General features: G+C 42.3%; 16 protein-coding genes across 30 annotated transcripts; 10 read left to right on the forward strand and 6 right to left on the reverse strand.

Moving 5' to 3' along the window:
- The first annotated feature begins 1647 nt into the window (after window positions 1–1647).
- LOC146977285 (uncharacterized) lies at window positions 1648–9310 on the forward strand. The gene is made up of 3 exons (XM_085793393.1): window positions 1648–2294; window positions 5756–5896; window positions 8379–9310. The coding sequence occupies exons 1-3, from the start codon at window positions 2225–2227 to the stop codon at window positions 8564–8566; spliced, it is 399 nt and encodes a 132-aa protein (XP_085649519.1). The 5' UTR covers window positions 1648–2224; the 3' UTR covers window positions 8567–9310.
- Window positions 9311–10552: 1242 nt separating this feature from the next.
- On the forward strand, window positions 10553–23153 carry rab14l (RAB14, member RAS oncogene family, like). 2 transcript variants are annotated; one of them, XM_085793398.1, is made up of 8 exons: window positions 10553–10634; window positions 15254–15312; window positions 16658–16711; window positions 17357–17534; window positions 18389–18455; window positions 19914–20001; window positions 20436–20466; window positions 20574–23153. In XM_085793398.1, the coding sequence occupies exons 2-8, from the start codon at window positions 15261–15263 to the stop codon at window positions 20749–20751; spliced, it is 648 nt and encodes a 215-aa protein (XP_085649524.1). In that variant the 5' UTR covers window positions 10553–10634; window positions 15254–15260; the 3' UTR covers window positions 20752–23153. The 2 variants fall into 2 exon arrangements, with proteins under 2 accessions (XP_085649524.1, XP_085649525.1); XM_085793399.1 differs by lacking the exon at window positions 20436–20466 and having other exon boundaries at window positions 19914–20032.
- On the reverse strand, window positions 22833–57215 carry abl1 (abl oncogene 1, non-receptor tyrosine kinase). Of its 4 annotated transcripts, none has more exons than XM_085793395.1 (12): window positions 56598–57215; window positions 55487–55854; window positions 33852–34013; window positions 32584–32879; window positions 30137–30409; window positions 29869–29953; window positions 29377–29554; window positions 28638–28822; window positions 28365–28517; window positions 28180–28269; window positions 27326–27454; window positions 22833–26796 (listed from the first exon to the last, which is right to left on the reverse strand). In XM_085793395.1, exons 2-12 carry the CDS (start codon window positions 55611–55613, stop codon window positions 25106–25108), a joined length of 3369 nt encoding a protein of 1122 aa, XP_085649521.1. In that variant the 5' UTR covers window positions 55614–55854; window positions 56598–57215; the 3' UTR covers window positions 22833–25105. The 4 variants fall into 4 exon arrangements, with proteins under 4 accessions (XP_085649521.1, XP_085649520.1, XP_085649523.1 ...); XM_085793394.1 differs by having other exon boundaries at window positions 33852–34016; XM_085793397.1 differs by lacking the exons at window positions 55487–55854; window positions 56598–57215 and adding an exon at window positions 39471–40383 and having other exon boundaries at window positions 33852–34016.
- A 567-nt stretch (window positions 57216–57782) lies between these two features.
- exosc2 (exosome component 2) lies at window positions 57783–61418 on the reverse strand. The gene is made up of 9 exons (XM_085793400.1): window positions 61223–61418; window positions 60636–60737; window positions 60455–60500; window positions 60271–60360; window positions 60074–60139; window positions 59904–59972; window positions 59398–59574; window positions 58992–59120; window positions 57783–58179 (listed from the first exon to the last, which is right to left on the reverse strand). Exons 1-9 carry the CDS (start codon window positions 61336–61338, stop codon window positions 58099–58101), a joined length of 876 nt encoding a protein of 291 aa, XP_085649526.1. The 5' UTR covers window positions 61339–61418; the 3' UTR covers window positions 57783–58098.
- A 465-nt stretch (window positions 61419–61883) lies between these two features.
- ric1 (RIC1 homolog, RAB6A GEF complex partner 1) lies at window positions 61884–97268 on the forward strand. 2 transcript variants are annotated; one of them, XM_085793416.1, is made up of 27 exons: window positions 61884–62544; window positions 68607–68714; window positions 79684–79763; window positions 81019–81126; window positions 82748–82893; window positions 83413–83549; window positions 84582–84673; window positions 85315–85403; window positions 86582–86726; window positions 86847–86895; window positions 87311–87508; window positions 87614–87826; window positions 88007–88045; window positions 88477–88587; window positions 88882–88971; window positions 89070–89230; window positions 90024–90162; window positions 90262–90378; window positions 91004–91411; window positions 92214–92525; window positions 92633–92791; window positions 93632–93768; window positions 93895–94175; window positions 94283–94495; window positions 94650–94827; window positions 95096–95284; window positions 96126–97268. In XM_085793416.1, exons 1-27 carry the CDS (start codon window positions 62404–62406, stop codon window positions 96433–96435), a joined length of 4350 nt encoding a protein of 1449 aa, XP_085649542.1. In that variant the 5' UTR covers window positions 61884–62403; the 3' UTR covers window positions 96436–97268. The 2 variants fall into 2 exon arrangements, with proteins under 2 accessions (XP_085649542.1, XP_085649543.1); XM_085793417.1 differs by having other exon boundaries at window positions 84585–84673.
- A 5352-nt stretch (window positions 97269–102620) lies between these two features.
- On the reverse strand, window positions 102621–121929 carry ermp1 (endoplasmic reticulum metallopeptidase 1). Its single transcript, XM_085793418.1, has 15 exons — window positions 121551–121929; window positions 119014–119318; window positions 116818–116945; window positions 116529–116634; window positions 115935–116081; window positions 115521–115613; window positions 113186–113398; window positions 112775–112995; window positions 110506–110680; window positions 109501–109691; window positions 109054–109206; window positions 108336–108538; window positions 108052–108167; window positions 107140–107303; window positions 102621–104616 (listed from the first exon to the last, which is right to left on the reverse strand). The coding sequence occupies exons 1-15, from the start codon at window positions 121829–121831 to the stop codon at window positions 104440–104442; spliced, it is 2673 nt and encodes an 890-aa protein (XP_085649544.1). The 5' UTR covers window positions 121832–121929; the 3' UTR covers window positions 102621–104439.
- A 3613-nt stretch (window positions 121930–125542) lies between these two features.
- oaz1b (ornithine decarboxylase antizyme 1b) lies at window positions 125543–131030 on the forward strand. Its single transcript, XM_085793419.1, is given in 6 exon segments — window positions 125543–125726; window positions 128726–128777; window positions 128779–128865; window positions 129252–129424; window positions 129691–129776; window positions 129900–131030. Coding segments are annotated over 6 exon segments (654 nt in total). The 5' UTR covers window positions 125543–125601; the 3' UTR covers window positions 130031–131030.
- A 1388-nt stretch (window positions 131031–132418) lies between these two features.
- Window positions 132419–164058, reverse strand: uhrf2 (ubiquitin like with PHD and ring finger domains 2). 2 transcript variants are annotated; one of them, XM_085793420.1, is made up of 16 exons: window positions 163703–164058; window positions 155463–155861; window positions 153651–153970; window positions 144512–144730; window positions 144138–144247; window positions 143217–143403; window positions 142024–142147; window positions 140356–140463; window positions 140086–140190; window positions 139876–139982; window positions 139334–139496; window positions 138225–138362; window positions 137773–138016; window positions 137403–137551; window positions 137012–137110; window positions 132419–136891 (listed from the first exon to the last, which is right to left on the reverse strand). In XM_085793420.1, exons 1-16 carry the CDS (start codon window positions 163853–163855, stop codon window positions 136745–136747), a joined length of 2772 nt encoding a protein of 923 aa, XP_085649546.1. In that variant the 5' UTR covers window positions 163856–164058; the 3' UTR covers window positions 132419–136744. The 2 variants fall into 2 exon arrangements, with proteins under 2 accessions (XP_085649546.1, XP_085649547.1); XM_085793421.1 differs by lacking the exons at window positions 132419–136891; window positions 137012–137110; window positions 137403–137551 and having other exon boundaries at window positions 137882–138016; window positions 138217–138362; window positions 163703–164047.
- A 3914-nt stretch (window positions 164059–167972) lies between these two features.
- brd10 (bromodomain containing 10) lies at window positions 167973–179331 on the forward strand. Its single transcript, XM_085793401.1, has 10 exons — window positions 167973–168557; window positions 169047–169852; window positions 170265–170465; window positions 170582–172215; window positions 172392–172453; window positions 172631–172720; window positions 172860–172975; window positions 173151–173359; window positions 173844–175913; window positions 176595–179331. Exons 2-10 carry the CDS (start codon window positions 169140–169142, stop codon window positions 178595–178597), a joined length of 7098 nt encoding a protein of 2365 aa, XP_085649527.1. The 5' UTR covers window positions 167973–168557; window positions 169047–169139; the 3' UTR covers window positions 178598–179331.
- A 198-nt stretch (window positions 179332–179529) lies between these two features.
- Window positions 179530–181690, reverse strand: mlana (melan-A). Its single transcript, XM_085793402.1, has 5 exons — window positions 181471–181690; window positions 180806–180898; window positions 180581–180677; window positions 180218–180328; window positions 179530–179670 (listed from the first exon to the last, which is right to left on the reverse strand). Exons 2-5 carry the CDS (start codon window positions 180892–180894, stop codon window positions 179602–179604), a joined length of 366 nt encoding a protein of 121 aa, XP_085649528.1. The 5' UTR covers window positions 180895–180898; window positions 181471–181690; the 3' UTR covers window positions 179530–179601.
- Window positions 181691–184759: 3069 nt separating this feature from the next.
- LOC146977295 (nipped-B-like protein B) lies at window positions 184760–210116 on the forward strand. 8 transcript variants are annotated; one of them, XM_085793408.1, is made up of 47 exons: window positions 184760–185025; window positions 186421–186569; window positions 187209–187374; window positions 188913–189013; window positions 191666–191774; window positions 191866–192014; window positions 193110–193240; window positions 193332–193422; window positions 193537–194055; window positions 194166–195659; window positions 195904–196023; window positions 196181–196339; window positions 196616–196687; window positions 196780–196869; window positions 196969–197069; window positions 197162–197248; window positions 197348–197579; window positions 198063–198214; window positions 198319–198399; window positions 198587–198687; window positions 198806–198935; window positions 199032–199114; window positions 199965–200097; window positions 200193–200336; window positions 200421–200507; window positions 200631–200842; window positions 200951–201047; window positions 201138–201236; window positions 201403–201549; window positions 202310–202444; window positions 202538–202636; window positions 202726–202779; window positions 202882–202990; window positions 203114–203250; window positions 203474–203614; window positions 203720–203813; window positions 204016–204170; window positions 204262–204352; window positions 204489–204662; window positions 205345–205535; window positions 205678–205785; window positions 206304–206504; window positions 207986–208132; window positions 208257–208678; window positions 208763–208937; window positions 209073–209261; window positions 209447–210116. In XM_085793408.1, exons 2-47 carry the CDS (start codon window positions 186506–186508, stop codon window positions 209804–209806), a joined length of 8133 nt encoding a protein of 2710 aa, XP_085649534.1. In that variant the 5' UTR covers window positions 184760–185025; window positions 186421–186505; the 3' UTR covers window positions 209807–210116. The 8 variants fall into 8 exon arrangements, with proteins under 8 accessions (XP_085649534.1, XP_085649536.1, XP_085649529.1 ...); XM_085793410.1 differs by having other exon boundaries at window positions 195904–196017; XM_085793403.1 differs by having other exon boundaries at window positions 184809–185025; window positions 188913–189043.
- A 1100-nt stretch (window positions 210117–211216) lies between these two features.
- Window positions 211217–224186, forward strand: nup155 (nucleoporin 155). The gene is made up of 34 exons (XM_085793411.1): window positions 211217–211401; window positions 211667–211836; window positions 213190–213327; window positions 213441–213537; window positions 213692–213762; window positions 213844–213936; window positions 214264–214527; window positions 214616–214689; window positions 214774–214865; window positions 214963–215060; window positions 215161–215328; window positions 215684–215784; window positions 216083–216253; window positions 216368–216478; window positions 216563–216657; window positions 216749–216834; window positions 217058–217199; window positions 217359–217425; window positions 217515–217630; window positions 217961–218064; window positions 218305–218438; window positions 218615–218806; window positions 219059–219197; window positions 219572–219707; window positions 219802–219955; window positions 220041–220145; window positions 220424–220578; window positions 220681–220810; window positions 220904–221017; window positions 221120–221240; window positions 221483–221593; window positions 221973–222109; window positions 222231–222337; window positions 223654–224186. The coding sequence occupies exons 2-34, from the start codon at window positions 211695–211697 to the stop codon at window positions 223790–223792; spliced, it is 4104 nt and encodes a 1367-aa protein (XP_085649537.1). The 5' UTR covers window positions 211217–211401; window positions 211667–211694; the 3' UTR covers window positions 223793–224186.
- A 1402-nt stretch (window positions 224187–225588) lies between these two features.
- On the reverse strand, window positions 225589–226740 carry ora5 (olfactory receptor class A related 5). Its single transcript, XM_085792413.1, has one exon. It carries the CDS (start codon window positions 226714–226716, stop codon window positions 225589–225591), a length of 1128 nt encoding a protein of 375 aa, XP_085648539.1. The 5' UTR covers window positions 226717–226740.
- A 995-nt stretch (window positions 226741–227735) lies between these two features.
- Window positions 227736–239486, forward strand: zdhhc8a (zDHHC palmitoyltransferase 8a). Its single transcript, XM_085793412.1, has 10 exons — window positions 227736–228171; window positions 234342–234463; window positions 234573–234730; window positions 235278–235450; window positions 235564–235666; window positions 235978–236069; window positions 236162–236282; window positions 236397–236511; window positions 236950–237062; window positions 237691–239486. Exons 1-10 carry the CDS (start codon window positions 228065–228067, stop codon window positions 239017–239019), a joined length of 2433 nt encoding a protein of 810 aa, XP_085649538.1. The 5' UTR covers window positions 227736–228064; the 3' UTR covers window positions 239020–239486.
- A 12037-nt stretch (window positions 239487–251523) lies between these two features.
- Window positions 251524–267495, forward strand: arvcfa (ARVCF delta catenin family member a). 2 transcript variants are annotated; one of them, XM_085793413.1, is made up of 16 exons: window positions 251524–251752; window positions 255503–255679; window positions 256597–257219; window positions 258117–258595; window positions 258684–258867; window positions 258993–259110; window positions 259656–259824; window positions 261523–261540; window positions 261682–261753; window positions 262671–262798; window positions 263434–263584; window positions 263675–263867; window positions 264148–264259; window positions 264595–264682; window positions 266190–266266; window positions 266535–267495. In XM_085793413.1, the coding sequence occupies exons 1-16, from the start codon at window positions 251732–251734 to the stop codon at window positions 266625–266627; spliced, it is 2703 nt and encodes a 900-aa protein (XP_085649539.1). In that variant the 5' UTR covers window positions 251524–251731; the 3' UTR covers window positions 266628–267495. The 2 variants fall into 2 exon arrangements, with proteins under 2 accessions (XP_085649539.1, XP_085649540.1); XM_085793414.1 differs by lacking the exon at window positions 261682–261753.
- A 1443-nt stretch (window positions 267496–268938) lies between these two features.
- bmp10l (bone morphogenetic protein 10, like) lies at window positions 268939–272042 on the forward strand. The gene is made up of 2 exons (XM_085793415.1): window positions 268939–269439; window positions 269788–272042. The coding sequence occupies exons 1-2, from the start codon at window positions 269100–269102 to the stop codon at window positions 270843–270845; spliced, it is 1398 nt and encodes a 465-aa protein (XP_085649541.1). The 5' UTR covers window positions 268939–269099; the 3' UTR covers window positions 270846–272042.
- Window positions 272043–275085: the final 3043 nt, after the last annotated feature.

Raw genomic sequence — 275085 nt, forward strand, 5'->3', positions numbered from 1 at the left:
AAAGCCCACAGAGCAGAATTAACTTTTCATGTATTTCCTCCTCACATCCTTGTTGTTTTTCTTTTTGGTCGTTGCTTGCACGGCCCCGGGCTCACTTCTTCTTCTGGTGTCTTAATTGCAATTTCATCAAGAATTTAAAGCGATGTAGGCATCCCCTATTCTTGTCACTGTCACTCCAAACTAGCCACCCCAGGGGGACTTCAAGGGTATTTAAAGCAGCTATTGTGTGGTGTAAGATAAGTCAGGAGCAGCTTGGGGAAGACTTACTTTCATCATTGTGGTACTGCCGGACCTCCTATCCCCCCCTCTCGAAGCCATCCTTCTCTCACTCTCTCTTTCATGGCTTTATCACTCAAAGGCTCAAGCAGCTCAGCAGAATATAAATGAACAAGGGCTGTAAGATGTGGAAAGACGGAAAAGGTCGTGGCAAAAATTGCATGTGCACATCAGCGCTGGGGCTGTTACAAGGACTGCTCTTTCATGATTCACACCACTTATTGCAGTCGTGTTGATGCAATATGACAATTTGGCATTACAGATTAATCACCCCTGTCCGTGGTCCGTGGCGAATGGGAATCTGTTGGATGTTGGGACATGAACTGAGATGTAATGTGTTAATTAGTGAGCTTTGAAGGAGCTGGTAGGTGAGGCTTACCACTGGACAGAGCATCCAATCCAATCCAGTCTCATTGTCGACCATCCCCTGGCTTCAGCTTCATATCTAATGGACTAACATGAAATTGGCATGAAAACCCTAAATGTCAAACTACTCGTTTAAGGTTACAGTTCACACACACACACACAGGAATATTGATTAAAGCTAACCTTAAAACAGCATCCTTCCCTCTCTCACCCCGTCACGCACGTACACACACACGCACACACATCCGTCCACATGACCCTCTCTACCTACCATATGCTTCACGCAGATAGTACACACAGCTGGCATTTCTTTTCTCTCGCCCTGTTTTTCTTTCACACACACTCAAGCAGTGACTCATGAATAAAAAGCACAGAGAGAGCAGAGAGCAACTCACACACAGCTGCACACACTTACAAATAAAAAGAGGCACATGTACTGTATGTGTGTGTGCAGGAAGATATAGCAAAAGCCCTGAACTCCGGGAGCCACGGTTCAGGAAAGGCATCGGCTTGTTTTGTAAATGAGCGCTAATGAATAAAAAGCTTATCTGCACTCCACCGTGATCAAAACATATGTGGAAAAATCTGTACTTGCCTGTGTGAATATGTCTTAATATGAATGACAGTGATCATTGGCAGCCATCTATCGGGCCGGACCATATGTTGCTTTGGGTGGGGAGGGAATGAGGGCTTACTGCAAAGCCTGCCTTATCCTCTGGCATTACAGTCTCTAAGAAAGGATTTACTCTTTAATTCTTGATTAGATAGAATTTTCTCCCCAGTGTGCGAGCGCAATGATACACCGAGCACAGATAACCTTCCCTATTGGGGAAGTGCGTTTGTGTGTTTGTGTGTCCTTTGGCATTGCTCCCTCTTTTAGACTAAGAGATGCACACACACACACAAACAACATGCGCACACATGCACACACAATAACCTGGCCCCCCTGGTGTGCCATCCCATTTAGTGCCTGGGCTTTTAACACATTGTGATAGGGCTATTATTAGAAGCAATGGATTATCAATCAGGAATTAATCCTGATTGATGCGTTTGGCCCCAACTGGAAAAGGACCACACTCACTGCTACACTGTTTGTTTTCATCTTTTTAATGAGAGGAGAAGGTGGCTCTGTCTTTTTTTTTTCTTTCTTTTTCTTCAGGAGGTGACATGAGAGATCTTTTTTTTCTTCTCTCTGATCAAACCTCTATACTTCTACCAGTTTCTCCTTCTCAGGAACGTGAGGAGACCACTGAGGAAGACATTCATTTATTTAGTTCCTTCGCTCGTTTATCTTCCTCCCCCTCGCCTCTTTGCCTGACTGGCTGCTGAGCTGACTGACTGTCTGGATGGTTGGCTCCCTCTCTCACTGGACTCTCACTGGCAGTTCACTCACACACTGCGTGAGCTTCGCTGAGGCTGGGGTGGAGAGAGACAGTCGGGTTGCTCAGGCTTTGGAAAGTGGGATCTCTGCTGGGTTTCCCCCTCTGTCTGTTTCGGTGGACTATTAGATGAGAGCAGGGGAACTCTTTGGCTCTCTCTCCTCCAGCACTGACCACTGACCTTCACTAACTGTGCTGCATCCATGACTTTACATACCTGGCTAGTGTATGGGCTTGGATTTATCTTGGTTTGGACACTCTGCTTGACACGAGGTAAGCGGGAAGAGACGTACGGAGAATTTTGTAGTGCATGGAGGCATATGAGTTGGCTGTGCATGTGTGTGTTTGAGCGTGCACGTGCATGTGTGGCTTTGTAAGCAGGCTTAGCACTAATGATATCACAAATACAGTAGTCAACAGCCTTTTGCATGCAAAGTAATCAGTAATAAATGCATGGTCAGACGGGAAATATACTACTAGGTATTTATACCCTTTAAGTGCACAAAAAGTAGAGGAAAATGTTTTACTTTAAATGTTTGCAAAACGTACACAAAGCAATAGAATGATAGATAATAGGCTTGTGAATGTTCTAGTCAAAAACCAACATAATGGATGACATTATTATAATGAACGACTACGTTCAAAGGTGACTCCAATAAATATGCCTTTGTTCTGAATGTAATTGACTTGGGAGTTCAAATCTTGGTCTCCTAACAATAGATGATATCCATAGCTGGCAAACTAAATTTCCCTATAGGGCAATAACGATTGACCTGACTCGGCTTGTCTGCAACCTTTGTTTCACTGAGGGGCCGAACAAGAGGAAACTGGGCTGATCTTGTGCACTGAGATGTTGCTTCTCTCGATTTATATCTCAGCGATCGGAGTCAGATCACCTCTGATCCCAGCTCCAAATCGGAGGGTGAAGTGAGCTCCATGGCAGATTAATGATATGGTCTGTACCAATAAGGCGGCATCCACAAAGCCAGTAAATGAGGCAACCAATAGCTGATGATGGGTACACTGCAGTGTATTATGAACAGTATCATATTTCCAGATTAATGTAATGTCTATTTAATTTCCTTTTATATTTCATGATAAGTATAAAATATATCATAGCCATGCCATGTAATCCAACCAAACGTAATCCAATAACTGTGATTTAAAACAAACACATGACCTTAACATTACACACACCATAATTGCACAACATCTATCACCTATTAGGCATTGTATCTTTATTGATTATAGTAGTCGTATTGCATTCAGTGCTTCTAAAAAAGCAATACATATTAATATGATAAAACAGGGCAAAGTATCACCTTTCCTAAATTAAATCCAAATGTTTTAATGGTGTTAAGATTAAGATCATTTTTCTTCTCAGATGAAAATCTGTAAAGCATATGATTATGTATATAATTGGCCCTAAAATGAAATGTAGTTAAATTACACGTGACTTCAAAACCAATAGTGCTTGATACTAAATGCTAAGTCAGATTTAGGTCGCAATATATTTTGATATATTCAGAGTTAATCAACATTTGCAATGCATACTGGGAGGAGGATGTGGTGTTTACTCATAATAAATTGCGTGGTACCATGGGGGCTGAATGTCTTTCCAATATGTCCTCATTATGTTGATAAATGCTCATACCGGGGAGCTCATCAATGTTTCATACATGGAACAACATTGCATCTCAGTGAATTGTTAAATAGGGTTGCTCTGCCAGATGTAAATGGCCATTCGGCTGCTTTTTCATTTCCCCTACCATTACCCCAGCTCTTAATGAAATACTCTAGTATTTATGAGAGGTTTCTCTGCATAGTGTATCACCAACAGGGGACTATCAGGGCACTGTGACACATCCCCTAAAGGCTGGCATGTGCTCTCTGTCCCTGTGAGGCTTTACATTGATTCCAGCAGATTTCTAAAGTGATTTTTGTAAGAGCATTTGCCTGGGATTAGTTTGCTCCTGAAAGCTCCATCAGAGCTTTTGGTGGGCTATTTAACAGAGCAGTGGCGGCGAGAGGCTCGCATCCACTCCCTGCCCTCGCTCTGAGTCCACACAGGGCTGCACAGATAAAGAGAGAGGATTGGTTTCAGCCAAAGCTGATCGTCTATCTTGTGTGTGTGGGATTTTGGAGGTCAGGCACAGGTGTGTGAGGGGTCTGAATTTACAGATAATCCCTTTAAGCTCTGGTGGATTTGTTCTGTTTAGGCTTAGCCTTACTTTCTTGAGAGAGTTAGACATTTGTGAGGTGAAACGCAAGGGAGAACTTAAGATGAAAGACATCTGTGGAGCATTTTATTTTCGTAAAGGTATACTTCAAAATCCTTTTGTATTGTGATCCGGTGTGTCTCAGCTCTTCTTTTAGCAGCACAAGGAATAAAACCTATTTTGGCAAATGATCACATGAACTGAGCCTATCAATTTAGGCATGGAGTTGAGAGGGAAAAGTAAACAGCATTATCTGGCTGCATGTTGGTTTAGCCCCTCTCAAGTCCTCCTCCGTGCTGTGGCTTCTACCACTTATAGGGTGCTGAGTGGTAGAGACGCAGCTTTGAGATCACAAGCTGGAGCCGGCAGACAGACAGATTGGGATGGGGTGCACTTCTCAGGGTGAGTCACTCTTAAGAGGAGGAGAAGAGGAGAAGAGAAGAGAAGAGAAGAGAAGAGAAGAGAAGAGAAGAGAAGAGAAGAGAAGAGAAGAGAAGAGAAGAGAAGAGAAGAGAATTCAGAGTTTATAAGTCAAGATGAGGGCAAATATCAAACTCCAGAGCAATGCTCCTTGTTGGAACAGTGACATGAGACTCTTAATGTCTTGGATATGTACTTCTCTTAAAATACAATGTAAGAAACGGGCTTCAGTTGAAGGTTTCAGCTGAAGGCAGTATTTTTCTTGAAGGGTTGTCTCCTCTGCACCATTGAAGTGCTGCATAGCTTGAGTAAGAAGGACTATGATGATACAATTTAAGTCTAATTCTCAGCTTCCCTAAGAAGATCATTCAAATTTAAATCAGACTAAATGCAAATGATGTAGATTTTTGAGTCAAAGTAAAAGTGGCTGATTGGGTTTGATTCACAACTTGGAAAACTGCAGCTCTGTAATAACACAATCACCAATACACAGACTGCTATACTGTATAGGTGAGTCATTTTAGGCCATCAGCAGGACAAGTCTGGCAGTCAACACTTTGATGTGTGAGGTTTTAAACACAGCATGACACACACACACACACACATAGTGGAATTAAGGGAAATCCAAAAAGATTATGTGCAGTCATATACAACAGTTAAAGGCAGTATAAACTGTTATTTAATGCGTTCAGTGGGTACATAAGGAGAACAGTCATGAAAATGAATGACAACAAATTAGCAGCAGTATACAGTAATGGTATATTGCTAATGATAAGGCTGCACTGGCAAATAGCATCAAGAAATCAGTCATGGTTTGAAGCTGGGTTAAGATATACAAAGAGTGTATGGATGCCAGTAATTGGCATTCAACCTTATGTGACCCTCGTGATAATCAGCTCTCAGTGGCCGCCAGACTCTCCACATCTCCTGCCTGTTATCTTCCCAACATTTTATGCACATTGCTCTGTCCAAAAGTGGCAGGGAAAGTACTATTGCTTTTGTATCCTTGTGGCATCACACAAACAGGCCGACACATTGTGGTGAATTGGACCGAAAACAAGTTGTTTTCAAGTGTGTTTTGTGTTTCCTCTGCAGTCCAGGGGCTGCAGTGCTATGGCTGCAACATCATCCAGGGTCAGAGGTACGTGGACGTGGGCTGCTCCAACCCAGAGGTCATCACCTGCACCCACTCACACAAGGGCTTCAAACACCGTTTCTGCATTAAGACAGAGAGCAGTGAGTAGACCTTGTATGAAGAATACAGAGTGACTAATAAACTGCAAACATCCTCTTCATTCCCCTTCTCTTCTCTTCTCTTCTCTTCTCTTCTCTTCTCTTCTCTTCTCTTCTCTTCTCTTCTCTTCTCTTCTCTTCTCTTCGCTAATGCATCTGTGTATGCTACTTATTTGGAGAATATTTATGGGGGTAGCAGCTTAATAAATGATGAATTCACTCTGGCGTGCCACTGGACATTGGCATAATCATTTTTAATCATACTTTCATGTAAATGTTCTTTGTTCGCTGACGTGAATATTCTATTTCTCTGTGCACCGAGGGTAGTTACGTAACCCTACTTTGGTGTGCTTTGCTGAGTAAATTATAAGTCACTCATTGTTTGATGTTAAGCCAAATGGAGGATGTGGACGTCCAGGACAGGATGGTGATGGTCAGATGAGTAGTTCTGCTGATATCCATGGAAGCGTGGACAATCCAGCTGTTTGCTTGACGCCTCAGAGATCTGCTCACGTTGAAAGGGCTGACGAGGCACCTTCCTCCTTATCGTGCTGAGAGGCTAAGACGAGGGCTGACAGCACCGTGTCCAACTAAACACACTATGATGATGACGACAACTTTTGTCAAAGTCTCAAAGCAGTGTCTTGGTATTAATCTGAGGCCAGTCAGCCTGTTAATCTCGGCGTGACCCTGCCAAAACACAAATCAGACAGACGTTGGTGAAGTTCCAGTATAGAGTCTTAGAGTTCTAGTCTCCTTTGTGCTCAGACACGAGACATCTGTCCTGAAATCATAATCACTCCTTCTCTCCTGAGTGACGCCCTCTCACTTCTAAGTGGTCTCCTACCTAAACTGAAGTAAAGTCTCCTGACAGGCAGAAAAACGCCTCAATGAATATGCACTTAATGTGATGTGATGTTAAGAAAGGCCAGACGCAGAGGCATCATCATAACTTAAACTGAAATGACACTCAGTAGAGCACGTACCTCTGCAAGGCCAAGGACAAACATTGTCTTTTATTATACAGACCTTCACCCAGTTGTGCAAAGTCATCTTAACAACATATACAAGTTTAATTTTTCTAACATTAAAGCCCCAGTAGCCTATGGAGCTTTTAACTGGATACGCAAAAGTCTCTGGTTTCTGCTGATGTGTCTCTGTTACCTACAACAGCAAATGGGCCCATCAGTGTGAAGATACGCTATTTCTGAGTAGTCTTCTATACCTCTGGAAGGCATCGTCGGGTCGGACCACTGACGAAACAATACCAATACATTACTACGCATGCTGCAGATAGCTGCTAAAAAAAAAAAAGTTTTCAAAGCAAGTCCCATCTTCTTTCCGACGTTTCCAAAACAAATCTACACGCGCCGGCCAGACAAACGTCTTCACGACAGTGGGAAATGCAGTCTTCATTCCGGCAAAACACCACCGCTTTCGTCCACAGGGGCCGCCAAAATCAACACTAAATGAAAAGTCTGTACAGGGGCTTTAAGATCCAATATTATATCATGAAAAACTGATAAAAAAAAACATCCAACCTTGCAATGTTTTACCTTACCATTCTCAGATCTGCCATTCAGTGAGTTCTTCCCAGGCCGATGTGCCAATGTCCCCTAAGTCTGGGGAGAATCAGTTCAGTAATTATAATACCTAATCCGGCTGAAAAACAAACAGACAGACAGACAGACAGACAGACAGACACAGGTAAAAACATAAACTCCTTGGTGGAGATAATAAAGAAGCCAGGCTGATCTACTTAGGGTTGGCCCAGATCACTCTTTGTTTTCAACTTGGATTTGGAACAACAACCAGTTCTTATAGTTCCCTGTGGCTGGACGATGTCACATTTAGACATTTAGAAAGTGACCAGTAGAAATACGGTAGAGAAAATGAAGTAGGGCAACGATTTCCATTTATTTATAATTCACTAATGCCAGCGAGTACTGCTGTTGTCAGATTCAAATTATGCATTTTAATTCCACTGGTTCTTAGCTGCGGGGACTCAGAACAGTCAAAATATCGCACAGACTGTAATACAGTAATTATTAGATGCCAGTTATCAGTCCAGTGCTTTTCTTTAAGACTATTTGACAACCAAAAGTGAGAGAGACTCTAGTGGATTTGCAGCTCTCACATGAGCATGGATTAAGAAAAGGCTGAACTGTCTTTGTATATTTTTTTAGTATGCTCCCTTTTAATGAAGATATTACATTTTTTTAATGCAGACCTGATTTGATACTCAGAATTTTGTGCCAGCACTTTTTAAACCTTTCCTAATGTATTTGTCAAAGGTTTGGTTTCTCATCTGTGAGGGCATACCCTGTGGACTGTGCCTTTAAGATCTCTTACTGGCCTCCTCATTACACACTTGCAGTATTTGGTGCTTACTTGTGCTTTTTTTTCTTGCTGAGCCAAACACCAGCTTGTCACTCTTCACTGACTGACTGACTGACTGACTTGTCTCTCTCCTCTGTCCTTCCAGCGGCCCTGGGTATTGTCCTGACCAGTGGTTGTGCCACATCCAGACACTGCCAGCAACAAGAGCTGCCAGGGGTGCGCATCCACTGCTGTGACTCAGACCTATGTAACAGCGCCCCCTCCTGGCACACAAGCACACTCCACTACATATGTGCACTGTTGAGCCTCTTGCTGCTGAGGATGTGGTTGTGATATGGAGTCGTGCCGGAGAAGAACACAACACAAACGGACTAATGGGAGGGACGTTTTGTATGAGAAGCTCTCACGTGTTCTCTTTGCTGCAGATGTTTAGGGCTGAATGAGTGTTTGACTCAGTGCGGTGTTACAGGTGAGCACCCTGAAATAAGTAGCTTTTGTCACACTGGTAGCTTGGACTTACAGTCAAAGAAATGGCTAAATAATCCTGTGAATAAGTTTGATCATAACAATGATGAAGCAGCTTGCAGTCATCAATGAGTTTATTGTGCACATCCACTTTCTCAAATGTAGCTTGAAGTACAGTATAAGGGATATTATGGGACATTTTGTTGCCAAAGAAGGAATAAACCTTCTTTAGAGTTACATGTCACTTCATGAAATAAATTTAAAAAAACTTTAAGTAAAGACATCCATATGAGCATAAAAAACACTGATTTTTGTTAAGGGGTAGATCCACGTGTATACTATAAGACATAAATCCCTCTTCTCTGTTAAGGAGTTCATTATCTCTCTTTCAAGATCAAGTCTTTGTGTGCGGTATGTTCTTTTTAAGTCACGGGCAATTTACTTTGCAAAATGAAAGATATTTTTTTAGTTTGCTGTCCAGTTCTCCAGGCTGAGCTTGGAAAAGCACACTGCATGTGGTTCAATGTATGACTGTGAGAAATATTGTACAGTGAAAGCATGTAATGTTGTGAGTTGCTGTATTAAATTATTTCATATTTTTCAAAAGAAAATGACATTGAAGTCTACAGTTTCTTTTATTCCTGGATGCACCGTGAACATCCTACACCTTATCTGGGATTTTCACAATTTTACATGAGAAAACTCAACAACTGATGGGAAAGGTGTTTAACATAATCTGACATGGACATCATACAATAAATAGAATAAACATAAGAAAATTCACAGACATGACTAATATAGGGTCTTCACTATTTGAGGACTATGTATGTAGGCTACATACCATATGAGCTGTAGCCTGCATCACAAATCTGCCATGTAGAGCATTGGGTTTTATTACCCAATGGGCTGCCAACCCACTACCATAGACAAGCACCGCTGGAACAATTTTGTCTTACCTGAGGATAATTTGGCAGAATGGATGCTTTCCAATTCCAGTTGTTTAATAAACAGCTCACAGGCCTACCCTTGGGTTCTTTTCTTTCTTTTTAATTTGGCATATACCTTCCTCTAGATCAGCTACAGGTGTCTTTTTTTTTTAACACATTATTAGGCCAAGATGTTATCAGGGCTGCAAATGAGTGAAATAGATTTACTTTTTCTTTCTTTTTTCCCCTTGCAGTAGAAAATGTTAAAATCAACTTGGATTATTATTTTTTATTTTATTTTTTTTACTTTCAAAACCATTAAAATTGTTTTACTAATTGTTAGTCTATCTATTTTAATGGTTTATGTAAATGTGGATTTGATTATGGTTTACAATTGGGTGCTTTTGTGATGTTAGAGTTTGTTATTGTAGCCTGTGTAGTGTAAAAGTAAAAATCTGTTTGTAATGCAGTTTCACATAGGCTAGCCTAGGACAGCTTTTCTTGAAAATGGGGATCCAGATGGCTCACCTAAATGATGGTTAGGCCAAAAATAAGAGTTCGTGTGGCTCCAAAAAGCTAAAACTATCATTTCAAAATCAATTTGATATGAGTCTTTAAACATAGGCTACAGGTAAAATGATGCTGAAATAGTAGGCCTACCTGAACCCAGGTCTGACCACTCAGTCTTCTGTCTCATGATTTCACCAAAGTGATGAATATATAATCTGATGCGGCACTTAATCGGTGCTAAGTAGCATACTAATACGGTATGCATGAATACACCTGTGCAGGTGAGATTGCCTTCCACGAAGGAGTGTAGCTACACCATTGGTGCACTCACCGCAAACCACCGCATACGATGCTCTTTGTCCCAGAACCCATTGTACACAGCGGAGGAAACCCTGTGCGGCGAGCAGCCATCTTGGATAGACAGATCATTGAGCCAGGATAACCTGCAGACCTCCTCTGAGCAGATCCAGAAAACACAGCTCAAAAAGACTTCATTCCTGGTAAGAACAAAAAACAGGCAGTATTTGAACACACTCACAGTCTCACACGTACGTAGTGTCTAATAAACGGAGAGACGGTGATATTTAAAGTACGAAACAGCTGGAACTGTGTAGCCAGTCTTATGTTTGTCAGGAGTCAGCTAATTGGAAAGCTAACGAAGCTAGCAAACGGTTGGCTAATACTAGTTTGCTGTCTATCGTTAGTTTCCAGGAAAATTAGATGTTACCTATTGAACTATCAGAGATTATAGAGGAAGAGCTCACTTTGTTGGCGACGACTTAATTAATAAAGGGTGACAAGCTATCGAAGCTACGTATTTACCATAATCCAACCCTCCCAGCTAGCTGGCTAGCAAACCAGCATGCTAAAGCCAACGCTAGCTGTCGTTAGTGTGGTGTATTGTAGCTTTTTTTGTATTATACCGAAGCTAGATGGAGTTTCCGACCTGGTCACAGTATTAACATGATAATTGATCGATTGTCTGTGTGCTGATAGAGGCAACTGACGTAACGTGTTGTGATTACTAAGATTTGTTGTCAAACTACATCCACTGATGTCAGCAGGCAGGTAACCAGCTAACACTGACTTAGCTGTCAAAACAGCTAATATGGGGCCTTGATATCAGTTAGTCGCGATGATCTGGTTAGATAACAAAGTAATTGTCAGGTTTTACTTCCTCGTCTGCTTAGTGACATTTCTAGCCCTTTGTGTGCTAACTAGCAGTAGAGAAATGACCAAACCGACGCTGTCATTTTGCCGGTTGTAAAGCTAAGCTAAGCTAGCTGCCGTCGTCGGGAAGCAGGCGTGACGTTACAGTATCAAATTAAAGAGTTAACATGAAGGCACCACAGTCCTGTTTGTTTGGATATGCGTGTGCGTCGATTATGTTTTCTTGTAAAGGATTATTGATAAAACAGTGATGATGTGTAACGTAGCGTTACATTTAAGGTCCGATGCTAATTCCTTAGCCATTAGTATGCTAGCCTCCTCTTAAGCCGTTTTTTTTTCAGACAACATATGTGTATAATTTCAAATCTGATTTTGGTTACAAAGATAGACCATTAATGTCTCAAAGTGTTACACGTCTGAATGATTGTACGCATTCCCACCACAAAATGCTGCATCATTTCTGTTTCTTCTGTCGGTCCTTTCTGTGCATTTGCAGGCGTTAAGAGAAACACAACAACGTTATTTGTTGTTCGTCTGTATTGATTTTTTATCATATAAATGTTATAAATCAACATAAATTCAATCTGAATGCACTGTGATGGTGTTATCTGCTCTTGCCTGTAAATGGTAGTGATGATCTCATTATATTGTTTTTTAGGGTTTGAAGGGAGTCACATGATTTGAATAGTGGGCCTGAACCGCACCGTGACTGTGTCAGGATTTCCTGATAGCCCAGATTTGAGATACACACAAAAGTCATGCGTCTTCCCCTCAATGGGAAGTGGCTGTTGAGCAGAGAAAAGGCTTTAACAGTGTGTCGCCGGAGAAATATTCACTTCGTCGGGAAGTAAGGGAGAAATGCTGAAGCTGCAGTCTGGTCACATGGTCTTGACTTGCCGTCTGCCTGATAGATACTCGTGTTTATCTCCACAAAATGAGCTGAAAATATCACATCTGAACCATATTATGTGACTGGTTGGGGGTATTCTCTTTAACCCCTCACCTTTCACTTCATCAAAAACTGTCACACTGGGGATAGAGATGCCACATGAGGGTCATGTGACAGGAGGCAGCCAAGAAAAAAGCCCATAAATGTTACACCAGGATTTGAAGGATATTAATGGTGTAATTGTGTATGACTTGTTCATGGGCTGTGCTTCTGACCTCCTCTGGTTATATCAGTCAGACTCAGTGAAATGAGAATGAATACATTAAGTGAATTATATTACAGTTTTACCAGTGTGGTCAATTGTTTGTTTTTTAAATAAAGTATTACTACTTAAGTTCTAAAGGTACGTACCATGGTAGTATATGTTGTACCAGGTTAATACAGACAGCTTTTAGCTGCAGTTATCTTGTTGTTGTTAGCCTCAGTACTTTTCAAATGTCAGGTCAAGTTGCAGTTTGTGGAGGACTGTAGGTGTGAGCCAAGTCTTTTCTGAGGCCACCAACAAAAACACTGTTACAGCTTGCTCTGGAAGTCCTGCAAGTTGTTTACATAGTTTGGAATTCAGCACCTTCTGCCCTTGAGTCATATTTTCATGCCAAAACATTTAAAATATGAAAACATACGTGTATCTATTTTTTATTTTATTTATTCTAATGTATTTTTGTTCACCCTAGAGTGTCAGCAGCATATGCCATCACAAAGCCAGTGTTTTCATTATGACAAAGGTTTATGATATTGACCTGAATTAACCTCAGCTGTTTGTAGTCTTGCCGGCCCTCTACATTTCCGGTCAAAAGAATTGTTGTCAGATCCTCAGTTTTGCACCCAGTAATCATTATTATCAGCTTTTTCATCCTCTTTTCGAAATTACTTTTTTCTTTTTAAAAAACGCACTAGGTCTATTTCCGTTGCTTCTCTTAGATTGTCTTATCACACCTCATCCACGTTTCATCTGGTTGTGTCAGCATTTTATCTATTCAGTCAAACATGGTCACTGAACTACAGATGCAGAAGTATGAACATAACACTAGTATTGGGCCTTGATGTGGCCCAGTGATTTCCAGGAACTGCTTTAACTGCAGCACAGTTTTCACTGAGCTCATTTAAGGCAGACTATCTGTGTGAGGGACATAGAAGCCATCAGGCTGCTGAATGATTACTCTCTTGATTGTTATGCCTGAATTATTTACTTCTCCACAGGAGTTATGCTGTACAGCAGCAGCTGAATACAGAATTAAGATACAGTTTTTTTTAGCACTCACAATATAGCCTTGATGTCAGGAAATCAGGCAGATTTTATGTTGACATTGATCATGAGGAAAACCGCCTGCTTTTCTAGAGCAGCTTCACTCATAACATACATGACCAGGTCTTTTATTTATGAATAAATCTGAGCAAGTTCCAAAAGAGCTTCTCCCCTCGGCTGTTCAACCAATGTGTTTGTGTGAATCCTCTCCTGATTTACTCTTAATATAAGTGGTGATGTTGTGTGCGGTAAATCTGACTGCGTTTCCTTTGTCTATGTGCTGTGAGTGCAGTGTGAGCAATGAAGCATCAGTGGATATCAGATAGGTGTCGGGGCTATTTATAGCTCTAAGCCTATGATGCTGAAGGTGTTCTTGTGTACATGTAAGTGGCACACTGTTTACGTGGAGATGGGCAGTGGCGGCAAAATGAGCCAGTGTCACTGTGACAAGCAGGATGATGTGATTAGAGCTGGACAAGTTGTGGCTTACTGACCACAGCAGAGCCTTCTTCACCTCTGTTAAGAGTTACCCATCACCTTGCATCACCTTCTTCATCAGCCTGACATGCAGAATCAGCTGCATACGGCGTGTTTAATGAATGCATGTCACACTTCTGATGGATCATGGATTTTATAATGCTTTTCATTTAGACCAGTGATGGTTTGATATGTAGGCTATTATGGAGTGAAAAAAACAAGAACAAACCATGTCTCTCATGTTATTAAGATGTACTAAGATAGAGATTTTATGGGTGATATTGTTAGGAATTAGTCTCATCACAATGGCCAAGTGAACATTGATTCTGTTTGTGAAAGTGTAACGTAGTGGGAAAAAGAGTTTTGTTTTTTTTCATAATGGTTGAATATGAAGATGACTGATGATAGCTCATAGTCTGGTGCTGGAGCACCTAAGTCAGTTTGGAGTGTAGGGGCGGATACATCCTTGTGTTAAATTAAGTGTTGTTTGGTAGATGTCGATATACAAACCTAGTAGAAATGTATGTCTTACTGTTTTCTCTACAGTATGTGATGGGTAATGTTCCTCAGATAGTGAAATTGTAGTGGCGGTGGTGAAAAAAGTGGTGATAAAAGTTGTATTAATGGTTAAGTAATCATTGGGGAGTGACTGGTAAAATGCCTCCAATAATAGACTCTTAGTCATTCTGTCTCTAATGATTAGCAGTGGGTTGAACACTGGCAGAAAGGATGGAGTTGAATAAATCTGTGCATATGGTTGTTTGCTTCTGAGTATGATCATAAGATAAGGTTGATGGGGTGATATGGTTTCTTCATTTTATAGACTCAGCGCCAACCCGTTTTGTTACTGGTCTCAAAATTGTTGTTTTCTACATTTATTTATGTAAGCAGAAATGTTAAATGTGTGGGAAGTGCAGTCAGTCACAACACCACTAGTTCTCTATCAGCTGAAAAAGTAGCTATGTGTTCAGTTTCATTTTTGGTTTCTTGAACTGTCTCAGCTATTGCATTATAGGGCTTAAAAGAGAATAAATCAGAATCAAAGTGTCTAGTTGCAAGAGTCTAATGAGTTGCAGTGTAGTCACTGATATGGAGATAATTCATAAACCTTTAATCTAAAAAAAAACAAGAAAAGAGAAAGGTTTATAATCCACATTCCCCACATAGTTATTGTTTTGCTTGCATTACCTGAAATTCTTGTTGTTGGAAAAACAGCTGTTTGTTCTCACTGACAGTTTACATGTCTAAGACTTCCCCTTGTCTCTTCTCTCTTTCAGAGCCACAATGGCCACCGCACCGTACAACTACTCCTACATTTTCAAATACATCATTATCGGTAAGTGAGCGACACCAGCGACTACCAGTGTGCAGTCTCTGTAGAAGGCTATGTTCACAGCACACTCATACACCCCTAATGTCCATCCAAATCATTTTTTTTAAAATATACGGGACGTGATTCTGTACTCTGAGTGGATCCAGCAGCATATTTAATTTTTTGCTGTCTGCGTTAAACCATCAAATTTTAAGAGGTGTCTCTTCACAAGTGCATCCATCTGCTGAAACAGTGATACTTGATCAGTGAAATTGCCAAATGCATTAGTCAAAAAAAATCCTAGGACTCTTTGTCCCCTAAGAGTTTCTGTGATGGAAGTCTTGGCAGTACTGATTCCAAACTCATTTACTAATACCTCAATGCATACGAAATGAACAATGCTGTCAAGTAAAAGTATACATTTCTTATTCGTATGCGTATTCGTATTGCTAATATGTAATGAATTTATCAATGAATCTCTCCTTTTAGTGTTGTGTTCCATGTTTTGCTGACATGTTCCGTAACACGAAGCCTCAAAGTAAACAAACACATTGCATCTTTTACTTGCACATAGATTTGCAGCCATACATAAACACACCCACAGCTCTGGGCTATTTATCATCCTCTCCTGACAAACATATTACACCCAGCCTGAAAGTTTAAGTGGGTGTCTTGAATGAGTCTGTAAGAATAGCCTTGAGGGAGAGTGCCTTTTTTACTTAACCTTTTGTTCATGCCTCTTTTTTTTCACTTCCCCAGATCACTGAAGGAAACTTAAACTGTTTGTTTTTGCACAGTGTAGTTTCTAGGATCTCATGATCATGTTTGCCAGAGTTGCAGACAATTTTCTAAGCTCCTATTGATTATTTTGGCTGGAGTAGAATAAGGAGTGACTGCCTCAACCTCTGGGTTATTTGGGATTTCTCAGAATTTTCTTATGCAAGTATCCCCTGAAAACAGCAGTAGTTGCATCCAAAATAATGACATTGTTTAAATATCATGATATCAAGTCAAAACTATTGGTTTTGTCCGTATTTCCAAACAATAAAACTGATAAATGAGTGCAGTTCAGTTTCAGTGCAGCATTGTTCTTCTTGTTTTGTTGAGCTATAAATAAAGGATTAATCACAGATAATTGGTAATTATGAACATATTCGAACTGACAATCTGTCACGAGGATAGAGCACATTTCTGAGCCTTTGTCAGTCTCACACCACTCGACATGAAATTTTAAGTATCATCACTGACTGTCACAGAGGGGCCGCTGCATCATGCATGGGGGCAACACTGCAGGCCTGAATAGAGAATTGTTCTTCTGTTATTTCCTTGGTTGACCTGAGTTTCTCTCTGTCTCTCTCTCTCTCCACAGGGGACATGGGGGTGGGGAAGTCATGTTTGCTTCACCAGTTCACAGAAAAGAAATGTAAGTGCTTCCCTGATTTGACTCCTTCTCATCTGCCCGCGTGCCTCGGTGTATAGACAAGGTTGCCAGGTTCAACCGTGGCGCCTAAGATCACTTTAGATTTCTTTGTACGGCGACGGAAGTCGGCCACATAGAAGTCGAGTGTGAGCTCGGCAGGCAGTGAGTCTCTTCTTCTGTGAGTCAGCTGCAGCCTCCCATTACCATTCAGCTCTGTTTTGTTCAGTGCTACTATCAACAAGCCAGATGCTGTGTTCCCCATTCACTCATCCAAGATCACATCCTGCAACACACACACACACAGGGGTTGATTTAGAAAAGGTTTTCTGTGTCGGCTTCAAAGACATTTGTCGCGTTCTTTGTGGCGATACTTTCAATTTACTGAGTATAATGAATGTGATCAATAATTGATGCACCTGCTGCAGGCTTATAAGGGAAATTTGTGAGTCTGTGTGTGTACTTCTGCACGTTGTGAGGACTAAAAATACCAGAGGGCTGCTTGAGGGTAAGGATCTTGATTTTGGAGTAGGTTTAGGTTAAGGGTTTGGGTTAGGCTTTCAGTGGAGTCAAAATGAAAGAGCATTTAGGATGTGCAAAACTAATTAACACAAGAATTGAATTCACAGTCGCCTTACTTTCTCTCCACAGTCATGGCAGATTGCCCCCATACGATTGGTGTGGAGTTTGGTACAAGAATCATCGAGGTGAGCGGCCAGAAGATCAAGCTGCAGATCTGGGACACAGCAGGACAAGAGCGCTTTAGGGCCGTCACCCGCTCCTACTACCGCGGAGCTGCAGGAGCACTCATGGTCTATGACATCACCAGGTGTGTGACATACACATTTTACTGCATTTATCTGCACTTTACACCAAAGCTTTTATAGTTACTTAAACATAGGAGGAAGACGAATGAAAACAAAAGCTGCTCACAGAGATTCCCCCTCCTGAACAAACACCAACAGGTTTACAGCTCGAGTCAAAAGGTTTGTGCCCAAACTGTTAGATAGCATCAGTTATTTGCCAAATAAACACAGTTCAACATGTGGAATGTCTGTCCACACCACACCCAGCTCCCGGAAACTGTTAACTGGAAAAACTAATATGAATTGTTTACGTTTCTGGCTGTTTGCCTGCCCACAGTTTCAGCTGGTCTAATGGACAAGAACAGGAGACTAGGATGAGTGTTCATTGAACACAACTGATAACTCTTTATCCATATCCTGTACTTAAAGGGTGTGGATTCAATAATTGTTTTTCCTTTCTGTTATTCCCTGCAGCTCCAGTTTTTAATGGTCCAGTATGGATTTGTTAGTGTGTTAGCGCACTGAACTCTGGGTGTTTTCTCTTCTGACTGCATGGTGCAGTCGGTCAAACTGTAAAGTTGAGGCAATGCTACATTTATTGGAAAATTGACATTTAAGATGAGGAATTATATGACAGACGTGACCGGTTACGATCTTATCAGATACAGAGATGAAGCTGTTGGGTTGAACTTTCAGTTTTGTGAAACCATAACCTTCAGATTTGTTCCTCTCTGCAATTTTCTGCTCTTAATGTTACACCACGCTTATAATGCAGCAGCTGCCAACTTCTTGATAGCTCCTCAGAGATCGCACGATGTTCTGTTATGTCTCGGCTCGTCGTCATAGTAACCTCTGCCCTTCTGTTGATGTCATGCAGGAGAAGCACGTACAACCACCTCAGCAGCTGGCTGACTGATGCTAGAAACCTCACCAACCCCAATACTGTAAGAACACATTAACATCATTTCACCTAGAGCACCGGAGTTACTCTGCTCCCTGTTTATTGTATCTACCTGTGTAGTTTTCTCTTTCCTCCTGTGTCATCCTCCCTATTTCATAACCCCTGCTGTCACTTCCGCTGCTTTGTTTCCTCTCTGTCCTCTTGTGTCGTTTGCCCTTTCCCCTGAGATTGTTCGAAGCAACAGAGCCCTGTCTCTCTCTTAAATTGAATTTCTTGGTAAATATGATTACCTCCCAATCATACTGGTCTCATTTACTGACTTCTGTGTTTCTTCAGAAGTGGGTTACTGCAACATGTCACTTCCATTCCACACAGAAAATGTTTTTCCAGTCTTAAAACAACACATTTTCATGCAGATTTATGTGAGCTTCTTGTGGAACTATGATTTTTGTTGCTTATCGTATGGACACATAAGACCAAATAACATTAATATATTGTTTTATGAGTAGTTTTTGTGTTATCTGTTGTTATAATGCAGTATAGTGTTTATGTAGACATTGTTTTCTAGTGATAATCAGAGAAATCCACAGCGATCTGTAAGCAGCGCCTCTTCTCTTTATCATTATGCTGGTTTATGCTGAAGCAGCTTACAGCATCCATGTGGTGGCACTGTTGTAGTCCACTCATGGCTTGAGACCCAGTTGTCAACAAATGAAAGTTTTTATTTTTATTATTATTTTGGCTACTCGGCTCAAACAGACAATGGTTGTCAATTATGGCACTTAAACAAAAAAAGTTATGTAAGTTTCTATTCTAAAAATCTGGCCATCACTTTACCACTTCCTCCAGCAACAGCCAACACCTCAAGGCAAATAACTTCATATTCAATCTGTTTTAAATGTTGTGTATTATGTAACACAAGAATCAAATCAGTAGTGCTTCTATTTCTTAGTGAAATGATAATAATAATAATGATTATAGTGATTATTCTATTTTCCTTTTCATGTGGATTTCAATGCGCGTCATATTTGTTTCCTCTGTGTACTCCCTTTTTTTATGCAGTGCAAATTGAGTCTTGGCTCATAAAGCTCACTGACATATCAGTTTAATTTCCACTGATAATCAGTTTAATTATCTCTGATAATAATTCGTCGTTAACATGGTGATCTCTCTTTGAGCATGCCGCAGTTCAGTGGAGAGGAGTCTGTCTCTGCTAAAGGGAAGCTCATTACATTACTCCACTAGATTACAGGTCTAATTACATCACAGTTGCTAGGGGCAGCGAATAGTGTGCTCTTGTCGGGGTGTCAGTTCCTCGGTGAGTTTATCTATCGATTTCTTCACAGACAAGTCAGTGGTATAACAGCTGATTTAGGAAGTCTTGATGCTGCATTTAGCTCCCGTATTTCCTGCAGGTTTAGAGAGCAGACGTCTCCCCGAGAGTCCACACTGTCTCTGTGTTTGTCTTACTCCTCCTCTTCCTGTGTGTCTGTATTCTCAGGTGATCATTCTCATAGGAAACAAAGCAGACTTGGAGGCTCAGAGGGACGTCACGTACGAGGAGGCGAAGCAGTTTGCCGAGGAGAACGGTGAGCCACACACAGCTGGGAGGAGAGGAAGGTGGAGGAAGCTAATTGGATGTTAACTATTGATTGTGTTTTCTGCAGAGGGATCTTCCAAAACTCTTGACTGTCCCATCCGCAGATTCAACAAAACAATAATCACAAGAATCCTGACAAAATGTCTAAATATTTAGAACCAGGATAGGGTTAAGCCTCTGTGTTCTTCTCTGGATGTTTATAATGAAAGCTCTTGTGGTTGATTTCAACAGACAAAAGTGAAGATTAACATCCTCGCTGTTTATATTACCGAGACAGAAACTAGGAGAAGGTGACTCGAGGAAAGATTAAGCGAGCAGAGATATTAATTGAATGTGGAGGGCAAACGAGGACTTGGTATTTGAGCTATGCGTGTTTGGAACAATGTTTTACTGACGCCATCGTGTCTGTTTTATGTCCCTCAGGTCTGTTGTTTCTCGAAGCCAGTGCAAAAACGTAAGTCTGTCAGTGACAGCAGAGCATGAAACAGTCCCTTCGCTCCTTTTCTTTAGCTCCAGTTCGCCTCCTTTCTCACGCTTTGTGTGTTTATGCTCTGTGTGCAGAGGCGAAAACGTGGAGGACGCCTTCCTGGAAGCCGCTAAGAAGATCTACCAGAACATCCAAGATGGCAGCCTGGACCTGAACGCCGCCGAGTCGGGGGTCCAGCACAAGCCCTCAGCCCCTCAGGGCGGCCGGCTAACCAGCGAACCACAGCCCCAGAGGGAAGGCTGCGGCTGCTAATGACCAAGCAAACCCCCTTTCGCCCTCCCTTTCTCTCCCCCCTCCCTCTCTCTCTCACTCTCTCTCTCTCTCTGTGTCCTACCCGCCCTCCCTCAACCACCACCACCCTTCTCCATCCATCTCCTCACCTCCGTACGTTCATCCACCCTCACTACACCAGGAGCTGCATGCGAGCAGAGCTGCGGAGGGAAGGAACGGGGGACGAATATTGACTTGGGCCTGACTGAGCTGGTCTGCGTGGACTACATCTCTCCCCTCCTCCTCCTCCTCCTCCTCTCTGCCCTCCCCCCGTCTGTCTCCCTCTGTCGCCGTCTCACTCCTCCCTCTTTAAACTGTCAGTGTGCTGTCATCCCATAACGCTCCTCTTTTGCTCCCCTGGCACCGTTCAGTCTAGTCCCCTCCTCCCCCGTCGTAGTATCGTAGACACCACCACGCATTACACGGGTTACTGACACTTTAGATAGATGTAATGTTCATACGATAAACTGAGACTGTTTTTTTTTATGTTTGGTTTTATAGCTGTATACGACACGTAAACACTGCATTAAGTTTCATCCACCACCGATTCGTTCTGTACGAGTCAGATCTAAATTAAATCCCCCGACCTCCTGGCGGCACCTCCCCTTGCATGGTTTACCAATCCAGCATTTTATCGAGACGCGCAGGTACGATATCCCACTCGCGGGTCATTTTTGTGAGCTCAGAGCAGCAGAAGCAGTGAAATAAGTGAATCATGCAGCCACACAGAGAATGTGTAGCCAAGTGAGCTTTTGTTTTTTACAGCAGGATTCAACCCCTGCTCGTGGCTTTGCATTCAATCCCTGCTGCTCGGCACAAAGCGAATTCCTTTTGCCAGATGTGGCGACACTGATGTTCACAGGAGAGAGAGAGAGGGAGAGGAAAACATTGAGGAATAAACAAGGAATCGCCCACAAATTCATAGCGGGCGATTCCTCAGTCTCTCCTGTGAGATATCATAGGAAGGAGTGCTGGATGTTTTCCAGTTTGTCTGTGTGTTTGTGAGTGTCCGTGCTAAGAAGTTGGACGGGGGTTTCTTTCGACACTGAAACAAAAACAAACAAAGAATCATGGCTTTTTCTGTTTTGGTTTTTTTTTTTTTTAATTCATTCACATCAGTTTCTTTGCACCAGCTCTCCCTCCCCTCACCCCTCTGACCCCCCCACCCCACCCGAAACTCTCCCCCCAGGTCATATCAACAGATTCTGTCTTTACCAGCATTGTCTTTGTCATTGTTTGTTGCCTTATTATAATTAATGTTATTACTCTTTAATCTTTATAGTTTTGCTGCACTTGCTCTTCTCACTGCTCTTGGACTCACCCCGATTCAATAAACGATCTCTTTTTAGAATAATAATAATAATAATCGCATTTTACCAGAGAGTAACGTAAACTGTAAACACACAAGTGGTGGCTCACGTGGTCAAAATATCAGCAGCATGGTCTGAAGCCCACAGCTCAACTATTTAGATGTTTAAAAAAACAAACTCAATACTTCAAGTGTAGCTGCACTGAAGAGCTGATCTGTTCATACGGACAGGTGGTCCTCTTGTATAATAAAACACCAAGCAGCATGCCCCCTCCCCAAAAAGAGGAAATTCTCAAAATCCCCCCTCTTTTTTTTTTAAAGTACAATTTCTTTCTGTATCATAGTGATTCCCTGATTGGACAGCTGTATATATTGCTTCTTAACTATCAGTAATGACCTCGCTACTCGGGATTTAGAAATTTATTTGCTGGCTCTGCCAAGATCTGTACAGTTGATGTGCTAGTGGGTTGCCTGTAATTCATGCTTGGGAAAATTCTGTAACATAGTTTCTATTAATAAATGTATGTAAAGGACAGACACCTAAAACACCCCCGCCCCCCACCGCCCTCCCAACCACCCCGTCTGCACACTACTGAACCTGCTGATTGGTTGAGGGGAGAGGAAGTGGATTGAGATGATGTAGTATTTATGTCTGCAAACTTTGATTCCTGTCATTTCTGAATGGAGTGGAGAATGGGGCACTTTCATGTTTATATTCTGTTTTTTTTTTTTTCCTTTTCTTTTTCTCCCCCCCCCCCTCCATTATAGCTCCTCCACATGGGAGGGGTCTGCATCGCTGTCTTAACTTTTGGGGAGTGGGGATTGGTTTGTTATCGTGGGAAGTTGGTGGGCTGGGTCTTCCTTTTTCCTGTGTCCCACCTCTTTGCAGTCTGAGTGACCACTTCCTGCTTTTGTCTGTCCACAAGTACAAAAAAAAGTACATATGTATAAATTTTTAAGGAGCTGTGCTAACATTTAAATGCGTTCTTGCGTGTATATGATTTTAAAATGTTGACATTTTGATTTTAATGACAAAATACTCTAGACAGAAAAAATAAATTATACATAACCTGTTGCTGTGAGTCTGTTTTTGTTTTAATGTTTGATACAATCTGGGATTTAATTGAGAAGAAAATATACAGGATCATGTAGAAAAAGCACCAGAGTCATTCATGTATTTCAAGTAGCACAACTGCTTTGTATTTTATTGCAACAAAAATTGCACCAAGGCTAGAGAGAGAGAAACAGATAGGAAAAAGAAAACATATTTACAAAGGAAAGCAAAGTTTGTCTACAAAATTGGTGAGGAGGCTTTAGTCACAAAGTGTAGTGGTATGGTTGATAAAGGGGAGGAATTAAAAAAAAAAGCCAACACTGACAGTACCATGTTGAAGTCAAGGCAGCTTGCGGTTGACTTGTGTCCTCAGGCATCGCAGTCAGACAGGGCACATGGGGTGAGACGACTACAGCACAAATACTGAAAAAAAAAACATGTCCAAGAGATGCAGACGAGAATAAAAAAAGGAACGTATGATGTTACAGTGGAATTTCATGGGTTCTTTTTAGTCTATAATGGTCAGCTTCTCACTTATACATTATTTTGTAAGACAGCAAGTGACAGATCAATAAACATTTCAGTCCAGTGTTTCCCCCAGGATATATTAATCTTTCTTGCTGGGGTGGAAAGGCCTCTGAAACAGCATTTAGACCATGTGACATAAACTCTCTCCATCAAAGCTAATTCTCTCTGGCAAAGAGGCCCTTCAGTGGTCAGAGAAACACCGTGTCAGTCCATGATCCCCTCTTTCCAGATCAAACAGCACAGCACGCTGCTGCACGGCCAAGCTGCTACTGATGGCTTTTGTGACTGGCATGTAGAGAAAGTTGAATTAAACTTTTTTTTTTTTTTAAAGGTCCAGTCTAAGAACATAAAAACGGTCCGATCCGCTGAGTTGCAGATCACCCTGGTCCCTCTCCAGCACAGACTGGAGACAAAGAGTTTTTTTTTTTGGTATGGCAAACATTTAAATCCAATAAACGCATTAACACAGCTATTCTTGGACAAATGGCACAATTCAGCCAAAAGCCACATTTCTGCACTTGTTCAGTGAGAAGTAATAAAACAGCTCCGTCAATAGTGTTTAAGGCACGAGTTGTTACCAAAGTGTGCAGTGAAGCAAAAAGAAGAAAGGCTGGAGGCTCATTCTCCCTCATTTGCTTGCTCCCATTATTACTTTATGGCACATGGTTGCAAATACTGCAAAAAAAAAAAAAAGCATTCACACAACAACAAACACTGACACGTTTTTTTTTGCATCACTCAGCACACAACCAATCACTGATGACAAGGTACAAAGCGATGGAAAATGCGTTGAACAGAGGCCATCAGGCTATAAACACTGTGCTTTCAGAAACTCCACAATTCTTACAGGTGATAATGGACGATAAGAGATCAGTCGAAGTGTAAGTGTTAGAAGGAATCCTGGGACAAGATGAGGTTAAGTGTTTTGTTTTCGCTCATTGTCATCGGCATCAATCGGGGAACAAAAAAAAAAAATCTAACACAAACAGTGATGGAAACAGGTATCACAGGCCTTTTTTTCTACTAGTGTCATCGAGAAAGGGGAAAACAACAAGAATACATAAGACATGATCGTTTCAAAAAAATGATTGGTGAAAGGTCATGTTGATCAAAAGTCGGCCCCTAGCCTCTCATTAAGGCCAAAGGACTCTGTTCATTCATAGTTAAGGCTTTTTTCAATATTGCAAACTCTGTCTGACGACGTCTACAGACAGATTCCTTTGATTCCATCCACAATAACCACAGGCGTTAGTGTTTCAGAGTGTACTGTAGTGTGACCTACACTCTGCTGCTGCGCTCCAGCAGGCTCTTACCCTCGGCTCTCTGACCTGAGCTCGGCATGACGCTCGGCTCATGCGCGTGCTCAGAAAAAAAGGGGGTAGTGTAAGATACAGTATCAGTTTCATGTCTTGGTATCGTGAGCTTTTTTTTTTTTTTTTAGGGCGCTACCTCTGGACAATGTCACTTATTTCTTTGACGGAGGACAGCAGCTTGCTGAAGTCCTGCTGCGCGTTGGCGCCCCCCGTGGCGGTGGGGCAGATTTGCAGCTCGCGCAGGCTGCTCTCGAGCTTGTTGATGGCCTCGCGGAAGGCGAACTTGTTCCTCATCTGTTGGATGGAGTCGACGTAGCTCACGCAGTACTTGGACAGGTTCTTGCCGGCCTCCAGCACGGCGCTGTGGCTGCCCGTCTGCTCCGAGTTGCGGCAGATGGCGGCGCGGAGCAGCTCGGTGCCCTCCAGGACCATCTCGCGCGTCACGGCCGAGTTCGGGGTGCGCTCGGAGGCCTGGCGGGGCGCCGTCTTGCGGAGGGAGCGCCGGGTGTTCACCAGGGGGATGAAGGCGGTCGGCGAGCTCAGGTCGCCGGGGGAGGTGAGGGAGGAGGAGAAGCCTCCCAGGCTCTGGCTGGAGAGGGAGGTGGTCACTGAAGTGGAGGAGGTGGAGGTCTTCAACGGTTGAGGTTTGGAGGTGGAGCCCAGGGGCAGCTTCTTGGAGCCCTCGCCGAGTGGCGAGCGGGCTTGGTCACTGGCAGTGGTTGTGTGGTGGGGCTCTGCGACGGAGGGGAGGCCCTTAGCTTTGATGTCTGAGGTGGCGGAGGAGGAAGAGGAGGAGGGGGAGGGGAGCTCTTGGGTGGGGCTGCGGGAGATCTTGCCCGTTTTGGCGTTGGTGGGCGGTGGAGGCGGGGCCGGCTTGGGCTTCTGCAGCTTCCCCCGTTCCCTGACGGATGAGGAGTCCCCGTGCTTGTGTCTGCGGGCCCTGCACTCGTCTCCCGCCGCCCCCAGAGCGGGGAACACGTTGGGCTTGAGGAGCTCGGCGTGGAGCGCGCTGGTTTTGGAGTTCTCCAGCCCCGGCAGGCCCGGCCTCCGGACCGCCTTGGGCGTTAGCGCCTGGGGGCTGGAGCCGGGACTACTGGGATCAGTGTCTTTGCCTAAGAAGGAAGAGGAGACATCTGATGAGGTGTTGAGGCGTGGCGGAGGCGTCAGGGTGCCCATCCGAGGGGCGCTCTCCCCTTTCTGCTCGCTGGTTCTCTTCCGCGGCAGAGCCGGCTTCCCCCCGAAGGTACCTGAGTCAAAGTGGCGCTGGCCCAAGTCTCGCGGCAGAGTGACGGACTTCCATTCGTTGCCGTCCGAGCCGGACTGCATGCTGGAGGACCAGAGGAAACGCTTGGTGTTGGACATGTTGGACTCCTCCTCGCTGGGCGGCGTGGTGGCCGCTTTGCCTCCGGGGCCGGGCACCGCGGGCGCCCCCTTCTTCCTGGGGAATAACGGCCCTGGGTAGGTGGGAGCCCCGTTGGCGATGCCCCCTCCCCCGTTATTGTTAGTACTCAGGAACCTGGAGGAGTCGAGGCCGTGCGTGTTGTCGTTGACGGCCAGAGATGCGCCGTTGTTGAAGTTGTCGCTGTCTCTGGGATCCGGGGTCACCACCCTCCTGTCGTGGTGGACGTCCATCTCCCTGAAGGAGGAGCTGCGTTTGGGCGGAGCCGGCGCGTTCTTCTTCTTTTTCTTGATGAGGCTGAGAAAACTACGCGTCTTGTCTTTGGGTATCAAGCGGTCGTCCTCATTCAGGTTGTTGTCCAGGAGGGGGCGCTCTTTCCTGGGGAGCATGGGTGACGACACGGCCGCTTCTGGCTCCAATGGATCTGAGGAAGTGAATAAAAGAACCAGGAAACCATTAGTGACAGAGAATAAAAACCTTCAGAGGACTTCAGAGGTTTTGACAGAGTTTTTAAAAAAAGAGAGAGAAAGAAAACAAAGGAAACTATTGTGGAAGAAAGGTGAGTGTTTCAAAGGAGCCTGAGCTGGGTGGCAGATGTTCCCAGAGACAAGGGAACCCGAGGGCGCAAACTCCACCAGCCTTAGCATGTTCTGTGGTTACACTCAGATCTCAGAGGGTGCTTGATCTTTTTAAAAGCTCCTGACTCAGTGAGAAGGTGAAGTGAATCAAGAGATAAGGATGTGATAAGAGTGAGAAGACGGCAGTGACATGGTCAATTTAATGTGAAAGAACTGAAACACATTTCATTTAATCAAGTTCAAAGTCTTTATAGACTTCTAAGTGTTTAGAAGAGAAGAAAAACAATCTCCACCCCTGCATACACTATTCATTCCACATACTCCTGTTTCTATAGTAACTAAACTATTTTAAAACAAGTTGCGTGAGCGTCTCACCTGGACTGTCTCCATCCCGGTTGTCCATGTTTTTGCGGAGCGTTCTGGTCTTGGTGGGCAGCTCTGGAGCCTGCTGGATGGGGCCTAATGTCGCCTTCTTCCCTTTCTTGCCCAGCTCCTTTTCCACCTCTGAGAACACACACACACACACACACACACACACACACACACACACACACACACAGTGATATAACATGATGATTCCACATACTGACAACTGAGTTCATCTGTAGTTATCGCAAATTATAAAACGGAAAGGTGAAATCTGGCAATCTGATTGGTTGTTAACTGTGATACAATGAGCATGTACCACGGCTACTATTCTAAAGCCTTATCACAGCATAGGCTATCACCGTATGAGTGGTATGAATGGAAGTTTGTTGTCGTGTATCAATGGCAACGTACTGTAGCAGTCGGTAGCAAAAGATAGTTTGTGTTTTTACGACGTTAACAAATAGACTAAAGTATTTGAATTCATATGTTTAAGGTTAACTTTCACCTCCGGGGAGGGTTAACAATGGTAGAGGGGATTGAGCAGTGACTTTCTCCTGAAAAAAAAGCAGAGGAAAAGACGACATGCAGAGCTAACGTCCGGACAGGTGGGACAATTTTTTTTCACAGTGGTGCTATTTTATTAGATAATATGTATTTCTGGTTGAATAAAAACTAGATGAAATCGGTTGTGTATTCCTCTTTCATATTGCCAATATTGGTAACCGTTTTATAAAAGCAGTATATCACTTCAGTCTGTGATATACGCTCATTATACCACGCTAAGTCTGTTGTGATATATGGCTTAATTATTACCCACAAAAATGTTTCAAACTAAAAGAAAAAAAAGAAGCTGCACTGACCATCAGAGATACTCGATTCCTGGAACATGGTTTCAAAGGCTTGATGTGTTTCAGCGAACGACGGCCGTTCTGAGGGGTTCCACCTCCAGCCTGACAGGAAGGTTAAAAATCATTTATTAAAAAGTCGTTCCAACAGAGGAGAGTGTGTGTAATCATCTTCTGGATAGATGTGTTTTGCTACTCACAGGCCCTCATGAGCTCATAGACCTTCTCGGGGCAGCCCTCTGGCCGGTCCATGCGGTAGTCTTTCTCCAGCAGCTCGTAGACCTGGGACAGGTCGATGCCGGGGTACGGAGACATGCCGTAGGTGGCGATCTCCCACAGCAGCACGCCGAATGCTGCAGACCCAGAACAGACAGATGTGAACTAAATGACTGGAATCAGTCACGCGAGGAGGATGTGCAATACACTGATGAAGGAAAACAGAGATATGATCAACTAAATGAGATCAAACTTACCCCAGACGTCAGATTTTATAGAGAACTTGTTGTAGGCCAGACTCTCTGGTGCAGTCCACTTGATGGGGAACTTGGCTCCAGCGTGGGCGGTGTAGGTATCTCCTGTCATTAACCTGCTCAGGCCAAAGTCTGCGACCTTCACCAGGTGATTCTCCCCGACCAGACAGTTACGGGCAGCTAAGTCCCTGCAGGAGAGATCACAGAGAGGAGAATGAGAGATAAACAGGAGGCTTTTTTCTACAATGACAAATAGACGGTCAAGTAGTCCAAAAAAGCTTGAGCTGATCTGATTAAAACACAGATTCACTGGAGAAAAAAAACAAAAAGAAAAGTAAAAGCAGTTCATCTTGTTACAACATTTACTGCAGTGTTGGATTTCTACAGATGTTTTGTGTGGAGCAGAGTCACAAGCTGAGTCTTGTCAGGTTTAAAAATTAAAATGCAGTTTGGCAAATATGAAAGGCATAAATCATCTTGTTGCCTCTGAAGGACTCGGCCGTACGTGCCAGAACAAACTAGCGATGTTACAACATCGGCTTCTCTGAGATACAAGTCTGTCCTCCTGTGAGAGAGGAGAGCTGCTCAGAAGAATGTCTTTCCTCTGCTATTCACGCAACTCTGACTGAGATCTGAGTGAAGGTCTGTATATCCAGGCTGCCGCCGAGCTTCAATGCTGAAGATTCACAGCCGGGAAAATCAATTACAGGTGAGGACTCGCCTCTATGTCCTTCCAACCCACCTGTGTATAAAGTTTTTTTTCTCCAGGTACTCCATGGCGGAGGAGATCTGTGTGGCCATGTGAAGCAGCACCACAGCGTTGACCTCCTCTCTGTTGCACTCTCTCAGGTAGTCTAGTAGGTTGCCGTGGGTCATGAACTCTGTGATGATGTAGAACGGTGGCTCCCGGGTGCACACACCTGCCAGGAAAACAAGGTTTGCCAAAGAATGGGATAATTATTCAGAAAATCTTTGATTATTTGCTTACATGTTGCAGCTTTTATACAGAAAAAACAAAACCGAAAACATACAAATGACCTAGATTTATACAATTTGTCTTAAATGGCAACATCTTCGATATGAAAATCTAAGACCTAAAATGACAGTTAAATAGGCAACTATTGTGGATGTTAGAAATTAAGCAATACTTTATTCTTATCCCACTCCTCTTAGCTAAACTCCTCTCAATTCACGGAGATAAGGAGCTTTATCAGAAAAAAAAACATTAACATACCTAACAGTTGTACCAGGTTGGGGTGTTTGATCTCTTTCATAACAGCAGCCTCCTTGAGAAACTCCTCCACCTCCATCGTATCCTCCTGGACAGAGATGTTGGCAAAGTAAGAGAGCTAATCCATAGATTGGTTGCAGTTACATCCATATAGCACCAGATGGTAGCATTAATCAGCCAAATTAAAGATCTATAGCTGATACAAGACAAAAAAACATATTGAAATACACCCGCTCCTCAATTAAATCCCATTTTCTCATCGTTCTGTCACCTTTAGTGTCTTGACTGCCACGGTGAGGTTGTACTTCTTCCAGACGCCCTCGTACACCTCCCCGTACTGCCCCCCTCCCAGCTTGTGCTTCATGGTAATGTCAGTGCGCTCCATCTCCCACTTGTCGTAGTTGGGGGAGACTCCGTAGATGGTGGGCTTGTTGCGCTTGGGCGCCGGGTAGTGCAGCGTGGTGATGAGGCCGTCGGCCACCGTGGAGTGGTGGTGCACCAGCTCCGCCAGTGTGTTGAAACGGCTTTCTGACGAGACGTACAGCTGGAGAGGGGAGGAAAAAGTGACACAACGTTGCGCCATGAGAGATCGAAATACAAGATAAAAATCTGTCAACTCAACCACCGTCTTCTTATTTTTCCAAAATAAGACACGCAAGTTTACAGTGGCTTTCCGTTATATTGCTTCTACTTAATATGCATTGAAATGGCAGCGGTCACACATCATGTCTGGAAACAATGCGTGGAATTGGGGGAAATTTACAGTAAATCATCGAGTTTTGAGTGAAAAAGCATCAGTGCCGCACCATGAAATAATCCATTAAAGTCACACAGTCGCACAAAGAGGGTTCAGGCAACTCAAGAAACCCACAAGGCATTCGTCAAGGAGCTGGTGAAAAGGGAGGATATTGGTCAGAGCTCGGTGGACACAGTCTTTTTCATTGTCCAAGTCTTACATAACACTCAAAATGATTTGCTCTACAATCTGCACTTTGCATTGCTTTACTGGGGAACGGGGCTCTTTACGCAAGCCCAAGGCATGCGGAGGGAAAAGTTGAAAAAGAACAACCTTGACTGTAGTGAAAAGACCTTTGAGATCTAAAGAGGATTTAATGGTCAGTTGGCCTCTCTCCTGGCTTAAACCATGACCATTTATGAAGAGGAAGGGGAGGAAAAAAAAAAAAAACAGTTTTTCTTTCAGACAAACTTTAGTTACTCAGAGAGCGTGAGACAAAGCTGCAGCTTGGGGGAGTGCTGAGGTAATCTCAAATTATTGGAGAAGCCTATCATACCAGACTCTTGAGATGTAGCTCGGTAGGAGAATGGAAAACAATATGAGATGGGGATCCAAGTGTGTGTGTGTGTGTGTGTGTGCTGTCGCTGTCTGTATTCATGTGTTCATCCATCTGTTGTGTGTGTGCATACTTGGCTGCCACCGTCTGTGCTAATGCATGTCTTAGCATGGGCGTCAGTGTCTGGCCGGCTTCGCGTCTGCTGGCCATTATGAGCAGCACAGTGGTGGTTAGAGGCATTCTTGTCATAGCAGGCGTTCCTGGAGCGAGCTCACCTCGCTGCATCACAGACAGGAGGGTGACCCAGCCAAAATGGCAGGGGCTTCTTGACTGACATAGCAATTTGGGGGAATCCCACACCGAGATATTCAGCTGGAGTGAAATAACGGCCGACGCCGATCTACCGTGACCACTGCCATGTGAAACCCTGCACCTTATTTAAAAAGCTCTTAATATAAATGTGCTCCAGACAGCCTGCCATCCCTACTCAACCTGAAGCTCTTCACATTCAGACTACAGTAATATATTATACGAAACCTCACGATGTCTGAAGTATTTCAGGAAAAATAACAAAATAAAATTAAAATCACAAGTTCTGTTTTTATGTTGGAGGTCTGTGCCCCAGGCCAGCTTTAAGTACAACTCTGCACTGATCAGTAAAGTTACCCCTTTGAAATAATGTGTCTAAAAGCTTCAATGCACTGTAAATGAACAGTTGAAGTGACACCCTGCCTTCATGAGAGGATGATAATGAGGTTCAGCCATTAAATTCATTTAGTCCACAACAGTATCTTGAAAGCATAGTTTTCATTTCTCTCAGAAAAGACTTAAAAGGGTATTATATAAAGTCTTTGTATGATTATTGTGGCAATTTCTTTTCAGCATAGCCACATTAGTTGCAGCTTTCTGTATGTGTGTGTGTGTGTGTAGATGTCAACAGATGTTACACCTTAATAATCTACTAGTACGACTGGTGCAGCAGTAGATGGTGTAGATGGTGCCTTCAGGAGGACTTCTAGCTACAGTAGCGTCTCACCAAATTCATACTAGGCAAGAGTCCGTTGAAGCAGCACAAATGTAAGATATTAAATCACATCTTTTAAAAATGGGTTAATGCACCCATCATCCATGTACAGATCATGTTAATTTATGCATTATATCACTAGGAGTTCTTGTTATATACTGCTGGGAAGTACTGACAAAAATGTGATTTATATCTTGGATAAATTCATGCATTAGTAAAAATATTTTATCTGACGTGCACAACCATGAAAACTCAAAATCAAACCACTTCCATGTTTTAAATTGAATTTGGCAAACACTGAGTAGGTAAAAGCAGCAACTTTTCTGAGTGTGTGCAGGGTTCACTTTGACAAAAAGTATTTCAGTATTCACCTTGTGTGTGTGTGTTTCCACTGATGCCTACCTTGCCGTCAGACGCAGTGTTAATCCTGTAATGGTAGACTCTCCCCTCGTACCGCAGAGAAATGGACCTCTGTCCGGGGCTGCTCTCGCTCTCGCGGACCAGAAAGCTCCCGTTGATGCCCGAGCTGAGCAGGTACTCGGCCGCGTTGCGCGACACGGGTCCGTGGTACCAGCTGTGCTTCTCCAGGCTGTTGACCGGCGTGATGTAGTTGGATGGCACCCAACCCTGGCCATTCTTGGTCTGTGCCTCGCACCACTCGCCATTGTGGTTGTAACCCAGCACGCGCAGCTTCTCTCCTAGAAGTCAACATGTGAAATCAAACATGAATATTAAAAAAAACATCCGGGTCTAATTATGGCTGAACTACCTGGTTGGCTGCACACACATTCTTTCATGTTATTTCTAATTGCTTAAGCGTATTCCTGCTGATTTTGAAAAGCATATTTCCACAGCTGGGACTGTTATAAAGCTTCCATACCCTTTGAGTAACGGGCTACCATTAACATGGACACTGTGCGAGAGCTGAACTCAGCATGTTTTGAGTCAGACATGCAGGAATCCACTGTATCTAATGTCATCTTTCCCTTAGCACAGGAACTCGGGGGGGATTTTCTTTTCCACTGGTCATTTGGTGACCTAAACTCAGGAAATTGTTTTCTTTCATTTTAGTTTAGACTGGATACAATGACAAATAGCTTTAAACTATGCATCAAAGTCACTAGAATTGCCATGTTGGCATGACTTTAAATTCAAACATCTTGAGATCCTTGTTTCTTTTGCAATATTCACCAAAAATTTAAAAGAAATCTTTCTCTCGCAGTTGACTTTCTTAAGAGTAAAACTGAAAACTAGTGTAGCACGGGACATTTTCTTGTTTATTCCGGTGCATATGTTCTCTCCTTCCTTCCTCTGTTTGTCTGTGTGATCCATCTGTGGTATTGTTTTACAGTCGGTTCAGTGGAAAAAAAACACACGGGTGAGACCATCGTCAGGAAGCGAGAGTCAGACGGGGATGAAGACAGAGGGGGAAAAGACAGGATGGGAAACAAATAAGCAGATTCCCAGTAACACTCCAGAAACCTTATCAACTTAAATGTTCTAAAGAAGTACGTGTGACTTTGCATGTCAGCGCCAACACCAACCGTTCGTTGGGATTACCATCATAATGATGCAACTATACCACTAAATACCATTAAAACCTGTTGCAAAATAATTCCTAGTTGAATATATGAGATTAAAAAGCTTTTTTTCTTCTCTTTTTTTCTAACCTTTGGTGATGCTGAGTGTGTTGTCACCACTGGCCACGAAATCGTAGAGCGCCACAAACAGGTTGGGGTCATTCTCGCTGGGTCCGGCCAACAGGTTCTCTTTAGAGTTCCACCGGGCGGCTTCTGTCAGACCCTGACCCTCAAAGTCTGGTCTTTGGAGAGCTTCTGAAAAAAACAAAAAACAAACAGAGAAGGAGAAAAATCAGAAAACATGTAGGTGACTAGAATTGAATATGAGGGAAAACATCAAACAATGCATCTCTGAAGGGAGATCTGTAGGCGTGTGTTTGGTATGCAGCGCCATTGTGAGGCCCTTTTTTCCCATAGAGCTTCACACACATGTTGAATGATTCAGCAACAATGTCAACTCTCAGCCTCTCCATGTGTCATTTGCATTCTTCGGCACCCCCCAACCCCCCCAACCCCCCCACTCCCACCTTCTGCAGGTCATCAGCTGTGATCCCGCCGTGGGATTAGAGTAATAAACCTGATCATGTGACCTGCCATGTCCCTGCTGTCTCTCTACAACTTCTCATTTCCTGGATTACCCCTGCTTCGTTTTCATTTCTTAAATATCTAGACACCACGCCATGAGAATGGATGTGGATCTTCACTGGAAGTGTAAAATGGATGTGCTTGCACTCACATGTATTTCGTTGAGTTCGGAGAGCTTAATTTCTACTTATGTTAATTACAGACACAGCTGTAAAACTAATGGCTGAATTATAAAATGCGAGAGGTGGAAAGAATGAGGGGAGAAGATAAAGACAGTGTTTAAGAGGGAGGGAGAAGTTTGTGAGGTGAGGTGAGAGCTTTTAACTTTTCAGTTTAGCCTAAAACGTGTGCGCGATTGTGTGATTTTCTCAGCTGTTGTCACACATGTGAGGCATCTTCCATTTCAATCCCCAACTGAATATACACCGATCAGTCACAGCATTAAAACAGGTGTCTGAGACTCATCTGTACATTTTTCTTTTTTTAGCAATGAAGCAGTGGAAAATAATTGAAATTATGAATTAAGCTTCAAATCAAACTATTGCAATTTCAGTATGAACTCTAAACAGGCCACAGATACACACCAATCAGCCACAACTATAAAAACAGTTCCCCGTTTTAATGCAGTGGCTGATAGGTCAGCATGTACAAGTGTCGACTGTCAATGGGAAACACAAGCAGAGTCTAAAAAAAGTGTTGTGAAATTTAATTTTCCAATTCTGGGATTAGGAGCTGGCTACTAACATGTGACAACCCTGAGGGTTACTGGCCCGGAGTTCACTGCTGAAACAGCATTGGGCCATTACATTCCTTCGATCGCTTCGCATTTTATCCTAATTTTTGTATAATGTGTGTATTAGTTGTTTTAGGATATGGGGCCAAATGCCCAGCAACACACAGCCAGACAGATAAATAACCAACATACTAGAGAAATCCTGTGACCTGTGGAGTCTGGGGTTGTGGTGAGTCTGGTGACATTGAACAACACTTGTAAATATGTTTCTTATAGAAACTAGAAATAATAACCATCATCAGCTGTAATACGACACACAAAACAAAAGATAAACACAATCCAAAAATGAAATTTGCAGTTTTCTCACATCCTGATATGTAAAAATCACATCCTCCGACACAACATAGACTGGGTCAACTACTCCACAACAACATCACTGAATCATCTGACCAGGAAGAGGAAAAACTTTTGCCTCACAGAGCGGTGTGAGTTATACAAGAGGAAAATTCCACTTCACGTGCATGGCTTGTCCTTAAGGCTACAATAACAATGCATTTGATTATCAAGACCATTTGTAATTAAAGAGCAAATTCTTGATATCCATGGACACGACACAAACACTGACTGGCTGTGATCTTTGTAGGTGTGTGTGTGTATAATTACATGTTTCTGGTAACAGTGTGAGATGGGGTTTCCCTCAGAGCATCTTCCTGCTGCCACAAATATTGATTTTCAACCTTCACAAAAAGGTTTTTATTCCTCAAATAGAACTGGCGTGGAGCTAAAAATGTGATAAGTTGAGTTTCACAGTTCGTGACATCTGAAAAAGACGCTCATCTTTTGCTCGGGATGGATCAGTAACTTACAGAAACAGATCGTTGCCAACATGACTGAAAACCTGCTGTCAATGTTGGTTTTGAATACGTTCATTATATCTGGACACTGGTTCTTCAGGCAGGACGAATGTGACCAACTTTAAGCATTTCCCACTCGGTTACTTGACACCAGCTATCCATGATATCATCTCTGTCAACTGAAAACCACACAGCTCCGGTTTTTTTCTACCCCTCAAGCTAAAAACCCAGCGGCTTCACCTGATTATGTCAGAAACAAATGTCGCTGTCAAAGCTGCTTGTGTGAAAACTAATAGCTTGGAGCAAAATCAATCCCGAGCTGCATAATGTAGCAGATTGACGACCGTCAATGTGTCCCCCAAAAAAAGAAAGAAAAGAAAAAGGATTGACGTCACACGACGTATCCTAACAGACATATTCTGGTCGTAGAAGAAAAAACACAGAGGTTTGTCTAGTCTGAAGGACCAAGATGGAAAAGCGGCCAGAATTCACCAGAACCTTGACTTGGGAACTTGTGGAAAAGGACAATGTGTACTGAGTGAGTGATAAAGGCACAGCTGGACTTGGTGGAAACAGAGCAGAGGGCTGATTGAGCATGTACAGAAGAGTCACATGCATCCTCCTCTCATGATGAGTTTGACTGTTGTCAAATAAAAGAGCTGCAGGCGACGTCCAATGTCCTCAGTCCTACCGCAAGCTTCAAAATGTGTTTGTGTGTGTCTGTCGACCCTCAGACGAAGGAGCCGGAGCGTTAAAACCGTAAAAAAATACTGAAAAACTTGTGTAACCCTCGAGGAAGTAAACAGAACATATGTGGCCCGCAGTCAGTCACATGACACTGTTGACAAGTTGCAGGCATCGCTGTATTTATCGGTGGATTTTGAAAGACTTTTTCACACGGCGTCTTCTGCCAAGCTCGGCTCACCAGCCTCGACGCGGCGAGACAATCAAAGCCAAATGTGGTGCTTCTTTCAGGTCAAACCTGCCTGTGGGAACAACGGCAGATTTGATTTTGTCTGTAGCGTCCTGCCCAAGCTCAGACTTTTATTTTCTGATTTATGGTGAGATCCAAGCCTGAGAGGAGAAGACTGACCGATTGCATCTTGGAACAACAACAAGGGGGTGTTTCACACAGCTGGCAAAAGATGTAGGCTAGGTATCTGCATGCTTCATGCAGAAATAAAGAGCCCGTGGTCCCACATTCACATGGTCACTGAAAAACAACAAAACATTGCCACTTTTCATGACATACTAGATTTAAACCCGAGACTGTAGCCATGTAACAGGATCAGTGTTATGAGATATGTGTTAAAAATCTGAAAGACAAGCCAATAACACTCAGTTCAATGGCATCTCATGATGTGTGACAGGGTTTTTTGCGTCATCGTGCCGTGCTAATCTAGACAGCGTCAGAAAAAAAGGCGTTGCGTTTGACTTGTTTGCATCCTGTTGTGACATTGCAGGTCAGATTTCTTAAACATGTGATGGAAAAAAATATGGTTCAAGATAAATACTGGTGAGAAACTCAGAGCAAAATACTGGTGAGAAACTCAGAGCACCTTAGGGGGAAAAACTATCCATTCTGGAGCTATACAATCATTTAATTCTTGTCTAACAGAGAGAAGATGTTTCTACTTCAGTTTATCCCTTGGTTACATAAGCAGGAGTAGTATGTTCCCAGTGAATACTTTAGATACAAAAATACAAATAACTCAACGATTCAAGTCAGAAAACACAGCTGTGTTTTGTCAGATCGGGGGCCGAAGCTGAGAAAAAGAGATTGAGCAAGATATAAAAGAAACACCGACACTCCAGAACCAGACCTGAAAGCGAGCTAGACATACCATATGTCCAGAGTTTGGCCCGGTCATAAAGTGTGTGGGGAGCAGAGTTGAGCGGCCCATGCCACACATGTCCACTTTACGGGCCACAAATACCACAGCTCTTTGTGAGAGGGTGACAGCACACTGACACATGGGCCAAAAAACACACACTCAAAGAGAGGGAGAGGAAAAGAAAAGTCATACAAAAAAAAAAAAAAAGAGTAAACTCAGGAGGTAAGTGAGAGAGAAATCAGAAAGAGGGGGAAAGACCCTTTATCGAAGAGCCGTGGAGTGGGAGAAATGACACCATGTCCTGGCCGCCACGCTGACATGACACTCAAAATGATTAAATATGCACGGATGGTGTCCAAAATTCATAGCTGTGTGACTGCACCCAAACTCTCACAGTGATGCAAGACAGAAAATTCTTCATAAACCAGACTAGAAACAGACTAAATATGAAGCCTGGTTTCACTTTGTCCTGCTGGTTTTGAATCCCATTCATGTTTAAATAAGCTCATTTACAAACTGTGGCGTTCACTTTCACTTTCACCAGATATTTCTTGGGAAGTTGAGCTACATATTTCTCTTGCATCACCTGTCATCACCGAGGTGAGAGGTGTTGGAGAACCAGGCGAGGGTATTCAGATCATGTGATATGGTTCAACCCACTGTGGGAGATATTATGTTAGTGAAAGCATGTTCACATCATAGAGGTGGAAACAGGGTGCAGCTGATAATGTCACATCCAATAACTGTAATGTGACAGAAAGCAGATAGCATTTATGTATTTTTTTAATCTTACTATTTGGAGCTTATGCAAATCAGGCCTCCAGCTCTTGTGAAGTATTTCGGGGCAGAAAATGAAGTGTGGAGTGGGACGTCATCTCAGCCTGAGATTTGCTATGCCTTCTACCATATGGTTTGAAAATGAGAGACTCTTTATAACTGTCAGCCACTTCAGTGGAGAGCGTACCAGGACCATTATCTCTATTAAATCATTTGGTTGCACAATCTCTGGAGCACATAAGACTGCACTGAGTTTTCCATTACCGTTAAATTGCTGTGTTGATTATGTACAATGTGCCCTGGATTTCTTCGAATTCCCCTCGTGTTTCATACATCATGGGCAAATCAATTACTCACTTTACGTGCGACCAGAACAGTCTAATTAGAAGTCATGGAAAATAACTCCTCATGGTGCAAGAAAAGAAAGAAAAAAAAAAGAAAAAACATGGAATTAACATATCTGTGCTATCTTTTAAGTTCATTACAGAAGCAGTACCGGACTAGAACATGGCAGAGAACTGAAAAGCAGAGTGCAGACTGAGATTAGATCCCCTCTCCTCATAAACAAGAGTTAAGTGGGACACAGCCAGGAGTCAGATTTCCTTGTATTCTCTTCTCCGTCTCTTTTTCCACTTCTTTCCTCTGCAGCTAGCCAGTGTGTCTGGCCTCCCTCGCCCTCCCCTGTGCTTACTCTCCACTTTCTCCTCCCCATTCTTCAGTTTCCACAGTCCAGAAATCATTGTTCAGACTTTACTTGATACTTTTTATCCTTCTCCCTTTGTCTCTTAAATCCCTGATTCCTCTTTTTCCTCGTCTGACATCGCTTCTTTGATTTTTTGTTTACAAGTCCCCCCCAAAGTAAACTCTAAAAAAAAATCACAGCCCATGATTAAGAGACGTAACAACCGCCAATAAGTATTCTTACCTTCCAGGTAACAGCTGGAGGAGGACGAGAGGCCTTTCTTAGATTTACACCCCACCAATTTCAGGCATATCTCCAACATTTTCATTTGTTTTCTTTCCCTTCCCGCTTGAAAATTTTGTTGCTTGTTCAAATGAGACGTCCCTCGAACGTTTCCCCTCTACATGTGTCCAACGGAAGAAAAATTCAAACACAAGGGGAAAAAAAAGCAGCAGAGAAGAGGAGAAACAGCACAAAGCCAAAATAGGTGATGATATATTCTAGCTTTCTTTTCCTCGGTCCGTCCAGCTGCTGTAAATCCTCTTCGTCTTCTTCTTCTCCTTGCTCCTTTCCGAAACAAAAAGCAAAAGTCCGCTGTCCGGCAAAGTCTACCAACTCTCTCCTCTGAGCGTCTCCATGTTTTTTTTCTCTCCCCCCTTTGGCTTTTGGGCTTTTGGTTAGCTCCTCTTCTGTAAGGCACAACAACTATCCAAAAGCGTGGGTCGGGTCCAAAGGCTCGCTAGACTTATGGATGTGTCAGTTGAGTGGGCAGTAGGGCAGTCTGAGCGGTGCCATTCCTCTCTCCTGTCCCCTGTGTGAGTGTGTATCTGAGGCACAGGGACTACTCGTGCTACAGCTGCCAACAAAGGGCCTCTTTCAGGCTCAGCCTGCTGCACTCAATGACATCAGCTGAGCCGTCCCACCTCCAGCAGCAAACACACAATGAGGGGGAGAGACTGCTACCACACACACATACACACGAGCATTTACCGAGAAAAATACAAACAGCAGCACCCAAACTTCATGTCAACATGCCAGATAAAAGCTCCACGAGTCTCATTTGAAAACTTTGACTGTAGTTTAGATTCACGAAGGACCTGAAACAGTTCTCCTCTGCTTCTGTTGAAGTCATGAGTTGATTACAAGTAGCTCCTCCTCCGACTTTTTAACCCCCCTTCCCCCTCTCGCTGTCTCTCTCCCTCTCTCTCTCTCTCTCTCTTCTTCTCAGCCATGCTTTTTCCCGTCTCTCGGTCTGAAATGTTTACAGGTTAAAGAATCACTTCTGGAAACAGGCCTGGTTGTTAAAGACATAGCTGAAACTCTCAATCATTGGCAGCCAACGGGGAGCAGAGTATAACCTTCACCAGCTTCACACAGGGCTCATTTGCCACAAGTTATTTCAAATGCAAATGAAGTAAGCAATTTATTTTAATTCATCAAAATGAGAGTGTTTGTTTTTTTGGATCATTAGAGAAACATGTCTGACCAAGTGTTTTTTTAGACAACAGCAGTGGGTTGGCCTTATCTGACTGCCGGAAAGTGCTTGTGTGACACATCACTGCTTCATATCCATCTCCTCTGTCTTTTATCAGCCGTCTCCACGTGCAGTGATTTACAACGCCTTCAGAAGTTCAGTCATAGCTCTGAACTACTTCCACGGAAACTTCCACTGTAAATGTATCTATAAATCTCATTGTAAACTGAAACTTGAGTCATAATCCAGGTATTAGAAAATTACCTATTTTTTTTAAATACTGGCACTCGGGGGTCCTTTGTTTTCCAATTCTACATTACAGGACAACACAAGTAAGAATTGGGCATTAATTTAACTTTGTAAATTCAGCACAGTCTCATGAAAATCAACACAATTATCATGCAATAAACGTGTGACAAACGCGCTGCGAACTTCAATGTTTTTGTTGTCAGAGATATTATGAAAGCCTTTAATAATTTATGTGGTGCACTATCTCTTTTTATCGCCGGATACAGTTGTGCCCCTCTGTTATATTGTCCATTTGTTTAATGTGGGCTAAAAGGATTATCGATCATGATTACACTCACGGCTGAAACCTGAAAGGACCGAGAGCAGCTGTAATCTACTGACTCTGCCTGGCAAATATTTTTCCATTTAAATGACAAACATCCTCGTCTGTGTGTACATGTTTGACTTCAGAGATAAGAGGTCCAGTCAAGTGGGTAATTACATTCTGGCGGGGAGGGGGCTAGCTTGATGACACCATGCAAATAGCGTGAGTGCCAACCCTGTTTACTGGCTGACCAGGTCATCGGAGTTTCCAATCGGGGAAGCCAAAGCGCTGACTAAAAATATGAGCGGTTCGGGGAAGTTCAGGTGGAATAACGGCTTTTACGGCTTTTAGTTTTAGTTCTGAAACATAAATGAAAGCCTTGACTGGCAGAGACTGTGTCATGAAAAACCGCCAGCGTGTAATAGAGTTAATTTTGAAAGTGAAAACCTAATATTTACTGCAAGTAATAATACAAATCACCTCCGAGGAAAACAATAAAGTTCAGCCAAGTGGCAATCTACAGCCTCTGAAATGACCGTACACCTCTCATCACAATAAAGCATTTCTTTAAAAACTACTGTATAGAAACACATGTTTAAAATATCACGTACAATTCAGTGAATTAATGGACTAATTGATACAGGAAGAGAGCGCGTCTTTGCATTTAACAGTCACTCAGCCATACAGTACATCCTGTTTGGATTCCTTGTTGTAATGATGTACAATGTGTAGCCTAATCCCTGAGCGTTTACGCTGCTACAACAGTATAACGGCTGGAAAAGTCCCTCGGCTGTGGGAAGGCATGGAGTTTGGAAAAAGGTGCTCTCCTAATCAGAGCGGCAGCAGCCCACCTCTGCAGAAACAGGCTGCATGGAAAGACGTATAAAAAAGGGGGTAGAAAAACCTCTTCACACAACAACTGGCAGGCTGCTTCATTTCTGGTCGACTGCCCACATTTGACGCCTCGCGGTTGTGGAGAATCGAGACAAGGCGATAGATTTAAGGCAACAGGTTTGAATGATGATTCGAAAGCACTGGAGGTGATTCGGTAAAAGTATAATGGAGCATCGGGACTTTGCATTGATTCTAAGCTACGGTAGATAGATAAATATATCTCATACACAGACTGAGCTAATACTAAACATTATCATTACTCTTGAAAGCTTAGTCTGCTCGTCTGTTTGGTGAGGGCAGCCGTGCTTTTGTTAGCATCTATGGGCATTCTCCAACATGGCTCAGTCTCAGTGGCTTTGTAAGTAATGACCTCAGTACCCTGACATCCAGTCACATGGCACCGGGCCCTGCATCATCGCTGCAGAGCTGGTATGGCAAACATTTGTGTTCCTCTCATGCGCCACCCCAAACAACCAATTAAGAAGAAATGCAGGCTTCCTTAGAGCTATGAGAAAGGCCCATTAACTTACCGCAGTCGCAAAGTGTTGGGGAGATGAGAGGATGAAGGGAAGAGGAGAGAGGGGCTATAAAAATTGAGGAGGGAAGAGGAAAAAAGGTTGCAGATGGAGAAACATGAAGCACATTGTTTGGAAGTGAGCTCATAGGAGAATCGCTCGCTCGCGTTTTATAATCCGGGGCCTAGTATGTTAACAGTTAGCTGACGTACATCCACCCACGGGATCATTTTTGGCCCTTTTCCTCTCATGTACCCCCCCTCCTGCTTCCCCCCCCCCGCTTCCCTTCTTCTAAACCTTCATCTTAAAGCAGAGGACAGGTTGTATTCCCAAACTATTACCCCGAGGCAGCGTCGCTGTTACGATTCAAGCTATACTGGCGTTACACATAATGTTGACACAGATCCTTGCATCATATTTCATATCCTAACTATTAATTATGATCAAGCATTACTTTCACACTTTTTTTTTTTTTTTTTACCAGCATCGAGCAAGAATTCAGCTCAATAATTCATACCATTACATGATTAACTGCTACTGACATCTGCTATTTACATTTTGACTTGTGGCAGGGAAGTGAAGGCAGGAATAGGCCATTAACTTGTATGATAAATTAATACATGTCGGTCATGTTGATGCGGGAATGACAGGGAATTGAAGGCGGTGTTAAGAGGATGTTGTCTTTAAGTGTGTCTGAGAGCTGCTTGATTTTCTGTCTTACTCGCTCCGTGCATGGGGGCACAAACACACACACACACAAACATAAGCACACTGTCTAACAATGTCAGAAATGTGACCAAGCCCGCGCTTTGGCATGAATCCTGTTCATCGAAGTAATGAAACAAGAGTTATTACGCTATTAAACCGAGAAGACTGTCTAATTACAGATGAGAGAGGAGCAGAGGGAGACAAAGCTGTGTGAAGTTCCTAATAGAGTTCATCCTCTCGTTGCTGTGCTGTGCCTCGCTCTGCAGTCGTCACAGCAATCTGTCACAGACATGTGTACTTAAATATCAGACACTCAAGACCCAGGTACCATGTATCTGGTGCATGCATGTAGATCTGTGTGTATGTGTGTGTGTATGTGTGTGCATGTGGCTGTTTACTCAGGGCCCTCTGGAGAATGCAGCCAGAGTGTCTGGGGCGTGCAGACCAGCAGATGAGGTTAAGGGTTTAGGGTTCCACATAATTCTCCACTCAGTGTTGTCCACAGGGAAGCAGACACACACACACACACACACACACACACACACATACACAGACGCACACACACACACACTTCAGAACAAAACAGTGGCTGACCGGGTTCAAGGTTAAAGGCTCTGGCATAAGGCTGTCATGGTAATAAGTTACCAGTGAGAGGTACATAGTAAACTTCAAATTCAAATGTTGATTTTTTTTTTTAGCTTCTGATGGACAGAAAACAGTAAATAACACAGATACAGTATTACAAATACAAATACAGAGATAAAGCCAAACAACTTTGATTACACTGATTCTTAATGTGCTTTTGGAAGCCGTTCTCACCCTGTATTTTACATGGAAATAGTGAAACTGACCCCACAGGTCATTAAACACATTTCGTGATGAAATCCATTTTATATGCACACTCGTTTGTATCTGCTCACACACAACCTCCCTCAACCCCCTCTCTCTTTCTCTCTCGTATTCTCTCTCTTTCTCATTCTCTCGCCAAATCCCTCTCATTTGAGGTGACCCATTAACAGTCCACTGTGTCAGCTCAGTTTTACGGCAATCTTTAATACAGACGGGCCCAGCGGTCCCGCTAGCACGCAGCACTGAGACACAGGGAGTTAAACCCAGCCGACCTATTGGAACAGGACTGGAGGAACCATTTTACCATGATGACAGATGCAAAATAGGGCAACACAAACCAGGTGACTAAGCAGAACCTTCGCTCATTTCTCCACACGATCCACCGGGCTAGGGATATAGGCCCAGACTCAAACTATGTAGTGCCAGAAATATGCAAACCTGCAGAGAACTGAAATGTATGTAAATTGGGCCAGAGTGAAAAAAAAAAAGTCATACTTTGAGCAAACAGACAGAGACAGGTCAAATACGCACAACCATCCATCAGTTGTCAGGGATAAAATGCTGTGCTAATAATCAGTGCTGGAAGGAGTCTGAGAAAATTAAGAGGGCACAAGACGGGCCAGAGAAATGATCCGTGCTCGGGAATAGCAACCTGCTAATCCAGTCATTTTCAGAATTTTAACTACTCAATTTGACCCAGAGTGCTGGCATAAAAGCACATCTTTTTATATTCCATTGTTTTATGAGTGTGCAGACTAGTAGAGCCAAACTCTTTCAGGAGGGAAAGAAGCAAAGAAAAGTCTGTGCGTATATGTATGAGTGGAGGTTTGCACGTCTGCCGCAGCTGAAAGAGTAGGTTAGTCAGATATGGTGCTAAAACTATTTACTATTAATTAAATAGGTTAAAATGACAACACTATGTGATCAGACTAACAACACAGACAAGGGAAAAAAAGAGCTAATAAGTGCAATGTCAGCTTTTACAGACTCTCAGTGTCTTAGACGTTATCTAGGTGCCTGGAGAAAGACCCCGTTTGTCTGTGTGCCCGTTGGGGTGAAAACAGAAACAGATACACAGAGGAGTGACTCTGGCCATGAGTTCTCTCTCAAGCTGCAGCAGTGGAGCTGCTTGGGCTCTTCTTTGTGTCTAAGTGAATCCAGATGCAGCAAGCATAGCAGGCACCAGAGTCGTATAGCGCTGTGAAGAGGAGCTTAACACAACACAAAGGGACAGGACAGCGTACCAGTACAGTATGGACTGGACTGGACTGGTGAGAGAGAAAACAAACAAACCAGACAATAACATAATGGGCCGGATGATGCGTTCGTGGGCAGGCTTTTGCTTACTCCTGCTTGATGGGAATGGCAACAGAAAAGGAACTAAAAGAAGCTGTGAAAAGTAAAGGAACATCAATCAAATGTCACACCATGGACTGTAATCCTATAATCTACAAGGGGACAGAGGCCCTGTGAACAAAGGCGTCCACCGTCCATAAATGGCTAAAACTTTTAAAAACAGACAGGGCTGGCATCCTAGGTAGCAGGTTGTCTGCAGAGAAAGCAACAGCTGTGTCTGGAGGAGCTAGAGCTGCCTGCTCGGGCATGGAGTGGGGAACTGAGGGTGTTTTTTTTCCCCCTGAGCATATGTGAATGTGTGTGTGTGTGTGTGTTTTCATGTAGACCCGGGTGGCAAAGTGCTCCCACGCTGCATTCCTGTCTCAACTTGGAGGTTTTCGACATGCATGTGAGCGCTGTAGGTACTGTATGTTTACGTGCGTGTACAATGGAGGGATAGCCCGCAAAAGGAAGTGGGTACACTAGTGGCCCCTCACTTGTGGGGATTTAAGATTGACAATTAAATGGAACATAACAAATACCTGCCGTGTGACTGGAAGGAGTAATGAGGATGCAGATGTAGCTAAGACGAAAAACAAGAGGATAACATTTTTAAGAGATGTATCAGTATAAAACATCTATATAACAATGTGATACAGAAGCTTTGAACCTGGGGGATCGCAGGCCCAGGTTTCGTAACATATGTTGCAGATGCTGAAATGAATCTAAGTAACAAAAACCAGGGTGAGAGTGGAGAAAGTCAATGACTCAACAGGACTGTTTGTCCTAAACCAACTGCTTACACTTTCAATTGTTCTGTGCAAAACACTGTGTACCTTATGTATATGGAAAAAGCTTTGGTTTGTGCCTTTGTGTTTCTTTTTCTTCCTTTGTTTGGAGTCGAGATGTATTTTTTTCCATTCAAATTAAGTTAATTATAAGTAGTTGGTAATTTCTCAATTTCAGCAGTTTAATGTTTTTATCATGCTCAGCAAGGCGATTTCTTCGGAAAAACTGAACATCACAGCCTGAGAGAAAAGACACATCAACGTACCGTCAACCTCCACACTCAGATTTACTTCAGCCACTTCCCAATGTTTATGTACTGTTTACAGTTTAAAACTGACTTTTTTGTGTGTGTTCATTATTGTCTGCTCATTAATTTAGCACACTGCCCATTTTTGCCATTGTTCTCCAAGTCTATAAAAATGTAAAATACAATGAGAACGGGACAAGGACATGAAAGAGAGACAACAACAAAGAAGAAAGAAAGACAAAAAAGAGGATGAGAGAGAAAAAAAAGAGAGAAAGAAAGAAAAGGAGGTAGAGAGGGAGGGGGATTGCACCAGTTATTTGAGAGAGGAATGCACAAGAGGTCACATTCTTCACTCCACTGCTGTGGCTTGCCCTATGTTCAACTCTCTCTCTCTCTCTCTTTTTTCATCTGAGCAAAATAGGCAATATTACTCAATACACCTCTGGTGCAACAGATAACACAAACGTATGTGATTCACCAGAAAATATGAAGAGGCCATAGGGCAGACATCCATTATTGATCGAGTCATACTGATCAGATAACACTGCAGCAGGCCTTTCTCATGACTGGCACTGTGACATGTAGCCGCAAGGAGGGTGAATAAAAGTGTAAATTAACACTAGATTAATTACTTTTAGCTGCTTCAGTGCTGGAACATGGTGGCCCACTGTCTTGGCCTGGTGATGACAAGTTTTAGAGTTAAACCTAACTTGTTATCACAGTTTATATCACAAAGACACTCAACAAAAATACTGGTAATGTCTGAATACTCCAGAGGCCCCTGACAGTGTGAGCTCACACATCAGCGCAGGTCTAAAACCAAAACAACCTCGGTGTAAACTACTCTACTCCTGTGGAGACAGAACTATAAATGAACAGACAGAGTGGATGAATCTGGGTCATATCATATTCTTTCCAAACACCGATTCTGCTCAACAAATATAGCTCGAAATGACACGAGGTCTGCGTTTGTAGGAAATGTGCGCTCCTAAGTTTATTTGTGAAGAATTACTTTTAATTTCACCTTTCAAACTTTCCTGTGCCACTTCAGATCTGTGCAAGATCAAATGCTGTGTATTTGTCATGCCTCGACAGACTTTGTGCACCAGCACATGACTGAAATTAGTTTTGAATTCAGGTCCTTGTGAGGCCTTGATTGGGAGTTAAAAAGAAGAGAGGAGCTTGTGCAGTATAGACTACCTTGACTACCTTGATTTATAAACACAGCTGTTTTGGCCAGTCATCAGCTAGCATGGTAATAAAGCAGAGTCCTTTCCAGGTGGTCAAGACTTGATGAGAGGGGGGAAACACTTACTAATCAGCAAGGTGTCATCCGGCGAGGGACAAATGTGTCTGTTACACACACAAGAATAAACACATGCTTTCTAACACAGCATCAAGACATGAGCTTGTGTGTGGGTAAATTGTGATTGTGGCTTCACAAAAGACCACTACTAACAACCACTATCAAGGTTAAGCAGTAAACTGAGCAGATAAGCGAGAAGTCCTTTCAGTTGAGTGGCCGTGCATCTATTCTATGTGTGTGTGTGTGTGTGTGTGTGTGTGTGTGTGTGTGTGTGTGTGTGTGTACCCAACAGTGTGGACACATGGCCAAGCATGGTGAGGGACAAGCCACCAGAGACCTAACAGCTGGCCTGAATGAGCATTACTGTGAGGTGCCTGCTGCGTGGGTATGTACGTGGGTGTGCATGCGCGCACACACACACACACACACACACATACACATGCACATGCACGGACCCCCCCTCCTCCCATCTTCAGGACCCACAGGGATCATGGGAGGAGATTTGGTGTCTAGACTGTATAGATTCCTCCAGTTCCAGCCAAGAAAGAGCCATTTACAGACTAAAAGAGAGATGGATTCACTTACTGGCATACACACGCTGAACACAGATGCTGCAGGAAACACACACACACACACACACACAAAGCAAATGATGTCACTGAAAGTCTATATTAGGAGGGGGTCAGACTGTCTAACCTCTGCCCCGAGTACAGCTTTACAAAGTCAAAGTACATTAACCACCATCACTCACAAATCGGAGCCTCTTTATTTGCGCTGTCGTGTGTAATAGATGAAGAGACATCAACCTGCCACAGATTAATGAGCAAACTGTCGACCTAACATCTGATAGCTCTATCACGATTACAGGTCTGTCTTAAAAATGAAGATAGATATGGGGATATTCATGTAGATGCACCTATGAGCGAGGCTGCAGATGTTTATTCTAGTGTCATAGATCATGACATCATTGCATCAGGTTCCAGAGATCATATAAATGTTGCCAGGGAGACACAGGAAGCGTTCATATGCTTATTTGTATCAGGTCTTCAGGTTCACATATTTACTGCTTTTTCCTTAACATCCTCCAAATACATGCAAGTCAAATGGTTTATTAATTTCCCCCATAGGTACGGTAAGTGTGGCCTTTGTCCGACTCCTAACAAGTATATTGTGTTTTCCTCTTTTCTCCTCTGTACTTTCTCCAGCAGCACCCCACGACCCTGGATGGAAACCAACAAATGAAGAAAATGGATGAGTGGGGTGTCATCTTCCTCCATCCCCACATCATAACGACGTGCCTTGAACATACCTGAAGACTTGCCAGGCTTGCCTGCAGGCGTCAACCGGAGAAAAAATTGTGGGGTGAAGCTTATGAGTAAGAAGAAAAGGCCTCTTGTACCCATAGTGAAATCTATCCCAAGCAAGAAGCGACTTGCCGGGAGGTTCCTACATTTCCTCCAACACAACTCGTCTTGCTGGTAATAACCACTGATGACACCGTTCTCTTCTTTGTTGTCTATAAGTAAAAGTTTTGCTTGTTACAATGTGCGACAACGACCACAACCGTGTCGTGCATCACGTGCCAAAACAGCCATCTTGCAGCGTTTCCAGCTGTCAAAGCTTTTCCAGCGCTTCAGTAGCTTCAAGGGGGATTTAGAGATAATAGCTTAAGCTTCACACAAAGACACATTTTCATGTAGAAAATGACTGAATAAACAAAGTACTACAAACTACTCTCTTAAAGGCCTGTGATGATGTAATGCATCACTGCTCAGAAGAATCGTGCTGTGTGGTTTACATTAGATGTTATATTACTAAAGATTGTCAAGTATGCCTTTGCTTTGGGGTGATGCAGTGTTATTGCTTGATAGCAGTGAGTTACAATGTGAAACCATGATCAGAGCTTGCGATGCCATCGAGTGGCACGTTAAAAGACGCTGCTTATCTTTATATTCTTTGTAAGAAGTTTGATGTTTGCCCTGTGGTGTGTGCAGCTCTTGATCTCACCTATGATGTGCTGAACAAAGGATGAGGAACTCCAACATGGCTGCCAGCTCAGTCCAAACAGTGAGGCTAATCGGCGGCGCATAAGTCTAAAAAGGTTCCTCTGCCTCCCACGAAGGCTCATGAGTCCTCTACATACATATATACATATACACCATATAACTCCAAAGGGAATGAACAAGAAACACATAACATTTATTAAAGTGTTCTATTTGAATTAAGATATCACAGCTGCAATAAACCCTAATAAAACAAACGCAGTAAGATCATAAACAAATGTAGCCACCAGGGGGCAAATTTTCTGTTTTATACTATCAAAATGCGGGCTTTGTAAATACACACTAACCTACAAATCAGATGTTTTTAGTCTAAAAAAAAAGGAGGCCATCTTTCTTTTAAACCCCAGAAGCTCCAGGTCCCACTCTGCTGCTCTATTTCCTTTTTCCTTTTTAGGGAACGGCAGGAAAACAAATGAGAGGCATCATCCTTTCATTTAGCACTTTCACACAGCAATTCCACTTCCTGCAGCTACAGGCAAATTGGCTAGTTGTGCCATACACACATGTCCTATGTAGTCAACACTTAAACGCAAGGAAGGAAGGACGTGTAAAAAAAAGTTTAATTCACTAAGTGAAAGAACAGTGACCACCAATTATGGGTACACCGGGTTTTTTTTTACTGCATTCAGTTAATCCAGGATATAAAAGTGGTGACTACAAGTATTTAGAGAGAATTAGACAAGAAAGAAATGTCCCAGTGGATTCATATGTTTTGCTCAGACCTGTTTTTTTTAAACAGGCCTGGTAACCTACTGTAGCTGGTAACTTATTCTATAATCCACTAAGCTGCATGGTCGGTTATTTGAGCCACACAGGGAGAAAACAGGTGAAAATGCAGCTCTTGAGCAATGCCTCAAGAAAATCCACTACCCTGCTCTGTCCTTACAATCCGTGCTAGCTAGCCAGTGAGATCATACCTCCCCCACCGTACAGTACTGAGAGGTGCCAAAAGCAGAGACAGGTCTTTGCTTGCCCTTCACTGCCTCTCCTCTCTCTCCCTCTCTCCCAGGCAGCTGCATGCAGAGGTCTGAACCCGACCGCTGAGACGCAGCGTTGCGCTGGCTAGTCGAGTGTTAACTAGCTGGGGCTCACCAGGAAGGAAAAAAACAGCAGAGAGGTAAAAACCGTGTGTTGATGTTGCCCTCCTCTTGCACTATGACTCACATCCCCTCTCATGGTCTAACCTGCTCATCACAGGAGGAGAGGGGCAGAAAGGGAAAACAAATACGCCCCACGTCACTGACCCTTTGCCAAATTCGATCCATTTACCGGCAACGGCTTTCATTCTGTTTTTCTGACCTTCCCTGTCCTGTCCCCCCTCTGCGTTATGCAAGACTTAGAGTCAGTGGAAAGTACTCCTGCCAAGGCAATCACAGCCCTACAGACACATTTGGTAAACTTATCAGTTTAGCTGGATGCATGGCATGCATCTGTTTCAATGGCAAGTGATGATTTTAAAGGGCTACAACAGTTCTGCTTTACGCTGATTAAATCATTTCTCCAGAAGCTATTTTAACTGCAGTTTTGTTCTGCATTAATAAATATACTTTATGTTTACCACAACAATTCTTCCCCCTTGATGTCTCCAAGTGGAAATGTTACATCTAGATTTTCATTTTCACTGTCCTAGCCCTAAAGTGAGTATTAATTAAATGATCGAGAAGCCAAGCGTAAGCAGTTGTTTATATGGATGAATCAAAAAGACATTTCTATCAACTTCTTTGTTGTGATTTACGCTTGAAGACAATCCTCTGTGTACGTTGGTTATTTTGTGTGTTGCACTACCCCGGGCCATAAACTACAGGACCACCACAAAAGGCATTTTCATACGCCAAACCTAGTAAATAACAAAACCACTGACTATAAAAACGAAGAAGTGAAATACATGATGTCACCGCTGGTTTCTAAAGGTCACGTTTGAAGCTACAAACGTCGGCTTTCACAAAAAATACTATTTGATGGGTGACTAAAAGGAACAAACAGTTCTAACCGAGCACTACAACAGACACACACACACACACACACACACACACCGCTTCATAGGGTCATGGACTACGAGATGCACAAGCCACACACAGCGGATAGAGGGTCAGTGTGAGGCATATAGGTAGTAATAAGGCAAATGAGTGAAAAGAGAAAGAGCCTTTTCTATAAACACCCTTGAAACTCGTCTCTATTGATGTAACCACACGATTATGAGTGTTACGATTTGGAATCTCCTTTTCATTGATGATGCTTTGTTTGGACCAGGTGTAAACAATTGGTTCACTGTGCTGTCCTGACCAACACCCAGCCAGTGAGGTCAAAACCGGTCTGCGTTTTAAACAATATACACGACTAAATAAAAAGGCTTTTCATACATCCTCTCTCCATGTTGCCAGAGAGAAGGCCGAAGAATGTTTTCCTTTCATCGCTGTGATCAGATTCTCATTTTCAAGAGCAATCAGACCACTAGGCCTTTTGTTGTTTTTTTGCATTGGTGCATCATTTAAATCCACTATGTACGTAGGGTACGACCATTTTCACAAGACATTCAGACTCTAGAAAATGCCAAACCGACTACATAATGGCCTATACAGTCAACGCCGGTGAACGATTCTGCACACAGCCTGTGTGTTTTCTGCCAAGTCCAGGATATCTTATAGCACTGCGTTGTACCACACCACACACACCATCCTGTACAAACACAGGGGGGAGACACTGTTGAGCTTTGCCGCACACTACAGACAGAGGCACATTACAGATGTAGAGGTGTTATTTAATGAATGTTTCTGACTTCTTCTCCATCTGTTCTTCAGTCAAAGCAGGCTTAGTAGGAATAAGAGCGAGAAGCGGGATAGACTTCTCTTTTCTGCTCCATCACCTACACTTAAAGCTGTTCCCCATCTTTCTCTACCACCAGTCCAGGGCTTGACGCTAAGCTTTTTTCCAAGTAGCACTGTGCTACTATGCTGAAAAATTTAGTAGCACACAAGATTTTTTAGTAGCACAATAAAAATTAAGCAGTTTTGGTGAAAATGTCATTTTCAAACAAATAAAGTACTTATTTAGCCTATAATCATAACCCTGTAGACTAATTTTTAATGTTATAACTGGCTCTTTGCCTTAACAAAAGTCAGGAAAGACAAACAATGCAAATATGTGAGAAAATAGTATATTAGTTTTGCGCTGTGTGCATGTCATCACGTGTCTGGAAGGACTGCATTAAAGCTCTGTATCAGATCTGATTACAGGTCCGATATGATTTTGCCTGGGTTTTTTTTTAGACCGGGGTGGCAAAGGCCCTGGGGTGGGGGTATTGATGAGCAGTGAACCTATATTTCCCTCAGTATAAAAAGCTGATTACTACATACATACAGGGCTCTACACTAAGATTTGTTTGTTTACTTTTGGAGCACAATGAAAAATGTTTAAGTAGCAGTCTGTTTAAGCCTTAAATAATGTTGAGGGTCCAATATGACCCATATTTACATTTGAGAACAGTAAAAACACCAAACATTTTTCCTTTTATTAATGTTTTAACATTAATAAAACTCAATAACCTGTCACACAAGCATCTCCATCTCCATGTTGCCCCTGTGATGTTCAGAGACAGGACAGACAGGGAGCTTTGAAGTTAAAGTTTCTATTATGAATGTTGCACTGTGAGACTGTGACCACATGTCAGCTGTTCTCAGCTCCACCGCGACGAGAGTTTTTTTTTTTTTTTTAATAGCTCCGCGGTATCGACCCGACTGAAACACGGGAGGACACAATGTATTTATCAAAGCCTGGTCGCTGAGGCAGCGGGTCAGTTTGAGCTGCGCGTTGCACAACTTTGAAACTCTTTAGGCAGTGATCAGTGTCGGCGGCTGTCCTGAAATGTGTTTCTCTTCTATAGCTCCGTGAAACAGTAGGAGAGACACAGCCCGAGACCGTGTACCGGAGGAAGAAGCAGGTCGAACGTGCACGGGGGGGGAAGCGCGTCGCACCGAATGTGCTCTGCTACGGCGTCGCCTTGGCGTGCATGACGCGCGTCTACCTTTAAAGTAAAGTGCGGAAAAGACGTTACATCTGAACGGCCCCGATGTACACAAGCTAATCAAGGCGGCGGCCAAAATCACCAAACAGGCAGGGGGGGCGGGGCGGGGGGATACTGCTCACGTTAAACAGCATGCAAAACGGTGCATGCAGTTTCTGTCCGAGTCGCACTGATGCGACTGAATGTAATTTTTTATTCGCAATGGATATTATCAACTCGCAAATGCGAGCAAAACTGTCGCACTGTCGAGCCCTGCAGTCATAGTGGCAACACAGCACACAGCCTCATGGTGAATCTCTTTCCACATGACCAACCAGCACAGTGATCTTAACAGTCGCCTAAGACACAAGCATCATGTTGAAAATACCCAGTCCTTGTTGCTTCTGTTTATTTCTATATGACAAACAGATGGCTAAAAAACCTCCAAACAAAGAGCAGTAAATCATCATTAAACACCTTTTTATAAAGTAATCTACCTTCCGGAGAGACACAACAATTAAATAGGGCTGCATGATATGGAAAAAAAATGCAATATACAATTTTGGTTGGAATGCATTTTTGCATTTCTTGTATGGAGAAGGTGATCGTAGGCGAGGGCATCTCTATAGCACCACAACATGGTAGTGCTAACAATACACAACTATGATGCCACACATTGTACCTTTATATTCTTTTTTTTTGCGATTTAGATACTGCATTTCCATTTTGCAAGAGATTGCAGAGTGTGAATGAACCTCACTGTTGCATCGCTCCATCACTGTAGCTCTGTTGTTAATCAGTTTAGTATGCCAAGCATGCCAAGTGAATCAATATATCACCACTGTGGTTTGCAGTTCATTGCGCATTAAATGTTTGAAAGTCTTCCTTACTGGTCACGAGTTGTTGTTTAACAGTACAAAAGGAATCACACTTTGTTTTGGTCACGCAACGGACGCCCGATCACAACAAAAAAATGAAGCAAGCAACCAATCAGAGTTACTGATTCCTCGTACCGTCTCTATGGTGAACCAGTGTCATGTCAACAAATGGATCTGCGAGATGCTTGTGTATGGTGGGTTTAATTAAAAACTGTTCGAATGTATTATCGCATGCTTCAAAGTGATCATTTTCTCTTCTCAAAGTTGTGCAATCGCAAATCTGTTATTCCTCCAACAAGCCCCATTCTCAATGACGCAACTTCAGATGTTTTGACAGTCTGCACAATCTTGCGATTTTTATGTATGCATTGTAACATCTTCCACATTTTGCATTCTTGTTTTCTCAACTTTGTACATGATCAGCTTTCTCCTTAGCACCCCAAAAACTGATGGACCAAGGAAAGCACAGGTGAGAAATATGTCATGGTATTATGACCTACGCCAGGAGTGACAAGATGTAAAGCTAATCCCTCAAAATCTTATCAAAACAACTATAACAACTGATCAAACTAACTACAGTGTGTCAAAAAATTGCTGTTGATGGAAAGCAACCTCACACAGTTGCTACTACTAAGTGTTTATTCTTACCATGCACAGCAAAAACGTTGCAGGGCTGGGTCCCATGGCGTGATGACTCTCTCTTCCCACCCTTGATGAAGGCTGGCAGACTGGGTCTCCTCTGGTCCCCGACAAACTTCCCCGGCTGCTGCCCCATAAGGGCAGGGTGCCAGGCCGCAGCCGGGACTCTCCAAGCTGGACTCAGTTGCTCACCGTCCAACCGTTGGCCCCCCAGGCAGGGAGGGGAGCCCCTATGCCTGACTCAGTCTGTCCTCTCCTGGAGTAAGGGTGATGCAGGTCACGTATGACGATCCGTATTACTCCAGTATGTCTCCGTTTATCATGCATTAATGGGGCCTGGGTGCGTCACAGGTCAAAGAAAGGCATTTCACAGGAATCTAGAGAAAAAAACAAAACAATTATTACTCACTGGTGATTACATTAAGAGTGATACAATACTCCCAAATAGAAAAAAATGCACTGGCAAACTTTAAAAATGACATAGTGGGTGATTCTGACCTAAATCTAAATACCGAAAAAAAATGATTCAGAGGTGAACTGGCAACTATTCCAAGCACATTTCTAAGACAATTTGTAAGACAAAATATGTCAAATAAACACTTTATTGTACTATTTCAACCAGCCTAAGTTGTAAGAACTTCTGTATTATACACCATTACAACATACATGTGTTTCCTTGTGTGTGCAGTCCCATATTCCTCTGTTGCATCTACTGTAGGATGTTTGCCCACCTAATTTCATTTGTATAACTCCAATCAAGCTCCCCATGATAAGCTAACATTGCTGAACCTCACTGCAGGTTGCAATGCATGCACAACTATCAAGACGTTTGGTGCTAATTGGGGACGACAACAACCAAGTCCTCGATGCAAAAACAACATAGATGGAGAGAACGCATAAAAAGGAGGTCACTGAAAGCCAGCAGAGCATTAATTATTGTTATCATTACCCCCCTATTGTTCTTGGGCAGCTTTTTATTACAAAAGCGATGTCAAAAACATTACTTCATGGGGTAATAAGCACTTAAAGTTTAAAACAGAAAAGAAAAAAAGAAGGCATTTAAACTTGTATCATTGTCACAAACTTGTGGAGTAAAAAACGAGTGTAAACAGGAACTTACACGTCCAAGGAGACATTTATATTGATGGTTAGCTGGCGACCTCAGGCTAATGTTGAAGGTAGCCATGGAGGCTAACTAACGCTAGCTGGTGGTGGTGGTGAGCAGCGCCAGACCCTTAAATGCACATCGAGCAGTCAACAGTTGGCTCTTTTGCTGGGTCGCTGCTGTGAACACGCTGGTGTTAAAAGTCTCGGACAAGTGCACTTTAATGCCTCACAAAAAAAAACATCTGCCGGCCACCACGACTTGACACTTTTTTTCTTTTTCTTTTTTTTGCAAGTGTGCTGCTTTCCAAAGCCACATAAATCAAGTTTTGTTTCAAACTTCCGTGTCCACCACTCTTCCCGTCTTGCGGAGCTTCTTCCCCTGTGGTACCCGGACTAGAGGCACTTCAGTCAAGGAGGCGAAGCAGAGAAATCGAGGAAACTCCGCCGGCGAGACACCGACGACTCCTCCTGCGAGTCCTTCCCCGTGTTTACAGTCGCCGAGCTCTTCGTTACCGACTCCTCGGTCCGCGTACTTATTCATCGCTCTCACGTGAAAATCTGAGCAGTAAACTTTTGCCGAGTAGTAGTTGTGTGGCTGGGGCCGCCATACTTCATACGCAAGGTGGTTTACAGAAATATGTGGGTGGGGCGACGTGTGACGTCACGTGCGTGCGTGGGCTAGTACATGATGGGGGATCGGAGCGGTGGAGGTTTTTTAATATTTTTGCTGGGGGAGGGCAAGAGGGAAAGAGCAGCAGCAACAGTGCAACAAGCAGGCAATCACTGTACTCTACACTTAAAAAAAAAAAAACTGTATTCCATAATAGAGTGGATTTTGTCCAAATTGTACTTGAGGATTTTGCCCTGCTTTGCCCAACACATCATACATAATGATAAAGTACATATTTCCCCCTGTAATTATGTAAACATATACCCATATACTACATTATTTTAAAATCTGGTATATCAGATGTGGTTGTTTGCTTACTTTATCCACTGTCTATTCAATGGTAATAAGTGAGTGGTGTATTTGTGTGTACACATTTTGAAGATGCACATCAATTCATGCTTCTGCTAGATTACACTTTGCATATTTGCTATTGCCAGTACAAAAAAAATAAAAAATACATGAATGAAAGTTGAAAGGATCCCAGTGTTATTCTCCTTTCACTTTCACAACAAAACAGACCACACTGAGTAGTGAAAATTATAGAAAATTTATTGTATACATGTATTTTTGTATAACCTCACAATGTATCAAAAGTGTTCCACTATACCTCTGTAAAACCTAACAGCTGCTCAAGTGATTTATGCAGTATTTTGAAAAGTTACTCGTATTTACGATTAGCTGTCAAACAGTGATCAGCAGTTCTTTATTAGACTTGTTGAACTGCCCACAATAGAAAGATGTCCGTGAAAATAGGCCAGTTCAGTCTTCGGGTAAGCAGTCCTCCACATAGATGCTTGGCATGGTCTTGGTTTTGCGACAAGATCACAGTTTGGATATTTCTTGTCTACCCTTCCTGTTCCAACAGCTTCTGTTGCGTCAACATTACAATCTCCTCCATCACCTCTGGTTTCAAGATGTCCTTGACCTGCAGAGGGCGTAAGGTGGAGAACAGTAGATGAGCTGCACTGAAAGAAATCGGTTATTTAAACCATCAAAGGTTATGGATTCTGATGGGCAATATTTACAATGTTACATTGACCAAATGTAAACAAAAAAAACAAAAAATCCTTACTAAAACAAATGAAAAGAATGATTTATTATCAGGTTTTTCTAAATGAAGCATTTCCCCTCAAAGTATCTTAGTTTTACCAGTAAACCAGATTTTGATTTTTGTAACTGGGACAAACAAGGAACAACAAAAACAGATCCAATGTCTACTTCAGTGTATTATGAGTTGCAGCTTCAGAGGGAGGTAAGTTTTGGTTGGTCACTGTAATTAGTAACCAAGAACACATTGTAAATCAGTATCTATATTGATAACTAATCAAGTATTGCATAAATAAAATGTTAACAACAACATTCTAAGAGGAGATGAAATACTCTGACCTTAAATTACATAAACACAACATTTATGAGAAGCATTAGCAATTAAGTTATAAGGTCTCCAGCCCAAAGATCAATGAAATAAACCATATCTGTTCCACATTATTAGAATAGTGGAGTCAAAGTTGAGAACTGCAATAAATAGGTTTTTTTTTTTTCTGAGTGTTGCCCAGGAGCTGTGGATTTCCGATTTAGCCACCAGATGGCACAGTGCATCAGAGAAATGTCAATTGTTTTATTGCAGTGTCTGACCAATGCTATAGTTTTACATTTGTGAGACAGCAGGTGCAGTTCAGCAGCAGTTACATTTGTTACAAACTGACTGGACAGACAAGTCATTACACTGACTCTTACCTGATGTTGAAGTGACGATTCATAGCAATAGAGGACACTGGTGTCATACAAAAGGACCTTGTGTGCAGCCAGTGCTAGCAAGCAGTTCCTCAGCCTGGAAATCACCTCTCGATCTGACAGGTTAACAGGCTGAAAGGACGGAGACATGAAAAACATGTTTGAAATGCACACAGAAATACAAATACAGGGGCAAGTTCAAGTGCTGCATCTTTTGCAATCCACTGTAAAGGTATACAAACAAGGCCAGATGCATTTTTCGCAAAGAACTGTGGAGATCAATGAAGTTATTTATGATTATTCTGTTCCCATCTCCAGCTGGATCACTATTAGTTTCATAGTATAGAAAAATAACAAGTGAAAATGATGAACTACTGCTCTTTGTACAGAGTAACAGATTGGTATCCACCTCCAAACTGGTGTAGAAGCCTCCAGCCTCCTCCTCCTGCTGTCCTGGTGTGGGATACAACCACACAAAACCGTTATTCCCGAGGATGAGGGATGCACCACACGGCAGGTTGTGGAAATGCGTTTTCTGCCTCTTGATCAGAGAAGGGGAAAGTTGTACCAGCACTCCTTGTCCCAACTAAATGTCACAGAAAACACAGACGGGATATTAGGCCAAATAAACACTGTCTCAAACATAATGAGGATGATTAAAAAGGTTGTTTTTTGTTTTGTTTTTAGCAATAAAGTTTTTCATTATACCAATCTGGCACCAATCTTCATTACATGTTTAGACAATTCCTAATATGTAGAATTACTGAGAATCATTTCTGGGCAATAGTGATGTGATTTGCTGTGATTTTCTCATTTCCGTATTAGTTACTGAACCAAAAGCCAGTGACATAGACTAAACCACAATCTGAAAACATAAATATGCACATATAATTGTCAACATTGGCAAAAACGTACCTTTCCATACTTTAAACTACGAGTGTGAAGTGACAGGGCTCCATCTGAGAAGACAGACTGCACCTCTGCCTAAAATCACAGGACAAAAGCAAAAAAAAAAAAAGACATTATAGATAAACGAAAAAGAAGATGGACCAGTTATTGAAAGATTGTGATATATTATTCATTACACTGATGAGATCTCCCTCCTGAAGGTATTCCCTCATGGTGAGCTCATCCTCTGCTGATCTTCTCCTCTAAAAGAATGAATGAAATCAAATATATTAACAACACATATAAATAGTCTTGGCCAAACCCATTATCCTGTCCTTTCAGATAATGCCAGTTGACCTGCCACTGTAGTGAAACACATTTTCTAGCATCTCACCAGCTCTCCTCCAGGCAGATTGACAGCAGACAGCAAGAGGACAGAGTCCAGTCGGGAGTTGGTCTCCACTTTCCACCGTTTCTGTTGTACCTATACATAAAAAACAGAGTCTTTACAGGCCATAATAACAAGTCAGAAATGTCAAACATCACACAAGAGTCGGGACATGGAGGGAGTGTCTTACCTCTGTAATTCTTCCAACGACCACATCTCCAACCTCACCGTTGAACCTGCAATTCGGTAGTGCAATAATACAAAAACCATGACATTTATTCTGCAAAAGAAGCAATAAACAAACCAAACAAAATACATGCACACATCAGTTCACTTCCTGGAGGCCCATTTGACTCAATTTAATCACTTACCTGGTCTTAAGTGGTCTGACACAGATCAGCTTGTCTACTCTCTGCACCTCTCCAGCAACAGAAGCCGTCAACTTGTCATCATCGACATAGGTGCCATGACCCCTGGGGATAAATGGTGTATATCACTGTCGATGGGTATTACAACCAAAAAAATGACCATGATACAGAAAAGGCTGGGTTGACATTGACAATAACCTCCAGATACTCGTTGATAACACAATTTCTTATGATTTTGTGTGTCAACGTCATTATTTAACTTCAGATTTTGCATATTGGCGTGAAAGCGAAGGATTTACCATACTCCGTATAGATGGTAGACCAGGCAGATTGAGCATAGACCCATGATTATAACCTCTATAATCTTGTCACTGGCTAAACCTGTGTTATTATAAAAGGAGTACCGGTTTTAAAGAGATCAAGCTGACGCAGTCTGTAGGTTTTGTGTGTAAATAAATGTAATGCCTGTCAATGTAAGAGCTACCATAGATCAGCAAGCTGTTTAGGTTAGACTTCCCTCCACGAGAACATCATGTGGAAAACACACAGCAATCTACCGATCTATCACCGGTGAACCAATCGGCACTTACCTCATAAAACCAGTGTCTGAAGTGATAACATCGCCGGGAACGACCAAATCTTTTCGGTCGAAAGTAGAAATCGACACTGGTTTTCGGATAGTTGGTAATCTCATGTCAGCAGCCATGCTTACTTTTGTTCTTCTTCTTCTCCTTCTTCCCTCTCTGGTAGTTGGCTACTAGCTGTACATGTTCTACTGCCGCCTAGTGAGACATCCCAGTCTTGTTTGGTTTATTTTATTTATTTATTTATTTATTTATTTATTTATTTTACTTAAAGTTTCCGTTACTTAAAAATGGACCCCTGAGTCCAGTAATATGGGAGAATTTAAGAGAATTTAAAGCATTAACCAGGCAGCTTGCTAAACTAGGACCAGGACATAAGCATTTTCATTATCGTCCCCTTCTTCATCGGCTGGTACCACCACTTCTTCTTTTTTTTTTAATTGCTGGAAGACGTGACTAGTTCAATAACATTTTGTCATTCTGTATGGTAATGTGAAAATGTGTTGTTTTTTATGCAGGGTTTTTTTGAAGACATTATATTCTTTACACCACCAGGTGGCAGCGACGAGCCACGTTGGCGTCGACGCAACCGCGGCTTCCACATAACGGAGCGGTGACGTCAGATGTCAACACGACGCAAGCTTCTCCGCAGCAGCCAATGAGCGTTGAGTCTGGCGGACTCTTGTAAAGATGGCGACAGTGAGGCACAGAGGAGTGAAAACTGGACGCTTTGCTGTTTTTAAACACCTCTGGTCCAGACATCGCAAGGAGTGATACGGTAGCGAGGGGAGAGAGTCAATCGACCCGTTTGTCGGCCGCAGCGCGCAGTTTAGTGCTCTATGGTGTCACCGCGGGCCCTCGGTTGCTTTTGTTTTCGGTTACACCGCCGTTGCTTTGGACAGCTCATTAGCTTCAAGTTGGAAATCCAGTGCTAGCCCCGGGGCTAGCCGCGTAGCTCCGTCGGCTGCTTGGACATTTCTGTATGGCATCTATGGATTGATAGCCTGACCGGGGGCAAACGGTGGACTGTGTGTACCGATACCGAAGTTTTTTATTTATTTTTAACACATTAGAGGCCCTCATGAGACACTTGGATTAAATAATACAGGAGGGGTATACGGAGGCAAGCGACGACCTGGCATTGCGACACTGTTTGCAGTGCCGAGGCGCAGAGAGAGTTTGCCGTCATGTATTTTCTAACCGGCTGGCCCCGGAGGCTGCTTTGTCCGCTGAGGAGCGAAGAGGAGCCGTTTCACATCCAGCCCAGCTCCCAGAGGTTTTACTTCGCCGTGTTGTCAGAGACACAGCTGAGCGTCTGGTTCAGTCGGGTAAGTTAACCAGCTGCAGCAGCCCTCCTCCCCCCTACTCCAGTCATGCCCATGAACTCAGCTGCACGGACACAAACAATGAGTGTAGCGCTACTGCTTTCATTGCTTGTTTGTATGTTTTTTTTTGAGGGGGGGGGGGGTGCTTGGCGCAAGGTGAGCATGGTGCATTAAACCTGCTGCTTCACATCTTAACACCGCCATTATTTTTATTTTCAGATGCGTAGCGTTCCTGCGTGGCGATTTGGCTCGCTGCCTTTCGTTTTTAGTTTTTAAAAAAATGGTGTCGTCAGTGAAGTGCAGCGTAAAACTGTTTACCCTGACGTGTCGGCAAATGCTGCCACATAACACACCTATCGCATAGATGACAGGTGATGCATCATAACATTGTGAGTGTATCCGTATACGTGTGCAGCAATTGTAGCTCATCACTACATTGTATCTGAATGAGATTCCTCCCATTTACTCTCTCATTCATGACAAAGGGTTGGTGGCTTTTCATCTTTGTAGCCACAGGAATTGAAGTTCACCTGATGAATGCTTCATGTCAGGCATGGTGAGGGAGGGCAGTTCACACCTCCTCCCCCCCAAGGAGCGGAAATGCAAACCGGTTGCATTTCTCAGGTACATTGAGTACTTTAGGTAACGTGTCTATTTTTATCACGCTGCTTCAAACAGCTCATCAAAGTTCAAAGTTTAAGTTATTATCAGCATGGGATTCCCAGCGGTGTTTGAAACAAATACTCAGCGAGTGCATCCCGTGGTGGTAGCTATGTCCTGTCAGGCAAGCAGCTCAACAGGCTGCCAGAGTTAAATGATTAATGAAAACAATCAAGCCAGCACATCATTTGATCCCTTTATTTTCATTCTCATCCCTCCACAGCAGCTTTAGACACAGGAAAAAAATTCATTTCACAGTAACTCTCAAAAAGAAAAGGTGTCTGTGTAGTTGAAGGCCAATGCTGACATACTCTTCCTTTTCAACATGACAATTAGTTTGATCTCAGCTCCGAGCAGCAATTCTTTCGCCATATCTGCATTCAAAGAAGGATCCTGTGTTGAAACCAGCTCCCTGATCTGGAACGGCTGATTAAATTGATTCTGTTGCAGTTCCTGCACTAGAGCAGGGGTGTCAAACTCATTTTAGTTCAGGGGCCACAAACAGCGCAGTTTGATGTCAAGTGGGCCGGACCAGTAAAATAATAGCATAATAACCTATAAATAAAAAGAACTTTGAATTTTTCCCTTTGGTCTAGTACATTCAGATGTTTTCAGTTAATGAACTATCCTTTTACAAAACATATTATGAACAACCTGACATTTCTTGATAAAAATATGTGCATGTTTCAACAACATCATGCCTCTTCTGTCTTCTATGTAATTTTCACACTTGGCAAATTCATCCTGAGGGCTGGATTTGACCCCTCGCTGGGCCAGTTATGGCCCGCGGGCCGCACGTTTGACCCCCCTGGTCTAGAGCCAAGGAAACTGTGATGTTACATCATGATCCCATAAACCTGTCATTTGTACAAGCTGAGCAGAATCATTGCATGACCAGTGATTTGTTTTTGTCTTTTAAGGTCATACATGGGAGTAAATTTAACAGAAGTTTATGGCATAAGAGATTAATTCTCTATATCAATCTTCTCCTTGTCACAAATACAACTATTACATTCAGTACAGAAAATTATATGAAATGAGATGTTTTAGTCTGTACTATTAAACAGACTGTTCACTCACTGAAGCTTGGAGGCAATATGCCATATGGTGGTAGCTGCAGCAGATGACTGATTGTCTGTATGTATTTATTTGCTCACAGGATATTTTAACTTGCAGACAATGATGTTTTCTGTTATGCCATTCGCCATCACGCAAGTAACAGTTCAGCTTTTCAATTCGGTGGAAGTGCAGAATTGCTCACAAGGTCTTTGGCGACCTCCCACTCAGCTCTGAGTCCAGTGCCAGCATCTGAAGTCCTATGGCTTTTTGATAAACACCGCACACTGTGCTTTGAATCGCTCATGTCCTCGTTAGTTTGAGTACATCAGGTTTTTTGATTTGCCGATCTGGACACAGAGGGCATTTCATTTTAAAAACCCTCAGCTGAGCGCATTGTTTAGTGCAGTCTGTGTTCCAACATGGTTTGTATATTGTTGAGATGTAATAACAATGGGTCATGGTCGCTCATTTCCTGAGGGCCACACAGGATGCGACCATGTTTTATTTCCCCTCTTTCTTAAGAACTTTACCTGCCCGCCTGTGAGTATCAATGAGGCGTCCAGGAAAAGGGTCATCTCAGGAATGTCAATTGGAGCAGCCTCTTCCTCCTGACAAGCACCGTTCACATCTGCTGGTCCCATTGTGTCCTTTCACTTCACCATCCATCCCAAATCCACATACAGGGACAGGGAAACAGTACAGGAGTTTGTCTTTGCTCAGTTTTCTGTAGTTCTGTATTTCCAAGGTACCTTTAGATGCATGTTTGTGCAAAAATTGGGTATAGTGTTAATGTGTATTGTGGTGTTACGAAATACAAACAGTCCTGTAGTTATTCTATGTGATGTTACAATAGTGACAGAGTTTATTATACAGCTGTAGCTGAAATAACTAAAGTGGCCAAAATAATTGAACTAAACATGACTTAGTTGAGACAGACTGTACATAGATAGTATTTTCTGCTTCGTAACGTGATGAATATCCGTGATTGTGAATGCACCATTTCTCCTCTATCATTTTGCAACAAGGTCTATTCTCTTTAATCCCATCCATCCTCGACCTTGGTTAGTGCAGCCTGAGCCCGGCTAGTCCAGTCAAGGCATTATTACTAATCCGTGTAGCACAGTAGCTCAGCCTTGTAGCCGTTCTGTTCTGTCCCCCTGCTACGGCTGTACGGGACAGGAGGAGGAGATACTGCCCAGGATGTCTAGGAATAGAAGGATGGACTGTGTTGGTGTGGCCGTGCTTTTATGCAGGATAGTAGTAGTACTATAGCTGGCTCTGGGGGTCTGTGGAAATTAGCAGTGTTCTGTGTGTGTGTGTGTGTATGTATAGTTTGTTTGTGAATAATCCTCTGACTAAGATAGGATTTCTTTTGTGAAACCAACTGATTTCATGAAATTATGGCAGAGAAAATGGGCATACAGGGGAAATACTGGGGTCTATGCTGCAAACCATTTAATCTTTAACTCAGTTAGCATGATGTATTTCTGGTTCTTTATTCATGTTGTCATGTAAACATGGGTCAGTTTTTTCTGTTGGCAGGTGTGCCTATGTGTTGGTGGGCAATAAACCTGCCCGCCTGTAGAGTGATGCACTAAGTTTTCCCAAGTGTAAACATCAATAACCACATTTGTGTCTGGATCATTTGACAGAATCATGTAATTGAAAAGGCACTACAGGGTGTTTTACTTTGCATTTTGCATTTCATTATATTATTATTATTATGTTTATGTATCATTAGCCGTAATGACTGATCGAAAAGTCTAACCATCAACACGCAGCTGTATTGAGTTTTGATTGCTTAATGGCACAAAAAATATTAAATTAAATATCTTGCTGAGGAAAGGACTGACCAAGTAGAGGGAATGTGAGCATTTTCCAGGTGGAAGGAAAAGGAGGAAGAAGAAGAGGAGAGTTATTGGCACAGACAAGTATTGGTACAGCTGCAGAGGAAGAGAAGAAGATGGATTTCATAAACACACACACCCCTCATATATATTAATTTCTGTACCCTAAGAGGTTTTTTAAAAAAAAATGCTGTTAGGATGTAAATTTTTAGTAGAACAGCAAAAGAAATACATGTTTTTTAGCATATACTTTCCTCAGAGGATGTAGATGTAAGATATTTCCCAAGACTATCACTCAGTGAAGCGTTTTCACCCTACATTCTGATTTAGGTTTTAGCTTAAAGCCAAAAACCTAAAACACAACACTAACGCTAGAATGAGTCAAAAAAGGAACCAGTGATAATGTCACATGTAAAGTTCACTTCCACTTACTTTTACACTTATCAGGTCTACGACTGTTGATTTTTGTTTGGTTTTAGAGGAATTTATAACTCTCAGTGTAAAGCCTTTATTGCACTCAACGTTTGTTCTTGTGACTTTTGGCTGTTGACCTGTTATAAACCTGAGAGAAATGTGATGGTAAATGAAACACAATTTGTCAGGAGAATGTATGAGCTTCAAATCAATAGCATTTTAACTCTATTGTAATATCCACTGCTCTGGAGTGCAGAGGCAAAACTAAACTGTCCTAATACTTAGACACTGACTGCACCATATGTCACTTCACTAAGCTGCCACCAAATCTGGGAAATGTGTGTGATTGTGCCTTTATACAGACTTCCTCATAGATTTTGCAAGTGTAATTGAGCAGAGCGGCTTCTCTCCATGTCTCTCAGTGAGCGTGCCCCGCCAGAGCCAGTATCACTTGCTTTATTAAGTTTTAATCATATGAAAAGGAACACCGAGGGGTAGAAATACTTAAAAACCCGCACTCTTATTACACTGACTGGGTACAAGGTCTAATGTTGCAATGCAGACAGACACGACATGCGGAGATGTTTCCCCCCACTTTTGTCAACACACCATTCAGTTGGTAGTGTCCTGGTTTTCTCTATAATGTAAAGGACTGTCACATGTCTCACTGAAAACAGAATTAGCTGCTTTACCATACAAGTTTGGCTTTAAAAAGATTCTGCTGCAGTTCCTCTTTCTGTGTCTGTGTCCCAGAAGCTAAAAACATGTTTACCTCTATCATGTGCAATGTTATCTGCCAATACATAAGTTAAAGTAGCAGACACGCAGCTCTTTTTGATATATTTAAAAAATGGGAAAGAGTATTGATTAATCTCCGGTAATAATCAGTGGCATTACATTAGCATTGTACAGTAAAACTACAGCTTTGCAACATGATTGAACTGTAAATTATAAGCAAGGTAGATGATTAATGCGAGCAACTGACTGCATTATGCTTTGGCAGGTGTTGCGGTTTTTTGGTGTTCAGTAACTGACTTCATTACCATCGCTCTTCTTCAGCAGCTGTTTCCAACACCTGCCGATGTCACGATCTCCTTGGAGAACTTTAATATATATAAATCATAACGTTACTCTCTGCGTCTTACTTATTTGCTGCATATCATAAACTTAGATTTGTGGAGAGCAAGAGGAGACGGAGCAGCAGGATGCAGAATTCAGTATTGCATTAGGGGATGGAAATGAACTGGTGATGATCATTGCTCTGTGATCCAGACAAATATCTGCCCTAGTGATTCAGGGGTAGAGGCAAATCAAGGGCAACGGCTTCAGGCAAAGACTGTTCATCTGTCTGTGCTGCGATGTTTAGCATAAACAGCAACCTGAACGTGCCGTAGAAAGATATTTTTAAGAATAAACGAGCCACACAAGTTAAGAATGAGCAGTCGAGCAGCAGCCGTCACATTTTTTTTCTAACATGATTTTTATCTGCATTGTTTCTTTTCCTGCTAACCTACATTTAAAGAGTTAAATGAGTGGCAACCAACCCCCCTCAAGCACAGTAGTAAATACCAAATGTCAGTCACCACTGTAAATGTTATCATGCTTTTCAAGTGCTGCTCATTCAGCATGTTTAAAGAATGATTTGGTTGAATATTCTTTAAAAAATAGAGCGTGTTGTGTTGCTGTGACCAATTAAAGGAACATAACACCTCAGAACAAGTGTTATTATTAGTCCAAGAATAAAAAGATTTATTTTTTTTCTAGAACTATGTCAAAATAAAACGAAATGTGTGACTAAACCTTTGAACACAGATACAAGTTACAGCACATTTGTGAGTCATAGTAAGACTGCATGACTGAAATTACACGTTTAATTGCTTAATTGTTACTGTGTGCATGTCCTGTATCTTTTTGTGCCCTGGTGCTAGCTTTAATAACACTGAAATGTTCACATTACAACTTGCATGCTTCATTTCCATACGATAACACACAGGAGGTTTCTGGTGTGGCAGTCGGTTGACTATGACCAGCAGGATGTTTAAAGTATTCATTTTCTCTCCCATATCCCCGCTCCCCCTCCCACAGCCCAGTGTTTTGATAGTCAGCTATATCGAGTCGGCGAAGGCGGCGGCCCAGTTTGGCTTCTACCAGAAGGCAGAATGGAAACCAGACGACTCCATGATAGCTGTGGCGGTAAGTACACCACCACCCCACCATCTTATTATCACCACACATGACGTTCTGACACTGAGAAATATTACCCCCCCCCTCCAATCTATTGCCAGTTAAGGTCAATTACAGTTGTCCATCAGAATTATACAGTCATAATGGATAAAATTGCTACTTTAGTGCGCCCACGATCATGTAACTATGAACAGCTGAGTATTTGTGTGAATGTGGTGCACCATCAGAATTGTTCACATTAAATACAGGATTGTCGATCACACGCATTTTTTCTTGAAGAGGTCAGGGAGTTTGTGGCCCGTGTTTAAATAATGCGAAAGTTGAGTCTTAATTGTAACCCACAAAAAGTATGATCTGGTCTCGATGGGGAAATTGTTTGTATAAACTACACACAGTCAAACAGTCTGTAACTCGGTCTTGGCTCTTAACACAGTTGGAGTGAAAGCTTCTGAATAACAAGCTGCGTTGTTGCACTTGTTGCAGATGTTGCACTTATCTGATGGCTTTTACCACCGAGCTTCCACCAATGTGTCTCACCCTTCTTTTTTTTTCTCACACCGTCTCTCTTTACTCTCTGTAACAGGAACCATTCCTCTCACCTTTTCTGCCAGCGTTTTAATTTATTGCATGTAGGCTTTCTGTCAGTGGGTCGGAGATGCTTCAGTAATCGGTCACTGACAGTAGAATTTTATGCGGATCGTGGCAGCTTCTTTGTTGCTGTAGTGCGTAAAAGTAGAACGAGCATGACAAATGCTTTAAAGAAGAAAATGAAAGCGTAGCTGCATGTCTCTAAACAGCAGTTTGCCCTATTTTTTTTTACTGTTCTGCTGAGCTCCAGATATGGGGAAGGTATTCCCGTGGCAGTGAGAGCTGAGAACTGAAACACAGTCCCTGAGCTTGCTTCACAGTGTCACAACTTCACTTTCAATCGCACACAGATCACACACCACGAGCAGCAGTGGGCAACAATATGAAGTTAGTAGAATTATATGCATTAAAGTAACTGTAAAGAAAATAGAAACCTGAAGAAATGAACAGATTAAAATGGTAGAGAACTGTATCTGATTCAGTGTGAACAATCTTTCAGTTCCTACACTCCCAGTCACACGGACATCTTCTTAAGTAATTGCTTGTCATATGATCCTGCTAGACAGGCACTCCCGCTACACTGACGACATTTCTCCTGAAGTAAGGAAACTGTGAGAAAGGCTGCCTGGCTCAATGTGTAGGATGAAAAGGAATGCGATACCTGAGGCTAGATGTGCTCTGACTTGTATTGTCATCAATTCAGGTGTGTGCGTCTCACAAAAGGTCACCAGTATCTCCGGGTTTTAGCGCTGCCGGAGCAGTGACTTGCACAACAATTTAAGCTCTAAAAGGTTACGACTTAGCCGTATACTGCTTCATCTGGAAGTGCACAGTTGGCTATTTAAGTTAAAAACAATTGGATCCAACAGTAACGTCCTGAAATTGCCAAAGTGGCAGTAATTTGTAGATAAAGCAATAAGGGCTCACTAAACAGACTGGACTGTCACATATCAAGATGACAATACCCAGACGCTTCAGTCACACTCTGCTTCTTCTTCCAATCGACAGATGAGTCGCACTTTGTCCTCTGCTGATCCCAGTACTTTCTGTGAAAGTGAAACAGTAGCTCTCTCTCAATCAGGTTGTTTTTGTTCTGTGGCTTATAATTAAATCAGTGTAGCCAGATCATGATCTTGTGGGCGTCAGTCACCTTTGCCCTTGAACCTCGACCTCATTCTTAACAGGTCAGGCTTGTGGGCAAACTGGGAAGAGCCATCTAAAAGGATCTGTCTACCTCAGCTCTTTCGAGCGATGGAGAGGGCCTCATTTTTGTGCGGTTTGTGAATCGGGTTCAAATCCGCCCCTACGCGAACGCAGAACGTGCTGAGAACCAGAAACAGCCTGTTGTTGTTTTTTTTCCCCCTGTTTTTTTCTTTCCCTGTTGAAATGATGATGAAAATTCTCCTCCAGGATCTTCCTTCCTATCGTTATAAACCCAGCCTGCCTTGGGTAAACTGTGGAGATGGAGCCAAAACCAGAAGAAAATGCAAATGATCAGCCCACAAAGCTTAAAAATTCATGCTCATTTCCATGTAGACGAACTGCCGATGTTCTCACCAGCATGTCCCCGCATGTAAGCCCACACAAGCTTATTGATGTTAGTTTAGCCAGATCTCTCCTCCGCTATCAGCCTCCATTTGGAACATCATATCTATTACAGTTCAGATCCTTAACCATGAAAATCTATAACATGAAATCAGCTCTCAGTGTTTAGGCTTTTTTTTCAGCATTAGTGTAGTCAGAGATTCAACATTAAATTGCTTTGAAGATGTGAAGAGTGAAAGTCCACTCTCCATTGACAACTATCGACCTTTGCTGTGTCCACTCTTTCCACTAAGGTCAAGAGAAAATACAGCACTATTTGTTCATAATATTAGTGCATTAACAGCGGTGATGTTCACAGAGAGACAGCAGGTTTTGATGCCCTCAGGTGGCAGAGCGTCCCTCAAGGCAACAGAGTATATCATGACTGGATTTACTGAGACGCTGTTATTTATTTTCAGAACGGCATGTTAATTATTTTCATGGTTTAATATAAATCGTTCTTATCACATGTAATCCCTGGTAATGAGCCTTGTCTGTGTTGTGCTGCTGCCTTTAATACATACTGTGAGTTCAGAGGAGGAACAGGCGGATGCTTCATCTGCCGTGTCAAACATGTCGAGGCAGACAGAGGAGCCCGAGCAGTGGTAGTGAAATCGGTTCGGTTTATCTTAGGATCTTCATGTGAATAAACAGAAAGATTATGAGTGTAAGTCTGCGATAGAGGCTCTGATCCAGCTGGTTGGTGTTGCTGATCATCTGATGCCTTTGTTTGACATTAAACGTTAATGATTATCACTTTGCTCTAGTATTCACCAGAAAACGAACCAGCACGGCGTTGGGAGTGATTCTCTCCCGTGTTACAGCCTTGATAAAGAATAACCAAGAGAGCGCCCTTTGACACAGACGAGCACTGATAATGAGAACCAGATGTGTAGTGATGTAATGCATCGAAAATTATGACACTCCACCTTTTTTGCGCAACAGGGGACGGCTGAACTTCACGGCACGCAACCTCTGACGTTTTTTTTGTTCTCGTTACTGTCACTTGTGATTGTTATGCTGAGCTCAACGCAGCAGCTGGCCAAGTTGACGGTGTGAAGGAAGTGTCTCGGTCTCGGTAATCTCACACAAGGCAAGTGGCCCCGAGTCAGCAGATGACTCAATCAGCTTCCAAAGGCCGTGTGATCAGCAACAGATAGAGAGCGACCACCGACACCCAGAACACCAGCAGACGGCATCAAAACAAAGTGCACGCTGAGAGTTGGTTCATTGGAGTCATTAGCATCTACTGCTTCGTGTTCGCTTGTGTCCATGATTGTAAGTGTGAGGCCTCTGTGATCTACCTTGTCTATGTTACTGTTAGAGGATTTAATAACCTGTGTTTGCCTCATTTTAACCAAAATACATTTACAATATATGAATCTCTCCGTGAGACTTTCTGTTACTGTAAAACATGTTTGATTGTGTATATAAAAATACAACATAAGATATATGTCTGAGAACAGTGAATAATACCATATCTAAGACTAAGGGTTGACTTTCTATAATCATGTCTGCCTATTTAGTAATTAACAAGTAATTGTTAATCTATTCCATATTCTCCATAAACACACTGTATTATTATACTTCTTGTTTTCACACTTGTATTGTGCTCAGAGTTTTTTTTAATATACATTTGTAGTTTTAGGATATAGCTATGAAATAATTTTTAAAAGGGCTGTATGTTTTACATACTTTTTGAAAGCATATAGTTCAGTGTAATGTAGCTTAGCTTATGTAATATTTAATCAGAACCTCGACCCAAATCGTTTTTTCTAAACACAGCCAGGAAATCCTGTCAAGGGCACAAGATGCTGTTTAGAAATCGTGTGTCAGGCAGCAATACATATTTGTCCCAAAACACTGCCACTTGTCCTTGAGGCCAATCTGTTGGAAGTAGTGTGTCGTGTGTTACAAGGGTTGCAACACCACACAGGCCTCAATGTGCAAAGGCACAACATCACTATGTTTTTTCTCTCTGATTAAAGTAGTGTAAATGTATTTGTCCTTGAAATGCCAGAGAATGCCCTGGAAATAAGGCTGTTGGGAAAGCAATGGATGGAAACTTTCATTCTGCAACACATGTCAGAGGTCTCTAAAGGCGTTATTGTAAGTGTTTTAATTGCTTGTTTGTGTCAACAAATAAATGGAAGATTGATTCAAAGTAGTGAAGGCAACATCATTCAATAGAAAATATCAGTATAACCCTTCGACCTCCGTCTCTGCCTCCTTCTCAGTCCTATCGTCCGGGAGGGACGCCAAAGTACACATGACTGGATGTTGTGAATGCGTCTGGGAAAGCAGTAAGTTAGGCCCTATCCCAGGACCACCCAGCCAAACACAACAGGGAGCAGGTGCAGGAGATACCAAAAATACCGGGGCATACTTGTTCACTGACTACCTGGGTGCCACAGACACAGAGTTCAGTTCCCACTGATCTGAAAAGTGTTCAAAATGCATGTTGGGACTGGGAGGAGTGGCAGTACTCCGTCTTAGTTTGTGCGTACGTATTCAAAAAGTTCCTTCTGTGAGACAAAAAAATGTATTGACTCGAGGGAGAAAAAAAAACACTGTGACAACCACAAACTGTGTTTTTGCTGCAGAGATCCCTCCAGCAGTGTTGCTGGCTGAGTGTGAAGCTCCAGCTCCAACTGTAATGAAGGCCTCATGATCATTAGTCGCTGACGCCGCTCTCATCTCAAATCATTCAATCAAAATTGATTTGCCTTTTGGGAGATTGTTCTTATTTTTTGTGGTGTTTTTAGTGTATTTAGCTTCTTCATGTTTATTCTCTGTGCTACTTGCATATAGTACTTTCAAACAGGAAATGTTTTGGGTAAGAGCTTTGGGTCCAATCGTAGTGCTCGGTAGAACTCAAGTCATTGTGAGAACTTCTGAGTAGAGACAGTTTTTCTGACTCCAGCAATGTAAAGTTTCGTTTTTACAATCCTATATACGTAGCATTTTCTCACCTGTAACTTCTTCTAAGGCAGGAAGTAAAGCAGCTAAATCTGAATCAGCGTTGTAGCAGTAGGTTTCCTCTTACATAAAGCTGACCCCAGACCTGCCACATCCCCAACCAGCTGTGCTCTGCTCAGCCGTCGATACATTTATATCGCTACAAGTAGCTCATGTACTGTCGGGTGAATGAGAGTAATATATGTTATGGTTTAAAAAGGGAAGTCCCACTTATCCTCATCATGGTGGTGCCCTACGTCAGTTTTAAATGTGCAATGGATTCTATAAATGGTCTGACGGTTTCACATGTTAAATAAATCAAAGTTGTTTTTCTGTTTAGGCGCACACAAGAACCCATAACTTTTCTCACCCTCGTTAGTATTGTTGTTTAATCACAGAGCGAGCAGACTTCAAGAAGCCGGGGCTGCAAAACAATAAAGACCAGCGTTGCCCAGGCAGTAGTTCTTACCAGCTGTTTCCCAGATGTTTGGCTGCTCACACACCCTGCAGACCTCGAGGCTAACGTAATCACCCTCCTAAACCGTGGCTATGACTATCTTTAGCTAAGTTTGTGTGTGTCTGTGTGTATGGGAGAGAGTAAAAGCAATTGACGGAGCAAAAGGGATGGACATTTTTTTGTGTGGCAGGAGTCAAGACGGGATGAAATTCTTTAAACAGGGGAAATAGTTTTTAGCATTTAGCTCTTCTTGTGTGTGTTTTGGGATCTGTCCGAGGCCAAAATGTTCCCTCTCTGTTTTTAGACGCTCTCACAGCAGCTCTCGGGAAAGTGTTTTCACCCAAGACGTTTCCAGTGACCAAGCACTTGCAGTTTTCTTTATTATATATATTTTTTTCCTAATCTCACTCCAATATATGCGTTCTCATTATGTCTTGCTTTGCTGTATAATAGTTAAATTTAAGAGTTAACTTCGGCTTTCGCACTTTTATTTCTCTGCTCCCAAAGACACACCAGTTTACCCAAAATAGATGAACAGGATTTAGCTACCTAATGCACATAATTCCCACCCTTTTTAGTAAGACAAGGCATCTGCCGGAAGTACTTTACTGGGTGATCTTTCAGTTGCTATCACCCACACTCCTGTAATCAACCCTAAAGAAACAGAAATTGATGGTAATGAGATGTATCAGCTGTCTACTCCTGCTTCTGTCAAGACTACCTGGCAGCTGTGCCTTCAGAAAACCTTCAGTGAAAACTGCAGTCACAGATGCACACCACACATCTCTGCTCTGCCGTTGCATGCTTTGCTTTTTCTACTGTTTATTCTTGTGCGCAGCGAAGTCCCTGCTGGTAGCTGCTTATCCCTCAGCAAAACACATGGAATATTTTGCTCATTCACATTTTTTCATTGACACCACTGGGATGTACTTATGTTTACGAATTGTGTGAGTGATCTCACATTTTGTAAAAGTGCACTTAACTTCAGGCATTCTCCACAGATGAATTTACCAGCCCTCCCAGTGTTGTGGACGTCTGGAGCGTGTTTAAACATGCGGAGGGAAAGCCTCAGTGCACTGCTACACCGTGTATAGTTTTTCTGATGACTTCTTGATGACCTCTTTCTCTGCTTTTCAAAGACTTTTGAAAGTCTTTCATTCGACTTGCAAGTCTGAACTAGAGTAGTCACCACCACCAGTCAGCATTTTCCACTTTCACATTTCTATTTGTTTGTGTTTTACAGCTGCAGCCTTAAGTCAGGCCTTTGATGTTCAGCACTGTCAAATGCGGCATCAAATCGTGATAGTTGGTTTAAGTAGCGCTGAAGTGGAAACTGAAGAGGAGGAAGTGTGAGAAGACGAGTGCTAAAGCCCTGCCTTGCACCCTGTAATTACAGCATCATTTACTATGCACAGCTCATTTTTTAGTTTTTGAAAATATATCTATACATGCATGCCCACAATTTATTAGGCGAAACTGGGTTAAAGCAGGACATCACAAGATGTATTTTCATCTACTGCAGTAATCTGAAACCCACATGCACATACATTTGGGTTACAGTCGAATTTCTCCCCTGCTCTTCGCCATACTTCTTGACAAGGCTGACATATTTTTTAGTATAAGTGAGCAGCCCGATGTAGGAAAGCATTAGTTTATTGATTATATGACATTTTTTAAAAAGCTGGTTACTTTGTCTTGTTTACCACAAATGACATCATTTTTAAATGCGCATCCAGTGGGGAAGTTGTTTTCCAATGTCGCAACTTGCCAGTATGAGGAAGTGAGAGAGGCCCATCATATGCTGTGCTGGCCTTTGACAAATCACTGAATAAGCCTCTTGTTAGTATGTTTTGTAACACTGGGCCTCCGACTGGCATTGTGGCTCCATATCTGCAGCAGGAACTCAGCTGGCCTTGGCATTTGTAGATGCATGCGTCCTATTTTGCAGACTCATGAAGGACTCTTGAGGAAACCACCAGCTGGTTTAGGAGCTGCAGCTCCCATTTGTCAGAGGATAGAAAGAGAGAAGTTTTTTGTTTTTTCTAACTTCCTCTGTGCTGGTGCTGGTGCTGGGCCTTTTGAATCTTTGTGTTTATTGGGCTTCACTTGACAATGACCAAATTTATCCATCCTCCCGTATGTGTGAACATCCCAGCAGTCTCCCAGGAGTCTGAGGGATATAGGATGCCGCTCAGTTGTGGCCTTCTCTCTTTATCACCCGTCTCTTTCATCCACAGTTTAACACTTATCTGAGAGGACGAGTTGAATTAAACCTAATCATAGTCTCATGAAAAGATGAATGGCTGTGTGCTTTCATGTATGTGGTGTGATCAAATTACAGATGAAAGGCAGGAGATGTTGAGAGTGGGAGACACCACTGAAGTTTTTCCTAGGTTGCCAAATAGTTTTCCCGCCCCTCCCCCTCCCATCTTTTGATACTCCGCTGAGATTCCCTGCCTCTTGTAATTGACATGCTTTTGAAGTACAGTAGCTCACCAGTCACACTCGCATTTCCTTCTCTGAGCCTGCATGGCCCCTCCTCCGGGAGCGAGGACTTGTTGGGATGTGCGAGTATAAGGGCTGAGCTCAGTGTGGGGGCTCCTGGGATTGAAGACTTCAAATTGAAAGGGCTTCAGAGTTATGAAGTGAACTTTCCTCCCAACTTTTATCTGATTATACGCAAGTTACAGACCCTCCGCCGCTCTGTACGCTCTTTTCTTCAACAGCCCCTCCCCCAAGTGGCGATGATGGTTGGCAGGAAAGCCATGGAAAAAAATATGCATTCATGTGTGAGAGTTTTGAATGTCTACAAATGTCCCACTGACTTTTCTGTCTGTTTCGATGCAGATCTGGAAACAGCTGCAGTTTAAAAAAAAAAAAAAAATCCCAAACATTTCCTGTTGTTGAAATAACAAATACAGAGAATTGTTCTGCCTTGGTGGAGGTCTGCACTCCTGGAGCGCCTAGTACTCGTATTCACATGTGGACTACATGAGCATATTAGGCAAATAGGCAGTAATAGATAACTAGGTCATTGTAATGAGACCATGTCCTACTGTGATCATCCTACACTCTGAAGTGCCAACATGAAAATGAAGTGGTTCTTTCACTGCTGTCAATACGCAGAGATTTTATTATTTTTTTTTAAACAATCAGAGTAACAGTGACCTCTCCAGTCCACTGTTCTCACTTTTCCCAACAATCAGACTCTGTTATAGGCCCTAATGCAAAAGGAAATCAAGTACCATTTAAATCAGTTGTTGCACCTACTTGTACTCTCTGGTTTAGTTCATTATCATTTTGTTAGTGGAAGCCACACATTTCTAGTGTGTTGCTCATTGGTTTGCCAAAAGTGTCTGTCAACCCTGTATTTCCTGCGTGTCACTGTCAACCAAAAGACTGAATCGGTATCCTGAGCACTGAGCTGATGGGAGGTATGTAACTATGTATTATAAAGGTCACGGATGCGTTACAGTTTTGCAGAGCGTCTCTTGAGATTAAAGTAAATATTGTCTTTTGAGGCTGGTGATTTTGTCTACGGTGCAGTCTTATCACTGGCGTTGTGTTTATCAGTTAACAAACAGATCCCCATGTTTTTGCTGAGGCGTAGGAACTTCATACGGGATGAAGTAAATATAACCACTCACTCCAGCACATCTGGCTGATGTTTGACTTGATGCTGACCCTGTCATCACTGTCTGCCTGGACAAATATGTGGACGGCACTGTTTTCACAAACTGGGTGTATTGGAGACGTCTTTGAATATTCTGCCACAATTATTACATCAATTACCACAATAACAGTTTAGATTATTGTTGTATTATTAGTATTTAGATATTACCCTAATGAACAGCAGCAGATTAAATATATTTATTTAGTTGTTGACACTTTCATGTCTCTCTGAAGTAGATTTTCTGCCTGTTCAAGTGTTGTTGTCGAGCAGTTTTGTCTTCGTGTACATCAGCAGCTCTGTGCAGCTCCGAGGCTGCTGATGTGTTTAGCAGGCCTCAGTCTTGGCTCCCTGTCCCGTCTCTGGCTGCGGTTGCTCTTTTCTAGTCGAGCCTCATGTTGCTGCTGGCTTTATCCCCTCTCTCTCTCTCTCTCTCTCTCTCTCTGACTTGGGTCCTCTCTCATTGCTGTGGTGATGTGTTGGCCTGCTACCAGCGGCGCTGTCACTGCACTAGAAAAGTCAAGGGTTACTTCAGTGCGCCGCCACGAAATGGGAGCAAAAAACACAACGACGCACAGTTGAAGCGCAAGTCGCGACTGAATAAAACATTGTTAATAGTAGAAACTACGGTCGATGTGTCAAACTCACTCTGGTTCGAGCCGATTCTGTTGCATGACAGAAGCCTTTTTGTGCACAGCCCCCTTGCAAAACCATGGCACATTATCGCTGACAGTGGAGTCTGAGTCCAGATCAGGTTTCGTGTCATGTTTCAGTCTACGGGCTCAATTTCAGCAGTTTCCTTGACAGCACTGTGTGTGTGCGACCCTGCACTGCTGCATGCATATTGTACTTTACTGTTATTTTGCCACCATAGATAGTTTGAGCTTCCTCACCAAATGGAGCCTGGAGCGTGTGTGTGCTTCAGCTGTTTGCTGCTGATAAATTTAGTTTTTGAGCATCATTATCAGTAAAAGCAGCAGTTAAGACCTGCATATACATAGTCAGGAAGTTGATGCAGCACATAATAATAATAATAGGCCAAAGAGGCGTATTTAAATGCATTTTTTTTAGTAACCTGAGTCTTCAGAATTAATGAATAGGCAGCGGCTCAGCCTGTCCAGGCCTGTGCAGTGCAGGGAAATGTCAACCAGCGTTCCCTGTGAATACAAATGTTTTGTTTACTATGACAGTCACTGGTTGTGTTGCACATATTATCCTTTGCAGGATTATTCTTAAGAGATGTAGAAAACTACTTGAACATGAAATACGCCTACAGACTGATTAAGACTTCTTACTGATGATCTCATTCTACTAAAAATAGAGCTGCAGAAATGTTTGTCCAGGGATTGAGTTGGACTTCGCCAATTCAGGCAACAATAGTACATACTGTATGCATCAGTGTTTTTCTTGAGATAACCAGCATGATCAAAGGTCCTGTTTTAACAAGAGCACACTGGGCCGTCAATGTGAAGCAGCCAAAACCAGGCACCAACCAATATGAACCAGTTAGGAGCAGTGACTGTCGTGTTTGACCCAACACCTCAATTAAACACTAATCATCAAGTAGCACAAGAGAAGCAGCAGCCCCCCAAACCACGTTTCTCAGTGTCTAACACTTCACTTTCCATCTCCCTGTCTGATGATAAAATAGTTCGAAAGCAAATAAACTGATCTGTTCTTTTAGTGACAAGTCTTTTTCTCTGTGTGTGTTCTTTTTTCAGACTGCCAAAGGCTACATCCTCCTGTTTGACGTGCTGGGTGGCGGAGATGACAAGTATCTCTATGAGCCTGTCTATCCAAAGTGAGTGCAGCACACACACACACACACACACACTGGCACACACATTCATACACACATGCTTATGTAAAGTAAGCCGAGTGAAAGAGGCCAAGCTTTAGCTTTCAGGGCCACAACAACATCAACAAATCACGTGTCCTTTAAAGAGCCATTAACCATCATTATCATGACTGTTACCTTACCAGTAACAACTGTGGGTTAAATGTTGCATTATACAAAACACAGCTACTGGGCAATGCTAATTATTTGCTGTTTAAATAAATCAGTGGAAACAGCAGCTATCCCAGGTTTGTCCTGACTACTAATTAAACAACAAATTATAATGTCATTAATGTTATAAACAAACAGGAATTAATTTATATACAAAGAATTAACTTCAACTACTTTTTTTTTTACCCTTTGAGTAATTTTTAGTGGCTGCAGTTTTACTTTTTAAGAGAGTTTTAAGTTCCTCATTACACCAAGAGTGGGAAACCAGAGTCGTCTCATCAGGTGGCAGCTGTCTGTCAGTGCAGCTGGAAAACAATGCCAGAAGAAGAAATACAAGAGCACTTCGCTGCCAAACCCTCTTAGGTAGAATTTGCTCATGTGTGACCAAATGTGTAATTTGCTGTGGATGGTTGATGAAAGCAGGTCGTGAAATTTTAGAGGCTAATCGCCGCAGCAGCTATAACGGCATTTTTGACGGGACAAATACACAACACAGTCAGAAGTAGATGTGAACCACCTCGAGGTTAAACCCATCCTGTATGTGGACCTGGCTGCAGGGATTAAGTGCATTGAGGTTGGGCACTGTTGGCTTTGCAATCCACCCCAGAGGTGTTTATGGGGTTGAGGTCAGGGCCCTGTGAAGGCCACTTTATTCCTGGGCCTCACTCGCTATGGCTGAGCCAATGAGGAGGCATGCTGTTGTCTACAATACCACTGTATACCACCTTCTCAAAACAATGGTATCCATCCAAACCATGGGAAAAATCACATTTCTGCAGGCGATACTGTGTTCAGTTCCACTGCATTGTGTCATTCAAGCATAAATGTATTGTGGATTTGTATGCCTTTGTGTCTGCACTGTGTGTGTGTGGACGTGCGCCTCTTGCATTCCTAGACAGCATACCAGCGAAGGTGGTGGGACAAGTCCAGGCACATCAGACGGAGCTCTTATCGGCCCTATGGGTTGTGGATGCAGGAGGTTCAGCACCTCTCTTCACACATCAGTAAAACTAATATACGTGCTTTATCAATGTGTTTGCTTGCACAGGGGAAGTCCTCGTGTGAAGGTAACCCCGGGTTACAAGGAGGAGCAATGTGCCCCCGCTCTGTCATTGGAGATGAAGAAGCCTGTGGATCTGGAGGCCCCCATCACCAGGTAGATGCTGCTCTCTTGTTGCCCTCAGTCTCTCTGGTTCAGTGTGTTTCTTCTTGTTGTGTCTGCCTCCTGCTTCACCCTGACTCTTCATCCTGCTTGTGTCATCAAGTTCATGCGCACCCAAACTGAAACTCACTGCGTGTCGCAACTCAAAGTTCTCCAGTAAACGAAGCAAACGTTATGTTTTGTTTACTTTTTCATGTACACAGTTGTCTCTCTTTTGAAATCAACGACAGGAAAAAAAAAAAAAAACGCTTGTTTTTCAGTATCTTTGACACAGATTCATGTTGTGCTGTACGTTTAAAGCCTGTAGCCTACTTCGACCTCCTGATTTGAAAGGCATTTACATTGTTTTTGTTCTGTCTCCCATGTGGATATTTAAAGAAATTCCACCATTGTTGTGGCTGCTACTCGCGACCCACACTTTGTGTGTCTGTGAAAGGCATTTGCCTCGGAGTAATGGCTCGAAAAATTCTCTTCTTTGTCTCATGGGAAGTCTGAGAAGAGTAGACAGGATGTGCCTCTCTGCTCTGTTAGTTGTAAACACAGAGTGAAACTGAGATATCAAGGATTCAAATCAGCCTCAGACATTTTCTGAACAAGTTTTTACACTCAAGAAGAAGTCAGCGTTCAGGTCGATCTGCAGAATTGCTATAATCCTGGTTAAACCATCAATTTTGAAGTTGGTATCACCGTTGCCAAACACTGAGAAATAACTAAAGGCTAAGCAACAACACTTGAGTCTGCTGGATGAGAGCAAGAGCCCAGTGTTATCTTGTTTTTGTCCTTTGTGGTTCTTGTAGTCTGTGAAAGTTTCAGTTGTTTTTTTTTAGTGTTTTTCTTCTTGTTTTTCGCTTTCCCTGCTTATCTCCCCCACATCTTTGTGTTGGTGAATGATGAGACCTGTCACGCCACCAGTTATCTGCTCAACTTTCTTTATTTCACTTTTTTTTTTGTTCGTCCCACGGTTGTATTGTGTGCGTCCTTCATGCCAGTGTGTTCATCTGTCACATCTCCTCTGTGCTGCCTGCACTAGACATTGTAGCTTAGATTATAGGGTAGTCAAGTGAATGAGAGCGCTCTGTCAGTGTTTCACAGGCACAGCTTGATGGTGCAGGAGATGAGTGGGTGTCCCCCGCTGTGAAAGTACCGTAAAAGTCACTCCCTCCTCCTCCTCTGCGCTTTTACACCCTTTGTCTCCCTGTGCTTGTCTCTCCTTTCTGACTCCTACTTTTCGTCCCTCGTTTGTCCCATTGTGTCACCGTCAGTCTTTGGCCCCTCGTACTTTTCGGGAAGACAATGAGGCGCTATGCACGCACACACAGACGCAGTTTGTTCTCTCGTGTGTTAGAAGACAGTAAGTCTTGGCACTGTCAGCGATGTGGCCTCATCACAACTGACCAGTAAAACCTTCAGGCCTCAGTCACAGAGGACACAGCTGGATGATGACTAGTCTACTGTTTTCTGACACTCTGCTGTTTGTTATCTTGTTCCCACTCCCCCTACACACACACACACACATGCATTTTTTTTTATTTATTTATTTTACTACCTATATACTATACCACATTTTAATCTTTTGAATCAAATCCCTTATTTCTGTGTGTCCTCTCCCCACCAGTCTGCAGTCCCTCCAGGAGGACTTGCTGGTGTGTACGGCAGACGGCTACCTCCATGTGCTGCACTGGGACGGCATAGGCAGCAACGGACGCAAAGCCATCTGCCTCACTACGATCCCCTTCTCACTAGACCTGCAGTCTGCTCGAGGTTTGACCCGTGATTCTAGTTGTCTGCAAACCACTTAAAGGGCAGTTCCAGGCAAATTCAACCTTAGTTTCCTAATATTTTAGGTCTAAAAGAATGAATCTGAAGATTTTCTCTTTAATTGCTCCTGTTATGCATCGCCACAGCAGCGTATAATGGGAGCGGACAGATCTTAGGCTGTTTAGGCTATTTACATCCAAAAAAACCACACTTTTTTGACAACGTCAGATGCTATTCAAACATACACAGAGGGGTTTGTTTACTACAAGAAAGTGGACTTGTTTGTTAATTAAAAAGAAAATCTTCCGATTCATTCCTTTAGACCTAAAATACCTAAAATGGGAAACTATAGCCTCAGGTTAAATTTGCCTGGAATTGTTTTGGAGTTGGAGAATACATCATCATTATTATTATTATTATTTTTTTTTACATAAGATGAACAACTTCATTCCAAAAGCATGCATTGTTTTATGTTCCTGTCATCAACTGCAGTCACTGATTCTGATTTGTTCCTGATTGTAGGTGGTCCCTCTCTGGACCTGGAGGGAGTGTACATCCATTGTATGGAGTATTGTGTGACTCTGGACGGCTTCGCTGTGGTTCTGAGCGACGGACGTCTGGGCTTTATCACACCGCTCAGCAACACCATCACTGCAGACGTAAGGACTCACTCACACACTCACTGATGTCTGACATGAGCACAGAGTTTCCTGAAGAGTAAAGGCAGGGTGGAAAACCTAAAAATGCAAAAAAAAAAAAAAAAAATTGTAACAACAAGTTTTGCATTGAAAATCTGGTATATTGTTACAATGCAAATCAGTATGACTTCATGACTACGTGATACCCCTTTTAAATCAATACAATCCCTGCCAGAATAAACACGAAAACATGATAACATCAATGATAACTCAGCTTTGTGTTTCTGTGAAGAAATTCAAAGTCCTGCTGCTCTTTTCACCGGGTAATGGAACCTGTAACTAAGTCGTATTTCAGGGTATTGGTGTGTGATTTATAGTTTGTTTGTGTAACACTCAAGGAACAGATGTAGTAGCTATTTGTAGAGGCCAAGGGAACACACTGTGATCTTCTCATATTGAGTGCAAGTTTTTAAGATTAGTGAGAGACCTGTCGATGCCCTCTCCAGTCTCAGTAAAGTTTGATTTAATGATGGCAGCAGCACCAGTTACCTCAGTGTTCCCAAAGAGCAGAGACGCACAGAACCACTTCCAGAGAAAAAAAAAAATCCTCACTGCTGATGCAACCTGTTCAAGTCAACAGTTTCTCATATTTTATAAATAAGGCTGCACGGTATTTTTTATTAATGCCATGAGACTATGATTCAGTACTGGGCCTGGAGCTATTACTTTATCTTGGCTTGATTTAAGCAGTGATGACTGAATCTACAGGATCGTTTTTCACAGTATTAATAAGTTGTTCTAAAATCTTGGATTGAATTTATGTTCTTGGAACTGGGACGTTGGTGTTGAGGTCATCATTATGTGTCCAGATATAAATGTTATACTAGGCGGTGGGCTAATAATGTGTATTCAAGTTTTATTTCGATTTACTGTAAGATATTAGTTGTGATTAATGGAAACGGCAGTTAAAACACATGGTGCTGACCTCCAACCGACACAATGCACATCAGTAGTTATTTGTAATTCATGAAGATTTTGTATGTGTGTGTCCAGCAGCTTCAGGGCGTCTGGGCCGCAGACGTCACGGACGGCACCTGTGTGGCCGTCAACAACAAGTACAGACTGATGGCCTTTGGCTGCGCCAGGTACGTGTCCGTCTGCATCTTTACAATGCAGCGTTGGGAAGTCAACATTGGCATGTTTGTTTGCAGAAGTGTGTTACAGGGATTGATTGTTGTCCGTGTGGTGTGTGTCCACTGTGAGAATCTGTCAGTTTGTGTTTGCAGAGGCTACCTAGTGTGTGCTTGTCAGAAACTCCTCACGGATTGTGCGATCTGCCAGCTTGGCAGGAACTCCTCATCCTCGCTTCTTTTTTTTTTTGCCTTATTGATACAACGCACACATTTCTTGTATTTACTGACTCAAAGTGCTGGGAGACTTTTGAACATTTTTGTGCACCTTTGAAATTACACTGCAGGTTACTCTTTGGTGCGATTTTCCACCACTAAATGAGCTTAGTGAACGAGTTTAGCTAACATATCAGTAGGCAGCAGCTGAGGAAAGTAATTTTAAGCCTCTGCAGTCACACACACACACAGTCCAAATAACTACCTAGAGCTTGTGCTGTTGGTTTAGGCGTATGTGCATGCATGCGTGTCCAAATGAATGTGCAGTCAAGGGCTGGGAGGAGTTCAGAGCTCGCCAAGTGTCACTCAGAGGTGTTGCTTCAAATTATAGCCAACGGTCACTTGCGCTGTTTTTAAAGTGTGTTTTGTTCTCATTGCAGCGGCTCAGTGCTGGTCTACATGATCGACACCACAACAGGATCCATGCAGCTCTCGCACAAACTGGAGCTCACCCCAAAACACTACCCAGGTAGCACCCATATGTCTCCCCCCTCTCTTTGTCTGTCTCACCCCTACACAAATTCCTGTTTGAGATAACTTGCATTCCTCCAGCTCTCTCTTGAGTATACATCTTAGCTCACATCTGTTTGAGCCAGATTTCTACAGTGGGATTTAAAGCCACAGCTCCACCTAGTGGTATGAGCCGTAAGCGTCACTCAATCTGTTTGTTTCCAGTTTATTTAGGGAGTTTAGTTTCTTGAGAACATGAAGAATGTTAGTTTAAGAACATATTTGTATCCAATATTTATCTATCTGACAGTGGGTGTTAAAACTGAGAGTTCAGTCACTTAAATTAACTTGAATTAATTCGTTTGAATTAGTTATTCCATCCATCCAATGTCTGCTGCTTATCTGTATCCAATTGGAAATGTTTTATCATTATGTCAATAGGATTTATGGGTGTAAACTGAGATGTACTGAAAACTTCATCCTAATTAATAATAAATCTTAAATGTAACTTGGTGAACCTTGGAGGAACCCTGGTCTTATCACTAACTAAGAGCACCAGTACAGTCTCACAGAGATAATACAAAGAGATAATAAACGTGTTCTGTTCCTCAAAAAGCAAAAATACAAGAGGCCTACTCCCAACAGGGAGAATCTCAGTTACTCTTTTTGTCCAAACCAAATCCTGTGTGAATTAAATTAGGTTTTATTAGAAAGCCATGCTCTAAAGCCATAAATCATGTGGACAGCTAAGCTACCATGCAAGAAGAAGAAAATGGCACAACTGCATTTAATTTCAGCAGTTTCTTTAGCTGCTGGAGTTTTTGTCATATTATATAATATCACTCATTAGGTGTTATTAAGAGATTTTTCTTCCAATAATCTTTGTTAAACACCAAATATTTATGATCTCAGCTAATTATTTAAAAAGATCTCTTCAAAACACAGCTGCAATGTGTGTGTTTTTTTTTTACAATATAAATTATAATCATTTCATTTTTCATTTCATGTCTTTATTTTGGGAAAAGTTGATATCACCTTGTTGGAACAAATAAACATAATAATACACAATGATTTCATATCCCATGGTCAGACAGGAGCAGGGAGAAGATAAATCAATAACTCAATAACTGAAACACAACATTTACCAAGTTGTTCTGAACTCTCATCATGACTGCTCTGATTTCTCCACCTGTTCAGACATCTATAACAAGACGGGTCCAGTCAAGCTCATCTGTTGGTCACCTGACTACAGCGTTGCCATGGTTACATGGGAGTGTGGCGGCTTATCACTATGGAGCGTCTTTGGAGCTCACCTCATCTGCACTCTGGGAGAGGACTTTGCGTGGGTGGACACACACACACACATACAGATTTGTACTCATACACTCTAATCCAATTCATTTTGAACTTCTTTTTTTATATATATATAAATAATTTTTTGCATTTTGTGTTTTCCCCTCAGGTATCGTTCTGATGGTACCAAGAAGGAACCCATTAAAATCAGCTCTATGGTTAGTAATGCAGTAATACTGTCCCTAAAAAACAAAAATAAAAAACTCTTGACTCTGTGGAGAATATTGAAGCGATGTTAGGCCACATAGATAATTAAAGTAATTGAAATATTCATAAAGGTGAATCAGAGTCAAGGCAGATGTTTGGGAATTGGTCATGTTTTGTGGCTAAAACTCAATCCCCACTCAGCCGTGTTATTAACGAACAGCTGCTCATTGAAATGGAACAGAAGCAACACAGCCTGAGCACCATTAATTAATTACATCTGCTCAAATTAGAACAATGAGCTTTTCCTTCCTGGCTTTTTGCTTATTAAAATGCTTTTTTCTTAATATCGGCAGGTGTGTTTGTTTTGCTGCTGTTGTTTTTTTTTCCCACCGTTGTTAATACTGAAACACACTCTGCCCTTTTCAGAGCTGGGGAGCAGAGGGCTATCACCTATGGGTGATCCCTAACAAACAGGAGAGGAGGAGGCAGGAGGAGCAGCAGCAGCAGCAGCAGCAGGAGGAGGAGGAGGAGGAGATGGTCGAACCTCCTCCTCATTCCTCCCTGCAGGCCGGCATACTGCAGTTTCACTTCATCAAGAGCGCCCTCACAGTCAACCCATGCACGGTGAGAGGAATGATGAAAACACAACATCTATTTGGTGTACACACACACACACTTAGAAACACATTAAACATTCATGCTCTGTTTGCTGCTCTCTCGGCCCCACAGAGTAACCAGGAGCAGGTGTTACTCCATGGTGAAGACCGCCTCTACCTGACCTGTGGTGACCCCACGCAGGTCCACAACTCCTCTGACTCTCACCCGCACACTCACTTACACCCACACGACAGCAGCCCGCTGCACCACCCCCCCAACCCCGAATCCTCTCTCTCTCAGGGACTCAGCACTTTACTGGGACACAAGCACTGGCACGTGGTCCAGGTGAGGAAGAGCAGTCATCACACCTGGTTAGATGGGATTAACACATTGATGAAGCAACGAGTTTACTGCTGATGTTCAAAAATGTCGCACAAGCAGGCTACCATAGAAGTGCAGCCTCAAGCTACCTTTTTTTTTTTTTTTTTACATTTTGTCAAATTCTTTGCTTTTGTTTTTCCCCAGATTCACAGCACATACCTAGAGAGCAACTGGCCTATACGGGTAAGTGAAAATATGTGTTACCTACCTAATTGACTAGGTCAAGTGTCAGGGAAGTTATTCAGGTAGTTATTTCAGAAACAAGTGTAAAATTGTGTTTCAAACACGTTGACATGTGTTAACACAAATGGGGCAACACAAACATTAACTGCAGTTATCATTTCAACCAGGGCACATGTGTGCCAAGCTGCTGCAGTAGCAGTAATGTTGACAAAGGAAATAAATTGTGTTGCCACCACAAGTGTGTTTTTTACAAGGTCACGGACCTGTAAAGCCTATTTTACATCATTTATGGCTGCACGATCAAACAAACTTGACTTATTATAGCATTATACTGATGGTCAATATAAACTGTCAACACTGTGATGAGTTTTCTTGGTGTGTTTGTATTCTTTGCTAACACAAACAAGTAATGTTTGTGTGTGTGTGTCCAGTTCGCAGCCATAGACACGGCAGGCCAGTGCATGGCTGTAGCAGGGAGGCGGGGCTTTGCACACTACTCCTTGTACACAAGGAAATGGAAGCTGTTTGGAAATATCACTCAGGTATGTGATGCTGTACCCAATGACCCTCTGTGAATGTTATGAGTGGGATTACCAATGAACATCTGCTGACTGGAGACTGATTTTCATTTTGCTCAGGATGTATTCCTTCTTCATAACCACTACAATAGAAATACCTCAGTGCAAAACATGCTTCTCTATCACAGACCAGAATTATTGGTGACATATTTTTAGTCAGTCAAAATATTATCAGCATCTACTATATTAGACAATATTCCCAGTTTGTGTTTTGTCAATAAGTGAATAATGTTACTCTGTGTTTGTATTTGTGTGTAGGAGCAGAACATGACGGTGACTGGAGGTCTGGCTTGGTGGAAGGACTTTGTGGTGGTGGCCTGCTATAATTTTATCGACCAGCAAGAGCAGGTGAGACAGAAGCGCCGCTCATGTCTCCAATATGACATGATTTTAGTTGCGTTGGTCTCATTCTCTCTCTTCTTTTTTTGTCCCACTCTTGACACTAGTTGAGGCTTTATCAACGTTCATCCAACCTGGACAACGCCTTCGCCTCGGTCACTAAGCTGCACTCGGACACCCTGCTGCTCAACGTCTTCAGAGACATGGTCATCCTGTTCAGAGCCGACTGCTCCATCTGCCTCTATAGCATTGAAAGGAAGAACGACGGGTGGGCTCCTATTTTTTTTTATTCACAAAACATAGGATAGAATAGTTTCTCCTTTTGCTTTTACATCTTATATGGTTATTTACTGTAGTTTCAGATTTTCAAAGTCAGGATTGGCTAAAAATAATTCACCTGTAAGATCTCAAGCTTTGAGTACTTCAAACAAATCCTAGTACCACTTAAAGCTGCCAGTATAATTTCTAAACTGTTCTGCACATTCAGCAGTTTCTTCCGTTCACACACTAACACACAACGCATGGGAAATCCCTGGCACCAGCAGAATACCGTTAAGTAATAGTGTTACCCAGCTGCATTTTCCCCTGAGAAAAGAAGCTTTGGGTTAAAACTACTGACCTAAACACCATCACATGACAGAACTGGGCCTCAGCTTTATGTCTGACATAGTTTGTCTGGCCGGTCTCAGAACATCAAAACATTGTATGAACTACAGTTTGATCATGCTTATAATTGGTTTTAGTTTATTTCAATGTCTTTCCAATGAGGCACATTGAGTAAATTTAATTGGGGATCCAACCTGAATAAAATATTTCAGTTTCCTCTGATCTATCGGGTTCTTTGTCAGCGTTTCGAGACATTGTCAAAGAAAATGAGTTTCTCCTCAGCAGTCAGATGTTTTCACCTCTCAAACTTTAAGCTTTTTCAAGCTCCTCAGAGTTAAAATATTCCTCCAACTCTTTGTTTTATTGTCCTCCTCATGCATTATGTACCTTTATCTAAAAGTCTTAATGCTGCTCTGACAGATAGTGTGTGTGTGCACTTATGCTTAATATTCCAGTCCAAACCCATCGGCCAGCGTGGAGTTGCTGCAGGAGGTGTCGATGTCTCGCTACATCCCCCACCCGGCCCTCGTGGTGTCTGTCACACTCACGTCAGTGCGCACAGAGACTGGCATCACATTGAAAGCCCCGCAGCAGGTAACACAGGAGAAGTTCCACACATAACACACACACACACAACACACCAAGTCTATGTGGTGCAGATCCATTCATGTTTTATATGTGTGTCTTTTTCAGGCCTGCATGGCAGAAAGCATCATGTTGAATCTGGCTGGCCAGTTGATCATGCTACAGAGAGACCGTTCAGGACCGCAGGTACGAGAAAAGGAGACGCCCGCTAATAACAAGAAGCTGGTGAGTGGATTTTCCGACTTTTAACCTTTTACCTATCAGTAATCAATCAGCACTTTAGGAAGGTTGAAAGATTAAGAGACTAATCACTAATTATCCAATCCAGTCCACTTTATTTATGTAGCACATTTTCAAAACATAGAAGTTTACCAAAGTGCTGCACAGTGATTAACATACAGAACATAGACCACAAAATTAAGAAAACACGTGATAAGAATAAAAAAATAAGTAAGAGCCATAGAAGGACAGCCGGATCAAAAATACAATAAAATGAGAATAAAAAGACATACAAGAACAGAGATCGCAAAACTCTCATGCTTAAAAGCCAAAGAATAAAAATAAGTTTTAAGACGGATTTAAAAGTAGATGGGGTGAGGGACATTTTTATTTCTAGTCGTAGTTCATTCCACAATTTAGGAGCCACCACAGAAAATGCTCAATCACTTTGCGTCAACTTTTGGGGACGACGAGGAAGAGCTCAAAGATCAGCTGAGCTCAGGGATCGTGAGGGAGTGTAGATATTTTAAAAGAAAAGCAGTGTAATTCTTTTAAAAGCAGCATGTTTAGTGAAAACTGTTTTGCATATTTGTGAAGGATTCCCTGTTAACAGTCTCTCTTTCTCCTCCAGCTACCATTCTGTCCTCCTGTGGTGTTGGCCCAGTGTGTGGAGAACGTGTGGACCACCTGTCGCTCCAACAGGAAGAAGCGCCACCTGCTGGAGGCGCTGTGGCTGTCCTGCGGAGAGGCGGGCATGAAAGTCTGGCTGCCGCTGTTCCCCCGAGACCACCGCAAGCCCCACTCCTTCCTGTCCAGACGCATCATGCTGCCCTTCCACATCAACATCTACCCTCTGGCCGTGCTGTTCGAGGACGCCCTGGTGCTGGGGGCGACCAACGAGACGGTGCTCTACGACGGGCTGCAGGGATCCTCGGAGCCGCTGGAGGCGCTGTTCCCCTACTGCACCGTGGAGAGAACCTCCCAGATCTACCTCCACCACATCCTTAGGCAGCTGCTGGTCCGCAACCTGGGCGAACAGGTATGTGGAGCCTCATGTCTCGTCATGTCGGCTCATCGAAGAAGTGTTGTGACACCAAATAATCAACACAGATACACCAATCCTTCAGCTCTTTTTTTTATTGAAATTATCAAGACATTACCATTAAAAACAAAGTAATCTTTAATTAATCTTGCTTTATTCTACTTTATTTTATATTTTTCTTTCTGTCATTATAGTCTCCGTCTCCTTTGTTGTACCATAACTGTTACTATGTGTATATATGATGAATATGATTCTGTACATGATTTTGAATGAAACTTAAATAAAAACAAAAAATAAAAAGTAAAAAACAAACAAACAAGTAATCAAGCTTAACATATTCAGAAGATCATCTCGAACATACAATGCAAGCACAAAATAATGATGAAAGATGAGAGCAGTACATACAAACTAAACAATTACAATCAGCATCCTCACATCACTATCCATGAGTTGTTTCCAGTTGTTTCTTTCTCTTTGACCTCATCGTCCAGAATGTCCATTTTAATCCTAAACTTTAGCTCTGACAAGAAAATGGTCATTCTGTCGGTCTTACAAAGTCTTTCAGGTTGGTCCTTGTAGCTTATCCAATTTTTGAAAATTGACCACTTTGCAATTGTTAGAATTAGGTTTTTAATATATCTATTGTCTTGGGGTATATCAAGACCCAATGACAAATTCACAACAAATCCTAGTTTCACATGAGACATCAGATCAACAACCTGTTCCCAGAAATGACCCATGTTTTTACACCATTATATAAAATCCTTCCTTCAGCTCCCTCATGTTTCCTCTCCCACAGGCTCTGATGCTGGCTCAGTCGTGCGCCTCCCTCCCCTACTTCCCTCACGTCATGGAGCTGATGGTGCACGTGGTTCTGGAAGAAGAGGCGACGTCGCGGGAGCCCATCCCCGACCCCCTGCTGCCCACCGTGGCCAAGTTCATCACAGAGTTCCCCCTCTTCCTCCAGACCATCGTCCACTGCGCCAGGAAGACGGAGTACGCCCTGTGGAACTACCTGTTCGCTGCCGTGGGAAACCCCAAAGATCTGTTCGAGGAGTGTCTCATGGCTCAAGACCTGGACACAGCAGCCTCCTATCTGATCATACTGCAGGTTCGTCTGTCATCAGATATTTTCAGCCGTAGCTTCACTGTTTAGTATTCTCACGTTAGCATCAAATCCTCACCACCTCCAACTTTTCTGTGCCTCCTCCTGTGAAGAACATGGAGCTCCCAGCAGTGAGCCGGCAGCACGCCACCCTTCTCTTCAACACGGCATTGGAACAGGGAAAGTGGGACCTCTGCCGGCACATGATCAGATTCCTCAAAGCCATCGGCTCAGGGGAGATGGAGACTCCGCCCCCGACACCCACAACTCAGGTGAGCAACTTTAAAGCCGGGGTAGGCAGGATTCGTTTTGAAAACAAGCCTACAGCTCTGGGTATCTTTGACCAATCAAATCTATTCTGGTCTGGGGGTTCCTGATTGGTGGAAGGGCCGGCCCCTCAACCAATCAGGAACCCCAGACCAAAATAGATACAGAGACATAGAGAAACACTGTGATCACCCCAAACAAACAGACCTTTCCTTACTGATAGCTGAATGGGAAAACACATGTTCTTAAAACAAGTTTATATTTTGTTTTTAAAACAAATCCTGCATATCCCAGCTTTAAATCCTCTCAAGATTTATTTTCTCTTTTCTTTGACAGTGGATATAGAAATCACGCATGACTTTCAAAAGGTTCAGAGCTGTCATAACTTAGGTCAAAATCCACTTTCAGACACATGAATCTGAAATGTCTATTTACACACGTCCTCATCTGCTCACATTTTTTTAAAGCAGCCATTTTCAGCTTTTCTGAAGTTGCTGTTAATGTGTGTTTACAAGAAATCTTCCTCCTGTGGCTCAAAGGGGCAAATTGGATTTTAAAAAGTCATATCTGGTACAAAATCAGTGTTTGATTTGCTATTGTTTGAAGCGAAACCCCCTGTTGTAAGAGCAGTGCACATATATTAATTAATCATGTTCATAACATCATAACAACACAAGAGGTGTTTTGACATTTAATAACAATTTAGCACAAATAAATAAATGACTCATGGGACCAACGGAGCACAGGCCGACTCTGTTGGCAGAAATAAACTCTACTTGACGCGTCCACTATTATTTTATAAACATAATAAAACAAAGTGTGATGATGATGTGTCTGTGTGGCAGGAACCCAGCTCAACCGGAGGCTTTGAGTTCTTCAGAAATCGCAGCATCAGTTTGTCTCAGTCTGCAGACTCCATCACCACGGGAAAGTTCAACCTGCAGAAGACCTTCAGTATGCCGGCTGGACCCTCGGCTAAAGGGTACGGACACACAAACACACACACAGTCGAGATTGTGAATGGCTACAGTTCTGTTTTATTGACAATTCTCTCTCGCCTTTTCTTTTTTTCTCTCTTTTCTCATTTGTCCGAATCGCTTCCTGACAGTCGGGAGGTGGAGTGCGCAGAGAACATGTACATCGACATGATGCTGTGGCGTCACGCCCGACACCTCCTGGAGCAGGTGCGCCTCCGCGACCTGGGCTGCTTCTCGGCGCAGCTGGGCTTCGAGCTCATCGGCTGGTTGTGCCGCGAGCGAAACCGCGTGGCCCACGTCGACGATTTCGTCTCGGCGCTGAAGAGGCTCCACAAGGATTTCCTCTGGCCGTTCCCCGTGAATCCGGCGGGAAGCCTCAGCTCGCCGCTGAAGAACGGACGGTGTCGCACAGGTGAGCGACGGGCTCCAGGTAACACAGGAGCTGCATACGGAAAGGGAAACTCACCGGAAGTCGTAGATTTGAACCAATAAGTGATCAATTCTTGTGTTTTCTTGAAGTGCTGACCACTCGGCTGCTGAAGTCGCAGTCGGCCGACAGTCTGCTGAACAGCGACATGGACACGGCGCCCCCTCAGGCGGCCCCCACCAACCACAACTGGCTGGACAGGCTGGGGCAAAGGGCCAAGGACATGGACACGGCGTCCTCTGCTCACTCCAACCAGCACTCGCCGCAGACACACGACGCCTTCCTGTCACTGCTCACCAACAAAGGTAACGGTAAACCCCGTCCTCGTCTACAGTGACTCTCTTTTGTCTGCGTCGGTGTTTGGATCTTATCTGCTCGTGTTGTCTGGTTTAGTGTAATTAGTGTTTTTGTGTGTCAAGCTTTAGTCCTAACTTTGTCTTCCATTAATCGTCCCTCTAGTGGAGGAGTACAGCATCGGCTCGGCCACAGACTTGACGGAGACCAGCTCAGTGGTGGACGGTGACTGGACGATGGTGGATGAGAACTCGTCCACTCTGAGCCTGAGCCAGGCCGAGCTGGAGCACATCTCCATGGAGCTGGCCAACAAGGGCCCGCACAAGTCACAGGTGCAGCTCAGGTGAGTCCACTGTTGTCTCTTTTACTGAGCTGAGCTTTTTAGAAACAGCATTAGAAAAGTACAGAACATACAGAGTATATAATTTGAGCGAGTCGTGCAATAAATAAAGCAGATCCAGTGGTTGTCCGAATTAGATTGTTTCCTGCAGCTCTGATTTTTCTTCCACACATCTCCAAAAGAGTTGCCAGATCTTATAAAATGTCGCCAGATGAACCTCGTAGTGTACGTTTTATCTTTTTCTGACGCTGTGCTTCTCTGTGTGGTTCAGGTATCTGCTCCATGTGTTCATGGAGGCGGGCTGTCTGGAGTGGTGCGTCGTGATTGGTTTGATCCTGAGGGATGCAAACGTGATCAAGCAGGTGATCGGTTTCCTGGACAGTCCAGAGGTTCCCCAGGAGACGGTGCAGAGCGTCCGAAACGGCTTATTGGCTGTGGACTCGTGGGCCTCCACTGACTGGTGGGTATCACAGATGGGAATGCTTTCATTATTGTTACAGTCGAAGAAATAAAATAGAGATGAAGAATGTGTATAGACAACGTTGCACTAACCTTTGCCTCTCTGTGTTTGTTTTTTTTGTTTTTTTTTAATGAAACAGGCAATGACATACAAATTAAATTACATACAATGTAACACCACCGACAAGAACAAACAATCAAAACAAAACAGGACAGAAAAAGGTTAAAAACTAAACAAAAAGGATATAAACATACGAAAACTAGATTGACTGTTACTACTTGATCAAACCTACATTTTTCCCATATTTTGTTTTGCTTGCGATTTGTTGCGATTATTTTTTCCAAAAGAAATTGGCTTTCACACTTAATTTTAAAAAAAATTCAAATTCAAGTTCCTTTTTGATTGGGCCTTAAATATAAATATTTTACCCAAAAGAATAATTGTGTTGACCATCTGCAGGCAATCAAGTACCCCCAACAAAAGTATTTAGCAGTGTAGATTCAAAGTTAATATTTAGCCAGTTTAGAATATCTAATCACAATCTGACTATATATGGACAATAAAAAAATAAATGTAGCTGATCCTCCACTTCTTCATTGCAAAATGTACATAATGATGAGTGGACAGCGTTGAAAATATTCATTTGTTTATTAGTAGCAATAATTCTATAGAAAAGCTTACTTCGCAAAGTTCTAGAGTATGAATCAATTGATGTTGTACAAATAGAACTGAAAAAAATATACATAATTTTATTTATCTTATTTTTGGATAACCATTTAAGAGTTTTTGTAACTGGGGCAGTTTTTTAATATTCTCTCCTCTCTCCCTCCTCCGTTTCCAGCCTGGGATACAAACCCTTTCTCAACCTGATCCAGCCGCAGCTGCAGCAGCTGTTGGACTCGTCGCCCGAGCAGGTGCAGCCCGAGGCCTTCCAGCCCACCAGCCAGAGCTCCAAGCTGGGCGGCCCCGAGGGGCTGGGCAGCGCCGCCGTGGCCCGTCCCGAGGACAGCAGAGGAGCGGCGGCCCCCCTCGGCCTCCCCTCCCTCGAACCTGCTGGAAGCTTCTCTCGCCCGCCCTCCGAGGACTGTCCCCCCGAGCAGACGGAGGAGCAGGGAGACGAGGAGGGAAACTACGACTGCACCTTGTCCTGAAGCCAGCAGCCTCCTCTGGACTCTGTAAACCTGTGAACTTTGCCCCACCAACACCTGGAGGGAAAAGAAGAGAGAGGAGGGACGGCAGCAACAGCAGCGGCTGACTGGAAATAGACTTTATTTTTGAGTGTATGTGCGTGCGTGCGTGTGTGTTTGTGCGCGTGTGTGCACAGAAAGTACCTCTCCTGCAGGTTCTTACAGTCAGTATTACCCACTCGTTTAAGATTCGCCCCCTTTTGTGTTGACTTGAGAGCCCCCTGTGGATCCGGAGAGCTCCAGACGAGCCCGACTGGCACAAAGACGTCACAGCACAACCAGAGACAGGGTTCAGTCTGACAGCTCCTCTTTTAACCGGCCTCGCTTTACCTAAAGGTCACCTGTGTCAGACGGCTGTGAGGTTTGGAAGCTGTAGAGCAGCACAAGAAGGCACCGAGCTTTTCTATTCCAAAAAAACAGATGTTTCATTTGTCTTTTTTTTTTTTTTTCTTCGCAAATCAGAGACAGAAATCTCTCTCCCCTTTACTCTCCAAACAAAAAGCTCCATTGTTTCCCCTCAGTTAATCCAAACAGCTCAAGAATCAGTTCAAAGACAAAAAAAATCAAATAAACCCGAGTGTATTCCATCACAGTATCACGCTCCGTCGCTATCCTAAGTTAGAACAAAGCTCCAGTCGTGAACCGTTGGCAGGATGCACTGAAGTGTGTCTCTGTTTGTGTGCACGAGAGGCGTTTTCATACTTTCATACCTCATATGATTTCAAAAATATTTTGTGATACCCTTTTTTCAGTGTACAAGATAACATTATTTTTCTATCACTTTACACCTCGTCCCTGGAAAAAGGAAGAAAAACAGCTCATGTTGTGAAATCTCGAGGATTTCTAAGGTTGTGTAGTGCAGACTGGTTTCTTACCTCTGTTGATGTTTTCTTCATGCGACCCCTTGGTGAAACAAAGCAGATCAGTGTTTGTGAGGTGAGCGGAGTCACAGCTGTAGAGGGGGATGAAGGTTCATGCTATGAAAAACCAAATCATACAACTTTATCCAGCTTTTTTTCCTTTTTTTTTTTTTTTTTTTCAAACATGTCTGGGTGAGTTTCAAGATGTGTTTCCGATCGTGAATATTGTTCCTTAAGCCATCCTTTCACCCATCCCTCGTTTCGGTCGTGTTACCACTGATGCGTCAGCGTCCGTCTCTGAAAAAGAGGATGACGCTGGTGTCATCGTTCGTTGCCTTGGCTGCGGTTGTGTAACGGAGGAGCTGTTGCGTAATTTAACCTTCACCATCTGATAAGGACTTCACATTTCGTCCAGTCCCCGCGTGCGCATCCCACCCCTGAACCGCCTCCAGACGACGACAAGCGATCTGACTGCATGCGTTTTGTTTGCCTCTGTGTGGGTTTCTGAGTGCGTGTACCACATCGTATTGATACTGTGTTGACATGTTTGGTGACTTTCATCACATGGAATAGATTTTTATTGTATTAGCCATCATTATTGTTATTATTATTTATTGGCATTATAGCTCAATGATCATTGATGAGTTGATACCTGAAGATGTGCTTGGTTTGTTTTTATGACGGATAACAAACATTTCCCCCCTTTTTTTCCTTTTTTTTTTGTTTAGTTAATCAAAAAGTCATGTATTGGCTCTCTACCTTAAGCACTAAAAGGTTTATTCACAGATATGTCAGTATTATGTTGTGCAATGTATTGAAATGTTACTCAGCTTTATTTTTTATGTTCACTATTTTCTTTTCTGTTTATTTTTTTCTCTCCCCCCAATCTGTTTGCTTTTACTTTTTTCACAATAGACCAAATCATATTTTTAGAGACAAATCCCAGCTCTCTTGTCGGTTTGCGTACAAGACGAGTCGGGCGTGGTATCTGTTGAAACATAAGACTCTTTAAGTGGTTTCTGTTTTTACGACTTGCCTGTATTGTCAGAACACTCTCTATTCACAAAAGGGCAAAAAAAAAAAAAAAGCGAGTCTGCGGCGCTGCGCTGCTGTCCCGTCTCCACTCTGAACAAGCCTACAGCTCCACTACGCTGCTCCGCTGTAAGCTTTACTTGACTTGAAAACGGTTAACTTGATGAACCAAAGACTTTTACGTCCAGAGGCCTTCTGTTTGATTGAGCGCTTGAGTCATTATGCAGAGGGAACAAAACCTCACACACACACACACACATATATATATCTATCTACCCATCCCTCTCAATGGAAACACAACCATCGATGCTCAAACTAATGCTGACGGCATATGAGACAATTTCCTACGGAAATGAATATTGCAGATATTTTCTGGGTTCCTTCTCTGCAGGCTAAGGAGCGGTCGGTCAGGTGTGTCTTGTGGTACTCGGGTGTCACGTTCACTCAGAGGTGGACGGCGCTCCCTCCCTCCTGTGTACAGTTTTAAAGAAAAAAAAAAGTATTGCCTGTTTCCTGACTCGGAGTAGAGTTTTTATTCCAGGGGCAGGAGCAGCAGACATCCTCAATGCAGTGTAAAGATACTCTCTTGTACATTTGCCTTTTCTACTCATGTTTGGTTTTCTACTTCATTTTTTTTCCTTGTACATAAAAAACCAATAAATTATTTTTAAAAATGGTTCATTTGCCATTATTGAGAACAGCTGAATCCCACTGTGACCTGATTTGGTAGTTTGGCTACTATGTAAATCCAATGACACGATGAAACGTTAATGTAATAAGCATTTTAATTGCTGTACAGCTGCTAATTTAATTCAAGCTTTTTGCATAATGTAAAATCATCCCATCCATTCAAGAGATGGAAACCCTGTTACCCAGATCGATCCCAATAATCCCAGTCACAAGTCACATGGATCACTTAATTCCAACTAACAGACATATATAAGCATTAGAGGAAAAAAAAGAAAAAAAACATAACAGCAAGACAGCAGTTCAGAAGAGAAACTGTTACAGTAAAGTGTCACATCAATCACAAAAAAATGAGAATGATCAGCATTGTTTATTTAAAAAAAACTAATCTTAATTTAACTGAACCTCTAAAAGAAACAGACAAAAGACAAGATGTTGGAGAAAAAAAAAACAGAACAGTTCAGGTAACAAAAACAAAACCCTTAAAAAACATCCTTCAACAAAAGGCATTAAGACATTCTAGCGTGTTTGCTGGAATAGATTTCAGTTCGGTTGTTTATTTCTTAAGCTGATATGAACGTTATTGTGAATGATTGTTATTTTTTTTACTATCGTCTTACATGTGATGAAGGTAAAGCTACGTTCAACAACAACAACAAAAAAAACACTGCAGTGCTTGGTCAGGGCTCTCAGTCCAAACCGAGATGCATGAATACGTAGGTTAGATCCTGTCTGCACAGTAACAACTGACGTTCACTTCATCCTAGATGTAGTTGTTTTTATTAAAGTGAAGCTGTCGAGCAGGTGCTCAGTGTACGCTGTAGTCTGGACAAAGAGGGAAGGAGCACCGCCGGCGTAGGATGAGCCATTTCACAGCATTTTTACGTCAAACGTCCCCCTGTCATCCCATCTAATGTTGTAACTATAACATAACAAAAAAAAATCCAAGTTCAATTTCTGCCTCTGGTCAGTTACCGTAACTCTGGTTGCTTTTAAGTCTTTTCAGCCTCTTAACAAAAACAACAGTAGGCCTACGCCACTTAACAGATTTTTTTTGTTTTTAGAAAAATATTATTTTACATTTGTTAATAAAGCTTTTTTTTCTCCCATAGACGTTCTGTATTTCAGTATGACAGAATAGATGCATTTTCTGATGCCACTTCAAATCTGTTTCCCATGCACTGCACCGCACAGCCAGACGTGCACACACACACACACACACACACACACACATAGAGCAGTGTGGATGTGTGTTAGCTGGAGGTCCTTTTCAAATACAGTCTAGATCAGCAGTTAAGACTTTCCTCTAATGCCGGCTTGTTATTCTCAGGTGCCTCCTCATCAGACGTTCAATCAAAAAGACTGAAGATAAAATACCGTCTTTAAAAAAAAAAAAAGTCTGGCGTGTCTCCTGACTAGAAAAAAAACAAAAATGCAGTTTAGAAACTCAAGACTGTCATGTGAGATGATCTCGATCACAGTGCAGGACACGCTCGTCCAGCTGTGCAGTATGAGGAAGAGACACCTGTCAGACTGACTGGTCTCTGTGTGTGTGTGTGTGTGTGTGTCTGTTTCTGTCTGACTCCATTACTAAACAGCTGTGGAGCAGCAACATCTGGCACAGAAATAATTGAAAACATTAAAAAAAAAGTACCACACTGGTGTTTTAGCACCAGATTATCTACTATAGATCACTTCGGTTGCGTTAAACAGCGGGTCTGCTTTTATTTTGAAGGATCTATTGTGGTAAAGGGTAGAAAAAAACTAACAAAACAAAAAAACTACACAGCTAAGGTCCTTTTGAATGAGCCAAAATATCAAAATTCATACATTTTCTGATTGATGGGTCATCACACTGCAGTCAGCTGATAAGATCATCTGGCTTCTGACCACAATATTGCACCGTGTTGCAATCTCTATCTGCTGAGCAACATCACGTTGTACTTCTGAAGAATCCCTGTCACTTCCTGTTTCTGAGACCTGACTCTCAATCTGACTCTGTGTCTGATTTGGCCGCCGGCTTTTATTGTTGCTTTGCTGTGATTTTTTTTGTTGTTTTTTTTTCCTTTCGTTTCGTTAACGCAAAATGCATAAAAAGAAAAATAGAGCATAGTCGGACAATCTGTTTTTATCAAATTGCCAATGTGCTATTATTGAAGGCTGTGATGGATTTGAGGAAATGCTGTACAGTGTGGCACTTGATAGCTTTTTAAGACCAGTGAGACGTCGGGGTGTCCGTGACAGTAAACATTTTGTGTGTAGTCTTTGGAAGCGGAACTTTTTAAGGCCTCCGTCATGTCAGTATTTCTTATCTGAAGCCGGACGGACGACGTGGACGAGGACGGGGGAGAGGGAGGGGGGGGGGACACACACACACGCAGCTGGGTGTGACACAGAGTGGACAAAAGGCGATAACTTGACCTCCTAAGTGCAAATAATCTCCCAACTTTTTTCCATTGCACACACACACATGGAGGGAGCCGAGACGTCCTGACGACCAATAAGCAGCTATGTGATGATGGTTTTTTTTTTCTGTGTGTGTGTTTGTGTTTCAACAGGTTGTCATCAGTGTGTCGGACCTGATCCTGATTCTCTGATAGGACAGCTATGTGATGCATCTTTCAAGACAAAAAAAACAAAACAAAAAACAGATCTAGCCCATACACACACACACACACAATAATCTCTCTGTTAATAGTCATTCTGCGTTAGTTAAATATTCTCAAAATCTTTCCTGCAATAACATTCAAACCAGTCTTTACAAGACCATTAATGACTCTTAGCTCGACGTCGGACACGGACAAGTTTTTGATCATCATGGAGGTAGTGGTGAAAATGACTATATAACGTTCACTATGGGAGTCCGCAGTGTGAGGTGGACACGTGTAAAACAGTTCATACTAACTGGAATTGTAGTCGTGATACTTGGGTTATGGACAGTAAAGATGCAGCTCCGATAAGAAGGTTAAAGGGATAGTTCAACATTTTGGCAAATTGGCCCATTGCCATAATCCCTATAGTCATAGCAGTAGGGTTGTTACCTTTAATTGTCGGTGCAAGCTATTTTTAGAACGGCGGAGCAGAGCCGTGAGCTGCTTAGAGCTACGCTACAGAGGCTAATGGGATTTCTTGGTTTCCTTCATCAAACTCGTCAAATAGAAATACACAATCAAACAACTCCAAAACGCTCACCACGCTATGTGTGTTGTTTTCGAGGTAAATGCAGAGACTGCTTGCTGAAAAACTGCCCCTGACGGTAAACGCGCATCAGCAACGAATTTACCTCGAACACAACTCCATCTCATAACGTTACGTTATTATCTCATAGCGTGGTGAATGTGCAGGTCACAACTTGTCCATGAGAGCATTTTGGAGTTGTTGGATTGTGTATTTGATGAGTTTGATGAGGGAAATCAAGAAATCCCATTAGCCTCCGCAGCGTAGCTCTGAGCAGCTCACGGCTCTGCTCCGCCATTCTAAAAATAGCTTGCGCCGACAATTAAAGGTAATGAACCTACTGCTATGACTATAGGGATTATGGCAATGGGCCAATTTGCCAAAATGTTGAACTATCCCTTTAAGAGGGAAAAAAAATTAGCAATACACACATACACCACGAAAATGAGTGGAAAACACCAGATAACACACTCTCGGCTGTCTCCAGAGGTACCAACGCACTGTTTGACATTCATAGGTGTATTTCAGCACAACTGGGAGAAGAGTGACATTAAAATGAACGGGCTGGATCATTTTGTGGATCCCAGCAGGGTCGGCTTCACTCCAACTGTGAGAAGCAGAAACCAGCTCGGAGCCACGTTTCTGATATCAAATCAATTATCAGAATAGCAGCAGATGGATTTTCTTACTATTACCCGATAGATAGACAGATAGATGGATCAATGAACCGTTGTGAGATATCTATTGGTGCTGCTGGAGACAACTCGTTAGCACAGAGCAGAAGTCAGAACAAGTATAAATACTATTACAGTATGAACGTAAATAATCAAACTCTTGTGAGACGGAAACAAACGGACACTGGTGCAGTAAGTAAGTGCGGAGTTGCATTGCTGGTTTCCCACCCAGTCACCCTCGAGGTTCAAGCAATAATTGTAAAATCACAGGACGTTTTTTCTTCTTTTTTTTTCTTTTTCTCTTTTAAACGCGGCCACAGGTCTGCGTTTTCCTCGTGTTCTGCTCTCGTGGAGCTCAAACCCTCGGCAAAACCTTTGACATTTTGATTTTCAGCCAGCTGTTTTCATTCAACAGGCACGGTGTTGTGCGTCTGCGTGCCACCACGGTCTCTGGCGCTTTACAAGCAGATCGTCGGCATGCCCCCATTGAAACACACAGGTACGACTTGGCTGCGAATCAGTGGTCTATTAGTGAGGACTGGGAGTTAGCAGTTTCACAGTTTGCTTTAGCTAACACGAAAACTATTTGCACGTGATATAACGAGTGCGTGTCGATGAAAAGTGACTTTCAAAGTGTCAAAGTTTTCCAGTTTAAGTCAGAGGAAATGGAGGTGGAGGGGTGGGGGTGGGGGTGGGGGAGTCGAACAAAAACAAAACAGGTATTTGTTTCCCTTTCCCGAACAAACCCATCAGTATGTTACTACACCTAAAGTGTAGAAGGTAGTAGTGGTGTTACTTCTGCAGAGGAAGCCAGAGACGCATCTATAGTCTGAGGATGGCCCGAGTGGTTTGGAGGAGCAGGACAGAGAGGGAGGGAGGGGGAGGGGGAGGGGGAGGGAGCCATGCAACGTTATTCATTCAGGAAGAGTGTTGGCATGACAAGGGGAGGGGGGAAGCGGGAGGAAGTGAGGGAGAGGGAGAGGGAGAGGGAGAGATGGGGGTGAGCAAAAGCAAAGGCACGACAGATTGAGTAGAAAAAGAAAAAGAAAAAATCTTAACCCCTTTTCGTTTTTCGCTAACCCGGAGGAGTGAGCTCAAGGCTTGTGGTGGCCGGTGCATCGGCCGCTGAGTTGTTCAGTCTGTAAGCGCTCTGGTGGGCTTACACTCCTGGCCGCCTCCGCGCCTCTTCCTGCTCGGTTAGCTACTAAGCCTACTGACACAGTGATGGGGGTCTCTCAGGCAGGCCGGGAGAGAGAGCGTGAGTGTGTGTTAGACTGTATATGTGTGTGTTTGTGTGTGTGTGTGTGTGTGTGTGTGTGTTTGTGTCAGAGTGAAAAAGAGGCGGCAGGGCTGGTCCTCAGTATTGTTCCTTGATATCGCTTTTTTTCTCCCTCTCCTCTGGCTGTCTCCAAGGTTAAGGGGGCGTGGGTGGGGGGAGGGGAGGTGTGTGGGCGGGGCTCGAGGTTCTCTCCACCCTGCGGCCGTCGGCTCTCCTCAGGCGTCAGGCAGCGTTTCAGGATGTGCTGCTTGTCTTGTCCTCAGTAGCGGTACATGTCGTAGGTGCTGACCCAAGATGAAGGAAAAGCCCATGTGGGGAACCTGTGGAGGATTTCCTCCAGCTGAGCAGTCCTCTGATCTTCCCCGAAGAAATAGTGGGAGGAGATGGCAACAGAGATCATTCCTTCAGGGCCTGAGGGGTCCGGGTCCCTGGGGGGCTAGATAGACAGACAGAGAGAAAACTATGTACTGTCTGCAAAGGCAACTAAGTGGTTGAAGCAATATCTACAGGGACACAGAGTTCATATCATGCAGTCTTTAATACATTTTCTTTTTTTAATTTAAATCTCCAAAAACTGGAGATTAAAGATTTTCACATGACAGACTTTGTAGTCAAATGCAGAACACAGTCCAACTGTGTCCTGGCAGCAGTTAATCTCCTGCAGAAAGCACAGACTGAGGCCCTCAGGTGATGTGTGGCAGAAATTCAGAAATGTGAGGAATGAAAAGAACGACACTGAAGCTGGAAAATGACGAGAATTAAATCCAGAACTGGAGGCTCACACTGAAAAACTCTGATTTCTTTCATAGACTCACCTCCACTAGCCATTGAGAGAGAGCAGTTTAAATAATTCACATGAATAACAAAGCAATAAGGAGAGTGTCTAAGCCAGCTTTTCTCAAAGTGGGTGCCGCGGCACACTGGGGTGCCGTCTGACTGCGTCAAGGGTGCCGTGAAAAAAATACCTCTTCTGACATTTCATAGAATACATTCTCTTTATATATGCAAAGGGGCCATGTCCACCGTCTACTTTCCATTCAGATCCTATGGAGCTCGGAAAAAAGCTGTCGGAGTTTCCTTTTTTATATATATATATATATATATATATATATATATATATATATATATATACATTTTATATACATGTGAGTTAATATACATTTTAACTCTGAGCGCTCTGAGCGCCGCGACAAAAAAAGGAAACTCCGACAGCTTTTTTCCGAGCTCCATAGGATCTGAATGGAAAGTAGACGGTGGACATGGCCCCTTTGCATATATAAAGAGAATGTATTCTATGAAATGTCAGAAGAGGTATTTTTTTCACGGCACCCTTGACGCAGTCAGACGGCACCCCAGTGTGCCCGGCACCCCAGTGTGCCGCGGCACCCACTTTATATATATATATATATATATATATATATATATATATATATATATATATATACCAGCTGCGGAATGGCTATCAGGACAACCAGGAGATCTCCCGGTCGGCCGCCCAGCCAATATGCTCCAGCGAACCTGCGAGCAGGTTGCCCTGCGCAGTTATGCGGCCTTTATGACCAGCCTCAGTGAGTTAAGGCTAATGTAAGTCAATCATGTTCTCATGATAATCTTCAAGGTTTCCTTGAATTAATTGATGTTAACAGTCCAACCATTATTTATACCACTTCTTGTCTTTTTACATCTCACTCATGGTTGCGATAGTGACGCAGACTCTCATCAATCCAGACTACTAAATGATTTTTGTTTAGCCTCCTGTCTTTATCTAATTCTTTTTGTTCAGATATAACTGAACTTTCATGACCAAACATATAAAATAACCAGCAATGTTTGTTCGTTCTTAAATTGTAGAATGGCGCAAAGCCTCATGGGAAATGGGAAACGCGCTAGAGAAAAGTCACTGAGAAAGTTATCATTAAACTAGCGGCTACGGCTAAAAATAGAACGACGCACGGAAGCTAAACAGCAAAGCTTATCAGTCCTGCCCGTGTGTCACGTTATTTATAAGTTATATTAATTTAACAAGACAACACAGTCCGTGCTAAGTGGGCCGGTACGTCGGTACCTGGTCGGTACGCGGTACCGTTACTTCTGGATTTTAACCACCTGAGAGTCGGAACCTATGGGCACCGAAGCATGTTGGTGAGTAGGACAAGACCTAATATAATACATCCATGGACAAGACCCGAAACCGTGGCGTTTGCAGCACGCTGTCAGTAAAATCCATTCGCAGAGCAGAGTAGGGAGGGGGAAATATACCTGACTGGATGTAATGTTATGGTCAGCAGCGTTAATGCTTGAGTGGCACTAATTGCAGCTCTTTCACCCCATTCAGCATTTCTGTAGCCTACTTTTAATACAAATCCATGATCTAACTGGTGCCCACTTCTGAAGGAAATAGCAAAATATAGCTACCCATATTTCTTAGAGAGGTCACGGGCACTCAGAGCAGTAGGGTCCGTGTCCGGGCGCTATGAAAAAAATGCGTCGTACCAGGCTCACATCTCACATTGATGGTGAGTCACAGCCTCCTCTCTCCTCTTCCACCGGTGGAAATTCTCTGATTGTTCGCAACGGAGTGAGAACGGAGCGGAGACCGCCGGTGGATATTCATGTGAACGCGTGCCTGCGCTGCGCGCATGTAGACCTTTCTCTCTTCCTCTCACATTGCGGATTATTGTGTGTGTGTGTGTGTGTGTGTGTGTGCATATGTAGGCTACAGAGGCACCTATGCATAAATACTGTAATACTGTCCCGTCTAAATAAACAGGACATTTACATTTAGGCTATGCAGTGTCATTTTGAATTATATTTTACACAGGGGTGCCATGAGATTTTATGCACTTTTGAAAGGTGCCCTGACTGAAAAAAAACACTGGTCTAAGCTATTATTAATAAGTAGGTGGGGTGGGGGGGGGTGGGGGGGTTACTAAATGCTCCTTTAGTTGCAGATAAGTACCTGTATTTCAAACCAGAAGATCCATGTGGGGGCGTCCAGGCCGTGGGAGTAGAAGATGAAATACTCTCCGCTGAGGTCGAACTGAGGCGTCCCGTCGCCGAAGGACCAGGTGGAGAGGCTGGCTCCTCTGTGAGGCATCAGGTACAGAGACATGTGGCTAGGGCCTGCACGGGACAGGACAGGACAGACACATGTTAATACTGTACGTACATAACATGCACCATCCACATCATACAGTTAATACCTAAGAAGAGAAAAGTTCAAACTGAATAATGAATAACAGCTTATATTGAGTTTACAGGTGCATCTCAATAAATTAAAATATAATGGAAAAGCTTGTTTATGTCAGTAATTCAATTCAAAAAGTGAAACTAATACATAATATGGATCCATTACACACAGAATGAAACATTTCATGTCTTTATTTATTTCATTTCTTTTAATTGTATTATGGCTTAAATTTAATGAAGACCTAAAATTCTGTATCTCAAAAAAAAATTTGAATATTACAAAAGACCGACTATAAAAAGCATTCTTAATACGGAAATGTTGGCCTTCTGAAAAGTATGTCCATATATGCACTCAATACTTGGTTGGGGCTGTTTGACTTTGACTTTTCCATGAGATTCTAATTTATTAAGATCCACCTGTATATTGGTGAAAGTAGCTGCAAGGTATTTGCTATGGACACGTAGCACTGAGATATCAACCCTCATAAAGATTCAACAAGTTACAGTAATGAATGTTTGATGAGAAACACTGCAGGTGTACTACCTGCAAGCAGAGGTGGAAAGAATAGTTTGGCTTTGACTGACTAGTGGTTGTTAGTTTTAAAGTTTGCAACCTAATTCAATGTGTCACGGGACAAAACTGCAAGACAAGAAACTTCTTGAAAGGCGGATTAAACAAGACCTTTTGCACTGAAGGTCATCTTGATCGTCCCCCAGCTCGTCTCCTCTCTGGACAGAAGGCTGAACTCCAGTGGAGAGCTGGGAGACACCTCTGGGGCAGGAAGGTACCAGTTCTTCCTGCAAACACACCAGAACACTCAAAGTGAGGAGGAATCCGAAGTATTATGAATATATATATATGTGTAGAATATGAAAGGTTTGCACATGAAGACAGTGACATTATAAGAATAAAAGAAAAGAAAGCACAGAAATAACAGCGTCAGTGACAAAAGCTGTGTTACTGACTTGCTGAGGAACTTGACTGGCAGGAACCAGGGGTAGCCGCAGAAGGGCCGGTCCTCCCGGCAGCGGGTGCGAACGCTGTCGTTGATCTCGGGGATGTCGGGCGAGATGTGCTGTATGGCCGTGTAGTCGAAGCTGTTGATCCAAAGACCCGAGTCTCGGCTCTCCACCTGGCCCTGGAGGTTGTGGAAGGTCCTGGTGGTGTGCTGCGGGGGAGAGGGGGGGCAGGGAAAACGTTTTCCTTCAAGCTGCCTTCAACACTCTCCAGCTGCTCTACTGACTGACTTTTAAACAGAATTATTTAACAAGGCCCTTTGGGATTTAGACAAGCAGGTAAAACCAGAGCACAACAAGTGGCAATGTGTCATAAAAATGTCCTAAATACAGAATACATGCTGTAAAGTGATCTGTGCTTCTCAAGCTGCCAACAAGAGATTTTAACCATAAAAGCAGCAATGCATCATGGTCAATCAAGACCAAACTAAAGAAATAAACATAAAATGCAACATAATCCTGCAATAGATGTTTTCATATAGGATTTTTACTGTTATTATGCATCTCAAACTCAGTCACAAATGTTTCCGGATAGGGGAACCACAATGAATTCTACATGTCTACAAATGTTAATAAAGAGGAAGTGAAAAAGAGAAAAAATATGTGAAAAATGTGTTAGTTAGTTTACAGGTATGTGTTTGTGCATCTGTGTAAAGTGACTCCAAACCTGCAAGAAGACTCGTTTGGGCCGCGGGCTGTCTGGACTGGCTGAATAAGGGAAGAAGAGGCCGCAGGACACCAGCAGGAACACGATGAAAAAGACTGAGGCCAGACCAGCCAGGATCCACTTAGTGCTCCGTGCTAAGTAGATGAAATGTAGCTGAGACAGACAAGGAGATACTCTGTTACTACAGGCAGTACAACTGCAGTCTTATACAATGAATAGGATATGTGCCAATTTTACATTCAATGACATTTTGTTGGCACAATGTTGCTATACACAGCTGCTGGTTTGCATTATATTAAGTTGAATAATTTTTTTAACAAACCCCCTGCAGCTGAAACAAAACTATAGCTGCCAGACACCTGAAACCGTAATGTGAACGTGATTCTGCTGAAAAAAACAAAGTGCAGATGTGGTGCTCAGTGTTTTATGCAATATGTGGACACTCACGAAAAAAGAGGAGAGGAAGATGGTTGCGAGGGTGACCAGGGTGGCCAGTACCACCTCGGGAGGTATCTCCGTGCCGCTGCGGCCCATGATGGGGGTGAAAATCTCAAACACCACCCAGATGAGGAACATGAAGTGGACGTACGGCAACGCCAGGCCCAGCAGGTAGAGCACGCTGTACTTCACCGACGCTCCTGCAGATACACAGAGAGGTGGAGAGGTTCATGTCTGTCAGAGCAAACCATGGTCAGTCCGTCCTCCTGTAATCTCCTGGCTGCCCCACAGATTTAAAAATCCCTCTAATCCCTCTTAAATATATCAGTTTTTGTTGTTGTTTTTTTGTCATTCAGACAGTCGCACTTGAAATTGACTCAATTGCTTCTTTTTTTTTCAGATTTCACACACTGTTTTAATATTAACTCATATTTAGCTAAACAAAGTGCCCTCGTGCATCTCACCCAAATCCTTAGATTCAACTGTCAAAACATAGTTTCAGAATGAATTAATGAATGAATTATTTAATTTTTATTTCGAACAAACGTGTCTAAAATGAAAAAAAAATAAACGCAAAAAATAAAACATAGAAGTATCATCAAATCATAATTATGCACAAGTTCGAAAAAGGGGTAGGAAAAAGTACGTACTTTTTAAAATTCCCACCTCTTTCCTCATCATGGTTTATATATATATATATATACACACATATATATCTACTACATAAATATCCATATACATATACTACATACATAAAAATATATAAAACATACTGTATATACTACATAGTTTAGATCTCCATATCAACGTATAATATCCCATATGTTTAGCAATTTATTTTCCCTCATCTTCTTCTTCTACCTATTTAGAAATCATTCTCATTTTAAATATATTTATGTTTGTACTTTGCTTTATCTCTTGCTCCAGACTGTTCCACAAATAAGAATGTTTCTAAAAATGTTGCACTATTCCTTTAATATTACCACCCCTCTGTTTAAGAACGACTGTATGTACCTCTGTGTTTAAACTCCTTAGCCAGCAGCAGCCTGGTGGCCAGGGGGAAGGCCACCATCAGCATGGGCACGTAGGCCGAACACAGGCCCTGCTGGGTCAGCCACACCAGGCTGCAGCACCACAGCAGCAGGCTCACGTCAAAGTAGAGATCCCCCAGCTCCACCAGGCGAACTCCCTGCGTGGAAAAGACACACCCCAACGCATCATATGATATGCATGTGCAGATAGATTGCAGTTGTTTCACTTCTTCGCCTCAGATTTATGTGGCTTTAATGAGAACAGGGGAGCAGCAGATGTGCACAGGCAGTTGAAGGAGGAATCTGGATGCTGCCAAAGAAATGCCTGCTGAGGGGAAAGAATATGCACACAGGGTTCATTGACAGATCACTGATCGCTGCATCTCTGATGGTGTGAAGCAACACATTCATCATCTGGTTATTATTAAATTGTTTCTATTTTTCCATTTTGTGGGTAGATCCCAGATAAATCATGCTCATCTGTGTTTGTTTTGGGTGACGGAACAAAGAAATGTTGCAAAAACACTTTGGAGCAAAGTTTTTCATTAATATTTATTTTCCTGGATTCTCAGACTAATATTTAAAATTCAGATATCTAGATCTACACAAAATCAGGTTATAGAGACCTGCTACTCTAAACATATCAACTAAATATGTCATTGGTTTACCCAAGGCATCATATTACTGATGTTTTTCAAAGCAACAATTCAGACACGTACTGTATGACTTTGTACTTCCCTGTTGCTACAGTGGGAATTTTCCACCGGGGACCACTGTCTTTTCCTGAAACTAAAATTATTAAACAAAAAAAAGGAACAAAAAGCCAATGAAAATGATTTAGAAAAGAAAAACAATGCTCTACTACTGCACAAAGTATTCAGTGACTATCCCTGTGCATGTATTACATCAGGCTGATTAAGAGGCTTGCTGCAGTATTTTATTATAAAGCTCAACATGCCACTACTGCACATGGCCGATCTCTCCGCTTCGCTGACAAACACTCGCTCAACTTGTTTCTCAACTTCCACTGTGGTTGAATGATCTCTCTGGAGAAAAATAAACAGCTGAGCTGTTATATAGAAACAACCCACACAGACACACACACTGCCATTGACACAATGCTTAAAAAAATCATTAGGTATGCTAGAAGTAACTGTAACTCACTGTCACATCCACTGTTATATCAGCAAAAGCATATCCAGCTTCGAATGAACTTAACATCTGGCTGTGGGGCAAATCGAGCAAAAAAATGTTTGGGAACAAGTGAACCAGAATTCCAAATTATCAGTGACCAAGCAATTTGTAGAAATCTGTAGAAATCCTGCAGACATCAGTCATTTCATCTTCTTGCAGTACAAGAAAAATGAAGCCTTGTGTAGTACGTGGACAAAGCTTGGTCTGTCTCCTTTCTGGAAATTGGCCAGGGTAAGCTGGAGTTCATAATGTGGTTATCTGCAGCCCCAGATGAAAAATAACAACTCTCAGTGATGTTTTCCACCTCACAATCACAAGCTGACAAACAACTAGCTGTTCTTTACATCTACAGAAGTTCTGTCTGCAACGCTGCAAAGAGTACGGCTAAGAATCACACTTAACTGTTAACGGTCTGGGATGCACTGACAATTAAAAGCCACATTGGTACAAAAGGAGTGTGTGCATGTGACTGACAGATGACATCATGTCTGACACCTCCACAGTTATATTCTTGCACGCACACGCACGCACGCATACACAAATGTACACAAAGAGCTGCTGTTCTGTAATCACAGAGGAGGAAGTGAAACTGCCTGGCTTTCTCCTCTCTGCACTTTCGTCCTCATTTAATGTGAGCAGAGCGAGACATCATGAGATATTAGGCTCAGGGAAAATACGTTGACCTCCTTTTTTACTTCACATACTACCCAAAAATAAAGCCGGCATCGTCCTGCACAAGATGAACTCTGCGCAAAAATGTGAAACCTGTAATGGAAAAAAGAAGTACTGTGCGAGATATAAATCTAAATGGTCGACTTTTCTTTCAGATTCTTGTTTCTCCAAACACTCCCCTTTGGCCTGGACTTTAAATTACTCTCATGGGTTTCCCATAGCGGTGCAAGTCGGAAGGAGACTAGGAGTGATGCACAATGTGGTTTCTACATCTTTTTGATGTCTGTAATAAAACAATTTCACTTCCCCGGGTTGGAGAGTTCAGTTAAAATTCACATATGTCTGCACTTTAAAAAGTTAGTGCCCGAAACTGAACAGTCACTCACCCCGTAGTAAAGGTTTTTGGCGAGGGTGTGGATGAGGATCATCTTGCCTGTGGCTGCGGCCCCGTACAGGCAGATGGAGGCATAGAAGTGGTTGTACCAAAACATGGAGCGGCCCAGCAGAGTGACGAGCAGAGCTACGATCAGCACCGACAGCAGGGTGACGAACCAGCTCAGCACCGCCACGCCCGTGGCATACGCCAGGTCTCGAACGTAGCGGCCGCCTGAAAAACACGGAGAAGAATGTCGAATGAAGACGTTAACACACAAACACAGCTCATTAAACTTATCTACAGGGAAAAAAAAGAAATAAAAAAAAGAAATTAATCCAACAGTTTGAACTTGGCAGTGGAGTATTTTTCCCAGTTCAGGAAATGATGTAACATCACATCCATGACAGGAAATGCGACCTACCCCCGTTGCCGGGCAGCGATGCTTTCCGAGCCAGATAGAGGAAGGTGGCCGTGGCGACCATGTAGTTGAGGATGGTGCCGACGCGGGCGGGGTACGCCACCACGACCACCCCCAACAGGTCGAAAAACACCATGTTGCCGTGGCGATAGTCTGAGGAATCGGCCAGCTTCTCTGACATCACCAGGTACTTGAGCACGGCCAGGATGTTGTCGCCTAAACAGAGGAAGGGAGTTGTTTTAGAGGTGAAGCACTTCAAGGCAGAACGCACAGCACAGCAAACACAACTGCTGGGTTTGGGGCTTTGGTATCGATTTCACATTCACTAGAACAGGACAGGAGAGCATCGGCTGGGTCGCCGGAGAGAGGACGTGGGTACAAAATAACTCGTGGAAATGTACAAACTACTGTACAGACACTGCAATTGCTCTCTTGTGGCTTTTTCAGTTTCCGCAAATTGTAATGTGACCCCTACAATCAGAGGAAGGAAATGGGTAATATGAGCAAAAAAAAAGGATCATCTTAATACAGCTGACACATTTGAGCTGTGGACAGTTTACTGATGACTTAGTATAACTTTGTAACCCGCGTGACAGGCTACAAAAACCACAAGCACTCAAAAAAGCTCATGTACACGCACAAACTCTGTTATTCATTAATCTAAGCTCCAGTTTACTTTAGTTTTTCACGTGTATGGAAGATAATTCAGGCCATAAATCATACTTGCTCTAACAACCAGCATCTTGATCTTGTTTAAACACCATGCTCTGCCACTCTTTATCACACACACACACACACACTACTACAGCCTCTTTATGGACAATAACATTTATAAAACCATTATCATACTCATACTAATCTTTTTTAAAACACTAGTACTCTATTGTATAAGAGAAGATGCATGAGATCACAGTTATTTATGCCTATTCTAACTTAAATCATTAGCTGTGTGTGAGTGAGAGTGTGTTGTCATGCCTATTGTTTGAGTGTATAATGGTTTATATGATCGTGAGAATGAGAGCAGGAAAATGAAAGTGTAGCGGTGTGAGAGAACAAAAATGATTCATGTGCCAAACGGTAGTGTGTGCAGAAGAAGTATGGCGGTTGGTTGGTTGGTTGGTTGTGTGTACGTGTGTGTGTCAACTGATTTATAGCCTGAATGGCCTCTATTGGTTACGCAACAGTTGAACACCAGTGTATGAGACGCGTAGAGGGACTCGCTGTGGAATTAGCTCCAGCCGTGAGGTCGAATGTAGATGAGAAATCAAGTCGGTGAGAGGCTGCCATGTTGGTTACTGCCGCCCGAGGCTAACTTTCTTTTATCTGAGCTGCTGCCTGTATGTCTGCACAGTTAACAGCACACACACACTCACACACACTCACACACTCACAAGCTCACAAAGCTCCATTGTTCTTCCGCCTGGTAGTCTCACTGTGGCCTGAAAGTGTAAACAACTGAGTGTAGAGCAGCTACTAGTCCACGAAGCATTCAGTGCTTGTTACACAGAAATCTGAATTTCACCATGACAAAGCTAAAAATGAAGATATGATCAATTAGAAAACGTCATCTTTTACAGCTGTGTTTGCTTTTCCTTACAAGGAAATATTGTTTTTTAATCAGGGGGGAGTCTAAATCAGAGCAATGCTAGCCTTGCACCTTGCCCCCAGAGGGTTTTTAAAGAGTTAAAGTTTAAAGAGTCCACAAACAGACTGTGTCCATCACAAGCATCAACAGATCAGAGCTACTGGTGTATCTCGCTCCTCCTCCTCTTCCATCCCTGTGCTGTATCTCGTCTCCACCTTACAAACATGCCTCCTTCTTCAGACTAAAAATACCTTCCACCTTCCCCCTGAAACCTCACTTTCTCTCTCTCTCTAATAATTCATGCCTTTCATGGTGCCTTGCTGTGCACAGAAGCAGCAGAGGGAGGTGTCCAGTAGCTGCTGAGGAAGAGAGGGACCGGTGCCAACTGGGTTTTTTTAGCGCTGACTGACTGGATTCTCGGCTAAGTAAAGCAAAATAATTCAGTGACACAGAGACGCGGGGTAAATGGGGGCAAGTGCGACAGCGAGAGTCTGTGGTTGGTATGTATGCATGTATGCATGTCTTGGTGCTCGGGGAGATAATGAGATTAGCAGAGTGCTGACCAATATGAAACTGGGTAACAAGCACAGCATGCTTTTTTTGTGTCATTGTGTCCCAAAAAAAAGTGTTGGCACTCCCCTTGACTGTCAGACACACAACCGCCAACTTTCAATCAATGTTTTAGGAGTGCGAAAGAAAGTGTTAACATTCGACTTTCTGTCAGTATGAATGCAGATGTGAATATTTGCATACCAGCTCTCTGTATCGAGTCTGTCAGGATCCTGTCGGCAGTGTCGTACTTGGTGTGGTAGATGAAACCGTTTTCAATGAAAGCCAGATCAATGCCTGTAAATGAAATATACGATTATACACATTGAAAAAACAAATGCAAAACACAGAATAAAACAAAAGTAAATAAAAGTACCTTTACTTTACCTTATCTAGTCACTGTTAGTGTTATTAATTTTCTTTCTTTTCTTTTTTAAAGCATTTTACAGGCTTATTTACGCCTTTATTTTGACAGGACAGCTGAATTGAACCCAGTGACACTGCAGCGAAGAATAAAGCTTCTGTTTACAGGGCGCCTGTTCTACCACGTGAGCTATACAACGCCCCGTTTTATTAATTTTCTATACTGTATTCTGTATAATGTGGGGCTCTCTTTACCTGGGATGTTACCAAAATCCCTGTAGATGCGGAAGTCGGTGTCAGAGGGGATGATACCGCTCTGAAAGACCTCCTGGCCGACCACGGAGGCAAAAGGGTGTTTGGCTGCGTGCACGTAGGCCTGGACCAGCCACGGGTTCTCTGGACCTTAGAGGATGAAAGTTTGATCAAACAGAGTGATTAATGTAGAGATCATGACTCGGCTGTGCTTACAACTTGCTGATTGTGGTTGGGTGGTATATACGTATAGCTTGTTTAATGCATTGCATGCCTCATTTGTGCCGAGCAGTAGTGCATCAGATAACTTTTTAAATATAGATGAAATTTTACAGGCACCTCAGGAAGCATAATCAGGCTGTTAGTAATCCATATAGATCCTGTCAGCCAGCCAGAATGTAAAAGGTTGGAATAAGGGCGGATAATGCAGGTGGAGTATACATACAGTACAACACTTGATAGTGTCTCGGTTTTGTCTGAAACAGCAAAAAACTACATCGCTTCTTTCTTTCTTTTTTTGCAAGCTTTTTCAGTTTCAGCAAAAAACACACAGATATGCAAAACACAGAGGAAGCCAGAGGGAACACACAGATTTACCTGTCTGGAAAACAACCTCCTTTCCTCCAACACCTGCAGCCTCCAAGTTGATGAATGCCCGCACCTGCTTGGCCCACGGATGCTGCGTAATGAAACCATGACTGGCCTGGTGGAGAGAAAATAAGAGACACGAAGAAAGAGAGAGAGAGAGAGTGTATGGATGTAAGAGATAATAAGACGTGACAGAAAGAGACGAGAAGCTTTAACTTCACTGACAATCCAATATGGTGTAGATGAGCTATTCCTGCACGCAAAGTGTAAAATATGTCTTTGTGTCACTTTGCTTTACCTGCAGGATATTTTCCTCTGCTCCATTAAAGAGGAAGACAACTCCGTGGTGAAGGGGAGTGGACTGGTTGGCCAGAGAGTGGAGGACTTCAAGCATCACGGCACAGCTCACTGCATCATCACTGGCACCTAAAGCAAAGCAAACCAGTGTATTAATATCCTATAAGCCTGTAAAACATACCAGCTCATATCAGCCTTCACTTGAATCAGGCAAAATAAACAGTGGCTCAGACTGGCATTTACATACAGAGACAAGCAGCTGTGTGCACCCATATCATAACTTTGTACATACTGAGTACCTCAAGATAAAACTTTTTTTTTTAAAAAACACAGATGATAGAGCTGATAACTCTGAAGTGCACAAGAAAAACACAACTTCCTCAACACATGAGGGGAGTAGGCTCCGTGTGCAAACATGTGAAGAATGCAACAAACCCAATCTCCCACTGCTTGAAGGATGGTGAGAGCACAAAGGGGAAAAAGGGGTGAAACAGCGAGAAGAAAGGGAAAAGAGCATGTGAACAGGGCATGTGATGCGGAAAGATTAGACAGGTTAGCGGTGAGGAAAACCATTTACTGAGAATACGAGCAAAAAATGACCTAAAGATTAGAGAGCCAAACTGAGACATCATGCGCTCCGGCTTTCTGGATTGCATGTTTTTTCATGAGGTGGGGGGTGGTGGGAGTCTGTTCACTGTCTGTCTGGGCACCATTCATGCCCCTGTCACTGCCACTTATGTCAGCGACACACTAATCCTTGTCCCTAAAAACACTCAGTTAGAGTTCACAAAATGGCATGTATTGTATGAATAAAAGCCTGAAAAGTAATTATAGGTGCTTTTTTTAACACTATTGTTAACTGTGATGACCACGTTTGCCTGCAAATGTATTCAAACTATTCGCAAAAATATGTGCCAGACTGTGTACTGCCTCTTTGTTCTTTATTCTTTTTTTTTACCATTTTTATTTTTTACACAGACAAATATTTAGAATTCCAAGAAATCAAAGGCCTGCAGGCAGCAGCTGACATGAAAATGTATCTTCCTGGTCCACACCTCTTGGATCAATTTCCTTTTGCCGGTGCAGCTGTGTGTACTTTTTTGGGTGTGTGTGTGTGTGTGTGTGTGTGTGTGTGTGTGTGTGTGTGTGTGTGTGTGTGTGTGTGTGTGTGTGTGTGTGTGTGAACTGGGCAATATGTCTCTCCAATGGGCTCTACTGTGTAAAGTCTAAGTGAAAAATAAATACACTTCTTGGATTAAAACAAAGAGTAGGGCTGCAACTAACGATTATTTTCATTATCGAGTAATCTGTCGTAAACGATTAATAGATTAGTTGTTTGGTCGATAAAATGTTAAAAAATGTTGAAAAATGTCAATCAGTGTTTCCCAAACCACAAGATGACATCCTCGAATGTCTTGTTTTGTCCACAAACCAAAGAGATACTCAGTCTATTGTCATAAAGGAACAAAGAAACCAGAAATATTCACATTTAAGGAGCTGAAATCAGAGAATTTGGACTTTTTTTCTTAAAAAAAACTACACAAACCGATCGTTCGATTATCAAAATAGTTGACGATTAATTTAATAATCGATTATTCTTCGATCAATAAACAAGAGAAATACATCTTGAACATCACATACGACCTCTGATCGGTAAACACTGTTTAACACTGTCCGTCCCCTGGTTACTTTACGCAGCTTCCTGTTCAAACACAATGTGACTGTTTGTAATAATTTACAAGAAGTACTTTGGATCCACATTTTCCAGGGCTGGCTTGTTATGGCGGTTACATTTTCACTGTGCAAGGGCCCACATGACTACACTTCATAAGAGACGACACAAATGAGGGTATTATCATCATCACAAAACACCTGAGGACTTGAACGTTGTAAACCGACTGTGCGGTTTCTACGCACTGATAAAGAAAGAGTTATGTGAGTATTTAAAGATATGTTTACAGCTAAATAAAATTTTAAGGAAGTGGCTGTAAATGTTCCTCAAAATCACTCGTAATCTCACCCACCGGCCTACTTCTATCTTAGCAGTAACCTAAAGTGACAGGATCTTAACCGTTCATCTTTAAACTTTTATAATTAGAGGGCTCCTCTTCATTTGCTGTGCCTTCTTCAGTAAAGCTCTTACAGTACGTGAGCAGGAAGCAGTTTTGTTAGAGGGACGGGTGAGTGTTTTCTATACCTGGGCTGTTGGCCACTGTGTCAAAGTGGCAGTTGGCGAGCATGAGATGGTTCGCGCCGCCTTTGGGCTCCAGCCTGACCGCGATGTTGGTGACATGGTCGTAGAAGCTGGTGAAGCCTCCGAGAAAGTCGATGGAGAAGGAGCCGGTGGGACGCTGGACGTCCACCGTGAGCTGATGGGAACCCGCTGCCGTCTCCGTCCGGATGTTCTCGATCTGCTCCAACAAGTAGCCCACTGTCAGGACCTCGTTCTCCGGGCTGCCCACCGGTCGCGGCCCGACGCTGGTGATCTGCTCCAAGTGCCGTCTAGATTGTGAGGTGAGACAGGAGAGGGAAAGGAGGGGAAGAGATGATTGTGTTGATGTGAAACTGTGCAGGGGCAGTAAACCAGGCCCTTCTTCTTGTTCCATTACAACAACATTACACAGCACGTCTCATTAATTTTCTGCGGTCCAATGTTATTGTTACAGAGAACGCATCACTGTGCATACAGTATGTCTCTATGTATGTGTGTATAGTACATATGACTTATGACTCTCAGGAAGCCAGGTTTAAATCTCTCTACAGGCTCTACAGTTCATGGATCCGCTACCTTTTTAAGATGCATTCATTTATGTCAGACAGTGACTGGTGTTATATTTGTGTGAGCCCTAGATCTCATGTACTGTACGTTTTACTAAAGTTAGAACTAAACTGTTAGAACATGCAGCTGCCCATCGGCTACATATGAAGGTATGTTTCTTATCATTCAATCACCAAGAGCTGAAACTATTAGTCAATTAATTGGCAAAGCAACTGACAACAGAAGGAGGCTAGCATTCATTTATTTTTCATTCATGCCAAATATATTAATTAGAAAATACTGACACAGGTTCATTTAAGAAGCAGAAGAGGAAATATAAAGCAAAGGAGCCCATACAGCACAGGGAAAAAAACAAAAAACAGATGCTTTTTCTCATCTTTTCTTTTTAAATCAAGCAGCTGTCGATGGTGTTTGCTGCAGCTGTTCGAGAAATCCCAGTGCTGGCTCCACTGCCCACACCAGTGCTGATAAGTGCTGATGTGCTAAGTGATGCTCACAGGCACCAGCAAGTGAATTTTAGAGGTGTGAAGAGAGTAATCATGCATTCATTCATAATTCATGTCATTAAACTGTAGTGAGTGAAGTCAAAAGCCTCAAAATTCATAAAAATCCACTAGTACGTGCAGTTTGTTGTAGTGAAATACCAACTACCAAATGACATTAATGTTGTTATCTAAACTTCTTCTTTCAGTCAATTTTTACAAAAACCTCCAGGGCACCATTTATGCCCCCCAAAAAACCCTCAGAAGTGGATTTGCGAGGCTTGGAGTCATGGAAACCACAATTGTGACCAAAGGAGCTCAGAGCCCTAATCAGTTAAAATGCAGCATGCCTGACTCATTTATGGAGCAACCAGCCAAATGATGGCAAATCCCATCACCCAGCACTTTCAAAAGCTCAACCACAGCCCTGCTGACCTCAGACTCAGTGCCATAATCCTTACCTCTCCTTTTTTCTCACACAGGGAGTGCAAAAGTGATGCACTGTGGAGCTAAGTGGTTGGTTTATCAAAGAAAATGAATAAATAAGCTTCTTAGAATGAATGGGATGTTTTCCTTGGTGTGTGCTATGGGCTCATAGGCTGCATTTTTTTAATAATGACATTGTCAATTCTTTTAATTTTAATGGATACACATCATTTTGTAAAAACTGTGGTTAGTATAGGCCTATAGAATAATATTGTTTGCATGTGTTTTCACCAACCTTGATATTGAATTTCCTCACCTGTAAATGTAACTACTTTACTACTAGTTACATGGCATTTAAAGGTATAGTTGGGCTGCAACTAATGATCATTTCATTATCAAGCAATCCCAGGTTAATATTTTCAAATCATCAGAAAATAGGCAGAAACACCAACCATAACTCCCTCTGAGTTTATGGAGATGTCTTCCACACAACCTACTCACCTACTATCTATTCATCATCTTTGTTACTGTCTTTTTAAATTGAGGTCTGTGCTGTATTTGTATTTTCTACTCCAATGCTCTGATGCATCACTTCAGGCAATTTTGCAAATAATAACTGTGCTGTTACATCGGCTGCAAAGAGGATTTTCGACTTTATGGAATGATATTCTTGTTAATGAATGTCGGGATCATTTCACCTGGCATAAATCAGTTTTTTTTTTTGTTTTTTTACACTACTCTTTGGATGTTACATCATTCATGGATCACATCTGGATGTTGCTGTATTCCCTCTCTCCAGTCCTGAGCCAAACTCCTCTAACCGTCACACAGTTGTTGTAACACCTGTCTGCCCCGCGGGTTACCTTGGAGGTGGAGGTGTAGGTGTTGGTGACGCCCGGTAGTAGTGGTTTCTAGGCGGGTCTGTTGTCAAACTAGAGGAAAGGTTAGCGGAGCTCTGCTGCTACGAGACCGTTAGCTAACACACACACACACACACACACACAGCCCCAGAGAAAGGGAGCAGACAGACACGGACACAAATCTCACCTGGCTCTCACTGCGTTGAAGTCGCCGCTCGGCTTTCCGATGACGAGCTGCTGTAACGACAAATGAACCAGTCCCCACAGCACCAAAATAAACACAGACACCAGGGAAGCTGCCAGCCCTTCCCTCAGCAGGTACAGGTTCACTTCGGGTTTCCTCTTCGGGTCACCAACATCGCTGTAGCCGTTGTTCCCGCACCGGTCCCGGGAGCTGTTGTTATCTTGCACTACATAATTCTGTGTCCCGAAGGTTTTTATTCTCCTCACAGTGGTGTCGCTCTCCATTTTTGAGCCAGCGGTACATCAGCTGCAAGCGAGCGAGCGTCGCTCTCAGGCGTCGCTTTCCTTTTTTTTTTTTTTCTGCTCCTTCGATGGACGAGCGACGGAGCGCGCTGAGGGACAAACTTGAGGCGGACGCGCGCGCCGAGGCGGTTGGAAAAAGTCAAATAACACACTGACAGAGGTAGAGAGAGAGAGGGGCTGGTCTTTTAGACTCCACCGCTTGGTTTGGATTTATTTATGTTGGAAAATTAAACCGGTCTCCTGTTTATTATGTATTTCCTTACTTTAATACGAGCACAAGTTCCGGTATTTGTAATTTGTTTGCACAGAGAATAGCCTACACCCAAGTACATTCACTCAGCATGCCACAGTTTTAATTTTTTTATTTTTTTTTTAATACCTTTTGACACTGGGAATGGCTATTGTTACATAATTTGATATTTCTTTTACTGTCCAATACAAAAAAAAACTTGTTTTTTCGTCTTCTTTGTATAGTTTGATATAGCTTTAGCCTACTGGTTATAGGATAGGTGAAATCTGTTAGCCTTGGAGAATGCCATAACGTTTGTAGGCTACTACTAGCTTCTCCCTTTATTCGGTCGTAGCTACTAAGATAAGATAAGCTAACTTACTGGTTGCTAGTATAGTATAGACATAATGACAAAATGATCTTCTGGTGTAAAATTTTATACAAAAGAGTGTGTGGTTCCCGAAATGTGAAACTATCCCTTTAACATGAACTCAGTGAACTCCCAGTGTAATGCAATCCAGTCCAACAGACAAGTCATGTAACCCCCCTATAATGAAAAATATTCCATTACAAGTATCCTCATGCACATTATGGGAACGCTATTCCTTTTTTTGAAATGTAGAAGAGTAGGACTACTGTATAAAGTAGCTATAGCCAAAAAAAAGGACATACAAGCACTTAAAATCTGAGTTCAGTTTCATAACGTAACATCCCTGCTTATAAACATCTATTTTTGGAGGAGTTTACTGTATTATATTTTTGAGGCTGCAGTCAGTGGACATATGAGGATGCAGGATAACCAGAGGTGTCAATTATAATATATCACAATTTTGTATATGGATTTATTTTGGATTCATAAACATTCATAGTGCAACATTTCCTATGGGTAAACTTTCAGGTTTTTGGACTAACTCTGAGCAACCACACTGAAGCAATTAACCTTTTTTATGTAACTTGTTACTGAAAAATGCATCAAGTTAATTAATGTCAATTGATTAATAAATAAATAAATTCATAATTGATGTCAATTCTTGTAGTAACGTCATAATGTTCAACTGGAGCCTGTGCTGCTGCTTTGTCGCCATCATGTGGACAGTAAGTCACTGCACACTGTCTTCTCACCTGGCACCATGCCTCTCAAAGTCTTGCTTAATCTTTTTTTTTTTTTCTATCACATGTTAATTGGGTCCTGAGTGCAGTGGAGGGTGCAAACGGCCTTTTGAAACCTTGCCATTCCTTTTATTATTAACCAAATGGTTGGCCTTTTTTTTTTTTTTTTTACCATAGTCAAAAACTCTGAAACTTTCCACACATCAAGCAGAAAATTAACATACTATATGGGTCTCCTACATGGCTGTGGCAAAATGGCTCAATAGTGCCCCTTTGGAAGCTGTTACACCCCAGGCCTATATGTAAATAAATAAATAAAATAAGTAGGCATTTCTCATTTTAAGACCCCCTGCCCCCACATCCACCTCACCATTGCAGTTAGTAGCTTTAGTTAGTTGAGTTTGAAGTTAATCTAGGTACCTATTTGACACCAACAAACAATGGTTGGGTACAGGATATTCTATGCTTAATACCAAATTTACAAGCAATATCAAAATATGTTAGAGTATTTGTATAGTTTAAGTAGAAGTAGCACCACTAAGAAATAATCCATAATGAGAAACCATGTGAGGTGTAGGGCCTACAACATAACAAGCAAAATTCCTACTTCTTTAATGTTACTTGAATAAATCTACAGGGATCTGAGCAACACTATTAAAATAGAAAGACTTCACTGTAAGTGTTATAAAATCCCCCCCATTGAATGATTTTTGTGCTGAACTGGTGGGTAGTATGCTCAATAATAATTATTCATATCATAAACTATTTAACATTTGAATTAAATATATTTATTAGATAAATGATGTGTGATATAAATGTAAAAGGAAACTCAGGTAAAGTCAAAATAAATACCGGTAGGCCTAAATAGTAGCCTACAGTGTTGGGAGTGCACACACTTCAACACATAAACAAATATACTTTTTCTTTTCTTTTTTAACAGTAACAACCTTTTAGCATGAGTTGCAACATGGTGACAATAAAAGTTCAGTAATAAGAAACCCTAAATCTTTAGAGTCTTTGTTCAAAGTTTTTCTCTGTCCTTGGTACTTTTCCATTAGACGCCCCCTGTAAACACACATAGCCTTTAGCCTAACGGCGGCTAACATAACATCAGCTATTTGTTTTTCAGGCTCGGCTTCGACTTGGCTAGAGGCAACAAACGGCAAGGAGTCTGAATTTGTCTCGACATTAAATAAACATAAAGCATAAACATCATGATCATATTTTAGTGTCGGTACTCGATATATGAACCAGCGTTTATTGCTATTTAATCTGGTCACAGGTCAGGGCCAGTCAATTTCCATGGGTGAAATTACGATCATGATCTTTAGCACCTTTAGCTTTCCTGGTTAGCGTTAGCTTGTTAGCATTAGTGGTCAAAGTACGTGTTAGTTCATTTAGGGCGTGACTGTAATAATGTCTTCCGCTTTCAAAATAAAAGTCTCTATTAACTTTAACCCTAACCCCAACTCTTCTAATTTGGGGAATATGGATCATTTTGACTTGTCAATAATTTAAATGGGAACGTTAAAATTATAAACATACGGCATTATGTTCTTTGACACACCTATGTTCAATCAGGAATTAGTTGCGTTCGATTACTGGTTTGTTCATAAAATAAAGCACTGGTTGTTGTTAATGCTGTCCTGTCCACCTTAAATGCTGCAAATAAATAGATGGGCCCAACTCTGGAACAGCTTTGTTGTATGCTTTAACAAATATTATCCATTGTCAATGCATATTGGATTTTTTATATCACAAGATGTGAAACAATTTAAATGTTTAAATATCTTGCAAACTGAGAATCGTGGTGGGGTTGGGGCTTGAGTGGGTGGCAGTGTGCGAATGGGTGGTGGATGTCGAAACCTTATACAGTGTTGTTTGTGTATGTGCAGCTGTGCTGTGTAGTACTACTGTGTATTGTAAATCCACCTAAAAAGAATTGATCACAAAAAAAATATACTGCAAATGTTCCTGCTAATGGGGAGAGTGAGTGACATAAAACAAGATTTATATCTTCATGTTGTTGAATTAACAAAATATTGTCAAAATTCTACTAATTGGTGATTTATGACTCAGTTCCCCCTTTTTTTCCTTCTTTTTCTTTATTAGAAATTAAATGTTGCCTCATAGTTCTGTCTATTATTAAAGGATGGTTGCATTATCTAATGCTAAGCGATATCACTTCAGCCATAGATTTTGAAGATGAAAACATGAAACCCAATGAACATTTTCATGTTATCAATGTAATGTGGCATGACTTTTATTTTTTAAAGCAAACCGGAAGCGTGTGGCAGTCAGTATGGGTAACTTAACTCCCTTCTTTTCTACCAGCCGCAGCTCCCGGACCGATCACTTCCTAGCAGAGCAGAGCCGAGAGCAGTCAGCCCGTCGAGTCTCTACCCGAGGCCGGATGGTAAAATCCAACCTCCAGCGGATCCTAAACAGTCATTGCTTTGCTCGCGAGAAAGAAGGAAAACCACAGTCTTTTACAACCATGGCGGATTTAAGTAACCCAATCTGTGACATGATCGGAAAGTAAGTAAACGATAATAAAAAAAAAAAACATCACCTGGCTAACTGCTAACTGTGATGTGGGGGATGGGTGGCTAAGCTAACGCAGCTAGTAGCCACGGAAAAGCGGAAGTAAAAATACGTTTAAATGTATTTCCTACGAAATGCGTCGAATCACCGAGGGTCCAGCGATACACTTTGAGTAAAGCAAAAGTATAACAATATTTTATGAACTGTCATGTGAGAAGTACGGACAATTATCCGCTGTTTATATCAAAGAGGTTCCGGGAATAGCGTGAAATTAGCCAACATTAGCTACGAATGTCGTCGAACTTACGCGACTCAAGCTAACTGCGCTATTTAACACCGACGCGTCAATTTAGATAACATCAACTCACTTTGTGAAGAGGTGTTACGACATATTAAGTTGAATTTGCCACGACAAAGATAAAAAACAAAAAAACATAAATTGACAGGAAATTGAAAAGGATTAGCTATTTTCCACCCAGTCGCGTCTGAGTCCTTTTAAAAACAACGGGCTTAGGTCGGTAGGTGGGTTTGTGACTCCAGGGATGTCGGAATAAATAACCCCGAGCTAAAGAAAAAAAAACACACACATCTGGCAGTGAGGTCGACAGGTGAACACGTTTCTGGCCACGTTAGTCTCGTGAGCTCATAACCGAGTCAGATTGATTATTACGCAACTGACTTGTCAACGCAGTAAGTTAGGCCTCACGACCGACGACGTTTCAACTGTACGTAGCGATGCTGAGGTATGTACAGACAGATGACTGAAATACATCCGAGTTTGTCGACGACATTGTAATGTTTGTAATAATAGTGTAATATTTTTAAACATTTTTTTTTATTTTCATATTCACGTTTCAAGCAAATATTCGGTTGTAGAAACTAAGAATCGAGTATAGGCCCGAATAAGACATTTAAAGGGTTAACCAGGTTGTGGTGTACATACCGAGAGATTATTTATCATCCAGCTACAACGCATCCAGGAAGTACTCGGACCTCTTCCCCATTTTATGCATACTAAAAATAATTTCAATTCATTATAATTATTAACATCCCCATTCATCCAAATATATTAAAATGACACATTGACCCTTTGCTGTTACACTTGAAATTAATTAATCATAGGTGCCTTTAATTTTTCTTGGTCACCTTTTGAAATTTTTTAATCTTTGGTGAATCCACCTTTGGTAAATACTGTTGATTGAATATAATCTGGGTTTATCTGTCTATGTAAGGTCTCACTTAATAACACCAAGGTCATGAGTCAGAGGCAAGATCGTGTCAAGAGATGCAGACAAAGGGAAAACTGTTAAACTGCTGTATTGAAGGTCTCAGAAATACACTGGCCTCTTCTTAAATCATAGAAGTTTGCAAGAACAAAGACTCTTTCTAAATCTGGCCTTGGTAAGATAGGGTATCAAGAACCTGATTGTCACTCTGGCTGAGCTCCAGAGATCCTGTATTGAGTTGTACATTAATCAAAAATTAAATGTTTTGTTTTGCCTCATAAAGTAGAACCCCCCCCCCTATTTTAATTGGATGAACAAACAACCCTTTCAGTATTTTAGTTAATTCTTTTTCTGATTGCAAATATCCAGTGAGTCGTCGAAGGCATTGTGTAGTTATTTTTCATCGGCAGATAAATTGAGAATGAAAATAAATCAGAATTTGAACATCACAATTGTTTGATTGAGATGGAAATAAGCCAGTTGCAGCTGATTGTCTCCTGATGATGTTCACCATCAGCCAACAAACAAGCCTGTTTGCACTACATGTTTATTCATGTTTAATCCCTTCAAACCCTTTTTTGTAAATATATAAATACATGTCAGAAAATACCTCTGTTGTCATGGATAAAGTTAATCTCGTCAGATAAATATTTTTTTCAAGAGACCGGCTCTGAAGACATCCCAAAGCACGTCACCGACCGTTTGAACAAACTACACTGAAACTTGAGTTTAAGAATTGGAGTCTGGGTTTGTGCTTTAACAGCAAATATTTTGGGTCGGTTGCCTCCCACCGCATCCTGTTGCATTGGTGTACCACTCTCTTAAAAGTACTGTTAACAACATTGTATACACAGCACCATTGTTTTGGGGAGGGGGTATAAACTGTAAGCGGTCTGAATGAGCATCCAGACCTGCTGTTATAACACATGTTGTGGATTGAGCACTTAAATGTCAGTAGCTGTAGTGTTTTTTATTTTATTTATTTTTTAGTTAACTGCTTGGAAAAAGCTATTTCAGTGAGCAGAATCGAACGATGTTAAATTTAATTGCTAATAAAAACCAAACAGAACATATTAGACATTTTGTTTCCATGACCACGCACTTAAATATCAAACAGAATATTAATTTGGCACTTTTTTTTCTGAGCAACTCACAAAAAGCACTTTCAAACTTAGCAGGAACAAGAATAGGATATCGTCATAAATGAGAAGTGCAACCACATGAGCGTATCGTTCTATGGCATAAGTGCCTCGGTTTTTGCTTTTATTAAAATAAGACATGAGTAAGTGGTTTCTTATAAATTTCCCTAAAGCTCAAAGATTGAGTCTAAAGAATGCGTTCACTATGTGATGCCAGAAGAGTTTGTCCTTTCATATGTTTATGTTGTTTATGTGAGCATCTTCCATGATTAAACGTTTAACATAATTAAGAAATATGAGACTATAGTTTCTTATCGGTGGCACATCATGTTTTAGCGACTGCACAGGGCGTACGAGCTCTCAGACGTATTCTCATTAGAGTAAACATACATGCAGCTTGTTGCACCATGTCAAACCCACGCAGTTCTTTTAGGCACAGTGAAGCTGGTTGAAGTTCAAAGTCCCATGACGTTTATTTGAGGTTGTAGTAATATAAAATGACATGAAAAGACTATAAATATGCGTCATCTTCTATACGTAGTCATTTATGGTACACGTTTAATGATAGAAAGTGTTCCTCTCTGTGTTCTGACTCTGTCTTCTCTCTCTCTGCCCCTCCCCCCTCCAGCCTGTCCCTGCACTGTAGTAGTACCCGCGGCCCGGGGCCTCTGTGGTGCTCCTGATGCCCCTCTCCCACCCCTGAAGATCCCAGGTGGGCGAGGGAATGGCACACGGGATCACACTCCTTCAGCTCGGCCGGTCTACTCAGTAAGTCTAGAAACACACAAACACACACACACACACACACACAAGTGTAGGAGCTTCCCGTGTTTCACTGCAAACATTTCCTGTCATGTGACGATGTGTTTATTTACGCAGCTAGAAAGGCACACCCGGCTCGTATTTGATTCAGTCACTAAACACACCCCGGTTTCTTGTCTCACATCAGATTTCAGTTCATCTCTCGGCTCATTTGCTTTTCTGACCCACAGTTGCATGGTCATGGTGTGTGCGTGTTATTGTTTTGCACACATTTCCATCCCATTTGAATTCTTACGGATACCAAAGAGTAACGCACTCTTTACACGATATGGATATGTTTCCATAATCCACTGCTGTTTTCTGACGCGTTGTTTACCGTTTTATTTTTCCAGGACCGAAAGTTGACTGTAACGGAGGAGCCAGCAGGGAATGGTCGCCCTGGGATACTCCACTTCCAAAGTCGTCCCACTGTTACCAAGGCAATACAGTGGGATGCTGTCCTAAGCAGCAGCGCGCTCTATGTGGAGATACCTCTTGACCCTCTTCCCGAAGGCAGCAAGGAGAGGTGAGGACAGGAGAAAGCTCCACTCGAGTCGAGCTTTAGGTGTTTGCAATGGAAAAGCGAGCAGTCAGCTGTGACCTCCAGGCCTCGATTTCCCTCGTTATCTCAGCGTTTGGCTTGTTATAGCCCAAGAAAATCTGTAAAATCACACATAATTGTGGATAAACAAGTGATTTGGTCAGATTCAGTCATTGTTCTTGTGTTTTTTTGTGTGCCTGCATGATAAAATGTTCCATTTTCTAACCTAATCTGTTGTGTTTTCTCTCCAGTCTTGCGGCTCTCCTGGAGTATGCTGAAGAACATCTGAAAGTCGTTAGCGTGTTTGTCTGCTTTTACAAGAACAGAGATGATCGTGGTATGTTGCAAACAGCCCCGTTCTCCCAGCACACAACACCCACACAACTCGTATAATTATTTCTTACATCTCTATTTTGACTGACAGTTGTTTGTTTTGTCTCTCCTCCCTTTCCTCCTCCAGCTAAACTCGTGCGTACGTTCAGTTTCCTGGGCTTTGAGATTGTGAAACCGGGCCATGCCCTCGTCCCACCTCGACCCGACGTTTTCTTCATGGCCTACAATTTTGACAGGGACTCCTCGGACGAGGAGTAGCTCTCCGGACAGCCCCTCCACCCCATCCTCGCTTCCCCCCTTTTTCTTCCCATTGTATGTTTTCCCATCCTCTCCCAGCCTTACCCTCATACTCCAGCGTCTGTGTTTAAACCTCTGCGGTAGCCCTCTCTGTATGCAAGTATTCATTCCCCCTATGCTTTTTGTGTTCAAGGGAATACGTAAGCTGTGCATCTCCTATTTCCACCATCTATCTGTGTGTTTTAATATACTGTTTTCATTCAAGATTAATTGATGTTGTCACCTAAAAAGGAGGGAACCTTTGTTGTTTCAGACTTGTAATCATATTGCAGTCGTCATAGATTTAAGTTAAGTTCTCATATAATTTCAGTTTCTCGTCGAGTCTTTGTTTTGTTTTATTTCCTTTTCTGATAGATTAAGATGGAGGATTCTTCATTTCTTGAATGTACAACAAAAGGTCATCAGGTTTACACTCGGGTACTCCAGCTTTCTTTTGATTGGCTCAATAATAACTTAAAAATTAGTCCCACAATTTTGTTTATCTCTGAATTACGGATACATTTCAACGGGACCAGTTTCATTTTTGTAGCACTAATATCCTCTCTAAAGTATTAGGATTTTCTTTGAAAGGTTACTTTTGAGTGACAGCCCCAATAATTGGTACTTCGTTGCTGAATAGTGAATCCATGTAGACTAGAGGTGGGAGTGGCAAAGATGAATGCTGTTGCATGTGTCGGTTTCAAGTTCAAGATCCTATGATGAGTGTATTGGTACAAAGTGAAAGGAAAGTGAATAATCCAAAGTGCTTTTTGCTTCTTTCTGCCATGTGTATCTGACAATATTGTAGTGTTTTGTTTTTGGAGATTGAAAATTATTGCTGTGATTGGATTTTTCTTTATTTTCTTTTTTTGTTTGGATTAGCATTCCTTTTCAACTTGTTTTTCATGATAGTTATGAGTTTGTTGTTCACCTGCATAGTGGTACCTGTTGTGCTTCTGTGATAATAAAACAAACAGATAAACAGTCCTGTCTTTGTCCTTACTTAAGCTCATTTGTGCTTTTGTGAATCAAAGCATTAAAAGTTTTTTAAAGGCTATTTTTTCCCCCTCTTTTAATTTGAAATCCGTTATATATCCTGGACTGAAATGACTGCTCTGGTTGCGCTAGATAATTTTTCTGTGTGAGGTAATGGCATGTCGATCTAGAGCAGACGTTTACTATAAAACCACCTGTGTTTTACCTACATAATGTAATCCAGTACAAGACTATAAAACATTTAACAGCCCCTTGTGTAATAACAATGCAACTGGTATCCAACATAATGTTCTCTGTGACGAAAATCAGGTCACTTATAAAAGAACAGCAGGGCAGACATCCAGACGGTGCTGTGTGTCTTCATACCACCAGGAGGCTCCACAGGACTCTGAGCCACACATTGAAAATAAATCCGACTTTCAAGTTACATCTGCGGTATGAATCTGTGTGAGATGTGCAATCACACAAACACACTGCTGAAATGAATTCTAGGAGTCATTTTTTATATGGTTTCAGTTGTTTTCAGGCAAATGATGAGCAACACAGTAGCTACACAAACTGATACAGAGTCCTTATATTGTTTTACAGGTATTAATATTATACTTTTATGAAATTGTATGGCTGACATTTTTATCTATTTTCCCAAGAGGATCACTTTGTGTATGTGTTTTGAAAGGTGATGCTCGATGTAGAACTTAATGATTCAAAATAAGATTTGTGACCTCATGTTATTAATTTCCAGTGCGACTCATCTTACCTGAGCATGAGTCATCGTAATCAGGTAAAATAACTCAGCACCTGTGTGGGTGAGCGAGAACAACACCTGGTGCTCGAATGAACGCTAACGATACAGATGATACTCAGATGACATGTGAATAAGGTTTACGATTAATGTCCTCCATGTTCTTTCGTATGGCCAAGACAGAGCACAATGTTTATCTAAAAAAAAATAATACACTATAAAACCGTAAACACTACAGGGCATTTAAGTATACTGTGAGTATGGAATGATTATTTCTTCATCTTAAATACTTGATTGAAACAAAAGCTAACAACAGTGGTGGGTGTTTTTTGCAGTTTAGCACCTTGGTAGAGAACAATAACAGCAATGCACGTTACTGAAACACTGAACAGTTGGACATGTTCATTTAAAAGTTTAGAGAAGGTCAAATTAAGTTCACCTGGAAAGGTTTTAGTGCATTCTGAAATTTAATCTGAAAGACAAATACCCCAAACTTTTTGTGAGTAGTGTAAATCTGCTGTTAATCCTTTATTAAACAGTGATTAGTTGGCTGTGATTGACACAACTGCATTATTATGGAAGCTGTGGAGATTCCCATAAAATATACACAGGGCAAAAAGAAGAGGAGAAGCTTTGTTTTCTGGAATCCAAATATTTAATAGGTACATATCAAGTATTATTATGACATGTATAAAATTTCAGATCACAATATGAAGCAATGGAACTCCTCAGACTGGCGTACGCTGCAAATGTTTGAGGCTGCCACATAAAAATGACTAATGATTAAAATAGAAGAGAAGCAACTAAACTGGTAGAAAAATGGCGTACGGACATAGATAATAGTAATAAGCATTCTAGGAAAATTAAAAGTGACTTCTCAAACTTTTTTTTTCTTTCTTCAATAGAGTGCAATAAGAAATCAAATTAAAAAAAACAACACAGCACTGAAGCCAAGCGTCCACAAGACGTCTAAAAATTGTTAGTACTGTAGGTTCACGGAGAGCAGAAGACAGCGGAGGGAGAGGAGAGGAGAGGAGAGGAGGGGGAGCGAAGGTCACAGCAGATAAAGAACGGAGGGCTATTAGCTTTGCCAGTCAATGCAGGAAGAAAAAGAATCTTTGAACAAGACTGAGCAACAGTGGAAGTAATGCACATCACAGTTAGCTTTAAAGACCATAGTAGCATTTTGTACTTGCATGTTGTTGATAAAAAACAGAAAACAAAAACTCCTGAATGATTGAACAGAAACAAGGACATCACCACAAACGAACAAAAACAGCCTCATGTGAAGCCGTCGGTGTCTCAGCTCTACAGAAAAACATGGCTTTGCCTCGGAGGCTGTTACAGGTGAATGTGATGGTGTCGGTGAACGGGGGGGGTGGGGGCTACATTTTCCCCACGAAAATCAACTCATAAAAGTGTTGAAACTAATTTTTGGATATCGTATCTGAGCTCCAGCGCTCCAGGTGACCCCTGGCCTGATTCACAGATCAGCGCAGAGGCTCTGCTGCCGGCTATGTGCTCTCCATGGGATGTGTTTTTTTTCTTTTTTTGTTTGAGTTCCCATCAGACCTGCCAACCTTGGACATTTTAAAGTACCATATTAGCACTGGAATAGATGCAAATCTCTGTTAGCTGCTCCAGGTAGAAAAAACACATTTTAACTCTTGGAAAATGGACTGTATAATAAAAACCAATTCAGCAGTGCATATAACTCTCATTTGAGTCACATATTAATGCTAAAGTACAAAAAGGAAGGTAAAAAGGAAACATTGTTGCGTGATTAAAATAAGGTTTTCGATTTACGTTAAGCTTCCAAGTGCATTTTAAACGGGGCAGTTTGATTTGTCTGAACCCACGAGATTTAAGAAAAAGTAATAGATACAAAAACATGGCTTGTTTGGGATTTTCGCTTTAACCAATGTAGCTTACAAACTGTTTAGAAATAAGTCTCCAGCTAAATTTCTGCTGTATCTGAGGAAAACCAACATTAATGTGTTAGCCAAGCTTTATTCGTCTGTTTTTTTAGATGATGCACTGAAGCCACACCCACAACGCCGCCTCACACTGGTCAATGACACATTGAACTTGAACAACTAATGCAGCCAGTAAACTCATGGAAACCATAAAAAAGACGGAAGAAGCGTTCGCTCTCGGCCTGATCCAGAATATCAAAATAAAATCCACTTGGCTCAAATCTATTTATTTATTTGACGCCTCCTTAATATTCAGTGTGAAAAGTTGCAACTTTGGAGTGCTGTGTGTGACACAATTCAAACATAACCATGAACATAAAGATACTTTTCATTCTTATTATATATTCAGTGTCTTGTTGTATCCAAGTGCAATGCAAGACACAAGCTATTGAAATGTCCAACAGCACATTGATAAAGCTATGTTATGCAAGTGCACATCGGTCAGCTCTCACATAAGTGCCACTGAAAACCTCCCACAATGTTGACAAGCTCCCACTTGTGCCATGTATGGATGTGTATGTGTATTTTATTTTTCCGTATGTCTGTACAATACTTGCTATTCAGTCCCAAGGCAAATGCACAATAAGAAATCTGAACTCTTTTCTAAAAAAATGAAGTTATGAAATGAAATGTTTATCATTGTCTAAAAAAGAAGCAGATGCACAAGAACTAAAAAGAAATATGTCTAAAACAATTCTTTTTTCAGTAACTTCCTGATTAAAGAATGAGTTAACAACATTAGGAAAGTGACCGGACATTGGATGCCAACTTTTGGTATTTGTCAGTTTTTTGTTTTGTTTAGTTTTTTTAGACCATAGAGCTACAAGGCACTCTTATCCGTTTCCTGTGGTCTTACAGGTCAGGACAATTACAACTCATGACAACATTAGACTGTTTGCACAGTGCATCTCTGTCTAGCTTACACACTGTATATTGGTGAGCACTACACAGGTGTGGAGCCACATTACCATTGTGTTCATTAGAGAGCTCATCCATTTTCTGGATGTCATTTGACAAAAAAAAAGACAAAATAAAAAAACACAACTCACATCATCCTGGTTGTGCAATCACTCATCAGATTATTACTATTTTGTTTTTTAACGGAGAAGCAGATCATTCTGAATACTAGTTAATACTAGTTTCTCCGGTGAACATTACACTGAGTCTACCGGGAAGAACAATAGCGGATGAATATCTGGTCTGCAAGATATATGCTAACCATCTTTGTGTAAAGTCCTGCTTGATTGTGGTTGCTTGGTAACACCCAGGACGACCACAGTGTGCCCTTTCAGGCGTCATGTAAATGGCTGTGCGAGCAGCGCAGTTGGTGCTTTTCAAACGTTTTCAGAGCACTAAATCTTTGTGTCATCTTGTGTAAATCGTTCATTTATAATTACATCATTGCAGTGTTTCTCTGGTAGACAAATTAAATACCAGACGATGTGTGTGTGAGGACAGTTCAGTCAATTTCATCAGACTGAGGAAGTGAAACCAAGAATGGCAGAACATGTGAAAACATACTGATGTGAGAGCTTCATTCACGGGTGGAGAAATGTTTTTATGTTAATTATTTATAACTAGTATCAACAGTGTTAGAGGTTTCAATAACACTCATGGGGGAGAGTCAGTAGCACGTCCTTGTTTATCTTATACTTTTATTATTAGCTGCTTGGAAAAGTGCCTTGCTAAAGAATGATGATGATTTGGTACGGTCTTGTTTGACAAATAGTTTATTTCTAAGTGTGATTACGCAACACAAATGACTTTTTAAAAGCCGATTTCTGAAGCTTTTCTCCATGTCTTTGGTACGTCTATTTAATACATGCTCCATGTAAAATCCAAGGAGAGAGTCGATGCCTGTTGCTCATTGTTGTGTTCACTAAATGGTGTGAAGTGGCAGCTCTACTGGAGCCAGATTATCGTCCAACACCCCCCCCCCACCCCCACCCTCCACTAAAACAAACTGGACACAGCTGCCAATTTCTGTTCTCTGAAAACGCTCTGACACTTTGCCCCCGGTGAGACAGTTCCTTTTCCTCTTTATTAGCTCATGGCGTGGCGATGGCGTTATTCCAAGTGTCGTGAGCAGCTAGCAGGATGCTAACAAACGCTGATCCTGATTAAAATACTAAACAAGTCCGCTGTAAATGTCAGTAATAAAGTGCTCCGAGGTCACAAAAAACGTATGTGCTTTGTTTTATATATACATACATATCGATTCTTGACTTTTTTTTCTCTTCTAATTGTAGCTTGGCATATTTAATGTCCGCTCAGTGGCCGTCTCATGCTCAGTGATCTTGTTGTACAGGGCTGAGTTACCTCGTCTGTGTGTCTTCGGTAACCTTGTGAATTTGCCAGTCCTGCTGTGCCTACATCACTGTTTATCCTAGCACCTTTACTTGCCAGCGGAGTCAAAACACTCAGCTCAGCATTTTGGTGTAAAACTGCATACATGGTACATAAAAAATGAACACAGGTTGGCAGGGATCTAATGATCTGAAGATACCGCTGGGCAGAAGTATGCACGTAACGGTGTGCCGTGTGTCAGTTGTTGTTTTTTTTACGTAACCTGTGGACAACACAGTGGAAGGGCAAAATAGAAAATGAGCTAAGATCTTGAGATGGCGAGTGGGTGCGAGAGTCGGGGCTCCTTTTTGTGCGTTTTTGTGGCAGGAGTAGGGAGGTTAAAAAATGTCCTTGGTTGAATTTCAGGCTGGTGATGTTAATGGAGACAGTCCAAGTTCAACAGATGAGGTCAGTCCCTACTGAGGTTGTTTGTGTATGAATGATTGTATACATAGTAAATGGCTGTATATGCAATATACATTTGCCCGTGGGTAAGTACAGTATGTGTGCGCAATGCATTTTAAAGTGGAGCTCTAGGTACTTGACGGTATACGCGGGTGCACAGAATGGATGCTTGTGTGCGTGTATGTACGTTTTCTACTTAGAAATGTGATTTTTTTTTTCTTTTTTCCGACCTCACCGGCCCTTGCTGTAGCCGGGAAAGAACTGGTCGAGCAGCAACTGAAGCGTCTTGTTTTGGGTCATGACGTAGTCCTTGCCCAGGTCGTGGCGGCAGGCGGGGCAGGTGTACACCTTCGCTCGGAACGACCGCTGGAGACAAGTCTGAGGAGGGAAGGGAGAGGGTGGCGGGACATGTTCACACGCAAACGCCACTGCAACAGGGATTCTGAATAGCTGTAGTTACACACACACACACACACACACGCTCACCCGGTTACTGACCTTGCAAACATTGTGTGTGCAGACGGTGGTGATGGGTTGGAAGGCCAGCTCCTGGCAGCACACGCACATGAAGATCTGCTCCATCTTGCGCAGGAAGTTCTTCATAAGTTAAAAAGGACAGAAACAACGTGAAAGGAATAAAAGTATCATTACAATCTTGTCCTTTCAGAGATATGACAGTGATACTTGTACTGTATAAACCAAGATCTATCCCTGCTAAACAAAAACTGTGACTGATTCATCTGGAAGCGAGAGAAATCAAAAGGAAACTGACTCAGGCAGTTAAGATCTAAAGACCAGTATCAGCACCATTCTTTGGGATCTATCTGTGTGTGTGAGATGCTCTGTGAAAGACTATATTTTTTGTGTGGTGTTGTACTGGGACTCATACCGGCCCCTCTTTAAGGTGTTCCATGGCTTCATCCCAGAGTTTCTTGTTGGCTGTGTCCTCTCGGATCAACTGCTGCTGCTGCTCTGACAGCTGGAAGGTCTCCTCTATCTTCACCCGTTTAGACGGAGGCTCTGCTGCTGGTGACGGCTCTGCTGTAGACACACATGTGAGACTTAAGAAAAAGGAGCTACAACAGCATGAATATTAAAGATTTACTATGCTGCGCGCCTCAGGAGAACACAATCCTGATGAAGCGTTTTCTTTTTTAGCAACAAATGTGGTTTATTTACATGCTCAGGCTGTTCTCACCTGTCCTCTTCTCACAAACCATGTCTGACCTGCTCTGAGCTTCAACTGTGAAAGCACCCACCACTCTCTCCGGTTGTCTTCTGCTCTCCGTTACTTTGCGGCTCCTCTTCTTCCATGCTGGCCACTGGCGCCATCATGTCCCCCACCTCCTCCTCCTCCTCGTTCTCCTCTTTCTCCTTTATCTTGCGTTGTCTCCGGGGCCTGCCCCTCCCGGGATAGTGCTTGGTCCGGCCGCCGCGACCAGGTCTGGCGCAGGCCTCCTTCTTTGTTTTGTTTGCCATGGCCGCCAAGTAGCCTGGTGGGTACTGCAGACACATGGGGGAAAGACGACTGTCAACAAACAGGAAATAACAAGTGATTTTCACACCAGCCTTTGGCACAAAGCAAGAAAAGCACACTGCATGAACAGCTTGTATACTGTATGTAAATAAATACAGTGTCTAAACAGAGGTTTCAAATACTAAAGTGTCTATACAGTGAAGTTCACACACAAACACACACTCACAGTCTAACCTGAACTGCAAGGCCCAGTTTCTTGATCCGCTCCAGTCCTTCAGGTGTCCACGGTGCCGGTTCCATGTCGTCCCGTCTCAACAGGTACCGCCACACCAGGTAACCACACTTTCCGATCTCCGGCCAGTACTTTACCACCTTGAATACACACGTGACCAGTGTGTAAATACATTGAACTCTGAAGTGTTTTTTCAATCTTTTGAAGCAGGTCAAAAGAAGAGAGGTTCAGTCTCTACAGTCAGTGTTGGAAGCATGAGGTAAATTACATTTGTAGGATTCGGGGATTGATTGTCTTCCCTATATGTTCAATTCACATTTGTGATAGGCTTCACTTTAATTAGTTGGTTGATTGGTTGGTTAAAGGGATAGTTCACCCAAAATTCAAATTTCACTCATTATCTACTCACCCTCATGTCGACTAAGGGCTGGGAGAAGTTTCAGAGTTCTCCGTGCCTTCTCTGAGTTACAGGGGGCTCTGTGCAGCACTGCATGTCCATATTACGGTTGAGAACGGGGCTCACTTTTCTTCGTCCAAAAAGACACACCAAAAAACATCCAAATACCTCCATAGTGCTCGTCTGTAATGTCCCTCTTGTATTGAAGCCCCAACATGAGAAATTGTTCAAAAAAAAATTAAATAAGTAAATATTTTAAGCTTGTTTGTAGCGGAAGCTCCCAGCACTGCTCTTCCTGGTCCGTCCAAATCTCGCGCGATTTGCATTGACACCCAGGTCACGGCTCCGCAAAAAAATCGCGCAAGATTCCGGCACAGCAACACTGGGAGCTTAAGCTTAAAACATAATACTTATTTAATTTTTTTCAGAACAATTTATCATGTTGGGGCTTCAATACAAGAGGGACATTACAGACGAGCACTATGGAGGTATTTGGATGTTTTTTGGTGTGTCTTTTTGGACGAAGAAAAGTGAGCCCCGTTCTCAACCGTCATATGGACATGCAGTGCTGCACGGAGCCCCGCTGTAACTCAGAGAAGGCACGGAGGACTCTGAAACTTCTCCCAGCCCTTAGTCGACATGAGGGAAATTTGAATTTTGGGTGAACTATCCCTTTAACAACCTCCAGCAAAAACAAGAAAACCCTGTTTATACCTTGTAAATCCCATCGTAGCGGTTTCCCTCCTCAGGAGCGTATTTGCTGATACGTCGACCTTTGGAACTGCGAACCACCCTGACCGGCTTTCCCGCCCGCCAGTTCCTGGACTCTGCTCCGTCTTTGTCGTTCAGAGGTGCATCGCAGTTTAAGGCCAATGCCCTGCAGCAAGTCAAGTTTCCAGGAGAAAAAAAGAGATTTGTTTTAGCCAAGTCTGTCCGAGGATTAGTGATGTTAATGAATAAGTTATCAGTTGCTTTTAAGAAGTTAATCCCTTAAGCTTGTTTATTTAGAAAAACAAAACAAAAAAAACAGTAAAACAATCTTTGAGCTTTACCTTTTTAGAATGACTTCCTCAAAAGAAGCATAATTAGATTAAATGAGGCCCATTTGATTTCGTGCCCTGGGAGGTGATGATTTTCAGATCATGCATCACTTGAGTATTATTATTTAATCGTGCGTTTAACCATCTGAGCTTCAACTAGCAGAGATTACAGAAGACCTTTCTATGGGCTTCTAAAAACGTCTTGAAGTGTCATACCTATTCATGTGGGTCAGGGTCTGGTCAAAAGAGTGCTCTCCGATGCGCTTGTTTCCTGAGAGGTCACGACCCCCGCTGCCTGTGTAGGTGAACTCATCCCCCCGGTCCTACGGCAGATCACAGAAATCAATCATAAGTGACCTCAAGTAATAAAAAAAGGAAACAAACAAGCTATGAAACCTCTCCACAAACAAAATACAAACAACCCACCACTTCATCTTCAAAGCCCCCAGCCAACACCAGGGAGTAGGAGCCGTCGTTACTGCGCCCGTGGATGCCGCCGACATGTGGCCTGTGAACACCTGCCTCGCTCACCTGAAGGGATAAAAGCATTTTTAAATCACGCTGAGAAATAAAATGCCAACACAACGACATTTACTGACAGCAAATAAAACGTTAGATGGGAAACTTGGTTAATTTCTTGACTCTATCGACAATCAGAGGAGATTGAAGGAATAAGAAATGCTCTGAAACGCTAACCTGTACTCTGAATTTCCAGGTGGTTCCAACAGGAACACCAGGTATGGGTCCATAGTGGTTTGAAGGAACAATTGTGCATTCTTTAGTACGCCCCACACAAGCCATACCCTGCAAACACATCAAGACAGAGGACAAGTCATCTAAAACATGATAAAAAATATCATTAAATGCAGACAACATGTATGGAAATGCCTTTAAATCACAGATCTGTAGTGTTTAAGGATGAGGTGATGATAGTTGTGGGAATTTTGGCTAAATCTTAAGATCAAATTTTGAGGACAAAGGATCCCATTCAGGGAGAGCACTGGACATCAAAAGGGAGAGTACAAAAAAGTAAGAAAAAAATTGCGATAATGTGAAAGTCGAGTATAAATGCTGTGAGTCACAGCACTTAAATGTGCCCAAACACACAAGCCAGACTGTTTTCAATTAGTCCACAGAGAAAGGGAGCATTCTGGTAAAGAAAGGAGTTATTTTCCGTTGGCAGTTCCAGGAAAGTGGCTAAGTCATGCTTAATGGCATTGTTCACATTACACCATGGAGCAGAGCGTCAGGGAGACAGCCAGGCCAGGATGGAAAGCAGCCACACAATATCTCAAAGTGTTGCCATGAGAAGACTCCGAGGAGATTTTTGAGGAAAATATTTAACAGTATGCTTAAAACAGATGCTTTTTAAAACAAATTTTAAATACATGTCAGCTGTCTTCCTGTTGCATTTTCTGCCTCAGTGACTAGAGCTTAAAGTAAAAAAGTCTGAATGTCAGTTTTGGCCTGTGCCCTCTACCACCATGATAGCATGAAAGGAGGAGGAGAACCATGTGTTCATGAGTCATGTTTTAGTCAATAATGCATCAATATTTAGGCATGTGGAAGTGCTCTAACTTAGGCCAGCTTCATTCCTCAACTCCAGGAGCGCGATCTAAAGCTAAGTAGATGTGAGGAAACGGCAACTGGATCAAAAAATACTTTTGATCTCATCAACTGATCTGAGAGAACGAGCGCTGGTGTTCTCAGGCAAAATCCGAAAGAGCTTCAAAAGAGGTGCAGACAAATCTCTCAAGATGAAACAAACCATTTATCTGGGATAAAGCACAACACGATTAAATATTTAACACAGAAATACAATGAAGGATCAGCCAGTTTGGAGGAAAAGGGTGGGATAAAATTAAAATCGAGGAAGCTGAACATAACCCCTGAAGAAGAGGTCTTTTTTTTTTGTCTTGTAAATTACTTTTTCAATATGTGGTGTCCTGATGTGTCGTACGCTCAAATAGCCACTTGATGCCTTTGTATTGTTTTGAAAACAGACAAAAAAAAAGTGGAAATGTCATTCCCAAACAAAAAGAAAAAGAAGTTGTGTTGTGATGAATATTTTAACTGATTGCTAGCTGCAGAAAAGTCTCACAGTGCAGAGCTGATTGGTGGAAGATAAAAAGAAATTCCCACTTGAGCCTACACGAGCCCAGAACAAGAGACTGAGGCATTTTTGTATTATCTTGGCATCTCATCAACAGCAGGCCTCTGCAGAACACAATGGATCAACAATCTTTTGACACAAACTTATTTTCATATTTTACAATTAGCCGGTACTCTCTCTGCCCAGGCGGCCTAACCGACTGCTGCTCCACCCGCCGGGCATGAACCTGAGGCCGCCCCCCCCCCTCTCACCTTTCCCCAGTCCCTTTGACTCTCAGTTGTTGCTGAAGGCATCTTGGCTTTCTTCTTGCTGGCTTTGAGCTTCTCTCCTGCCTTCACGACCTCACTGGTGTCGTTCTTACAGGTGGGACAGTACCTGGCAGAGTGAGAGGGAATCAATCATTTCTGTAAAGGTGTGTGAGTGTCATGATAACAACTAACTGTTTGAAAATAAGGTGGAGATGCTGATCTTTAGCATCTACAATCCATCTATCTTTTCCCTGATGCAAATTGAAAAATAACTTATTTTATATTAATATGTTGTTTCTATTCAACAAAACACATCACATATTACACCAGACCCCTCACTCTGATATTTATTCTGAAGGATATCAGCGTTTCCATCAAACTTGAGATTTAGACTAAATCATTGTACTGCAGCTACCTATTGGAAATGTGTGAGTTTTCTTGATGTAAGAGGAACAGTTTACACTTTGGGACTAAGATAACTATCTTTTTTTTGTTGATAAAAAAAACCAATAATCTTAATATGGTCGACTTGTTTGGGTAAAACACAAATCGTAGCAAAAGCAGAGGAACTGCTAATATTTTGAAGACAGGGAAGGTCATACAAATACCTTGTATGACCTTTAAGTTGCTGTCCACTCAGAAATGTTTTGTTTGTTTTGTTTTTAACTTGGTTGACCTTCAACATGCAGAATGATACAGCACAAGATAATAATATATATAATTTATTTTAAGAATTTTTAAACAAGAAAATCCATGTCATAAAAATTCTTATTCAAAAGATAATAATTTTATGGTTCAAAATAAGTCTGACATGTTTAAACTAAAATGTTATGTTATATTGATTATAGAATGTGGCAAAAAATATATAAATGTTGTATTGAGCTTTTTCTGCAACACACGATGCTGGAGACAGAGGTGGTTGGAGGGAATCTTCCTCTCAGCAGCCGTAGTAACTGCCAAAAAAACAGTTATTTACACTTTGTCATTGGCAGCGACACATTCAAAGCCGCTGCGTTACATAAACTCACACCTGTGACTGCAGATTGTCATTATCTTCTATTGACTTCAACCTCAGTCACCACTTAACTGCTCCTTTAATGCACTTCAGCTCATACAAAGCATCATTAATAAGCCTTCTTAATTTACTGTGTATCACAGGATCTCGTGGCTAATTGCTCGGCAACAGTCTCCCTCACCAGTCCTCGTCATCCGGGATGGTGGCCAGCGGCGGGTTGAGGCAGTAGATGTGGAACGCCATGTTGCACTCGTCGCACAGCAGCTGCATGTGAGCGTCCTGCTTCCCGCCGCACACGCAGCAGGAGCAGAAGCGACACTCGGCGTCGGGGTCGGCCTTGCAGTGCTTACACTCGGGCCCGCTCTTCCCTGATACATGAGCAATGAAGAGAGACAGACACACACACACACACACAGGGTAAATCATTGCTAAAATATACCTTATTAAAGGGATAGTTCACCCAAAATTCAAATTTCACTCATTATCTACTCACCCTCATGTCGACTAAGGGCTGGGAGAATTTTCAGAGTCCTCTCGGAGTTACGGGGGGGTCCGCGCAGCAGTTTTTTTCCATGTAATGGTTGTGAATGGTGCTCACTTTTCTTCATCCAAAAAGACACGCCAAAAAACATCCAAATACCTCCATACTGCTCGTCTGTAATGTCCCTCTTGTATTGAAGCCCCGACATGAGAAATTGTTCTGCCGGTCAGTGCAAAGACACAGGAAGAGCAGTGAACTGAGACACTGGGAGCTTCCGCTACAAACAAGCTTAAAATATAGACTTATTTAATTTTTTTCGGAACAATTTCTAATACAAGAGGGACATTACAGACGAGCAGTATGGAGGTATTTGGATGTTTTTTGGCGTGTCTTTTTGGATGAAGAAAAGTGAGCACCATTCACAACCATTACATGGACAAATACTGCTGCGCGGACCCCCCCGTAACTCAGACAAGGCACGGAGGACTCTGAAAATTCTCCCAGCCCTTAGTCGACATGAGGGTGAGTAGATAATGAGTGAAATTTGAATTTTGGGTGAACTATCCCTTTAAGCTTTTGCCACCATTATGTTTGTCAGACTGTGTGCAGCTCGGTGCGTACGTTTAAACTGTCCATCAGATGCTGAGAGGGCACGAGCTCCTGGTTTCTCCATCTGGTAAATTTCATCCAGAAACTGAACCTTACAATCCCCGATCACATCTCCGGGACCCCTGGACAGAGGGCGAGAGACACAGAGAGAGAAAGGCAGAGAAGACAACAAGACAGAGAGAGAGAGAAAGAGAGGTGAAAGCAAAAGAACAGGAGACCAGAGGAGGAAGTAAAGATGTGTTATTGAGAGCGTTACAGACAAGTGTAAGGGAGTCACACATCACACGTCGAGCAGATATTTTAATGAAGAGAATAAAAAGAGCAATCGTCCCCCCCCTCGGCCCAACGCATCATCACCCCTCCCAACCGAGCTGAGGGATCCTCACCCGAGGAGGATCTTGACTCGGAGCTCCTTGCTGGTGCGAGAGGCTTGGTTGAGGATTTGAACCTCAGCATCGAACCAGAAGCCCCTCTCATCCGGCGTCTCCATATTGTAGTTGACCATCACGTGCATGCCGACCTGGAGCTGGTCCCACCGCAGGAGGGTCCGGGCACGTGGCCGCACATGCACCGGTCGCATCTCCACCACGCCGTTCTCTGGGTAGCTGAAGAAGAAGAAGAAGAAAGAAAAAGACAGAGGGAGGTTTAGGTGCGTGACACGTTCACGACAGCCACATCATCACCCCGATTTTCACATCTGTGAGAATAACTGCTGCACCCGAAGCATTTCTTGTCTCTATAGATTTCTCGAATTTTTCACCATGAAGTCCACAAAATAAATTAGCATCCCATGACAGCGACACTTCTCACCCAACCAATGCGTCTTTGGTGAATATAAAGAAGCGCTCTCCTCTTTATACATTAGCCACGTAGGCCACGATAAGAGCTCTGCAGCCTCTGTGCACATGGAATCAATTGTGTCCTAACGAACGATGTGAAGCTTTGCAACAACTCCAGCCAGTAAAAATCAGCTTTGTCAGAACAATGTGTTCTGAAAAAAAAAAAAAAAACAGATGGATGCGAATAGGAGCCATTTACAAACCACACACACTGCTTTAACTGCAATATGGACCTTCCCGCACAGGAACATGCAAGTCCATGCTTGTCGATGGAAGGCCACACAGAGGGGGAGAAGAAAAACCCCGTAACAGAAGTGGATTTTTGAGCAGAAAGCCAAATGTGATTATAAAACACCCTAAACTGAAACCACTAGTTGAATTTCTGCCCAGAAGCACAGCGTGAAATGACGCTGTGACCTATCGCCCTAAAAGTTAGAGCACAGGTCTCCTTTAAAGACGAGCCCGGCTTATCTAGAAGCAAAGCCAAAAGCACTTTGACCGATAAACATGTTGATTCAAATTAAATGTCTTCAGGGCCTATTCCACACATACAAGTCAGATGTTTTCCTGACACAGAAAAATAAAATGATTTAATATAAAACATTTTGCTCCAAAACCCAGTCACGTAGTGTTGATTTTCAAAGAGACTTGCCTCCACATACCATCAGACATTTGCACACAACAGCTTTCGCACTGCATTTTTGAAGCCAAGGATTATGATGGATTTTCACCGCTATGGCCTCCTTCCAAATTTAATTTAATCCAGCAACCTTACTGCCATTGGCAAAACACTATTCTTATTGGTTTAGTAAAACTTGGACCAGCTTTCTCCAAGTTGTTCTGTATAGTATAGACGAGAATCAGTCGGCTCGGCATTCTCCAAATTCTTTGACTGAAATACACATTTCCAAAAGGGACCACCACTGGAGCTGCTGTTTTAAAGAGAAACCAAGCCAGGCAACAGAAAATGATCATCATTCACCACAGCCGCATCATTGTGTTCGCTGTATGTCAGACATTTAGGAAAACAAGAAGTTTGAGTCATCTACATCCCCAGCACAGCGCAACTTCTGGGAACCGTTGCTCCCTCCTCTCCGGTCAACAGGTGACTAAAGATGACCGGCAGCCAAGATCAACAAACAGGCACAGTAGCAATGAAGGAGTACAGCGTTAAGTAAATGTCCACATAGATTTAGTTTTGTTTATCTAATGTCTAATGTCTGTTTTATGCTTTGGCTCAAACTAAGTGGATACATGTAAGTGCCTTATTATATAACCTGAGAAAGAGCATACAGCATTAGGTTTGGGTGTAACCAGGAATAAGGTGAATAAGGAAATTAAAGACATAACTGGTGTGATTTAAATCTTTTACCTGACTAACATCTCTTAAAGGAACAGTTTAACTTTTTGGGGAAATATTCTTATTCACCTTCGGACGACAATGCTGGTTTTGTCGCCTTTGACGTCACCTGAAGTTGCCAGGCAACTAGCTGAGACTCCAGGAAGTTACTGCGCCACAGAAAAAAAAATAGTCTGGCACATATATCCTTGTATCATATAACTGTTGGCAAGAAAGTGAATAAGCGTATTTTCCCAAAAGTCAAACAGTTCATTTAATACAAGATCAAAAACTAAAAAGGAGAAATATACAAGTCTTAAATGTTCCCCCTTGGTGAAAGAGGTTTCTGTTTTTTTGAAATGTTGAATGTCCATAAGGGAAACCAACAGCAGGTTCTATACTTTTCTGTCCTGTCCAGAGGAAACTTGGACTGGACAAAGAGAGGTTAATTGCATAGGCTTCCTGCTTGCCAATCATAATTAAGCTGCGAGGACCGGGCTTGACTCAGAGATGAATCGACAGCCTGCTTTGCTCTGCCAAACGCTGGATTTACGCTTACAGATGAACAATGTGTTACCGCCAAAGTTTAACTGCAACAACAGCCTGCACGCCCGGGTCTTCTCACACAGCGGGGGGGTTGTAGGTGTGGGGGTGGGGATGTGGGGGTAAAGAATTGTGTGCATGAGCGAGCAGCATGTGTTTGCATTTTCTGGGTAGGAAGCTGAGCCTAAACTGGGTATTTTTCTCTCAGACAAGTCTGCACTGACGCAGAACCGACGGCTGTCAGCCAAGTTCAGGCTAACGGTGATTAACGTTATCTAATAATACCCGACATTCTAAGATTTTATCCCATCAAAATGCACATTTATGCTATGCCTGGTTTCTAAAAAAGAAAAAAAACTTTTCCCGCATATCTTTATAGCACTGTAAATTGACTGGAGAGGGCCCACGGTGGCAGACTGTAAGAGTTGTAACTACCGTACTCCCAGGAAGAAGAGGCCGGGGCACAGTGCAGGGATTTCCTTTTTTAGGCCCAAGGGATTACTGAGGTTTTGGGTAGGGTAGGGTGAGTAGAAAGGGGGGGGGGGGGTGAATACAAGCAACACAAATACACACAGGCACACAGAAACATGAACATGTGTACACACACGCACGCACACACACTCACTCACAGTAGAGGAATATCAACCTTGGAACACAATGGGCCTCAGCGAGAACAGAAGGGGAACATGGAGCAACACAAGGGGAACAGAAGTACCCCTGGTTAAAGACCACACAAGCTCGGACTGTCTGTGCTGCTGCAGACTTGTCAACATCAAGCTACATGTTTCCCCATGAGAAATGACGCATCATTGTTTGAATACTATTCTTAGCCAAATTATGTTAAAAGGCCCGATGTTACATAAAGATAATGATCACATTTCATTTTCACTCTGACCTGCAGCGACTGCAACAGTAGAATATCATTTAATACCTTTCATACACATCTAAAAAAGACACAGAATCATATAATGGAGGCACAACAATTATCTTAATGGGAAAACATGACTGTCCACTGTCTCGCATCAATAAAAAAGCGCTTGTTTTGCCTATTTTTTTTTTTTTTCCCCCTCCACTGATCCTGTTGAGTCTCTGAGTTTGGCCCTGACAAAAGCTGCCAAATGTTTTGGAAGTGATTCAACAGGAGGACATCAGTACTTCATGCATCTGCCCAGGGCCGATGGGTGGAGGCTACTCTCTACGGACACTGCTTTCATGTTCTTTCCAAAAAGGCGGTGTGGCACGTAGGCCACTCCATTAATCTCATCTGATCTGAATGTGCCTAAGACCATTTATGGACAATTCTAAAATAAATATCCATAGACATAATATATATACTGCTCTTGATATGATTCATTTTTTTCTAATGTGACCAAAATACATACAGAGCAGGACATTTAATAGTTTTACTTGCAAAGTAATAAATAAAACTTGCTGGACATACTATATACTGGAGACACTGTTTTAAAATTACACCAAACTGTGTATGTGTACATGTCTGCATGAGAAGAGACTTGATAAGATTGTATTGGTTCCAATGCCATTACTGATTCTGCTTATCGGTCTGATTGTTTATCGCTTCCCATAACAATTCCGATTCACAGATAATAAATCTGTGACTCTGTAGTGGTAAGAGAGGTAGGAAAAAGGTGTGTGTGTGTGTGTGTGTGTGTGTGTGTGTGTGTGCGTGTGTGAGCTTGGTGTAGCAACAACAGTCTCCCATCATCTAAAATGGATGAAATGAGGGAATATTTGTACAGCATTCATTTTCATTTCAGTATCAGACATGCTGCTCAGTTGGGAAACAGCGGCACTTGTGCTCAGAATGTCAAACACGTGACGTTCCTGGGATTTAAATCCATGTTGCACAAAAAAGATCTTTCAGCGTTTTGGTGCTGGTGTTTCCCGGCATTGCTAGAAACCGCCATTTTACAGACAACTTGCACTGTCGCCATCTTCTCTCATAACACACATTGGATCTTTCTTCCCCTCCGCCATGACAGGTTTCCAAAAGTGTAGACACATGAGGCTGACGTTTGGCACAACTGTCGGAAAACCATGCTGGCATCGATAAATAGATTTGATAAGCGTGCGTGTGAAAGTGTGGACAATTTGGAACTGGTTTCTCAGCTGGAACAGGTTCTTGACTTCATCCGTATTTCTTTACTGCAATGTCTAGTAACTTATCGGCCAACGTATACAACCAGTACCTGTATCTGTAAACACCTGTAGATCTGTCTGGCAGATGATGGTATTTATGTAGTGAAACAGTCAAGGTTTATACAGTAAGATGGGTTATCTGCTGTGAAACACAAATTCATATTCAATGATATATTTTTATATATATTTATAAGGAAATGTGTTTTACTATTTCACATTGCTTAAAGGGATAGTTCAACATTTTGGCAATTTGGCCCATTGCCATAATCCCTATAGTTTTAGGAGTAGGTTCGTTACCTGTAATTGTCGGTGCAAGCTATTTTTAGAACGGCGGAGCAGAGCCGCAAGCTGCTCAGAGCTACGCTACGGAGGCTAATGGGATTTCTTGGTTTCCCTCATCAAACTCATCAAATACACAATCCAACAACTACAAAACGCTCTTGTGGACAAGTTGTGACCTGCACATTCATCACGCTATGAGATAATAATGGAACGTTATGAGACGGAGTTGTTTTAGAGGTAAATACAGAGACTGCTTGCTGAAAAACTGCCCCTGAGGGGAACGTGCATCAGCGGTTTCGCATGAATTTACCTCGAAAACAATTCTGTCTCGTAACGTTTCGAAGTAAATTTATCCCATGAGCCTCCTTAGCATAGCCCTGAGCAGCTTGCGGCTCGGCTCTGCCATTCTAAAAATAGCTTGCACAGACAACAAAGGTAACGAACCCACTCCTAAGACTATAGGGATTATGGCAATGGGCCAATTTGCCAAAATGTTGAACTATCCCTTTAACACATTGCTGCCAATTCTCGAATATTTATCATGTCCTTGAGTGAAATTCAGGACTAATGTGCCTTCTAAAGATCCGCTGTGACATGTAAACATCCTAATTCCCATGGAAACAAACATTTGGTGTCTTTACGCTGGGTTTTTCCACCTACAAAGATCACACGCACACCCAAAGAACGAAAACTGAGCTGCAAAGCCTGAAGGTCTGAAGCATCAGCACTGAATCTCCACACAGAGTTAACTCAACTATCCGCCCACACTGTCACTGTGGCTAGACCCACAGTCTCATATTACAAAGTAAAGTGTAACTTTCCCTGGAATTGAGAGAAGAAGGGAGAGAGAGACAGTTCAGGCACAGAGGAGGTAAACAAAGCAGCAGAATCATGTCAACACCACTATAAAGGCATAGTGCACCTTAATGAAATTTAGAGACATATATAATCAGTTGTGACATTGAGGCAACATGACAGAGGGGCTCTTAGAGTCTCCTCTATTATGAAACCATCATTAGTGCTTTGTGTGCTTAGTTGAAGTCCCTGTAAAGAAGGAGAAAGGGAGCGGAGGGGGGGGGGGGATGAGAAATCCTCAATTTACTGATAAGCAGCAGAGTAAGAAATACTCTGACACTAAACAAGCTATCTGAATATAATTGCTTCTCAGTAGCGAAGGAAAGCAGTTGCAGTCTCTCTCTTAACCTCCGCTTTGTGCATAATTGAGGCCAAAATGAGAAGCTTTAACTTTTTCAAAAATATGTATCTAAATTGCTTTAATCTTGAAATGACACATTTGAAAGTTCAGTCACTGACAGACGTTAGAAGACATCTTCAGGTATTAAAGGGATAATTTGCTGATCTTCAAACAGAATTTCTAATGCATCTCTCTCCATCTCACTCTAAGTCCATATAAACTCACTCAAAACGCATGGGCTTTAGCTGATTATAATATATGCTTATGCAGACATAAAGATTTGGTGGTAAAGCTTTGATAACATAATGTTAAATATTCATTTTTTCAATGCACTTAACATAGATTGTAGTTATTAAAATAAATTGCAGCCATCATGTATGGATTTGAAGGTTTTGAGCACCATTTCTCTAATAGATTTATGTCAATTATGATTTTAAAAAGTAAAAATAATCTGTTTTTCTCTGAGCAGGCCCTACTTTAGAGGAGAGATTTGTCAAAAAAGCACAGGTGCTATTGAAGATTCCTAGTAAGTCGTGACAATGAGCCGGCGTGCACAATAACAGCACGGTGAGTATGAAGCAGCTAAATGGAATTCAGGCATTATTAATTTTAATACTCACACCTGTGCACCCCGACATGTAAACTGTCTGCCACTAGGCAAAGATCTCAGGGTTATTTGGATCCGAGTCGCACCTCCTGCTCTGACAACATGTGGATTCTGAAAACATGCCAGGGACCAATCATGTAGTGGGTTGTACTAGGGCTGAGCGATATCAATCAATTTGTTTTAAATTGCTTTAAAATGACAACTTTGCGAGGCACCGTTAAAAAAGAGAGAGAATACCATTATCCATTTGCATCTAACACTTGTATGAGTCGACTTGAAAACGACAAGAACATAAATTATGTTTGCCCATTTTATGTCTATATTTGTTATCCTCTCCACAGAGGATCTTAAACATATGCTGAGCTCAGCCAAGATTTAACCATCAAACCATATCTGAGAGTCTTGTTATGGAGCAACATACACACACACACAAACACCTCAGTTTCTGGGAGCTGCACAGAGGAGATTCTCCCAACATATCGCTCCCTTTGATTTTGTGGCTCATTACATCCTGCAGAAATGCTGTCCAGAAAGGCTTCATGCAGAAACATGGCAGTGTTTACGGGGAGGGGGGCAGTGTGTGTGTGTGTGTATGTGTGTGGGAAGGCAAAGCAATCTTACCCACCCTCCACTTTTCTCTGGCAAACAAAATGATGGAAGAAACCTGGAATGGCGCTCAGGACAGAGAGGGATAGTATGCGTTTCAGTAGGAGGCAGAGGAGTGTATTAGACGAGCTGTAGCCGTGACTTTGCTGCGGCACAAAAGCTGGGGTTGTTTTCGTGGCTCAGTCGGTGAAGACGCAAGTCACACATTACTGTGATGTCCTAGGTTTAAAACTAGCGTGGGACCTTTGTTGTCAGTCACATCTCCTTCTCGACTGTCAAATAACGCAAATGAGGAACATGAGGCGAGAACAATAATCTGAATAAATAAACAAGACGATGAATAATTAAAAACAGGAAATTTGAATACGAAGGATGCCACACATTGTGAAGTGTAGTGTATTACTGGATCGTCCCCAGCAGGCTCTCTCCCGCCCTGTTGCAAATAAAAGTGAAATATCAGGGGTTTAAAAGAGTGAGTAATGTCAAATAGGAATGACGTCTGCATAAAGGGGAAAAACACACATTTACTGCTCAACAGCCCTTGATACAGTTTCTCTGGCACAACATCCCATGACAGAAACGCACGCACGCGCACGTGCACCCTCCCCGATAGACGCAGAGCGGAGGCTATGTCTCACCAGTGGCATGTTCACAGCAATTACAGACAAAGCTGAAGGAGGCAAGCAAAGAAGTAATGCTCCTGAGAACTCATGAGTTACCATGGAAACGTCAGCTTCTGAATTAATTTGCTGGAAAAGGGGAGCGCGAGAGATAGAGTCCAAATTGTAGCATCAACTACACAAACCCCCTCTCTACATACCCTGGACTGCCAGGAGAAAGCAGAGGCTGCAATTCCCAATGCGCCAAACCACTGTTACTGATGCTTGCAGACACTAGCACCGTGCACACACACACACAAACACACTTTATGTATTTATGTTTGGTGGACATTTTTATCTAGAATGCTATACGACTGCAGCAAACACACTCTCAACACAGGCGTAACTAGCAGGAGCGAAAGCCTATTTGCTGGTGCGCCATAGCCCAGCATACGCAGTGAGGAAGGCACACATTCGCACTATCCTATTTGGGGGTGCAGCACTGTGACTTCCAATCCTAAACAGCAATTTAACCATCTAGGGCGACTTTGAAACCAAATCAGACTAGAAAAAAAAAAAAGCTGCCGCACTGACACCATGCCGACAGATGTCTGCTAAAATGCATGCAACGCCACTGCCACAAATAACGTCTTAGAGATTTTCTGTTCAGACGACACTGAAATGTGCGTTAACAGGTTGATGTTCTATCTATGCCTTAGATGATTCATTTTGGCGTCCCATCTTCGCCAACGGGCTGTTCCATTCCTATCTCATAGGGGTGTTAAAAAGGATAAAGATTTAAAAAAAAAAGAAAAATAATTGTTGGTTGGAAGTTTGTGGAGCCTTGCCCTTGGTGAGCTATGATGCCATTCAATTACAATCACAATTTTAATTTCAACATCAATCACTTCTGCTTGTTATATTCAGCTTCTTCACCCCCCCCAAACTAAAACTTTAAATTGGATTCTTCTAAACCACAGCCTCATTTCCTTTGCGGTGTACAAAAGTTGCCTATAGCAAGTGTGGATACACCCACCTCAGTGATTTATGATGTTGTTTGAGATCATTAAAGGAGCCCTCCTCGAGAATACGTACGAGTGTCTTGCCTTCCATTGGCCACAAACAGGAAAGGCAGGTTAACACAACCAATTTTGCTGTGTTAACTCGAAAAAAAGAAGGCTCAACACGGCTAACCTGTACCTGTTCTGACAGATTTTACAGTCACAATGTGGCGCTCCGTAAGTCGGAGCTCAGTTTTACACATCTATTGAAGTCTTTTGTAATTAGTTTGTTGTCATCGCAACCAGTCAGCACAGTTGCAGCAACAACATTCCCCAGTATATTGAGCCATCACTTACTCGTCATATTTAATGTGGTAAATTACGTCCTCTTCTCTCTCCTTGCTCTCTGTAGCTGCTGTAGAGTCTGTCTGAGAGGTGGAGGCTCCGTTACTCTCCGAGTTTAACACAACATTATTCCTGTTACTGTCCGTGGTTTGGCCCTGGCTGTGGGCCTGTCCCTGCTCGGCCTCCAGCTTTCCATTAGTCCTTTTTGGGGGCCGGCCCACCTTGCCCTTGGTGGGCGTTATCTGTCCTTTGGGAGCAAGTGTCACATTTTCAATGCAGGCCTCAAACCAGGCACCGATGCTGACGTCTCTGCAGTCCACCAGCTCGTTAATCTGTCGAGACACAAAGACAAAAATAACACCTGGTCTGTTCTGATCCCATCTGTCTGTTGATTAAGGAAACACACCAGTGTCTTGGTGCATTTTTAGTCCGATTCTCAAACATAACATTCCTCAGAACAAAGTATACATGGACCAACGGATTTGAAACATTTTCCTCCCCTCTGCAGACTGGAGCTGTTAGTTTAGTACATCTCAGTTTTCAGAGGATGCATCCTCAGCATTTGTCGCCTCTGTCAAAGTTGTGTTATTTCTGCACAGTAAAGCTACTCTGTAACCTTTTTTTGTTGATTCACAGTGTAGCATTTCGCATCACTGATAACTGGTGGATTTCCTATCTCAAGCAAAATAAACATCTCTGCATATTAACTTTGTTAAACTAAATACGTGACCCATTACCAAAAAAAACTATTGGAAGTAAAACTCAATAAAATATTTGAGTAATATCAGTTATGGGCAGTTTGCAGCAAAGGAATAAACATTTTTTTAAGTTTATTAATTCATTCTCTGCATGACATATTTTTCACATTAAATGAGTTTTATCATGTTAATCTTCAAATGTGTTTGTTTGACATGCAATCCTTGGTTTTGTCTGCTTGTGAATACTGAGGCTGTGGTGAACGCTTCAAGCCTGTAAAGGCACGTGACCTTGATATCCAGTGAAGTTGCTCAATCTCCAACTCATCTACTTAGTTACAGTATTGATCTCTCTGCACGCTGGACTGGACTTTTGGCAACAAAAGGGGCCCAGTCCTACCCACATAACTCTCAGACATGTGGGTCAGCCAGCCTGTAAAGCTCAGTAGAACACAGTAGAGCAAGAGTAGACTCACACATTTATTAGCTTTGACTGTAGTCTATTTATATTCTGTAACTTGGTTAGTGACAGGGTTTTAAAGACCTATTCCTTATGTGTGGTTTGGCGTGTGCCTTCCTGTCAAGATGAGCCACATGCTTGTGCGTGCATGTCATTAGTCCTTATAAATTAAAGGGATTCATAGTACCAGATGTACAGATCTACAGACAGAGAACTTACATGGTAAGAATAGAAGAGTTACGTTTGGCACCGAGACGTGCACTTTTACACAAGGACACACATATAAATACGAATGGGCTGCAGATATTTTGGTTGGAACACAATATCTGTGCAGTCTGAAGAGCTACAGCACAACACGACAGGAAAGGAACGGCGGACTGGTGCTGAGAAGAAATGAAAAAAAAAAAAACACATGCATGGAAACTAATATCATATTCATGTTTGCACTTTCACTAGTGGCACTATAACAACAACAGCTGTATAGTGTCAAATACTAGAAATGCTTGGAGAGCAAATATTAAGTAAAACCTTGTGTGAAAAACTATGCACACTCCTTGTTTCATGGGAGCTAAATTATGCTACTGAGCATTAAATGCCGACATTACACAGATCCAGACCAGCTAGTTTCATGCTAAATGTTGCCAGCAGTATTTGCACTCCCATCCTCACCTTGTACACACCAATTCCTGGGTCGATTAGTGTGTTTCTACTGGATGTTGGGGGCTGGGTGTCCCGAACTGGACTGGGGGACTTGAACCCATTTTTGGTACTGGTTGAATTACTGGTTTCGCTGGTGTCCGGCTTGGTTTCGTTATTGGTGCTGGTAGTGATGCTGCTGCTGCTGTCATTGTCTGTATTGGTGTTGGTTTCCATAGCAGCAGGGGAGACGGGAGCTGGGGAGTTGTGGCTTTCAGACCTGGGGTCAGGGGGGGGGGCTGAACTACAGGCGACACCCGAGGGTTCCTTGGGGGCGGGGCTGTCCGGAGGGTCGGTCTGAGAGCGAATCAGCAGCTGGACGATGTCGTTGAGACCCACGTTGTAGTCAAACAGTGTCTGGCCATCTTCCATCTGAAAAAAAATACAGAAATACAATTATGAAATGAATAAAAAAAGGTTGAAATACATCACCATCAGTATCATTACTAATTAATTCACTAATTACTTGTTAATCAATCATCTAGTTCACAAGATAAAATGATGACAAGCACCAAAATCTTGTCAAATTGCTAATTTACACAAAACAATAATTACCACTGGTATTTAATTTGCAAAAATTATACATAATAAATACATTTCAGCTCAGACTTGTTTCGATAAGTGCACTTGAACAATTGATTATGACATTTTCTCTCGGCAAGTTGCTGCCTGCATCTTATTCTACCAGGTCCCAAGATTGTGCATTTGAACAATTATTCAAATGCTCATCCTGCTTCTGCCATCCTCCCTTCATTTTTGTTCCCAAATTTCTCTCCTCATAAACATCCATGAGTTATGAAATGAACACCACTGCGCCACGGAGTGCCCTCGCACAAACACACTAGGCTGCTTGTCAAGGGCAAACAAAGAACACGTTAGACAGAGCCAACGTTGAGCACAGCGAGAGAAAACAACTGTGTGTGTTTTTTTTTTTTTGTGCGCTCAACGGAGGACGTTAAAGTACACACGCGGCGCTTCAATAAATCTACATGCCTTTAAATACACCAGAGGTTTTTAAGGATGTTGCCGAGGAGTCAGCAGCAACATCTGTTGTCTGCTCTCAGATGAGCCAATGTTCAGCTTCTGATTAAATGCGTTTAACCAAAGAGAGGTGAACTGTTCAGCCTAATTTTTGCCTGTTGTGAGTGGAGAAAAACATCACACCTAGGGCTGGTATGCTCGTCTTGGCACTTGGCGATGCTACTACGCCGCGTACTGATTCGTTTACATATCCAGCAGCACGACGACAGAAGTGGATGCTGAACTGCAGCTCCACTTGCATATATACACACACACACACACACACACACACACACACACACCGCACACTGGGTTTTGTCCAAGAAATAAAACAGATAGATAATAAATAAAAGAAATGAATGCATGAATTAAAGTGATAGGACATGGAGCTGGGGCAAAGAAATGGCTGGGTTGCCATGACAACCCAAAGACAACCCCCAACCCCCCCTCCCACCTTCATAAACCTGAATCATGTATACAATCTCTTTCGACACCAACCCACTACCACCACCACCATCACCATCACCATCATCACTGTGATCCTCTCAGGCTGCGCAGGGTATGGGCATCAGAAACAAGCTCCTGAAATAATAACAATAACAACAACAATAATAATAATAATAATAATAATAATAATAATAATAATAATGATAAAAAACGATGCAGGCCCATTAAAAACCCAAATCTACTCTTTTACCGCAACCGATCTTTTGTTAAGTATACAGTACAGCTACTGCCTTAGGAACTGAGCTTATGGCCGACACGCCAACTCATTACAGACATCAGCTATTCATTTCAGCCCTCAACCCCACAAGCCCATTGTGCTGGAGAGACGAGCATGGCCGCCACTCTCGCTCTTGCTCACGCTCCCCTTCTCTTCTTCGTTATTTGACAGCGAGGAGGAGAGCGGTTGGAGGCGAAGCAGGAGAGCAGTAGAGGGAGCAAAGCGCAATTTCCCCAGTCCTCCCCGTTTTTTTAATAGTCTCATGAAATTTAGATCAGAGGAGCAGTGGTGCAAACACAGCCATACAGTGGTCGCTATACTCACCTGTCTGACTGTCTGTTTGTCTGTGCGTCTCAGCATTTCTTTGTCTATCTCCGTGCTCCAAGCTCAATCTTCGATTCAGTCTCAGTAATTGTCTCTAGCCTCTACTCTATCTGCTATCTGCCTTTTGCTACTTGATACTGCATTAAGAAAAGAGGTGCCCGAAACAGACAATATGATTGCTGGCAGCACAGTTGAGAGGCGCAGGTTAGACTCAAGTATTGCAACAGCGTACAGGAGAATTTATTTCACTGCAGCAAACCTCATAAATGATATCTGTGCTGATTGTAACAGCTTTCCACAGTGACTTCATTACCATCAGTGTGATCAGTCTCTCGCTGCGAGGTGTTACAGCTCTGACTTCAGTCGTAACCGGCTGATCCTCAAAACCAAACACCACCATCTAAATCCTGATGTCAGGAAAATGGCTCATATGTTAATGCAGGACAAGATCCGTTTGACAGAGATATTGGCAAGTCGACTAACTCCAGTGTTTGACATGAATACCATCATCGAAAATATGACATTCTCTCCTTTGTCATAAATAATGCAGCATAGTAAAAAAATAAAATAAAATTTAAAAAAACACATTGCTTCTGGTATCTTCATTATGTGACTCAGTCGTTCACTGTTCCAGAGGGAGACTTCAGTCTCGAGCACACGTCATAACAAAGCTTTAGACAAACCGGAGACGCTTGACTTGAAGATTTCTCAAAAGACGTGAACAAATCAGAGTCTAAAAATTCTTGGCATGACAACAGCGTGTGCGTTTGTGTGTGTGTTACACATTGTTGAGCAAAATTGCATAAAATTATCATCTCTCCACAAGGTTAATTTCTGTGTTGCATTTCGACGGGCGGTCTCTCAAAGGCTAATTTCTTATTGTAACAGGCACCAAAGTAAAATGTCAGAGTGAACATCAAACAAAGACAAGAGGAAGACCTGTAGCTGCTGTTACAAAACAGACTGTGAGTCCGATCCTGTCAGATTTAAAAAACACACACTGCCTTGTCTGTATCAGATTATATTTGTCATAGAACAAACCTGTTTTGATCGTTCCAAATCTATGAGCAATAACAGCCATTATGAAGAAAGGAGAAGGGAGTGAAGAGACATTTGGCTGTAATAATGCATTACATTTCACTGTAGTGTCACCGTGCTGTGACACAGTGACTTATTTAAAGGCTTTAAAGGCTAATATTGCAGAAATCAATCTGAAATTAAAGCACTGCAGCAACAGCTACTTAGTTTCTAATATGCCTGCATAACAATAGTAGAATATATGAGATTATAAACCATGGAGTAAAGGTGGGCATAAAATAAGAGACCAAGAAGTAATGGTGGTCAATTTAACAAAAAAAAAAAAGGTTTTAAAGGTGTGAAACACAAGCTGGATCTGCACGGCTGCTGGAGAGGAGGTTTCAAAGCAGGGAAAAAAATTTGCCTCTTTTGCTCAGACAGGCCACCCAAACCCCTTACTCCTACACCATTTCTTCCTTCGCCCTTTTCTCCGCCCACAGCCAGTCTTAGCAAAGAACCGAGCAAAATAGGTCATATTTCCAAAAACAATGACATGGGATGTGTCTGCGTGCCTGCCATCTACCAGGCCTCCATCTTTGGTCTTTTTATCCCTCGTTCCGCCCACGGTCATTCAATCTGCTCCCCCGAAAACTTCCACTGCTAATGAACACAAATACCTGAAATGCGACAAATGTTGTTCTTTCTGCATTTCCATCTGCTGTCATGCATGTGCGATTCTGTAATAACTAGCAGGTAAGACAACGAAATACTAGAAATAGAAATTCGCTATCAAGCACAGTTTTGCATTATTAATGCAAATGCCAACATTTACATCAATAAAGGAGGTTGCAATCCTGCATTTTAAAGTTGGTCCTCAGATGATCCTTTTGTTTACATTTGCGTCCAAGATTGTTTTCATTTTTCGACATGTGAACATGTGCTATTGTTGACTCAAAAACCCAAACCCAAGAAACATGAGACAATTAGCAGGTTTAATAGCCCAGAAAGTCCTCTGGTAATCTGAGCTAAAAAAGAAAAAAATAGTAGGGGAAACCCTGCTGTTTACAATGCAGGTGTGAGAGCTGAGAGTTAAGAGATGGGACATCTGACCAGTACGCAAAACTACAGCTAAGAGAAGGATCGGCAGAACTACGAAAACATGTGGGAGTGTTAGGAAGCCCTGCAGTTGTAGACTAGGTTTAGTGCCTCTCTTTGTCTTTGCTCTTTGTCCGGCCTATCTGTCGAAGAAGGGTGTGACTGTGTACATGCATGGCTGCAGCCAACTCCACTTCCCCCCAAAAAACTGTCTATGAAATTCTGCAGCTTAGCAATACACAAAGAAAACCCATCAGCCGAGCAGCCACAACATCAATGCATGTATAATCAAATTGTAACGATATCTAGGTCACAGCAACTATCTGTGCGAAAGGGGGCAGGCCAGTAAAGCTTTCCTACGGCCCAACAATAGGCAACAGCTAATTGCTAGGAGGAAACAGCCCAACTATTTTTGAAACATGTTGCTGTTCTCCATAGAACGAGAAGAAAAAGAGAAAAAAAAAAGCACTACAGCCTTTAATTTGAAGTACGCAGACATTACAAGATAAGCTTTAAACCACTTAATGAACAGGCCAAACCTCTTATAAAATTAGTAAATGAGAAGCCTGCAGAGCGTGCGAGTGTAGGCGTCGAGCAGAAAGGCCGCATGGACAGTGGAAGGTGTGTGTGAGCCTGCTCGTGAATGTGAGTGACACGAGACGTTGTTCAAAGTGAAACAGAGAGACAACAAGGAGTGCACAGGCAGATTGAAAAAGCCCATGTATAAAAAACAAAACAAAAACACTGAGGCAAAGTTGTGTGGCTGCTTGCTGGCTCGAGACCCTTCCGACTCAAGGGCAAGCATGACTTTGAACTGGTGAGGCAGCGTGCGCAGCGAGCTGGAGGGAAAAACAAGACGCCATTTTGAAAAGGAATTAGACTGAGTTATTCTGCTACAAGTCTAAGTCCTAACAGAGCGCAGGCACCACAGCGTGCATGTAAGGGCACTAGCTAGTGTACGCTGCATGTCACTGTGCTCATTCCTTGCATTACTTAACACATGGAAATCCCCTAATCAACCCTCCCCATTTATTTTCCGGTGAAAAATGAAGGAAACACAGGATTTACTACTCGGGGCCTAGCCAGCTCCGACAGTCCAGGAGAACTCCAGCATAACATCTGATTAATTGTTAATAAAGCAAAAAGGGGTAGTCTTGCTTTTGTGCTTTGTCACTATGGTGTTTTGTAACACAAGTCAACACGAGGCTGGTTTTAGGAAAAAGTGCTCAGAGTATTGAAATGAACTAAGGGAGCAGAGGTGCAATAGGTGCACTGACTGTGCTACCCATTATCTCCCATCTCATTGGTGTGCCATTATTAGGTCTGCCAACTGCAACATAAAATAATATGTGCTATAACACCAGTCAAAACTGTCTTTTATTTCCGTCTTTTCTTTTTCTTTGTCCGGCAGCATACATGGCACACAACCAGAGAGGAGAATGACTTCATAATCATTAAATCACACAACAGGAAGTAGGTTAGACAACTCGAAAAATGCAGAAAAAAAGAGAATACTGAACTGAAGGAATTCTGCGGTCTGTAACACCGCCTGACTCATGTGGGTGAGGGAAGAGTGTGACAAAATGTAAACAATCTGAGATCAACACATCATGTATGCGGTGTACTCTGCCGAAGGCTTATTTGCCCGGCTGAGTCATACTGTGTTAATATCGGCTTTGTAATGTTGATGCTAAAATACTAAATAAATCATGGCGCTAGTGTCCTGTCGGCAGCGAGCATCATCTGCTTATTACTGACAGAAGAGTATCTGCTAGGTTTCACTAACCTTTCCCATACCATACATTATAATATACTGTGAGTCTGTCTCTCTACCTTTTATGATTTGATTATTTTATACACTGATTATTTATAATAGACCCTAAACATAAACAATAAATGATACAGGAGGAGGAAGGTCGTATAATAACACTGCATCTACTACTTTAAAAGTTGCTTTTACAATGGGACCTTGTGTGTATGTGTGTTAGACCATAAAACATGCCTGGGTGTGTTTAAAAAGTGAACCACAGGCGGTAAGGCCCAACGCTGCGTGCGGCCATCCGCCATGACACACACAAACGCATCAGGCAGGAGCTTACAGTTCTCACACCTGCTGGGGTTTAATGACATTAAACTTTTCTCCGTCACAACGTATGAGAGACAAAAGGATCCACTAACATCTGTTCATAATAAGATATGAATCATCACATTTTGAACGCAACGTGATTCAACAGTGTGTGGAATTGCCATCCCCCAGGACACGGACTAAATATTCCAGCCTCGTATTAGCCTCAGGACTAAAGACATATTGTTTCAGTCTCAATTTGGGTTTTAGCAATTATTGTGGATTTTGCATTAGTTTCCTTCCAGAGATAAAGCCACATTACAATGTCGGCCAACAATATTTTTCCTTGAGTGATGCTGCTGCTTGGAAATACATTATATACAAGTTTTCTAATAAATCTTATAAAACTCAGAGTGACGTTAATGTTCAAACTATGAGACTTCCAGACTCTAGCAATAATGACATTTTCTGATTGAAAGACTGATATATTATTTACAGGGGCAATATGATCCAGTGTACATTGATCCATATCTTAAAAACATGTGCTGTGCAATATGGATGAAATTAGTGTGCCAATATTTATCAAAGAATTATAATGATATCAATATTGACGTCAGTATTCAAAATATTACGTTGATCACTTTAATCAATAGATTTCTACCCATTTTGTTAAAACTTAATTTCAAAATTATAATACGGATATTTGCTTTTGGACATTTGATATATCAAGCTGGAACAGAAACGAGACGAGTAGGCTACAAATCATCAGTATCTGAATATAAGAAAGATAATGTCATGACGCAATTATGTGGATAGATAAATGCTTATGGAGCTTAGGCATAAACTGCAGGCTGCACTGTTGACCCAAATCCAAACAACAAACAGTTATTGATGGCAATGGATTCACTGGGGATCTCTAAATAATGTTTACTACGTACCTCATTGTGATAGAGTTAAATGTGACTTGAAACAGAAAGATAATGAGGTATTTGCTGGATACATCGTGTTGATTGTGTATTGCTGATGTAAATACCACTTTGTGAGGATGGATAAATATTGAACTACAGCCTTGTAAACCAAAAATCATATGGTACAGAAAGAAGGCTTAGTGTTTGGGAACAGTCCTGGATTAAATACAAAAAAATACAAAAATCTGTTTAACATGTTGTGCACTCACTCACTCATATGATTTGTCTGCTCATCAGTAGTATAATGTGACAAGACACAGTGTGATTAGAAACTACACTTTGCTTTTACATATCAGGGCACGTGGAGCCACGAGTCCCCTCCTCCTCCCACAAATTATCATTAATACCATCATCATAACACACCACATGCACGAGCCCGTAGCTCAGAGCTGCTAGTGCCACATGTTAACAAAACACAAATAGATATTCAAGGACACGAGGTTGCTGCTGTTGTTGTTGTTGTGTAGTGTAGCCTATGTGTTGCATGTGTGAAAGAAACCAGGCTGTCGTTAATTCAGTTAGGTGATGCGGGCTGTTTTGTTTGCGCTGCACTACTTTGAGGCTACATGTGGAAACAGAGGGCGATGTTCTCTTTTCTCTCTCTCGCGGCAATGTAAACAAACATGTCTACGACGGTGAGACATTTGTTGCATGCAGCCATGCAGCTCTCCTCAGCACCACCAACCAACCAACCAACCAACCCCAAACAATGTGAAACGGGTAACATGATAACGACCGTACATCCGTGTCGGACCGTCGTTTCCCCCCCCCCACGCCACGGGACTGGCACACCGCGTACCCCGGGCTCTTGCGCAAGAACTATTGGCGAATTCCTATCAAAACAGGAAGCTCGCATGGGTCCGAAACGGCTACAACAACCGAGTGGACCACTAACTCACTCACTCACACTCACACCAGCAGCAGCACCGAGCCCCTGCCAAAGCTCCCCCCCAAAAAACCGACTGGTGCATGACGGGGTGACATAAAAAATTGGCTTTACCTGCTTCCCTCGGTAGAAGAGGCGCTGCTGTTGAGGGCTTACACTGAAGATGTCCTGTATTTTCAACCGTAAAGACTCAATTTTGGTCAATCTAGAAAGATCCTCCACGGTTCGCGTCTCCTTCCCGTCTATGGTACGAACCTGGATCCACATCGTTGCGCCGCCCTGTAACGCCACAAATAAATAGCCAGATAAAGCGGGTATTTGGACGCGAATATTGTTTTCCAGGGGCGAGAGGAGGTGGAAATCAAAAAAAAAAAAAAAATGTTCAGGGCTCCATTGCGTTTTCCTCTGCAGAGGTAACGTCGGACTGGCTCGAGCAGGAGCTCTCTCACATGAGGTCGCGGCGCCAAGCAAATCTCGCGAAATAACGTTTAAGCGACAGTTCGCAGTTAAAGGCGCAGCTCTCCCTTTAATGTGAGAAAAAAAACAACAACACACAAAACATACTGAGCCATGCCTGAAGGCCTGCGAGGTGTAAGTATATTACTATCAATGTGATAGTTACCACTTAACTGAACTGTAGCCTATGTCTGAACATAGGGACCTGTAGTTTTCATTTGTGATATGTATTCCTCCGGTCAATAGAGCACCGCCCCTCCAGGAAGTAATGATGATAGTAATCAAGATCCCTCATTTGAATACAATTTCCAGGTAGCTACTTATAAGTTATTGATACTGTATTTTGGACGTAAATATTGAACTTACACCTCTGAATTTCTCTCCAAGCTACTGTTATAGGTTATTCTAACTTGATTAAGATTTGTATTATGATTTCTTTTCATCACATTATTGTATTATTACTTTTACTTGAGGAGGAAATCAGAATACTTCTTCCATCCCTGGGTCAGATTAAAGCAGAAGTAAATGATATATTTGTGTTAAAGCAGATATCAGTGGAATGTTTTTGTTAATATAAGTCCTAAATAGTCCTATTTTCCGTCAGCAATCACTTACATGAAGTATTTCAGCCTAAACACGAGTCTCTCCGTCACTCTGCTCTGCTGTAACCCGAGGAGAAAATTTTCCTTGTGGGATACAAGTGTTATCCAATGAGGGGAGAGAACGGCATGAAGGGCTGTGTGTGCAGCCAAGGGATGCGCGTGAATGTGGTGACGTAGCACGAGGACCAATTGATGCCTGACAAGGGCGGGGGCTGCTAACTCATGGTGCGTTCAAGGAAACTCGTACTTTGTGTTTTTCCTTCCTGTGAAGTCATACCAGTTCGATCTGGTACGAGTTCACGGGTCGGAAGTTACGAGTGGCAGTTATAGGGAACTTTCACAGACAACAGGACGGTAAAAACACGAGCTACGGGTTGAACGCTACCAAGTCGTAGTTGTGACTTGAAGCTGTAACTTACGGTTTCAAAAGCCTGCCTTGAACACAGCATTAGCCGAAACGGCCGTGCCGCTGTTATCTGCTTTAATATAAGTCTTAAATAGTTATATCTTCCGACAGCAATCACTTACAGTGTTTGGACCGAAACACGGGTCTGTCAGTCACTCTGCTCTGCTCTGAGCCGAAGAGAAAACATTTATCGTATCCTACAGTTTTTATCCAATGAGGAGAGAGAACGGCATGCAGGGCTGTGTGTGCAGCCAAGGGACGCCGTGAATGTGGTGACGTAGGGACGAGGACTGTTATGGTGCGTTCAAGGAAACTCGTAGACTCGTGTTTTTCCGTCCTGTGAAGTTGTATCAGTTTGATCTGGTAGGAGTTCACGGGTCGGAAGTTACGAGTGGCCGTTATAGTGACTTTCACTGGTAAAACAGGTCGGAAAAACACGAGTGGGTTGCCTGGAACGCTACAAAGTCGTAAGTTGTGACTTGAAGCTGTAATTTACGATTTCAAAAGCCTGCCTGGAACGCAGCATTAGCGAAAACGACCGGATCGCTTACTTCTGCTTTAATTTACATGGAGCTCCAGGCCTAAATCACCTGCAGGGCCTCAATCCGTGTGTTTGTGTGTGTATGCATGTGTGTGCGTGCTGAGTCCCAGGTTTGTTGTATTGTTACTTGATCAAACACAAAATGAATCTTTGCACCATGTAGGCACACTTTCAGCTGAAATAATGAGGGTCTTAAAAATAGATTTTGACATAAAGCTCTTAAAGACAGCACCTTGGGATGAGCTAATGAAGCAGGGTTCACCTTAAGGCCAGTCAGCTAAAACTGTTCTTTAGTAGTGTATATTCCTATACCCCTGCTTTGCCTGTCTGGTAATCTAGGCTTGGTTAAATTAGTGTACTAGTATATTGTAGGATTAACCTATTTAAGACTAAAGAACAAGTCTCTTGTCCTCTCTAAAGCACAATTAGAAAACTGCAACACATTGATGCTGGTGCTGCCACGGGTCTAACAAGAAACTGTAAAAGTCAGCCCACAGCTCTGATTAAATGTTTACACTAGCTTACACTCGGTTATAGAATTGATTTTAAAGCCCTGCTGCATGTTTACAAATCACTCACCGGCCTAAGGCCAAAATACATCCCTGATATGCATGAAAAATAAACCCATTAAGGCCCTTAGATCTTTATAGAGAGAAGTCAGCTACTGGTACCTTGAATCTGAACCAAACTGGGTTCTGCAGCTGCTTTTAAGTGCTATGTGGTGTATATCAATTTTAATTCATTTCATGGTTTTAAATGTTGCAGCGGATTTTATTGCCTGATGAAGAACCTTTTGAATTGCTCCGGCCTTCTGGGTTAACCGGACAGGAGATGGGTGGTTGGTCTTCATTACTGAAATACATGAAATGAAATATTGGTCAGAACCTAGAGATGTTTGAGTCAAACTGCTGCGCATCACAAACTCTCCATGACACACTGCAGAGACAGCAGAGCTCGTTCTCCAACAGCCTCATCCAGCTCTGCTGTCACAAAGAACATTTCAGGAGATCATTCCAACCGTTCACCAGAACAACAGCCCGTCTCTTTGTGACAGATGAACACACCGCTGCACTACCATCTGTACAGAGTGCATATATTATACTTTACTGCATCTATTACACACTGTCATTTTCCATCGCAGTCCAACTTTCTATCTATCTATCTATCTATCTATCTATCTATCTATCTATCTATCTATCTATCTATCTATCTATCTATCTATCTGAAAGCATATCCCAATCCCAATCAACAATGTTGTTGACATGGCAATAAAGTATTGAAATATCAAAATTTTGAACAGCAAATCAAAACTTTTTTGTACACTGCCATAAAAAACGATTGTTCCCACAACACCACTCAAAGGACTTAAAGCATTTTGAATTCCCCCTCAATTGCACACCAGGGATTTTCTTTCATCATTGTGTATCAAACAGACAGCTGCTCTGGAATGAAAAAGTCCTTGCCTTACAATACCTTTTAGGTGAAGTGAAATCACTGTAAAGCACAGGCCTCTCGTGGCATAATTGCTTAATTAACAACTGTCCCAGCTGGAGACCTCCTCAATGTGCCACAGGCAAGTCTATAGCTGTCAGTATAAGAGAATAATACATCTGCTCGATTCCCTGATGCTGCATGTTCTGTCCTCCGCTAATAGACATGACAGATGTAGTGAAACAATGAGGGGCGCTAAATATGTTCAGGGACACTGTTTTAACACACCAATCTGGAGATGAACAATTCCAATCCCTGTCCATCCCCACCTCAGTATATAACAGTGTAGGCCTAATTACATTGACCAAAACATAACAATGTCATATTTTGTTGCCCTAATTACAGTCTGTCAGGCAGTATGTTTTCTCGGGTAGTTTATAAATCCTGATTTCTCCATAAGGACTGACCCATACTTGCCCTAAACACAGCCATAACCTGGATTATCATGTGACTGGGCTATTGTGGGTAAGGCAAAGAGACTGAGGTTATAAATCTGGCCTACCTGAGAGACTATAAAACGGGCAAAGTAAGTCAGACTAGAGCGCCTGTCCGTCGTTCATTGGTCACTAGCGGCATCTAGTGGTCACAAGTGAGACCTGCATGCTGCTCGGGGTTACACTGCACAGAGAAATGCCTGCTATTTTCTGCCTCAATGAAAGACACTTGAGCTTAAGTTATGAATGGATATTCAAAGAGAAGGATGCTGCTAATTTGTTGTTGTGCACAGATGTTTTATAGGTAATTTGTATTATTAAATGACAGCTGTGATTAGACGCCCCCCGTTTCATTCACAATAGGTGGCATAAAACAATTGAGGTTAATAATAGAGTGTTAAATACGTGTGTGTCAACATCACTCCTCTCCAAAAACCAAAATAACAATTTGGTATGACACGCGACCAGCTGGCTACGTCAGGCTGCGCACATTTGCATCTGGCGCACGCACGCAGGGTGGAAGTGAAGTGGACGGTTCAGTAGTCTTCAGGCAAGCCACAGTAGTCCGTTACTAGCTTTTTTTTGTAACCCTACCAGGTTCAGAAGAGATCTGAAACATGGCGCAAAAATTGTCTCTAAAGTGAACCTGGCAATTTCCAAGTGTCCTAAAGTAGCTGTCAACTTGCAAACCTAGCCGGTTAGCTGGATGGCTGTAGCGATAATGAACTGTTATGCATTGTCGGACAATCAGCTAGTGTTAATACTCCGGCTAATGCTCCTTTAGCCATCTTGCTGTCACTGACATCACTCCGTGCGCTGACGACATGAGGTGTCTGCATAACTTTTTGTCTGCCGGACATGCAATTGCAACAAAATTTCCACCATGGACGGCGAACGCAGCAATTGCAGGCCGCAGTTTTTGGAGACAATAGCGAGCTAACCCAGCTAGCAAACTGCCGAGGCTGCTGCTGCTGCTAAGCTTTGCTAAAAGCTGTGTCTGTGCCTGGTGCGTGTCTGGAGCCGCACTGAAAACGTCGAGGTAATGTCGTTTTAAACCAGCCAAGCTCTGCCTTGTGGTCAAGTTGTGTTTTTGTTTTGTTTTTTTATTTTGCACGTGATCAGAAGACAGACGTGATAAGGGAGTTGCGCGTGATATCTGTGTGTATGAGAAAGCAGAACAAACTTTGTTCACTGATTGTTGATTAAACTGCCCGTTAAGTAGCTAGCTCGCTGTTAGCTAGTTAACTTCAAGCTAGCTAGTCATTGATCCAGGAAAAAAAGAAAAGTTTGTAACGTTAGAGATTAAAGAGGTAGACGAAGCACGTTCAGTTGATAGTAATTCGGATACATTCACACGAGGTAAACATCGTAGTGTTTCATCTTGTGGCTGTAATAATGTGAGCACCTGCCATAACAGGAGTTATTATAACGACAGACAAGCGATCTCAGGATTTGTAGGTATGATAACCCAAATTTAGACCTGACTGTATACATGCTTAATAAGCTCTTTTTATGTGTCTCGTTGCAGTTTTCCCTTGCATCAAAACTATGTTGGAGTATTGTCTGCAGCATCGGAGTTCACCTTAGGTGACACCTGTTACCCATCTCAGGTGGCTGCACCATGGATCAGGGTGATACGACAGACCAAATCACAGCAGCTTGTAGCCAACCACTGTTCCACAGCCAAGACTTGACTGTGACTGACCAGGATCCAGAGCCCAGCCCCGACATAATGTCCTCACAATCCAAAGTGATGAGCAACAGCACTGAAGGCACTGACCTATTAGTGACGGAGGAGGAGCTCAGTAATGGTGCCTGTGAAGTTGAGACTATGGTGGCACTACACTGTCCTGATGACAGCGGAGATGTTACCGGAGAGGGAGAGCATCTTGCTCTGAGCAATGATGGTATGTCAGAGTTTTCTAACAGTGACCTATCTCTCCCCGAGGTCTGCATTTCCACCAACAGCAACAGCTTTGAAGAGGACATGAACTATGAGGTCCAGCAGGCTTATAGGATCTTCACTGGCTTTCTCCTGGACAAGCACAAAGGGATCACCAGCCCGTTCCTCCATCCCATCGGCCACCAGGAGGCCCAGCATGGTATTGGAGGGGTCCGGGGCCGAGGTGGGGCACAGCTCAGGCAGTCGATGTGCTTGCGGAGGATGGAGGAAAAGTTCATCAGCCAAGAGTATGAGACCATAACAGAGTTTGTTGCAGACTTCAGGCTGATGTTGGAGAACTGTTATCGCTACCATGGGGTGGACCACTGGATCTCCAAACAGGCTCAAAAGCTGGAAATCATGTTGGAGCAGAAGCTTACATTGCTGTCCAGGTAAACACAGTGTAATGATAGTGTTAATACAAATTGCTGAGCTGGTAGATGATCAAAATTGCACAACTGTAATCAAAATGATATGTACTATGACATAAGTTAATTAGGGCACCAAAAGTTTTTTATGAGCTCACAACTATTTAATAGATGCAATTTTTGAAACAGTAGTAGAATTTTGTTGTTGTTATCAACCAGTTAAAAATACTGATAGTGCTGCACACAGTCTGTAATAATAATAATTATTGCTAATGAGAGAATAGGAGTGTCTTCAGGAGCATATATAAACCAATTATTAATCGAATAGTATCTCAGTTACATGGATAGCACCTTTTAATGTAAATATAATGTCTACCATTAAGCACCTTTATTTCATATTGACACATCTGTGATTTCCCTTCGTCTGTCAAACGAGGACGATGCGGGAGAAGACGACCCTGGCAGTGACTTCTAAAGGACGTTTTGGTGCAGAAGAGGAACGGGGATCAGGGGGCACGTCCACGAGAAGGAGACTCGCACCTCGAAGCCTGGCTACTCTCACTGTTGGTGGGCATGAGTCGATCATGGTCCAGACTTTACGACTAGAGGAGCAACAGAGGGCCAAGGAAGAGAAGAGGTGAGAAAGTATTTTAGTTACATTTATCTTATTTTAGGGTGAAATATTACAAGAAATTAGTTTAAATGTGGTGGGGGTAAACAGCCAACAATTTGAATATGTTTTTTGACTTTTAGGCAACGTGAGCTTGAGAAGAAAGAGGCTGAAGAAATGTCGGCCAAAGAGGTGGAAGAGTGGGAGCAGACATTGCTGTCACAGGCGTCCCCCCATACCGTGGATACACTTTGGGAACTCCCTGCTATAGGGCATTTCCTTTGCCTTGCACAGACTGCCCTCAACCTCCCAGAGATTGTATTTTTTGAGCTGGAACGTTGTTTGCTGATGCCCCGCTGCAGCCTCCTGCTCTCCAAAATCATGTCTTCCCTACTGTCCCCACCCCAGCGGAGGGCCACTTTGCACCGCCGGCCTCCACTGCCTTACCGCCGCTGGGAGTCAGAGCTCAGGCAGCGGGTCGTGGGTTGGTATCGAGTTGTCGGTGCCTCCCACGATCAGCTAGGTCGGGCCGAGCAGCTGGGACTCTGCCACCAGTTTTTCAGCATCCTTGGGGAGGTGAGTCCTTTGGAGGAGAAACCGTTTCACTTGTTGCATTTCTACCAGCGAGTGTGGCTTTTGAAGGGGCTGTGTGATCACGTGTATGAGACACAGAAAGGTGTGCAGGATGCCGTGCTGGCCCAGCCTATCCATGAATGTAGGGAGTCTGTTTTGGGCTATGACAGCAAGGAGAATGCCTATATACATTTCCCACATTTCTGTGGTGCAGACTTGAGGATATACTGCCAGAGCCCCAGCACACCCCCAGCTCTCCCTTTCCCTTCAGCATTGGTCAGAAGGGTTGAAATAGAGCAAGGGACAGAGGGCGAGGAGTCAGATGGGATGAAGCCTGGGGGGAATAAAAGTGACAAGGAGTGTTTCAGTGCCTCCATGGACACAGGGGAGTCTGATGAGTTTGGAAAAGAAAGAGCAGAAACACTCAGAGTTTTCAAAAGGGAAAATGGGGATAGAGAGGAAGATAAAAAAAGGTTTAAACTGTGGCCACTGAAGAAGGAGGAAGAGTCTGAATCGGGGTCCTCTGATGGAGACTCATGTGAAGACTCTAAATTGGACTTGAAAATACACACTAAGTCCTTGTCCCTTTCACATACTAGTTCAACTGGAAGCAGTGGTGTAAAAATGACTTTTAAGGAAGAGACTGCTGTGTTCGAGCGTCAATCGAAGAGACTCACATTAAAACAGGAGCCGGACTTCTCATTGTCCTCAATGCGCACCATCAAAGCAGAAACACAGGAGCCTTGTCTGAGTGTAGGGGAGCACAGCTACACAGGCAGGTCCCCCGCTCGCTCAGTGAATCTGGCCTCACCAACCAAACCGTTGGAGCTCAAAATGGAGGGAGACAGTCCCAGTCGGGATCACCAAAGATCTTCCTGTTTGGAATGTGGTAAAAGCAAAACTAGTAATGTTAAATCAGACGGGCACAACTGCTGCTGTGGCACATCGGGGCAAGCAACACAGCTGTCCTCTGAGAGCTCTCAAAACTCAAGTGAAGAGAGGATGAATGACAAAATCTGGACAAAAAAAAAAAAGCGGAAGAAAAAGCGAGGGAGGGAACAGCTGCCGAGGGTGAAAGGAGAGCACAAGCAGCTGCAGCACATGGACAGGATGAGGCTGTCCCCAGCTGAGGCTGCCAAGTCTGCAGTGCGGAGAGTTACCACAACAATCAAGAGAAAAGACAAGAAGAAAAAACACAAAATGGGTGAGAAATGGCTCAAGAGCTTAATATTGATGTTTGTCCAGTCAGTGGTTTCATTTGGTATTGCATCAGCCAGTGTGCATTCATTTCCACAGTGCCAAATGTTTTTTGTTTTTTTTGTTTTTTAAATGCTTTATCAGTTACTTTTTTCACTAATCATTTATTGGTCTTTTTAACAGGAAAAAAACTTGAATCTTCAAAGAAAGTGAAAGATGAACCTTCAGTTGAACCATCATTTAAGGTATTCAGACTCATGCTAAATGATACACTCATTTCTATTGCAGTGTATTTTAAATTCTGTATTATTTAAGCAATGATTAAAAAAAATAAAACTATAACCCCTATTTTCCTTGTCTCTCTGTTTTTAATAAGATCTTATTTAAAAAGATGTTCTTACCCAGTTTTTTCTTCCATATAGCTGGTATGCACCAGTCTTGAGGAGTTGCGAGACTTGATCAGTAAGACAGAAGACGAGCTTGATGACTTGGAGAGCACCAAAAAGAGACTGGTATGTGACGTTCATGGTTTTGATAATATGTTGTACCAATGTGCCCCAGAGCCTTACAGAATACAATGTGTTCACAGAATTCTCATATTTGAATGTTGGTGGCCTGATGAATGTTTCTTTCACATATTTGAATTGGCAGGGCCGGTGGTATTATAGGAGAGAAGCAGTGAAAGACCTCCACAGCACTCTAATCAGACTACTGAATGAGCTTTCACCCTGGGAACCCAAACTTGTTAAGGCCTACCAAAGGAACAGGTACAACTCATTTGACATTTCAATGAGGACTGGAGCACAACAACATTTCAGCTTCCCCCTGTTAATGATGCTTTGTTTGTCTTTGCTTCATTTGAGCACAAAGCATATTAACCATAACTTTGATAAAACTTCTTAAATCCCAGCTTTATTTTCTCTTCTCCTGCTTCTGTATCAGGCTTCGTTTGAAGAAGGAATTTGATGATTTCAAGAAGCACCCAGAGTACAATAACTTTGTGCGTGAGGAGTGTATTTCATCATCATCATCATCAGATGAGGATGAAGAGAGAGGTTCAGGGAAAGAGGTGTTTTCACTCACAGATCATTATAGAAGATCAGAAGTGGAAGACCTTGAACATATAGTACCCAGGGGTCTTTGGAGTGGAGGTAAAGTAATTAAACTACAATCTAACATTTGAATTTTTGCTACTGTAACGTAATCATAATGATTCTAATTGCGTATTCCCTGTTCTGCCTCTGCACTTATATCAATGTCACAGGGACTCCACAAAACACATTGTGGCCATTACTCACAAATTATTATGGTAATTTTGCAACCATTAAACACAAATGTCTAATAGGATAAAATGACAATGTGAAAAGGGGCATGGGACAATAGTGGGACATTATAATGTTCTTCAAAAAGCTTCTGGGTATTAGTCAGTACTCTTAACTTAGAACGGGGAGATTGTGACCATATTTCCTACAGTTTGGCTGATTGGTGGAGGCCTATGACTGTGATGCACTAATTTTAGTTCTAAATGGTGCTGATCTTATTTAACTGCCCCAAAGTTAAGTCTACCTGCCTGTTTAAGTGTAGATGGCTAATCGACTCACCCATTCCTAATAGATATCTCTATTGTCTTCTCAGCAAACACCAGGGATTTTGTGGCTGACTCTGCTAGAGAGACAATGACGACCTACGTACCTCCCATCCACCTGAAACATCCTGTGGCTGGCACAGAGAAAGGCGTCAACCTGCTGTCCAGACTCCAGACTGGCAGCACTAACATTGCTTCTACTGTGCACTCTGGGTTGCAGTCTAGATCTGAACTGATCCCATCAACTCAATCCAGGGATTCAAACTCAGCATGGACAGCAGGGTCCCCAGCTCAGACTTCACCGTCACCCAGACCCACCATCCTCCACCCGACCACTGGACTACCTAAGGGCTACACGCCCATCCCCACCCTGCTGGCTAAGAGTGTGGGAAATAAAGTGACCTTAATGAAACGACCTGCTGATTTCCCAGGGGTCAACAGCATAGAAAGAAAGAGCAAAGGGTCTTTGGTCTCCCTGCCTACCTCTGCAGTGGCTACCACAAAACCTTCAAATGCACAAACTTCTCCATCCAGTTCCCAGCAAAACTCACAACAAAATCAGGCACAAGGACTACAACAACTCCAAGTACATAGTCAGTCAGGAATGGCCACAGTGACGGCAGCTCCTCTTAAATCACCACAGGCCAAACCATCCCAGACTGTACCAAAAAGTCCTGTCCAGGTTGTGTACAAGGTACCCGAGGGCCTGGGTCACCTAGTAAGAAAAGACAACAGCAACCCAGTCAAGATCTCTGTTCACCCTGTCACCAATCAGAACACTGGGGAGAAGGTCATGCAGCAAGTAGTAATTTTGCCTTCTAACCTTCTTATTCACAAAACAGAAGAAAGGGCATCTTCTGTACACCAACAACAATCAAAGGGTATTCAGGTCCCAGTTTCTAAAGTGGCCAGCCCCTTATGTATGTCCACCAATGTGCCTGGGTTCACCATTCCTGAAAACAGAATCCCTGTTCAGCAGGTGGCTCCCTTAAAAGATGCCAGGACAGTGAGAACTCCTCCTCCTTCTATTTCCCCTCATCAGCAACATGGGACCCTGAACGCCACAGGGTTCAAGGGGTCGCTGGTCTGCAGTAGCCAAGCGAGCACACCACAAACTGTCACACCAAACCCCTCGCTCATCACAACTCCTTCCAGTGTAGTTTCCACTGAGCCTATCAAATCTACAGACCCCAAGCAGGAGCTCAAGACTGTGTGTATCCGAGACTCCCAATCTATCCTGGTAACAACAAGAGGAGGCAACACAGGCATTGTTAAAGTTCAGACATCCTCAGACCACAGTGCACTTGGTTCTTTGCCCACAAGTCCAGTCATCACCATCTCACCTCAGTTTAAGGCCTTCCTTGTATCTAAGACGTCACCAACTTGTTCCCCTTCTGCTCCCTCCCAGACTTCTCCTTGCACCATCCCAGCAGGGACAAGTATCTCAGTAGCCCAACCTCAGAAGCAGGTTCCTTCAGTATTTAAGTCCCCTTCCACTGTCACAACCCTGATGCACACTGCAGTCACTGGTAGCATTCCTGTCACAGGCCCAGGAAGCCAGACTGTAGGCACTACTGTTTCTTTAAGTCAAGGCTCCAGCACCTCAGCTTGTTCTACAGTTGCAGCAAAGACTGTCCAGTTAGCACAAACAGCTGCTGCTGGTTCTCATTTTCAATCATCATTAGTAAAAAACACTGTCGTTGTCCCATCACTGAGTACTTCTGGTGTTTCGCAAGTTCTCACACAAGCAGAAGTCATCGGCAAGACTGCTGTGAAACGAGCTAGTACAGATGAGAGGTCCCAAGTTACTAAATACATCCTGGTTACTCCCTCCTCTTCCTCCACCTCAAATGTAGCCTTACCGAAGGGTACACTCTCTTCTACAAAATCACTTCCTACTTCAAGAGTTATGTTCATCAGTCAGCCCACAGTGACATCTTCCACCACCTCCATAGGAAGCATTCCAAAGCAGGTGATAGCAACAGTGGACGGTAGTGGACAGCTGCTGACAACTCCGTTATCAAGCCAGTCTCAAAAGATGGGATTAAGCCCACACCAACCTATGGGCAGTGGCAGCTCAGAGGCATTGTCCAAGATCAAGAACATCAGTCTACCCTCAGGTAGGTTTGTTTTCTGTGATTTATTACTGGAATTTTCATAACTGCTGTATTTTGTATTTGATTTGGGCAGCTTGTGCATATTGACGTCATAGTGAAATGTGGCATAATGGTAACTAAAAAATATTACATCAAGCTATACATAATAAGTCTTTATTAACCTTTTAGGCCATGAGTAGTAACTATTTCATGCACATGTTGCTCATGCTGATCTTGATCCTAACTATTAAAACAAAACATAAAATAAAATAATCCTTTATTCGTCCCCTAAATTTACAAGGTTGCAGCAGCAGACAACAGCAAATAAATGTATAGCACAGATAATATCAAATAGCAATAGCAGAAAAAAGAAAGCAGTACTTGTAATAGAGTAAGATTAATGAATACCATAATAAGAATACAAAATAAACACAATTCCAATCCAATCATGTGTTGTGCTGAGAAACATGGATGATCATGAACTCACTGATTCTGTCAGTTTTACAAATGATCATTTGATAAGGTAGATGATTGGCCAACAGACACTGTGGGGCCTTGTATCAAGGAAACAAACTACTTTTAATACACCAACGAACCTGTCCAAAATTCAATATTATTTTAAATTTGTAATACTTGGTCCTCAAATACAGCACGCTTTAACAATGTTGGGTAATTGAGTAAAATATTTTTCTCATGTATCTCCAGGGGTTCAAATCCAGTTGTCAGGGAAGACAACAACCATCGGACAGACAATTGGTGCCCTGTCGCGTTCTCCTTCCAAGAACATGCCAGCTTCTGTCTCAGATACAGGGTTCCCAGCAACCTCCACCACTGAACTTGTCCCGGCCACAAGTTTGAATACCACCACAACGTGCTCTACACAGCTTACTTCTCATGCTCTGACCACCAGCTCTCAACTCCAGGGTATGCCTCCCTTCACCATGATCTCCCAAATAGGCTCGTCCACATCTACTGGTGCCACCCTGCCAACAGGAAGCTTGGTCAAGAAGGACCTTGGAATGTGTGCAAGTGGACCATCCAGCAGCTTTCCTGCTCAGGTAACCACTACTGTCCAGAGCAGCCAAGCCCGAACCTCCACACTCGCTCTTGTCCGTCAGCACTCAAAAATCCAAAGTGGCATTGGTGAGGAAACCTCTTCCTTCCCATCTTCCACTCAAGTTGCTGTTAACAACAATTGTACATCCACCTCCTCTGCAACAACCACGAGCACCCCATTTACCAACTCTGCTACTGGCACAATTCAGCAGAGGATAGTCATTAACACCTCTACGCCCCTTGCTGCTGGCACACAAATCCTTCTCAACAGTGCACGCTTTGTCGTCCCTCCCCAGGGTTTGGGTCCAGGCAGTCATGTCCTCATCATCTCTAGCCCTGCACCACAGCAAGTGCCTAGCACCAGTGCTGCTGGCATTGGAGCATCATTACCCTCCCATGGGGCAAGCCAGGCCACTGTAGCTCCTCGAGCACCAGTATTACCCCAATCCCCTGCTAGGTTGTCTGGTGTACCAGCCGCAAGCTCTCCTTTTGTAGCATGCACACCTGCTGTTGGTCCTTCATTGCTAGCAACCACTCCCAGTGTCACACCAGTCCAACTAACAGGGACACCTGGCCTAGGCTCAACGTTGTTACCCAGTAAAACAAATGTAGTGTCTGCTCTGCCTAGATTACCAGCTGTGCAGGCTGGTCCTTTTGCATCACCTCCTGTAGGTACCCCAACTCTGGTCTCAACCCCACCAAGGTTAGGCAGTGTACCGGCCCTACTTTCCCCAGGGCTAACCCGTGCTCCTTCTTTTGGTCCAGCATTGGCTGCAATCAAATTAGCTGCAGGTACACCCACGCAAACTGAATGTTCATCCACAATTTTGCCTGCGGCAACACACCCTTTGCCCAGATTAGCAGCACCTCTATCATCTTTGCCTATTTTACCAAGCCCATCATCTGTGTCCCTGCCCAGTCCTGTAATACCAGTTCCAACACCACTCTCAGCTGCAGCTCCTCTGGTAGCAGGCACACCTTTGCATTCTTCTCTTCCTGCCCAGCAGGTGGTTTCGATGACAACCCCAGGCCCTGGCATACAGCCCCAGCAGACAGCAGTTAGAATTGGGGCACCCTCCACATCGCTTTCACAGGCTCTGCTACATGGTGGACTAGGCAACACGTCAATCAAAAAACAGGTGCTGACAGGCATGCAGCCAGTGCTTGCTGGTGCACGTACACAAGTGTTGCCAACGGTGGCTGTCCCACCAATTGTAAGCACAGTGTCTAGGATGCAGACGCTACCCATTGCTACAGTCCCACCAATTGGAAGCGCTGTTAACACCTACGAAACCGCACCTGCAGCTACCACATCCCCATCAAGCAGCACTGTAATAATCACTCCAGCTCAACCTATCACATCACTGAAGATAAACAACACCATTCACCTACCTGCCAATCTAACCAATCAAGCACTTGGAAAGCACTCTCTGCAGACCTCAGCCTTAGGTATGCATACCAATGTAGCATCCAAGCTACTAATTAGCCCTGATGGTGCTGTTTTGAGTACAGCTCAGTGCCCAGTTAATCCAGTGGAGCTGAATGCCTGCCCCAAACCACTGGATGCACTGTTGTTTTCCCCCAACAGTTCCACTGGAGCACTACGCACACATGATTCCTCTTTACAGCCTTCGCAGGCAGACACAAAGTGAACCAATTAAGTGAGACTGCTAGCTATGCGAGGATTCAGACACCACTTCTCAGCTGCTTAGTTTCGGCAGGGCTCATATCCATCGCTTGTAGTAATCCTGGGATTAGTTAAAGAACTGTTTTCCAGCTGTACTATGACTCGTAACTTACACTTAGGATACAGTAGGTTTTACCCTTTGGTTAGTATATCATAGGTAAACTGTATGCTCAATCAGACATACTGGAAATGTATACTGTGATGGTTTTCTTGAGTGAAAACTATTGAGGTTGGCCTCAGATGAATGTTATGGACTCTTGACTTTCCCTTTTGTAACCTCAAGGCCAGTATGACTATTGTAACAAAACGGGAGGGGAAACTTCAATTCAAGGTTTTTGTAATAATTTTCAATGCCATTACATATTGCTTCAAGAAGTAATAATTGGGATACTATTCATTGGTACATCTTGCTCTACTTTATCTGTTAGTTTGAACAGTACAACTGTCTGTGTCCAGATTCTGTCACATTGTCCTTTTTTCAACTAGTAACTATTTGAAAACTACATTTTACTTTTTAGCAATATAAATAAACTAATAGACAAATTTGTACTACATGTTTGCGCCCATATAAAATGTTTTGAAGTCACATTTATTTATTTTTACCATATAGATTTTTCAAAAATATTTACTAGGTACATTTTCATTGAACAAATGTGGACGTTATTGCATGAAAATAAACAATGCGACTGTCCCTGACAAGCGTGTTTGAACTGCTTCCTTATTTATTTCCTTGTGAAATCATATTTTATGGTTTATTGATAGAACCTACAGTATATACATTGCATTCATACATGTGAATAATTTTACAAAGTGAGGAATACATTAGTTTCACCTATTAGGCTATTAAGTATAAGAACCATATTGATGGTGACAGATTATATATCATCAGACAACAGATGAAGTTCAGAATTTGCTCTTCTTTATTTTCCAAGCTTCTTCAGACATCTGTACATCATCTACAGAGGTCCTTCAGGGGGAATAGGGAGGAGGCAGTGGCCCAGTGGCAATCTTTTCATAGGCAGGAGGAGCATTTGGAACCTGGAGAAGGGTGTGACAAATACATCCAAAAATTAAACAGCTGGAAATGAAGCAAAAACATCCCATCATTATATTGCAAGTAAAACGAACACACATAAGGAGTTCAGTTTCCTATTCGTAAACTTGAGGCGTGTGTTTTAAAAATCTTGAACTTTCCTCTTGTGGACTCCGAACTCGTGGAAAGGAACATGATGGGATGATCAGCACAACCTCATATGATCTGAAATCAGCAACCCCCACCCCCTCCTTTCTGGCACACACAAACACATACCTCCCTTGGGAATGAAACGTTTTTAATACCCAAGTCTGGTGACATAATAATCTCTCCTTCAGGCGCACATTGCATCAGTTTCACATGCTCTACACTGTGTTCCCGTGAGCCCTAAGGCTTTAGCCGACTTTAGGTTTCACAGAATTTATTTAATAGTTTATTTGTTGTATTAAAAAATAATAGCCATTATTACTTCCTGTCCATCTGTGGTGAGTGGCACTGAAAATACGTGTCAGGGTTAAGAGAATGTAATGGAGTGCCTGTAAAGTATCTCACCGCAGGTCGGAAGCTGCCAAAGTCAGTGAGAGCCATCTTGTTATCTGCTGAAGGTCCTGCCTCAGAGTATTGGCCTGTTGTGAAACCTGGTGACCCTGGTGATCTGGGGCTCTGCAGGAGAGAGAAAGATTTGTTAAGAGTTATGGAAAAACATTGAGAAACGAGGACAGGCATCCATGAGAGAAAAAGAGAGAAAACTGAGAGTGAAAAGATATGCCAGGGGCATCTTGAAAGATTAGAACACATTGTGCATTCATTGTTGAGATCATGTTTGAGGTTTAACATTCAACATTCATCCAACTTCCACTGCTGATGTAAAATGTGGAATAAAGAAAGGTCGTATGATGATGATGATGGTCTCACCCTGATTATTTTGTAGCCACTCCTCTTCTTGAAGTACCAGCAGCCCAGCAACAGCAAAGCTGCTATGATGACCACCAGCAGAACTATTCCCACTGCCCTGGATTTCAAACAATATGAAAACTTTTGATTAATCTCTCACATTCATATGTGAGTTTTACAGTATCTACATAACAAAGACCTATATCAGATTAGTAAAGCTCCACAACCAAAAAAATAGATACATACTCCTCGGCTCTGACATATCCCCGTCTGCTGCTGGCAAAATAAATGTTGAAGTCTCCACGAGGCATTCTGTGTGTGTGATTACACCGCATCAAGCTGAAAGTCAGGAAAAAAACACCTTTACCAACTAGTCAGTGACTATTGCAAGCAATGTAATAGGTCCACATTTTTCTCCAATGGTTCACATATTACTTTTTATAATGTAAATGAAGTCATTCTTCTCCTCCTCTCCTTAAGACACTACTAAGATATATCAAAATAAAGGGCTAGATACATAAAAAGAATAAGAAAATATTTTTTTTTACATTTTTTGTTACAGGATTAGGTTGATCTTTTTGCATAGTTGTGCAAATAGAAAGATTAACAGGTTGTGAAACAGACAAGGAAGCAATAACCTATCAATATTTCAAAGTAGATCTATAGTCTGAGAGAAATCTGTCAGTGATATAGACATCCTGACCTGTTGGAATAGATGTAAAGAGCATATAGGCTATACATGCAACAGGCATCATACTAGCTACAGCATCTAACTATCTGGAGCTCACCTTACAATAAACTAAGCAAACTCTTTTCACAATACAAACATATTCTACTACAGCATCCACAATAGGGCTACCTCTGCTGGAAGAAGAAGAAGAAAAAGAGAAGCGAATTGAACCAAATCTTACCAAATTGGATAATTAGATTGAAGAGAAACAGTTCTTCTGATTGGGATGGCTTCTCAAAAAAAGACGGAGCTCTGTGTTTTTTCCACTCCTCAAATATCTTGCCCCAGCACTACCGGAGAGAGGAGAGGGGTAGAAAACCCTCATGACCGTCACGGGTTAGAGGCTCATGGTTAAACCCACTGAAGCGGCGTAATTAGCGTGAAACCCCGCGGCCCTGAACGCAACAGCCTTATCCACTCGTGAAGTAGAGCCGTCAGCTGCTGGCTGTTCATATGAAAGAAGTCTGTGTATGTGTGGTAGGTATTGTTATTCACTCTTATCTAAATCAATAGGTAGGCTACTGTTGCCAAAGGAACGTTTTATGGCTGCATGTAAATTACAGCACCTATTGCAAGCCTACTCTTATTTAAAATAAATAGGCTACTTGTGAAAAAATTATTTCAAGCAACAAGGCATTTACTGTCCTTATAATAATTTGCTATCCATTAAGTCTCAGTGAGAGGGACTTGCCATCTTTATGATATTTAACTTTGAGGGAATTAATTAAGTTTGAGTTTTTTAAGTTTTAAAAGAAAACAAATGTCAGTAATAGCCCCCTGCTGTAATCCTTTAGATCTGCCTCTGAGGACTGTGAGATGAACAGGCTGATATGTGGAACTAAAAGTTAATGATTCAACAAAATGAAAATGTCTGTGCCAAACCATTGTTACCACATTTAGAAATGAATCCAAGACTAAAATTCTCGCAAACCCTGCTGTTGCACAAGGGTGTTCTAAATTTGTTTTGTGTATTTTACATTGCTCATCATCTCAAATAAAACAGAACACCATTGTCTTACTGACTGATGAGATAAAGCTGAACCTGTGTCTCTACACTGGAAATTGCCAAGCTGCACACAGTTACCTCATCAGAACTAACACTGAACATATATTCTCCACTTTGACATTACTGATCAACACTGAATATATCTCACTAATGATTGTTTTAGTACTTACACATTTTACCCATTTAAACAAGTTAATCCTGAGTGGTGTGAAACTTTTGACTTTATGTAAGTTGTTCTGAACTGTATTTGCGCTGTTGTGTCCTGTTGAAGAATGAGAGGGAGTCAAGCATTAGCCCTGTGGTACGAAGGGTTAACACATGGAGAGATAGGAGCCAGGACATAAGATTTATATGTTTATGCTTTCACTTTAGTTTAGGTAGTAAAGTTTAAGTAGAGTTTAAAGACAACTGAAACTTATAAGCAAACCATATAGATTTGTGTTGAGCTTAATTCATAATGCAATGAATACCAGTAACCTGTTTGATCATTCAGAGGCAAGTTGAGAGCACACAGAGCCACAGTGAAAGCAAAACATCTCCAAGGCCGAAGGGAGGAGAGGATGGGAGGCCTGTGAGCCCTGCTGAATGAAGCATTGTGAGGAAGAGTTTTATGATCTGTATTATCTGCCTTGGACCCTCAGGCACCTGGGATGGAAAATTTATGTCAGTGTAGGGAGGGTTTTGTTGTGTTTCAGGTCCAGAGGTTCGTGTGCTGGGAAGATGGGACCAACCTGTGCCAGCCAGAGGGCACCAACGAAGGAGGGGGCTAAGTCTAAACCACAGCCACTCCCCACCTGTTTTTGACCAATAAGAATTAATTACACACACATAGTATTAAACATTAATGTAACGCTTTTGTCTTGAGCAGATGACAGAGAATTCTTGCTGTCTTGGGATGGTGGTTTGCAGCTAACTTCTTGCAGACTGCGATTTCTTGAACAGGAGAGTTTATTGTAACTGATTCGTTTGATGATCCAATTTAATAAATAGTTAACCGGAACGTCGTTGTTTGTCCTCTCTTGGAATAAACGAACACGCAATGTCAGTTTTCCTGTTTTTTCAATCCGACACTAGCCTACTTTATAAAGGGAAGAGATGAGATCCTTCAAAAACACAAAGGGATAAAGACTTTATACAACATGCCAGTAAAGACTATACAGCGAATAATACACATTTCCAAGTGAGGCACAAGTGTTTGTAGACTGTGATTTGGCATTGATGAATAAAAGTGGTCACTTCATTCCTGTGGATGAATGGATATTCAGATGACCCTCAGTAAACTCTGTGGCTGTATTGAGAAAGCCCTGAAGGCAATTTTATTATTTCATGGAGGATTCAAAAATGCCTTTGCTCCTGTGTAATGAAGTCAATCTCCGCACTATATTGAGCTTCATGTGTTTTTTTTTTAAACCACCCACTTGATCTTCGATGAAGGCATTAATCAAGGATAAATGTCACTGTATAAAGCTGTATTTTCTTCAACAGTTGTGCTGCACAGACAATTTTTCTAAGATACACAAAATGGAAATGTCACAGTCTGAAAAGGTTAAGCTGGACAAGAGGGAAGGCAGACAAAAATAGAAAAAGAGACAAGGTAGCCTCCAGCAACATTTTTGCCCAATCTGCAGGAACATTCAATTTCTCTCCACAAGAGGGAGATCAAATCTTCTTTATGAAACTGAGTCAGTCTTGGTGTGTCTTCATATGAAGTTTGGTGATTTTAGAGACTACAAATGATTTAATAAATACATACTTATTTCTAAATAGACAACTTGTGAGACAATCCGAGAGGGGGAGGGTGACTTTTATAGCTTTGAGCAAGACTTTGTTAAAGTTTTTTTTTTTTTTTTTTGTAGAAGGCAGTCAGCTGATTGGTTGTTTGTGCATGTGTTTGATGTGATGACCGACATGTCCTCAAGCGTACAGTGCATCAAAGTGAATGACATGTGATGCGAAAAATATATTAGCTTTGTGTGATGTAAATTACCTGCACTACACCCCCCTGTAGCGCAGTGCAATGTGGGAAAACCTGAAAGTTTAGTCCTTCTGGTCAAAGCAGCACAATGTAAACATCACAAACCCACATGCTGCGAGGCTATACCCTAGGGAAACGCACACCATTACGAGATTTAATTATTTTATCTGTAAATCTTTGCATCTTTTTAAAAAAAATGCTGATGGGAAACCTCCTCTGAATCGTCACATAAGAAATCAACCAAGAACTCAGGAGTTCCGTAAGATTTGGGACATAAGGATCGCAACGTTACTTTAGCCTGGCTCTTTACCGAGTCCTTTTTAAAAGATTCGTCCATTTTGAAAAAAAATAGAGGGGTCCCAGTGTAGTTTGTGGGGCCCCATTTTTATCTCTGGTCCCCTGAAATCAACTGTCCCCGCAATTATAACCTCTGTTAAATCCATTTGATAAGGGCCGGTCCGAGGAGAGCCCCACCCCCTCTCTCCTGGTAGTTATGTCCGCCGTGAGAAAGAGGTATCACACCCCTGTCTCCCTCCTCCGGTCTTCCCGACGGGAACGGGGATTACTGCCGTTGTGCTCGCTGTTACTCGGAGGAGCTGTTTGAACAGTGGGACGGAGAGAGAGGGAGCCCGAGACTCTTTTCCAGCTCCAGCTGCCATCCTACTCCTGCTCCTCCCCCTCCTCCTCCTCCTTCTCCACCTCCTCCTCCTCCTATTCCACCAGAACCACTTCTCTTTCTCATCCCATCCAGAGAGGTAAATAACCCCCGATTCAACAATATAACGACCTAATTTCGGATGAATTGTTTACCTTCCCGGGTGTTTTTCCGCTCTGTCAGAAACCAACGGTCGGCCGTTGGTCTATCGTTAACACGGGATCAGACAAGGAGGTGGGGGATAATTTCTGATTTGTGATGGGGTCTTTTTGCTTTGTACCTCTGCCTCCCTGGCGTCGGGTCGGGGTTATGCTTCCTTAGGCAAGTCCGAGGTCCACTTTGTGAGCTAGAGATGCGTCGATGAAGGCCATGGGAAACGTTAGGTGAAAAGATAAACCCACAACGCGACCTGTACGGTAAAAAAAGACACATCGACACAGAGTCGACAGTCCACGGCTAAAGGGGGTTTGATGCACTCTCCCGGTGATGATGCTAGCTTTAGTCAAGTTACAGATAGACCTAGCCAGCTAGCTTACGTTAGCTGCATCTCCAGTTGTTGCTAGCTCGACTGGCTAACTAAACCCCGAGTTGATTTTAAGTCACTTTCACAAATATCGTTACTCTACCCACTCGTCCTCTTAACAAGTGTCTACAATGCTACGATAGTAACAATAGCACAGTAATAATACATTCACTTCTGGTGTCATGTTGTGCTAACGTCGCTATTATGTTTTGGGCAGCCCCGGAAAACCTCAACTGACTCACTAACAAAAGACAGAATTTGAGCTATAACTAACTAGCTACAAGGTGTTATTAATTTCGCCTTCGCTACTTTGTCTTAGCTGCTAAAATGAATGTGAAACCATTATTCAAGCTAACGCCAAAGGTTAGACACGTAGAAACAGAGATATGATCGTTATAACTTTTTTTTTTTAATCATTAATTATATCAGATAAATTTGTCACCACCCGGGTGTATTTGCAATGCACAACACAGTGCATCTGTAAGGGAGCTAATGTTTGTTGGTTGTATGCTCCTGCAGTCGTTGCATGTTCGACTATATAGCAGGTTTAAATGTCACCGAAAATGCACATAATGAAGGTGTGGGTTTAGTAGAGGGGGATACACACCACTGGGACAAGATGGTTTGGACACCAGAACCTTCTGGTTGACACCAGATGCTGCTGCAGATCGATAACTTGTAAAGACGTGCTCAGGCTTGCTATAAGGCCGGTATAATCTGTCTACGTCAGAGGTGCAGTTATGTTGGCACTGTAATAATGCACACTCATGAGCTGACACAGTTTTGAATCCCTATCCCAGAAGAAGCACACTCTAGTTACATGGGAAATATAGTTAGCCATATTTGACTGTAAGTGATCCGAATGATAACAATGCTACATGTAATGGCATTGAACCATGTTGACAGTGTGAAAACCCTTTAAGACTGTCTGTTGCCACTTCTTTTCTTTTTCTTTTTTTTTTGTTCCTGCAGCATTTTGGAGATGTGAGGAATAGGAAGAGATTGGTGATACTGAGCAGCCTGTGCATTGACACGACCTCTCGACCTCATCTTCAGCATGAATGGTGATATGCCTCATGTCCCCATCACTACTCTTGCTGGAATTGCTAGCCTGACAGACTGTAAGTGCAACATCGTCTCTCTAATGCTGTTCACATTGCCTAAACACTAACTTTCAAGCCAAGATATGGCAAGGCTAAGGAATACTTGACTGGTTGTGTAATTATGCCAGGAGATGGTTTATTGTGGTGTTTCTTACTCATGATGATTGCAGGACACACAGAGGAGAAGTGGCTTATGTTTCTGAGGATGTGAAATTGTGAGCTCACTGACCCAAATCAGTTCTTATGAAATAAAAATGAAATAAACAACAACTGTAAACTACAGAATAATATACTTTTGACCAATGTTTGATTTATTACCTTAACTATTGTTTTGGATCCCATTAGATTGTAAAAGTGTAATAAACTGATGTTATTACTGATGTTACTTTTTTTTTTTAATTCTTTGAATAAAGGACATCAGGTTTATTACGCTATTACAGATTTTTAAAATCACATATGGAAACCATTCTGAGTTGAACATTGTAAACACAGAGATACAATATAATAAATGCATTCTTAGTTTGGATGTTACTTGAAATTTTACAGCTAAAAATAAATCAAGCATAAGCTTTTTCCTTTTATCATGTTGTATCATGCTCATTCTGCTTCTTTGCATCCTCCGTCTAACCTATCTTTCTTTTTCAATCATCCTCTTAGTGTTGAACCAGCTTCCCTTGCCTTCTCCTCTGCCTGCCACCACTGCTAAGAGTCTGCTCTACAATGGAAGGATCTCTGAAGAGGTCAGCAGCCTGCTGGTGTGTCGGGATGAGAATCTGGTGAATCAGCTGGCGCATAGCCTTAACCAAGTCTCCACTGAACACATGTAAGTACCATTTGTCTATGGATATACTCATTCATCCAGGTCATTGTTATCTCTGGGCAACAAATTGAATGGAAGGCAACTGGACTTGTATTTGTCTAGGAAGATGTTTCGCCTCTTATCCAAGGGGCTTCATCAGTTCGCAACGCATTGGACTTTTGATAAAACATCAACACGCTTCAGAAAGAATACCAACACTGAGGGTGCTGAGGAAATGAACAACAAACGCGAAAACATCCCTTTATGTTTAAAACCCAGTAACACTCTCAGGCAAAAACTGGTACACCCAAAAGACAATGTACCACACTCATAAATGCAACCTGATATATGCTGTCCAATGCAGCGAGGAATGCAAGGACTTGGTGAAACGAAACATCCTTTAAGCAAACGTATGGCCCAACACAGAAGGGCTAACTCCTCAGGTCCAGTTTCAGCTGTCTATTTACACCTAAAGAAAAAGGTACACTCTTTTGAGGACAGCAATATTAAGATGTTGGACAGGGAGGACAGATGGTTTGAAAGAGGAGTAAAAGAAGCCATCTAAAGTGGAAAAACCATCCCTTAACAGGGGATGGGATCTGCAACACCACCCATCTCCCATTTATAATGCTGCTCTTTCATCTATACCCAGGAGAGGTAAACAACTCAACTTCACATGACTCTTAACGACTGTCATTCACTAGAGGCCACACATGACTCTCATTTTTGCGGGTAAAAACTGTATTTTTTGGAAACGGGTCCCAGAGTGGCAAAAATATTATCGATGCATCGTTACACCCCTAGTAACGTAACAACAGCAGTCGACTATTGTTGGTCCCTCGCACACTGCGGCTGAATCGCGTCCGTTAAATCATCATCAGTTGTCATATTTGCACCGACACGACTCGCTGTCAACAATCACTTTAATCCATTTATAATGTTTGGAGTTTGAATAGAGCGGGGTACTTTTTTGTCTTCTTCTGTAAGTGTTTGTGTGTGGCAGCATTGCAGCGCCACACACGCTCCACACAGGCTTGGAGTATGTACTACAGTGTTTTTCAGTGGATCCGTGTGTACATGCCGTGTTTACAGAGATTTTTTTCAAAACCAACAAGAAAAAGAAACGTCTTCCTAGACAAATCCAAGTCCAGTTGCCTTCAATTCAATTTGTTGGCCAGATGTAAGTACCATGTACCAAGCACCGATGTGTCACACCTTACTGCACCGCCAGTTAAGAGAGGAAAGGTTGCCAGTAGTATCACAATTCATTGTCACACCAACATAGTTGTCAGCTATGTTATTGTAAATGCTTTACAAAGTGTCATAACATCGCTGTTTAGCAGTGAAGTTAGACATTCAATTCAATTTCAATGATGACATTACACTCACCGTTTTACCAGATAGATCAGCTCAAGCACTAGCTGTCCGAATCGTAGCAGGCTAGTCTAAACGGCACTGATAATGGTATATAGACATCATAATGATACAGTCAAAACTGCGTTTAGGAAAGTGCAGCTATTTCCTGTAATATGACTCTGGACTTTTTTTTTTTTGCTTTCCAGAGAGTTGAAGGACAACTTGGGGAATGATGAACCTGAGGGTGACATGCCAATGCTTCTACAAACTTTGCTGTCCAGGAACCCCAAAATCTTCAGGGACAAAAGTATGCCAACCCAGTGCAAAGTTTGGGGTGGTAAGGAGGAGGCATTGAGTCATTGCTGTTGACTCTGAGGTTGAGCTCAGTGCATGCTCTCTGCCTGGCTGTGGTTATGGCTTCCACACTAATTTTTCACCTGAGCATTTCCTGGGTCAGATGCATTACTTATCCCTAGTTGCACCACATTTGTGGTTACCAAATTGTGGGGCAGAGCAATTGCATTAGGAAGAACAGAGTGAAACTTAAGGACCTTTTTCACAGCAGACATTGACACACCTGTCAAACCCAGGTGTAACTAATACAAATATTATTGCTGTGACACACTTATCACCGAAACTGTCATCGTTAATGTTGTTAGTTTGTCTTGGGGCTTTTTTGGGCCTCCAAAGGGGAGAATGACAGAAAAAGTTTGAGAACTGCTGGCAACTTCACACAATGTCTTGTTCACTCTTTGGATGAAGATGTTTGTTAGACATTTGGTCATAATTTCAAAGTCAAATGTGAATGTTGGTCTGGTCTTAATCAATCAGAATGAACAGTTATTTGGTCTAATTTAGGCAAAGGACTAGTCTTTGTGTATTTAGCCTATCTTAGCTCAAACTTTGGAAGCAGACAGCAACTAGTCCAGCTCATTGTAAAGCCTCTTGATAGATAACATATGGGTAGAGTGAGTCTTTGTGTCCCAGGTGTATGCAGTGTTATGTTGTGGTTTGTAAGAACAAAACCAGAGTGATTTTTGATGTATAGGTGACCATCTTGCTAGCTAATACTATACAGCATGTTGATAAGACAACATTAAGATATTATAGAAAGCTTATAGTTGTAATATTCTGGTATATTCTTCTCTTTTTCCAGTCTACACATTGAGCTAGGTGGATGGCTCACTTCACCCAAATCATTTCTTATTATAAATCACATATTTTTTTTGAAATGGTTACGTTACGTACCTTGATGTTACTATGCAGTGAATGAACTCAAAGCCAGGTCTGTGGATTATCCAGAGTAATCAGGACAGGATTTCTGTTTATCTTATTTTTCTACCATTTTCCAGTCAGACGTAAATTGAAATTCAATTCTCTTTCGTTGTATTACGGTGTGGCTGAGGAAATCTGAGAGACCGACATCTGAAGATCTGGCCAAATAAAACCAAAGCTATCTGAATGGCTAGATGCCATTAGGGGGATATTGGCTTTTTGTCAATTGGATGAACCAAACCTCTATGTCTTCATAGCAGTTCCACAGAGATTATATTAGGTATCAGTATCTTTGATTTTAAAGTATTCTGTACCACGCACTGTAGTAAACACTGTTTATTAGATAAGTCAGTAAGAATTCAAAAATTATGGTTGAATGTTTATGAGGTGTTTCCTGTACACTGCATTTACCCACAGAGAGATACTGTATATAAACAAACTCAAACACAGTTCTTAAAGGCTTAGCAGCATTTGCTTTGTAATCAAAAATGACACGATTAATTGCCATAAACAGTTTTGTATATGTCTTTTAATCTTTGAGCAGGAAAGCCTTCTAGTTGGGCTAGAGTGCAATTACAGGTAATTATAAGGCCCATAGCATGCATACACACTGAATCATTATTTGCATCTAAAGAGAAAAAAAAATAGGGAAAAGCAGAGTCAGAGAAGCTGGCAACTACAAGATGGTCATTAGCCAGAGGAAATAAATCACATGTGTTTGTGGTGTGGTGACCACACACTCATCCCATAAAAACATAATCAAGGATCTTTCGTCAACATTCATGTGTGAGCCCGATTAAACTGTGAAGGAAACAATCATTATTTTAGCAGTTTTAGCCAGAGCCTCTGATCCAGTGAAATGCTATTCCAAAGATGTGCTCAAGGTGGACATCCTGTCACCCGGCAGGATGGACATAGCCTTGCACCATGGTAAACCCTCCTCATTTTCCTCCACCTTCATCACTTTGAACTTCAAATTATTTTTGTGCTCACACATTTTTATTTCCAGAGTGGTTCACAAGTATACAAAATGAAGCCTGTAATACAGGGATGATAAGTTTATGTTCACAGTATAGTGCTATTATTACATTAGTGACTGGTATACACAGAGATAATACAAAGCTTTTCATGTTTGATTTTTGTTGACATTTGGGCTGATTTAAGCGTACATGTCGTCATTTTTGTGGCTGCACGTGGTGGTATTGCTGTATGGACGGCATCATTGTGAATGCATTAATAAGTGCATTAATAGTTTAGAAATTGGGGGATGGGGCATAACAGTAGGACCTCATTTTACTATAATATAGAAGTAACACCTCCCTGACACATTGGTAATGGAAAAAGGAGGGCAGAATTTATAAGATTGTATAATTTTTACCGATCTTACTGGTAAATGCATTTGGCATATTGGTCTATGATTATCTCCGTTATTGTCACTGCTTGGATTATTTGGTTTAGTTGGGGACTCGTAGACTGAAATGTGATTATGTTTCACTTCTGAGTATTTTGTTGAAGCTGAGCTACCTTATTTGAAAAGTGTGGATGATACCAGATATGAAAGCTTATGTGAATGAGTTTCCATTACCTTGGCACACGGGAGAGTTTTGGGGCTGCGGAATCGTGTATATTCGCCTCCTTGTTTGTATAACCTTGCTAATCAATTTTTGTGATTCTTATCTTTTAGGTGTAATGCAGCAGCCTCTGATACAACAATATAAGATATCCCAGAATCAGGTGCATGGGAGCCCAGCATCAAATTATCAGCAAACTACTGTCCCTCATAGCCCCTCTGGGTAAGATTCTGCCACCATGTTGACAGATGATGAAAAAGCAGGAGTATGTTTGGTTCTCATAAGATGACTTCTTACCTTCTTCCTATTGCAGATGCTTTGCATCCCGACAGTCTGGTTCAACTACTCGGTTCGTACCCCAGCAGAACAGCCCCATACCTAGCCCCTACACTCCTCAGAGCCCTGCAGACTACATGCAGTACAATCCACCCAGTTATTCCCAACACCAACAGACTCAGCAAGGTGAGTACAAAGTGAAGTCCGGAGAAACATGTCATTAGCTGTCCGCCAGCGCTCTGCTAGGGATAACAGCACATAGCAAACATTAGATATCATGTAAGAGGTTATTGAATCTTAACTTTGTGTGCATTTGCACTGCTCACGGCACACTGTACAGGACATTCTCCTGTTGTGACTGTGAAAGTGTGATTACTCATTGTTCCTCCAAAGAACATTGGCTACACTCTTACCATGAGAGGTCTAAATGCCTTTTCTGGAAGAAAACAATCATTCTTTGTCAACCATGTGTTTGGTGTTTCAGATCATTAGTGCTTAAATAATCTTTTAACAACTTAGACTTAGACTTTCTTTATTGTCATTGCACAAGAAACACAACAGTGATTTTTGGCAACGAAATGTTGTTGCTTGGCTTCCAGAAGGACACAGAAAGGGCTAGTTCAACAATCCCTATAGTCATAGGAATACGTCAATTTCCCTTATTTGTCGGTGGAGACGCAGAGACGCGGCACACAGAACTTTCGGTTTTCCCTAAATACACACTCTAACAACTCCCAAATGCTCTCGTCGAGAAGTTGTGACCTGCACATTCGCCACGCTATGAAATAATATTGGAACGCTATGAGACAAAGTCGTTTTTGAGGCAAATGCGTAGCCAGAACTACACTCCAGACACGGCTGCTGGGCAAAAATGCCAGTACTTCCATGTATTTGCTTCATGTGTTGTAATGTTACATAATAATACGTTATTATTTCATAGCGTGGTTAATGTGCAGGTCACAACTTCTCCATGAGAGCGTTTTGGAGTTGTTGGATTGTGTATTTAGCGAAAACCGAAAGTTCTGTGTGCCACGTCTCTGCGCATCTCTCTCAAAATAACATACACTGACAAATAAAGGTAATTAACGTTCTACTATGTCTATAGGGATTATGGCAATAGGCCAATTTGCCAAAATGTTGAACTATCCCTTTAACATCACTTGCTTTTCTACTGCAGCCATGTGTAAAGGTGGAAGAGAAATATGTTCATTGTTTGTGTGGATGTGATGCTTTGTGACTACAAATTATGTAACTGGACATTTATTTTGCACTCTGTTTTAGTTACTGGTGGTGTGAGAAGTACCCATGACAACAAGGTCTCTGGACAACTATCAAGTAACTCATCTAATCACAATGCAAGATTAGGCTCGGATGAAGAATACCTGAACATGGCTCACAGATATAGAAATGAGGTAATGCAGACAATCAAAATATCACAAACTGGATACTAGAAGATGTTGTATTGAGTTAAAAGTGACGATAAACTGTTCGTTTTTTCACCAGGACAATGAGCCCTCCATGAGGGTTGCTGCATTTCCAGTTAAATCGCCACAGTCTGTGTGTTCCCCTGCTGGGAGTGAAGAGAATATAGAAAGTACGCTGCCTTAGCAACAAGTCAATTTTTCTTCATTTTGTCAAATCAAAAATAATACACTACGGTGCAATTCATTCTTCGCCAAGACTCACTCTGTGTTTGAATCATTTGCAGGGTCCAGGCTTTCTCTTGTCAGGCAGTCACCTCTGCCTGGTGTTCCACCAAGTGTAGCACCCGACCTGCTCCTCTCCTCTGCTGACACGAGAAAGAAACAGAGGGAAAGTAGTAAAGAGGAAGATGAGCAGAGGGACCAAAACGCCTCGTACGACATTGTTAGTTCTCCATCAAAGGGCTCTGCCAGGCTGACTTTAAAACTGTCCAGGGTGAAGGTTCCAGACATGGATCCGTCTGGACAACCTCCTCCCAGGGCACATATGGACTCAGACCATGAAACTGATTTGATGAATAATAATCAGTTGTCAAGGGAGGCCCAGGAGCTGTCACACAGGTTTGGAGCTGAGGAGCAGTTAAACTGTCAGCAGGTTCCTGTTCGGCCAAATTCGAAGGAGGTTGGAGTCATCAGCGGGGTCGTGTGTGAGGATGGTGAGATGGATGCACTCGCAGAGATGGACAGAATAGAACGAGAGTCAGCCATTGAGAGAGAACGATCTTCTAAAGAAGTCCAAGATAAAGGTGAGTTTCTGTGTCTGATTTTGCCTTGTGCTTTCCTGCGTTTTTTTCCCCCCACAACCAGGTTTGTTTGTGAATGTAAAGAAGCTAAGCTAAAGTGTTCTTGATTGCAGACAAGCCACTGAAGAAACGGAAACAAGACTCATATCCTCAGGAATCTGGAGCCGAGGCGAGCGACCGGCCTGCTGTGCAAGGGGGCCACACGGGCAGCAAGGTGACACCCAAGAAGACAAGTGGTGCAAGTAATGGTGCCGGTCGACCAGCTTTGATGGTCAGTATTGATCTGCAGCAAGCTGGCAGAATGATTGGACAGCCTGTTGTGGTATTGGAAGCACGGAAGTTTTGTGAGGACCATCTACACCAACTGAAGTCAAAGACGGACTCAAAGGTAGATAAAGTTGTTGAAAACAAACCTGGGATCAACAAGCAGCGGGCTGATCACCCCAAAAAGTCTGGCTCAGATGAGCATCAAGAAACCCCGAAACAGAAACAGGAAAGTCGGCGGGACTCCAAACACAAGCATGAAAGCAAGCAGGACAGTGCCAAGGGACACTCAGACGACAGACGGCCAGACACACCACGGCACAAACATGACAGGCATTCAGACTCCCGCCACAAAGAGGAAAAGAACCACAACAGTCACAGATCGCATGTCAGCCAACCGGAGACTCCAAAAAACATAAACAAGATGGAACGAAACTCCAGACATGGGGAAGAGAAAGCCAAGGATAGAGATAGAAATAAAGAAAAAGATAGAGATAAAGGTAGAGAAAGAGATAGAGATAAAGATAGAGATAAAGATAAAGATAAAGAGAGAGAAAGAGACAAAGACAAAGAAAAAGACAGGGACAAAGATAAAGAGAGAGAAAAAGACAAAGAAAGAGACAGGGACAAAGATAAAGAAAGAGACAGAGACAAAGATAAAGAAAGAGATAGGGACAAAGAAAAAGACAGAGATCGAGATAAAGAAAGAGATAAAGAGAGGGATGGAGATATAATTAGAGACAAAGATAGAGATAGAGAGAAGGATAAAGATGTAAATAGAGACAGGGACAGGGACAGGAAACACAAGACATCGTCACGGGAAAATGGCAACCGACACTCTCCTGATCGCCACGCTAAATCCGACACGAGAGTGAAGCAAGACGGGAACAGGAAATCCACCGACCTCAATGGTCGTCAGAGGACAGACAGCTCCACCCCTCAAACGCCCCAAAATAAGAAAGATAAGAAAGGTGGTGGTGATGGAGGCGTTAGATCGCAGAGCGGTAACAAACAGCAGTCGTCTCAAGCACCAGAGACAAAACCTAGCGAGTTCCCCTCATACTTGCTGGGCGGCCAGACAGGGAGTCTGAAAAACTTTGTGATCCCTAAGTTGAAACGGGATGGGAAAGACAAAGAACCACAAGTTCCAAGCAAACTGCTGCAGAGCTGGAGCGAACCCCTGGTCAGACTGGAGAGGGTGTCGCTGGTCGAGAACTTAAACAAAGGAGCCAAGCCTGTCGTCGTGCTTCAGAAACTCAGTGTTGACGAGGTAAAAAGGATCATTAAGGAAAGCAAGAACGCACACAGCTCCAGATACTCCTCCTTTGGTAAATCAGGAAGAGGTAGGATTTATTTTGTTTATTAATATATATAGCCACTTCCAAAACCGTAGGGGACGATATGTACAATGTGACTTTGCCCAGTTTTTGTATTGTTTATTTACTTTAAACCATTGTTTCATGAACCATTCTTATCACAGTCCCTATTTCAAACATATAGCGGTGGATTAAAGCATTAGTGATTGTGTGTTTTTTGAATTAAAGATTATTTTTGTGCTGAAGGCTCACTCGTCTCTTGTGCTCACAGACGGGTCGTTTTGTGAGAAGACAAACAAGCGAAGGCACAGTATGATCAGTAAGAAATCCAAGTACGCCGAGGTGGACTCAGATGAGGATGAAGATGATGACTCGGACAATAACTGTGAGCGTTAAATGTTAAACAGCATCTGATCATATGCACCCAGAATATGTCAATTGTGTTCTTACCTTGAAGCACCTGCAAATATTTAATGTTTTTCAGTACTGTCAGTATTGTTTATTTAAAACCCTCTTTTCTAATTCATTCTGTTCTGCTATTGTTTCAGCTGCAAAGAAAAGGTACAAGAAAGACCATGACAAGTCATGGAAGATGGAAGAGAGGAAAGGAGGTTTTCATAATGCTCGCCGGGGGTCCGGTGGCCGCCATCGCGAGTTGAACTCAGACCAATCGGATGAAGACTCTCCTCCACCGAGCCTAAGTGATGGTGAGTGTTTTTTGCATAAGCTGAAGGCAAAAATGATTTCCTCGCAGTTGTTTCTCTGACAGTAAACAAATAGAAATTCGTAATTTTTGTCGAACAATTTTCTGAAAGCTGCCATTCAGATAATTGCTATTTGAAACCATTAGTCAGACCATTTCTCTGGATACTTGGATTGCTGCACCCAAGTCTGTCTCAATTAAATATCCCATGCTTGAGTGTTTGTGGCTGCTGTCAAGGATGATTTGACTTGTTGTTATGGTGTTTTGTTTTTTTATGCAGTTGCCAGAAAATTAAAGAAAAAGGAGAAACAGAAAAATAGGAAGTCCTATGATCCCAAGCTGACACCAGAGGGTATCGTTTTGCCACCTTGCATTTGAACATCTGTGGTACAAATGATAAACACACGTTTTTATGAATCAATTTGCTTATATTTGTTTGAACAGAAATGATGGACTCCTCCACATTTAAGAGATTCACGGCCAATATGGATAGCGTCCTTGAGACCCTCGAGGACTTGGATCTTGCTGCCGCAGGTAAACAACGCCTGCTGCGCAGTTTTCCAAGCCTCTTGACATTTCTGCAAGTGGCAAATTGAAAAATGTCACCTTTCTAACTTTGTAACCCTCACACAGATGATGATGACATACCTGAAGAGCTCTTGCTCGGAAAGCACCAACTGAGCGAGCTAGGCAGCGATTCTGCTAAGATTAAAGCTATGGGCGTCTTTAACAAGGTAAAGGAAACCTGTTTCTGTGCTGTCACACCATGACACTCTGGTTCACAGTCGCGTTGTTTGAAAATAATCATCATGTGTTCGATCCACAGCTTTCTTCTGGAAAACTGGTGAAAGTTTTGAATGTCTTGGAAAAGAACATCCGGGACAGTGTCAAACTGTCCACGTTATTGAATCACGTAAGTTGTTGAGCTGTAAATCAATATGGATTTCCTCGCATTTATTCCAGAGCCTCTAAATTGTTTTGTTTTCTAACAAATTGTTTTTGAAATTTGTAGGATAATGATTCCATGGATGAGGAGCGGTTGTGGCGCGACCTGATCATGGAGCGGGTGACTAAGTCTGCTGATGCCTGTCTGACTGCACTCAACATTATGACATCTCCACACATGCCCAAGGCTGTGTACATAGAGGATGTGATAGAGCGGGTGTTGCAGTACACCAAGTTCCATCTGCAGAACTCTGTTTACCCTCAGTATGACCCAGCTTACAGAGCGGATCTCCATGGAGGTTAGCACAGTTTTCTTTCCGTTCTTCTAAAAAACTGTTTTTGCTTATTTTGCTTTCCAGGTGCTATTTTTATGTGTGAAAAATGTACACAATAACAAGGTGATGAGGGTGATCCTTGTTGGACTCCTTAAAAGTGACCCAGTCTTAAATTATCTTTGTGCTTGTTTTAAAAAAAACTAGTGATGAGCTAAAATTGGAAGCAGCTCCAAAACCCTCAAGGATTTATTTCCAACAAACAATTTATATCGACTTAATATTACAGTAAAGTCGGCTATGCAAATTTTTTATTCTTTCCATCATAACTCCTGATATTGTGTAGTTGAATGTAGAACAACCTGCCAGTGCCTAGTGTCTGACACATGCACACGATAATTTATAAAGAAAATAATTTCAAGGACTTGACTCATATTTCTGGGAAATTTGCCTTTCATGTGAAAAGTTTTTACTCAACGTCTGTTTCCCCGTTCTTCTAACCCACTTCAGGTGGTGGGCATACTTCAAAGTCCAAGAGAGCAAAGAGTTCCTCCCACAAACAGAAGGTGGTTGTCACGCTCTACAACAAAGTGTGCGACATTGTCAGCAGCATCTCAGAGCTCCTGGAGATCCAGCTGCTAACTGACACCACGATTCTCCAGGTGAGACTTCTGATCTGCTCTGACGTCATTTCAATTCATGACCTAATTTAAACCATTGACTCTCATGCCATAACTCCCTGATTGCTTCTGTGTCTGACATCTAGGTGTCCACTCTGGGTATTACACCATTTTTCGTGGAAAATGTCAGTGAATTGCAGTTATGTGCCATCACACTAGTGACAGCGGTAAGTTTTCCATGGCATGATGTTTCAGTGTTTTAGAAGAATGTGATTTGGTTTTACTGGGGTGAGGACACAACCAAATTATGTGCCCTCACCCTGTATTGCAATATATAAAAAAATAATAAGAAAAAAAGATTTGGTTTACAATGTTATATTTAGATTCTGTGTTTTGCATTTCACTCTTCCTCAGGTCTTCTCTCGTTATGAGAAGCACAGGCAGCTCATTCTTGAAGAGATCTTCACCTCCCTCGCTAGACTGCCCAATAATAAACGCAGCCTCAGGAACTTTAGGTAACTACACATAGAGTGAATATTTTGTTTTCAGTGAAATGGCCAGAGCAGCTGACCATCAAAGTCCCCTGTGCTGCACGGGCGAACTTAAGGATACGAATGTCTCATTCTGCCCCAGGCTCAACTGCAGTGATTCAGATGGAGACTCCCAGTACATCCAGATGGTCACAGCCCTGGTTCTGCAGCTCATCCAGTGTGTGGTTCACCTTCCTACCAACAGAGACCCAGATGATGAACATAATAAGAAGGTAGAGACAAAGGGTTGAGCCCATGTTTAAAAGATATTTATGAGAAAAGATGTTTTGATTCATGGATTATTTGACATATTGTGTACTTTGTCCTAGGTGGATAAAGATGTCTTTATCACAAACTCCTATGAAACTGCCATGAGGACAGCTCAGAACTTCCTATCAGTGTTTCTCAAGAAGTGAGTCTTGCTATTCAATATGACATATTCTGTATTTTATCAGCTCCTCCTTTTTTGTAATGCAAAGTGTAAGGCCTTGATGCAATACACTCCAAGCCATATCAAGAATATCTTTACATGGTCTGGCTGTTTCTTCTTGTTTCCATCATCTGAGTTCTCCACATATTCAGTGTGGGGGTTTTGGGCTCCTTCCAGCACCTTAGAATTGTCAGTGCACAGGTCATGAGCCAGTTTTTAACATCCTTTGTCAACTCCTTTTTAGCAGTAAGCCATACCTATAGCTCTGTTAGCTCTGTCTTTAGCTTGTTAAAGGGGAACTATGCAAGTCTGGTCGCTTTTCTGTTGTTTTGCTAACCCTCCTCCTGGCCATGTGCATTTGTACAACGATGCCGGCGAGAAATCAATCAGTCAAGCGGTATATAATATTATGTATTATATACGATGTTACGATGTGTATATTTGTGTAGTCTTATCTGTCACAAAAAAGAGATTACGGATTACGAGGCATGTTTGTGTCGTGGTGCCGCAGAGACGAGAGGTGGGACACCGGGGTGGCGGCACTGATCTTGCAAAGATGTTTTTCAGCCAAGAGATGCTACATGGAAGGCAGAGAGCCCCCATTCTCCCTGTAACAAGTTACATGTCATTTATTAAATCATCACAATTACTCCAAAACGGTTTAATTAAGGTTAAAGTGCAGCATAGTTGAGCTAAAAATCCTGCATAGTTCCTCTTTAAAAGGGGGGCTTTTACACTAAGTGTCCTGCTCCTGCTGTGGAACAAGCTCTAATATGAAAAGGCTCAGTGTTGAACAATATTATAACAAAAGGCTGTGATCTGTGTTTGTCAGGTGTGGCAGTAAGCAGGGAGAGGACGACTACAGGCCTCTGTTTGAGAACTTTGTTCACGACCTCCTGTCTGCGAACAACAAGCCTGAATGGCCTGTAGCTGAATTGCTGCTCAGTTTACTGGGCCGCCTCTTGGTGAGTGGCATCATTCACATCTGTTCGGTACAAACAAATGACGCTGATGTTTGGTTTTTTCCACTGACATTTCATGTCCACTTGTTGCGCTCCAGGTGCATCAGTTCAGTAACAAACAGACAGAAATGGCACTCAGGGTGGCGTCTCTGGACTACCTCGGCACTGTTGCTTCTCGCCTGCGTAAAGATGCTGTCAGCAGCAAGATGGATCAAAAGGCTATTGACCGCATCCTCAGAGAGGTAGACAAGATAATTACGGAATCATTTAAACACCTATACATTTCTGCTATTGAGGTGCTTGTTGCTTATTGATTGATCTTACAGTCTGCAGGCAGTGATGAGGTCCAGCAACTTCAGAAGGACTTACTAGACTACCTAGAGGAGAGCAGTGACATGGAGCCATGTCTAGTGGTGAGTGTTTCGTTTTCTTTCTTCTTTTTTTTTTACACAAATCATCATGGTCGCATAGTCAAATGTTTGCACGCAGTAACGACAGCATTTTTCATTGTGTGTATGTTTTTATTTTCCACCCAGTTTGCCAGGAAATTCTACATTGCCCAGTGGTACAGAGACACGACAAGTGAGGTGGAGAAAGCGATAAAGTCTCAAAATGAGAACGACGAGGACTCCAGAGGTTACTCCCAGAATGTTGACTCAACTGAGGAGATTATGCAGAGAGCAGAGGCACGAAAGAAATTCCTTCGCAAGGTCATCAGGACTTCAACATCACATTCCACTTCTCAGAGGTGAATACTTCCTCACTCTGGAACACTGTACTTTGTTGTTGTAATTTGTTATGCTGTTTGGCTTGTTCGCATCCTGCTATTAAACTGTACTCTCGACTTCTCTCTCAGGACAAACACAGTAGACTATGAGGACTCCTGTCTGATTGTCAGATATCTGGCCTCCATGAGGCCGTTTGCTCAGAGCTTTGATATTTATTTAGCACAGGTAAGGCAATTTGTTTATCCGAAACATGACAAAGAGATCATTTTGTGTTGCCAATCGCTAAGATTTTCTGTTCTGTTTTCTCATGTGTAGATTCTGCGAGTGCTGGGTGAGAGTGCTATTGCAGTCAGAACTAAAGCCATGAAGTGTCTGTCTGAAGTAGTGGCTGTGGACCCAAGTATTCTGGCACGGGTAAGTCATTCTGTGCTGGCCGCTACGCAAGTGTAGCAGCAGATTCTGTTACAGAGCACCATGGCATTCCCAGACACTTTTGCCAGTCAACTGCCGGCCAACTAGCCGCCATCGTGTTTAAGGTTTAAGTTTTATGATAGCTAATGCTGTGCTATTTGTTTTACAGCTGGACATGCAGCGTGGGGTTCATTGTCGCCTCATGGACAATTCCACCAGTGTGCGAGAGGCAGCTGTGGAGCTGCTCGGCCGCTTTGTGCTAAGTCGTCCTGAGCTCATTGAGCAGTACTATGACATGCTCATTGAAAGGATACTGGTAATTTCTTAAGCTTTCTTCTTCACAAAATATAATTTGATTTGGTCTCTTCATGAACACTCTTAGGGGTTTGTGGGAAAGAATACAGCGTGCAGTGTCTATCATAAGGCTGGGTCAGGTGTGACTTGTGGTCAAAAAGTTCATGTCAAGTGCATTAGTTCAGCTGAGGTTAAATCATCACATCATCACAGTGCCACCTAAAGATCAAATGAAGAACTCCAACTGCTTGGCACTTAAAGAGGAACTATGCAAGTCCGGTCTCTTTTCCACTGTTTTGCTAACCCTCCTCTCAACCATGTGCATTGTTTACAACGAAGCTGACGAGAAATCAATCAGTAGAGCGGTACATAGCGTTATATATCATATACGATGTTACAACGTGTATATTTGTGTAGTTTAATCCGTCATAAACAAGAGGTTACATCTTACGGGCTACAGGGCGGCGGCCCCGATCTTGCAAGATTGGTTTTCAACCCAGAGACGCAATTAGTGACGCGCATGTGTAAGGCAGAGAGCCTCCATTGTCCCTCATAACAAGTTAAGCCATTTATAAAAATTTAAAAAGTTTCATTTAGGTAAAAATATAGCATAGTTAAGATACAAATCCTGCATAGTTCTTCTTTAATCCACACATTTACTCTTCATATTTCTTTTTCACTTTTACAGGATTTGCTATTAAATAAGAAATAATTAAGCATGGACCTCATAATAACCACTTAGCTCATATTAAAGTCCTTGTATCCATGTTTTCTTTACACAGGACACAGGTATCAGTGTAAGGAAGAGGGTCATTAAGATCCTGAGGGATATTTGCCTGGAGCAACCGGACTTCCACAAGATCACTGAGATGTGTGTGAAGATGATCCGCAGGGTCAACGATGAGGAGGGCATCAAGGTTTGTATTTATCCTTGCGTGAAAACCACTTGCAAGTGTCAGTTTCATTTATGAATGTACATTAAATATATTTTGATGTCTATGTCTGTGCAGAAATTGGTGAATGAGACATTCCAAAAACTCTGGTTCACCCCAACACCCAGCCATGACAAAGACGCCATGACCAGAAAGATCCTAAACATCACGGATGTGGTGCGTACTGTTCGTTCATGTGACCTAAAAGTCAGTCAGTCCTGTCTTTGATGTAAGAAACGTTTTGATGTCATTTTGTTTCATCCCAGGTGTCGGCATGTAAAGATTCAGGTTACGACTGGTTTGAGCAGCTTCTTCAAAATGTGAGTTTGTTTTTTATTTGTCATGTTCTCAAAAAGCCGTTTGTGGCTTTATGACAGGTGTTGTGTGAACTTATCTAACCTCTGTGTGTGGCAACTGTTTAGTTGCTGAAGTCGGAGGAGAATGCCTCGTACAAACCTGCCAAGAAGGCCTGTGTTCAGCTGGTGGACAATCTTGTGGAACACATACTGAAATATGAGGAGTCTCTTGCAGGTGATAAAAAAGAAATGAAATCATATGATTTTCTTATCAATTTCATATTGCAGTGTTATTGGTGTAAACATCAACATGTGATAAATGTGTTCAGTGTTCACTCTGTTTGTTTTTGTGTTTCAGACTGTGAAGACAAAGGAGTCAACTCAGGTCGCCTGGTAGCATGCATCACCACTCTTTACCTGTTCAGCAAGATCAGAGCACAGTTAATGGTCAAACATGCCATGACCATGCAGCCTTACCTGACCACTAAGTGCAATGTAAGAACAATGTCATTGTATGTTGTATATTGTGTATGTATGAGATTTTTTTTTATAGTTGTCTGAAAGTATGAGAAATAATTTGTTAAGAATGGTGCCCACACAAATTGTTTTCCTATGCTATAGCGCCATCTAGTGGCAGCAGAATGAAAGTGCAAGCATTCACAAATGTATTTTCCCAGCCTGTGCAGTGGTCGTTATCAGTCAGTCACTGTCATTTCAGACTCAGAATGACTTTATGGTGATATGCAACGTCGCCAAGATCCTCGAGCTGGTCGTGCCTCTGATGGAGCTACCGAGCGAGACTTTCCTCACTACCATAGAAGAAGACCTGATGAAGCTCATCATCAAATACGGCATGACGGTCGGTCATTTTTTACCGCTTACAGCTCTCTCAAACAGTATGGATGTGAATAAAACATTGAAAATTTACAGTGACATAATATAATTTTTTGCGTTTGCTTCTCAGGTTGTACAACACTGTGTGAGCTGTCTCGGTGCTGTTGTCAACAAGGTCACACACAACTACAAGTTTGTCTGGGCTTGTTTCAACCGTTACTATGGTAAGACCTGCATTGCAGCATTGATATTTCTCCTACCTTGTTATACCTTTTACCTTTAGCTTACACATCTCATTTCACTTTCAATTAAACGAGAGCTTTGAACTCTCACAAATTCCGTTTTATTGTCCAAATTCTCAGTTTAAAGTTATTGTCAGCAGATCTTTTTCTTTCGTTTTCACTGTCTGTTTGTATGACTTTGTAGGAGCTCTGGCAAAACTGAAGACCCAGCACCAAGAGGACCCTAACAGCTCCACTCTGGCTGCTAACAAACCCACTCTGCTGCGGTCCCTCTTTACTGTGGGGGCTCTCTGTCGACACTTTGATTTTGACCAAGAGGAGTTCAAGGGTGCCAGCAAGGTAAACACCAGCGCTCTTAGACGCAGTATGCAGAACTGCTGAGGAATGTGTTTTGATGGATGACTCTTGCTGTGTCCTTCCCTTGTCTTAGATCGTCATCAAGGACAAAGTGTTGGAGCTGTTGCTGTACTTCACCACTCATGAAGATGAAGAGGTCCAGATCAAGGCCATCATAGGTCTAGGTACAGTGCACTTCTGGAGCACAATGGATTATAAATGTCATCTATTTTTGACAACTTTAATGTTTTATGTGTTTGTGTTTTGGTTCAGTTTCCTCAGTAATGACATCTGCCTTTAAATTATTTCCATGGTCTCAAGGTTTCCAGTTCATCATGCACCCAGAGCTCATGTTTGTGCAGGACGTCAAGGTCCTGTACAACAATACTCTCTCAGATGAGAGCAGTTTGGTCAATCTGAAGATCCAGGTGCTAAAAAACCTGCAGACATACCTGCAGGAGGAGGACTCACGAATGCAAGAGGCCGATCGCGAATGTGAGTTGTGTGATGTTACTGTCATTGATCATGTGTTAATCTCCATTGCACATAGGGATGGGTACCTTTCACATGTAAAATAATACGGTACTGATACCCGGTTCCTGCATAATGAGGGATCTCTGTTTAAGACTTGTGTGCAGTGTGCAGGGAAAGGAAGGTTTTTGCTTCTTTTGAACAGACAAAAGTAAAAAATGTATTTTACGTTTTTCTTTTATGGCCAAAAAACCCCCAAGAAGACATAATGAACGTAATCACGCTAGGGAGAGGAGGGGCTGTTCACAGACAGAAGAGTTCTCACGGGCCCTAAAATTTAAAACCTGACCCGTGGGTGTGGGTAGACTCACTAGCATTAATTCTCTGCCCGAACCTGGCCAAAAAAGGAAGCCCAAGGCCCGACTGGACCTGAGTCATTTGTATATATTTTTGGAACCAGTGCGTCTGGTCAGGTGGGTCAGGCGGACTTGGCCCGTTGAGACAGCTCCAGAGCTCCAGACATGAAGGTGCATTCAGGCACCAAAATGTGGTACCGTTTGATTTTACATGAATCTATACTCAGGATTACTATGGGAATTCGATTGGTGCCAATAAAAGTACTGAATTCGGTACTCATCCCTAATTGCACATGTGAGTTAGGGAGAACAACCACAGACTGATCAGCATCATGTTCTTGTTTATTCAGGGAAGAAGCAAGCCAAGGAGGAGGATCTGAAGGAGATGGGCGACATCTCATCAGGCATGAGCAGCTCCATTATGCAGATTTACCTGAAGCAGGTGCTGGAGTCCTTCTTCCACTCACAGTCCACTGTCCGACACTTTGCCCTGAGTGTCATTACACTGACTCTCAGTCAGGGCCTCATCCATCCTGTACAGGTATGATCACCTTAAATGTACTTTACATCTCACACGCACAATCTTTGTGAGTGTGTTTTATCACACACTGTCACTTTGATTCAATCATGAGCTGTTTACAGATTGGGAACAATTTCTTCTTTTTTTTCCTTCTTTTTTTTAGTGTGTGCCCTACTTGATTGCCATGGGAACAGACCCTGAGCCAACAATGAAGAACAAGGCCGATCAGCAGCTGGTGGAGATTGACAAGAAATATATAGGATTCATCCATGTGAGTGGTTTACTGGTTAATAATCACCAGAAAAGATGTGAAGGCTAAAATGTGATGGTTTCCTTTGAAAGGAGATTTTAAAATGATTCAGGCTGGAATGAACACTGAACACTGTAAAGAAAGAAAACTTGGCTTGATATGTTACACAGGAGTGTTTAACACATCACACAAAGAGTTTTTGGACGAAAAAAAAAAAAAAAGACCCTGAGTAATATGCTCACACTTTTTACTGCAACTGCATTTTGGACCATTTGCAGGTGAGGTAATGAACACTGGGCAAGGCTCAATGATGGGAAATTACAATAGTCCATGATGTGAGATGGACTTTGCCTGAGTTTGGGAACAATTCTTAGTGGATAATAAACAAGACGGAGTGCAAAATTTAAACATAATGCCAGAATCTCAGATGGTGGTTTAGGCTACAGAGACATCCCCAGGACTTAAAGGGACCAAAGATTTAAAAGGACTTCCATTTCATCTTTCTGCATGCTGAGTTGTATGTCTCCGTGAATTCACAGATGAAGGCGGTCGCAGGGTTGAAGATGTCTTACCAGGTGCAACGGGCTATAAAGGGATCAAAAGACGCGGTGATCCGGGGCTATCGTCACGACGACTCAGATGCTGCTCTCTGCTCTCATCTCTACTCCATGGTCCGTGGGAACCGACAACACAGAAGGGCTTTCCTCATCTCGCTGCTCAACTTGTTTGATGACAGCTCCGTAAGTTCGCCTCTCTCCCTTAGATCAGTTATCCTCTGTGTGTAGATTTGTATTTTGTTTTTTGTTGTTGTATCTCCAACCACCCATATTTGCAAGCTTCTAAAGCTGCGCACACAACCACATCTCTGCTTACCCTCAGAGCTTTGGCCCACTTTATGTCAACTGTTGTGGTCCTGCATAAGAATCAGTGAATTATAAGAGAAAAATATTTTTTGTCTCTGTGAAAGTTTGCACTATTTTTAATATGATATGGTCTAGATGTGAATCACTGGAGAAAGTTATCCGTGCCATCATACCATCCCGCCTTGATTACTGCAATTCACTGTACTCTGGTATCTCTCAGTGCTTTCTATCACATCTTCAACTCGTACAAAACCCAGCAGCCGGACTATTAACAGTCAAGTCAAAAACAACAGACCACATTACCCTCATTCTTGCTTCCCTGCACTGGCTACTCATCACCCACAGGATCAATTTCAAACTTGTACTGCTCGTCTACAAGGCTCTGTCTGGTCTCGCTCCCCCATTACATTTCTGCACTCCTCAGGCGCATGTTACTCTGCATTACTCAGGAGGAAGGAAACACAACAGTGGCGGTATTTTTGTGTTTCTGCTGCCTCTGTAGTTCTTCTTAAGTTTATTAATTATTTGGTCTGGCATTGGAGTGAACCCAGCCTTGGCCATCTCTTCCCCAAGTTCAAAGACAAGAATTAGGCCACTTTACTTAATTAAGCCTGAAGGGAAATTCATACAACTTGTTTGTTCTTGTTCTGCTTTCTAGATTTTCTTTGAAATTCTGTCGAGTCGCAAATCGCCACCAAACATTTAGTTTCCTCAGCAGACCACGACAAGTTATTTTTCTCCAGGTTGTCAGTCGCTGCCTTCTCCTCCTTCCTGCTCGTCTTCGCAGCCTAGAATAAGACGCGCCCACTGATGAAGAACCAACTATTTTTCGATTCCCTTGGGAACCAACTTTTCAGTTTCCGAACCTGTTGTTTTTTCGGTCTGAATGCGTCAGCCAGTTAAAAATCGTGTTCGGGAAGCAGAACCGGCACAGAGCCCTGCCGGTGTGAAACGCCTGCAGGAGAGCAAGGACGCTACAAAACTTTGGAATTCCCTCCGCATCCGATTCTCCTCGGCTGTTGATTCCTTAAAAATGTCACCTCAAAACTAACTTCTTTTTTTTCCTAAGTATATTTTTGGGGTTTTTTCGCCTTTAATGGAAAGCACAGTCGAGAGAGAGAGGACTGTATTGATGTCTGATGTCTGATTTTAACAGTGCCTGGTCTGATTCCCTTCTTACCATTCATAATTTATTTTTCTATTATGTTTATTTTCCTTTGTTACTGTTTTGTATTGTTTGTTTTGTTCTTTGTTTCAGGGTTAGGTTTGACCCTCTCTGCATTGTGTTGAATGTGCTGAAGCTGAGCTGAGTTGAGTTCATTTTACATGGTGGATGCTTTTTACTTTGTCCCCTACAGAAGACGGAAGTGAACATGTTGCTGTTCATAGCAGACAACTTGGCCTGCTTCCCCTACCAGACCCAGGAGGAGCCTCTGTTCATCATGCACCATATAGATATCACTCTGTCTGTCTCCGGTAGCAACCTCCTCCAGTCTTTCAAGGAGGTGAGAATCTCGGTTTAATGTTGCGTGTCACCCATTGCTCTTAGTTGTTTTATGTATTTATTCATGTTCTGTGAATCCAAATGTATCCACTTGTGTTTGAATGACTGTGTCGTCTTTTGCGCAGTCTTTACGGAAAGAGCCTGTACGGCAGGAAAAGAAGATCAAGATGAAAAAGAAGAAGATGAAGAAGATGAAGAAAAAGAAGAAGAAGAAGAAGAAGAAGCAGGCTCGGCGGAGGAAAAACAGCTCTGATGAAGATGAAGACGAGGAGGAAGAGCAGAGCAGTAGCAGCTCTAGCAGCAGCAGCAGCAGCAGTAGCAGCTCTAGCAGCAGCAGCAGCAGCAGCGATGAAGAGGAGGCGGTCGACAGGCGAAAGAAACCCGCTGGTCCTGATTCTGACTCCGACGTGGAGAACGAAGATGCTCTGATGGAGCGTCTGCCTGAAAACCCCAACCCTCTGCTGGACTTCGCCAGTGCTTCACAGGGTATTCTGCTGCTACTGGTGCTCAAACAGCATCTGAAGAATCTTTTTGCCTTTACAGACAGGTAGGCCACGCCGAATTCACTCTCTTCAGTCGTGGAGTTATTGAAAAGACACAATCTGAGATGAATGTTTTGTTTCTGTCACAGCAAAATCCAGAAGTATTCGCCGACAGAGTCTGCAAAAGTGTACGACAAGGCAGTGAACAGGAAATCGAAGGTGCACTTCAACCCTCGACAGACACTGGACTACCTGAAGAGGGATCTGGCCCACACGGACCTCAGCTATGAGACCAAGAAGAATATTGTGAAGCAGTATTTGGACGTAAGTGTTAGATGCTATGCTTTTTAATTTGTTTATGTTTTATTTTAATCTCAGGGACACTTAGCAGACGAAAGACGTTACTGTGTTAGGTTGTCAGTTTCTGCAAATGAAATTCTGTCTGCTCTTGTCTCGTAGTTCAAGGTACTGATGGAGCACTTGGATCGTGACGAGGAGGACGAGGAGGGAGAAGCAAGTGCCAATGCCAGAAACAAAGCCATTACTTCACTGTTGAGGGTCCCAAAAGCCCAGAACCACAATCACAATAATCACACTGCTCCAGTGGAGACAGATGATGAGGAAAGTGAAGATGAAGATCCACCTGCAGTAAGAATTGAAAACTCTTTATAAACTCTGTAAAAATGTTAAGTTTCATTGAAATATGTTGTCATTATTGCAGAGAACATATCAGCTCACATGTTATCCCAGTGTTAAAAAACATTGGTTAACAAGTTCTATCTTAAAAAAGTTTCATGTTAGACACACTAACAATCTGCCTCTTTTACCCACAGCGGAAACCAAGGAAAAGCAGTGATTCTGCAGAGGATTCAGGTCACATGAATGAGAAAGTGAAGGCCATGGACGTCATTGCCATCTGCCGTCCCAAATACAAAGACAGACCACAGATTGCCAGGGTCATCCAGAAGACCAAAAATGGCTACAGTATACACTGGATGACTGGGTCCTACTCTGGGCCCTGGGTTGTGGCAAAGAAACGGGACGGTCGCAAAAAGGTGCCTTGGGTTGACACTATCAAGGAGTCAGACATTATTTATAAGAAAATCTCCTTGACAAGTGGACACAAGCTTACGAACCAAGTGGCACAAAGGTTACGGGCGCTATACGCTGCCAAGGAGGGGACTAAGAGTTAATCAACAGAAATTACTCAGACAGAAACCCCTCACAGCCCAAAATCTTTTTGGATCCAGTATGTTAAAACAGAGAGAGGAAGAAACCTCTTTAGATTTAAGGACCTGATGGAAGGCAAGTTTTGTGAACTCTGATCTGTGTGAATACAGAGATGTTTAAGTTAATCGCAAGAAAAACACATGAAGGAAATGTTTGGGAAAAACATTGTGTGGGAGTTCCTTCGCTGTTGTGCAGCAACTTGGTTGTTTGATTTTTACTCCCACTGTATCATAGTTTAACACATGTTTATATCTGAACATAATTCTGTAAAAATACTCTGAATGTTGGAAATTAGTGTATTGATGATGTTCTTAATAAAGTGTTTTTGGAGTTTAACCTAGCACCAGATGGATTTATTCACTTGACCTGAGCTCCAACAACTTCTAATTGCTTTCATTCTCCTTGTTTTAAACACTTTATTGTTTAACCACACTGTGTATATCTTTGATATAATTTATTTATGTTAAAAGCAGTGCAGTATCTGTGCCTATATGCAGGGGGAAGTTACAGTGTATTGTTTTTAATATAGATTTTGATGTTATAGAACAAAGATCTACTAAGTCAACCCCTGCTCCTCTGGTGAAACAAATACTGCAATAAAACTTTCTTATGTCCTTGGTACTTGCTTGGGTTTGTTTTTGTGAACGGTCTTATAATGACTGTACCTGGCAGGACTCTCAGCTCCTGGAATATGTGTTTACTATGTAACTGATTATCTTTTCCGTCTTGGGTCCATATGAAGGCTACCAAACCTTAAACCAGCACGTGTGTTTGTACTTGGGAGGTTACAACTGGTATCCTATTATGATCATAGATAATTTGATTTTGACAAGCCAGGCAGATGTTCCACAGTTTAAAAAAAACAATAGTTTTTTATTCTGTCATATATATTTTTGGTAACACTTTACAATAAGGGTCCCTTAATTAACGTTAGTTAGCACATTATTAAGCATTAATATATACACTAATGTGTTAATTAATGCTGAGTAATGCATACATAATGATAACTAATTACATTATTTAATTTTAACTAACTTTGAGTAGTAGACTTTAATTAACTGCTTACTAATAGGCTACATTAATTAATGTGTTTCCTAATCCTAAGTAATACATAACAATGATTGTTAAAATATCTGTAAACAGTTAATTAATGCTTAATAATGTACTAATTAACGTTGATTAAGGGACCCTTATTGTAAAGTGTTACCAATTTTTGTGTAATAGTTAAATAACTTTTTTGTTTTATTTAATTTAGCTTCTTTTTTAATGTTGTAGTTTTTATATCTCATTTTATTTTATCACGTGTGTCATACAGATGCATTGACCTCCAGGTGGCAGCAGAGACATTCACCTCCCGCAGTCTGCTGAAAATTAAGGAGACGAAGCAGAGGAAGTCACCGGAACAAACCTTGCGCCTGTGCCGCTGTGCATGAGGTTGGCGGGCTGCTGGCTGTGTGCGGTCTCTGGATGTATTTGTTTGAATTTTTTTGCTTCCTGAGCCGGTGAACGAGACTTCTTAACTAAACAACCCAGCACCACGGACAGTCTTTTCAGTCGGGTAAAGCAACGAATTCCCCTTGAAATGCATCTATTTCACACTTAGCTTAGCATTTAGCTTGTAGCTAAGGAGAGTGATTGTAATGCTAGCGGCGAGCGAGCTAACTAACTAACCGGCATTGCTTTCAACAACAGGCAGCTTTGCAAGTGTTTGCTCATTTATAGCGCATTGGGTTTGGTTGAGTGTTTCTCCGCTATTCGCGTAATATGACACCTTGGTTGACTTTGCTAACTCTCACTTAACTTCCCGCTGTCTGTCTGTGTAGGTACGTTAGCGTCGGTAGCTCAGCAACCATGCCGTCCAGCGCCGGACCCAGCAGCCCCGCCGCTGCGCTCGCTGAAGCGCTGGAAAACTCTGCCCGGCTGATCGACAAACACCTGCAGGATGACCGCTGCTTTCCCGACCTGTCGGAGCTGCTCAGCGTCCCCGCACACAGTAAGTTAAGTCATGTGGCTGAGGTCCTAACAGTGGCTACCAGACTACCGGAGGGGGCTATGTTTACCTCACAGGGTTTGTCATGTCAAAGTAGGTAGGAAGGAGTTGTTGGGCTGAGCAGGACAGGAGGTTGGACTGTGCTGATAAAAGCAAGTTTAAATGTAGTTTTTTTTTTTTGTTTAAACCCTTGATACATTTGAATATAGTCACTGTTTATACTTTTTAGAATAGAAAGAATAGAGGCCTGGGTCTGTCTAATGTGGCTATGAAATCAGAATCAGATGAATCAGAATCACATTTATTTGCCAAGTATGAGCAGACATACAAGGAATTTGACTCCGGTTTATTGTCACTCGCTTCTACACACACATAGCTATAGAAGGGCAGAATGAGACAGAATGAGAATATATAAAAGGACATACAGAATGAGGACAGCAACAACTGAGCAATAACACAATACAACAGAGAACAACACATAAAAGTACAGTAAGTAAAGTGGCTGGTGGATAGTCAGTTGGTAGTGCAAAAATAATGAACAATGAGGTAGAAGTGCAAAGAGATAAATAATAGATACTGGATGTATATACACATGTTACTTACAGCAGGGTTGTATTGCAACATGTACAGTAAGCAGGATATGGCAGTGAGAGTGGTACATGAAATGACAGTGATAAACATAAAGTTAAAGGCTGTTGTTATTTAAAAATAACAGGCTGAGGTAAAGTTTCTGTGGATACATCTAAGGGAAAACTCCACTGTGAAGATACCAGCAAGTAACGCTGATGAACACCTTGCTCATAATAACAAGATATTGATCCTATATTACTGGTTGGCATTCAGCTATGAGATTTAGCTTCTATCAGACACAGATTTAGGCTTTTCTGGCTCATAGGTGATAACTCTGAAGTGTATACGGTAGATAGATACAGTAGATGCCTTTATTGTCCCAGAGGGAAATGTTTTCTCACAGTCTGTTACACATATCACACACAATGTGCCCCCAATGTACACCACCAAACATTGAAAGCATTCACCCACATTTGTAAGGAAATAAAAACTATTTGTACTACGTGTACTATATTGACATGAAATGAACACAGGCTGCCAGAAATTGCTCGTCTTTCCCCCCAGAATAGGTGATGATAGAAATGGGTCAGACTGTTTTAAAAAGGCTTATAAAGATGATGAGGCAATATGGTTAACCAGTTTATCTATCTGTGGTGATGTAGGGAAAACATATTACAACAAATAGAAAGTAAAAGATGTATAAATATGTTTGTATATTGGTGGCAACACATTGAGTCCAAAGATGGCACATAATCAGACTTACTTATATGTTGTTTGCTTTGACAGATATGCCGTCCCTCTCTGGAGTGTCGGACATGGACTACCCGCTCCAAGGGCCAGGTTTACTGAGTGTGCCAAACCTCCCAGAGCTCAGTGCAGTCCGTCGAGTCCCTCTGCCACCGGAGCTGGTGGAGCAGTTCAGCCGTATCCTTTTTTTTTAATAATTCAGGAAGAAATGTGTCAGAAGTTTTCATCAGACTTGATTGCTCTTGTAATTGTCGCCCCAGAATGTGAGTTTTAACTTAACTGTTTCTTAGATATGCAATGTAATTGCATGATGGGAGTTTTTCCTGAGATCTGTCGAGCCTGGCTTGCTATCGACAATGACATCTTCATGTGGAATTATGAAGATGGGTGAGTATATTCAGATTTCAGGGGACAAGATCCGTGAAAAATAATCTCTTTTGTAATCATGTACTTACTTGGTGTTCTGAGAAATATATTTTTTAACATACACAAATTCAAACTTGGATTATTAATTTATTTCTGTCTGTTGTGTTCCTTGCAGAGGAGATGTGGCCTATTTTGATGGCCTTATAGAAACCATTCTTGCAGTGGGGCTAGTTAAACCAAAACCAGGTATGTAGAGATGCTTAAACTCACCATTGGTGTTTGTTTATGTTTTATTTGAGTAATGTTTTATCTGTGTTTTATTCTCAGGGATTTTACAGCCACACATTCACTACCTCTTAGTACTGGCCACATCTGTGGATGTAGTGATCCTCGGGCTGAGCTTCCCCAAGAGCCAGGCTGGTGAGTCTCTCATACGACTATTTTAGTTCATTTAGAATGGGACTTTATAGATTATAGATATTACATAATATTCCCTGTTTTTAAATTGTTTTGGATTACCCATAATAGTTGAATCTCTTATCCTGAGATTCTAATCCACGCTGTTCAGAATTGATAAATGCTTTGTTTCATTTAATGTGGTACTCGGGAGACATCAGGTTGGAAACTGAGGTGTCACATCCTACATTCCTGCTGTGTTATTTTTGCCACAGTGTTATTAATATCCACATGTTACCTGTGATGCTTTATCTGGGTCATCAGTGTGTCTCTCTTTTTTTTTTCTTCTAGGGTTGAACGACAGCATGTCCGGTGGGATGCAGCTGCTGCCAGACCCCCTCTTCTCAATCCCGACAGACAACACCTACATCCTGTCCATCACCTCCACCGATCTGGGACGGATCTTTATGGCAGGAAAGGACGGCTGCCTCTATGAGATCGCTTACCAGGCTGAGGCCGGCTGGCTAAGTCAGCGCTGCAGAAAAATCAACCATTCCAAAAGCTCGCTGTCCTTCCTCGTTCCCTCTGTGCTCCAATTCTCCTTTTCTGAAGATGGTGAGGAAACAAAGACATGTGGAGTGAATGATAACTGTGATATAGATGAATTCTGCTTTTAACGTTTTGTTGTCCCATTGCTCCCCAGACCCCATTGTGCAGATTGCTATTGACAACTCCCGCAACACTCTATTCACACGCTCGGAGAAAGGTGTCCTGCAGGTATGACTTTTCTGATTGATAGGGCTATTAGAAAAGCTGGTTGTTGTCAGCGGCCTCCAGTAATTAACAATTTGCCCTTTTCAGGTATATGATCTGGGTGCCGATGGGCAGGGGATGAGTCGTGTGGCAACCATGTCACTGAGCTCCATCGTTGCAGCCGCTGGAAACATAGCCAGGTCTGTCCAGATTTGATGAACCTAAAATTTTTCTCTCATTGGTTGTTAGTTTTCATAATGTTCTCTTCTTTTCTTGAAACTCTCCTTCCTTTTGCAGGACCATCGATCGCTCTGTCTTCAAACCCATCGTTCAGATCTCAGTGATTGATAGATCAGAGTCCTCTGACTGTCACCTCCTCGCTGTCACTCATGCAGGTAATTACTGATTTACTGAACAGTAGTGAACATGAACAACACTGAATGTTACGTGCCGGGTTACGTGACGCATCCGCTCTTTACGTGTACATTTCTGTAGGTGTGCGTCTCTACTTCAGCACCACGCCGTTTGCTCCTCCACACCAGAAGCATGCGGCAGTGCGACCCAGCCTGCTGGCTTTGGTCCACGTCCGTCTGCCACCGGGATTCTCTGCATCTTCTACCCTGCAGAAACCTTCAAAGGTCCATAAGGCACTACACAGCAAAGGTTTGTTCTTTCTCAGTTTACCAGGAACAAACTGTCATATGTTGTATTGTTTTGACATGAGTGCTATATTAAAACCCACTGGCATACAGGACCAGAATGTAGATTTGCTTGTAATACTGTCACTGGCAAGGAGGCAGTCTTTATGTTCATTCCATGTACTTTAATTGAGTACATTTTATTTAATTTCAAAGTATTTCATATATAATTTCTAACATTTGTATTAAATGAACTCAACATTTGGCCATAACTCAATAATTCATGTAAGTCTGAATAGAAATTACATTGTTGTAAATTACAACTTGACTGGCTGGCAGATAATCATGTATTTTTGGTCTGTGTGTGTAAAACCTTGCAGGTGTCCTCCTAATGGCTGCTTCTGAGACAGAGGACAATGACATTCTGTGGTGCATCAATCACGACTCCTTCCCCTTCAAGAAACCTTTAATGGAGACTCAGGTTGGCATGAGAAGCATGTAGTAAATGGATTGTGTATTTAGTTTTTTCTTTCAGTAATAACATTACAGACTCTCAAAACACTGTAGCTGTTTTACTCAGAACTCAGAACCACCCATACACACACTGCAATCTCATTTTGCTTCCTTATGGATTAATTGATTTAGCTGTCATGTTTTTGGCTGGACATATTCGATGGAATTATTTTTGTCAGCAAAGAGCTTGTTGTACGAGCTAAAAGCTGCGAAGTAATGGCTAATGAAACCTGAGCATTGTGCTTCTTTCTTCTGTTCTTTCGCAGATGATGTCCAACGTTGACGGGCACTCTTGGGCTCTCTGTGCCCTTAATGAGGAGAGGCCAACCAAGATTTTCACTCTTCTAAACAAGGAGCTGATCCCCATCACTGATTCGCCAGTGGTGGTGCAGCAGCACAATATCCCCCCGCAGAAGTTTGTCCTTCTCTCCGCAAAGGTTAAAACCGCTGCCTTGACACTTTAACGTCACATGCATAGTTTTATGATACTACAACACGATTGAGCCCCGTCTTAATTTTAAATACTGTGTGGACACTTTGCTTTCCTGTAGGGGAGTCATATTTTCCAGAAGCTGCGGCCAGTTGATCAGCTCCGTCATCTGCTGGTGAGCTGTGCTGGAGGAGAAAGCGAAGAAATCGAGCGCTTCTTCAAGCTGCACAGGGTACAAAGCATATCACACTGTTTGATACAGTCTTGATACACTCTTAAATGCAAAACACTCATTTGAGTTGTGTGTTTTGTACAGGAGGAGCAGGCTTGTGCCACTGGGCTGATCCTGGCTTGCTCCAGTGCTGCTTCGGACAGAGAGATTTCACAATGGGCCACTAGAGCTTTCTTCAGGTCGATTAATACTTTCCACACAGATAATATTTACACTGACTTGCCCCTAAACATGAACTCAAATCAACTCTCGTGTTGTTGTCATGAACAGATATGGAGGAGAAGCACAGATGAGATTCCCCGCAGCCATGACATCTCCCAGTACAGTTGGGCCTGTGATGAGTTCTCCTGCGCCTGGTAAATGAAATGCAAATACTGCACCCTGTCTTGGTCTTTACAGCTTAAATTCCTGTGACATACAAAACCTCACACACATATTACATTATAGTATATTTCACTAACCAGAGATTTGGGGTCCACAAGTAGACTGTGTCATTTAAAAACACATCAGTCATGATATTTAAAAACCATCCCAAAATAAATGCTAAAATGATTGTAATTCATGTTACTATCCCGTCAGGCATCATACCCCCGGCCCTGGCCACTCCGTTTGCACCGATGCACTCGGGGTCTGCCCCCATCACGCCCATGTCAGCTGGCCCAGAGGTGATTTTCTCAGGAAAACACAATGGTATCTGTGTCTACTTTGCTCGCATTCTTGGGTGAGTAAATCCTGTTTTTTGGGGTTGAAGCTTTAACATGTTAATGTGTTTAATATGTTTCTGTTAAGTCAGAGGTGTGGATGCTGAGGGGCAGCGATGGTGTCCATGCTGAATAACATGTCTCTCTCTCTCTCTCTCTCTTTCCTGCTGACCTAACAGAAATATTTGGGATGGGAGCCTTGCTGTTGAGAAAGCCATGAGCAAAGGAAATCAGACCGTCAGTATTGTAAGTAGCATAACAGTGAGCGTACATGTTTGGAATAATAATTACAGAGGTGATTAGTCAACACGAACTGGAACCTGTCGTCTCCGCAGTTGGAAAGCAGCGTTGGATCCTTTGATCTGGAGGCGGTCCTTCTGGAGCTTCATGGTTTAAGGGAGTTTCTCGATAAAAACTCACAGTTTAGTCCATCGTCTCTTGGAGCTGCAAGGTGAGAGTTCCTCTCTGCTTGTTTGGTCCTTTGTAAAACTTACAAGTGGGTTAAAGTTCAAATAGGTCTGCTAGTTCCCTTAACACCTTTCCTGATCTGATCCCTGGCTGCAAATTGTAGTTAATCAGTTTTATTTAGACGTGTGCTGTGCTGTTCTGTCTGATTTGGGCTGCAGTGAAAGATGCATCAGAGCAGAACTGAAACTGACCATGATTTTGTAGCCGATATGAAAGATACTCTTGTTTCATATTATTAGATCTGCAGAGACTGCTGTGCCTGAGCCTTGTTTTCCCATCTCTCTTGAATAACATCTGTTCTTCTCTCTGTTAGTTTCAGCTCTCCTGCCAACCTGCAGCAGAGGCTGCTGGGATTTATGCGCCCTGATGGAGCCAACTCTCAGCAGGTCCAGCAGGAGCTCCAGAGGAAATATCAGAGTGAGTTATGAGTCCGGGTTTCAAGATTTTCCTGAATATTCTTCAGGGCCCCTTTTCGCTCAATGATGTGTATATATATGTATTCAGAATCTTATTCATCATAGTGAACAGAGTATAGATATTTTATGTTCAAACAATGTAGAACAAATGGGACGGATTTCGTGTTCATCCTCCTCTGTGTTACACCTGATGTGCTCTATAGTTTCTCATTTCTCTCTGTGTTTCCATCTCTGTATCCAGCCAAGGCTCAAGTCTACGAGAAAGTGTCCCTGCAGGGCATCCAGCAGTTAGTGCACCGCTCCTATCAGACTCTGGCCCTCTGGAAACTTCTCTGTGATCATCAGTTCAGCCTCATTATGTCTGAACTGCCAAAGGTAAACGTGTGCGCAAACAGATGCTCATACATCATCACTATGCCATTCACCCATATGCCTCGCTGAACGCATCGTCTTTTGTTTATACCCAGAAACCTGATGCGCAGTGTGAGCTCTTCAATTCTCCTGTCACGCTTATTTCACACTTTCTTTTTTATGTGTGTGCGTGTTTGCAGGAGTTTCAAGAGCAGGTGAAAGGAGCGAGTTTTAAGGATGTAGTGATCCGGGGCAAGGAGCTGTCGGGAGCACTCATCACAGCCCTCATTAATGTCTACATCAAAGATAATGCCCCCGTGGATGCCATCAGCAATCACCTGAGGGACATCTGCCCCCTGCTGTACAGTAGCGACGACAGCGTTTGCTCCAAGGTACAGACAAGAAAACGTCCATGGCATATTCCAAGAGGAAATTATCTTAAAACCTTCAGTCGTGCTAGATAAAGTTAAATATGTCTTTATTACAGATCAAGGTGTCTGTAGTTATTATGTTTGGTGCCGTGGTGTCTTGTTTTTTAAAATTTCTTACACTCTTGAGTGTAATTGGAGACCATTAAAAGGTGTTAATTCACCCTCACTGATCAATTGTTTCTCTTGGTAAATTACTTTTGTCTCCCACTCAAGGCAAATGAGTTGCTGCAGAGCTCCAAGCAGGTCCAGAATAAAGGCGATAAAGAGAGAACACTGAGAGAGTCTCTACGCCTCTATCAGCAGATCAGCCAACACACAGACCTGCCACTCGTCTGCAACCAGTACAGGCAAGGTAGTGATACACAAGAGCCTCCTCCGCTTTATGATCATTAATGCACACTGCACATTGTTTTGGATGTCCTCTTTTTATTAGGGGTGGGGTAAAAATCCGTACACATAGTATCACGATATTTTGCATAGCAATATTTTATTGATACATAGACAGCAAGTCTGAACAGACTAAGAAGTTTTTCTTATCAGAAAAAACAGATGTTAAAGAGTCATTGCAGTTAAAAAACACTTCCACAATAAATCGCAGTATGTTGCAATATTTTTTATATTGCAATAATATATCGTGATAATATCGTATCGTTAGGCCTCTGGTGATTCACACCCCTACTTTTTTCTATTAGTCTTTGCCTCCTAACACTAATTCTGTTGTCTCAGTGCGTTTCTATGAGGGAGTCCTTGAGTTGTGCCTCACAGCAGCAGACAAGAAGGATCCACAGAGACTGGGGCCCCACTTCTACAAGAACGGAGAGCCCGAGGAGGACAGAGTAGGACAGCAGGCCTTCCAAGAAAGGTAACGCAGGAGAAAAGTAGTCCACCGTGTCATTGATGGTTATTGTGGCTGATTGTCACCCACATTTTTTCACCCTTCCTTCTCTCCGCTCTAGACTTTCCTGTTACAAGTGCATCACAGACACGATGCAGGAGCTGGTCAACCAGAGCAAAGCCGCTCCTCAGTCCCCCAGTGTCCCGAAGCAACCGGGGCCGCCCGTCATGACCTCTGATCCCAACATGCTTAGTAATGAAGAAGCTACAGCCCATGTGAGTAAAGAGGGGGCCAGTTTAGTTTTTGTTTCTTGCCACAGCAGTGAATCTGCATTTCTAATGAAAATCCGTTCCCTTGCAGTTTGAGCAGATGCTTGGTCTGGCCCAGAGGTCTCAGGACGAGCTATTTCACATCGCTCTGTACAACTGGCTGATTCAGGCCGACCTGACGGACAAGCTGCTGGAGGTAGTGTTTTTGTGCATCTGTTATCACTTGAGACATGTAGTTTCTGTTGTACATATTGCAATCTAAGGCACATTGCAAATTAAATTAATATTTTAAGAAGTGTAAAAAAGTTAGGTTATATGGTCCTTCGTGCAAGTGGGTGTGTTTTCCATCAAATATCTTTATTGTGATAAATTAGAAAAACCAAGAGATGATGCTGAGACTTTTCTTTGTTTATCACCATTGCATACATGGCATCAGTCTGACAGCTTTTCTTTTATTTGTCCTCTGTTGTCCAGGTGAATTCTCCATACCTGGAAGAACACCTGATGCATATGATCAAGCAGGACCAGAGTAAGGTGCACAACATGGACCTGTTGTGGCGCTACTACGAGAAGAACCGTAACTTTGGCAAGGCAGCTCATGTGCTAGCCCGCCTCGCTGACATGCACAGGTTTGGAAATATCTGCCGATATATTCAGACACCAAGCTCTTTTTTATTTTTAAGTGTCAGGATTAGAATCGGACCCTTGTCGTTCATTTTCTCATCATGCAGCACTGAGATCTCTCTGAAGCAGCGTTTGGAGTACATCGCCCGAGCCATCCTGTCCGCCAAGAGCTCCTCCTGCATCTCAGCTCAGGCTTCGGACGGAGAGTTTCTTCACGAGCTGGAGGAAAAGATGGAGGTGTGTGTGTGGTGGTGATCACACTGAAGGGAAATAAGCACGATATGAAAATGAGCATTGTCATCACTCTGTTTTTCTTGGTCATCTTCCTAGCTGGTGCGCATTCAAGTACAAATCCAGGAGACCCTGATCAGACAGTACTCCCATCATCCCTCTGTGAAAAATGTCGTCTCTCAGTTGGACTCGGAGCTCATGGACATCACAAAGGTAACAAGCAGCATCAGAACAATTAAGAGCAGGGTAAAATAGTAAAATTAAAAAAACGTTTTATTCATGTAACATATATTTTTGAAATCTTTTCATTGATAGCTTTATGGGGAATTTGCCGACCATTTCAAATTATCCGAGTGCAAGCTGGCCATCATTCACTGCGCAGGACACTCTGACCCAATCCTGGTGCACTCGCTGTGGCAGGAGATCATGGAGAAAGGTAAATGTTAAAGTCAGCATCACACCTGCAAACTGGTCACATTTTAGCTACAGTCACCTTTTTTATGTCAACCAGGGTAGTAGAAGTGAATGAAGAGGGTTTTAGTTTTGTAACTTGTCACCTTTTTCACTACTCCAGAGTTTGTAGGTCTGCAGCATCCTGTAAAAGTTCAACCGAGGCACTTTCTATGCTGTAATGCGTTGTAAATATCAGTGATCAATGTTGTGAACCTTGTCTTTCAGAACTGGGAGACAGTGTGGCCATGAGTCCAGTAGACCGGATGAGGTCTCTGAGTTTGAAACTGGTATCACTGGGGAGGATTTATGCAGGAACACCAAGATATTTCCCTCTGGGTAAGCATTCAAACACAACCTGCAATTATATTCATTTTCCCTCTAGTTAGAATTTTCCACCTTGCTGTTCGCCGTTTTGTTAACAGTAATATAATTAGACTTCCCTTCTGAGTCATTTATGTCAGCATGTCTCAGTGGTGCGGGTCTGTAGGGTCAGGCAGGTGCTCTAGGTGATTGCTTAATTATCCTCCCATTACAACGGGCCTGTTCAAACCCGTCCTCTCTGTGGAGACCGATTCACTTCATACACATCCTCGGAAGCTGCACTTCATGCACAGAATCAGTTACATTATGTCCCAGGCAAAAGTGTGTTTTCCTCACTAATGAGCGTCCTGCTGAGTTTGCAGCGCTGATGAGTGTCCGTGTCGTGTGACTGCAGAGTTCCTGGTGAAGTATCTGGAGCAGGAGGTGTGCCGGCTCAACTGGGACGTTGGGTTCGTCACCTCCACCATGCAGGAGATCGGAGTGCAGTTACCACGTCTCCTGGAGGTCTATGACCAACTCTTCAAAACACGGGTACACACTTCACATCAAATGTCACGTTTCAGTGCATCATGTTGCACTTGCGTCTAAGCTGTAAAATTACTCTCTTCTTGAGATGAGGAATTGTGTTTGACTGTTCGATGTTCCCCTGCAGGATCCCTGCTGGCAGCGGCTCAGGAAACCTCTGCACCTGGTGGAGTGTATCCACGTGCTTCTCTCAGGATTTGTGGATGATCCGAGCAGAGTACCAACCTACGACAGGTAACCATCCTCTGAGCGGGTGTTCAGCAGCTGGCCTTTAGTGGGCGCTGCAGCGTTGGCCTTGTTTCCACAAAGACATTAGCATGAGCCTGAGGCCCCTGATTAAAATTCCTTTGACAACTAATGCTGTATCCTGCCAAAGTGTCCCTCCCCTACTTGCTCACTTTACTGTAAGCTGCTCCAGATAAAAATCCTGTCATTGTAAATTGTAATTATGAACTGTGGTGTTGGATAAAACCTTCCAGTGGGTACACAGGAGATAAAACACTTGTGCTTAGTATGAGGATCTCTGAGGAGCTCAGGCTTTTTGAACGACTCGTCTGATGATATACATAACTTATCTTTTCCAGAGTGCAGCACTGACTGGTGACTCCCCACAGCTTTATATACATCACACAGAATTAGAAATAAATGAGAGTTAAACCTGGAGTTTAATATTTGCAATGAGAGCAGCAAATTAATTGAAACTGAATTACAACTCTGAGCTTGATCACACTAGAATGTGTTTTTTATTTTTTTTATTTTATATTTTTTTTGCTGTTTCCAGGCAACAGATCATGCCTGTCAATCACTTGTGCAACACTATCAGCAGCTACAGGCAGGCAAACAAAGACACCACCGCGTTTAGGCCTATCTTAAACACCAAATGCTGATGGATGTTTGTGATGTTTGGCCAAAGCTGTGTGTTTTGTCTGCGTCATGATAATGTCTCTCTGCGAGCTGAGGTTGCTTCAGATCTGAATTGGGCCATAGATCAAAGCACGGGCTTACACTTTTCAAATCTGTCTCCAAACAATACTCACACACCCATATGTACACTGAAGATCGGTGGCTGTAATTGCTCGTCCCGTTCTCACTGCCTGTGATGAGCTTCCTCCAAAAAGGGATTTTAATTTAAGTGATGGGAGACAAAATCCAGTCCAAGTTTAGCTGAAGATAATAAATGCCGACAGTCTGAGTCAGCCAAAGCAAATGGATATATCCCAAAGTTAAGGCCTGGACAGTACAATCCTCCCTCTTTGTGTAACTTCCCTGCACCTCATCAAGGAATCACATTAAGAGGGAGTTTTGTAGCCGCTAAAATCACTAAATTTGGAACAGCCCCCTAGATTTAACAAACAGACTGTAGCTCCAGCTCTGCGTTGGAATGCAAATAAAGGCGAGGGGCTTTATAAATCCTTTTTTTTGGCGGGGAGAAAATAAACACAATGAAGCCAGTGAACCAAAACAAAGAGCCAAGTACATGACTAAAACTCCTTTTTAAAGTTTCCTGCAATAAACCTGAACCGTAACCATTTGTTCTGTGCCCGTTTCAGACGCCGGTTCACTAACGTGTGTCTGGACAACATCTGCGGATACCTTGTGGAGCTGCAGTCCCTGAGCCCCAACTCGGCCCTGCAGCAGACCATCGGCAACTTCAAGTCGCTGCAGGCGAAGTTGGAGAAACTCCACTGACCTTACCAGTAACAAAAGTCCATCAGGAGAAGGGACAGGTGACCTCTGGATCTCACACTGCTGGCCTTAATCGAACAGCTGATTACAGCGTGTAACGGTGTGATTACATTATCAGCTCGCACAACATGATGATGTTTGTAAATCACAGCAGTTTGCCTCTTTGTCTTCAGTCTGGCGCGTGGGAGCAGGTGATAGTTTTCTGCTATAGACAAAGGAGACCGAAGAGACGAGTTTTATAAATTATTTAATGCATTTTGTTATAAGTCTAAACATTATGCTAAAATACACCTTTGGAAAGCAAGAGGCTGCTGGTTATTTGCATTGTGTGCAAATAGCTGTGCCAGATATCTAAAAACGACAAGATATTTGAGTTACCTATGTTTATATATTAAAACATGAAATCACTCTGCATTTTACAAGTTAGTTTTCATATATTGCACTTAATGACAATTGATTGGGGATATTTTCATACAAGTACACTTCAGACGGGTGAATCGACCTGTCTAAAGCCTTTTCACCACAGGGGCGTCCTTCTGTTCTACATTTACCTCCAGACAAACACTTCAGAGTTGGATGTTTGTAATTATGTACATAACTCGGCCATAACGTCGTCCCTTCTGCCAAAGGTCATTCACACACTTCAACATCATTTTCACATGTATTATTTAGAGCGAGCAGTTTGTTAACTTGGCTGGTAAATTTAACAGTGCTGTTGTGTATGAGTGCTTTTGTGGTTGTTTTTTGAATGTAGAACAATTTTTTTAACACAGTGCAGTCAATGGTGCTACACTGACAACTTTGGTCTACGTTGCGAAAAAAAAAAAGATAAACTTTTTTATGAAGAAATAAAACTTGTCATTGTTTTTATATATGAGGATGTTTTGGAAACACTACACGGCAGTTTGAGTGACTCCTGAGAACCAACAAACTTTGTTTTCCTGAGAACCAACAAACTTTGTTTTCCTGAGAACCAACAAACTTTGTTCTCGGGTACAAATTTTGTGTTGAATTTTTTAAAGAATAATTACAGTAGAAAGAAGGCTTTACTTGCTGAGTGTTGATAATGTGACACCACAATGGGAGTCCAATAATGGACTTAATGTCCTCCCTGTTTGTGTTTTTGTAATTATGTTTAATTTCCAAACAGCGCTCAGGGTTTCTTACAGTCATCGCCAACAGGGCAGTAATTGCTACAGGTCTTTTCCCTCCAATTAGCCGTGCAGTCTACCATACACTTGTTTACTTTTTAGCCTCATGAAGAATAAAATAATTTTGACTTGATGCTGGGGTTGATTTCTCTGTTTTGCAGTAAAGTGGAAAAAAAGTGAATGACAGAGTCAGTGGGAACAGTCCCAGCACTTCCATCAAATCACACTGCCTGTTGTACCTTTATAATTTAATTTAATTTAAACCTCTGAAGAAATCCGTCACACATAATGCCTGTTACTTAATAAGAAATACATTAGAATTTGTGACAAAATATAATAGCTAATAAAATAGCAGCAGAATTAATGTTAAGTCTGCGACCTTTATAAATTGACTTGGCTCATTTCAAAATAACATTGCAAGCTGTTAAGCTGCAAAGTAAATTACTGAGCAAGTGACAAAGGAATATAATAATAGGGCATGTAACAAAATATAATTATTAAAATGTGGAAAAGTTCATGATAGAAAAACTGCAAACAGACGAAACATTGTATTAAGGCCAATCCTATTTGAGAGACTAAGTGAATATTAGATAAGACACCCCCTACAGCGACTATAGTGAGTGTGAACTGGATGTGACGTTGACATTTCTACCTTTTACATGAGCAGGAAAGCTTTTTCACTCCATGCAGGAATATGTAGGGGATGATGCAGGTGTAAGAGGCTGCGATGTAGCTGGCCACCTCCACCACTAGCGAGGAAGTGTGGATGCTGTTGGTGATGCGCAGGAGCAGATGAGTCAGCCAGCAGACCAGGAACACGCTGGCCACGGCCACCACGCTCTTGGCTGCCCTCACCTGAGTGCTCGAGCTCGCGCTGGGCTTAGCCGGCATCTGGCTGGGCCTAGAAACATCTGGTTGAGCTCCAGCTCTGCTGTCGGTGTTTGTTTCTCCGTTGGTGGGAGAGATTTGGGAACTCTGAGCAGACGACCCCTCATTCGGACAGGAGGAAGGTACGCCTGTGTAAATATTGTCTGCTGAATCTTTGACATCTTTTGAGGTCTTTTCTGGTCCAGTGCCAGCGCCGTCAGACCTCTCATCTTTTCTGTTTTCAGCCTCAACGGTTTTCTTGCTGTGGTCAGAGCTGTGGCCTTGTATGCGTCGCCGATTTTGAAGCAGAGTGATGACAATTTGGACACTGGAAAACACAATCCCAGCAACAGGGAGAGCATTAGCCAGGGTTAAATAAAAGATCTCGTAGGTTTGTCTGGCAATGGCATTGGGGAAGACATCAATGCAGTCTTCATGGCTGTCGTTCCCTCCCTCGATGGCGACGAAGAAAAAGTGCGGGATGCTGAAGACCACGGCCACCATCCAGCTCCCGGCCAGCAGACAGCCCACCAGACGCAGACTGTCCAGCTTCACGGGCGCTCCTCCACGCTTCAGGGATCCCACCAGCTTCTGGTACCAGAAGGTGCTGATGAAGAAGGTCGTGTAGATGCTGCTGGTCTCCGAGAGGTCGGCGCAGAAGCGGAACACGCCGCAGTAGGTTTCCCCAAGGAACCATCTCCCGGCAAAATCCGCCATGGTGTCGGGCAGGTCCACCAGGTAGTTGGTGATGAGGTTGGAGACGGCCAGGTTGATGAAGAGGACCTCGTTGGTGCGGATGCCAGATTTCTGCGAGGGCAGGGAGCGTATCACCAGCCAGTTGTTTCCCAGGATCCCTGCTAGGAACATGAAAGCTCTGATGATGGACTCGATCAACTCCTCTGCATCCATTCTGTTGCAACTGGTCTTACCGTTTCACCAGCTTACAGTGTGAGATGCTTTGGTCTTGACATTTATAGAGGAGGGTAAGAAGCCCAACCCAATCACATTTGATGTCTTATTATGTTTTCCCTATGGAGCCCGAGACTACCACTTTCTGATGTCACCTCCCTCCCACTGAAGTGAAACACACTCAGTCCTTTGAAGAATAACATGAGGACAGAGACTCACTGGTTTCTTCTATACCATAGGAAAAGCCACATATTCTTTCTTTTTTTTAGTTATTCTAGTGCTCTAAAGCAGTTTAGTTGATCCTCTGCAAAAAAAAAAAAAAAAGATTTCCTGCAGGAAAATGAGATTTTAATTTTGGCCTAATTCCCCCTCTGAGTTGCTCCAAATTGCAACGATTTGCAAATTTTCAAAGTGGTTGTAGTCTCGCTTAAAGTGTAAGAGGCTGCTGGGTTAATGCCAGAAGAACTTTTGGTAATTCTTCCTAGTCTGGGGTAAGGCTCACTGATTTCTCACTTCCTCCCAAAGCCTCCCGGTCTGCGCTTGTAAATGTTAATAAGAAGTTGTTAATAGATGGATTTTGGCCCAGATGCTCTTTAATCCTCTTCCAGATTGTAAGTGGGCTAACAATCCATTTGTTTCCCTGATGAACCAAAAAAAAGTTCAATAAGAAGACAAACGAGTGGGTGTGATGCTGAAGGAGGTTTTTTCCACAACCTGGCAACCCTTAGAAAACTGCCCTAATTAATAAAGGCTACCATAACTGCGCAGTAATTGCATCAGCAAATGATTTATTAACTAGGTTACTTCACAATAGAGTCAAGGGTGGTTTATGAGGAAGTGGTATACCAAATTAGGAATTTGATCACATCATTTATTGATAATCATATTTTTCTATGTTATTGATGCCTTCCAGCACAGCATGGATGTCACAGATAAGAAAGGAGGTGTGGATCAGATCAGTGTAGTAGTTTAATGCTCCACGTCATTCATGAGTAAAGCTCCACCTTAGGGGTAAACCAGAGGCAGCGGCATCTGTGCGCCGCTGCTGCTGCTGCCTGCCGGGACAGACAAGACGGACTGCGGGACTGAGCTCAGAGCTGCGCCGTTTTCTTTTCTTTTCTTTTTTCCCCTGATCTTTTTTTTTTAATTTTTTTTTTACTATGGTTTTCTTTTCCCAGCGCCCCGTGATTTACGAAGGGCTTTGTCCGAGAAACACTCTCAAAGAACAGCCACAACAAGAACAGAAACCACCACAACCAACAACCAACACTCCCTCCGGTGTGGTCGTTAGGCTATGAGCCGCCGCCGCCGCCGCTGCTGCTGCTGAGCCCGGAGAGGACGCAGCAGGATGCCCGCCGGCAGCTCCGACTACTCGCTGAAGCCCAGCGCCTTCATCCCGGTGTGCACGGCCGCCTGCCTCCTGGTCGGCTCTACCTCCCTGTTCTTCGTCTTCACGTAAGTCGTGCGACCCGCAAGGCAAGAGGAATGAAAAAGTTGGTGACATGCACTGTTGGTTTTGGCTCCACGGAGAATCCATACCCATCCATCTGTTTCCATCCAGACACCCATCTCTCCTCAACCATCATCATCCACCAGGTATCCTTCTTTCATACGGCTCAGTCTTTGTTTTAAGTGCATGTGGAATTATATTATGAGAATATAGCTTTTTAAAGATGTTGCATGATCTTTCTAAACATCCATATGGGACTTTTATTCTCTTTTTAATTTGTGGTTTTCTAAATCCTAACTTAATTTTTAGAAGAAAAAAAAAAAGGTTTAAATATAGAAATAAGAGCACAATTTCTGCTTCCTTTTCACTCACTTGACTGTAAAGGCAGAGACCCAGCAGGGGCGGCTAACATCTGACCTGGTTGGCTCACAGTGTGGGGCCAGTCTGGGTGCCTGCCCGGAGCACCCAGAGGACTCACTGTAAGCACAGTTCAGGGGATAATCAGCACGTATCAGCCTGTCATTTTGACCCACATGTGTCATAAATGTAGCTTGAGGAAATCAAATACACACCCAGCAAAAGCCGTTTAAATCTGTTTTTTTTTTGTGTGTGTGTAATTTTGTGTCAGGATCAGATTTGGAATTTGAATTTCAGTAGCTATAACGTACGGAGAAAATGTTGCGTTATTTAGACCTACTGGTGTGCGACACTCAGGCCAAGGCTGGATGCAGGAAAACATTAAATATAATGTTGTATAATCCCCTATAATCCAATCTAAGTGGTGACTATAGGTTTGCCTGATTGATTTATTTACAGTATTTCAAAGCCTTTACTCAGTGTATGTAGGCCTTCAGTAGGAACCATAAAGAAAGGACCAAAGCAGATATTCCAGGACCCTCAAATATCCATATCTGGTATCATAACAGATCATCTTATTGTGTTGAGGCTCCCACCTCATCAGCTCTGTTCCAGTATAGTGACCCTTGACCCCTGCAGCCATATCTGTCCTAGTTTCTCCTGTATTCTCCAGCCGTGCACCGTTTCCACTGGAATCTGACACCAGATTGGGAGTGTGGGATTAGGATCCTCTGGCTGATGACATGTGATCTCTCCCCCCTCCCCTCCCCCACCTGGGAAAAATGGAGTCTGGGATTTTTGAATATAGAATCAGCACACATTAACTGTAACCTCCTTGGAGTGACTTTCACTTAAGTTTATAAGCTATGATTATACCATATATTGCAAGATTATCGGTGTGTCAACATATTTAAGAAATCTTATTCCAACGCATCTCTCCTTTGGGGGGTGCCTAATCTGGGCGGATTAGACAGGAATTTGATGTATGAATACATATAGTTGTGTTGTATATTTGATATATATATTTAAAACTGGAGCTGTCAACACACTGAAACATAAAACAAATATGTTGACATGAAATGAATCTAACAATTTGACATTTGCAATAGACATAAGACTTTTGGCACTCGGAAACAGGTTGATGGAGAAATCCTGATGAGCTCCATCTATACTGTGTAAGAGAAGAAAAAAAAATCAATGGGCTGCTGACGTGATGGATTGAAAAGAGATCGCCTAATTGGGACTGCGGTGCTAAACCAGCAAAACCAGGACACTGCAAATGATTGAACGAGCGAGTGATGAATCTGCGTCTTATGGGACGAGGTTTGCATTTGAGCTGAAACGACCTTATAACTTGAAATTGCTTTTTAATCAAGACAGTCCAGTAGAATAGAGCTTAAAATCCCCTGACCTCATGACTCTCCTCTTTACTGACCTTTGAATAAAAAGTTGAAAACCACGCCGTCTGGCCGTGGCCGACCACCAAACTTGTCATGTGAGTCCTAAACAACATTAATTTAGAAATCCATGCATCCAACATGTAGACCATTCATATCAGCTTCAAGCAGGAAGTTGGAAACTCGTTCTTTTTTGGGAAACATTGGCAGAAACTCAGCATCTTGTTGGCTGCAACTGAATTATCCCAGTTTTCTGATATGAGCAATAAAGTGCTTGATATCCTGTGCATGTGCCAAGTCAGCAGCTGCAGCTGGAGTGACTCTCTTCCTCCCAAAAGCGGAGATGGGCAGGTGCTACAGTCTGTTCAACCCTCCTACCCCCAAAACTTGTTAACACTGAGTCAAAAGGACATCACTTGTCATGTGCCATAACATCACCCTGGCCTTTGCCTCCCTCAGTGTGAATCACAGGAACATGTATTAGTCAGTGAATGTCAACCAATTAGACCCTGCAACCTCAAAGAATCGCACTTTACTGTGTCAATATTTATTTCCAAAAAGTGCACGCCATTTTTCTTTCTTTTGGTACTTTTTCAATGCATAAACACTTTATTTTAACAAGGAAAAAACCCTGGAGCTATGTCTCCTTTCTCTACTGCAATCATCACTGTTAGTGCATCTGGGCCTCTGTGTGTACATTAGCAGTACAAGCATGCATCTCTCCATTTTCTGTTTCTGCAGCAGGTTTGGTAGAGTGAGAGAACGACCTTTTGTCTTCCTCTTCCCTGACGAATTTCATCAGTTACCGGTTTCCTGCTTTTGTTCCCCTGACCGTGAACTTTTGTTTGGGTTAGTGCTAAAGGTTCGGTGCATTGTTAAACTCAGACAGGTCAGACTACGCCCAACAAAAGCCCCCACAGACATCAGAGCGACCGAGAAAAAATGTCCCTCGCAAATTGACTGAGAAAATCTCCCTTATCTACTGTGTAAAGCCAGAAAATATATCGAAATTTAAAAAAAAAAAAAAAAAGCTGCATTCTCCAAAAATAAAATGTGCTTGCTCATGCTTAAAATTGCCGGTGTAGATTACAAAGAATTTAAAATGTCAGACTGTGTTAATTGTTTGTGTGTGAAATGTTGTAGTTGGAGCGCTGAAGTTTTCAGTGGAAGTGTAACCACCGTATTGAAATTCATATTTTAAATGTGCAGGACTATGTATCTCATTCACTATCTTCTTATCTTATATTGCTTTGCTTTAATGGATTAAAAAAAAATGTCTGTGCATGACACGCAGTGAGAACAGGAAAAGTCCCACATGTCATCATTGTGAGCACATGTGGAGATGCATGGCACGATCTGAGGTTACATATTCATCATCACCTGCGTTTCTGTGCTGATGCTGTGTCTAAAAAACCAGACGGCTCACATGACAATGATGTCATTGTGTGTAACTGTGAAATACAATAATATTTCACACAAATGGAGCCCTGGCTGCCGGCCTGTGGTGCACTTGCTGCTCGACCGAGTGCATGGTTGTCTGCTGTGCCACTGACCCACTGCGAGGACGGTGGGCAGTGGGCAGATTGCAGAGCAGCTTACTGTTCTGTGTGAATTAATACAGCTCTGCCTGGGCCTTTTCATTAGGTGGGGCTTGTCTTGCCACGCTGCAGTGTAATGAACTGCCTCTGCCTGCGCTCCAGATGGTCTCAGATCAATGATGCAGGCGGCGCAATGTCCATGCAGAGGCGCCCACTGTGTGGTCCTGTCCACAAGTCCTATCTATCTATCTATCTATCTATCTATCTATCTATCTATCTATCTATCTATCTATCTATCTATCTATCTATCTATCTATCTATCTATCTATCTATCTATCTATCTATCTATCTATCTATCTATCTATCTATCTATCTATGAGAAAGACATGTCTTGTCCTACTTCCAGTGTTTCTTCATCTACTGAACAGAGCCTGTGAATGCTGTTGCGTCATCATGTATATGAGGGGGGGGGCGGGGGTCCTGCAGTTATAGACTGCCAGTAAGTGAATCGATTGGATTGGATTTATCTCACGGTGCACAGTGTATAGCGGTGCGCTGTGATATATGATGAGCCTTGACTGCACGCTCTATGTGTTTAGCATCTAATGCGAGGCATCCACAATGCAGCCTGCACTGGCAGAAACGCTCTGTAATCCAGAGTTCATAATCCAGGGATTACTGGGTTTGCAGCTGGCACGGCATCAGCAGGCGTTCCTCTTGGGAGGTTGTGTGTGTGTACGAGTGTGTGTGTGTGTGTGTAGGGGGGTCGGACCCCTCCCCCCACAGACTAAAACCAGCCAGGGGTTTGGGGATTGGAGCTGCACTGGGGATGAAGTGCAGAGTTGAGGTGGATGACTCTTCATGTTGTCAGTGTTGTTTGACTTTTGGTCACACTTATGTTTAATCTCTTGTATGTGTTTACAGTGCTGTGACTCGCTCATATGTGAATAATTTTCATGGCAAAAAGTAAAAAAAATCTTTTTTACACATTTTCTGCTTCTCACGGTGTTTATTCTACAATGCAAGAAAATGCATGTTGAAAAGTGTTGACTATAGAAAATATAGAGAATTCCCATACAGTATATATGTAGGTTATACATGATGTTCAATCAAACACTGTTAATATAATCCAGTGAATCTTTTCCTCTCTGTCTACCACTGTAACCTGATTACACCGCCCCTCCCTCTAATCTCACACAGTAGAGATATAATCATACGCCCGTTCAGTATAGTTCAGCACACACACACACACACAGTCGATGGAAGAGATAAGTGATGGTTCTCTAAGATTTTAGGGCACAGGGAAAGATTACTGGGTAAAATCCTGACAGGGCTCAAAGATCAATACTATGTTTTCAAAAACAGAAAGGTTCAATGAGTTTCTTTTTTGTCGTTAACTGCTCTTACAATTCATGTAACATGTTCAAGCTCCGCTTATTTGACTTTCTTGAAACTTCCTTCTTTCATCTTCTTGTGCATTCACTCATGTAACGTTCACCCTTGCTGGACACCTTTATTATGGCTTTTTGACTGCTTATGATAATAATAATACTGTGCAAACCTTTATTCAAACAGACTGATACAGACTGACATTTGCTCATGGCAGATTTATGGTGTTGGTGTATAAATCGGCTGATAAGCGGCAAGAAAAGTGAAAATGGACAGTTTCTTTCACAAAGAGATACATTGAAAAAGAAAATGTACCATCTGCCAAAAATAATAATCAGCTGTAAATGTCATCAGTCCTCTAAAGCAGGGGTTCTCAACTAGTCTCACTCTGGGACCCACATTTTCCCATGGTCATTAAGTCACGACCCACTTTATAGAATTCAAACCAAGATTTTTTTTTAAAGCCTTTAAAAACTCATTTTGCTCTCTATTGAGCAAAGTGCATTTCAGAGCACATGAATGAAACTGAGGAGGACCATGACAACTGCATGTACAGAAGTGAATAAAATAATATCAAACTGCACAAAATGGAGACCAACAAAACGATACATTTGACTTCTAATGCATCTCTGCATTCAGAGCATGTTCACAAAAGTGAATAAATATCAAATTGCACAAAATAAAGACCCACAAAACAAACTGCATTCAGGCCACATTAATAAGAAACTGATATCTTTGCATTCAGAGCAAATAATAAGAAACTGAGGAGGACCATTACAACTGCATGTGTTCACATGACGCGTGCCTTTCAATATAAGTTACTTTTCAAAATAAAAGACATGTCCAACATCAGATGTGCATTAAATACTATTTACTTTTTTGACCAGCTGTCCGCGACCCATCCAGAACGGGTCCGCGACCCACTTTTGGGTCCTGACCCACCAGTTGAGAACCACTGCTCTAAACAGTAATGTGTCTGTGTCTTACTGTGAATATCTTTAAGTTTTTGACTGTTGCTTTGACGAAGATTGATACACTGAGACGAGCGAACATGTGATGAGTTTTTTTTTTGCTGCTCTACATATTATAATTAAATATTCAACAGATCAGTCGATGCCGAAAATACTGACTGCCCTTCAGGTGTCCATGCAGTTAGTGCAGGTCACAGAAACATTCTGCCTGGAGTGACTCGAATGTGAACCCACACTAATACATGCTTATCTCTCACTGTAAACAAGTACTTTGGGGATCCACGGCTCCCATCAGAATAAATAGGATGAAGATTATCCCTTAAAATCTTTGTTGTAGCTCTGATTTGTGTTAACATTAACCTCTACAGGATGGATACATGCTCGGCTCAGAGGCTCTTTGTCAGACCCTTGATTTATGTCAAGGATTCTGCTTTGACTCAACACTCAGTGACAAGTGCAGGAAACAATTTCTCTAATTTTATCTTTTCTGTGTGTGCGTGTGTGTGTGTGTGTGTGTATTCAGATGCCCATGGCTGGCTGTGACCATCTGCCCTGCTGTGCCACCATGTTGTGCCATCCTCTTCCTTTTTGTGCTGGCCAACTTCACCATGGCAACCTTTATGGATGCCGGTGTCCTCCCGATGGGTTCGTAATCAAAGTGACATTACAGCTTACAGCAGGAGAAATAACTTTCTTTCATTTTGTGTCAAGTGTCGTTATGCAATTGCTTCTCTTTTTTTCTTTCTTTCTCCAGCTAATGAGGATGAGGACAAAGACGACGAGTTCCGCGCTCCGCTGTACAAGAACGTGGACGTGAAGGGCGTCCAGGTGCGGATGAAGTGGTGTGCGTCGTGTCACTTCTACAGACCCCCGCGCTGCTCGCACTGCAGCGTCTGCGACCACTGCGTGGAGGTGAGCGCGTGGAAAGGAGAGCGGTGCGAGTTATTGATAGTGGCAGATTTAGTGAGGAATACAACCTGCAGGGGGAGGGCGCGGACAAACGTGGGGGAATTTAAATGTGGGGGAATGAGTGGCGAGAGTGACATAATAAAATGCATGAGTGGACAGATCAGGGAGAAACGTGAGTAGCGTTTGAGCGAGCGGAGCACTGTGTGTGTGTGGGGAAAGTCAATAAAGGGGGATTTCTGCAGCGAATGATGGACAGAGTGTGATGGAGGGGGAGAGAGAGAGAGAGAGAGTTCTCATTAATCAGGTTAATCCTTTTCTCAGATCCTTTGTAGTCTCAGTAGAAATGCAATTTGAAAAACAGTTCAGACAGCCTCCATTAAAGGCAGTGTATTTAGAAAGCACTGTGGATATTTTACAAGCCGCTGAGCCACCGGTGGATCTGTGGTGCAAAATATTTCATACAGACAGAATGACAAATGTGTTTATTTTATTGCTTTCGGTTAATTTATTTCCTTTTTTTGCCCCCCCCCCCATATCATGTCCTGTCCAGGACTTCGACCATCACTGTCCGTGGGTGAACAATTGCATCGGGAGGCGCAACTACCGCTACTTCTTCCTGTTTCTGTTGTCGCTGACACTTCACATGATTGCTGTCTTCACCTTTGGCCTCATATACGTCCTGCACCACATGGATGAATTATGGAAGCTGCACTGCACCGTCACGTATCCTTACACTCACTGTGTGTGTGTGTGTGCATCTGTCTGTGCTTTTATATCTTGCACTGTTTCTCTCATTGAGACCAACACAAAGCAGTTTTCCTGATCTGTATTTCCAGTTTGGTAGTCATCAGTATATCAGGACTGTTTCTAATCCCGGTCCTGGGTCTGACTGGATTCCACCTGTACCTGGTATCCAGAGGGCGCACCACAAATGAACAAGTGGGTATTTATTTTACATTTAGAATATTAGGTAACGCTTTATAATAAATACACACTATTAAGCATTAGTTAAGCATTAATAAATACTGAATTCTTCATTTATAACACATGAATACTCATTAGTATGTAGTTATAAATAAAGTTAGTGCTTATCAATGATGAGTAAAACATTTTATAAACTACATACCAATGAGTATTCATGTGTTATAAATGATGAATTCAGTATTGTTACCAAATATTATACTGCTATCAGTATCAGGATCAATTACATGAGCAATAATGTCGTTAATACGCTTTTATCCCCCCCACAGGTAACTGGGAAGTTTCAGGGTGGAGTAAATCCTTTTACACGAGGTTGCTGCAACAACCTGGAATATCTGGTCTGCAGTCCTATTTCCCCAAAGTGAGAGACATTTTACTTTATTTTCATCATTTTAGGAAGCCATATTCACATAAGCTGACACTTTGCTGTCTCTGTCTGTCCTGTGACACCAGGTACACGGCCAGGCCCTATAGGAAAACAGTCATCCACGTTCAGCCTCCGTTCCTGAGGCCAGAAATCGACAGGCAGATGGCGGTGAAAGTCAGGGACAACGGGATACACAGCCAGGATAAAGTAGGCACAAACATTTCAATATTTTCTCACATGTCACATAAGGACTGTGACTTCATTTGTCAGAGGATATAATTAGATCGCTCATGTTTTTTCTCACTCTTTGTATCCTGCCAGCAAACCTCAGCCGGAGCTGTCGAGCTGTCAGACATCAAGCAGCTGAAAACTCCACCGCCACTGCCACCCAAACCAGAGCACGGCCTGCTGAAGAGCCAAATAACTGCCATGGATGGTACGGTAGAATGACAGATATGTAACTGTGATAAGAAGAAACAGCCCTGCAGCAATATCTCCACAGACAGAGATACACTGAGTCTATATCTATATATACAGTATGCCTGATCAGATTCTGTATTGAGGTCAACGAAAACAATGTATTGATTCTAACTACAAGTATCGTCTTTTCAGTGAACACAGGCAATGTGTATTAAACCACGCCTAAAAATAGTTCCCAGACAATGCACTATATTATATATATATATATTATATCATAATATATAAAGTACCTGTATATATTTTTTGACAAATCAAAAAAAAAAAAGATTCAGTCTGAATCAATGTGCTCAGAGCTTCGTGTCACTGACGTTGTAATGGATTTGTTGACATAAGATAGTTATAGATTATTGCCATTCATTTTCTTTAAATCCATTCTTTATGGTTTCTTTTTCAGAGATGGGACATCACACCAAATCCATCATTCCTGTGTCCATTCCCACTGTGCCACAGCTGCGGCCAGTCCTGGAGGCCATATCCAGGGGATCGTCACCCATTCCACCAGAGCAGGTGCTTTTCAGTCTGGGTTAAAGAGGAACTATGCAAGATTTCGACCTTTATTCAATTTAATTGATTAGTTAGTAAACAGCTTCGGAGTAATTGTGATGGTTAAATGACTTGTTACGAGGGAGAATAGAGGCTCTCTGCCTTCCACCTAGTGTCTCTCTGCCGAAAACCAACCTTGCAAGATCAGTGTCTCCAACCCGGAGTCCCAGCTCTCGCCTCGGCGGCACCGCGACACAAACAATCTGTATAATCTTACTTATGACAGATAAGACTCCATAAATACACACATAATAACACGTATATGATATATAACATTATCCACCACTCCATGGATTGCCTTCTTGTCGGCTTTGTTGAAAACAAATGCACATGGCCAGGTGGGAGGGAGGAGGGTTAGCAAAACATCGAAAAAGCTACTGGACTTGCATAGTTCCGCTTTAAATTTTTTATATCTTTTAAAGTATATTTTGGGGCTTTTTTGCCTTTATTTGATTGAGTACAGTTTGAGAGGGAATGACATGCAGCAAAGCTATATTGCTGTATTTCCCTTGTTAAATTGTAGGGATGTAATTCCAGCAGTAATATCCAGTTCTTTGTTTTGATCCCGGCTGTTTTTTGTTGTGTTGTTCAGCTACTGAGGACGTCAGAGCATCAAGGGAACAACAGAAGTCCTGACCTCCGCTTTGAGGCTAGAGAAAGCCCGTTGAGAGGCAGCCAGCAGGTGGGTCTACCTGCCCAGTCTCCTCTCCAGAGCAGGACGGCCTCCAGCTCGCTGCAGCTCAACTCTCTGACGCTCAACTCCCGCTCCCTCACCCTCAAACACAGCAGCCGGCACGGGAGCAAATCCCAGCTGCCGGCCGTGCACGCTGACGGTTTGGGACCCAATCCCCCGCTGGGCGTCATCTCCTCCTCCGGCCTCCTGGCCAACCACAGCAGCAGCAGCAGCAGCAGCCTCTCCTATGACAACCTCATCAACCCCGCAGACCCTCCTCAGTTCCTGACTCAGAGAGGGGGGCCTCCGGTCGGCTACCACGCTCACTTCATGACGCTGGGCGCAGACGGCAGCATCGTGCAGCGGCCCCCTCCTCACGCCTACAGCCCCGTGTTTATGGGCGTCACCAGACAGTCCCCTCAGCCTCGGGACCCCTCGCCCTCTTTGCAGGGTCTCGCCTCGAGGGATCACTCGCCCTCCTTCCAAGGATTCATTCAAAGAGACCCTTCTCCCGCTTTTCAAGGGCTCATGCCGAGAGACCTCGCCACCCAAAGCGTGTCGACTCGAGACGTCCCCCCTCCGGGCGTGACCATGCGTGAGCTGACCTCTCAGAGTCTCCGAGACAGCCTCCGTGATCTGGGCCCGCAGGGTCTGGCGCCTCAGCTGTCCGCCACCGCGCGTTACGACAACTTCTCCAAAACCATCATGGCGTCGATCCACGAGAGGCGGGAGATGGAGGAGAGGGAGAGGATGCTGCGTCTCCAGGCCAGATCCCAGGCGCTCTACGGCCCCGACATGGGGATCTACGACATCCCCAGCAGGAGGAGTCTGCCGCCGCCGCCGCCGGACAACATCCGACCTCCCGGCTCCCGTGGGCCGACCCCTCCGGCCTACGGCTCCAGGGAGTTTCTGATGAGCACCGGCATCCTGGGTTACGGCCTGAGGACCTCGCCCCTCTCCAGCTCCTCCACGTCGTCTCTGACTCGAGGCCCCAAGACGTCCAGCTCTCCCCTGCAGAGCAGCAGCAGCAGCAGCCTGCAGAGCAAGGGCCGGTCCTCCTCCCCGGCCTACTGTCCTCCCGACAGACAGACGCAGCCGCTCCCTTCCTCTACCTCCACCCTGCCCCGCTTACCCTCCTCCTCCACGTCCTCTGCCCCTTCCTACACCTCGTACGCCAACGCAAAACGATCCTCGCTCACGTACTCTTCCGAGGGTAAGGACTCAGTCACTCTGGGAGCCCTGAAATAATAAAAAAAAAGAAAAGAAAAATCTCTTTTTCTCTGATGGAGTGAATGAATCATCTATGCAGCATTACTCTCAGTCCTCACAGCTCCAAAATACTTTGTAAATAAGAGGCCATTTGGGACTTTCCTATGTGGGAGGGTGTGTAAGAAACAAATACACAATGAAGAATAAACTTAGAAATATTCTTGATAAAGTCACGTAACTTTGACCAAATCTGAAAACCAGTGAATCTCAGGATAGTTGTGCCTCCTCTTACAAACAGAGCGAGCTCTATAAACTCAATCAAAGCAGAAGAGCTATGTGAGGAATACAGATTAACTTATTATCTGTTTCTATGTGTTTTGATATTGCTTTTGTGAAACTATGTAATACCACACATTGTCTAATTTTCCTTCTGCTGAAAAAAAACAAACCCTAATTTAATAGATTTTTGTAGTTGTTTATATGAATAAACCTATTTTGTAATTTTCCATCCTGTTTATGTTATTTTCTGGTGTGAATGGCTGTCAACGAAGGATGTAGAAACTGACACAATGAAAGAGCTTTTACATTTCTTAAAGCAGCACAAGGTAAAAATTAATTGAACTGTGGGTTGTAGGACGTAATTGAAATTTCTTACCCTTTTCTTTTTTACAAATGACAGGATAATTTTAGCTGATAACGCGGCAGATGATATACGCAACGGAGAAAGAGCCAGAATGTATTTTAATCTGTCCATTCACTTCCTTCTCAAACTGCTGCATTTGTACAGCAGTGATGACAGCTCTGCTGGGAGAAAATTAAATTATGACGGGTAGTAATAGAGAGCTAAGTGACATGCAGCTGTATGGTGGAGCGATTTTGCCCGCTCTGTGATGGCAGTTTCTGGATTGAATTTGCTCACAGCGCCCTCTAGGGGTCAGTTTCAGAAGGTGGTGTGATGTGAGTGGGGCAAATCTGCACCAGTAGATGATGCTGTTGTGTGTGAAATGCCGCTGCAGTGTCTGATCTTGAGATAGTACTATTTTGAACAGTGTTGTATTGTCACTGCAGATATTTCACATTGAAATAATAATGTGTCAGAGGGTCAGATGAGAAATCCAATGACAATTTTTTTTGCTTTTTACTTTTTCACTGCAGCAGAAGTGGCCTTCACTCCCTGGACTTGCTCATATGTCATTCAGACTCAGAAACATTTCTCAAGACAGAACCTTCATTTACTTTGAGCCGAGAGAGAAAAATCTCATTTTTATTGACAATAAATGACAGAGGTTGGAGCTTTTTCATGTGAGTTATTGTTGGGCGTGACCTTACAGCAGGTGGACGTGCAGATACTGCGAGAGAGCTTGAAAGGCCCCGACTGATTTAAAGTGCTGGCAGGAATTCACAGTACAGTCAGAAAAAAGTGACAGATCTCTCACCAGCCTGGTAAATTCAGAGGGATTTGAAAAAAAAAAAGAAAAAGAAAAAAGCCAGACTCACTCTCACAAGCTTTAGTTAAAATCCTGACAGCAACAAAAAGATCTGGAGCATGAACAAAACAAAATGTGTGCCAGAGAGCAACCACCATTGTTCAGTAGTCATCAGAGCAGTTGTTCCTGCCAAAAATATCTATCAAGATTTCATAGAGGAATTCAGAGAAGGATGAGGACAATTCAGGACCTTCAAAGCTTTATCAGAAGCAGATAGGTGAACAAGCTGCTTTGTATTGATCTTCTCTTTGTGTGTTTTAATCTGTTAGTTTCATTGTATGTAGTATCGATCAGGACAGAACAGTGAGTCAGCACTGCTCACTTTTTTAATAATACACACAGCTCAACAAGAAAAAAATATGAAAGACCCAGTGAGAGACATCTGATCATCCATGACTACATGTCTGATCCTTTTTCAAAGTGTCAGTGTTTCAACTTGAAACGAAAGCAGCCAGTGTATTAAAGGATAAGTTCACAGTTTTTCAACACTCAACGCAAGCTCCAGGCTGTTTCAGGTTCGAGCCCTGAAGAGATAATTTATTAATCCTACTGCAATTCAGTGAAATTGAAGCTACAGTGCAGTCTCAGTATTAGAGTTAGTCAGTATTCAATTAGTGAAAGTTTCTGACAGTTTCTTAAAAAAAAAAAAAAAAAAAGTTATCATCAGGGAGAAACATACAAAATCCTTTCAGCACAATTACACATAAAACAAAACAACAAAAACATATGTACAATAAACATATGGCACATACACCACTTGCACAATTACACCAAAATATGTTCTCCCATCTGTTGCTCTCCCTTTAAATGTAAAGTAAAGAACAAAGTAAGTGAGCATCTGAACAAGGGATGTCACACTTAATCATTTTTCTATTTACAGCAACTTTTTAGTCGTCTCAGTAGCCTAGTTAATAGTCTGGTCCTTCAAACGATATAATAAAGGTACTTAAAGCAGCTCTGGTCTCCGTCAACTATATCTGATTGATTTTGACCACCATCTCAGTTTCATCCCGACATCCAAATTAAAATTATACCTTTTTTCTCCTCAAAATCATTTGTCAGAGTGGATAAAATATAAAATTTGGTGTATTACTGTGTGTCGACATGAAGCTAACGCAGTTTTAAAAACACATCAGCCTCCTGTTCCCACTTCTCATGCAAAAACGAGTTTCCCAAATCTTCAAAAAAACACTGTGTTCAGGAGAAAGAACCTGTATTGCTGTTGGACAGTATCTCGGTTATGAAATAAAGGACTTTATCAAAGCAGCACAGCAATTTTGGGGAAGGCTGCTGCTTGACATGAAGTATTTATGAGGTGTGTGTGATTCAATCACTGTTTTATATCTGTTCGGTCTGACAACAGAAAGAGAAAAAATGACATCAGTTATATTGTAAATTTGGCTTTAACAGTGAAGGTGACCACAGTGAGAGGTGGAGACTCAGCAGCTTAACCACCTCTCCTATCCCCTCGATCAATCATTTCAAATATTGATGCTGTCGATCACACACAGAGCTGTCGTCGCACATCACAGACCGGGGCTGTGTCTCTGTCTTATCAGCTGTTGGCTGTGATGTGCTGTTTTCTCACTTGCCAACTGTGGAGACGTAAATTAAACATAAAACTTTGAAGACACCTTCAATGTCTCAACTATCAAACTTTCCCCACTGTTTTCACATTGTCAGCTTGAGCTGAGAAACAAACACTGATGAGCTCATCATTGATCGTTGATCACGACATGCATCATCACCACGGAGACACAGACAAATCACATTGCCATCATTACAAACAGTAACTCTTCACAATAAAACGTTCACACTCTCCTTTGTATTAACAGTTATATATATATATATTATCTAACACATACCTGTTAGTTTCTTGTCCCATTCTGTTTTTCCTGCTTTGTGCATCTAGGTTGTTGTTTGTCTCAGGGAGATAATAATAGTGCAGAAATGGCAGTGTAATTTTGTCCTCTCATAGAAATTACACTCCTATTTTAAATCCAGCACAATCTTGACATTTTCCTGCGAGGGACTGAGTAAAAAAAAAAGAAAGAAAAGAAAACTCAACACACAAGCTGATGTTGTAGAAAAAATGCCGGAGAGGCATTTGAATGATCTGATGTTTCATCTTTCCTTGTACTCTCCTCCCTGTTGTTTTCTTGCTGTTTTATGCTCCCCCTGCCCCACACCCCCTCCCACCCACCCTACTTTCTGTAGCTGGGGGTAAGATGGTAATGATGGTAATGACAAGGCTGCTGTGCAAAGAGGGATTGCAAGTTATTGAGTTAGAAGAGTGGATCAAAAGTACTCAGTGCAGACAGTGGTGTCTGAAAAGCCCCCCCATCTTACATCATGCTATTTCTTTTTCTATTTTTTTTAACAATGTTTTCCTCATAACAAACACATGCAAAAAAAAAAGAGAAAAAGCTGCTGCCCTCAGAACTCTGTGTTCCTGGTCTGCTCTCCGTCCACTGTACCACACTGCAGACCTTTCGGTGACAAAGCCTTCAGTCTGGCTGCCCCCACTAACCCCCACTAACCCACTCTCTGTGGACTCTCTCCCTCCTTAAATCCGCCACGCCCCGACCCTGGACCCTGGACACTGGACACTTTTAAATCAGCCCTCAAGACCAAGACACACCTTTTCTCCATGGCCTTTCCTAATTAGTTATTCAGTTTTCTGCCCCTTTTGTTTACTGTAAAGCGGCTTTGGTTTTTTTTTTTTTGCAGGGCGCAACATAAATGAAGTTATTATTATCAAATTTATTTCAATTGTGTCCCAAGCTGCACGTACACTATATATGATATTCTCATCACACTGATTACAAGCTAATTCATGTGCACTGCAAACATTAAACACAAGTTAAAAGGTCTGCCCTGTGCAGATATAGTTTTGGTCAAGTTGCCCCCCAGGTTATGAGAGAACCAGGTCTTAGATTTCTGCATCCATTTCAGTCCATTTATGCAAAATCGAACACCAACACCTCTTCCAAGAATGAGACTCTCTCTCTCTTTATACAGAGAACACACAGTTCAACTGTTTTATAGAGAGGGTGGAGAGTTTTCAATGAAAACTGTCTGATGTGTTTCTAGTGACACCGAGGAAAAAGACTCTATCATTGGAAAAGTACCCACTTAAAGAAAGGAATGTGGATTCGTTCTTTATTTCATACCAGACAGCGTGGAGAAGGGGACGATTTGTCCTGACAAACAACACCTTCATTGTAAATCTAATAATGTGAATTTTGCTTGAAGACAGACTTGAAAATATGAGGAGTTGCAGACAGTCAGATACCTCAAAACCTGGGCAAAAAACAAAACAAAACAAAACAAAAACTACCAGCATGGCTTCACTGATTCTCTAAACATAACCTTTACTGTGTGTGTTCACTGATAAGTAAACAATGCTAATGTTCTGAATGTCATTAGCTCCCAGTCGAGACGCTGCCACGGCCAGAAGCCATGTGACTTCACAAACTAAACCTAATAATAACAACAACTAAATAACCAGTGCTTATTGTTGAGTAGCTCAATCACACTCAGTGTTTCCTGCCTCTGATATCACACGCTCCACCGCGTTGCCATGGGATCCTGTTACGTCTCGGAGCATATGAGGCTTCATGTGGGGAATATGGACTCATGATAACCTCATGACATGAGCTGATTTCATTCTAATCAGTCTCTAAGTCACCTAAATCTTTCATGATACTCCTTCGGATGCTGCAGACTGACCTACATTTGTGCCGCTGACTCTCTCGTTTGCTGTGGGTGTACCTCTCTCTCTCTCTCTCTCTCTCTCTTTCTCTCAGTCTCTTTCTCTCAGCTCATTGATATGCCTGATCATCAGAGGCATCGCTGAACTGGCTGATTGTCATTTTCAGCTGCAGTGCCACTGATGCATTTCATTTCCTCTCTGGGCTCTCTGTTGGTGTGATTAAGCACTCGCTGCACTGACACTTGACAAGAAGGAGTTGGATTAATGGCAACCCTGTGTTGTTTTCTTCCTCAGAGGAAGGGGAGGTGGTGGTGGAGGGGGAGGAGGAGTGGTGTGTGTGTGTGGGGGGGGCAGGTTTTATAATATTTACATTGCATGCATGGTGGTGCTGCTTCAGGAGAAGTTGTGCTCTAGCTGTATGGGTGATCCAGACTGGCAGCTGTTGCTGTTCCTGCAGCTCGCCGAGGGGGTGCAGCAGTTAGTCGGTGCGAGAGCCAGGACGTCAGGTGTTGCTTTGTCATTTATAGTCTGAGGGCAAACTCTCAATCTGACAGGATCCTTCCCAGAAACAGCAGCATTAATACCCAGGCTTCAGGTTCACTTCATGCAAATGGAGCAGATCTGGCTTGCGCTAAACTTAGATGTGTAGCTAGACTTTGAATATGAAAAAGGAAAAAGGTGACCTTTCGCTTCTGAAGCCAATTTGGTGACCTTTCCTGGTATTTCCAGAATCGTTATGCACTCTGTGTGGCAGTGCCATCTGAAACACAACCAGAATTCAACACGCCACTGGCACAAACCTGGACTTTTTTTTTTCCTTTTGTGAATGCTTCATAGATGTTTTGTCTCTGCGTAAAAATTGAATTAGCCTCAGATGCACATGCCAGTCTGCACAGAGCAGAAGTGGGCAGCGCGGGGGCTTAATTAGGACAAAAAGAAATCTGCACTGAGTCCACAGCGAAAAAGGATGTGAAAATACCCCACTTATCATCAAACATTGTGTGGGCATTTCATTGCAATTAATACAGAACTATACACACTGTAATGTAACATGTCTTTTTCTCTGTGGGTGTTTGTCGACAGATACTGTTTATTTCACTGCACCGCGCACCCTCTGTTCGTCCTAGTGTTTGTATATAATAGGCCGCAATAATTACATTCATCTCTGTCACATAGTAGAGGCTATTTACTATCCAGTTACTGTGGAGATGACAAAGAGCTTCATCATCTGCACAGCATCGACAGAACAGACTTATTTACCTGTGTGGATGCAGAAGTGTGTGTCTGTTTTGCACTCTAATATATTCACAAATACTCTCAGCAGAGTGTGAATTGTCCATGCTTTTTACATGGAGAAAATTGTTTCATGTTTGTGTGAGTCCTTTCAGTTCAGGTGATGGAAGCAGAATTAATAACAGACTGTAGAAAAGCAACAAAATTAAAGGTAGAACAGAAGTCTGGGTTGATGGTGGAGAAACACAAAGTTTGTAATACTCTCACCCAACACGGAGAGTCCTTGGAGGTATCAAACAAATGTAGAATTTAAAAACTTTAAAATTGGAACTCTGTTTATCTAACCTGGGCACACAGAATAATGAACTGAAATCATCACAAAGAACGAGAATTTCCACCGAGGGTGTCTCATTTTGCAAGAACCAAAAAAACTTGGTTCATTAAAATAAAATCTTCAATGCAGCATTCTCCAAATTACTGGGTCTTTGGCAGCACTCTCAACTTGTCTGAAAAAAATGTGTTGATCCCTGCAGACATTACAAATACCTGGTTTAGAGGAGGGTGGAAAACGTCTCATGGTCAAGTGTGAGTCACTCGGTAAGTTATGTTCTTTCTACAGTTAAGAGCATTTCCTTGTCCACTCAGGTGCACGAAAAGACAAACAAACCACAAACCTACCGTATTTTGCTTAACGTCACATCTTTCAAACATCCTCTTCTTATCTTTTTTATCTATGTTGGATATTGTTAACATACAGTGCATTACTCCTGTCTAAGGTTATTTACGTAAAAAGAAATCCTTCCTGTAAGTCCTTCAGGTGCTTTGAAAGGTCTTAGTAATGTGTTCCTGGTATGGCTCAGAATGGAAGTAATACTGAGCAATAATTTTCTTCCCACGTTGACTCGCTTCCTCTCCTGATGAAAGTGTAGTCTTCCACCTCCATCCACAGACCCTGAGTGTCTACTGAACAGCTTGGTGAAAATCAAGAATCCTGAACTAGAGGCTGAACACAGGATGTAATTCAGTGTAAACAAACATATTTCATTAGTCTGAGGCACACTCAGTAATTATTAAAGACCTGCTCTGATGATTTTTAAACCCTGTTAACATGTCAGAGTATGTTTTTTTTGTTGTTGTTTTTTTTTACTACTGATACAGGACATAATGAGTGGGATAAGCAGTTGACTGAGTGTTTCATAACCGTGTCATAAGAACGGATTAAGACAACCCATTTCAATTTACAAACTAGGCTATAACATTAAAGGTGTTCAGAAAAGAAAATTGAATTTGAGCCCACTGTGGGTCTTAACATTAGTGTAATAACTCATCTATCAGACGTAGCCCAAACTTTGTGCAAAATTCTATTTTCGAGTAAATCCAGGATGAAAGTGGGGTAGTTTTCGCATTGGATAACGCAGGCGCACGAATTATGCGTCACGCTGCTCACGAATGCCAATGCTATTGGATCCGTCATCCGTCAATCAAACGTCTGAGACACACACACCGAGCTTGGTCTCGCCCCAAACATTGAATATCCCGCCCGCTTGATAACGACCAATCAAATTATTTTTCCTTACTCGGGTAAACTCGTGCGGCAACTCGTGGAAACTCGTAAAAGGAGGCGCGACAAACAGTACAAACGGCCATTTTTGAACACCTTTAACTCCCAGGGATGAGGGGTGGGCAAAATAAACTAGAAACTTCAGACAGTCAAGCTAAAAAACAGCATTTAAACAATGAAAGATGCTAACAAGGCTAACCGTTCTACAGTAATACATCTGCTAGTTACCATTATGGTCACATCACATTGTATTACTAACCATCATGATGTTCACTGCTCTTTGACTGGCAACCAGAGCCTCACATTAGCACAGCGGCTAACACCATGTTATCGACTGTGTAACATAACGTAGCGTGACTAATTTTAACGTGCAACAAACTCCTTAAAAACTTACATTTAATGTGCACCTACTGTTAGCAGAGTATGAAAGCAAAAAGCCTACTGTTGTGGTTGCCATGGATAAAATACAAAAAGCACAAAAACAATTTTTAACCTGAATTTCACTTTAAAGGATTTTGGAACAGATCAATTACATGCTGGACTGCACTAAACGAAGGCCCTGCGAAACCAGATAGTATTAAATTCATGTGTTTGCTATACTTTCTATATCTGCACATGGCAACTACGTTTAAGATTATGGTTCAGGCCAGGGAAAGACTGTTGTTATAGTTTAAGAAAGAAAATTGAATGCAGCAACTGTGACACATCTCTAGCTCCCGTATCCTGCATTGAAAGTCCTTAGTCCCCCCCACCCCCACCCAGACCTCCTCCCACGGTCTGCTGCTTCATTAAGAACACACTGTGGGGTGCAGAATAGTCTATTATAGGGATAGTGAGCTGACAGGACTTGTGGCAACAAAAATAAAACCAGTGAAGTGTTCAACACATGATGTTGCAGAAGGGTGGATGAACATTCAGGCGGGGTGTTGGTGTGTCAGGGCACATAGGGATGACAGAGGTGATAACTTCACAAGGGGTTACTTAACTGGAATAATTGAATTATGATTTCACTGTAGGAGGAAACCTATTCAAATGTCTGGAAGTTAAAGTCTGTGAGGGAAAAAAGCAGCCTGCACACTGGACCTTGTGTGTGTGTATGAGGTGGGTACAGACTGTTTGTGTCACTGAGAAGACACAAAGAGGAGAAGCAGTTTCTCTGCTCAGCCTTTAGAGATGATGCAGAGGAAAGTCCTTGAAGCAGAAGTTGTGGTTTCGACCTATTTAATGCGCCTGTGTGTGCAATCTGTTGTAAAAAAGGAGCCTGCGTGTGTGAGATGGTACCAGGTGAGGTTTACCAGCTTTGGAGCCAAAGAGGCTCATAATGAATGAAATATTCATTTTGGCCCACAGATCTATATGGCTGACATTTTGTAACATTAAGTGTAATAAACTCTGAGTAATTTCTGTAAATTATACCATTAGAAAATGTCAATAAAGCCTCTGTAATTCATTTTATGTATAAAAAGGTCTCATCCATCACAAGTGACATTTTCAGCTCTGGCACTAAAGTGTCATCTCCGGCCGTCACACTGACTCCCAGTCACCTATGCAGGTGAAGCATTGTACTCCACTTCTTGTTTGTTTTCATGGAGCCATAAGCAAATTTGAAATAGGCCTAACTTGTCTTTTTCCTTTTTCACTAATTCAGAGTTGAAGAAACTTCATCTCACGTCCGGTTTTCACAACAATGATGATCATCATGCGGATAATACCCAAGAAAAGCCAGAGGTAGGATTGTATGATTACTTCCTTTATGTGCTACTGTTACATCACAATCATCAAAACAACCAATTTTGTAATTTTCATGTAATAATGTCTTCATATCCAGTCATGGGTTTAATCAGGAACTTAAAATCACCCATTATTCTCATATTCTGGTTTTCCTTCATGCTTAATACTCAAAGTAGGCCTACCTTATTTTTAGTGAGGATAGCTACATGGCTATTAAATGGATTAAACTGTTCAGATATTCATCGTCTCCAGAGGATCAATTAAAGTGGCTTTGGCGATCCCCTTACCCCATTTGTTATGCTTCTTTGTCCCATGTTCACATTAAGCTGGCCTGCTCTCGCTACTTTTCCTGTACACAGCCCAGCCTGCCCACCAGAAGCTGCCCTCATCAGCTCTTGTTGACCGAAAAATTACATCTCCATGTTTTCCCATATTCCATGTTGTAAACTGTTTTCTTGTCTGTACACAACGTCTGTCCATTTTCCCCTGTTCTTGGGAGTTTTTCCTCAGTCGATGTGAGGATCTAAGGACAGAGGATGTTATGATGCTGTGTAGTCAAACTATTTGTGAAAATGGGCTATACAAATAAACTTGCCTTGCCTTTGGTGAAATATCTAAAAAAAAAAAAAGAGGATGGTTTAATCCAATTATTAGCCATGTAGCTAACCTAACTAAATATAACGTAAGCTTGGATATGTGGTAACACGAACAAATGAATATCATCCCTTGAATTCCCTTGCAATGTTATTCATGTCCCTCAGAGGAAGAGTGGCAAATATTTCTCTTCTAATAGTGTCTTTATTTAACAGTGATCTTGTTGATTTTAATGAGCTTATGCTGAAAATTAGGAAAGGACCAGGCAGTGTTTTTATTTTCATTTTTCATGTTATAATTATATTTTCATTTTTCTGTTATCTAAAAAAATCCCTCATCAGAATATCAAACAGTTAACAAGTACTTAGAATAATGAAACAGCTCACAGCTATTGGTGACCCAAAACCATTAAGACACTTAGTGCTGGTATTTTCCATCAGATGGGACTTTGAGTGTGGGGATGGAGCAGTGGGAGAGCAGCGAGCAGCGGTAATCATTTCTGAAACAAATGGATCCATTTGTAGGCCTACATGTCAGCAATGTGAAAACATGTTGTTTCATGCATGTTGCTTTGATTTTACTTTTAAAGGATCTAATACTTTTTTTTTTTTGCTTTTCAATAATTACTGTAAAAGAGACATCTGAATATTTCCTCTTCGCCACGAGGAAGCCCGAGAAGCCGTTCAGTTTTTAACTGATTTACTGATGAAATAGATCTTATCTCTTATGTACAGTATCTGACGTCTGGCACACAGAATTCAGTGTTTTTCTCTTTAAGTGCTTCTTCACCTGTTTCTGTTGCTGCTGCACTAATGTGTAAAGTGCGAATGATACTATCAAGGAGACGCCAACCAGGGATTACATAAAATGAAAATGAGCAGAGGCTCACTGAACCAAGGGTTTAAACAAAAACAAACCTTAAGGATACAAATGTGAGTGCAAGATTTAGACAAACTGATATGAAAGACATACCACAGAGGGTTTCTAAATGCTCCAAGATCAGTGATATTACAGTAAGGGCTGTTCCTAAATCAATAAGAGAGACAGCTGATAGAGAGCATCGGTCTGTGGATGATAGCAGATGATTTTTTATTCTTTATTATTGCTGCTGTCAATGCAAGTGGCCTGGTGGAGAATTGGAAGCTATCCTTTGCTGTTGTTCTCTTCTCTTTTCTCTGCGATTGAGATAGTGAGTAAGACACTGAACGCCACCATGATCCAGTGTGTTTTAGTGAAGCAGAGCAGTGGCTCTTTGTCTGAGATCAGCTTTGATTATTTCACTTCCACTTCAGCCAATCTTAGACGCTTTTAAAAGTGATGCAATCGAACGAGCCAGGAGCTCACAAAAGACAGACATACAATGAGTTATTCAAAATTTTATGGTGACGACATCTCAATAAAAAAGGAAAAAAAGAAAGAAAAAAAAGCAGCACTTACCTAACCTGCTTGCAGGATATTTACTCCCCATTTACATTCATCTTCTTTGTTGGATTTTTGCACTTACAGCAAATGACAATGAATCGAGCAGGTGTCGTGTAAAGAAGATTTGTGGGCACACAGTGCGAGGGGGAAAAAAAAGGGGGTTTGATTTGTTTGGTACAGTTTGCAGAGCGACGCTGTTATAGTCCAGCGTGGAGTGGCTTCCTCCGCCTGGTGCTGCATACAGTGTTTATGCACCTTCCCCATCCCTCTCCTCTCCCCTTATTATGCTGCACATGGGTGACACAGGACCGAACTAGTGCGGGCTGCTCTGTGCTCCAGCTGCATCTGCTTGTTGTGAGCCCACAGGGAATGCTGTGTATGTGTGTGTGTGGGTGCATGTGTGTGTGTGTGTGTGTGAGAGAGCTTGTATGCGCACATGTGCGTATACTCTGCCTGCGCACCAAGGCTATGCCAGAAAATATGGGTAGAGCAGCAGGGATTGCAGGGCTCTGCACTTACCTAAGCCATTCACAGGCTCAGCATCACACAGTTGATTCAGCACCTTGCTAATAGCGCGCACATTAACTGCAGCACACATCAGAGGAGGAGTGCAGTAATGAGGGAGAGAGCCCGGCGTTTGTTCTTGCTCAGTGTGTGTATGTATGAGTGTGTGTGTGTTTGTGGATGTATGTGAGAGAACGTCTGTGTTGAGCAAATGTGTGCACGGTGCGTCTAGTGTGTGTTTGTGAGGGAAAGAGAAATAGAGGGAGAGAGAGAGTGAGTGAGTGTGAGAGAGAGAGCGAGAGAGAGAGAGGAAGGGAGAGAGAGAGAGGGAGAGCGGACATGTGTTAGTAAGAGCTGGGAGGAAGGATGGCTGCTCATGTTTGAGCTGCCTCAAATGCTGAAAGGGAGAGTCAAGGCTAAAATTCAGCAGAGGCAGAGAAACAGACATCTCACTGGGGGACAAATCTTGTTCATCATTTGTGGGGAAGCAGAAGAGATTTGGCAATGCCTGCTGAAGTGAAAGAGGTAAGTGTGTGGTGGAATGGCTTTATTTGCTCTGTACCCTCCCTCTTTTTTTTTTTTCCTTCCTGCGGAGAACTGTAACCCTCCACAGCTATGCATTCTGCCTCTGTCATGATGAATGAAGCAGGCATCAATAGCATCACCTCCTTGCCTCTCACTGCTGTTTCGGTGCAGTCTCCTTGTGTGCATGGGGACATGATGCTAACATCTCCATCAAGTGTGTGTGTGTGTGTGTATGCGTGCGTGCGTGTGTGTGTGTGTGTGCCTGTGCACGCGCGTGGCTGTGCATGCGTGCAAATGCATAGGCAAGCTTATAAGGGGGATAATCTTTGATTGCATTATGAGGAGAGGTTGTCCCTCTGGGGGGAAAATGCTGCACACACTCTGGTAAGTGTATTGCCATGATGTATCAGAGAGACACTAAATCTGACCATGCAGTATTTAACTATTTGAGGATCAGAGCCTAATCAGGAGCGAAAGGAGGCTCCAAATAGAAACTTTGAGAATGAAAATCCATCCTCCCTTTTTTTTTTTTCGGGGCTGTCATTTCCCATCAGTATTTACTCTGAATATCCCAGCCCGGCTACATTAAGGGTAAACAAGATGTATTGCATAATGGACACTGGTGTTTCTGCAGGAAACAAGCCTTAAATGAGAAGAGTCTTTTAATGCATCTGCATCATCTCAGTTGCCATTTCATTCACAATGCACGGCGACACATTCAGTATATATATGCAGTGACCAACACGAGCACCACTGATTCAACAGATAGCGGAGGGCAGATGAGTTGTGACAAAGTTGCGACTAATGTCTTCTGACATCAGTGGGCTGATGTCATGTTTTATTATCCCATGGAAGCATTACCCTTTCAGTACCCATTGTCTGATAAAAGACAAGCTGCAAACTAATTTATGCTCAAGTTTGATCGCTACAAAATGACTTTGCCCCGCTGATTTAAGAGCAATTAAGAGCGCCCATTTTTCAAATCATCTTGTCTTTCTGGACTGGATTCATGACAAGTTTGAATCACGGCTTGTGCCTGTTGTGCCCTTGAGCTGGTCACCAAGATCTGAACTCACTCAGCATTAGATCAGACTCTGTGTCTCCCAAAATAATACCCTGGCTGCAGCTGGCCTCAATACTGAGAGTTGATGGGAACAAGATGCTAATCATGTCATTCAGTCTCCTGCATCGCTGCACCTAACGTCTCTATACAATACCTTGTCTCTTATTTTCTTGTTCTTTTTCTTTTTCTAAGCTAAGTCAGATTCAGAATCATCATCTTGACCTATTTGGCTGTGTGAGCACACTTAGTTAGTGATGGTGCAGTGAGTTATTTAAATGAGCTTTGACTCACAGTGGCCTGGCCTTCCCTGGAGCTTGAATCAGACGGGGACAGCACACAGGCCCTTGTCCAGCCTATTATCGTCCTCCAAATCCTTAATCAAGCTGTCTGTAGAGGACAGTGGTACCCCGTCTGTCTTTAAGCCAGGCATTCATTTAGCGCTGCCTAACAATATCCAATCAACCCCCCGCCCCCCCCCAGAGGTGTTCAAGCTGGGATCATCTCCCCACTGCCAGTTTCTCCTAGGTGACCCTTTCATCTCCTCTTCCCTCTGACACATTTTGGTACACGGAAATGAAGGGGGCTCTTGTGTGTTTGGTGGGCTGTTTGAAAAGCTGTTCACTGCAGCCCTGATTTAATGCAGTGGAGTTGAGTTCTCAGCACTTGTTCGGTTCAATGCCGCAGCCTCAGACTGACGAGAGTTTGGGGAGATTTTAACAGTTTACTCGGTTTTTATCTGACACTTTTATCTCAGCACGTCACGCCAAATGTCGTATCTACGGTGCTACTGATGAACATCCTGCAAGAATGCATATAGGATTAATGTCATGTTGTTTTTATGGAAATTGATTCAGAGAGTGGATAAGCATAAACAGAGTCATAAATGATGCAGCATAATTGATTTTCTTACTCCATGGAACCTTTCAATTACATTCTTAAATGTTTTGATGGGTTGTTTACTTCATTGTTGTCCCAGATTTTAGAAAAGCGCCCCCCCACCACCTACCCCCCACTGTGACCAGAGGGCCTTCAAGGCTAAAAGAGGTGTATCAGATTATCAGAGACTGAGTGAAATCATTTCTTAGATTTCTTTCTTTTTTCTTCGTGCACACACTGAGATGATGTAAAATTTTTGAAAAAGAAATTCTGTATGAAATGTGTTTAGAGTCAAACACTGCCTCCAGTTCTCTCTCCGACCAAGCTGCTGAATAATTAATCCACTGTGGTTAATGAAACCGGTTTTGGCGAAAAAGAGTAGAGTTTAAATTCTGTTTGAAATAAACAAGTGGAAATTACAGAAATACCCACATGTTGCACTGGAGGCAGCAGCTGGATTATTGATTTAGGAGTCAGAGGTGGTAAATCGGGTCTCAGATCAAAAAGCTTGAATGACAACAGCAACCGGCTGCTCACATCCCAATGCCATTACAATGCTGCTGTGTTTCGTCAGGGGTCCTTTTATACATGCTTACATAACACACTGAGCAACACCAACATCTGTTTAGCATTCAAAGCATAAATATTTCAGTTTTGGATGATAACAGTAAGTCTGCACACATGTAAATAAAAAATAAAAAACCCAGATAATCTGATAATAACTAATGATTTGAATAGCTATTTTGCCAAATACAGATCCAAATGCCCCATTTCAGGTGTGCCAGTGGGGGAAAATCACTGCTTTATCCTGTCCTACATTATTACCAAACACTACCTTGTTTGTGTTTGCCCTCAAGAAGACTAGAGCAAGTTATTTCAGTTGAAGTGTAGAAAACATGCAGTGGTTTTGTTCCTTATTCTTCCCTTTTTTTGGTCTTGATCCTTGAAAGCCTCCCTTCAAGACGCAGGCTGTCAGTTTTTAAACATGTCAAAAAAAAACAACAGAGGAAATCTGCTCCCTGAAATCATTATAAAAGTTTTAACATGTACGCAGAAACTTGGGCGATACCTGTATCCATTTTAAGTAGGCTAAGGGGCAAATGTAAACAGCAATTGAACCTGAAATGTTGGGAATTTCCGATTATGGATAAAATAAATGAACGCACACTCCAGTGCACATATAATTAACTAACCAATCATGCAATATACTCAAAGCAGTTATTACCTGATAGGAATATGCGAACTGATATAGTCATCCTAGTCTGCACACAATGAATGAATCCACACAACTACTTAATTAAATAAGTAATAAATGGCATTTCTCATTCTTTATTAGGTCTCTCTCTTCGGTCTACACACGATTTGTGGCAGAATGACTTTGTCACTGTTTTCCCACGGACAGATTAAATTACAGTTCACCAAAAAGTTTAAACACTGGGAAAATGTGAGCCTTTCCAGACATATATCAGTGTAATTTAAGTGTGTATATTGGCATTATTCAGCATGAATTGAACAGTTCATATTTCAAATTATACAAATTATGTGATAATGGAGTGGAACTGCGTCAGGCTCTCAGCACTGGATCTGCTCAACACCCAGCGTCAAGTGCAGCTTCTTTATCGTGTGTAGACAGCCTTAATGACATGGAGTGCTATCACAGGATTGTCTACCCCTCTATCATTACCCTATTTGTGTGTGATGTAAACACGTACGGCGAACAGGATATGCGCAAAAGATGTTGAAGCAATGCTGCTACAGCGTGTAACTCGGTTGTGTGTGTGTGTGTGTGTGTGTGTGTGTGTGTGGTTTAGGAGCAGAGTTCAGAGGGCCCTCCTCCACTATCTTTACCACAGGAGGCTAAAGAGGCCACTCTGGATACTCCGTCTGCTAATGACGAGCTGGACACGCCCACTTCCATCGCCTCTGTGATGACCTCGACCAATGAGAGCTCCACAGAGACAGACACCCCGCTGCAGACTGACACTGAGGTTCATGACTTAACACTTGGTCACATTTCTGTCACCTACTTACTTCCAGCAGTTTGTTATAAAATCACAGAGGAGTCATTTCCCCCCCAAACTATAATTATCTATAAATGACACTGTTTCTAGACTAAAATGCAGCTAAATTCTGCCTGGTGAGATCGAATCAATCACAACATATGAAAGATGAGGAGATAAGCTGTGAGTGGCAATGTGATTTAAAGTTAAAAGATAAATGAGAAAACTTTTTATAATTTTTTCTTTTACTTACTTTAATCAATGTATGATGTATTATACAACCATTTTACTTAGTTTCAGTTACAAGGACAGGTAGAGGAAGCCAATTTACCCTCTGGGGCAATTCTATCATAACACTTAATTCTATTTCACTGAGCCTTACATATTTACATGCAACACGTTTTGCTCACACTCTGCAATGGAAGAGTTAAAAATAAGAATCAACTGACTAAACCAGACAATTAAATTTCCTGCAATTTACTCTGCCTCTGAACAGTGGCTGGACCTCAAGTTGTTTCATCAGAGTCCAATCTAAACTCATTTTCAAGAAGGGGAATTCATTATTCTTTGGCTGGAGAGAAGAATTCATTATTTACTGGTGGTGGCTCACAAAGCCAGGGAAGTGCTGAAATGAGATTGATTGATCATCACTATGAAAAATGGTCTGGGGTGGGCTATACAGTTTAAATGAGAAATAAATACACACTGTGGGTAACAGGAACATGTTTGCTCTGTTCCAACTAAATTAAGACCAAATGGTTCCTGCTGTGACTGTAGACATAGCAATTTGATGGCATTAAAAGGCCATGGAGGAACGCTGCACAACAGGCAGACCAGAGGGATTTTTTTTATTTTGAGTGATTCAGGTTGTGGAGATTATAGTTGTGATGCCTCAATTCTTGTAGGAGTCCAAGACGGTGGAACAGGAAGGTGAACAGACCCCGATTGAAACCCCAGAGTCGTCAGAGACACAACAGGAGACCTTCCAAACACCAGACAAACCCGATGTCACATCGACCCCAGTGGTTCAAGATAACACTCCTACTGAGCAAACGATCCCTGAAGTGAACACTGTACCCTCCGTGTGTGTTACACCAACAACAATGACCATCAGCAGCACCCCCACAGCGGCCCCACAACCTCACGTGGTACTGCAGCCTGGGGAGCCTCAGCCGGTGAATGCAGACAGCCAGAGCAGAGTGTACACGCTGCCTGACACCTACAGAGGCATCGGGGGCGACTTGTGTGCGCCGGGATATGGAAGCCTGTCCCGTGCCACCCTCCACAGCTACTGGCCCGCCAAAAACTTCCAGCCTGGGGCTCACTACACCTTACCCTTCCTCAGGGACAGCTACGCCCCTGCCGGACTCACAAGCCAGACAGAAGATGATGGCCTCAGTGAACGGGGAGAAAATCCTCTGGACATCAAGCCTGACCACCCGACTGCTAGCTATCCAACACTGGGAGGGATTCACCAGTTCAGGCCAATTACCACCATGGAGCTCCTCAGAGAGCCCTCGAGAACCAGGTAAGACGACGGCACATTAAATCAAACTTTATTGATCCCACAGGAGCAGACTGTGCGAATGGCTTTCAAGGACTCTTGTGGTTTCCATGGTGCCAGGATCAAAAACAGATGAGTGCCTACATCAAATTAGTTAGGAGTGTGAATCACTTATAACTCACAGTTTCAAAGCCCTGAATGCAAAGATGCATATATAATAAATAAAACATCTTGGCATTTATGTCTTTTTCCAGGTCCCAAATCCTGAATAACTACTTAATTCAAAAATTGGAGCTGTGCCGAGATTCAGGTGCCACAATGGAGACATAAGGGAAAAGGAAACTGTACAGAAAAGGATATTCTGCTGCAGTAACAAACAAGTACTAATCAACACTCGGCCTAATTTTGTTTCTGCTGTGATGATAATACTCATTAAACTTTGTAGCTGCAGAGACAGACAGGAGTCGCCTCTATATGTGAGCCTGCCTGGACAATAGAAAGACAGATGGACAGCAGTTAAGTAGCAGCTGGTATCAATCAGGCAACCTGCTGCAAAGTCAATAAATAAGGAGGTTTCACCTGTTATTGCCTGCCAGGAGCTTTTCCTTAGCCCGTATAAAGTGACAGAGCTGTTTACAAAAGATACAAGCAAGTCACTCAAGCTGTTAAAGTCACTGAAGCTCAGTCTATTAGACTCAGGAACGCCATCCAACCCTTCCATTCAACCTGTTGAGTACAAAAGGAATAGGTGGACATTTTGGGAATTCACTTACGGTATTTAGGCTGCATAGTTTACAGATAGTGGTATGAGTCTTCTCTAATTATCTTCAAGAATGTGCATTTACCAAAAGATCCAACATTAAGAATTCAAGATGGATGATTGTGTACTTTTGTCCTGCATGACTTTCTCTGTCTCCTAAGAGGTGGCTATGATGATGCCTTTATGGCCCAGCTGGAGGGGAACCTCAATCCTTTCTTCCAGGCTATGTGCCGCGCGCAAACCTTGCAGTTCCCCCACAAACGCAGCAGCATGGTCAGCCTGGACAGCATCCGCAGAGACCCCCGCTGGAGAGACCCCAACCTACATGAGGTGATCTCGATGCTCAGCCACCCTATGGACCCGGTCAAGTCCAACGCGGCTGCTTATTTGCAGCACCTGTGTTATGAGAATGATCGCATCAAGCAGGAAGTCCGTCAGCTCAACGGGGTGCCGATCTTGGTGGAATTACTGGACCATCCTAAACCGGAAGTCCACCGCAAGGCCTGTGGTGCTCTGCGCAACATATCTTTTGGAAAAGACCACAATAACAAGATTGCCATCAAGAGTTGTGATGGTATTCAAGCTTTAGTCAGACTGCTGAGGAAATCCAGCAGCATGGAGGTGAAAGAGTTGGTCACAGGTACATTAAAACTCCTGTGTCTTCATGAAGCAATATCTGGCAATCCCTTTGTTTGCTTCCACAACTTTTTGTATTTTCTCTCCTGCAGGCACTCTGTGGAACCTCTCGTCGCATGAGCCGCTGAAAATGACAGTAATCAACCACGGGCTTCAAACACTGACTGATGAAATCATCATCCCACACTCAGGCTGGAGGAGAGACTCAGCCGACCCCTCCAAACTGCAGAGCGCCGAGTGGACCACGGTCTTCAAGAACACCTCTGGGTGTCTGAGGTATAGCCGCTATTCAAAGAACAAATCACACGCTGCTATCGAAGAACAAATGACAACATCCCCTGAAAGCTGATCTGTGACAGAACCTGTTTATTCAGCTCTGCTAATAACGGCTGTTTCTGTAGGAACGTCAGCTCAGACGGGGCGGACGCTCGACAAAGGTTGAGGGAGTGTCAGGGCCTGGTGGATGCACTTCTTCATGCCCTTCAGTCAGCCGTTATCAACAAGGATACTGACAATAAGGTTGACACAGACATCACACTTACTTGTGTTTTGAGATTTAAGAAAAACAAAGTAAACTGAGGCAAACTGAATGAATTGAAGTTACCAAAACAATAGGATATCAAACCTGGAACCCCGGTAAAAACAAGGCAAAACAAACAGTTTAAATTAAACTATAGCTATATTGCAATTGATGGTTAATTTTCTTTCCTTTTTAGACACCATCAAGTGAGTTCTCACTTTGAGACAGTCAATTAGTAGTTCCTCCATTTCTAACAGCAATAAATCCCCTGGCACTTGTTTCTGATACTTCACTGACTAAGCATCAAATTAAAGTTAATAGACTGTAGACAATTTCATTTCATCTGGCCATTTATTGCAAAGCCAGTCATCAAACTATGGGTGGAGTAGTGTAATTTATATTTAATGTTGATTAGAGAAAAAAATCAATGCAGTTTCATCCAAAGACAAATTAAGCTGGTGTAAACACCTGCACAACTCTTAATGTACTTAAACCTTCTGCACAGCGTGTTTGATTCATCCCTCTGTCATTGTTCACATTTTAGTCAGTGGAGAACTGCGTCTGCATTCTGCGAAACCTGTCATACCATGTTCACAAAGAAATACCGGGAACTGAGCGTTGTCAGGAGCCCCACGCCAACCACCTGATGAGGTCAGTAGGGCATCAAAAGAAGAAGAATGAGCCGGACTGTTTCGGCGGGAAAAGACCTAAAGGTTGGTAGAACACAAAAGTGAGAACCTCGGACTAATCACCAGTGGTTATCTTTACTTTTCCAAGTTGATTCTTTGGCTTAAAGAGGAACTATGCAAGATCTTTAGCATGCCACATTTTTACCTTAAAGGGACAACGAGGAGTTTTGGAAAAGCAAAGCGTTTTCACACTACCTTTATGAGCCTCCGCGCGCACCGTAAAATTCTTTTGACCGGCGCAAGACGGACTCATGTTTTCATTCATCAATAATTAAAGTCAGAGGTTCAAAGAGGTTCAGATACCACCGTAGTTCCGACCATAAACGACGATTCAGCTACGTTATTCTCATGACTCGTTGCGAAACTGAAAGTAAAGAGACGCTGGTCGGCTCGACCAGCATCTCCGCCACCACTAATAATAACAAAATAACGATAGAGACAGAATGATATATTTATCGAAAATGGGCCCATTAACAAGTGAGATTCATCCACATTAACGTGAGACTTTTTTATAACCGATTAGAAACTCCTCGTTGTCCCTTTAATTAAACAGCTGTCGTTATCCACCGCTCCATGGATTGCTTTCTTGCCGGCTTTGTTAAAAACACATGCACATGGCCAGGAGGAGGGTTAGCAAAACAGCGGAAAAGCGACCGAACTTGCATAGTTACCCTTTAAATACATGTGCGACAATTCAAATAGCAACTTTAAATTTTGCTATCACTACATGGCTGCCAGCGCCGTCAACAGCCGCTAGCTTACCTGTTTAGAAGGAACATTATATTGCAAGTTTAACATCAAACTTTAGTCCTTTACTCACCAAGAGATGTCTCCAGTGTGTAAAGCAATAAACTCGTGTCTCTATTGTGTCTTTTCTTCTGCTGAAGTTAGCATGCAAACAAGCTAGTCCCGACCTCTCTCATTACTTAGCAAGAAACCCGAGAGAAAACATAAACAACCTCTTCAACAACTCAAATTAGGTGAACGCCAGCTTTGTTTTTCTTCCTACTTCCCAACGCTCCCTACAAATTTATTTAGTTTTACATGAGATATACATTCTTAATTTCCCCTTAACAGTTGCACAATCTACCGGTGTCTCCTCTAAACCTACCTTTTTTCTGTTTGAAATTTTTCATTTACTTTCAACGTGTCCTACCCTCAAGCATCGGCTTCACATTTCTTGCCCCCTTTTATGCCAATGAGAACTTGAATATTTCATCAGCCTTTGCAGGAGCTGATGATAGATTTTGCTCTGTAGGACGAATGCCAAGTTCCAAATTGAAAAAGCGTGCTCATACTTTGTTACATCAGTTATGTGATTTTTACACCATACAACTGATGCAACAAACAGGAGGGTTTTAAACTGTGAGAAAAGTTTTGGCAGTGATTTGTTAGCCGACGTAAAAAACAATTTCAATTATAGCTGATGTACTAGTAATTATTAGGCCGCAGCTGTTTGTGCTGGAGGGAGCACATTAATGGAGTAACGACAGGGTTAGAGTCGATTGCGATTTAAACTTTTATAGCTTTTCACCAATGCTAACCTTTCAGCTCATTGTTTAAAACAGACAGATGCTGCACTGAGCCAAACATTACCCAGATAGACTCAGTCCTTCCTCACCACAAAGAAGAGCCCTGTTTTCTGCTGCTGTGTCCTTCTCCATCATAATCTAATCTTTGACATTGTTCCCTCCTCTTTTCCTTTCAATCTTTATTCACCAGAGGAGTGGTTCAATCAAGGTCAGTCTCCTCCTTACTCCTGAATATTTTCGTGCCACTAATGTTTTGTGATTCAACATCTCATTGAATTTGGTGACGTGATCTGACGTATTGAAAACTGGTGTTTGTATTTGTGTGCATGTGTGTGTCTGTGATGTGCAGGTTGGAAAAATGGCTTAATGGACAGAAAATACGGTACATTGGATTTACCTAAACGTACAGAACTGATGAAAGGTACATGATGTCTGAAAACATAATAGTAATTTTTTTTTTTTGAAAATCCTGATCACAATATAGTTTATATTGATATGTTAGGATTATTACTAATGCACTAAAGGCAGATACATTATAAAGAGTTTTTTCTTTTATCATACATCATCAAAATAATATTATACAGCATTTTTTACCTGCTTTCTGTGTAATTTTATTTGCTTTGTATGCATGACATTGGCATGGCCTGAAAGAGAATTCATTTAAATGCAAAGCCACACACCAGCACCTGCACCACTTGAAGAGAGTTTCATTACTAAAACAAAATGACCCACCAACTGAAGGACTGATAACACTTTTATCTAGCAACATCTAGAGGAGGAACATTTCCTCCAGCAATACAAGACAGGCACAGGAATTTGCTCAAGCCTCTACATGACCTATGTGCACACAACGGACACTGACACTTAAGCTGCATGGCTGTTTTTAACCATGAAAGCGCCCTGTATAGAAACTGTGGAGAGAGGGGGAAAAAAATCCTTCAATAGTACAATAGAGCTGAATACATGAATCTGGCTGCCGTTAGAAAAGAGATTCGCTTATGCCTCCCACTCTGCAGCTAGTGAATGCAAATCAGAATGACAAGCATGTTACGGTCCTGGGTCAGCTTTATACTACTCAGCCGCCCAGCTTCATCCACTGGCACAGTATGAACATGCTGCAGGAGTCCACTAGAGTTGTAATTTTCTATGAGTTTAATCAAATGAATCTTGATTTTCTTTATCTACTGACCTTCTGGAACAATGCTAACATTTATACAGAACGATTTAGTGACTGAATTAAAGCTAATTACTAAGGACACTATTATTTCAGCCTTAAGTCTCTTATGCAGATTGTTTGCTTGAATGTCATCCCTCACTTTCTTTGCCTTTCTGTTGAAGGGTTGGAGCTGCTGTACCAGCCAGAGGTGGTGAGGCTCTACCTCTCTCTCCTCACCTGCAGCCACAACCACAACACGCTGGAGGCGGCCGCAGGAGCCCTGCAGAACCTCGCTGCAGGACAGTGGGCTGTGAGTGTTCAAAATGTGGACGCTTGGTTGGCTCATGTGTAGTGTATATCAGTGGCTGATTATTTCCTCAGATGCTTAGACGCCCACTCAAAATAAGTTTATTGCATCTAGAGCTTGCTGCTGCTGAAAGTCTGTATCTCAAGAAGATTACCGTTGCTGCTGTCATAGTGTCCTAATGTCCTTATACACTGTCCATGGACCAGATCCAGGATTTGTCTTGGAGGCTGCATCAGTATTCAAAGTATGCAGAAAGATAGAGATACAGGGTTGATCATCTTAATCTAACTGGACTAGCTAGATTGACTTTGTCACCAGCCGACATGATCAAAAATCACTTTTACTGCCATGGACCCCAGGTGGATCCATGGGGCTGTCAAATAATGTGCTTTGCCAAGATATACCGTGCCATGACTGTCACTATAATTTAACATCAACGCTGGGGCAGGACTCAGATTAAAGGAGTTTTAAAATGCTTGGATTTTGAAATTGAGTTACATCATACACAAGAGGGCAATTGAGAGCATAGAACTTGGGTCTTACTTACGGTATAATTGGCAGTTTCTTTTTCTTTTTCTTTTTTTGAAACACACCGATATTTTGTATATAAGCCATATATTCTGTGTTTATGCTTTTAGTGGTCAAGCTACATCCGAGCCACAGTGAGAAAAGAGAAAGGGCTGCCTATTCTGGTGGAGCTGCTGCGCTCAGATGTGGACAAAGTGGTGCGAGCTGTGGCTATCGCTCTTCGCAACCTGGCCATGGACAGAAGGAATAAAGACCTAATAGGTTCAGGCTTGTAATTCTAAGCAGCTGCATACATACGACTCTACACCTGCACACTCAGACTAACTTTGCTATGCTGTCTGTGATTACAAGGGAGTTATGCTTTGAGGGACCTTGTCGGTAATCTTCCATGTGGGCAGCAGCATCCAGCCAAGAATCTTGATGGAGATACGGTGGTGTCTATTCTGAATACTATCCATGAGATCATCACTGATAGCCCAGAGAACGCCCGAGCCCTCATACAGGGTCATGCCGTGCAGAAACTAGTGGCTATCAACAAGTCCAGGTATGTAATTGTCTTTCAACAGTCAAAGCCAATATGTTTTACCACATCGAATTAACTTCGGGAAACATAAAGAGATAGAGGAATATGCTCTGGTATTAGAGTATAATTTGCTGCAGATGCTTAATATCTGTTCGTACTCCTGACACAGGCTTGATACAATAGTTTATGATATTACGAGCATCATCCCGGGGCAATCAGAAATGGATTTTAATCATTTGGACAGTATTGTCTCAGAGCTGTCCGCTGTTGTTTATGATAATGTCTGCTGATTTGCTGTCAGCCAATCAGCACGGGAGACCAAGGCAGCTTCCCATGTGCTCCAGACAATATGGGCTTACAAGGACCTGAGAAATGCTTTGATGAAGGCAGGCTGGAACAAGAGCCACTTTAAGGTATTTCTTACCATTTCCATAAAGGTTTAAAGAGTAATACAGTACAGTACATCTTATATTTTGATGTAGGATCACTATTCAAACCTCTGTCAAACACATAAGGAAATACTAAGTATAAAACATGTGAAATATATAATGAAAGTTGTTCAGTAACCTCAATTGCACAATGACATGTCTTATCGAAAATGTGATGAAAAACAAAGCCACTGCTCTGTAACTGCCCAATATTCTGTTCAAGTCAGTCCAATCAATCCAGTGAAATGTCCATTTATATTAAGTTAAAGAGAAACAGGAAAGTGTCATCCAGTAACTTAATCTTTTCTTGTTTTTCAAAGCCAACAACCACAGGGGTGACTAAAAAGTCCAAGAGTGGAAAACAAAGCAGCGATGACATCACCTTGCCTCTCATGGACAAAAACCAAGGTCAGTAAATCATTGCATGCATTCCTTAAGCAAAATGTTATTAAACCATCATCTAAATGAGGAAAGTGTCCTCCAGCTTAGGGGACAAAAAGTGATTTTTAACATACTGTGGTTCTTGACATGTCAGGGACAAAGAAAATGGCTGTTTTTTAATCCTAGACCATATTCTTCTGAAACATGGCCTTAAACCAATGGTGTGCTGCCAAGGTTATCAGTGCACCGACTTGGCTTATTAGCCTGAGCAGTTTTTCCCAGAGGCAGAGCAGGCTCACGCATCACCACGCATCACATTTCATTTGAACGTTATTCCAACAGGGCACTCGCTTTGCCATGTTGAGAGCGACCTCTAGCTTCTCACTAAAACAGAGAGTTTCTCTCAAGGCTGTCTCATGAATTATGAACCCAACTTAAACACACTTTGAAATATGAAACTGTGGGTAATGGATATTCACTACTTGAAATGAAGTATTGCATTATTTTTGCCCATTTATGTGCCTGGCATCTAAATGAATAGATCACATGCCCTTTTGGAATGTGTACTTCTTAAATGGACAACAAGTATACAGCCTATACTGTTTAATTTGCAGTATCTACACTTGAGGTGTTGACACAAGTGTTGGCTATATATCATGTCCCAATCATATTTAGTTACAGTTAATATTGTCATACACTTATGAATTAGGAACAGATTGGAATGAAGTTGCTTTGCTATGGCAAAATATTAAAATATAGCATTGCTAAATGTTTGCTCAACACCAACACAGTGACAAATCCTGTTAGTTTTGAATCTAAATAAATACTGAAAATATGTATTAATTTGCTAATTGGATTTACTGCTCTTTTTCAACATCTTTTCTCCTGGCCTGTTGTGAAAAATGATTGTTGATGTGGGGTTTGTGGGCGCCTGCAGACAGCAATGAAAGATTTAGCATATTTTCAGTCTTATTGTTTCACAGTGAAATGTTTGAAGAATGGTTAAATAGGCGAACGTAACCTCATTCACACAGAACAGGACCTGCTCTGAGTGGTAGCAATAAAAACAGCAGCAAGGACACACAGGCAGGAGGAAAAGCCATTTAGTCTCAATTGGATATACATTTGCTGATTGGAAAGTTACATTTTCATCAGTAAGCCACATAGTGTGGTCTTTATTAGGGCCTCATTTTATAATAGTAAGTCAAGTAATGTCAAGCAATGTTAATAAAAAAGAGGGAAAACCCACATACAGTAGCATGCCGGTTTATTGGTGTATGATTGTCGTTAACGAGGATCCATGTTAATCTAACCTTTTTTTTATATCATCCCGACAATATTGTGAAAACTGAAAGATAGAAACATATTTACAAAATGATGCTTGGTGATCTATACAACGATACTTAATTAGAGGAGGATTTTCAATTGGCAATTCACTTGTCTGTTAGTAATGTAACTTGCTAAGAGCTAAACTCCAGAGTTTTTAGAAGAACCACATTGTCTGCTGCTATATGATGTTTACTTTTTCTTGCAGATGTATATTCCAGCTTAGAGCCAAATGATAGAGTTGGAGATGGAAAGGCGGCGGTTGTGGAAAGAGATGCTCTCCAGGTAATCCGCCAATTCAGTTTACTGAATACAAGCGCAGTTTGTGGATATTTTAAAAGACTTTATGACTTCATGATTGTTTTGCATACAGCCTCATTTGCTTTTAACTGACTTCATAACCTGTCCCTGTTATGGAGGACAAGCAGAGCACAAGTTTTGTTTTATAGGGTTTTCTTTTAAACAGTTACACACTTGTGACTTGTGCTTGCAACTATCAGGGCTTTTCATGCAAATTGGCTAACAATGGCTGTTTGCATATTTCTTGACCCAGGCGATAAGTGAAAGAAAACACTTCATCAGAGCTGGCAGGCCTGCAGTGGGCCTCATGGATAACAAACCTCCACCGCTGGACTCCTGGGTGTAAACATGACAACACGGCCACTGAAGCAAGTTAAATCCTGCAGAGACACTTTCCATCGGTGAAACCCAGATTTGTGCCATTGGATCTTTATTGTACAGACAGAGAAACACATTCAGTTTAAACTACTTTTCTTTGTTTACAGGAAGTAATGTGCCAAACATTTACATGTATTTATTACAGAGATTATTTGGCAATAGATTTGATGGATTATTGTCATTTAGGATGATATACAACCACACCTGATGGATGGATTACTTATGACATCTGAAATAGCCTAAATATGCAAACTATAGTGAATCAAAACTCCAAAGAATATATGACATGTACAATTAAAATTTTACTGCTACACAAGTAAGAGATAATTTGTAATACTCCTAGTTTGTCAACCTCTTAAGACCTAAAGTGACATGTGGATCTGTTGTTGTCCATCCCCATGGGTTCTGGGCTAAAGAAGATTCTGATATAAAATCATTTTAGAAATATTTTTGGTCAGTGTTTGAGATCATTAGGATTAGGGCTCTCATCAGCCTAGTCATCAAAAACATACAAAATTATTTGCAGTTTATACTTGACAAATGCATCATCAGACTAGAATGTGCAGTCATTAGCAAATTGTCTCTATTTCCATTTGTTTCATGATAGGTGAAATGAGATTGTAAATGTGTAACAAAGGACTGTTAATATTCCAAATGAAGGCATTTATATTGTAATATTTATTGTAATACCCATGTTATTAATTAAAGGTTATTGATGTGTATTAGCTAATACCAGTACGTGGTCCTACATTCAATACAACTCTGCTTTGCAGTGGTCCTTTTTGCATTGCGATGTTGAATGAAAAATGAAAATAAATGATGTGCATAATTTCTCATTTCTATTTGTAAATACTTTTTTATTAGACACTGGATTTTATTTACTTTTCCATTTCAGAATCTTGAATTTCTCTTTCTTATGATCCAACAGGACACATTCAACAATTTTTTGTACATGCATTCACTGATTTCAAGTTCAGGCTTTATTTACAAAATGTTATTCTTTGTACAAGAACTTCAACTTTAAAACATCTTAATTTACAAACACAGCTACAAAGGTGGGTTCTATGAGGCTAAGTGCCAATTAGCAGCATTTGTTAGCTGTGAAAGAGGTCAGTACTGTGATGAGCAAGTTTTTAGACCACTCGCTGAACAGAGCTAAAATCTGTGCCAAACCACAGGTGCACAGGCCAAAAAACTCTGACAAATTTATTTAATTATTCAAGGAGAGCAGTCGGAAAAACACACTGAACTCTCAGTGGACACACGTTGAAACTAACAACTAGGAGTGTGTTGGACATATTTTATACAGTAAGAAAGGCTTAACAAATTAAGCATGCAAACCTGCCTGGCGATAATGTGACCTTTCTCTGCAGCCATTATTGTAATAATGGAGGTAAATAAACAATATCTGATTACAGCATTGAGAATATAACTAGTTGTTTGCAAAAAATTCGCAAATATGAATATGACACAAAAACAAAACATAAGAACATGTTAAATGGGAGAGCTCATTAACTCTGATCCACTGGATGAATAATTCATAAATCTTTAAGTCTACAAGTGGTTATAGGACCAAATAATCATGTTTAGTGCATTTTCTGTGTTGGTGTGATGAAATGTGTTGGTGTGATGGCATGGGATGTCAATATGCAATTGTTAGACAGCCATTATTAAAAAACAAAACCAGTAATTAGCTGAAACCACATATAAATGAGGTAAATCAGCCTCCTCATCACCCAGTGAAAATGTTTTATGCATTTGTTTTTCTGGTGGCAGAAACACATAGGCTACTGTATATTAAGTCTACACTGGCCTCTTGTGGATATTGCAAAGTGTACATTAACAATATAGCTAATTAATAACAGATTTATCCAAAAAACAAACAAACAAGAGGATATTATCCTTCTGTGTTGAACTGAATGAGTAATAATTTCCAGAGTGTTACCATTAACTTTAAAAAAAAATGTTTGCAAGGGTACCATTATTACTTTATTAATAATGAATGGTGTAACATATAGGAGTTAATGAACCAGGTGTCATGTTAATTTAAATTCACTGCAGCCTGGCAGGTTTCATCAGTGGTTCAATAAGAGAAAGGCAAACATTAAAATGAGACCGAATATCAGTAGAAATTATGGATTGCCATAAATTCCTGGTGGGGAGAGAGAGAGGAGGGCCGAGCAGGGCCTCAGTGACATCTCCACACATGTCAGCACAGCACATTGGACGGCACAGCCCTGCCCTCAGAACCAAGCCACAAGATCAACAAGGGCAAAGCTGTTTTCTCTTTGCCCCCAATAGCAACCTGTTGTCCTTTCACGGAGGACAGTCCTCCCACAAAACGTTGAACTGGTTGCAAGTATCCTCTCCAAAGGATCCATCACATCTTCTCATCTGATACTCTTAAGTCTTTGGATCTAAGCCTTTCCTCCACTCAACCATGGCCGCTTCAGTCTTCTCCAACCTCGGCTTTATCCGCTCTCTGACTGTCCTGCTCCTGCTGTTGACTGGTTTGAGCTTGAGCAGTCCCATCAGGTCTGCTGAGAACCATCAGAGGGCATCAGTCGGGAGGGATGTGGGTGATAATCCGCTTCTTGATGCGCAGGACTTTCTGAGCCAGTTTCTGTCCACACTGAACCTGACAGAACTGAGGCCCCAGCCCAGGCCCCTCGCCGCCCATAAGGAGACACCAGAGTACATGCTGGAGCTCTACAACCGATTTGCCAATGACCGCACTTCTGTGCCCTCAGCCAACATTGTGCGCAGTTTCAAGAATGAAGGTACAAATTTGTTTTGTTTAACACCACAAAAATCTTGTGTACAGTGCATGCAGAAATGTTACACTTTTTGTTCCATTGCAAAGACAATAACATAAAGAGTTAATGCTTGTTTGAAAATGAATTCCAGTGGTTTACAGTTGTGTAAATGTGAATGCGTTTTATTTAAAAGAAGTTATTCAGCTTAAACAATTAGGAATAACATGTTTCAAACAAACAAAATACATGTATAATGGTTAACTGTGTATTTGATTCAAGGGTGAATTTTAATATTTAAAAGTTTAACATGATTTTTGATTATGGAAATGCATACAAAAGGCACTGAGACAGTTATTGATATTTTAATTTCAGATTCCTCCCCCTACAGTTTAACTGCCAGGGGTGTACGGATACATCCCCTACTGTTCAACATCTCCATGCCCCACCACGAGCACATAACAATAGCTGAGCTTCGCCTTTTCACCCTGGTCCGGAGGGCCCAGAGACCGTATTCTGGCCTTGACTGCAAGGTGACCATTTACAATATACATGAGGGCGTTGTTTGGACAAAAGAGGTGGGGAAAGAAGGGAGAAGGAGGGATAGAGAGGAGGTGGTGGAGATGAGGGATTTGGAGGAACTGGTGACAAAGCATATTCATGCCACAGATAACAGCTGGGTGTCGTTTGACCTGACTCATGTGGTTACACTCTGGCGGAAATCGGGGTGTGGAACTCATCGACTGGAGGTTCACGTTGACTGTTTGGGGTCAGAGGAGGAAGGGGCCACACGAGAGGTCAGAGAGGAGGGGGAGAGTTTGGTTGAGATTGATATCGACAGGAGTGTGGAGGGAAAACACAATGCAGTGATGATTATATTCTCAGATGATCAGAGCAGAGATCACAAACAGGATAAAAAAGAGCTCAACCAGATGATCGACCACGAGAATGACCTTCCTGAAAACATGGGCCGGAGCCAGGGAGCATTCTGGGGGCACGTTGATCACAACACCGGCCACGCAAGCAACCAGGACGAGCTGGACAAACAGTCCCTCATGGAACTGCAGTCCAACCTTATCTATGACACACCTCCCCGAATCCGTCGCAATGTTAAGAGCGAGCCGTGCAAGAGGACCCCACTCTTTGTGGATTTTAAAGACATCAACTGGGATAAGTGGATCATCCAGCCCCTGGGCTACGAAGCATATGAGTGCAAAGGCGTGTGCGACCCACCTATGACCTCCGAGGTCTCGCCTACCAAACATGCCATAGTCCAGACTCTGCTGAGTGTTAAGAGTCCAAAGAGAGCATCGCCTGCCTGCTGTGTGCCCACCAAGCTGGAGCCCATCTCACTCCTTTATCACGATAATGGGGTGATCACTTTCAACCACAAGTATGAGGGGATGGTGGTGACAGAGTGTGGATGCAGATAGTCCCCAACGTGATGCTATTACACAGAGATAGAGACTGCAAATCGCACACATCCTCTCATGTGCTTGTTCCCGCAATATCTACAATCTCATACAGTGGTGTGTAAAAACACAAGTCTGGACTTAGTTGTAAATTAGTTATGGACACAAATTTGTGCTGATGATATATGATGTAAATTTGCAATTGTATAAAGGTAAATCAGTTATTAGATGAATATAGAATATATGAAGCTTTTAAAGATATGCTGCAGATCTATTTAGACAGTTACACAGCAATTTTTGTATATTAGAGTGTTTCTGGATAAGTTCCATAATTTATTGTGAATGAGAGTAATAAACCATTATGTTACATCAGAGGGGAGAAAAAAAAGCAAATGTCTGATCATCATGATGAAATAAAATAGCTGTTCTATCAGTTTCAGATTTGGTGAGCTCCATTATGTTAGTGAGTTTATAAAGGGTTAATTGTTGCAGCACTGATATCTACTACAGTGACATAATTTGGAAGTATGTGTATGAGGCCCATATAAGTACAAGAAGAAGTTTATAGGTGCAGAATCGCACACATCCTCACTGAAGTGTGTGTTACTCCTGTAACAGAATATTGATCATTGTGTTTAACACAGCACCTTATCTAGATGTATTTTTGCTGAATTTTCAGCACAGACCCTATTCAAAAGATCCTTTTTTCCCCAGCTCCACCATTTTGTAGTGGCAGAAATGATTCCTAATGCAAATGCTGAGTCCCCCCCATATTAAAATCTTTATTTTAAGGATAGCCACCATACTGTATATCAATGATTTGCACTACTGATAGAATGATAAAGAAAACAAAAAAACATGACAAGCCTCTTAAATTCAATTGTCAAATGCTTTATGGATATACATGCTGCAGATTTGTAAATGCTTTTGTTTCTGTGTCCTTTGGCGTGCTGGAGCCACTGAGATGACTGAATGACTGTGACAGTTTGCCTATTATTATTTTTTGCCAAACTTGCAGATTTTTTTTTTTTTGATGGATTATGACCAGGAGTGAATTTTCAGAGAGTCTTGGAGCTCTTCAGGGCTTCTTGTCTGAAAAATGTATGATTTCTCTTACCCTAACATTGCTGTGAACTGCTCCATCCATTCATATCCTGCTTTTGGTTCTCACATCAACATTAATGTTATTATGGGTGCAAAAATAAAAAAAAATCTCAAAAGAAAAATATTCACTGGGCAGTTTCTGATCATTTGTGCAGCCCTGTTTCACAGTCAGGTGATTACAGTGCTGTCCACCTCACAACTTTAATCCCCCATCCCTTTAGGGTCACATGCCTGGCGGGCCTCTCTCTGCCCGCTTCCATGCCACAGTGATAAGGAGGTGTCAGAGCCTGGCGTCTCGTAGACCGTCACTCAGGATGAGACGCCACTCCAAGTGGCAGCATTTGTGAGAAGGTGGTGTCAGATTCCTGGTCTCCAACACTAACATGCTCTATTGACAATTCTGCCATCAGGTTGCTCGGTGCCCTCTGAACCCTCCCACTTCCTTTTTCTGACACGGGCATGCTGACACCCTTATCAAGGCCACGGCAACAGTACAAATGGAAAAAATACATGTCACATCATCACCTAGCTTCTGCTGTTAACAGGTGGAAGCAGATAACAATAATGGAATAACACTGTGGAACTTTCGAACTTAATAGGATCCTTACTCGGCATGCAGATTTACATAGGCCAAGTGTGCAGGGCAGAGATAGCGCCTGGCTGAGAACAAATTGATCTCCCAGCGTAAAACTGAAATAAAATTTTAATATTACAAGTGTGTAAACGTACAGCAATAGTTATTTTTGAAGCCTGGAACTGACAAATCGCTTGGTGCTGATTGAGTTTAAGGCCAAGCCAGTTCTAGGTCTGGCATTATAAGCAACATGTGTTCACTTTAGACATGGTTGACAAGGTGGTTGGTGCTGCCAGTGCTACAGTGTTGATCAAGTTTGGCTTATCAGAGACACTGACCAATTTGAGGGTGCCATAACAGCAAAAATGACTTTACTTCAACAACTGAAACACGAGAGCCCCCTCCAGCTCAGCACTGGATGAATTATGTATCAGTATATAGAAAATAATCTGGTTTTCTCTGAAGGACAAATTGCATGTCTCGAACTCCATGTAAATTGAATAACAACAGTCATTCTTCATCAGTCAGTTGTCAGAGGACTGGACTAGAGAAGCTTTGTCCATATACTTTCTATCGATTCTCTGTTTTGCTACTACCGGTACATTCATTATGTGTTCTTATAGGCTTACCCTACAAAATGTAAGTGCATTATAAATAGATATTTCTACTTATTTTTTTTTGTACCTGAACTTTAAGTTTGTGTATGGACATCTTAAACTGTTCTTGCACATTACAAATGGTTTAGTTATGGTATCTGATCAATATAAATGCACATCAAGATTATAAATGAGACTTAACCAAAGACTCACTATGATGATTGACATTTTGCCTGTTTAGGAAAAGATTGGGGATACATTTAGCCCACATAACGTCTGTGTATTTATAATGTATCATTTATTTTAACTAACATTTGTAGCTACAGACTGGAAAAAGGGATGCATACCTGTCCACAACAGATTTATGTGATGGTATTTTTGTTCATCGCTCTCAATCAACAACGTCAGTGTTATTCAAGGGTCATGAGTTGTCAACTTTAAGCTGTAAACACATGGCTCAGTGTGAGATATGGCAGACTGAGAAAATAACAGTTGTTGATCGGGGATTGATGTAATTGTCATAATGTCACACTATCACAGTGTAACCACAAGGGGGAGACTTTTTATTACAGTAGAAATCACTGCAGTACTATATATTTTGTTTGTTTGTTTTGCAGTTTGACAAAAATAGACTTTCTTAGTGAAGCAGTGCAGTCTGATGTTTGCTTTATCAGTGATTTGTAATTAGTGTAAGCAGAAGGAGTTTAGTACTCCAGTTAATTTGAGCAATTTCATTATCATTTAATTACATATTACTAAAACCATACCAGTATCAATTTTCATAAGTGGAGATAAGCAAGAGACATTGTTGTTACAGTATGTCACTGGATGTGTTGTTGAATGTATTTGTTTGAAGCAACCGATCGTGTTGTCTTCTCCCCTCTCAGTCAAACATCCAGTGAATTGAGCATAATGTAAAAATTAAATTTCACCATAGAAATAATAATGGGCCGGCTGCATTACAAGAACTGCTTCAGATTCAGGTTATGCTGGCTCACTATCACATTGTCACGGCTTACTGGTGTAGGCTACTTGGCTTAAACAGAGTGACTGATAATGTTATGTATCTGCTGTGGAAAAAAAAGGTTGTCATTGACATGTTATTGTAAGTGGCCCTGGGGCAGAGAAGAGCTGCTCCACAATTTGTCCAACCAATGTCACCCACCTGGTTGAAACCACACAGCATGTTACACTTGGGAGATTTTCAGCCTTGCAAACCCACCCATGCAAGCAGGCCTGGAATTTCGTCATTTTAGGGGCAGGGCCACTTGGCCTTTCGTGTTGTCAATTTTTTGAGGGCACAAAGGCCAAAAGCCAGGGCAGCAAGGCCATAAAATAAAACAATGATTTTAAATCCATGCCTTTAATGAATTTACTAACTACCGGTATCTGTTAAATTAATACATAAAACGGGCTCAAGCAAACCAGAAATTTTCTACTTTAAATTAATTTATGCATTTAATTTTTGCACAAGGGTCCAGTCCTATGCAGCTATGTTTTGAAATTCCTATCTTGTTCACTATTGCACTGGGCGATATGAGAAAAAATCCTATCACGATTTTTTTTTTCATATCAGTCGACATCAATTTATATCTCAAATCACTATTTTGGTCAATCTTAGATATTCCCTTATTGTCACAAGTGAGATTTTAAGTTATCAGAAGGTTATTTTGTGATTTTTTTTTTTCCTGTCAAAAATTAAACATGACATATGTAATGATGAACATTATACAACATCATATAAATAAAACACATGTTAGTAGCTTGCCTGGGTCTGGGCAGTGTTCAGGTCGGCACAGTTGAACTTTACGCCGGAGTGCGGTGTGTTTTTTACAGTCTATGGTGTGAACACAACAGTGGCTCTGGGCTGAGCAGCAGCAGCAGCAGCAGAGCGGCCGCACCGTGACCGCGTCCGTGTTGGGTGAACGCGGCCGGACGTCGGTCTAGCGTTAGCCTACTTCAGAGTTAATGACGCACCACGCATCTT

The sequence above is a fragment of the Trachurus japonicus genome, chromosome 12, assembly GCF_045865225.1.
Source record: "Trachurus japonicus isolate A0001 chromosome 12, Traja_1.0".
In the NCBI taxonomy this organism is placed as follows: Eukaryota; Metazoa; Chordata; class Actinopteri; order Carangiformes; family Carangidae; genus Trachurus; species Trachurus japonicus.

Bases quoted from the DNA above. Each gene is read 5' to 3' on its own strand.
- abl1 (XM_085793394.1), bottom strand. From the start codon at position 55,613: ATGGGGCAGCAGCCGGGGAAGTTTGTCGGGGACCAGAGGAGACCCAGT. The intron at 27,455-28,179 runs GTCAGTGCAGCT...GTGTGTTCTCAG, and splicing joins GGAATCGAGTATCTCTGATG to AGGTGGAAAAGGAGCTGGGC. The intron at 26,797-27,325 runs GTGAGACGCTCA...TCACTTCCTCAG, and splicing joins CCGGGATGGAGACAGTCCAG to ATCCATTGGAGCCAGAAGCG.
- ric1 (XM_085793416.1), top strand. From the start codon at position 62,404: ATGTATTTTCTAACCGGCTGGCCCCGGAGGCTGCTTTGTCCGCTGAGG. The intron at 62,545-68,606 runs GTAAGTTAACCA...CCCCTCCCACAG, and splicing joins TGAGCGTCTGGTTCAGTCGG to CCCAGTGTTTTGATAGTCAG. The intron at 87,827-88,006 runs GTGAGGAAGAGC...GTTTTTCCCCAG, and splicing joins AGCACTGGCACGTGGTCCAG to ATTCACAGCACATACCTAGA.
- brd10 (XM_085793401.1), top strand. From the start codon at position 169,140: ATGGATCAGGGTGATACGACAGACCAAATCACAGCAGCTTGTAGCCAA. The intron at 173,360-173,843 runs GTAAAGTAATTA...TTGTCTTCTCAG, and splicing joins CAGGGGTCTTTGGAGTGGAG to CAAACACCAGGGATTTTGTG. The intron at 175,914-176,594 runs GTAGGTTTGTTT...ATGTATCTCCAG, and splicing joins GAACATCAGTCTACCCTCAG to GGGTTCAAATCCAGTTGTCA.
- mlana (XM_085793402.1), bottom strand. From the start codon at position 180,894: ATGCGGTGTAATCACACACACAGAATGCCTCGTGGAGACTTCAACATT. The intron at 180,329-180,580 runs GTGAGACCATCA...TCTCTCCTGCAG, and splicing joins GTGGCTACAAAATAATCAGG to AGCCCCAGATCACCAGGGTC. The intron at 179,671-180,217 runs GTGAGATACTTT...ACCCTTCTCCAG, and splicing joins TTGGCAGCTTCCGACCTGCG to GTTCCAAATGCTCCTCCTGC.
- arvcfa (XM_085793413.1), top strand. From the start codon at position 251,732: ATGCCTGCTGAAGTGAAAGAG. The intron at 263,585-263,674 runs GTTCAGGCTTGT...TGTGATTACAAG, and splicing joins AAGGAATAAAGACCTAATAG to GGAGTTATGCTTTGAGGGAC. The intron at 266,267-266,534 runs GTAATCCGCCAA...TTCTTGACCCAG, and splicing joins TGGAAAGAGATGCTCTCCAG to GCGATAAGTGAAAGAAAACA.
- LOC146977295 (XM_085793403.1), top strand. From the start codon at position 186,506: ATGAATGGTGATATGCCTCATGTCCCCATCACTACTCTTGCTGGAATT. The intron at 202,637-202,725 runs GTGCGTACTGTT...GTTTCATCCCAG, and splicing joins TCCTAAACATCACGGATGTG to GTGTCGGCATGTAAAGATTC. The intron at 204,663-205,344 runs GTGAGTTGTGTG...TTGTTTATTCAG, and splicing joins GCAAGAGGCCGATCGCGAAT to GGAAGAAGCAAGCCAAGGAG.
- ermp1 (XM_085793418.1), bottom strand. From the start codon at position 121,831: ATGGAGAGCGACACCACTGTGAGGAGAATAAAAACCTTCGGGACACAG. The intron at 116,946-119,013 runs GTATAGAAAACA...GCTTTGCTTTAG, and splicing joins CACAGTGGCCAACAGCCCAG to GTGCCAGTGATGATGCAGTG. The intron at 109,207-109,500 runs GTGAGTGTCCAC...TGTCTGTCTCAG, and splicing joins TCTTCCTCTCCTCTTTTTTC to CTACATTTCATCTACTTAGC.
- nup155 (XM_085793411.1), top strand. From the start codon at position 211,695: ATGCCGTCCAGCGCCGGACCCAGCAGCCCCGCCGCTGCGCTCGCTGAA. The intron at 213,937-214,263 runs GTGAGTCTCTCA...TTTTTCTTCTAG, and splicing joins CTTCCCCAAGAGCCAGGCTG to GGTTGAACGACAGCATGTCC. The intron at 214,690-214,773 runs GTATGACTTTTC...TGCCCTTTTCAG, and splicing joins CGGAGAAAGGTGTCCTGCAG to GTATATGATCTGGGTGCCGA.
- bmp10l (XM_085793415.1), top strand. From the start codon at position 269,100: ATGGCCGCTTCAGTCTTCTCCAACCTCGGCTTTATCCGCTCTCTGACT. The intron at 269,440-269,787 runs GTACAAATTTGT...TTTTAATTTCAG, and splicing joins GCGCAGTTTCAAGAATGAAG to ATTCCTCCCCCTACAGTTTA.
- uhrf2 (XM_085793420.1), bottom strand. From the start codon at position 163,855: ATGTGGATCCAGGTTCGTACCATAGACGGGAAGGAGACGCGAACCGTG. The intron at 143,404-144,137 runs GTACGCACCGAG...CTCATGTATCAG, and splicing joins ATCTGATGGACAGTTTAAAC to GGAAGAGCGGGCCCGAGTGT. The intron at 140,191-140,355 runs GTTAGCGTTTCA...TTATCCCTTCAG, and splicing joins CCTGGAAATTCAGAGTACAG to GTGAGCGAGGCAGGTGTTCA.
- rab14l (XM_085793399.1), top strand. From the start codon at position 15,261: ATGGCCACCGCACCGTACAACTACTCCTACATTTTCAAATACATCATT. The intron at 15,313-16,657 runs GTAAGTGAGCGA...CTCTCTCCACAG, and splicing joins TTTCAAATACATCATTATCG to GGGACATGGGGGTGGGGAAG. The intron at 17,535-18,388 runs GTGTGTGACATA...GATGTCATGCAG, and splicing joins ATGGTCTATGACATCACCAG to GAGAAGCACGTACAACCACC.
- exosc2 (XM_085793400.1), bottom strand. From the start codon at position 61,338: ATGGCTGCTGACATGAGATTACCAACTATCCGAAAACCAGTGTCGATT. The intron at 60,501-60,635 runs GTAAGTGATTAA...ACCGAATTGCAG, and splicing joins GTCAGACCACTTAAGACCAG to GTTCAACGGTGAGGTTGGAG. The intron at 59,121-59,397 runs GTGGATACCAAT...CCGTCCTTTCAG, and splicing joins GCTTCTACACCAGTTTGGAG to CCTGTTAACCTGTCAGATCG.
- LOC146977285 (XM_085793393.1), top strand. From the start codon at position 2,225: ATGACTTTACATACCTGGCTAGTGTATGGGCTTGGATTTATCTTGGTT. The intron at 2,295-5,755 runs GTAAGCGGGAAG...TTTCCTCTGCAG, and splicing joins GACACTCTGCTTGACACGAG to TCCAGGGGCTGCAGTGCTAT. The intron at 5,897-8,378 runs GTGAGTAGACCT...CTGTCCTTCCAG, and splicing joins CTGCATTAAGACAGAGAGCA to CGGCCCTGGGTATTGTCCTG.
- zdhhc8a (XM_085793412.1), top strand. From the start codon at position 228,065: ATGCCCGCCGGCAGCTCCGACTACTCGCTGAAGCCCAGCGCCTTCATC. The intron at 228,172-234,341 runs GTAAGTCGTGCG...GTGTGTATTCAG, and splicing joins TCCCTGTTCTTCGTCTTCAC to ATGCCCATGGCTGGCTGTGA. The intron at 234,464-234,572 runs GTTCGTAATCAA...TTCTTTCTCCAG, and splicing joins TGCCGGTGTCCTCCCGATGG to CTAATGAGGATGAGGACAAA.
- ora5 (XM_085792413.1), bottom strand. From the start codon at position 226,716: ATGGATGCAGAGGAGTTGATCGAGTCCATCATCAGAGCTTTCATGTTC.